General features: G+C 47.5%; 9 protein-coding genes and 2 long non-coding RNA genes across 29 annotated transcripts; 6 read left to right on the top strand and 5 right to left on the bottom strand.

Moving 5' to 3' along the window:
- Nucleotides 1-13,609: 13,609 nt before the first annotated feature.
- On the bottom strand, nucleotides 13,610-41,090 carry TIPARP (TCDD inducible poly(ADP-ribose) polymerase). Of its 3 annotated transcripts, XM_027464498.3 has the most exons (7): nucleotides 40,955-41,090; nucleotides 40,684-40,851; nucleotides 32,243-33,243; nucleotides 19,616-19,784; nucleotides 18,915-19,096; nucleotides 14,947-15,222; nucleotides 13,610-14,353 (listed from the first exon to the last, which is right to left on the bottom strand). In XM_027464498.3, the coding sequence occupies exons 3-7, from the start codon at nucleotides 33,178-33,180 to the stop codon at nucleotides 13,906-13,908; spliced, it is 2,013 nt and encodes a 670-aa protein (XP_027320299.3). In that variant the 5' UTR covers nucleotides 33,181-33,243; nucleotides 40,684-40,851; nucleotides 40,955-41,090; the 3' UTR covers nucleotides 13,610-13,905. The 3 variants fall into 3 exon arrangements, with proteins under 3 accessions (XP_027320299.3, XP_071898381.1, XP_027320303.3); XM_072042280.1 differs by lacking the exons at nucleotides 40,684-40,851; nucleotides 40,955-41,090 and adding an exon at nucleotides 35,890-36,209; XM_027464502.3 differs by lacking the exons at nucleotides 40,684-40,851; nucleotides 40,955-41,090 and adding an exon at nucleotides 35,099-35,594.
- SSR3 (signal sequence receptor subunit 3) lies at nucleotides 41,038-44,663 on the top strand. Its single transcript, XM_027464506.3, has 5 exons — nucleotides 41,038-41,261; nucleotides 41,444-41,570; nucleotides 42,287-42,385; nucleotides 43,350-43,481; nucleotides 44,129-44,663. The coding sequence occupies exons 1-5, from the start codon at nucleotides 41,123-41,125 to the stop codon at nucleotides 44,193-44,195; spliced, it is 564 nt and encodes a 187-aa protein (XP_027320307.1). The 5' UTR covers nucleotides 41,038-41,122; the 3' UTR covers nucleotides 44,196-44,663.
- A 1,084-nt stretch (nucleotides 44,664-45,747) lies between these two features.
- KCNAB1 (potassium voltage-gated channel subfamily A regulatory beta subunit 1) lies at nucleotides 45,748-84,568 on the bottom strand. Of its 3 annotated transcripts, none has more exons than XM_038183722.2 (14): nucleotides 84,043-84,568; nucleotides 61,097-61,140; nucleotides 58,461-58,498; nucleotides 57,253-57,332; nucleotides 56,713-56,757; nucleotides 55,765-55,809; nucleotides 55,332-55,375; nucleotides 53,915-54,001; nucleotides 50,292-50,377; nucleotides 50,043-50,163; nucleotides 49,520-49,614; nucleotides 48,471-48,591; nucleotides 47,899-47,987; nucleotides 45,748-47,237 (listed from the first exon to the last, which is right to left on the bottom strand). In XM_038183722.2, exons 1-14 carry the CDS (start codon nucleotides 84,282-84,284, stop codon nucleotides 47,148-47,150), a joined length of 1,227 nt encoding a protein of 408 aa, XP_038039650.1. In that variant the 5' UTR covers nucleotides 84,285-84,568; the 3' UTR covers nucleotides 45,748-47,147. The 3 variants fall into 3 exon arrangements, with proteins under 3 accessions (XP_038039650.1, XP_038039651.1, XP_071898385.1); XM_038183723.2 differs by lacking the exon at nucleotides 84,043-84,568 and adding an exon at nucleotides 74,638-75,240; XM_072042284.1 differs by lacking the exon at nucleotides 84,043-84,568 and adding an exon at nucleotides 67,271-67,656.
- Nucleotides 64,458-65,467, bottom strand: LOC113844482 (uncharacterized). The gene is made up of 2 exons (XR_003499175.3): nucleotides 65,325-65,467; nucleotides 64,458-65,212 (listed from the first exon to the last, which is right to left on the bottom strand). It is a non-coding gene; the product is annotated as an uncharacterized lncRNA (long non-coding RNA).
- Nucleotides 84,569-93,788: 9,220 nt separating the features above from the next.
- On the bottom strand, nucleotides 93,789-116,347 carry GMPS (guanine monophosphate synthase). The gene is made up of 16 exons (XM_027464497.3): nucleotides 116,192-116,347; nucleotides 113,505-113,686; nucleotides 110,641-110,755; nucleotides 108,943-109,040; nucleotides 107,955-108,058; nucleotides 106,827-107,020; nucleotides 106,355-106,520; nucleotides 104,693-104,844; nucleotides 103,893-104,066; nucleotides 102,153-102,258; nucleotides 100,978-101,093; nucleotides 99,881-100,006; nucleotides 98,728-98,843; nucleotides 96,947-97,077; nucleotides 95,135-95,307; nucleotides 93,789-94,334 (listed from the first exon to the last, which is right to left on the bottom strand). Exons 1-16 carry the CDS (start codon nucleotides 116,216-116,218, stop codon nucleotides 94,233-94,235), a joined length of 2,082 nt encoding a protein of 693 aa, XP_027320298.1. The 5' UTR covers nucleotides 116,219-116,347; the 3' UTR covers nucleotides 93,789-94,232.
- An 83-nt stretch (nucleotides 116,348-116,430) lies between these two features.
- On the top strand, nucleotides 116,431-126,036 carry SLC33A1 (solute carrier family 33 member 1). Its single transcript, XM_027464504.3, has 6 exons — nucleotides 116,431-117,322; nucleotides 120,588-120,778; nucleotides 121,423-121,607; nucleotides 122,558-122,675; nucleotides 122,814-123,029; nucleotides 124,637-126,036. The coding sequence occupies exons 1-6, from the start codon at nucleotides 116,446-116,448 to the stop codon at nucleotides 124,802-124,804; spliced, it is 1,755 nt and encodes a 584-aa protein (XP_027320305.3). The 5' UTR covers nucleotides 116,431-116,445; the 3' UTR covers nucleotides 124,805-126,036.
- Nucleotides 126,037-128,519: 2,483 nt separating this feature from the next.
- Nucleotides 128,520-132,979, top strand: C9H3orf33 (chromosome 9 C3orf33 homolog). Of its 2 annotated transcripts, XM_027464551.3 has the most exons (5): nucleotides 128,520-128,676; nucleotides 128,773-128,832; nucleotides 129,928-130,081; nucleotides 130,989-131,149; nucleotides 131,543-132,979. In XM_027464551.3, exons 1-5 carry the CDS (start codon nucleotides 128,596-128,598, stop codon nucleotides 131,807-131,809), a joined length of 723 nt encoding a protein of 240 aa, XP_027320352.1. In that variant the 5' UTR covers nucleotides 128,520-128,595; the 3' UTR covers nucleotides 131,810-132,979. The 2 variants fall into 2 exon arrangements, with proteins under 2 accessions (XP_027320352.1, XP_071898386.1); XM_072042285.1 differs by lacking the exon at nucleotides 128,773-128,832 and having other exon boundaries at nucleotides 128,537-128,676.
- Nucleotides 132,980-134,512: 1,533 nt separating this feature from the next.
- On the top strand, nucleotides 134,513-198,002 carry PLCH1 (phospholipase C eta 1). 7 transcript variants are annotated; one of them, XM_072042271.1, is made up of 26 exons: nucleotides 134,513-134,641; nucleotides 134,902-134,989; nucleotides 137,914-137,990; nucleotides 142,760-142,877; nucleotides 161,244-161,390; nucleotides 162,195-162,438; nucleotides 164,888-165,017; nucleotides 166,686-166,856; nucleotides 171,788-171,881; nucleotides 173,767-173,970; nucleotides 175,116-175,236; nucleotides 176,409-176,580; nucleotides 178,809-178,916; nucleotides 180,964-181,125; nucleotides 183,157-183,228; nucleotides 185,267-185,358; nucleotides 186,090-186,190; nucleotides 186,938-187,117; nucleotides 187,214-187,321; nucleotides 188,338-188,462; nucleotides 188,892-188,976; nucleotides 189,565-189,711; nucleotides 190,086-190,165; nucleotides 191,010-191,069; nucleotides 191,546-191,906; nucleotides 194,850-198,002. In XM_072042271.1, the coding sequence occupies exons 4-26, from the start codon at nucleotides 142,799-142,801 to the stop codon at nucleotides 196,955-196,957; spliced, it is 5,151 nt and encodes a 1,716-aa protein (XP_071898372.1). In that variant the 5' UTR covers nucleotides 134,513-134,641; nucleotides 134,902-134,989; nucleotides 137,914-137,990; nucleotides 142,760-142,798; the 3' UTR covers nucleotides 196,958-198,002. The 7 variants fall into 7 exon arrangements, with proteins under 7 accessions (XP_071898372.1, XP_027320345.3, XP_071898371.1 ...); XM_027464544.3 differs by lacking the exon at nucleotides 137,914-137,990 and having other exon boundaries at nucleotides 186,093-186,190; XM_072042270.1 differs by lacking the exon at nucleotides 137,914-137,990.
- A 17,069-nt stretch (nucleotides 198,003-215,071) lies between these two features.
- STRIT1 (small transmembrane regulator of ion transport 1) lies at nucleotides 215,072-220,543 on the top strand. Of its 3 annotated transcripts, XM_027464552.3 has the most exons (4): nucleotides 215,663-216,185; nucleotides 216,302-216,386; nucleotides 220,057-220,156; nucleotides 220,239-220,443. In XM_027464552.3, the coding sequence occupies exons 2-3, from the start codon at nucleotides 216,374-216,376 to the stop codon at nucleotides 220,149-220,151; spliced, it is 108 nt and encodes a 35-aa protein (XP_027320353.1). In that variant the 5' UTR covers nucleotides 215,663-216,185; nucleotides 216,302-216,373; the 3' UTR covers nucleotides 220,152-220,156; nucleotides 220,239-220,443. The 3 variants fall into 3 exon arrangements, with proteins under 3 accessions (XP_027320354.1, XP_027320353.1, XP_038039827.1); XM_027464553.3 differs by having other exon boundaries at nucleotides 215,072-216,386; nucleotides 220,222-220,543; XM_038183899.2 differs by having other exon boundaries at nucleotides 215,664-216,386.
- A 575-nt stretch (nucleotides 220,544-221,118) lies between these two features.
- Nucleotides 221,119-248,746, top strand: LOC113844491 (uncharacterized). 2 transcript variants are annotated; one of them, XR_003499196.3, is made up of 3 exons: nucleotides 221,119-221,284; nucleotides 228,228-228,350; nucleotides 248,425-248,746. It is a non-coding gene; the product is annotated as an uncharacterized lncRNA (long non-coding RNA). The 2 variants fall into 2 exon arrangements; XR_005268032.2 differs by lacking the exon at nucleotides 248,425-248,746 and adding an exon at nucleotides 235,903-236,063.
- Nucleotides 225,986-265,438, bottom strand: MME (membrane metalloendopeptidase). Of its 5 annotated transcripts, none has more exons than XM_021275193.4 (23): nucleotides 265,288-265,438; nucleotides 261,005-261,174; nucleotides 259,539-259,574; nucleotides 256,118-256,279; nucleotides 254,763-254,843; nucleotides 253,914-254,009; nucleotides 253,690-253,808; nucleotides 252,585-252,650; nucleotides 249,874-250,008; nucleotides 247,668-247,769; nucleotides 245,508-245,644; nucleotides 245,315-245,408; nucleotides 243,381-243,509; nucleotides 242,752-242,850; nucleotides 241,940-242,020; nucleotides 240,776-240,879; nucleotides 237,517-237,575; nucleotides 235,132-235,251; nucleotides 234,668-234,801; nucleotides 232,373-232,438; nucleotides 229,747-229,842; nucleotides 229,468-229,544; nucleotides 225,986-227,420 (listed from the first exon to the last, which is right to left on the bottom strand). In XM_021275193.4, the coding sequence occupies exons 2-23, from the start codon at nucleotides 261,162-261,164 to the stop codon at nucleotides 227,321-227,323; spliced, it is 2,253 nt and encodes a 750-aa protein (XP_021130868.3). In that variant the 5' UTR covers nucleotides 261,165-261,174; nucleotides 265,288-265,438; the 3' UTR covers nucleotides 225,986-227,320. The 5 variants fall into 5 exon arrangements, with proteins under 5 accessions (XP_021130868.3, XP_005023732.3, XP_027320351.2 ...); XM_005023675.6 differs by lacking the exon at nucleotides 265,288-265,438 and adding an exon at nucleotides 264,570-264,726; XM_027464550.3 differs by lacking the exon at nucleotides 265,288-265,438 and adding an exon at nucleotides 263,910-264,370.
- Between the last annotated feature and the right edge of the window lie 2,149 nt (nucleotides 265,439-267,587).

Below are 267,587 nucleotides of genomic sequence, written 5' to 3'. Positions count from 1 at the left end.
CAGAGGTGATGGTAGGGGACGCAGAAGGTGGCGCGACGCCAGCCCCGGTAGAAGTGAAATCGGAGCGTGCTAACAACAGGGGGACGTGCAGGGCAGGAGTCATAAGGGAGGAGATCCCAGTGCTCCTGCCGTGACATTGCCAAATCAAAGCCAAGCTTTTGGCTGCAGGAGCACATGAGGTGAATCAGAGGAGGAATCTGGATGATTAAGCAGCAGCTGAGTGCCAGGAGTGAGGAGCTGTCAAGGATAATATCAATAGTGTGTGCGTAGAGGACAGCGGGTTTATTTGCCACGATAGAAAGGGATTTGAGAGGGAATACAAGAAGCTCATACTGACTCCGAGTTGGCAGCAAGAGAGCTTGGGAAGGTTGCCAGGAAAAGCGTCCCAGATACAAGGCTGAAGTGAGAAAGAAATAGGGAGCAGAGGCTGTTTCGGCAGTCAGCAGATTCGGAAGAGGCACGAAAGGCAGGAGGGCAGGGCCAGCCAGCACGACGTGCTCGGGGGAAGCAGCCAAGGAGAAGCCCAAACGCCTGGGAGATGGTGCCGAGGGGTTCAAGGTCCTGCGCTGTAAGGCAGCCAAGGGCCTGGGCTCAGCATATCTGAAAGATCACCTAAAGCTCTGGGATGGATGTGTCTGATGGCTCCTAAGGCAAAGCAGAGCCTTATCCATACGGGTGAGGTTCGTCTCTGCGGGGCTCAGCAGTTTCCCAGGGGCCTGCTAGGAAACTCCCACGGGAACTCAGAAACCCCATAAATCTTTCCCCTCCCCCTGTCCACAAGCAGATCTGCTCTCTCCTAATTTAAACACACAATCTGTAGGGAGGGGAACGTTTATACTGCTGGCTTACAATAAAAAAAAAAAAATAGAAAAAAGACTCCAGTGCACACATAGCCCTCCCCGCTGAAACAAAGAGTGTGAGAATGGCTGAAACAAGACAGATGTTCCTCGCAGCCTTGGCGAGCTACTGGAAGAAGCGTGTATCCTCCTGTGATGAAGGAGCTACAGTCACCGTGAAACAGGGAAAGATAAAGAGGAAAAACAAATGAAGGAAGCCTGGATGTTTACAGGAACGGGGATATCAAGGAGGATGGCGAGACTGACTTGAATTTGGGAGCAAGATTAGGGCCTGCATACATCATTCTGAGATCCAGCTGGCCAGGATGATGTTGCAGTCTCCCAGCCTGCAATTAAGTGGATGGGATTGTTCATACGAAGGAGGATTACTGAGGACAGTCAGGGTTTGCAAGCCCTGAAATCATGCCATGATACCTATTGCTGAAACAGTCTGGGAGCTTTCCTCAGGCTCCACCCCATCTCCTGGTGCTACGGGTGCCCTTTTAAAACGCTAAATAACAGCAAATCCTCTGCAGTGGGTTAGGCTGCTCCTTCCTCCACTTCACAGGATTACCTCTTGATTTGCGATTGCAGTGTAATGTCCTGGCACCTCCTGATAGCAAAATGCAAATGTTGCATTTCCATGGCATGGCCCGACAATTCCAATTTATGCACCACAAGGAGATAATGTGTGTGTGCTGATTGCACGCTGTAGCTACAACCTTGTTAACATACAGCCCTAGCATTACAGCTTGGGTGAAAATACGAAACAATAAGAATTTTCTTGCTCTGCTTTAGAGCCTGACCCGTTTCCTCTTACAGTCCTTGACTTCAAATGGGGTATGGGCAAGACCCCGTCCAAAAGAGGGGCCTGTAATTTTTTTACTTGATATAGGTAACATTAGTGAAGTGCAAAAATGTGGCTGCTGTGCACCAGCAGTGGTGCACAAAGAAAAGTGAGCTCAGCATCGTGGCCTGTGGCCATCTCAGGTGGCCTGCATCGCGCTGCGGCTCCGATGCTGGCTCAGCTGACAGCTCCTGAGAGCTCGCGTAGCTAAATGAATTGTGGCAGGCATCACCGCCACCACGCGAGCTGGCTTGTGGGGGACCTGGGACAGAAATCAACAGAGCCACGTTCCAGGGTGGGCTCCTACAGGTTCCTTCAGGTCTCCTACAGCACTTAAGAGCGTGGGGAGCTGCTCACACCACAACTCGTCCCATCGGGTTGGCTCTCATTTCGGTGAATTACCTGTCAGCAAGTCGTGATTTACATAATCTGTGTGGTATTTGCAATTAGCCCGAGTGGTTAAGGAAGGAAATTTTTAGGCAAAACATTTGCCTAAAGTTCTAGCTTGCTTTGTTCCTTTGAAAAAAGCTCTTGAGGGATTTGGCACGGTGGTCAGCAAAAGGCCCAGAACTGTTGAGATGTTTTGGGAGCAGGAGTGGAGACTGAAGTATCTTATCAGGGGTATGCACAAAGGAGTGTTTGTAGCTCTGCTGAGAGCGTGTCTGGTGCCAGCCAGGCTTGGGGTGCAGCTTTCACCAGCACCGTGTCCCCTCTGCCAGGCTCCAAGGGACGATCAGCACGTGGAACGGCTTCAGGTCGGATTTCTGCCCCGCTTCGCTCCCCGATAAGGCTCGGGATAAGTTAAGGTCCGGCTGTTTACCGGAGCCTGGGGCTCACGGTGTATGTTTTAGCTGCCTAGCAGCTTGTCTCCAGGGAGAGGTGGGAGGTCAGAAGTCCAGGGGCAGCCCAGCGTGGAGGGCTGGCCGTGTCGTGCAGCACTCTGCGAGTACAAAGTGCTGCGAAGGGCTGAAACCAGCTTGTCTCCCTCACCTGACAGCAGTGCGCCCGGGCAGGAGAGCCAACAAATAAAACTTGACCCATAAGAGGAAAGAGACGATTGTGAAATTGGACAGCATTTGCCTGTCACTATGGAGTCACTAAGGGAACAGGCATATTTTCTTCCTGTTTACATAATATTTCACCAGTAGCTTTGCACCAGTGAACTGCGGCAGCAATTTCTGAGTGACATCGACACGCCGGGGTGCCACAACTTGCCAGAGCTTTTTCTGTGGTACGCTCTGAAATAGAGGGTCTGCGGCAGGCAGGGGCTGGCCGTGCTGAGCCTGGGCTCACCACAGCATCCTGTGGAGCAGGAGGCTGAGAGGAGACGTGGGGGTTGCCTCCTACTTCTTGAAAGCCCACGGAGGCTGCAGCCGCTGGGGTACAAGTTAGGGCAGACTGGAGAGTTGCCCAAATACACCACAGGGGTGACATTGCTCCCTGGGTAACGTGGGACAGCGAGGGACAACATTTGTGACGGGAAGAGGCAGCGTCCCCACCTGCGCCAGTAAGAAAGGCAGGCTCCAGGCATGTGGCTGTCACAGGGCATTAGTCACGTCCTGAGCCACAGGAAAGCTGTGGAGAAGAGCAAACCTCACATCCTCCAGCTTACAGGCTCCTTTCACAGCCAATGTTTTTCTTCCCTGCAGAACAGAAAATTACAGAAAACTGAGCCCCCCCGTGCTGCTGGTTGCTCTTTGTGCAGTAAATGGTTGAGTACACCCCACAATACACCGGCAGCTACTGGCAGCATCGTATCTCAAAGCCCAGGAACAGCACCCGCACACAGCCTGGGGATCAGCACTCCCTCGTGGGATACAAGTCACCTTCTGCACATTAAATATTGATATAGCTGTCACGCCTAGAGGCCCCATCAGGATTAAGGTCCACAGCGCTCGGTGCTCTGAACGCCCGCGATAAGGGCCGGTCCCTGCCCCGAAAGAATGCAGCCCCAGCGCGGCCGTGCCGGTGGCCCTGGGGAGGTTGTTTGCCTGGGCTGTCCCGCCGTGCCCACTTCACAAAGCTCCTGTTTGCTCACACACCAGGCGTGTTATCGGCAGTGCCGGAGGGCGGAGGGCTCTGCCTCGGTGCCAGGCCCTGGCTCCTGCTGGTTTTTGCAGCCCCTCTGCTGGGAGCGACCGCCCGGTGTGAGGCACGCTGCCCTGCCACTGGGCAGACTGGGAAGGAGTCGAGCCACAAAACCAAAACCAACCCAAACAGCCCAGGGGGAGCTTTCTGCATCGAAAAGCAGCTCTTCTCCTGAAACAACCATTACAAGAAGGGGATTTCAGGTAGTCAGAAGCACAGCCCGTGGCCGTGGGAGGTCCGCATTCAATTCCTGTTCCTCAGACATCCTGGGCCACTGACTCAGCCCCTGCCTTGTGCAACCCGCCAGCTATCAAACCCTGCAGCTTCTCACAGGGGTGCTGCAGGCATTAATAAGTCAGGGAGGTGACACCGTGTCGGGCTGGTGGCCTGTAGCAGGTGGTGAGACAGGGCTGCTTGCTCAGTGCTGGCCTTTGTGGCAGCCATGGCCTCCACAGCATGGGGCAGGAAGCAGGGCCCATGCCTGGACGTGACCAAGCCCGGCACCGAGGGCAGCAGCTCCTGGTCAGAGCACACCATCCAGGCAGCCTGCCCGGGTGAGCATGAGTCCATTCACTAGAAATTGACTTCATATCAGGGAGCTGACGTGAGCCTGCAGGGCTCCTGGCCTCCTGGTCCCCAGCACGGAGCCTGTATGGAGGAGCCGCTCACTGCAGGCCAGGCCACGGAGGAATAAATCGAGGCCAGTACCTGCTGCTCCGGCTGCATTTGTGCCTCTCGACTCCCTGTCGCTGCTGCCTGTGACCTGGTTCTTCACACGCACATTCCTCTACATCGCCACGCTGCAGTGAGAACAGCGCGCAGGCATTTGTGCCAGCACATTCGCTGGGATTTCATTAGCCTCCAGGGATCTGCTCATGAGAAATGAATGTAGGTCTCGCATCATCTGCTCACTGGCTGCTGCCTCGCTCTCTGTTCATTTCCAGCAGCCCACGACTCGCCTGGGCTGACCTGCTGGCAGGGCTTTGCCAGGTCACCCCCGCGACAGCAGCACTCGTGGGGTGCCTTGGAGAGCGCTTCTGAGGGTCACAGGGCTGCCCCAAACAGCTGCTGAACCCCGGGAGGTGGCTTCATCCTGTGAGATAAAGCACAGCTTTCTGCCCCCTGGTCCTGGAACTGGCTGCCACAGTGCTGCTGGGCCATGTCTGTGCGAGCTGTGGTTTTGGAGGGGGTGTGAGGAGCCGTGCGGGCTGGCACAGCGCTCCCCAAGCCTTGCCCCACAGGGGCAATGAGCCCGGCCACACCACGGCCCTGCTCCCCGCCTCCCCCTGCACGGCGAGGTGCCTGGAGCTGCCTCCTGGTTTATTTTAAGGATGGCAATGACTAACGTTTAGGTATCGCCTTTCAGAACTCTTAAAAATAGATGTTAAAAAATTGCTTCGCGTAAGCCTGCCCACGTAATGCCTTCCTGGCTGAGAGGAAGGGACCGGCCGCAGCAGCAACAGGACATGAGTGTTGGGGACTTAGCTTTGATCCGGAGAGGCCTAATTGCAAGTTATTTATACAGAGCCCTTTTCCTTCTCAGACTGCACAGGATCAGCAGACCGATTCCCATTTCACAGCAAAGCAGGCAGGTCGCTCACGGCCTGGCAGCGCTGGAAGGGGACCCAGACCTCTGGATGCTTCAGTAGCTTTCAGCCTACCCCATTGCAGCTTCCTTGCCTTGTAATAAACGTGTGATCAGCAAAAGGTAACTATATCAAGGCCCCAAAGGCAGTTAGTCATAGAGGAATCATCGTTTATGTTTTCAATCATTTCAAGCTCCCTGCAGAACTCTGCCTTCTGCCAGTTCTTCTTTACGGGGATGAGAAAGCAGCCCCCTCCCTGCGTGCTCGCACACCAGCGCTTCCCAGCTGCGTGCATCATTGGTGAATCAAACAGAGACAAAATTGCTCGCTCGTTTCCAGTTAAGCCTGGCGTGTTATATGGCATTACATAACATGACAAGAAACCAATGCAGCTAATCTGGCGTGTCACTGCTGCGAAGGGAAATTAAAACAAATACAGATCTGTGAAAGAAAGCCCATTTTTGGCAACAGGCAAGGGTTTCCTGTCTGACTGCTAGCTCCAAAGTGCAAATCATCTATTTTATGGTAGCAAAGGGAAATCTCAGCAATCCATGCCACAGCGTTAAAATACAGGAGTCTAAAAATAGCATTGAAAAAGCTGGGCTGGAAATGACAATAAAAACAAAAAAAGAAAAACTTCCCTTTTTCTTCGCTTGATTTTTTGGAAATAAGGAAGTTAAGTTCAACCCCACGAAGTAGGTGTAAAATGGCAGAGCCTGGAAGCCACGGCTAGGACAGCAGAGGGGCCGGGCAGCCTGTGGGGGTCAGCTGCGGGAGCCCGCTCCCTCCGTGGGATGGTTTGTGCCGGAGTCCTGCCCCTGGAAGAAGGCGATGTAAACTAGGCTGGGCACCACCGGCCTGGGAAGTGCAGGCAGGCAGGGAGAGGACTGATGGACCGGCGACAGCCTGAGATTAAAGAGGACACCGCCAATCCCTTCTTCCCTGGGCATTCTCATGGCTCTCCCTGTCCTCCCACCCAGTCCCTGGGGCCTGGCTGTCCCCTTCCTCTGCTCACCCAGATATATTTGGAGGCTTCGCTGCCTGCCACCGCTCTGGGCAACCCTGAACTCAGCCCTGAGCCCGCCTGCCCCAGCTGGCACGCCAGCTACAGCTTCTCCTGCAAACTAGAGAAAAAAATGCAAGTGAGCCCCAGCCAGGGCACGGCACGATTTAACGTAACAGAATTTCAAAAGCAAAGTGGTGAAATGCGAGCGGTGCTCTCATAGCAGTGCTCGGCCTGCGTGTCGGCTGGGGGAAGAACAATGAATGATGTCTGCCCTGCCGCGAGCCCAGAGCAGCGAGACCTGTCTGGTGCAGAGCAGAGATGCAGACAGAGATAAGTGGATGCTCAGGGTGAGCAGTCAGGAGAAAAAAATGGCAATTCAGAGATATGTAATCACGGCAGCACGGCTTTTAGAGTTCAGCTTTCTGTTCATGTGCCTCATTGGAGCAGCATAAATCCTCATACAGAAACGTTTGAAAGGGCAAATAATCAATTTAAGAATGGAAAATATTCCATGGAGAAGCAGACAAGAACAGAAATGCTTTTGAAGCTGACTGCAGGGAAGGAAAGAGAGCATCCGGGCAGTCCTGAGACTTTCCAGGCCCTCGAAAGCTCCCCATGAATGCAGCTTGCTTTCATTTGATAGAGATAATGAGCTGAGCTTGGGGGGGCTGCTCACTGCCCCTCGTGCTCCGGCAGTCGCCTCTCCGTCGGTCGGGCTGTGAGGGGCGAGGAATTGCCACGGGACAGGGGCTGTGCTGGGGAGGATGCAGGGCATGCTGCAGGAAACCAGCTGGATGAAATTCCTGCTGCTGCTCAGGGACATCTCCCTATTCAAAACCTGCGTTTCTTCACGATTTTCAACTTTTTCTCTTTAAAAATGAGGCTGATTTCCCATCGCTGGCCTTGCAGGGACGCGATTGCAGAGCCAAGCCGAGGAATTTGTGGGCGCTGCTGGTGCTTACATAGGACAGCCTGCTTTAAATAATTACATGGCTTTAAATGTCTGCCTCCATGGTGTGTATGGTAAGAGAGGGATGAGAAAGAGCTTTGTTGCTGAACCTGCCTTCCTCTTGCAATGGCATCGCTCAAACCCATGGGGAGAAGAAGAAACAAGGAAGAATCTTTCCTTGCTGAGGGCTCTTCACATGCCATTGGGAGACCACACATGAAACACATCCAGCGTTATCCCACCATAACGTGGGAAAAATCAAGCATCCTTAGGCCAGAGGAATGATGTCAGAGGCTGCAGGTTTCTCATAGTTGTCTTAAATACACAGTGTCCTTGAAAATACCAGCTCAGTTGGCTCCGGGCTGGGGGCTCGCAGCGTTATCCCTGGAGATGGGCAGTCCTCGCACCGCTGCTGTCCCCAGGAGATCCTGGGGGTGCTCTCCTATGCGTGACTCCCTTTGCAACCCCCTCTTCTTTGGCAGGTCGAGAAAGCAAAGTTTATGTGAATTTCGAGTGTTTTTCCCTTGGAAACTGTTTCTCAGGGAATTACACTGTGTGAGTGGAAGAGGTCAGGAGCAGGCGGTGGGATATTTGTACAGCTGGCTGATCACATTGCCTTTGTATAGTTTTTCCAGAGGTCTAGTTATAAATGGTCCCACCAATTCATTCTCAAACCTGACTCGTTAAAAATCATTAAGTAAGCACTTTGGTATGGCAACAGCCAGGATTGCTTTTCCATATTTGTTAGCATTCTTGCTAATCCATAAAATTTAGCAACTCGGAATGAAAACCACAGTCAGAAAGAGCTAACGAGGTCCTCCTGTAAGGGTCTGTTCTGCTCTGGGCTGGTGTATACAACTCCCATTAACGTTAATTGGCCTTGCAGAGGCACAGCAAAAGGAAAATGCACCCTAGAAGACCAAATTATTATTTTTTTCTTTCTTTCTTTCTCGAGGGGTAATGCTCCCCTGCTTGGCAGCTGGGATTTGCTGAGAGCTTTGTTTAATACAACGGCAACATCTCTTTTTGCTTTCCCTCCCTTCTGAAAGCCACGAGACACTTTCAGACACAAGGATCACCAAAGCAGTTCAGGCACGTTACTTATGCCATAACAGCACGCGATTTAATGCAAAAAGAGAAGCAAAACCCCAGGCCACTACTGGCACCCCGTATCAGGAGAGCACCTAGCATCTGCTTAACTCTAAGCGTGCATTTGAGCTGTGTGGAAAGCGATAGGATTTAAACACATTTCTGGCTTGGACCTCCATGAGGGCTGGTGAAATCACCAAAAAGTCCCAGCTGGTGATGTGAGATGCTGGCACTAGGAGTTGTGCTGCCTGCACTGGCTGGTTTGCATAGGGCCAGACCGGCTGCGGGGCAGGGCTGCGGGGAGAGGAGAGGAGAGAGCCGGCAGAAGCCATCGGGGGCTCCTCGGGGACACGGCAGCCCTGTGCCACCGGTGGCTAATCTGTGCAATCTGCCTCTGTCACCAGGCTAATCCCCCCGGCTCACACTCCCACCGAGTCTGTTCCTCCTGCCGCTCGCCCCCGGCTGGGCTCTAAGCCTCTTAGGTCAGAGATCATCTCGCAGCTCGCACGCTGCCATCCGCTGCGGGATCCCCGTCCTCTGCTGATCCACCACACCACTCGTTTCCATCGCTGCTCCTTCCCAAGGCAACCTCCGCACTCTTTGGCATCTTATTCTTCAAGAACGACCGCTGCCGTGCTGTTATCGCAGCCCCTCATCCCCAGCACCACAGCAAGCGTGCCCTCGTGCTACGCAAGGCTTGTGGCTCCCCTGGCGTGGAGCTCTCAGTAATTGTTGGTGTGTGTGCATTATAGGGGCTAACGGCCTCCAGAACGTGGTAAAAAAAACGTAGGCTCCTATAAACACTTCTGCGGTTTTATTGAACATTTCTGAAATCTGCTTCACATGCTTAATGCCCTGCGTATGGGGACGGCAGCAGGGAGGGAGCGAGCACCCGCAGCATCTCCGGCAGCTGCAGCCTTCTGACTTCAGCAGATCGCAGCTGAAGATTATCTGGAAAAGACATCAGGCAGCGCATCGGCCTCACCGCTATCAGGGCGAGAACTACAGCCATTTAGTCTGACGAAGCAAACCCTGAGTTCATGGGAAATAAACAGGAATCGGTCTCCATAGCGGTATTTACTGCAAAATTTCCGTACCAAGGCCTTTGCACAGCCTGGCACAACAGGCGTGCTGTAAGGGCATTTTCAATAAAATCCTGTCCCGGTGGGCAGCCCTGTGAACCCCTGCACAAACCTGAGCTGCGGGAGATTTCTCTCATGGAGGTCCCGGTTCTTGTACATCTGTGCGTGATTTGTCTTGGCGTGCAAAACAAAAGAAATCCTGTGCATTATTGAAATATCAGTGCACTCAAACACCCAGCCTGACTTTTTCCATGAAGAAAAGAGCATAAAATGCCTTACAACCTGATCCGCAACATTATCACAGCCCTTTAAATTCTTACCCTGCATCCCAGCTCGGAGAGAAACTCATGGAAAAACTGCATCTTTTGGAAAAAAAAAAAAAAAAAAGGAAAAAAAAAAAAAAGGAAAAAAAAAAAAGAAAGCCTTCGCCAGGTGCCACGTGCTGAGGCCACCGGGGGTGTTGGAGGAGCAAGGCGAGGAGGAGCCATCCGGCCGTGCTGCGCGGGCGGGTTCTGCTGCTCTCACACCCATGCATGAAGAAACTCACCAGGGCATTTACCAAAAATTGCAGGTGTGTAAGCTGTAATTTGAGGGGCCTGGCAGCAGACCCGGCCGTGTGCGTGCGTTTCAGCTGGGGAGCTGCTTCCATAGCCCTTTGCTAACAGCCGTGGTGGTGCCTCCTGGTGAAGGGTGCCCGTGGCCACCCACAGCAGCGCGGTCACAGCACAGGTGGAGCATCCACGCCGGCTGCGGCTCTTATCGTGCTGCCCGGGGTTACTGATAACCAGGCCCGTCCGTGCCATTTATTGCTGGGCTGACAGACAGGCGAGGCTTGGAGCTGGCTCCCCGGCCGAGGGGACGAGCAGGGCAGCCTCCAGCATCCCCCGGCAGCTGCTGGGCGAGGAGGGGGCAGCCGGAGGCGCTCACCTAAGCAGGCCCACAGCCCCTCTTATGACCAGTGATGTCACCCCAATAGAGCTGTTTTTAATAAGCTGCTGATATTTAATTAATGGGGGTGGTTACTACGCTTAAATTTGCTGGTGTTTGAAATGCACAGACAGAGGCCAGACAGCCTGGGAAATGAGAGGCCGGGAAACGCCGTGGGGCCAGAGGAGCTCGGGGCGAGGGAGCTGGGCCCGGCCTCGCCGCGAGGGAAGGGCCCGGCCCACCCGGGATGAGCAAGAGCAGGTTTATGGCAGGCATCGGCATCGGGCTGCTCCTCAGGGGCTGTGGTAACTGCAGGAGGCCGAGCCAGCTTTTGCTGGCAGTGCTCAGCCCTCGCATTGTGCCCGCTGTTGTTCTTGGTGCGGATGCTGCCCGTCGCGGTGAGGTGTTTGCAGGACAAGAACACCCTGACAGATCTCTGGGTGCTTTTCTGGTGCCACTCCGGGCAGTGGCTTCAGGATTTCCATTTCCTCCCGCAGAAAGCCTTCCAGAAGGAGCAGGAACGGAGATACCTGCGTGTACCCGCAGCTCCCTCCTGCCATTTTGTGCTGCTTCCAAGGCAGCACCGTGCACGGGGCCCTTGGTGCCCCCGCAGCTCGCCCTTCCCCAGGCAGGAGGGCTGCTCCCCGGCCCCGCCGTGTCCCCGCTCGTCCCGCCCGACACACCAGCTGGGCAGGGACCGCGCTGGCCCAGTTCTGCCTGGTTTGCAACACCCTAATTAGCCTAATTGCGAGCTGCGGGCACACGCGAGGAGGAGCACACGGCCTGCTGGGCAGCCCTGCCCTGCTCCTTCTCAAAGGTTTTTGGTAAGGAGAGCGTGGGCTCACCCAGGGCAGAGCAGCCCTGGTTTCATTGAACTGGTCAGCTTTGACATCCAGGCTGAAAGGCAAAATTTTTTAAGATTTTTTTTAAGTACCCCTCCAAAAAAACAAAACAAAACCAAACTGAGCCCTGCTGAGAGATGGCCCTGGCAGGCGGCGGGGGCCCGAGGCGCTGTGAAGCTGCACCTGGTTTCGCAGAGCCCCTCTGCTCCTGAACAGCAGCACCCGGGGGTTGGATTTCCTTGCTTTTCGCCTACTTTTTGTTTCCTGACTGTTGATTTCCAGCCGTTGGCGCCTTCCTTTCCATTTCCTGAAGTTTCCTCTCTCCCGCTCCCTCTTTCTGCGGGTGTTTCTTCCCCGTTGGTTTCCTGGTGGACGTTTCCTTGAGCGCTCCTTACCCTCCCTTCCCCAATTTCTGTTCCTGCTCCTTTCACTCTCCCTTCCTCTCCCTCACGAGAAACCAATTCTCACTTTTCATAAATCACTTCCCTCTTTCCTTTTCACTCTCCCTCTCCCCTGCACCCAGCGCTGCCGGTGCCCCCGGTGCCCCTGGTGCCTGCCATGCCCAGCAGCAGCCCCCAGCTGCGGCAGGTCGCCCCCAGGGGTCTCCTATTTGTGATATTCGAGAATGAAACCACGGGGAACCTCAAAACTGAGAGGAAACGCAGTGCCTGTGTTAGGATCACGATGCAGTGTTACAGCAAGGAACACGTCGGGGCTGTGCTCGTGCCCCCGCAGCTGGGGCAGTCTCTTCCCTGCCGGTCTCCAGCCGTGAAATCGGCAGCGAAACTCCTGGCAGGGGGCTGCTGGCCGAGAAAGGAGAAGTTGGCCTCAGAGCTGCTCCACGCAGACAGCCCAGGTGAGGACCAGCCCCTGTCCTGCTGGAGCTGCTGCGGGGAGAGGCCACGGATTCGTTCCGGGTGAAGTTTGGCAAACAGCGGTGTGCGGGGCAGCTCAGGAGGGGTGCAGATTGCAGCAGGACCTGCAGCAAGACCAAACAAACCCAAACGCGCATCAATGCGTGAGAACGGGGAGGAAAAAAAGAAGCGGGAGGTGATTTATAATGGGCTGAGTACGTTTGAGACAACTTGTACCCATCTGGCTGGGGAAAAGGGAGCCCGACGGAAATTCGGGAAAGAACAACCCTTAGGTCAATCTGACATTGTTGTCCAGTGGAAGGGAAAATGTTCTCATAAAAGCAGACCTCGTAGCCGTAAGAGAAGCATTAATTGGGAGGCTTTTTCCATTTGCTGTGATGTTAGCATGGAGGTGACGCTGCTGAGTGCTGGTGACAGAGGGCACAGTCACAGAATGATGGAATCAGAGTGGCCTGGCTGGAAGGGGCCTCAAAGCCCATTTGGTTCCAACCCCCACCGTGGGCAGGGATGGAGCCCACCCAAACCAGGTTGCTCAGGGCCTCATCCAACCTGGTCCTGAACGCCTCCAGGGACGGGGCATCCTCTCTGGGCAACACGGAGCCCCAGGGGCAGGAGCTGCTCTCCAGTGCTGGAACTGAGCTCCCAGTTCCCCTTATTGTGCAAGAACCTCAAGTTTCCATGTAAAAACAGCTCAGAAGATGTGTTGCCCACACTGCTGAGTTCGTGGAACAACCTCTGTGCCATATTTGCCGCTGAAGCCCCGTGCCAGCCGTGCTGGTTGTGGTGCTGGAGCCAGCAGGACCAAATTCCCTCCAGCAGAAGGGACGCGGGGACAGGCGGTGCCTGGCAGGACACCTCCATGCACCACAGCTCTGTGCTCCTTCAGGCGAGGCCACCAAAAGCAGGACAAGACGACACAATTATTTATTTGTGCTGCAGGAAACCCAGAGCCAGCTCGGCACCACAGCCCAGCAGCATGCAGGGAGCTGGCGGCCACAGAAGGGACAAATCCTGCCCCAGAAACCTCAGTGCCAGCACACAGAAAAGCTCAGGGCAGTAACAACAGCAAGGGGGAGTGGGAGGAGAGGCATTGAGTGTGCTTGGGATGAAAATTATCTGGTTCGGATTATCCAGGACATGAGGAAACAGGCTCGAGTTGCGCCAGGGGAGGTTTAGGTTGGACATCGGGAAGAATTTCTTCACACAGAGGTGGCCAAGCCTTGGAACAGGCTGCCCAGGGAGGTGGTGGAGTCCCCATGGCTGGAGGTGTGGAGAGATGTGTGAGTGCAGCACTGAGCGACACGTTTTACGGGCAGGACACAGTAGGTCAGGTCACTGGTTACACTCAGTGGTCCCAAAGGTCCTTTCCAACCTAAAGGGTTCCACGATTCTGTCTAGAAGTGGCCATCCCTGAGAGTTCAAGATCAGATTTCTGGTAAGTGTGATACGCACAAAAGGCAACCAAAATTATCCACACAAACACAACCTTAAACACGAATATTTACTAACATAAATAAACAGTGTTTTATAACAAAAGGCACAGATTTTCAACTATAAACAATGGAAAAATATTTACAATTTGCACATACATCATCAAACAGCAAGTGCACAATTGGTCACTTCAGATCTTCCTTTCTATAGTTTTAGATTTAACTCCTTGCAAGCAAGTAATTTTACTCAGTTCTGCAATGTTCAATTTATTTATTTTTTTTTACACAAAACCCGCTACAAATGTCAATAAGAGTTCATTAAAATGAATAATTTAGCAGCACAGGTTTTCAAATGGAGACAGTGTTGCTAACTTCTTCGTACTGGATAATAAAATAAGGGTAGCTCTGATCATCGTTAAAAATGACAAAAATCTGAGGCTCAAAGTAATTGTCCACGCAAGAGTCATAGAGGTCACTGGTAATGCTGCCCGGGTTCATGGGGGGAGGTCTCCGCATGGTGTGGTTGCCCACCGTGTATCTTCCCGTCAGTACTTTAGCCAAGAACATGTAATGAACTCCTTTGGGTGACCTTTTGGAAAAGTTATGGGAATAGCTCGCCTTTCTGGCAAAGTAACTGCCCTGTCCGAACATGGTGGCGTGCTTCCCGCAGACACGCGGGTCGAAGTTGTGCTTGCAGATCCCGTCCACCACGTCCTGGGAGGTGCCATGGAACAAATGCCTTTCGTTCATTATCCTGTCGAGGCCAGTCATTTTTTTGGACATATACTCCTTTTTCCTGGAATAGAAAATGGAAAGTGAAGATGAGTGCTCGTTGTGGATCTGCAACCAAAGAGCAGCATTCGCTGCAGCTCTTAAAGCAAAAGGCATCAGTATTATCCTCTGCAGTACTGGAGCTGTCAGAGGAGATTGGAAATCATTTCTGTGTGGATAACAAGACCGGTCGTCTGCTTTCAAAGCTTTTGCATGAATTTTGTATTATTGAAAGCTCCTGAGCTGATCCTGCTGGAGGTCTGTCACCTGTGCAGCAGCAAAGGCAAAGCAGCTTGAAAACTGCTTACTCTTCATTTGGCTTGGAGGTGAACTGAAACAGTTTTCAGCTAGGTATCCTAGATTTATTTTGAGGTTTCTGTGAAACCACATTTTCCAGAACTTATCAATAGATGGCTTACAAAAGCTCTTATAAAGGTGATTTCAGGACAAGATATTTTTCAGTGTTTTTTAGATATTCAACTGAAGATGCTGCCTTTCTTCAGGAAGTCTGGATTTTATGTATTCTAATCAATGATAAATTTATATTTTGCAGCCCGAATCAGACACTCTAAGATATTTTCCTAGTATTGTAAAAGAATGGCATTAGCATTGTCTTACCTTTTATATTTCTCCCAAAGAAACTGATTTTGCACTCTCAGAATTTTCAAAATTTTGTATTTGGTCTCTGGCACAGTCTTGTGAAACAAGTTATAAATGGTTCTATAGCTTTTATCTTCCTTCAGAACAGGCACTTGGATGAAGTCCTGAGATGGATCCATACTAATCCAGGTTTCGGGATAGAAGTTTGGAGAGGTAACAGCAGTTGGAGATAAGACGTGTGAGGAAACTGGTTCAGTTGGTGGAGAGGGTACAGGAGAATTGCCACCTAGAGTCCTGGGATGGGAAGAAGAACAAGTTTGTACTTCAACATTCCCAAGCCAAACAGCTTCTAGTCACGTTTATTTGGTTACCAACATTTTTTAAACAATCGCTGCTCTCCTTGGTTCTGCAACAATTCACATAACCTTGATGCTTGTTTAAAACCGCCAGGCCACCTATTTTGCCTTTTTAACTCCTGCATCCACTTAAACCAGTACCAAACCCTCGACTCCCAGGCATGCTGTCCCACCTAGGAAAATCTTACTGGCTGGTGGGGATCTGAAAGCCTGCTCTCACCTTTATCATTCACATCCTGGGCTGGAAGGGTGGAGTAGTGGTGATAAACTACAGAACAGGCAGAATGCTACCAAACACAGTGACTTTACGACTGTAAGCTCATTTTAACATACAGGGTAAGGAGAGAATGTTATATAAAACATTTTACGGGCAAAACTTGCATATATTTCACTACATGACGTGGAAGAACAGATTGTGTGTTTTTAGTGCTACCCAGTATCCTTCTGAGGAAGGCTCTCCCTGTTTTCATGTGCGCAGCCCAGATGTAGATTTGCATTTCCAGTTACTTATTTTCATGCGATGCAGCAGCCCCTCCTTTTGGGAGAGCTGCCAGGTAAGAAGAAGGCAGCAAAGGAAGGAGGAGGGGAACTGCTGCCTCGAATGCTCAGGGCAGAGGAGCACAGTGTACACCAGAAAGGGAACGTACCCTGGCAAAATCAAGTCGATGTGGACACTGCCTGTGGTACAGGCAGGATTTCACTCTTAATAAATACCTGCACCACTGCGGATTTTGTCATGCTTTTGAAACTGCTAAATTTAGATAAAGAGTATGGTGCTTGTGGCTTATGTTCACCTGATTATAATCTGAACAAGCGAGCTTTACTCAGCTGAATAATCCTTACTTACTGGAGTTCTCCCACTTACGTCAATGGAAATACTTTGAACATGCAGAGCTTGCAGGTTCAGGCTCTGGTGCTCCAACTGTAAGCACACAGATCTGCAGCTCACCGAAGCTGGTGAGGCTCCCCTTAAGCTGCATGAACACAAGGAATTATCTCAGCCTTCACCAAAGTGTTCTCTTATAGGAAAAGGTGCTACTGATTCCAGGACCACCCAACAGCGACGACAAACGGGTGATGTGCAACCAGAAGCAAGCAGCTCTCGGTAGGAAAGGTTATAAAGTGCCAGCTCTCCACTGCCTCACTCGGAAGGCAAATCTTGTCTCCAAAGAGCACAGCTGATCTTAACCACGCTCATGAATTTCTCAGGTCACTTGTGTTCTGACAAAACATCATGGCTGAAACATAAGGAGAAAATTTGTTCTGCCTAGGCAGAAATGGGGAAAGAGAATTTTGTGCATTCACCTTGGGCAAGGCGAGGTTTGCCACCATCCAAGGCCAAGCCCTGAGTATGTGCAATTGGATTTAGCACATCAGAACAACGGGCAAACCAGATCCTCCACCTTATTTTTGTAGAAAGCAAGTTCACTGGGGAACACGTGCTCAGCTCTGCTAAAGGCAACACTAGTTTCCGCAGTCAATCTCCAAGAATCACTCGTCCTCTGTTCACACCCGATTCTGCCCGAAAGCCAACCTGTTCCCAAGGAATACTGAAAACACCTGCAGACGATTTCCATGCCCATTAGGCTGCTTTCTCTGCAGAGCCAACATAATTATCTAGATAAGTAACAACTCTACGGGTATTCACATCTTTGCTACAGAGATGTCAATGTTGCCTTCCAGAATTTTTAAAGCTGCTGATACATGAGCCTGAAAGAACCTTGTGTTAGTTTCTGTGTGACCTAGAAATAATTTCATGTGATTTTCTGATTGCTTCTGAGCTTTTCAAGCCCAGAAAAAAAGGGGGGGAGTCTATTTTTAACTTGATACGTCTGATTTGGATAACAGAGACAGTAAGCTCTAACAGCACTCACGCTATTCAGAGCAGAAACACTCTTTAAAATACTTTTCACGTGGCTTTCACCTGCTGCTCAAAGCTGAAAAGAGACCTCCATTCATTTGCATGGATTTGACTGAACTCAAACTTCTCACTTTGTTTAAAAGAAACCCGGGAGATGGATTTTTTTCAGAGTGAGTATTAAAACAGCAGTCTACAACATCCCATCGTGGTTTTATTTTTTTTCCCCTCCCAAAGTCACCTGGTAGAAATGTTACTGCAGCACCTCACGCACTGACACTCAGACTGGAAGACCAAGCACGAGTGAACTGTAAGTTACGGATTAACGAACAAGTCAGTAAACACAATAAAGCTCTGCATCCTTCAGCGTACTTTGCTCACTTTCTGACGAGTGTGACTGAAGTTTAAGTATTTATTATACAAGGGAAAGCACTAAACAGTTGGCATTTGTCAACTACTATCGCACATTTACCATTGTTTCTGTTCTTTTCCAATTTTATAACTTATTTAAGCAGTTGGGGGAAAAATAAAAAACAACACTCAGGTAGCATTGTGTGATAGGTAGAGGCAAATACTGGCTTTTTAAAGATAGTTCCCGTTAATATTCAAAATACTCTTTGGTTCCCTACTGAGAATTGCTGGATGTTTAAGTCAGAACTACAAGGCCTTTGGGTAAAGAAATTCAGAACAGGTTTACTGCAGAACAACAGAAATTTCAGAGCTTAATTTACAGGTTTGGTAGATGGAATGAGCAGTTACAGGCAAGCACTCATGGGTGTAAAACCCCCACTAAAATTGCCTAATTTTAGCATCTCTCAAAATCATAGACTTAAACTGTAGTAAAATAGTCATTGTTGGCAAAACATCAGAAAAATCCCTTAAAACCGTACTTTTTAAGATCAGAATTGTAATCACCATAACAAGAAACTTCACGTTTGGTCTTTTCATTTGCATCCTCCACCTCTCTCTCTCTAATAATTCTGGGCTTTCCTCCTGCACAGCCGCATCCAAAGATGTTTCCAACCACCACTTGTTTTGAGGCTCTGACCAAACTCGCTTTTGCCTCACAATTAGATGCTGTAACAACAAAGCACTAACGAGCATTCTAGCCCTAACGCAGCTGCTAAATCTCCTTTGATTGGCCCAGCATGCCAAGTTGCCAGTCAGACTAATGACTTCCACCCTTTGCTAACAGGACAATGTGTTTCTAACTACTGAACTCTGACAATAATGTTTCCAGCTGTGCTGGTGAGATCACAAAAATGGCATTTTTATGAGTTGTAATCAAAAATGACTACAATGCAACACTTTCCTCACTCTGCCTTTGATGGTAAGCATGTTCACCCCCATTGAGATGACAATAAAAACAAGGAATGCTTTAATTGTGCTTGAAAATTATGAAATGTTTTTGAACACTCCTTTTTATGGGACCTAGACGTGATGGCCTGGCAGTCATGATAGCGGGTGAAATGCCGAAAGCTGGACAATAGTTTGGCAGACTTCGAGTACATCTGTGCTTCTGATGTTCTGAGATCCACAAGGTACAGCATAATCTCCAAATAACAAACAGAGCCCAACAGAGGAGTTCCTCAGATATTTGTCTTGAGAAGCGACAAGAGAATAGCTGCCAGTATGACCGACAGTTTTTATTATTTCTCCTGATTTTTCTACCCAGTGATACCCGTTTCCTTCTCACATCTTAATGAATACAATTCCCGTGCACACACCGACACACAGAGCAAATGCAGTTTCAGTTTTGCTGGGGTACGTACTGTAGGAACGGCATCAGCACCACGCAGGAGCGCAGCAGGGGTCTTCTCTTGATTTCCCTTCTGAAACAGGCGTTTTGCTGGAAGCCATCCTTGATGTTTAAGATATACTGATTATGCCAGGTAACAAACCGGACCTCCTTCAGACCCCGGCAGCTGGCTTCTTCTATCAATCTTACAACAGGCTGTTTGAAGAGAATTAAACACAGACATGATAAATTACGTGTACAAAAATTAATATTTTTGCCAGGACCTCAAAGAGTCCCTCTACCACTCTCTTCCCCTCCCTCGCCTCTCTTTCCCTTGCTCTGAAACACACTGACCACCAAAACCTGTTCAGTTTCGTTGTGATCTCTCCCACAAAGATTTCACAACTTTCCTGTGATTTGTTCTGATGCTATCACGTTTTCACATGTTGAATGTTAGGCCCGATATCTGACCTAAAACTCCCTTGCCACAAATTACTCTATTCACTTTTCATCTTTCTTTGCTGAACGTGAAGAACATAAGTTTGCTGCAGAACAATCTTTTATATAGTAATACATTCTCATCATTTTTGTTTGCTCAAAACAATAACCCCAAGTAACTTTCCAAACTGTTCAAAGAGGAAACGGACTGAAGATATCTATATAGCTTATGTTGCACACTGTATATATAGTTTTGGGTTACAACCCAGAAGCAGGATTCCAGAAAGCATTAAATACCTCGGAGTATTCTCTCCAGACGAAGTGGTCCCTGCAGAAGTATTTCCAGACCGTGTAGTAGTTGGAGCTGGAGCTGGGGCAGGATGGTGTGGACAGCCTCCGCATTTGGTCAAACTCAGCAGTTTCATATAATTTCATAACATTCAAATCCACCCAAAACTCGTGTCCCCTGGAAAGAACAAGAGAAGCAAAAAACTCTCACTGCCTGCAATCCATTAAAAAAAAAACAACAGTGGACAATGGTGAAAAAACAAACAAACGTGGCCTTCAGCACGGAAAAGCAGAAGAGCAGACCAACCACTGTCCTGACCCGCTGATATTTATTCCGTGTGTGTGTGTGCTGTGCACACATTGCTAGGCGGATCCTTGGCATTTGCAGCACGCTACCTGAGCACACACACCGCCCGAGCACACTGACGACGCAGCCACACAGCATTCAAAAGGTTACTCCCGTGAAAGTTGGTGCTTCGGGGAGGAAAAGCAAACATAAACATCTCCAGATGAGGAGCATCTGCTGCCAATCCACCCAAGAGTTCAAGTGTCTTTCCTCACGTGCGACAGCAGAGAAGCAGGGCAGTATGAAAGGACGAGGGGATTGTGCTGTTACGGAGCCAAGGCTGGGGAATATTGGCTTTGTGCAAGGAGCTACATCGCTGCTGCAGCAATCAGCACTGACACACGGCTTCACGTGAAGTGCCTGGCGCTTTCTAAAGGACACAGAACGAACTGGAGCTGCAGCTGAGGAACCTCGGAGTTTACCCTTTAACTAGAGGAATCCCTGATCTAGCAGTAAGAAGTTAGAACAAGAAATCTATAGAAACTGGGAGAAACGATAGTCGTAGCATTCATTCCCTACAATATATTTTTTTTATTTTTTAGAACTGGGATTAATATATCTCCAAAATATCGCTCTTTGCATAATTAGCTTTCTATTTTACAACCTACAAGTTGTCAGCTCACTGCAGTTCACCAGCAGCTACAGATCGCTGGCTTCTGGAAAGGCACCTTTGGAGACCATATAGCACATGTTTTCTTGGAGTTCTTCACAGCAACATGAATAAAGCTGATATCTGAAATCTAAAGCTTATTTAAAACATTTTAGCTGCCTCATACCATAAACATCCAAGTATTGTGCATGAAACCGGCCACATCAAGTGACGGCTCCTCTAAACATCCACAGGAGTTTACCAATGCTGATTTGCTTGAGAACGGTTGTGATTTTGGCAGCTTTTACACAGTTGCTGAGGAGTTTTGTTATACCACTCTCCCAGATAACTCCTGAAGAGTACAATGTTTAAAACACTACCATCAGCTGCAGCTGGAAGTGTCCTGCATGTCTGTTTTCTTCATTTCGTTGTGTCTGTGAACTAAGCACAGTTGGAAGTACCAAGTGCCCTCCTGACATCCATGAGAAGGCAACGTGTGCTGGGCCGGTGAGCCCACGACCAGGGGACTGCATCCAGTGCTGTCTGAGCAACTCCAGATTACTCCCTGTCTCCAATATTTTTTTATGTAGACTTACAGATACTGAATAGTCTCAGAAGCTGAACCAAATGTCCTAAAAACATAGCTCCGTGAGCTACCTACAGCTCTTCAGACACAAAACCCACACTTCTCTAAAAACTGTCAGAGAGCAGCATTAGCTACACTGAAAGATTTGTCAAGACATCGCCACCGCATGAAACCCGTGGAAGGTTTCAGTGTGTTCCCTGCTTGCGCCAGAGCTGTACACAGCCAGAACACGAGCACAGGGGGAAACAACCCCGTGGACACAGCCCTAAGGGCCTGCACCTTCCCCTGAGGGGGTCCCAGCAGGGCTGCCGTGCCACCCAGCACTGTGACGATGGCAGCGCAGCCACCCACACTGCTCAGGGCAGTGCATCGCGGCAGCCGGCCTCGTTCAGCTGCAGGCATCTTCAAACACAGCAGCAGGACCAAGACAAACGCCTGAGACGGGTAAAAGAGAGCTAGTCAGAAGGGAAATGAGCACTGATCAAATAAATGCCCAGGATGAAGGGACTGAAATGATAGGTAGGTCTTACCAAAACAAAAACAAAACCCCAAACCAACCAAAACACGTGTTCTGCAGCGAAAAAATAACAGAGGCACCCCACCTTCCTGTAGGGAGTCATCTGGTTCCCTAACAACAGGCTGCAGCAATCTGCTTTATTTGAAAACAATGTGTGAAACCATGAGGAAATCAGCTCTCTGCAGCACCAAGCCGGGTTACTAGCTAGCAGGCAGCACAAGAATGAGTTTTTGAGTGAATTTCTTCTCAAATCGATGTTAACGCTGCTTTAGGGGCATTTGCACTTTCTTATCAAGACATCTATACTGATACCATTCTCAACTTCAGGGTCCACTAGAAAGCAAGTTCAGTTTGATGCTGTATTACTCTGGAGTGAAGAGATGGACCCCGTTTCGGGGCTGTGCTGCCCCTACAAATCCAAGCCCCAAATCACCTCCCCCAGATAAGGTGCCACAAACTTCATTAGCCAAGTGCACATGAAGGCGTGTCGCAGTGCAAGCTCACGATTCACGCGTTTGTTCTCACTTGGATCTATTTTCAAGTCAAATACCACAACAAGATTTCAAAGATCTGTGACCTTCAAGAAAGTGCAAAGAAAGGGAAAAGCTCCTCTTTATAGACGAGTTATTTTCTTTTAAAGCAGTACCCCGGAGGTTTATGTGGCGTTACTCTAACTTCGTATATTGTACGTGGTACAGTCAGAACAGGTCATGAAGAGATGTTTGCTGCAGTTTTGTGTTAATGCAGTGCAAAGAAAAGGGAATCTGGAAGTTGAGACACGCTCCAAACACAATCAAAGCTTTCCACGAGCATGCTGAATGCTTCATGAACCAGTCACGTACTGGTTAACACCCTAAAAGCTAGGAGCCTTCCCGGTTCTGAAGACTGGAAAGCAAATTCTGCAGGCATTGAGGCGAGGCTGGCTGCTGATACCTGGCTTGGGCATTTCTGACCCGTGCTGTGTCAGAGCACAGCCTCCGGCACGCACACATCGCCGAGTGGCTGAGCAGCGAGAGTCAGGGGGAGCCCTGGGGAGGGAAACACTTTTTTTTGAGATGAAGGCAGTCTTCTCCTCGTGCTTTTCCTGCAGAGCAGGTTGATCTCGGCAGGATTTGGGACAAACTCCCAGCACCCTGGCTTGGAGCATACTGGCAGGATTCTGTGCTCACATTTTCTAACTGCACAGCACGCGAGGAACTGCCGGGGGTCCGGGCAGCTTTCCTCCAGCAGTGCTGTAACAACGGGGACACTTCACGTACAGTTCCAGTACAACAAACTGCTCTAAGCCTCCTTCCTACAGCAATAAAACCCCGCTGCAGCCGAGCTGTGCCTGTCTATCTCATCGGACTCTGTTGGAGACTTACGGTTCACCTGACAGCTGAGCATTTTTCTGCGAAACCTGTGTGCCAGGTTGCTTCTCGCACTGCTGAGAAATGCAGCGATTCCGTCTGCTGGGTGGGATTTCTTACCTTTGTGCAGCCCCGTTGATGCCTCCCCTCCATCAAATCCATCTCCCTGGAAGCAAACAGGCGGGCAGGACGCCCCCTGCTCCCCGCCACGGGCTGACAGCTTGCTGCAGAGCAAACCTGGGCATCACCCGCACGCCTGTGAGCTCCGGCTTTGAACAGGACACGTGAAGCGCTCGTGTCTTCTCATTCCGAAACAGAAACGATGGCTCTGTCTGCCTGGAAAGGTCACAGCATTTCTGAGCAGCACAGCGGTGCGTGCCCCGGGCCCTGCTCGCAGCCGGCAGCTCCACAGCCTCCTGCAGAGACAGGGGAACCTGGGAGGCTCCCCTTAGTCCTCGAGAAAAAAAAGGGGCTGGAGGTATTTCTGACATAGAGATAATTTAAAAATTGGTAGGGCATCCTCTGCCCAGCGCCCTCAGCTATGCAGAGAGAAGGCTTCAGTGGGTTCCTTCAGGAGGTAACAGAAGGGTTTTCCTGAAACCCAAACTTCTGTTAACACAGGGATGCTTTAAAGGGGCACTTGCATTTTTTTAAAAGTCAGTGAAGGGTTTAGAATTCTGCTTTCCGTTAATTTTAACAGAAAACTGAGTGACTGAATTATCTAAACGCTCTGAAATCTACACAAACTAATTTTCCCATGAATATTTTAACCATATTCTTTTAAACTCCCCTCATTTTGTACCAAACATTAGATAGAATAACACTACGTTGTTTTATACAGCTGAGAATCTTGGACAAATGCATTTACTTAAGTGACAGCATCTGAAAAATACATTGTGTGCCAAAAAACTGCCTGTTTTGGGGGGGATAATTTACAATATTGGGAATAAAGAAACATTCTTTTGCTAAAAATCTTAAATCACATCAAATACAGAGTCCTTCAGTATTTCTTTGCGTTAACAGTTCCTATCTCTATTCAGAATTCACTTTTTTGAATCAGAGCGTTTGCTGGCATTCAGGCTCTGAGCTCCTGCAATATATTTAGCAGTTGTTTAATAATAGCTCTCCAGTTTAAGCACTTCCTCTGTATATTAAAAAGCCTATTACCAGCTTATATAATGCGAAGCCACGGAAAAAAATGAGTTGTGATTACGGCGGGTGATTGCGTGATTACATCCCTGCTCGCAGCTTTGAGACCCCGGTGATGAAAGCAAACGTGACAACTGCACCTCTCCACTGCCCAAGGCCTAAATACAGGACAAAGACCCCAAGTTTCGGGCTGCAGAAGAGAGCTGGATGCTCAAGGTTACGTCTGAAATGTTCTTTAGCATAACCTCACCTTGCCTTCCCCGCAGCACAGCGCCCAGCTCCTCCCGAGGCACGACGCACGCTGCAACACGAGGCTGTGAGCCGGAGGATGGAGCAGAAGCTGTGGGTTAAATCCTGACGGGGAGGGGGACACCAAGAGCACACGGACACGCAGGGAAAAGCAGAAAGGAGACGGTGACCCCGGCTTGGCAGGGCTTTGGGAAAGCAGGCAGGATGCAGACACCTCGGTGGCACACAGTGTCACTGCGTGTGCACTGCGGGACGGCTTGAAATGAGTAATAAAAACAACGCTTTTTTTTTCTACGGTGTTTCCAAATGAAAAGTTGAACTTCTCTGCAAACGCCACGAAGCTTCCTGCTTCTGAAGCACAGATTGCTGTCCCCATTTTACCCCTGGAGAGACTTAAACAGCTTCTCCAAAACCATACAGAGAATCTGCAAGAGGTGGGAACAGAGATTTCTTGAGAACTCCTCCTCAATGACTAACCAAATAAAGGTCTGTTTATAAAATAGAGCAGCTCAATGGAATCGTTTTCACCAAAAGAATAAGCATATTGAACCCTATTAAGAGTACAGCACACAAAGAAAACCAAATTTGGTGCTGTGGAACAGCAGCAGTTCAAAACAAAATTCCACGAGCGCCCTCAAAAGCAGAACCTGGCTCCCGGGTCAGCTCAGCTTCCTCTGCCCCTGCTGTAAGACCTGACACAATCTCTTCAGGACACCAAACTGGGCGGGCACTTCTAACAGCAAGTTAAGATATTCATAACATTAATATAATATTCATGACTTTGGGGTGATGAAGGTGGCCTGCTAAAATAAGGACGGCTCGGGTTCACTCTGCCCCGCGTTCTTCTGAAGAACTTGGGTCTCGTGTGAGTCCTCCGCGCCCTTTCCACTTCGTAAGAATTGCAGAAGCTTCACCGCACGGACTCAGAGATGACTAGAAGAAATAGGTTTTGTAAATGCGCTGAAAACACATGTGGTTTCAAACTCTTCTCCTAAGTTCAGTTACATGTCATGAGTCTTACCGCAAGCTGAGTGCAGGAAAAAAAAAGAAACGGAGTGATCAACAAAGGTTAGTGCAGGAAATGAAACTCGGTTCCCATCAGACCAGCTGTGATACAAAGCACGACTGAGAGCTAAACACTACTGAGATGATGAAACCGGTGATTTTCTCTCTCTGACTAAGCCAGTTCCTCTCTGCAATAGCAACAACCTGCGAGGCGCTCAGGGGAACAAACCAGCTTAGAGACCCGACCAGGTACGAAAACTGCAGTATTTTTGTCTGCAGAGTCAGTCAGACCCAACCCAGCCCCCAGGGGAGCGAGCCGGGTCTGCTGGCTGCCTGCTGACCCCACACAGCAGCGTTTCCCCTGCCCCAGCCAGCAGTGCTCGAGGCCGCCGGCTGTAGCACGGCTCCAGGTGGGAGACAAGAGGCAGCCGAGCACTGCGTGAAACCCAACGGCACCTGAAGTGTGACAGCGAGACCTGCCTCGTCACGCAAACGTGCCGGCAGCTGCAAACACCACCAGCAGGTCTCAGAGCACCGCAGCCAAAAGGGGCTGCCACCAGAAGCCACCCTGAGCCCCTGGGGAGGGAAGCAGGGACGCAGTCTGTCCAAGCAGCTCTCCACGGCTGCTGCCAGCCCCTGCCCGGCTGCTGAGAGCCACACGGCTGCGAGAGGACGGCAGCAGCCCCGTTGCAGGGAGCTGTGCTGTGCCGGGGCGAGGGGAGCAGCACGGGCTGCTAAGCACGAGCCCGCAGCCTCGATCTTATCGGCCCCTGGTGTTCTGCCACCGAAGGGAGAGGGGCAGCAGGTGACGGGGCAGGAAACGAGCTCGCTATTTCATTTCAGCTGGTCCCTCCTGTGTGACGCTGCTGCTCCCCGCGAGGCACGCAGACGGATGGTCAGAAAGGAGCAGCAGAGATAAGGGCGCTATGGAAAGGTTCAGCACGCAGCTGCAGGCTCCAGCACGGCAAAAACAAACAAAAACCAACCCAACCAACTCCCCAGCCCGTGTTTTGCCAGCACTACAGCACCAGAGCTGCAGTGCCACAAGGCAGCTTTAAACCCACCAGCTCAGTTTGCTGCTGTACAGGGCACCAGGAGGGACTGAGCTGTTCAACCCCACGCTCTTACTCACAACATTTTAGGAGCAAACACTTTTTTAGAGCTTGGAAAACAGGAGGCACCAGCTAGGGGTGTAGCAACACAAAGAGGGATTCTGGCTACAAATTCAGTGACTTTTACACCGCCTTAGAAGTATAAATATGAAAACGTGCTGAACAGATTCTTTTTTCTTCCTTTAGGTGCTCTCTGGGGCCAGGAGTCCCTGGTATTTTCCAGGCCGCAGCGGGAGCACAGCTCTGCCTGGCAGTGCTCAGACAGGAGCAGGCTCTCAAGCTGCCTGCGAGGGGTTTGCTTTCACACAGCTGCAACACCAGCACGCCCTGGAGCGGGCAGATGCAGCCCACAGCCCACTTCTCAAAACTTCCCTGCACACCCCCCCAGAAAAGAGGGATCGCTGACCCCTGACAGCGCCGTGGGGTTTGTGCAGCCAGAAGCCACTCAGCTGTAGTTCATGTGGAAATGCTGCTATGGTGGGGGCAAAAACACCTTCATTGGAGCACAGCGGCAGAAAGCACACGGCAAACACTTCTAAAAGCACTTCACATGCTCCTTATTTAGGGTCCTGTTTTGCATTCCTTCTAGCGGGGAATTGAAGAAGTTCAGAGCCGCTCAGCTGTGCGCGCTCACCAAACGCCGCACGAAATCACCCGGCGGTGAATTTCAGCTGCTTGCTCATCTCCGCTGTTATCAATAACACCGCTGCTCCCCGCGCTGTGACAGCTGTGCAGCTCGCAACGAGAGCTTCCCAAATTTAACCATTTAACACGTCAGACCACGTGCAGAAGGCCCTGAACAACCGACGTGCTTCCACTGTGCCCTCCCAGACTCCAGAATCCCAGAGGCACATCCTGACGGTACCAGGAGGAGTTACAGCACGGACCCAAGAGTGAAGACACCCTGACAGCAGCAGGAATGAGTTATAGCATGAACCCAAGAGCGAAGGAAGCCTCGTTTCCTGCCCACATACCTTTGTCCTTCCCTCTCCTTGGCAGAACGCGGGCTGTGTGTCCCACCTGCCCCATCTGAGGAGGGGGAGCGAGAGCGGCGGTGGTGCTGAGCTGCCCAGCACGGGAAAAGCACCACGGCCCTTTTGGTGCCCAACGTGGGGCTCGAAGGCTTGAGCCACCAAGAGAATTGATTGAAACGTGTACAGCCACCACACTGACTCGCTCGTCACCATGCTGAGTGTCCTGTGAATAGCGGCTTGTTCGCTCATGTGGCACGCACTCCGTGTCATGCTCTCCTTTCTCCTCCGTACCCGACCCGAGGATGTACCCGACCCCACACTCTGGGCTCGTTTCTTTGAGTTCGCTGTGCTGCCAAGCGCTGGCCTTGAGTTTGATCTGGCATTCGGGCTCTGCGCTGTTATCAGGTGGGTCTCATGGAAACTATCTTGTAGAGAATATTCAGAACCACAGCGCCTTCCCTTCCCCACCTGGATGTCAGGTGATGAATGCTATCAGGAATGGGGCCCCCTCCTTCTTTCACGGTGGGCCAATTACAGCAGTTTGGGAGTATTTTGAACATCCACGTGTAACCCCTGTATTGCTATTTCTAATTCTGAATAACGGGTTTCCTCTCCTCTCTAAGCTTTCCAGCACTGTGGGAATTCGCTGGGCGGGAGATGGTTTGTAGTGATTTGGACAATGCCCAGACACCTCGAGATCCTCATGAAGTCCAGTGCACAGCATCCATGGGGTGTAAATTGGTGTAGAGTGCGCCATCAGCACATGCCAGCACACTGGCAGTAATTAACAGGGCTGAGGGGATGGGACCAGCAGCGAATAATCTGTCCTGCCAGCTTCAAAAATATGAAGACAATCTCTCTGCTCTGCTACAGGCCTGTGTCTCAGCTGGGGAGAAACTCTCCGAAAGACCTGCCCACCTCACAGAACGAGCATCTCCCTCCTCATCCAGACACAGTGATGTTCCAGCCACTAACTCAGGACGTGAACTGCAAGGAAGCACAGCCGCAAGAAGAGGGGCTCCTAAGAAAATGTGGCTCCAGTTCCTGCTGGCAGTTCCCCAGAGGCAGCAGAAGGGTTGATGTTATTCCTGACCCTGATGAGGGGACCTCTGCTTCTCACGTGCAAGAATTAAGTGGCAGACACTCCAGCTAGGACTGGAGGGTACTTCAAGGATCCAAAAGTGTGCTGCTGAGCTTTTGGCAGAGCTGCTCTGAGCGCAGAGATTAGGCAGCTGTCTGCCCTGCCTGGCCTTTCAGGAGACCCTTCTGTTGTAGGATGGCTGAAAGCTGAGGACCAGCAGGTACCAATCACTGCACCGATGGCAATATCGCCCCAACCGAGCCTCCCTGATCCCATCCGTGAGTTGGATGGAAATGAAATAAAAGTGTAACAAAAATGGGGGCTTTTAGTTCTCTGGCAGACCTGCCTGCAGTCGGCCAGTGAGGCTCGTGCTCTATTTAGAGCAAAGACAGATGTAGGTGGGCGGAACAGGAACTGGGCAACCGCACGGCCTCCAATTGCAGAGATGGGCTACAAAAGGTGATGTTTGTAACTACTACATTTTAACCAGTTTCAGGGTATTTCTGTTTTTAGAGAGTACTGCCACATTAAAAAACAACAAAGCCACAACCTCTGAGGAGCCATCGTTCCCTGTGAGCTGGGATACGCCGGGTGCACGCAGCTGAGCAGGGGCTGCAGCTCCCCGGGCCGAGGGGGGGATTTCAGCCAAAGAGGGAGATCTGAAGGTCAGGAACTGCACGTTTTTTTTTAAACAAATCCTCCTGTCGGCAGCAGCAAGGCTGCTTGTTTTGAAAAGCAGCACATGCACGATTAGACAGGTGTGTGTGCAGAGGGAAAACCTGCTGAGCTCTGCAGCCAAGCGCTTCCCCTTACTGAAGAGCATCAGAAAACATCTCAGCGGGGTGCTCTCACGCTGGGAAGCAGCACTGGGCATTGTTCTCTCCGACACTCAGCTGCAAGCTGCAACTTCTCCAGGGCCTCTCCTCGCGTGCACGAAGAAAACGGAGTGCTTGTAGGTGCTGTAACCTGCTCACATCCCCCTTTGTTTAGGCAGACTGGTGTTTGGCTGTGACTACTTGGTAGGATTTAAGAAAGCAAAAACACAGTTTATGATGAAGTTTTGGGCCAAACTATAATGAGTGAGCAGCTGAGGCACCTTGTTCCAAGGAAGTGACTGCAGAGGGCTCACCACTATTGCTACTTGGAGCCCAGGAACGCTTCCCTGACATCCTTCATCTCAGTACCACCGACACGCAGGAAGATTTATCCCAATAGCTACTTGAGGAACATCCCATTTGGGTCTGGAGCTCATTCTCCAGCTGAGCTGCCCTCCCCCTGCTCTGGTGAGCAGCCCCGCTGCGTTGGGGCAGCACCACGGTGGTGCCGGGCACGCAGCCTGCAGTAACCAGGCCACGTAAGCTGTGTTTCAAACACAGGCGACCAAACAACCACCACCCGCTGCCTATCAGTCAGCCTGGCTTCTGCACAGCCTTTCTTGGGCATGCAAAGTGCTGAGCAGCCGTTTCCTGGTCGCATGCAATCTGGAGAGATAGGCCTGCACGCCGGGGCTGACCACAAGAGATTAATAGCTGCAGCCAAAGCACACGGTCACCATGCGACCCGCGAGCTGTCCTGGCACGGCTGCCAGCCCTGCGGCACCGCGGGCACGCCGAGAGCTGCAGCTGGTTGCCAGGAGACTCAGCAGCCCGGGGACAGGGGCCGGCCTGCGGGGACTGGGAGTCACGCGCGGCCCGAGCCCGGCTGTGTCTGCTGGGAGGGGACGGCATGGAGAGGGGACTCACCACAAGGCCCAGGCCAAGCTTGTCCCCCAGCACCAGATCTCCTTTAAAACCAGGATCAGGTTGAAGGCTCGCAGTCAGCAGCTCTGCTCTTAAAAAGTTTCCCTTCTGGGTTCTCACCAATACCCATCTGGGGCCACGCAGCTCTCTGCGGGGTGAACCCATCCAGGAGCTGCAGCCCTTGCAGCTCATTGCTCCAGGAGGAGATACGATGAAGATCCAGCCTCCAGCCCTGCAGGAGCGTGTCACTGGGTACTCCAAGAACCTGCCCCGGCAGCGCTCGGCACCTGCTGGGTCCCTGCTGTGTCCCTGCCTGTGTAGGTGTCTGCCACCTTGCTTCCTGACCAGCTCAGGCAGGAGCTCGGGGTGCCAAGAGGCCATCAAAGTGCTCACTCACCAGGCTGGAAAGCTGCAGAATGAGCACAAGGGCGGCCGGCGGGTTCAGCCAACATTGCAGGCTGGGGATGTGATGAGTAAGCAATTAGGGAGCTGTGCTTCCTTGAAGGTTAATCACCCTGGGCTCCGTGCTGGGAGCAGGTAGGGGAGGTGTGTAGCAAGAGGCTGTGATGCACGCTCCAAGAAAAACAGCACAAAAACCATTTTGTGTATTTGCACAGAGCTCTAACTTGAATGACTCGCAGAGGCTTCTCTCACACCAACACTTGCTGTTCTCTGCTTTCAGAAATCTCTGTAAATATTTGGAAAAAATGGAAGCGTCTCTGTTGTAAACAAGAGTGAAATTTATCTGCTGGACAGTTACACGATTTTAAATCAGATTGCAATATTTTTCCAAGACAAAGGGATGAACCTGTGGGCTGATGGAGCTGAGGTTTGGTGCCCAACCCAGCGCCCAGTTAGGTGCACGCAAAGACACCTGGAGCATTAGGCTGGGTCTCTGACACCTAACAGGAAATGAAAACAAACTAATTCTGCCCTAAAACACTAAGGACAAAGGGATATAATCCTTCAGGAGGCAGAAGAAAGCACAAATCCACAAGGACTTGGATGGCAAAGACAAACTTGCAGTTCCCCCTGCAACCCAAGAAGTGTCTCTGAACCTCCAGCGCTGCCGGGGCGAGCAGCAGCGGGCTGACAGGATACGGCAGGGCAGGCGGGCTGTGAGAAATGTGCTCTTATTTCCTCCAGAAGAGATGATTCAGAGCTCAGAGCTGGAGCCTACACCCTGCACTCAGAGCACAGACCGTGTAGACCCGGTGAACCCATAAACAAGGCGCTTGCTGCTCCCCTTCGCAGGGGAGGCGGCGGTACAGCCCCGAAGCAGTTTTGTTTCTGATCTCAGGGCGCCAGAACGAGCCTAAATTGATAACAAACTGCTCGTTGGTTTCCCACGTAATTCAGTCATCTTCTGAGATTAGAGAACGCTGCTGTGCACAGAGCCACACGGAAGCTGCAGGGGAGAAACCCAGCACAGCACCAAGCCAAGCCCAGCGTTCAGCACGCAGTTAGGAGGCTGTGAGGCTGTGCCCGCAGCGCACGGTCAGCCTGGGTCCAGGCTCAATCTGCACTCCCCGTGACAGCACTGCCGCCTCCTCCCTGCTGGGTCACTGCAGAGGCTCATTATCCCTGCTGCCACCGCCCAGCAGGCTAATGAGGAGTGTCAGAGTGAGCACAACGCTGCCCTGCAGTCTCTCTCAACTCTCTCCATTTCTACAGAACTGAACTTTTCTCATTCCACACATATCAACTCCTTTAGCTCCAAAGAGCACCTCCCAGTTCCACACAGCAGTTTTAGGAGGCACCCAAGAATTTTCTGTGGCAAACTTCTCGGCTATATTTAAAGCAACATTGCGACAAGCTTTGGAAAACACTTGTATACCAGATATCAGACGAAGAGAGGGCAGAACCCATTGTACTTCTGTACCACGGCACGGTTAAGCACCCTTTTGTTCATTCGTAAGCAAGCAGAGCCAGGCACCTACCGGTACTTCACTTTGATCCTGTCGTTGTCGGGGTTGCAGTAGAGCCTCTCCAGGTGCTCCTGGGAATCGTTGGTCACACTCTGCCAGCTCTGGGTTGCTGTCCTCCTCACCTGCCAGTGGTAGGGCAGCACCGTGTGATGCTTGGGGCAGTCGCTGCCATAAACACAAGCGCCCTGCAGGAAATCCACACAGATCTCTATCCCATCCTCCTGGTGGGTGTGATATTGCAGCTGGTTCAGGAGCTCAAACACCAAATCGAGAGAAGCTTCCTCGCTTTTATCCTGGAATATCCCAGCACTGAATTTATTGCTGGGGTTCAAAGCGTACTGCACGGGGCAGCTGCTCTCCGGGAACAAGGCAGAGGTGCAGCTTTCCAGAACCTTGTCTGGGAACAAAGGACACGCCGCAGCATCGCCAGGAGCCGGGTGCAAAGGGTGATCCTGGAATGCTTCAGCGCTCGTCTCAGCAGCGCTTCCAGGGGGAGTTTCTGAGGAGAAGCCTCGCTCCCCTGCCCGCACCTCCTGCTCGGGGTGCCCAGGAGCAGGGTGAGCCCCCGGCAGCGGGGGCTGCACATCGGGGGCTGCGGGCACCAGCACGGCCACGTTACTTTCTGCCTGGGGGCACGAGGTACTGAGTTCCAGAGGCTTTTTCACAGCAGGTTCACATAAACCACTGTGGCCGCCACCCTGGCCTCGGGGCACAAAGACCCTGTCCAGGGAGCCGGCTCCCAGCAAACTGGTAAAGATGGGCCCCAGGGCGCGCAGGGTTTGGGTGTCCAGCCTCTTCTGCACTTGCTGCTTCTTCTTGAAGCAAGGCTTCACCGGCGGAATCTTCCCCGACAGCCTCAGCTGAGGAGGGAAGTCCTCCGGAGGAGGGCACCTCATGCCTGGGCAGTGAGCCTGCTGCACAACACACGCTGGCTTGGCTTCGGTGTCCATCAGACACAGACTTTGCTCTCTCCAAATCACTTTCAAATGTCCCAGAGCCTCACCAGAATCAATCTAGGGCAGAAAGGAAAACAAGACAGTTAATCTCTCTAATTGCTCATGGTTGACACGAACAAGATCACCCCTGGAGAGGATTTCGAGCCAGCAACAGCAAAACTCCTCCCCTCTCTGTGACTGCGGGTAGCCCCTAGGCACGTAAAGCATGAAACCAGCTAAACTCCGGCTAATTAATCCCAAACACACACTCAGCAGCTCCTCACACATGAGATCTCAGAGACACTCAGGCACGCACGCACAGTCCCTCAGGGGGGCAGGAGGGGGGCTGGGGCGATGCCCTGCTCCCCGCGATGCTGCTCACTGGCGAGCTTGGCTCCGGCTCCTTCCATGCCACAAAAGCAGGCGCTGTGCTGCTCACCTCTACGGCCCCGAAACCACGGCCCCAGCGCTCCCACCGCACCGCCTCTCCTTGCAGCAGACAGACGGACAGACAGACGCTCTCCCTCCACCCCAACACACCTTGGTACATGACCCTAGGGAACCGCTGCCCTTGCTCAGCCCCGTGCCCAGCGTCCCAGTGCCCTGCGCGGGGCCAGGACACAACCCCTGCCCGCTGAGCCACACCACTTGCAGCGCTCACTCCCATGACTCGCAGCCGGCAGCCACAGCTCCCCCCTGCATCCTGCCGTGCCCGCAGCACGCTGCCTGACTCACGCACCCACCCCGTGGCACGCCGACACGCCGGCTCGCCCGCCTCCTGCCAGCCTCCGCAGCGGGGCAGGAGACAAAGGGGGCTGGCAACTCGGGCACGGAGACAAACCTAATTAGCCCCAAGATGAAAAGTCGTTTGTTGTTTTTTTTTCTGGAGTACAAATACACGGCACATCTCACAGGTCACCGGAGAGCAAGCCGTCTGCCTTCTAATCAGGAGTCACGCAACAGTTGATTACCTTTAATTAGACCCTCTCTGCTCGCCCTGCCCGGAGCCTCCAAGGCTGGCGCGGAGCCCGCTGAGGATCACTTCCTGGTCAGCGCATTCCAAGCCAGGCGCCCGCCCGCTTCAACCCCCAGCCTCAGAGCACTGGGGGAACTGGGCGTTTGTTTCTCACTGCCTAGGATCTGCTCTGGAAAATCTCCCACTGAGTCTCCCCTGTTTTGGAACATGCACTGCGAGGCTTTCGCATCGCCCTGGGAAACGGCACTGTCAGGACAGCCAGGAAAAAAAAAAAAAGGAGTTGGACCTCTTGGCTTTCCTGCTCCTACGTTTAAAGCCACCAGGACATCTGCCAGTAAAAGCAAGCTCCAACAGCACTGTATCTCTCTTACTCTTGCACAGATAGCAGGGAACGCTCTTTCTAAGGGTACCACAAACCCTCAGGTAACTCCAGAGGCAGCAGCCCCCCCAGCTGCTTCACCTCCCCGTGGCCAGGCTCAGCCGAGCGGCAGCACGAGTGCCTTGGGGTCTCATCCAGCTGTGCCTCCAACGCATGTCAACGCCGGGCTGCTCCCGCGATTACTTGATGTGAGGGAACTGCCTTAGCCCACGGAGCTGAGCCTCCCAGCGCCTCTCCACACAGCAGGCAGCGGGCATGGCGACAGCAGGGCTGCCTGCTTCCATTTCAGCCCTTTCACATCCATCCCCCGGCACTATTTAGAAGCGACCTCAGCAGCCGCCCAGCGTCGTACCCTGCTCGCACAGCGCACCCGGCACAAGGAGACCTCCCGCAGGGGGGGTCCCAGCCCCTTCACACTGGACCCCACGGCTCCTGCCCCTCACCGAAGGGGGCGAGCCCAGTGCCCGCGGGATGGGCAGGGGGTAGGGGAAGGCAGGGAGAAGGGGAGAGCAGCAGAAAGGGGAAGGCAGGGGTTAAGATAGGGGTAGGGTAGGGAGAGCCGCCCCGCAGACACCTACCGGCTGGCTCAGCAGGGGCGGCACGGCCCCGCCGCCCGCGAGGGGGCTCGGCCCGGTCCGGCTCGGTAAAGCCCAGCCCAGCCCAGCCCGGCTCGGCTCAGCCCGGCTGTGCCCGGCTCGGCCCCGCTCCGCTGCCGGCAGGGCGCTGCCGCCGGGCCAACGCCGCCACCCCCGGGAGCGGGCGGAGAGCAGCAAAAAGGAGAGAAAAAATGAAATAAAAAATAACTAAAAAAAAAAGAAAAAAAAAAGAAAAAAATTTAAAAGAAAAAAAAAAGAAAAAAAAAGAAAAAAAAAAGAAAAAAAGAGCTAATAACGATGAATATAAAGAATTAAAAGCGCCTGCCCCAGCCGGCCTCTTGCTGCAGCCTTCCCAGCCGCTGAGCCTTGCCGTGCCGAGCCGAGCTGTGCTGAGCCGATCTGATCCGTGCCGTGCCGCTGGTGCCGGTGCCGAGCCGCCCGCAGCGCCGCCCGCGGCCCCAGCGCCGGCCGCGCCCCCCCTGCCCCCGCCGGGCTTTAAGCGGCGCTTCCGGAGCCGCCGGGCCCGGGGCGGAGCCGGCACCGCCCGCACGGGGACGGGACGGGACAGCTCGGCACGGCACAGCACAGCTCGGCACGGCACAGCCCGTCCAGCAGCGCCCCGGTGCTCACTGCCCCCACCCCGGGCAGCCAAAGCCCCCCCCGAGCAGGGCGGCAGCACCAGCGCATTTTTGGACACTGCCGTAACCCTGCAGCAAGAGGCGAGCGGCTCTGCTGAGCTCCTGCAGGCGGTAACCGCATCCTGTGAGCCTGACCTGCAGACAGCACAGCCGGCAGCAGGCAGCCGGGGCTGCTGGGGGAAGGAGGGAACGGCTCCGAGCCCAGTGCTCGCTGTTAAAATAAGGTTTCCAGGCTCAGACTGCTTGTTCCAGGGGCAGAAAGCAGCCCTCCTTCCTCCCAGCATATTGCAGAAGGGCCATCCCCAGCTGCCTGCAGCACGCCACGCCACAGCCGTGTCGATTTTCCATCTCTGTGTTTGAGATGAGAGCCACAGAAGCTGGGCACCGAGGGGATGCTGCGCACCGAGGGGATGCTGCGCACCCAGGCACACCGCAGCTCTCGGCTCCCCCAGGGCCCTTCCAGCCCCAGCACGGCTCCCTTAGCTGCTGCTGCCCCCTGCGCTTCCCAGGGGGAAAAGCTCTCATTTCAGCTCAATGCACTCCCGGCAGGTCAGCCAGGGGAGGACAAAGCTGTGAGACACCACACACCGCTCCGTAACACCGCCGAGTCTGCGAGGTAAATGCCCTTCAGCTCAGCTCCCCCATCAGCAGCTAACCAAACCTCCTCCACGTGTTCTCAGGATGCCTTCACCTGCAAACAGACTGCTGGGGAGGCTTAACAATACTGGCTTTAATTAGTTTTAGGTAGCCCTCACGGATTTCAAGGCATTACCAAACACAACGTGTGAGCGAGATGCTCAGCAACACCTCCCCCGGGGTGTTCGGGGCATGCAGAGCACCAGCAGCACACCTCACGGCACGCCACAGATCAAGATGAGAACCGAGTTGTCCTCAGGGGTACCTGGGCTTCCCTTCAGGAACTTCATTTCTCCCATTTCTCCCACTCGATGACGAGCCCTAATCACCTTCAAACAGAATTCCAGCCCTACCCCTGCTCCCACAGCCACGTACCAGCAGACAGGTTATGGAAGTACCACAGAAAAACAAGTGGCAATGATGCAATTTTTTTTTTCTAACATTAACAGATGGAAAAAGAGGATCTCTGAGCAGCTCACTGCTATTAAGGTGTGCTGACTCTTCCACCCCTAGTAGATTTTTGCAGGAACTGTGCCCATTTTTCATCATGTTGTATGTCAGCAGGCTCAGGCTACGGGAGAGATTTCTTTTCTCCCCCTTACAAATTGTAAAGTGAGACATTTTGAGTCTATTTCTATCGACTCTCTTAATTCCAGGACCAGGAATTTTAATCGTGGTTTTTTTTTTTTGTCTGTTTGTTGTTTTGTTGTTTGTTTGTTTTTAAGAATTAAAAAAAGAGCTTGATGTGTTCACGTGAAGGTGAAATGATGCAGGCCAGTTTTCACTAAAGGAAATGCGCAGGGAGGAGGGCAGCAAGGGTTTAACAGCCGTGCTCTGGTGCCCTTTGTTGGAGTGACACCTAGTGGGCTGATTTGCTTCGGTCTGAGCTGAAGATGAGGAGAGTAGGGGTTCCAAGGTCCAAACCCACAGAGATTGAATAAATACTCCGGTATTTATTTACTGACAAGGCGGGTGTCCGTTCTGTTTTGTGTCTGGGATAAATGCTGGGTGAGTCAGCCCCCGAGAATCTCCTTACAAACATTATCAAACATTATTTCATTCATTTGGTCTACACGCAGAAGGCACAATCAAAAACGTTTAAAATGTCAAAGGAGGAAATGGGAACAGATGAGATCATTTCAAGGCACCAAAAATGGGCCACATACACCACACCGAGCTCCCTCCAGATGCAGCAAGTGTCACAGAAATCCAGCAGGTTTCAGCTTTCAGAAACTAAAGGTGAACACAGCGATCAGTCATTTCAGTGCAGTGTTCCAGAAAGCTAAAAAAGGCCAGCTCACGGAACACCAGCGCTGGGTGACACTCTCCTTTATTCACCCCAGTGCCCACTGCAGCTATTTTCCCTCGTCCTAATGCCGAGAAGTGTACCTCAGACATTCTGCCCTGCATACAGCGTCTCAGAATTCCTCCCAAATTCATTCCCAGATAAGAAACCCATCCCCTCACGCTGTTTGGAAAGGACGCTGGTTGAAGACCAGCCCACAGACTGTCCCTGCAGCTGTGACAGCTGCGCTGTTCGGTGGGCCCTGCCCGAGAACAGATTTGTCTGACAAACAATCCAGCCAGATTATGTCTCCAACTTGAAACCTCAGACTTCAAAGAAGAAAAAACACACGAAACAAACAAAAAAAACATAGCACAGAGAGAACTGAAAGGCTTCTCATCCGCCTATTCCACAGAGACAGCAAAATCAAAAGTTTTTGAGCGCCGTGCCTGTTCATTCAAAGGAGGTCTTTCCTTTGGATTTCAGCAACCCCCCGTCAACTGATCCAACCTCAGAGCTCTAATCCCTCACTGCGTGACAAACTTCAGCACTTCCAGGTAAACGTGGGGATTGCAGAATATCAGAAGAGTTCTCTTTTCAACAAAGAGTTATTTTTTTCCCAATCACAGTGAAGTTTTTTTCTACAGTGAAGCTTTTTGCTCTGCTCCAATTTCATCGTTGGACATCACAGAATCGCAGACTGGTTTGGGTCAGAAGGGACCTCCCAGCCCACCCAGATGGTGTCCCAGAAGGGACCCCAAATCCCTGACAAAGCCAAAACAAGCAGAACACAATTCCCCCGAGAATAAAGCAATAACCAGCTGCAAAGTGTCACAACCCTTTCAGACCAGATCTATACCGGTCTCAGCTTTGGTGAGTTCCTTCAGTTAAAGCAGCAGAGGAGACAGACTCTGCCTTCCACCCCACAGTGCCCAGACACCAATTACACCCCGGATATTCAAGCACCGACCTGCCGGAGCCCCGTGAGACACCAGGAACTGCCATGTAGCCAGAACAACTCCGCATTACAGCACTGCAATTCCCTACCGGAGCCACAAAGGCACTGCAGCTGCTCAGCCCCATGGCACCTACACCCAGCGCTGCTATGGTGATGGAAGAGCCACCACAAAACTCTCCTGGTTCCGTTCCCGACCCGCCTTGAGGCTGTTCCCTGCCTGTGCTGCCTCACTTCTGCATGTCAGGGATTCTCTCAGGATTTTGAAACCTGGAGGAAGAGATAGCACAGATCAACCAGCTGGAAAACCAAACAAACCTGGGAATACATCGTGGAGCCGTCGTGCTGCAGCCTCGTGATTATTCTCCCACGCACCCTAAGCACGCAGGCTGTCAGAATCTGATCACCAACACAGCACAGTCAGACTGGTGGCAAGCATTTTTAAACCCTGGGCCATTAAGATTCATGGCAGTACGGAGGGTAACAAACACACCTTTGCTGAGGAGCGCTTGTTCACTGCTTATCAGCTGCGTGGCAAAGCCCACCTTCCCACCTGACAGCAGCGTGGCTTTCAGTCTGTACTTCACACAGTGACCGGAGACAGCAAAACAGGCAGAGCAAACCTGCTGGGAAATGCCTCTGCCCAACTTTAAAGCTTTTAGCTTAGTCCAGCTGAGTTGTAGAAGTGTGAGAAGCAAAGATAAACCTCATGTTTCCAGAATAAAGACCACTCCTTCTGTGTTTTAACATGAAAATTGGTAAGAAACATTTTTCATAACTTACAAGGCTGACAGTGCCAATGTTTGTGTTAGCAGAACAAGTTTTGCTTTGGGAACAAGAGCCATTGTTCCTCTGGTTTTGAAGCCTCGTGTCCCCAGCAGCTTCTGAAAAAAGCTTCAGATAAGATGCATTCAGCACAACACGGATTGAGGTGCTTAAACAGAAACTCGAGTTGTTTTGGCAGAAATCCTCCCCATTTATTTTGGGGGAAGCGAGCACGGCATACTTAGACTGAACACGAGGTGACAGTTTGGTTGTATGCAATGTTCTGCTTAAATTCCTGCTGCCTGGTACCAAGACTTTTTTTTAAAAATCACAGCACTCATTTGTTTTTTCCAAATAGAACTTTTCATCATTCTTCTGCCCAAAACAAAGTCACATTTCATCCTAACGGAGAGCCAGATGGGCACCAGGCAGGCTGTGCTCCGACACGCTACCGTGCTGCTCGTGTAAACCCAACCCCAGAACAAAAACTGAATTACATTCCACCACAACACACGTTTACCCAGATGAGCGGAGAAAGAAATCTGCAAAAATACAACAACCTGGAATCTTAAAACAATCTTACATGTAATCTGTCCCTTGACAACTCTAACAACACACTTTAATAAGGAAATTCCTATAATATTGATCAAATGGTGATGTTATTATACATTTAGTTTTAAATTGTTTTACAAACAAGACTGATCTCCAGCTCCAGAGACACAGGGCACACAGAGCAGAGGCATTAGGAGGAAGCTTTTCAACAGCCTCCACCTGTTTCGCATAACGGGCTCTCATCACAGAGAACCTGCAGCAGAAGTCAGGCATGCTGGAAGTCCCCTGCAATACAGACGCGCATGCTTAGAAGGTTAAAGATGTTGAAACAACTGTCTGCTAAAATACCTCTGATGATCTCAATTTCCACAGAGAAAAGTATTTAACTAAACCAGTCTGAATTAGTTTTCTGTTACTTTTAAACAACTTTATATTTGAAAACGGAGAAAACAGCCATGGAAATGTTTAGAAATTAAGAAAGCACAGCTCAAACAATTTGATCCAGCTAGGTGTGAGAACCACCACCAATTGCTCAAGAGCTGCAGTGAAGAACAACACCAAAGGACAGCAGCCAAGGCTCCATGGACCACCACCCGCTGAGGCCCCCTGGCCACACGTTCCCAGCAGCCGGTGACCCGAGGGTGCCCGTGCGTGGCTGCTGCCACCTGAGTGATGGAGACAAGGGGTGGCTGAGGGCAGTGCCAGCCCCTTTGTGGGGACACAGCTCGGTACTCACCGCGTTGTGCTGGCTCTCGGTGCTGTGCTCCTCCTCTCCGTGCTCCCTGCGTTCCTCCCCGCCTCACCTCACGCCGTCAGCCCGCAGCGCCGCGCGGGGGCCCCGCTGCCGGCCCCGTGCCAGGCCGTGGGGGCCGCTCCCAGCGCCGGGCATCCCGGAGGCCGCTCCCTGCGGGTACCACAAGGAACACAGCGTCACTGCCGCTCCCGGTAACGCCCCACACGTACACATTTTATGTCTCTTTTTAACGCCACCGGGCCTGGTTACGCACCCCCATGGCGCCGCCCTCCTCCTGCTGCTGCCACAGCCTCCGGTGAGCGGCCCCGGTTCCGCTTCCGGTCCCGCTCCCGGTTCCGGTTCCGGTTCCGGTCCCTGTCAGCTGCCGCCGGAAGTGCGGTGAGGAGGCGGCGGAAGCGGCTGGGAGCGGCGGGCAGCGGCCATGGCGCCCAGGGGCGGCCCCGGCGGGCGGCAGCAGTCGGAGGAGGACCTCCTGCTGCAGGACTTCAGCCGCAACCTCTCCGCCAAGTCCTCCGCGCTCTTCTTCGGCAACGCCTTCATCGTCTCCGCCATCCCCATCTGTGAGCGCCGCCACCGGCACCGGGCCTGGGCCGAGCTGGGCCCTGAGGGGGGCTGAGGGGGCTGGGGGGGGGCTGAGGGGGGCTGTGAGGGGCTGGGGGGGGGCTGAGGGGGGTGCCCGGGGCTCCACCCGGGTCGCGGGGCGCTGACGGTGGGGGTTTATTCGTGCTGCTCGCTCCCGCAGGGCTGTACTGGAGGATATGGCACATGGACCTGGTGCAGTCGGCCGTGCTGTACGGCGTCATGACCCTCATCAGCACCTACCTCGTGGCCTTCGCGTACAAGAACGTCAAGTTCGTGCTCAAGCACAAGTGAGTGCTCTTATCCAGTAATTCCTCACAGAATGCATTAATGTTATTTTATATGAGTAAGGACAGGTGAAACATTGCTCCGATGAGCTACTTTACATGGAGTTGTAAAGGTATCTGACACGTTGTCTTGCTTTTTGCTGCCTTCAGAGTTCATTGCGCTCCTTGCTGAATTACATTAGCTCATGGCACGATAAATCTTAAGCTCTGTCAGTGCAATATGGAAAAGTTACCACTGCAATGTTTAACTGCGACCTTCGCTTCTTGGCTGCTTTGCCATTGAAAGTCCTCAATAGGAGTTTAATGTGTGGCACCAAAATGTCACTCGCACGCTCTGCCTAAAGCTGGTGCCTGTTACCACGATGCTGTGAGCTTCGGCACGGGGGAGCAAGACACGTTGATCGTGTACTTGTCAGGCTTCCTTGGTACCAGTAAATCCCAGTTGGTTTCTCTTAGCTCTCTTGTAATTAGGGAATAGCCTGGGCTTGTCAGCCAGCAGCACAATGAAATAGAACTGCCTTCGATCCCAGTGGGTATTGCCACAAACTCCATTTGACAAGTACTGCTCCTAATTTAATTAGTGCTAATTGTTCCTTAAGCCTGGCAGAGCTGTTCAGTATCGTGGCTGGCTTTTATTCTTCCCTGTAAAACACCACTTCCTCTAGGCACATTTTTTTTTTTTCATTTTGCAACTTTAACAAGAATGATGTTTCTTACAGGGTAGCACAGAAAAGAGAAGACGCTGTTTCCAAAGAAGTTACTCGTAAGCTTTCTGAGGCAGACAACAGGAAGATGTCCCGTAAGGAGAAGGATGAAAGGTAACCTCTTCTGCCTCTGTCTTGTTTTAATAGTGCCTGGCGTCTGTAAAGCAATGGGTAGGGTCTTAGACACTGTTGCTTGGTTGTTGTTTTTCTCTGTAACTAGAAACTTTTTCTTCTGGTAATTTGAATTTGTTTTGTTTTTATGATAAGTAGAAAAAGGTTTTATTTTTTTCCCCCGATATGTAAAATCTATACTGTCAGCTTTTTGTTCAGCTATAAATCCTTTTGAATGATCAATGAATGGTTTTAACAATCAAAGCCGTTATCAGTAAGGTCCCATAAGGCAGCCTCCCGGTCCCTGAGGTGCAAAGCAGAACGCCTTTTAGTCCAGGCCCGCCGGTAACCGCCTGAAGGGAAGCTGCCGGGCAGGGCGCATGCGACATTCGTGGTTACGTGGCGCAGCGGGCTGCGAGTTCCTGCAGGACAGCGCTTCCTGCTGCTGCTGCTGCTGCGCTGTGCTGCTGGTTGCGCTTGGCACCCCCGGTGGTTGTAACTGGGAAAGCAGGCGCGCAGATTTCCCCTGCGATAGCTCTCAGCAATATCCAGGCAGTGCCTGCTAAGGATCAGAACGTGCTTTGTGCCCGTCAGGGCTGTACAAGGCATGAGGAAGAGAAGTGTCTTCTCCTTGGAGCACAAAAACCACGCCTTCCCTTACAGCCAGGCAGGCTGTTACTATCTAACAGGTAGAACCCTGCAGGCACTGCTGTTTATAAAGGTCTGGGTTTGATGCGCATGGACAGAAGACAAATCATAAATAAATATGCAAATGCAGAGAATGTGCAGGGTTTTGTGTTTCACTGATGAGCTGACTGGCAGTTTCTGCTGCGCTGTCTTTTAGAAGCTGGCTGTGACAAGAGCCATGTGGTTTGTTATGCCTCTGGGGGTCACTGTCTCCAAATGGTGGGTGTGCTGGGCTATGCCTTAATGTCAGCGTGTGAGTAATGGCTTTACCTGTTCGTAGAATTCTGTGGAAGAAGAATGAAGTTGCGGATTACGAAGCAACAACCTTTTCCATCTTCTACAACAACACACTCTTCCTGGTCCTGGTCATCATTGCTTCGTTTTTTGTGCTGAAGAACTTCAACCCCACCGTGTATCCTTTCTTACCGCGCCTGGAACAGCCGAGGCCCTGTTCCTGTTTACTGTCATTGGTACCTGGATTTGTCAGCTGGGCTGCAAGTGGACCCTGCTGATGAGTGTGGTTCATTTTAGTACCTCAACTTAGAAACACTTGGAGTGTAAAAACAGAGAATAGAAAAAGAAAAAAAAAACACGTCCAAATCATATAAATATCATCTGTCACTAGGTGTTTTAAGGATATCACTGGGGCAATCTATAAAAATTTTTATGGCTTTGCCATTTCAATATTGTAATTATGCAGTAAGGAGGCAGCTCATGTTCTTGTAGAAACACTATATCGGTGTTAATTGCCATGTGCTGCTACATTACACAACTGTTTAGTTTCAGTAAATTTACCAGATTTTTGTTACTTAAATACTGCTAAAAACAGTTTAAAGAGGACAGGCCAAGCTTTAGGAGTGTCCTCATTCTGGGTATTCGGTGACTTGCTGATAGCCTTGATGTTAAGCTGTGTTTCAAGTTCTGGTGTTGCAGCCCTATTTTAAGTCTACAGAGAAGACTGTTTTAATTTGTTCTTTTTCATAAAACTTCAACTAAATGTTCTGAAAAAAAAAAAAGTGGTATCTTTAAACATACCCATCCTTAACCTTCTTCCTACAGAAACTACATCCTTTCTATAAGTGCTTCGTCTGGACTGATCGCCCTGCTATCTACAGGATCCAAGTAGACACAAAAAAAACCAACAGTTCATTTTTGTGGCAGCGTTCAACTTCCATACAAAAGCTTAAGGGAGGAGTAGGAATACATGTTTTTATAATGTGACTGCCTGAGGGTCTGGGGGGAGGGTTTCAATAGAAAACTAGTGAATTATACATTTGGTATCTTTACGTGGTATTATTCAAAAAATGAATCAAATTTTTTACATAGCATTGAAAGGAGATGGCATGTGAGCAGTTACCAGACAGCCTTTCTGAAGCTCTTCACGGCTGTGATGATTCTGCAGACCAGTGAACACCACGAGCAGCCCATAAGGGGTGCTGCACAGCAGCACAGAGCAGCTGGAGTCAAACCCTGTAACAGAGCTTGCCTGTAAATTTGGTTGTAAGAGCCAAACTCCACGGTCGTGAAAAGTGACAATCCATTTATTATTGTAACTTGCAAAGTTTTAATAAAAAGGAAGCTTTTTGTCATTTAATTTCCTGTATTCCCTTTGTCATTTTCTGAAAGTGGGTATTTCTGGGGGTGAGCAACATGCATAGGCTTGTCAACTGCTTCCATTAGAGAAGAGGCTTCTGCAAGTCAATGTGTTTATTGTTTTCATTGGAAATACTCTTCATTTTTAAATGACTTTGAGTCAGGACAGAATCCGAAGAGCATCTCTTAGGAAAACATTCTTGAATTTGTTTGATTTTTTTTCCCATTCATTTCTGAAGTCATAAATCAAAAAAAAAACTGCAGCTTTTCCTGGCATGACTTAACTAAAATGCTTCAGCTGGCTTTTTGTAATGGGTTTATCAGGCAATCCTTTTTTTTTTCTATGCTATCAGTGAGGCAGCTGTTACTTAAAATGCTAAACACTGCTACTATTAATGGAGCCGTATTGTAGAAGTCACAGATACTGCTGTTACAAACTTCAATCTGTAGGAAGGAAGAGAAAGCTTATAATCAGATTTAACCTAAAAATTACTTTGCTGATCTTTGTGCTTCAATAAGATTCATGCTTATGTAAAATTTACTGAAGAAGATGCTGAAGTGCAGGAGAGGCTGCAAGGCAAGCCCAATAGCGTATGCTGCTTGTGTGTTCTGCATAGGAAGTGGAAACAGTTCTTTTTCCTACATAGACAACTTTTCAGCTTTGGTAGTTTCCTGGTCTGACTTGCACCACTGATCCCAGGGCTAGTGCCCATGAGGCAGATTTCAGGCTACTTACCTATTTCATTTTCAGAAGGAAGGTGAGAGTTGCTCCTGGCAGGCCTGGGGAGAGGGCCCTGAGCAGTGACAGCGCTCGGTGTGGGAGGTGCTCAGCGGCCCCTCTGCTTGCTGTGGCCGACCAGCCCGTGTCTGACGGGAGAGGGTGGGTGCTGAAATGCAGTGGGGCTTCATGGAGCTGCCACGCGGATGTTCTTGTGGTGTTGGTCTCAGGCCAAAGCGTTACGTACGACCGCTGCCTGCTGTAGTGGGCTAACTTCTCTGCAGAATGATTCACGGCTGTTTTCAGCGCCAGCCCCTGCTTTATCATAACCGGTGTCACCATTGGTAACAGAGCTCCAAGGATAGAATCAGTTGCACAAAATGCTTTTATTGGGTCCAAGCAGAAGTCAAAGTCAGACTGCATTTCTTGATATACAGCAGCTAAGTTCATTTACACATAGCACAGCTTATTGGATTAAATACAGGAGAGAACAAGTCAAGTATTCCTATCTGCCCACGTGGCCCCCGGGAGCGCCGCACGCGTCGCAGATATCCTGAAGTTAAGAGGAGTAGCATAGAAGGGTCCCATGAATACTGTACATAGCTGTACCTCTAGGAACCGTGTCCCTAAAGTCTCAGTACCAGTGTGAAGGACTAACCGAAATCATCGGCGCGCTTTACAAAGCAAACTCATGGTAAAACATGGCATGGCTCTGAAGGTGGGCAAATTAATAGCGAAATGTTTACTATCAACTGCTGCAGAAGGATGGAATGCTCACAAAAGAACTACCCGTGTCTGAAAAATACAATGCATTTACTTATGCCCGATTCCAGAACAAGTTAAAGCAAACGTAGCCTGCCAAAACGCACACCTGATTGTTTCTGGTAGTTTTCAGCAGCTATGCACTACGTAGATCTATAAGGATCTGTGTCCTCAGAAGCTCAGGAATATTGAGATTTGCAATAGCTATGTCTACAAGCAGGCAAAAGTAGAGGCAGGTTCCTAGAAAATGCAAAAAACTATTTTACCATGGATTTCTTGGGTTAAAGTTTATCTAGAATTAAAATTGTGCAAACAGGAGCTGTTTGCATTCACCTGACATGCATCTGGGGGGTTTCAAACTGTGCTCGTCTGGCTTCTACTCGACGTATGTCTTAAGAGCACCACATAGCTGAAATAATTGTCTAGTTAGCAGTTGAGCAATACAATGCATAACTAATTCTCTGACTTAAGTTCATTTTTCCATTACAAACAAAATCTAAAGCATGTACTCAGCATTAAAAAAAAAGCAAACGGAAAATTGGAACTCACCCACTCTGTCTGTTAACCTAACTGAAGAAACTTTATAGCTGAGAATTCCCGAATGTGGTTTTATTAAAACCTAAGTTGTATCTGGCTTTTCTTCATTGAAAAAATATATCTGTACATCCTTCTTTAATTACCAAGTACCTGAAGGTTATAAGTTATTTTTTGCTTTACATGTGTTTTTCACAGCACAAGCATGAGGTGCTAAGAGGAAAGTAAAAATTAATGAATTCTGTCGAAGGTAAGAAAATACAAGAAAGTTCTTGCTTGTAAAGGAGATCAGCTGTGCTTTTAAATTCACTGCAGATTGGTAGCAACAGCACACGTCTCGGAGGATCCAGTAACAGTAGACACGGAGCAGCAAGCTGCTGACTGATTCTAATGACCGGATATTAACTCGGGACTGTACTTCTGTACAGAGCACTTATTAAACCATGCAGTCCAGGTAAGTCATGCATTGCATTATGATCTGTAGTCCTTCTTGCTGTAGGGCTTATTTCCCAGAATATTATCTATTTCATTTACAATATGCGATGTCATCTTTGGAAGAACCTGGGGGCAGAAGAAAGCCAAGGTTTAATCAAGCCTCCATTAAAGACAGTCACAGGTTTTTCCAAAATTAAATCTAGATTCCATCAAAGAACGTCTCCTCTGGGGCTGCGTGTGTGTGAGGGACGTATTGCAACATTTATCTAATAACAGTTTTCCTCTAAGGGAAAAAGATAAAGCAAGTTTATGCTGTGAGACAACCACAGAAGTGCTTGTCCTAAGCTCTGCGTGCACGAGGCCGCTCGACGGCAGCGGAGGCGGCAGGGACATCAGAGAAAGCTCTTATCCGCGAACAGCAACAGAGGCTACCGAAGGCCCGTGTGGGCCCCGTGCTTTCAGGATGAGTGCTGCAGATTTAGTGGAATAAATCATGTCTTGATGTCAGCCCACGTGCTTCTTTCAGTTAAGCCTTGAGGTGAGATGCGTCACAACCCACGGACCCCACGGACACCCCCTCCTGCTGCTGAACACGGACACGGCCGCTGCACTGGGGTGTCAGTCGTGGTGAAGTGAGGCAGTTTTGCCTAATTAACGTGTATAATTAGCACTCTAAGAGGCCTGAAACAAGACACAAAGTACTAAAACCCTTAAGAAAACGAGGGCCTAGTCTCATGGTGCCTTGAAGCAAGGCAGGAGTCAGGCAGGAGCTGCCGCGAGCACTTGCCTGTATGGCTCCCAGGTTCTCTATCAGCTGCTCCGGGTTGGAAGATCCTAGAAGAACAGAGCTCACCCCCTCGTTTCTCAGACACCACGCTGGGAACAAAGTCACAGGATGGTTAGGAACAAAGGGTTCAGTGCACTGCACTACTGCCGATCCCGGTAACTGCCAGAACTCCTGCCTCTATTTGACAAATAACAACAGTATTTTTGGAAGCTGTCACTTCCCAGGTCCCCTCTGAGTCATTCCTAATCCAATCCGGCAGGATAGTCACGCATCGTCTCGATGCTTCCTTTTTCCATTTTTACCAGTGCTGGCTTTCGTTCTGTCGGGCTGCAATTCCCCATCCCACGGAAGGAGAGCTGGGGATGCCTGACCCACCGCGCCTGCACCGGTCACCACCTCACAGACTGCTCTTTTCCCATTCCTCGGTCAGCCACACAATTCTGTGAGCCGAGTAATCCGGGACTACTCGATCCAAGGAAGGTCTGCCCCTCGCACCTTCTCCCCTGGGCCTTTTTTCCTGACAAGAGCAGGGAGAGGCACGGCGCCACCACAGCCCCCGCGCCCCCGCTTACCGACTGCCAGCTGAGGTAGTGTGCAGCCCAGACGCTCCGCGATGGGCGAGAGGTCCTTCAGCTTCGTTTGCTGCTTTCTTCCCTCTTCGCTTATGATTTTTTCTTTCAGCCACTGGTAGCACTGGAAGGAAACCACATCGCAGCCAGGTGTCAGTTTTAATCGACCGAAGTGGAAAAGGAAGGGCAATTATCAGCACCTCTAAAAATCATGTCCAACTGGGGGCTGAGCAACGTGGTGCTGTGCTGCTACCTGAAGCAGCCATGGCAGGGTGCAGGACGTCTCCCTTGGCAGCCCACGTCCGAACTGCTCGGGCTGCATGCCACTGATGGGCTCAGCCTGGAATTGGGAACCCCCCAGTTTTATTTTTGGGCCGCTGGAGCCAATTGCAATTGGAAAAAGGTGAGATATTGCTCAACCGCAGAAGGTTTTTGACACCCCACTTCCTCCCAGCAAACAAGTGAGAGAACATCTGATCTTGTTCAAGGCTTACTGCTAACGTTGGAGATTAGAAAATTAATTAGAAGAGGCTGAGATTTCGGTTCTCCCAGCTCCAGACTTGAAATTCAATTCCGATTCACTGATTCAATTCAGCTCCCTCTGGGAAATGATGCCTTCTCAGCTAGTTTGTAGCAAATATTGTGTATTTTGTTTTGAAAGGTGTACTTTGTTTGGAAAAAAAAAAAAAAAAAAAACACAAATGCAATGAAATGTCACGTTTCAAAATCGTGATGCTTGTTAGCAAGTCAGCGCAGACTGCGCCTTTCCTTTCAGCTGATGTGCTGAGACTTCCAAGTAGGTGTTCTCCAGCCCTGAGAATGAAGTCAGCCACCTAAGGGAGATGTGCTACAGGAGCAGCACAGCTTCAGGAGCTGGCCAAGAGCACCCCGATGCCCACAAGTAGGAGCTGAACCCGTGGCCAGCCCCGACCTGCTGCCAGCCCAGGGGCCAGAGGAACCGAGCCCGTCCGTGCCGGGCAGCCACAGGGCTGCCTTTCCTTGGCATTTGCCAGCCCTGACAACAGCAGCACTGGAGCCAGGTGAAAAAATACCTTCAGAGCCGCCCTGGAGCTTTCGGGGACCCCGTTGCCGTATTTCCCTGAGATGATCCCGCAGGCCAGGGGAGACCACGTCATCGCGCCCACCCCTGCGGAGAGGGCAGAGCTGTTAGGGCACCGGAGAGCGCAGAGCTGGGGCACAAAGGGGACTCTGAGCAAAGAGCAAACAACACCTGCTTATTTGTGTGGCAGCTGCCCGTGCTCTTCAGTCCCTTTAAGGGTGTCGAGAGCATTTTCCTGGCAGACAGGGGTTTGCTTTTTGGTATTTTCACGGGGTGCCCTCGGTGCTCATCCAAAGCCTTACCGTGACACCTGCACGGACCGCTCCGTGTCTGCAGGGTCTCAGCGGGCAGAAGCAGAGGCACTCAGCCAGGTTTCCTTTAGGCTGTCAGCGAGGCACCTGGCTCTCGCTTTCCACCCGCAGCAGGGCTGTGCTCCCCTCGGGAGCCTCTGCTCCGACCCTTCTTTATTTCTCTCTCAAAACGGAATAGATGCAATGCACGGCCCCAGACTTTACCGATTTTGTGGTACAATTCCGGCAGCTGAACCTCCACCTTCTCTCGCTGGAAGAGGTGGTACTCGGCTTGCTCGCACACGGGCGGTATCATGTTGAACTGCCTGGCCACGGAGTAGGCTTCCTGGAGGAGAGAAACCAGCAGAAAGCACGGCACTCGCTGAGAGGCTCTCTCAGGATGTATCCGAACACGCCACCCCCAGAGCGGCCCCCTCGAGCACGGGGGTGCCAGCACTGGGGACGTTCCCTTACCATGATCTCCATGGCGCTCCAGCGCGACGTCCCCCAGTACATGGCCATGCCCTGGTTTATTACGTGCGTCATGGCTCGGACGATTTCTGCAGGAAAAAAAACAAATAAATATGAGAACTCTGCAGAGCACCAAACTCACCCCAAGACACCAGTTATGGGGCTTCCCACACCACACTGCCTGTCCATGCTCTCCTGCTCGAGCAAGGAGGAAAAAAAAACCATGAACAGCGTAAAAATAAAACGTTCTGTCCCCAGGTTGTTTGCAAACTTTTACCAGCTGGCTATTGTCTGATTATTATTATTCCATAATAATATCCCCTCCAAAATGTAACACGAGAGGGCAGCACAGTCGGGAAATAAACTCAAAGAGCTGCTCCAGCCCCACACCAGGCACCCAGAGGTGCCCGCAGCACAGGGCCGGGGCCTCCTTTTGTTCCCTGCTCATTTCCCACCCTTGTCACAAGAGAAAATCTCGCAGCTCCTCCGCTTGCCTTCTGTCTGCCAAGGCAGCCCGCACACCCAGGAGGCTGGGATCTGTCTGGGATCCTCCCAGCGACAAAGCAGCGTTTGAAAAACAGCACGGAAAAATATTTAACCTTGCAGGGGATGCGAGCAGGCATCGTTCAGATTGACAGAAATAAGCCAAGTGGGAGCCGGGAAGCAGAAGGAAACGATCCCCATCGCCCTCCCCGTTACGCACGAGGCTCCTCACGCTCGGCGGGCGCTGCCAGACTGCAGCACGCTGCTCCAGGGAAAGCTGCAAGGAGGGAAAGCTGCAAGAAAGGGGGAGCTAATCCCTGAGATCCTGACCCAGGGGAGGTTGCTCGGCCCCGCTCAGCACCCAGCTGCACACAGGAGCCTGCCCTGGGTCCGGGTGTTAAAGCCAGAGGTAGCAGCTGGGGCTCCTCGGGCACGGTGCTGGGCATCGCTACCAAGGAGGAGATAAGCTGCCTTGTGTACATGAGGATGCTCGGCCTATTTATGGGGGAAAAAAAGAGAAGGAAAAAAAAAAAAAGCTTGGCAGAGGGTAGTTCACACTGCCAATCCGGAGGTTATTGTGAGATTTCTCCCGGAGGCAGCGCCAAGCAGCTCTAACAGGCAGCGTGCCTCCTGCACGGGCAGCTGGCCTCGGAAACATCACCTGAGGGCTCCTTCCCCCAGGGAGGAGGAGAGTTCAGATGCCAGATATTGTTCTTTTTTTTATTATTATTATTTTTTTTAAAGAAAAAAAGGGCTGTGGGGTGAGGCTGTAGGGCGATGCCGCAGGGTTTCAGCAGGGTGATCCTGTAGGGGAATGCCTCCCTCCCCCTGCAGCACCCGCTTCTCACTGCTTTGGGTTTCCTATTTTTGCCATATGATCATTTAGGAATTTTATAAACATTTTCTCATGCTCCTTTTATGCATTTTGGTCCAGGGTTGTTTTCATTTCCCCCACCTCTGCTCCCTGCCAGAAGAACCGGAGTCAGCTCAGAAACATATATATTTATACTCTTGTTTACCAGATCCTGCACCCTTGGGTACGCCTCTGGGACGGTTTGTGAGCAGCAGCCGCTCGGTCTGCTCGCAGGATGGCAGAACTGACAGCACGTTAGGGGAGAGGCTGCTTCTAAATTCCTGCTCTGAGCCCCAGCAGGCGGCCTCCAGCAGCGCGGTGTCAGCCTGGGAGCTGCTCCGGGCCCCTCCTGGCACATCTGCGGGGCCGTGGGCTGGGCCCCCCCTGCCCCAGCCCCAGCCCCAGCTCGGCTCTGCTCGGCTGGAAGCATCGCTTGGGGCAAAGAGGAGCATCTGCTGGCACGGCCATGGGATCGCATCTGCAGCCGGAGCAACGAAGCGTGAAGGGTCAGGAGCAGAAGCGCCCGTCTGAGCAGACTGTGGATATCTCCTTTTAGCACTAAGGGGACGTTTTTCCATTTTTTTTCCATTTTTTTTTTACTGCCCAGAGCCGACAAGACTCATCACGAGAGGGAAAAGAAAAGCAGCAGCTCTTTCGCCAGGAGTTTGAGCGTGTCTGGACTTCAGTCAAGCCTCCCCAAGCCAAAGGACGCCTGCCTGGCGCTCAGCAGCCCAGCGAGCTGCAGTGCCCGGGGCTGGGACCCATCTGGGCAGCTTCCATCCATCCCCTCCGGTGGGCAGCGGGTTCCCTGGGTGTGCTCTGGGGGTGATACTGCCCTGTCCCTGTCCCTGTCCCTGTCCCTGTCCCTGTCCCTGTCCCTGTCCCTGTCCCTGCCCTTACCCTTACCCCTGCCCCTGGCGCTGCGCTCACTGCCCGGCTGGGGCCCTGCGCCCTGCAGGTGCTCGTCCAGCAGCGCTGCACACACGGGACACGGGGGGCTGCAGGGGTCGGGAAGCAGCTATTTACTCCTGGGAAATGCATGGCCACTTAAGGACACCGAGCACGGCGGGGATTCTGCCTTGTGAAGGTAGCTTAACACTTGCTGTGCGTGCCAGATATTGCCGAACCGACAGATGGCTCAACAGATGCTCCGGGATGGAAGTGGCTTAGTAGGTGAACCATAAAAAAAGCACCAAGTACATAGAAAGAATCAACGCCGCGCCATTCATAATAAAAACGTCCCTTCCCTCACCCTGCTCCAAGTCTCACCGAGCTTTACTCACTGCTGCCAGGCTGCAGCACCGCCAGCAGTGCCCGGAGCTGCCGAAGAGCTGTGGGGGCCCGAGCTCGGCTGTGCTGCGCGTGCATGGGCGGCACGTCCACAGCTGGAGGAGCTCAGAGGTGCTCCTGCCCCCGAGACACAGCAGCCACTGCAGATCTGTGCTGCCTTTGGGGTCCCGGGCACTTTCCTGCTGGCACGGGGTCAGGGCCAGGGGAACGCAGCGCTCCCGGGGTCACCGAGGTGCTCGTGCCTCCTGGAGCTGGGTGCCCCCAGGTCCCCGCTGTGTTTGCCATGGGCTCAGCCGTGACAGCCCTGCTGCCTGCACCTCTTCCTTCTGCCTGCTCCTGGCTAACCAGGGCACGTGCCACGTACCCAATGAGCAATTATCAGTTGAGAAACTTAATTAGAGGGAGCAGACACCGTGGCTCTCATGCGTTCCTAAACGCATGCCCCCCTCACCAAACTGAACAAGGACTGCACCCCCCAGCTGCCCAGAAACCTGGGCAGTGGCCCCCCAACAAGTTCTCATCTCACACCACCCATCGGAGGAGCCGCCTGGGATCACCCCCTGCGTTTTCACATCGTGGGGAGCGGGCAGATAGATCCAGGCTGCCCGGGGATGGGGACAGGGCTGGGGACAGGGATGGGGACAGAGCTGGCTGCAGGGGTGCACAGGTGCCGTTTGGCACAGAGGTCTGCTGAATGCAAACACAAATTCATTTCTGCTTTGTCTGAAGCAACTGGGAGAAGGAAATTACGGAACGAACAATGTTAGAGGCACCGCTGGGATTTAAAGAAAATTTCAATTCCCATCTACGAGATACAAATTCCTTTCATTTAAGGGTAAATATATAGGACTCCAGGATATCGTGAAGCAGGTATTCGGTATTTAAGCTGCCTCGCCTGAATTTTTAATAAAGATTTGCTTTTCATTTCCTCCCATCAGAGGCATAAGCCTGTAAGCCAGGATCAGCCGCACGACAACCTCCAGCTAAAGCTCCCACTAACCTTCCATGGGGGTGTTGTTGTCCGGCCGGTTGGCGAAGACCACGTCCACGTACTCCAGCTGCAGCCTCTGGAGGGAAGCCTTTAATCCTACAAACGGCAGAGCAGAGAGAAAAACCAGCCATATTAGGACTCAACGTGATTATTTGTGCTTTTATTTAATTACGCTGAGATTCGGATGGGAAGAAACCTGCACCAGGAGTGCCCGCAGCTCTCAGGGGCCAAGTCCAGGTTTTGTTTCAGAGCTAATCTAACAGCCCAAGGGAGGGGGTTCACCTCCCATTTCAAACAATAAATAAACCCTAATTGCTTGCTAACAGCCTTGCTGGGGGCGCGCTCTGCCCCCTTCACCTCCCTGCCCGCCAGGCTCTCCTGCAAGCAGCTGATGGGATTCGGCATCCAGAGCCTGCGTAGGGATGTGTGTGCATGAGAGAAGGAGAAAAAAGAATTCCTAACGCTTATTTTCTACGAATCTTCCCAGGAACAAAATGTTTTTTAATGAATGTTCACGAAGAACAAGCCAAAATAGAGCAGTCTGAAGACGTTCTCTGAATTCTGAGATTAACAAACGGCTGTTTTTGCCAAGGGTATTTATAGAAAACAGCTACCACTGACCTTAACGGTATTTGCTACTTTTGCTGTGAAACCATTCCGACTGCTGCCAGGGTTTTGCTGTCATTTCCCGAGGCAGTTCCTCCAGGAACGGGGGGTGGCTGGGCTCGGCCGCGGGCCCCCAGGCAGCCCGGGTGCAGGCACTGTGCCAGGGGCTCGTTCACGGGGGCACTGAACGAAACGGGGCCAGAAACCTTTCCCCAGCACCTCCTTACCACGGAGAGCTGCCTAGAGCTGCCTTGAGCAACAGCCCCGGGGAAATGATGTGGGTTTATCCCACAAGTCAGGGGGCCAGGGGCAGCAGGGAGGGCTCGGCCTGACCCCAGCACACCACAGCGGGGTTTGGGGAGCTTTGGCAGCTCGTGCACGGCTCCAGGGGAGCCTCGAGTGCCTCCCACGCTGCTCCGTGCCAGCAGGCAGAAGTGGGTCAGGCAGCAGCGAGGCGGCTGCTGCGAGCCGTGCCGCGGTGCCGTGAAGCACAGGTGCCCAGCCTGATGCTCCCTCGTGCCCCGTGCAGCCACCACCAGCCCTCCCCACGGCTCTGTGCGCCTCTTCCCCCCCTGCACACCCCCAGCATGGGGCAGCCAGCCCGTGCTGCTGGGACGGGGCAGGAGCAGCCCCCCGGGAGGCTGCTGGCACCGTAACAAGGTCACAGCTGACGCTGCGCAGCCTTCCCACGACAGAAGTGTCTCTTTTTGCAGGCATTGCTCGGTTTGTGCCCTGCCTGTACAACGCCGTGCCATGCACACACCCCGTGGGGAGCTGTGGGGAGCCCAAACCCGTCCCGACAGTGAAACCCAGCACCCACCTTCGATGATGTGCTTCCGCGAGAGCCCCCTCTCCGTTTCAGCCCTGCAAAGGCAAAGCGGGGACACGCGGTTAGGGGGCTGAGGCAGCAGCCACCAGCAGGAAGCAACACTTGAAATGCCCCCAAATGAGGTGACAGCATCGGCCTGCAGAGCAGCGATGCAGCCAGGTGGGACGGGTGCCGAAAATCCCCGTTTCCCAGCCCTGCGGTGGGAAGCAGGGAGCGGCGCTGCGCCTCGGCTGCCAGGCAGCGAAATGAACCTCAGCGTAAGGGGGAAGATGAATTTAATCACTTGTGCGTTATCTCTGATGACAACCACCCAGACACTCGGTCACAAACTAACAGCAGGGATAACCTTCCCAAATCCCCCTGCCCAGCGCCAGCTCCCAAAAACCCGGCCACGAGCACAGCAAGCGGGCAGCTCCGAACTTACTTTCCACCCCAGTACAGCTTGGTTGTGATGACCAGACTGGACCGCCTAGGAGCAGAAAAGAAAAACTGTTCTTGTTAACTAAAATCATCACAGCAAACCCCCGCAGCTGCCCGCAAAGCTTCCTGCCCATCCGCCCAGGGCACGCGGCACGGATCCTGAGCGCGGGGGTGCCCTCAGGTACGAAGCCCCAGGAATGATGCATTTGCCAAATTAATCTCTACACCCCAATGTGATATTAAACCAAATATCTATCATTCACAAACTGCTTTGCTGCATAATTGTAGGTGTGTAACAGAATTTATCTGCTGCTTTGCTAGACGTGACTTCTCTCTTCCGCAGGACGCTTCACACCGAGCGATCGCCCCTGGAACGGGGGCACGGATTTTGGGAGAACACCGCTGGGGCTGCTCCGCGGTTGCAGGCTGGCTCTGGCACACAAATCCTTAAAGATTATGTAAATGCCCTTAAAAAGACACAACGTATGCTAATGCGCTTCATTTACATGAGGTATCATCTCCTGCCAGGCTGCCCAGGATGAAGGCCCATCACAGCTTTGCATTCCTAATTCCCAGCTTGCTGTACGCACACAGCCCCGACACACACATCATCTGTCTCCAGGTACCGTGCATGGGAATGAGGAAAATGAGCTGGGGAGGGAACTGCTGTGCACAGACGGGTGGCCCTGTGCGACGGTCGGGGCAGCACTGCGGGTTCTGGGCATCCTGCAGGTGTCCTGACCCACCCAAAGCAGCATTTTGGGTCAACCACAGCAGCTCTGTGGAGCTGACACGCATGCCCAAAAAGCACAGAGCGTTTTTGTTGAGTGGTTACAAGATCTGGCTCCGGAGCTGCCCCCCTGAGCTCGCTCCCAAGCCCCGCACAGCCCCGGCTGTGCAAGGACCGGGCGCATCCCCCCTGTGCCCGAGGGTCCCTGCGGCAGTACGGTACCTCCAGCCCTTCTTCTTGAGGATGTTCCCCAGGATGACCTCGGCCCTGTGCAGGAGAGAGAGAGCCTGTGAGAGAGGAGAGGAGCGAGGCAGAGCTCCATCACCGCCCCGGCCAGCATGGTGGTGCTGTGCCAACGCCAGTGCCCTGTCCCTGCACCCCGCTCCACCTCCCACACCCAGCACCAGGTATGCTACGGGGGGATTCTTTTTTCCTTTTTGTCTGGCCCAGCAGTGACACCAGGAGCACTGTTAATTAGCTGGGCTGCAGCCAGAGCTGCTCCTCCCTCGGGGAGCTGCGTTGCACAGGGTCACCGCCACGGGCCGCTAATCCTCATTACAGCACGCACCAATTTGTCATTTATTCGGGACACTTCCCTCCCTGCGCCGAGAGCGAGCGCTCACGGCAGCCCCAGTCACACATCTCAGCTGGGCACGGGGTCATTTGTTAAGAGTGCTCCAAAAATAGCATTTTTTCAAGGGGATTTCCCAAGCAGAGCCACGGCCGGAGGCACAGGGCACCCCGGCAGAGCCGGGCACTCACTTGCCCGCCGCGTACACCTCGGCCGTGTCGAAGAGGTTGACGCCGCTCTCGTAGGCGATGGTCATCAGCTGCTCGGCCACCTGCAGGCAGGGACATGGGGCTGGGCACGGGCACTGCTCGCAGCCCCGCCAGCCCCTGTGCTGGGTGTTTCGCCCCTCGCTGGCGCAGGAAGCGGCACCAGTGCCACCGCGCCGTCCTGCACAGGATTCATCCCTCGGATCCTTCCCTCGGATCCGTCTTGGGAGGAATTAATCTCTTCCCAGAGGGAAGTCCTGCGCTTGCTGACAGGAAAGCAGCCAACGATTTAATGGGGCTGCAGAAACCGCTCTGCGGATGTATGGGGTTTAGTGCAGAAATGCGTTTAAAGCCGTCTTTTTGCCACGCATTGGCTAATTCTAAGCAAGGAGAGCAAGCGAGCCAAATTTGTCATTGAAACAACTCTTTTTGCTTCAGCCTGCAGTACTGAGGAACAGGAATAAACTCAGCCCAGCGATCTGCGGCAAGCAGAAATACCCGCAGAGGTCAGGTCGCTTAGAAAGAAAAAAGGTTTGAAATCAGAATCCTGGGCCTCTTCCCTGCTGCAAAAGTTATTTTGGGATTTTCTGCTGCAGTACTACGAGGCAGGCTGCTGGAAGGTTTGCCTTTTTTTTTGATGAACAGCGTTGCCAGTGTACCTGGCAGGCAGCGAGGGCCACGTGCTCTGCAGCACGCGGGCAGGAGCACGAGCAGAGGCTGAGAGCCATCTGCCGTGGGGAGGACACCCGAGCACGTTTCCGTTTGTTTCCTCTTATTTTGGAGAGAAAGAGAAATAAAACGAGCTAAAATCGCCGGGCAGCTCTCCGGGAGATGCTGCGCTCCTGGTGTTTATGGCTGCTGCGGATTACACACGCTCTGCAAAAATAGAAGTTTCCCAGTCCTGCTCCAGGAGCGGTGCCGCTGCCAACGGCACGCACGGAAATGTCACTCCCAGCAGCAGGGAAAAGCTAGTTACAAGGGGTAGATGTTTTTATTACAGCTCATCTCTGGAAATGTCACATTCATTAGGGTTTTTGTAGCAGAAGCCAGGATTTGTATTCCTTTGCGTACCGACTCTGCCATTTGCTGTTACCAAATCAGGCTCCTGTTATTTTGCTGGCCACAAATTCATTAAAAAAACTATTCTCGTTAGCTCGGCTTCATGAATTATACTTAAACCAAGGATTCCTTACCTCATCAGAGATTTGGCCTCCAAAAGTGACCCATGTCCCTAGAAGACAGAAAATGACCGGTTACTACCAGGGAGGTCACTTTTTGTTCAGACCCACCAGTGGTGCAGCTGGAAAACGTTGTGCCGGTGCTGAAACATGTCATTGAGGGAACAAAGCTCTTCCCCAACCACAGCTAATGCTGCTGGATTAAAAAAATGGTATTTTTAGCTAATTTTGTGCTTCCTTCTTCCCGCTGCGAGGGAAGCGAGGTGCTCCCAGCCCAGGACGTGCAGCAGGAGCCGCGGGGCCAGCCCCACACTGCCGGGGCTCTGGTGCCATGCAGCACCGGTACGAGCAGAAACAGGCTTCATTTTGTCATTAAGCATCTCTAAGGAAGTGAAAAAAAAATCCAAATGAAGACCAATTTCCATGTTAAAGCCTCAGAAGTGTTATTTTTACCGGAATACATTAAAATGCATTTCTACTGAAAAAAAAACAACAAACGTGTTGAGACTGCTTATCCCACTGCGATTTTTTTGCCTAAATGTGCACGCAGGTCCCGAGCACAGGTAAGAAGAAGAGGGGTTATTTATGCACCCCGTGGATCACAAACCCCACACTCCAGGTATACAAACCTGGGCCACCAGCTGTACCCAGAGCACCACAGCAGGCTTACGGGGGCAGCAGCAGGGGTGCCCCGAGCCCCCCAGCCCCGTGCAGGGCACAAAGCGCCCGCGCTGCTGGGACACCAGGAGGCTGGGGGCTGCTGCCGGGGTGCTTTAAGAAACCCTCCCGGAAAACACAAGGCTCCCTTGGCATTTCCAGCAGCGGCTGTCAGATCGAGGATGATTCACAGCCCAGCCAAGAGGAGCAGTTTGGAAGAAAAATACACTAGAGAAAAAAAAGAAAATCCTCATCCTTACTTGTCCCCCTACCCACAGCCATTTCCCGTCGGGCCATCCATTAGCGGTGTGCTCGCACCTGGGGGCAATGTGGGAATGCAGAAAACAAAAAGACTTGGAAAAACAACATTATTTCCAGTGTGGGCTTTGTGGTGGAGCACAGGCACGGCTCCGAGGCACAGCCGCTCGCCTTGCCCACGTTGGGAAACCTTTTCCAGCTGGGCGCCCTCGGCTCCAGCAGAGGCATTTCTGCACCGAAGCCAGCTCCGGCTCCCTTTCCATCACAGCTCGGAGCCTCGCGTGGTGTGACTATTTCTGGGTGATTTGCTGATGCAAAATTCACCACTTGATAGCTCCGCTGCCGGCAGATGTGTCACCTCGCAGAAAAATAAAGGCACCGTGGCTGGGAGCCAGGGCTCAGCCTCCCACCGGGGTGATTTTCCCCCAGCCTGCTCCCTGCGAGGCCGATGCCGTGTGGATGCTGGAACTGCTCACAGAGCAAGGTTTCTCCTGTGCTTTTTCACACTGAAGGGGATGTTTGGGTTTGGGATAGCTGGACGGATCACCTTGCTGTCTTGATGTTTGCTGAAAATCAGCCGGCCACCTGCAGCGCTCATTCACTGAGCTAAGGGCTGGGGAACACGGCCCAAGTTTTTCCTGCAGCCCCACTGCCTTTCTGAGCAAACATCACTGCAGGAGCCTTTTGACAGCCCAGCCACTTGCCCAGGGTTGGACTTTTTTACATTTCCCCCTTGAAAACCCCACTTTGGGCTAACTTCCAGAAAGCTGGAGACGGCACGGCCCCGAGCCCCATGGCACGAGCTGGGGGCGCAGCGCCCGGCACTGCTGCCCTTGTGCCTGTGTCCTGTGCCTATAGGAGGGTGCACGCACCCCGTCAGGGACAGCTGGGAATTTTAGGCAAGATTGGCTTAAATTGGATGCCTGGGGACAGCCTGGGGACACTGCCTGGCTCTGGCCCCATGCCCTCCACAGTGCCCGGCCCCGCAGCTGCGCTGACAGAGGCCCGATGCGTTCAGATAGACTTGGACAGACTCAGATAGACTCGGATATATTTAGCTGCTGCTGCGGCCCCACCTGCTCGCAATCACAGAAATGCTCGGCGAGGCGATTTTCTCCTGCCGCTGTTTCCTCCCGCAGCCCCCCCTCTGCCCCAACATTTGCTCCTGGTGAAAGCGCCCGGACGAAAAAAGCCTGCTGTGCCCAGCGAGGAAGTCCTTCACAAGTCGGGAGCTATTTTAGCCAGAAGAGCTCTTCTCTTGCCGGAACAGGCCTTATTTGTACGACTTTACAACTCAGGGTGACTTTCACAGCCCCTCTGGCTTAAAATCAGCTCCCAAGGCGCTGAGGAAGAAATGCACTTCCAAGCACTTCGTGGCACCGCAGGGAGCACCTGTGTGAGTGTGGCCCCACACCGCTCCTGCTCGGCCACGGGAGGCGGCAGCAGAGGATTTACACACGCAGCTGGCACTGCACACACGTCCTGCAGTGCCCAGGGATGCCCTTTTTGATAAAATGTTGGTAGGATAAAGTATTGGTAGGATAAAATATTGGTAAGCTATTCGTCAGTTCTTGGGTCGGTACGGAATGGAAGCAGCGAGGTGCATGAAGGTAAAGGAAAAAGGGAAAAAGGGAAAAAGGGAAAAAGGGAAAAAGGGAAAAAGGGAAAAAGGGAAAAAGGGAAAAAGGGAAAAAGGGAAAGGGAGGACAGCTGCAGGGCTCGGGGCACAAACTCACCCAGGCCAAGGCACGAAACTCGCAGTCCGGATTTCCCAAGGTTTCTAGAAAAAAAAAGAAGAAAACAACGTTAGACCTAGCTGTGCACCAAAAGCACCCGTTTTCCTGCAGGGGAGCAGATTCCCACTGGCTCAGGCACCGCCAGGCTGCTTGGGGCCGAAGCAGGGGCTGTAACACACACACAGACCCCGCTCCTCTGCCTTCACGCAGCGCTCCTGGCAGTGACCCTGGTTGTGGCACTCCCCTTACTCAGCCGTGTGCTCTTCATTCCCCTTCCCACTTCCCAAAACAGCCCCAGAAAATCAGCACCCCCCACCTCGCCGTCCCCCTGCCGCCCTGGGCTGTTCTGGCCCCCCCCGCAGATCGGGGCTGCAGACAAGATAATTAGCCGGGAGGCCGGGAGACGTGCCGCAGGCGAACCCCTACCCTAACGTGAAGCTGGCGCGGCAGCACGAAATGCCCTGCTAATTATACCCTCCTGCTTTAACCTTCACATCACAGCCGGATCTGTGCAATTTTTTTGCCAGATCAAGGTATAATTTGGGGACCAGCTCTTTACCTTCCGCTGCGGAGCGCAGCGAACAATTACTGCGCTTTTTTTTTTTTTTTTTTTTTGCTGCTGGTAATGAATTATTTAAATCCAAAAGAAAGAACAGGACAGAACCCCCAAACCCTGACTTATCGGGGCCCCAGCTGTGCTCAGACAGCCCCAGGCTCACAATATGTTTGGGGCAGGCGCCGACCCGATACTTTTTATAAGGAGAACACTGACAGACCCCCAGGTAACAAAACCCGCTGTGTGCACGGTGCTGGCACAGGCGATGCCGTCTCCCCCTGCACACAGCGTAACCCTAAAAAAGTTAGGGTTATGCAGCTGCAGCTGCCTGCTCCAGCCAGGGATGTGCTGTTCCTGGCAGGGGACATGATCTGGGGCTCAGGGTCAGGGTTGTGGTGTAACTCCACCTCACAGCCCTCCCAGCACAGAGCTGGCTGCGCATTTCCAGCCCCATTCCCATTTGGAAAGCACCAAAGCTTGCTCCGAGCTCCACCCAGCTCCTCACAGACTGCTCCTCTAACAAATCTGGGCAGAAGCATCGTGTTTGACTTTCCAAAAGCTGTCCTCGCCGTTGACTTAGCGTGCACATGACCGGGGTGCTTGGAGAAATTTATGTCTAGGCTGAGGAGCCAACACCAGAAAACGCCAAGTCCTGTAAGCGCGAGATCCTCCCCGCACACTGAGTTCAGTAGCTGCTGGGCTGGAGGAAGGGTGCCAGTACATCGTGCACGCATCAGAAATTCAACTCTAACCAAAGTCATCTGATGTAGAAACGGGGTGGCTTACCCTGTGCGTTTTCCATGAGGTTTGGCACTGGGCTGAGATGAGCCAGGCTGAACCGCGCTCAGGTGCGCTTTGCCTCACCCTGCAGCAGCTCGGCAGCACTCCCTTTTGTTCATGCACCACTTCTCACTGCTCTGCCTGGCTTCTCCCACCTCTGACACTTTATTGCAGGACCGGAGGGCTGGCATCTCTCCAGACAAGCCCCCTCCAGCCCCTGCTGAGCACAGGAAGGTGCCACTGGCTGCTGGCTCCGGCTGCAGCACGGGGCAGCCTTCAAACTGCTTCCAACCACCTGTCTGAGACTGCCTGGGTTTGCTTTATCCCAAACTTGCACCATGAGCGAGGCCTGAGAAGCACTCCACATCGCCTCCTGGATTATTTAATGACAAAGCCTAAAGCAAAGCAGCTACATTTTCAGAGAGAGAAGAGAATGAAAAAGAAAACAAACCAAGAACCTCCCCGAGAGCCACCTCACCCAGACATCGCTGCTCTAACCCAGTCCTGCTCCTGAGCACAGATCAAAGGGACAGGGGGACGGCACCAGGACAGAGGGACAAGTCACCCAGCATGGACGCACCTCAGAGCAATGTCCCTAGGAAGAGAAGGACGGATCAAAGCAATAGGGAAAGTTTCTCCTGCGTCTTTGGCCCCGCACTCATTGCAGGAGAGGACGCTCCAGGCTGCAGCAGTAGCTGAGCATTCTTCCTCTCTAAACTTCCCAAGATTTACATCTAGGCAGAGGTGGAAAGATGCAAATTCTGCAAGGTGCAGCAAATTTTACAGTGTTTGGATGAAAAAAACGCAGCGTTTTGTCAGGATGCGACACGGTCAGCGAGATGCCGCAGCAGCGCGCCCGCGGTGTCCTGGCTCCCTGCCGGTGCCGCCCAGCCCGCCTCTGTCCCTCTCCTCTCCCTGGGGATCAAGAAACGCATCGGGTCCCCATGCAGCCTGCACTCGGAGGACTGATTTTGTCCACCAGAAGCCAGTCGGGAGGATTAATTTAAGCGGACCAAAGCACAGCTCCAGACTGGCTGTGGAGCAGGGAGAAGCGGCAGCTGCTGCGCTCTGCAAGGGGGCTGAGAGGGGAGAGCCCTGCCCGTGGCTGCACCGAGAGGGAAAAGCCCCATCCGAGGGGCAGAGCCCCTCACTGCACCAAGCAGGGCTGACCATTTGCTGTCTGTTTCCCACATGTTCCTTCTGCAGGACCTAAATCTTGCGTCCTTCCCATCCGAGGTGAGCTGCAGCCCCTGCAAACAGTGGGCTTCACACAAGAGGGAGAAAACGCCCCAAAAGCCAAGGTGTGCGTGCTGGTCTTCTCTCCTGGTGCACATCAGAGCAGCTCCTCCAGGTTGTGCTGGGGCAGCGGGTGCAGGAGGGGAAGGCCTGGCTCCCCGACAGCACAGCTTGCAGCCCTGTGATGCCGTCAGGAATACACAGGAGCAGCACACGAGCAGGGCAGAAGTTTCCCTGGACCAGGCTTCTTGAAGGTGAGGGCACACTCGGCTCCCAGGGATGTACCCGTGCCATCAGGCTCACCCTGGTGACCCACCGGAGGCTCAGGAGAGGCACGGCACGGCACAGCTTGGCACAGCCCCTCCGGCCATGCAGCACCCAGGGTGCGAGGTGGAAGGAGGAATTTCCACATGGAAAAACCTTCTCGAAGTCCGCAGGGCCGACGGGAAAGCGCTGTTCATTTGTAACTGCAGGGGGACAACCAACAAAGCCAAGAACCTGCCACGCAGTTCAGCTTTTTAACGCACGCAAAATTATCCTCATGAAAGATGATTTGGGTCTGGACCTGCCTGGGATGCTGAATAAGCCTGAATAAGCAAAAACCTTTCCTTTCTGCAAAAGTGGGGGGAAAAAAAAAAAAAAAAAAGTATTTTGCTTGTTAGCCATTTTGCTGCGAGCGAAATAATGAGCGAAAGCAGGAGAAACAGGAGGCGGAGAGGTGCAGGATTTGAGGGATGTGTGAGAATCGCTCACTGCGCGGCTGAGGCCACGATTGTGATTCATGAGAAAGGCAAAGACGGCAGCTCCTGACCTCAGGAGCTTTCTGGTTCAGCATCAGGAAGTTAAAAAGCAACAGAAATGGGCAGAGGGGGAATAATACATCCAGCAGGAAACACAGAGCAGAGACAGGGTAACGAGAGGCACCCGGGATAACGGCTGCCGGTGAGGATTCGGGGGGAAAAATCACGTTTTTTTGAGAACCTCGGGAACAAAGGAGGCTGAAATCCCTTCCCGGGGGAGCGCTCTTTGTAACGCGGCACTGCAGGCAGGTTAGATTATGTCTGAAATAAATGTTAATTTTAGGAAAAAAGACAAGAGGGCTGAAAACGGAGATGAATATTTGGCGCTGAAAAGCGAGGATAATTTGAGCACGCGGCAACGCCGAGCCCGCTGCACTCCTGTAGGGCACGCGATGGGACCGAGCCCTCTGGCTGCAGCTGGACACACGGGGACACGAGGAGGTTGGGAAGCTCTCCCCTGGCTGCTGCCCCTGCTTTCGGAAGCCTCGTGCCCCCCGAGGACAGCCCCTCCTGCACACAGGCTGCCCCCTGCCTCCAGCCAGCCCTTTCTTCACGTGCTTTATGGCAACTTTTCGCTTAATTATTTCCTCCGAAGGGGAAGCGCTGACGGTGCAGGCAGAGCTGAGCAGGACCCAAAGGGATCTGTGATTCATTGCTCCCTTCACGGGCTGCTGAGCGGGGCCCAGCCTGGGCAGCGGTGAGGTGCTCGGTCACGTCCTGGGGACATCCAGAGCTGATGGCATCCTTAATTAAAGGAGAGGGGGAGAGAATGTGCCTGAGGAGCAGCCCGTGCCATATGGCAGGAGTGGCACTTGTCTCCTGTGGCACGGGGCAGAAAGCAATTGTAATTACTCACTTTTAATTAACTCTAGCGCAGGGAAATGGGTAGGAGCACCCAGCGGTGCCAGAGGCAGCCACCCCATGGGGAACAGCCCCATATCCCCCACTGACACTGCCCCCAGCTCCCCTGGGTGCCCCCAGCCCAGCTCACCCCATGGGCAGGGGCACCCAGCCCAGGCAGCCCCCCAGGAGCCCCACATCCCCCTCCTCATGCCCCCATAAGCAGCTCTCCTACACTACACAGCCCACACCTGCAGCCCCTTCTGGCAGTGATTTATGGTCTGAGCCTCCTGCGCTGCTTAATCAACTAATTAACCCGCAGCTGCTTCCTGCGATGGTGAAGGGACAAAGCAATCGGAAGAAAGCACACGCTGCTTATCCAAAAAACACCCCAAAGCCACCCCACCGACCACCCCTCGCCCTTGCAGGTGGGCCGCAGGGAGTGGGGGCAGGCTCAGCAGGCGGTCCCCAAAGCAGCACCACGTTTCCCTGTCCCTTAATGCTCACTTTTTGCCCACCTCCCTCTGCCAGCTCCCCCCAAGGAGCAGCACGGCCCGGGGGGGCTCCCTGCCCCATCCCCAGCTCCCTGGGGGCCAGCACTGGGAGTTATGGGGGGTTCTGCGTACACCCTGCTGCAAATGGCTCAAAGCAGCCTCGTGTTTGGGAGAGGTGAAGAACAAAGCATGAACCTACAGAGCAGGGACAGCCAGGGGGCTCGGGAGCAGGGGGTGCTGAGCAGCTTTGCTTCTGAAATGTTAAAGAACATCAGCTTCCAATGGCCCCAAGTGAACAATGTGGTGAGGGAACCAACCTGTCTGTGTTCCTATCCATCCATCTTTCCATCCATCCATCCATCCATCCATCCATCCATCCATCCATCCATCCATCCATCCATCCATCCACCCATCCACCCATCCACCTATCTATCTTTACATCCAGCAATCCTCCCATCCATCCACTCACCCATCTATCTATCTATCAGGAATGAGACAGAAAAAGCTTATTTTTAAGGAAGAACACAAGTTTTCTAACAATTCTATGCACCGCCACACCCAGAGCGACTGAAGCATTTCCACACCCACGAAGAACAACTGATGAGCTCCACAGAAACCCAACTGTGCTGCTCTTCCCTTCTGCACCCCCCCAGCTCCATTGCCCTGTCCTGGAGCTTGTGCCCGCAGCAGCCAACCCCCACCAGAAATGCTGGGTGGAGGGGACGCGTCCTGCCTGGGCCAGGACCCCTCGGGGTGACCTCCTGGGTCCTCCTGGAGGCCCCCACCCAGCCCTGCTGCCCTGCAGCAGCCCGGCACCCCGTGCCCGTGAACATCTGTATAGGGTGAGCCCGGGGCTGGGGCTAAAGGCCCCCGAGCCACCTGGGTGGGCAAAGTTGGGAGAACCAAGGCAAAGCTCTCCTGTGTGCAAACAGCAGGCGGTTCGGCTCATTGTTACCAAAATGTACAAAAATGTCACCGTTCCTGAAGCTTGCAGTGGGAAAACAACGTTGCTTAGAAACATCCCCATTATTGCTTCAGAACAGCTCCTTTTTGCACAGAAAATGAATAAAATATGTAATTTGCTCCCTGAAAAAGCAGTGCTGCATGTCCCAGCCAGACCTGGCAAAAGCAAAGCCCACCCCACGTTGCTTTCCCCTCCAGCACGGGCTCTGAGCCTCTCACCGGGCACTGGGCTCTGGCCACTTCCCCACTCCGTGCCAAGCCCTGCTTCTCGCCCCCCTGTAACGCCAAATCTCTGCGGGGCGAGTTCCCCTCCAACCTCTCCACTTCCCAGTCCCCAGCACTTTTCCATGCCTGCTTCTTCCTTCCTGCTGCAGAACTCCTGCACGCCCTGGTGGCACCTCGTGCGCTCCCAGAGCTGAGGATGCACAACCCCATGCCCGCCTGGCAGGCTGCAGCCCTGGGGTTTTGCTCCCCCAGCTCCAGCTCCAGCTCAGCCCAGACTTACTTCTCCACCTCCTCTTTTAATGAAGTGGGCAGCAGGAGAAATCTGGAGTGCGCAGGAGGGAGCAGGGGGGGCTCAGCCCTCCCAGCCCTCCCCAAACACCAGCCCGGCGCTTCGCCGGCTGGTTTGAGGCTCCTGCTTCCCTCCACCGGCCTCCTCGCAGCCCGGGAGGCTGGCAGCACGCTGACAACTTTGCAGGCAGAGTCTGCAGGAAAAAAAAAAAAAAAAAAAAAAACACAACTTGGCTGGGAGCACGGCACCGGCTGCTTGCTGGCAGTGCAAAACGCTCCGCTGGGGACCCCGGTGCCGCCCCGGCACAGCTGGGCGCAGGCCTCCTGCCCTGTCACAGCACCAAGGGCGCTTTGTGCTCCCATGGGTGCTGTGGGGAAGCGACACTGGCTTGGCCTCACCCCGTCCCAAGGGGAACTGGCACCCGCCAGCCTGCTGGGATTCCTGCTCTCAGCATTTCTGAGCGTCCCCGTTCCCCGCGAGCACCGCTTGTCGCGGCTCAGCGCGCTGCAACAGCCCTGGATGCAAGTGAGCTCTGCTGCTGGCACAGGGCAAGGCAGCGCAGACGTGTTAATTCTCTTCTTTAATTAACTCCAGCGCTTTCCTGCCTCTCCCCTTAGATTTAATCTTGCCTCATCAGCTCAAAAAGAGCTGCAGAGTTTCGGAAATTGCTGGGTGCCCCTCCAGCGAGCTCTGCTGGTGCGAGGGGCGTCTCTAAGTGGTGTGGGTGGGAAGGGAGAAAAATAATGGTTTCTGACTCCCATTTTGTGAACAAAACACTTCACAACATGCACAGCAGTTTCCCTTAAATTACAGCCCGTATTAGCAGTAATTGCAGCGATGCAGAACCTCGGCTTTCCACTCCCTCATGGATTTTAAAACCGCTCACTGCCGCAGAGACAGCGAAGCGAGGGGCTCTGTGCAGGTCTGGGCACCGGCACGGCCTCGGCAGGCGACAGCCACGGGTGGATGCAGAGCCCAGAGCCCACGGCACCCTGCTTCACCCCCTGTAATCCTGCAAAAAACACCACAATGCCCCATCGGCCCCGGCCCTGTTCCTCCATCTCCAGGCAGCACCACGTTCCGCCCGTAAAATGGGTTACTGCGGGAAAAGAGGTGAAAACCTTTGCCTCTGGAAAGCAAGGACCGTGGTTTTTAAACCAAGCCTTAAAAGAATGTTCTCTCACTCTAATGTGAGCCACGCTCCTGCCGGTGCCCCAGAAACGTTCCCCGTGTCTGAGGGTGCCTGGAACTGGGGCTGCTCGGGTCGGGCAAAGGAGCCGAGGGCACCCTTCGAGCCGGAGAGCTGCAGCAGGCACACGGGTACCCCTCTCCCTCATGCACTGCGGACACTCATGCCAGGTGCCCCCCCTCGGGAACAGTTTCTCTGCTGGTGAGGGGCACAGAGGAGCACACGGAGCTGCAGAAGCCGCCGGAGCGCTGCGGATCATCCAGCAGAGTGCTGGGAACGAGCTCTGGGCGCCTTGGCTGAGCACCAGCACTCCCCCAGCTGCGTTACGGCCCAGCCCCGGTGCCTGACGTGCTGGGGCTGCTGCCTGGCAGCCGCTGCCTGTGCTGTGCCATCCCTCCTGCCTGCGGTGCTGCAAACCCAGCTGGAGCCGATTCCAGCCCCGCTGGTCCCCGCAGCCCGCTGCAGGTGCTCCAGGAGGAATCACAGCTCGCTGGGGGTGTGAATCCAGCTCCGTGCCCAGCCAGGCAGGGGTGGAAAAGGATTTCTGGGTGGCAAAAGCCTGAGATCTGTGGCTGGGCTTGGCTGGCACAGCACGCTGGGCGGGCAGCAGGGTCCCAGGCACCAGGGCAGCGGGGTTCCCGCTGGGTCCCCGCTCACCAGGAGGATCCCAAGCTCTCTCTGTGCCCTTTTTGCCTTCCCACGGGGGCTGGGGAGGCGGTGGTGGCTCGTGAGCCGCTGCACGGGCACTAAGCATTGAGCCAGAGATACAAAACAGGGGGCACGGCTGAACAGAATAGCTGCAGGGGCAGGAGAGGAGAGGAGAGGAGAGGAGAGGAGAGGAGAGGAGAGGAGAGGAGAGGAGAGGAGAGGAGAGGAGAGGAGAGGAGAGGAGAGGAGAGGAGAGGAGAGGAGAGGAGAGGAGAGGAGAGGAGAGGAGAGGAGAGGAGAGGAGAGGAGAGGAGAGGAGAGGAGAGGAGAGGAGAGGAGAGGAGAGGAGAGGAGAGGAGAGGAGAGGAGAGGAGAGGAGAGGAGAGGAGAGGAGAGGATCCATCAGCTGCAAACCAGCCGCCAAGCGAGGAGGCGGGTGCCGGGAGGTGGGAGCACCGGCTTGGCATCAGGCGAGGCAGAGCCGAGGCGCAGGCAGCGCGGGGACCGGCAGATGTCTAAATGGCATCTGTGCCCCCTCCCTTGGCTCCCGTCACACTTTCCAAATCATCTCCGTTACTCGCAGGGCCACCGGGTGCGTAGGTGGCCATCTTCGCTGAAATTCCCCAGAATTTTTTTTGGCTGCCTCCTTAGGAAAGTTGCGGATGACGCACCGACATGCAGATAAGGGGAGCTGAATGGGCCGCAGCCAAGCGCGGGGCGCTGCTGGCAGGCACACGGCGCTGCCGGCCCCCAGGAGCCCCCCAGGAGCCCCCATGGGTGCCCCCATCCCCAGCACCCTGCGCACAGCAGCCACACAGCACCGCCTCCGGGTGCCAAGGGGGCTCTGACCACGCTGTGCCCGCAGCTTGCAGCGAGCAGGGGCAATGTAGCCCAGCAATAAGCCTGCCTGGAATTCAATTTGGATCCTGCCAGAGCAGCCACGCTAAAATAATAGTTTTAAAATGTGTAAAACTGTGCACTTCACTAGCCATTAAGCCAGCAGTGTTTCTACATCACCTCTTCTCTTCCGTCCATTTAGGCATTCAATTAATGTCGTAATGCAGCCTCTAAATGGAAAAAAAATCCAAAAAAGGAGCAGCCCGGGACCAGTTTTAGCAAGCATTCACCCTGGTAATTCCGAGAAGTGACCTGGAGAGCCAGCGCGTGCTGCCTGGTGCCAGAGGTGTCCCGCAGCCACCCAGCCTGCTCCAGCCCCGCCGCAGGGGACACCTCTGGTGGCACGAGGTGCAGGCAGGTGACAGGCACCCAGTGCCGATGGGGATGTCCTGCTGGGGTGGGGGGTGTCACCCACTATTTGTGTGTGGCTCCAGGAGGGGATGTCCCAGTTCTCTGGCAGACAGCATCAGGGCCTTCACGGCAGCACAAATCAGCTCCGGTTTTATTTACTCAGCCAGTTGCCTTTTCCCCATCTCTGAGCTGTTCCTCCCTCCTTTGTGCCCATTAAAAGCTGCAGTCCTGAGGGCAAATGCGTGGTGAACTGCAGGGTAAACCCTCTCTGCTCACTGGAGTACTCTTGGCTTGGAGCAATAAAGCGAAGAGCAGTCCGTGAACCATAAAAACAAACCTGATTTGAAGAGACCTACCGAAATAATACGTAATTTTCTATCAGAATAATTGGGCTATTTCACGCCGGCGCTTAAAGCCACTCGTAACTGCAGCAAAAACTGAGCTCCGAAATACACGAGGTAGTCATTGGGGCAAATATTTGCAGCAAGAAGCAGGCAATGCCTCTGCAGCAGCTGGAATAAAAGCAGCAGGCTTCGTGCTCGTAGCCCCCAGGTCCCCCGGTGCGTGTCTGAAGGAGGGGAAGGAGCTGCTGGGGAATGGGTGCCGGGGGGGGGGGGGGACGATGCCCCAGGGCGGCGCTGCCTGCTCGGGTGGGGATAACTGTGGGAGAGAGTTTTTAATCGTGTTCGCTAGTGGATATGGGTTTGGATTACAGGGTAGGGTACCTCGGTCCTGTTTTGTGCCCCTCGCTGCAGGTGGGTTTTGGGCAGGGCGCAGGGCAGCCCGTGGGGAGGGCAGCGCGGCGCCCACCGCATCCCCCGTGGCCCACGGCCGCCCACCACCACACCGAGCGCATCAGCAGCTCCTTAACACAGCTCCCACAAGAACCCACGGTCTCGGGCACGCAGCGAAGAAAAACACCTCCAAATTGTGCAGGAATTCTCAGCTGGAGGAACGCAATTATCTCCGCGGGAATTTGGCCAGGGCACTGCCTCGGTGCCCCGCAGGAGGGTCCCACAGCACCCCCTCAGCCCCAGCAGCAGGAGCCCCGTCTCACAGCTCCCTGTGCGTGGGGTCGTGCCTGGGGAAGGGCCCGTGGTGTCCCCGGGTCCCGCTCCTCTCCCCCTCGCCTCCTGCCTCCTTCTGTGCCGGTTCGGGAACTCGCAGGACGGAGCTCGCTGGACGGAGCTCTGCAGCCTGGAAAGCAGCAGCACCCAGGCAAGGAGCCAGAAAAAGAAAGCACAGAAGGGAAAAATGCTCGGGCCACCCTGCAGGGCTGCCTGTAAGCACATGGGGCTTCAGGACCGGCCCGTGAGCCAGCAGGGAGCTGAGCACGCAGCACATCTTCCAGCCGGGCACACGGGTGCTCTGCCCTTCCCCAGCCCGTGCCCGTGGCTCAGAGCCAGCCATGGGGCAAATGCGCACGGTGAACTCCACCTGCCCGTGTTTGCAGTTAAAAAGTGTTTTGTTTCAGCCCCAACTCGAGTGCTGCCCTGCACAGGGCCGATGGCACCCTGCTGGGCACGGTGTCTGCGGTGCTCGTGGTGTGTGCCGGGATCAGGGCTGGGGCACAGCCTCGCGGACAGCTTGGCCTGGGCTGGGCGGTGGAATTAGGAAAAAAAGAGGCAAACGAGGAGGGTGAAGAACCCAGTGTGCCACCTCCAAAAGCTGCCAAACCCCCAGCCTGCCCCCCCTCCTCCCGTGCCGAGAGCATCCTTTGGGATGCAGTCTGCCCTTTGTTCGCAGGGACAATGCAGCAGGCTGCACCACCGCAGCCACACCGAGCTCCAGGCCAGGCTCCAGGCAATTCCCTGCGCCCTCCCCAAGCCCCCAGGCAGGATGCAGCCCCCGGGCACCTCCACACCTCCGCACGCAGCAGCGTGTCACCGGCGGTGACGCAGAGGTGGCACCCGGGGAAGCCCGCTCTGAGCCATGGGCAGCACACGCAGCCCCGCAGCGCGGCCGCACGTGGGCTCCTTTGCACGTGGGCTCCTGCGCACGCAGGGGCTGGGTTCCCACCGCCTCGATGCCCAGTTGATGCCACGATCTGCTCCGAAGGCAAGGAAAGGAGACGGAGCAAAGCAAACACAGAGGCCGGCTCGCCCTCGCGGGAACACACCTGAATCCCAATATTTGCAGATATTCCCCAAAGGACGCATTCAACCCGGCGAGCTTTGTGTTCTGCATGCCAATTTGCTCTCTCATCTGGAGCAAAGCCAGAAACGAGCCGCTTGACGAAAAGCCGGCTCTGCCACCCCCACCGCCCCGTCACTCACGCTGTCACCACCTCCCTGCACATCCCCCCGGCACGGCAGGACTGCTCTCCCCACCGCCCGCCGTCCCCGTCCCCATCCCTGAACCCATCCCCATCCGGGCTGGCCCCATGCCCCGCGGCGATGCCCCGCGCCCCATCCGGCCGCAGCACCCCCACCTTCTGCGCAGGGTCTCACGGGGGGTGGGGGGGGGAAGGGGGCAGGTTTCTCTATTTTTAGCACCGAGCGAGAGGCATTTTAACTAGCGTGTAATTTTAGGTGGCACACATTGTAAAGCTTGTCAGCGGTGACATAATGCAAGCAGAAAATGCGCTGGGAAAGACTTCAGCTTGACAAAAGGGAGCTGAGGACTTCGCAGCGTTGCTGTTGCAGCCACTGGGAAAAGCTTTTTGGCTTCTCCAGGCACCGAATTTCCCTCGGATTGAGGAACCGGAGGGGAACACAAAATATCAGCCCCGGCACTGTCGCAAGGCGCCTTCCCCAACCAAAGGTTATCTCGATCCAGCAGCACCACAGCTGAGCCGGGAGGTTTAGTCAGCTCTTTCTCCAATTTCCCCTGCCCTGCTTCTCTTGGGGGAGAAATCTTCTCTAGATATGGAGAGATTTAGGAGCAGAACCAGGGATTAGTCATAAAGATAAAACATCAGCCTTGTCACAAACGCGATGCTATTCCTGATGCAATCCCCCAGGTCTCACGCAGCCGGAGCCGGGGGAGCTGTCAGAGCCGTGCCGAATGCCAGCTGGAGAATTCAGTCTCTGCGATTGAAATCTTATCTAGGAATAAGCCAGGGATGATTTACAGAGGCCCAACTTCGCCAGGCTGCAGGGGTGGCCGTGTCCTGCGGGCAGCAGGGAGCTGCAGCCACCCCGCGTGGCGGTAATTGGGGGAGCCCTGGGGACACGGGCAGAGAGAACTGCTGACAATTAGTACGCAGTGCCCGTAAGCCTAACGAGCAGGAGCTGTGACTCGGTGACAGATCACAGCCCTGACCGTGCTCTGGGGTCCAAGACACGGCAGGTTTCGCTGCTGCTGTGCTGAAGGAGCAGGGGGGGCACGGCCCCCGTGGAAAGTTGCCGAAGGACGGCACCAGCGCTCCGGCATCCCACCCGCTCCATCTTCCCCCACCCTGCCTGTGCCTCTCCCGCAGGGTTAATATGGCAATTTGTGTAAGAGCCACGCTGCCCACACCGAGCCCCGTGTGAGCTGCACGTGCAGCCGGACTTCGTGCACCCATGCGAGGAGCCAGCCCGGAGCAGTGCCCAGCACCACCCCGCCTGCCCAGCGCGGCCACCGCAGCACCGGCCGCAGCCCCACAGCCCCTGCGTGTGGGTGGGGGTCCTGGGGCAGGCATGGGTCGGACACTGCTCCGGCCACACCGCCAGGCACTGCTGACCAAAGGGACGTCCAGAACAGGAGAAAGCCACCGGCAGAGGCAGCGTGAGCCTCCCGATTCCAGCCCAAGGTGTGGCTGCGCCCGCCAGCTCCCCGCACGGAGCGTTTTGGAGAGAAGCAGCAGCCCTTTGTTGTCTGCCCTTCCCGGGCTGGGAGCGACACAAATGCGCGATGCACGCGGTGTTCTGACGGTTTTCTCCTGCATTTCACTTAAATTGGCTCTCGCCCCCTCCCTGCTCCGCACCCCGGCCGGGAAGTCTGCGTGATGCTCAGGACGGAGCGGCACCGGGGCCAGGCGCTTCCCTCGCCCCACGCCTGCAGCACCGGAGAACTTTTCCCGGCCGGCCTCAAACCACTCTCCGCTAATTGCTCTTCCTGCTCATTAAGCGGAGTGCTCTGCGGAAACCATCTTAACGCCAGCGCTGCGAATTCACGGGGATTGCTCGCAGCCGGCACGGGCTGGGGGCTTCGCAGCACGCCACGGGGACGCGCCCCAGCCCCAAAACGCATCCTGCGGGGTTCCGCCGGGGGGCACGGGTCCATCGCCGCCCGCTGGGGACCCGGGGGGGGGGGGGGGACACCCGGAGGGGAAGCGGCGGCCCCTTACCTGTATTTCATGCCAGTCTGCTTGGCGGTGGACTCCTTGAGCGAGATGTGGTGCTGGGGGGTGAAGGTGCCCAGGCTGCGGGCGATGATCGCCACCGTCCGAAATTTGGCCCGGGCCGCGCTCACCACGTTGGGGGCGGCGGCGCTCTGCTTGCCGCTGAGCCTCTCCTCCCCATTGCGGCTCTTCAGGCTGTGCTCCGTGCAGGCGATGGACACTTGCATCGCGCCCCGACGGAGCTGCCCCCCGGGACCCCCCCCCCGGGACCCCCGGGGCCGAGCCGGGCCGAGGCGAGCGGGGCGCGCCGGGGGCTCGGGGCCGCTCCTCGGGCACCGCCGCCTCCTAGTCCGGGGCTCGGGGCGACATCGGGGCGCGACCCCGCGGCCGGCAGCCGCCTCCCCCTGCCCCTGCCCCTTCCCCTTCCCCTGTCCCTGCGCTGCCCGGCTCGGCTCTGCCCTGCCCGGCTCTGCCCCCCCCGGCTGTGCCGCAGGCTCCGCAGCGCTGCGGGGCTCCCCCCCCCGGTCCTCCCCCGGTGCCCCCCGCCCGGGCTGAGCCCCTCGGTTGTCCCCGCCGGGCGCTGCTCCCGGCTGCAGGCGGCTCCCGGCAGCGGCGAGGGGCGGCGTGACGCGGAGGGAGGGGAGGGGAAGGAGAACAACGAGGGGGAGGGCGGCAGGAGGCGTGCCGAGCCGGGCAGAGCCCCCCAGCACCGCGTTGCTCCCCCTGCAAACCCCTAGGGGCGCTCCCGGGGGTCCCAGTCTCAGCCCGGGGCCGGGACCCCCCCGCACCGCGCGTCCCGGGGCAGGGGGTGTTGGGGAGCTGTGGAGGAATCGCTTCCCGGTGATTTCCGATAGGTGATCGATAGCGGATCGTCCGGCACAGCCACAGCCCCCCAGCCGTGAGCAGAGCCCCCCTGCCTGCCGGCGGGTGCACGTCTGGGGGGTGGACCCCCCCCCGCCAGGCCTGAATTTGGGGGTGAACTCAACGCTAAGGAATGGGACTGAGCTGCCAGACCTCTGCACACACAAGACCCAGCTTCAGACCAGTTCCTACACACATCATCAATAGCTTAGTGCCATAGACCACAAATAAACGCCCCAAAATACCCCAAAGTGTGACACCGGGAGCCACAAGCCCCGGGGCCATCGCCACCTCTCCCCATGCCCCATCACACCGAGGGGCTCCAAGGAGAGAAGGATCCGCTCCCGATGGGACTGCTCTCGGACCAAAGGGTGTTCAGCTTGGAAGGGCCTCGCTCAGCACAAGGTCGTCAGCCCGCGTTTAGAAAAACCCTAAAGCCAATGCCCTCCCTTCCCCCTGGCAGCCCTGCACATCAGCCCCCAGCAGCGCCAGCTCCATGCGGCTGCCCCCAGCCACAGCCCCCCAGGTTTTACAGGCTAAATCCTTATGCAGACATGCCAAAAATCTGCAACCAAGGGTTGCCTAAAGCCACATCTCTGCGTGCTGAACCGATCCGGGTCACAAATAACGATGCCATCTCAGCCGTTTTAAGCTCTTTAACTGAAATCCTTCGCTACCAAGAGAAGGCAGCGACTTAGCAGAGCAGTGAGCGCAGCCCCAGCCAGCACCAATGTCACACAAGCCCCTCGGCAAAGTTCCCTCGCTTGTAGTCTTCCTCTTCAGCAATACGCGGAGTTATGTTCAGCTGAGCTGCATTTTATTTAAATTGTGACTGTATAGATACAGATATCATATACCAGGGGGAGTAGCAACTCCTTACTCACATGATTACTCCGTGCTGCAGGAATTAAATTTATATTTCAAAATACCCCCCAAATAATTATATAAGCTTAACAACACAGCAGCAAGAGGACTATGGCCATAACGCCGCCCCCACACGTCCCAGGCCACTGCTGCTGGGGGCAGCTCCAGTTCTTTGCTCCCGATGCCACGGCGATGCCGGGCACAATTATAAGCTGACGGCCATCAGTGCTCCCCGTGGCAGTGTGAATATTGGCGTGGTGACACTGCCCAGCTACCCACAGCTTTAATTGCACAGCCTGGGCCTTGCCCTGCTCCCTCCAAAGCTGCCTGGCACCTCCCTGCGCCGCGCCGTGGGACATGGGCGCATGTCCCAGGGGAGCTGTGGGGAATTGCTCAGCTACAAGAGAGGGTTTTCTGCACGAGAACAAAACCTGCACGCAGCCTGGCTGCTAGAATCAAGTGCACCGCAGCCCTCAGGTCCCAGGCACTGCACTGCGCTGTGGCCGTCGCTGCTGTGTCTGCAGCTTTTGTCTGCTCTGCACAGGGAAAAGGGAGCTGGAGAGCGCGGCTGCCCCGCTGCACCTCTCACCGCCTGTAACTGCGTGCTGGATACAGGACCTGGGGAAGAGAAAGCAGAAAGCAGCAGAAAAAAAGCAGAGAATGGTGGAGAACGAAGCCCTGGACACATTGCAGGCAGCACCGTGCCTGCCCCTGTGCCCAGGGCAGGGTCACGGCTGGCAAAACGCAGCCAGACGGAAAGCAGCCGGCGGCAGGCACGCTACTGATATGATTTTGGCACTCATAATATAGCCTTAACCACGTCGGACAGTTTGACAGGTGCTCGGCGGGACTTTGCGTGCCATACAGTTGGATCGCATTAACCTCAGAAAGCTGCACGGAAGGTCAAAAAACTCCCCCAGCACCGCAGCCGTGGCATGATCCTGCCACAGAGTGCAGCCCTGGCACTCGCAGAGCTCTGCCCACGGAGCCTGGGGAGCTCTGCCCACCAAGTCCCCAGCCTGCGTGGGAACTGTCTTTGTGCATCACCCCAAATCCTCGACTGCCAGGGCAACGTGCCTTGGCACAGCAGGACACACTCAGTGAAATTTCGTGTTACCTCCCAGCACAAGTTTCACCAGGCCGTGGGGAGCTCTGGCTGCAAACAGTCCGTGCTCATCTCTCAGCCATTCCTCTCCATCTCGGAGCTGCTTGAGACCAGGTTTCCCGCTGGGCTAATTACTTCTGATGGCAGCGGTTCCGTTACATCTCCCTAAATTGGTCTGATACGTACACGGGCGAGATAACAAGCGTGCACGGTGAGCGGAGCCACCCAGGAAAGCGGGGGAAAGCCCCGGAGCTGGAGCTGGGGGCTCGATAAGGAAACGAGCTGCAGGACAAAAACACGGGGCTGATCTCAGTTTCCCGTGGAAAACTTAAATTTACATTTGTAATTGCACTTGAGGAAGACTCAACCAAATTCCCATTAAATATTTTCAGTTAAAAACCATCTTTGCAGCAGATTTTCGGCACTCAGCCCTGGCAGCATGGCAGTGCGGGTGCCCCGTGCTCCACTGGTCCCACGGGCAGCAGGAGGGGATGGCACCAGGCATTTCTGCTGGCCTCTGTGAGCTGTGTTACAGGTTCTTCAGGGAGGGAAGAAAAGATAAACAAATCAAAACCGGCATGAAAATACCGTAGTTTGGGTTAATTCTAATCAGAGCTGAGCAGGAGGCCAGCAGGATGCCACAGCTGCACGCGGCTGTCCTACAGAAACAGGTTTTTAAAAATAAGTAGCACTGAAGGGGAAAATGTGCCCAATTCCCTACGATTTCCCAAAGCTGGGGAAAGCAGCAGCGGGCCCCCGAGGGATGCTGCAGCGCCCACTGCTGCCTGCAGCCCCGGCACAGAAGGGCTCTGCAAGGATCCTCCAGCTCAGTGGGGTGCCCAGGTCAAATACCCGGCCACTTTCCCGCAGATGGAAAGCATCCCCGGCCGTGTCCACGGCCCCAGGCACTGCGCTGCTCCCCATTTCAATACAGGAAAGTCAATTTTCCCATTTGATCTGCTCGATTCTCCAGGTGACCGAAAGCCATGGCCATCCAAGACGGGCTCTGGCAACGAGCGTCATTTTAATGCACCCGATTAAAGCACCCAGAGCTGTACGGAGCAGCTCGGCCTCGTTCAGATGCTGAGACATGCCAGAACGCTTTTTCTGTCTGATTATCTGAAACGTTGGACGGACTTCAGGCCGTATTTCAAGCCCGATCTGGCTCTCCTGGAGCACACCGGTAAAAAGTGCTGACTCCAGCCTCTGCTCCACACAAAAGGGATTTTTTGCTTTTGTCCCTGGGCTGTGTAGCCCCGGTTCCAGCAGATCTGGTGGGCAGGGCAGGGCAGTCGGTGTGCTGCTGGCAGTGAAACAGCCCCGCAGGAGGCAGCGAGGTGCACGGGGCTGGCAGCGTGTGGCCAACCCTTTGCCGTGCACTAGACCACGCACACAGAAAACGCAGCTTTTTTCCCCAGGATCCTCGCCCCGCGTGATTAATCGATGTATTCCAAATAAAGCTCAGCCCAGTGTGTTGTTCAGCTTGTCTCTGCTTATTGAATAGTAAATTCCAGGCAATTACGTACATTATTCTGCCATCCATATGCGTCAAATACCACCCCGGCATAATTTGTAACAGCTTTAAAACTCCAAATTAACTTATATAAAGAAATATGTTGCTAAGGTCTGAGTCTCCGGAGCTGAATAATAAACAGCTCCGCTCCGTCCTTCCCGGGACGCACTACAGCAGATGGATGACTAATTATTGCCAATAACTTCTGATCTGAGACGCGCTGGCAGGGGCTCAGAGCAGGGGCGAGCCGTGCGAGACGCTGCAGCTCCCAGAACTTTGTTCCGACCACGAGCCCCATGGCAAACGTCCTGTCTGACACGGGAAACCCACAGGAAACGCCACGGAGACCTTGCCTTTCACTCCAGCTGCCCAAGCCATGCCAGGGCTCATGCTCTGCCTTTTCCCTGCTGCAATCCACCCTGCTCCACCATTTCTCTCTTTTGTCCCTTTCCTTTTCTATTTTTTTTTTTTCCCCTCTCAGCAGTTATCACCTCGACTGCAGCTACCCTGAGATTTATTCAGGTCCCTTTTCCCAGCGTGCCTGGACAGCTGCTGGTTTCAGAGCTGTCTCCGGAGCGTTTGGACACGCTCCCCGAGGACTTCGCAACCTCCCCGCGCCAGGCAGCGTCTGCGCTGCTGGAGTGACACAGACGCCGCAGCGTCGCCTTCTCAAGTCTTGCTGGAGCGGGGATGAAGCCAAGCTGTGATGAAACCGAGCACTGAAAATTAAAAAAAAAAAAAAAAAAAAGCTTATCAGCCGGCAGCAGGCCTGCAGCAGGCACTGGAGCTGCAGGAGAGAACAAAGTTGCCTTTCAAGTCGGCCTCCCCCAGCTCCTGCAGGCGGCCGCAGCGCACAGCCCGCTGCCTGCGGTGCCACCCGCACGGCTGCACCGCCCCATGGGCGAGAAACAGGGGGCAAGCGGGTGCATTTCGGTCAGTTGTTCTTCAAATTGTAAAATAAAAACAACTTCTGACCCAAGGACCAGTGCAAAGCATCCCCTGCTCGGCTCCCGTTCAGTGCTGGGTGAAGAAGAACCAGCCGGAGGGGAGAGGGGCTTTGAAAGAGCAGCTGCTGCTGTGTCGGGCTGTTTCCTTAAATGAAGCCAAGCAGAACGGCTGCTATTGCATCAGCCCGGGATTTGCACGAGGACCGTAATCAATTTTTATTCCATCTGAACCGCAGCCATCTGGGAGGACAAACCGGGAGCCCTCGTGACGGGGTGCGCTCCGTGGCTGGCGGCGCAGAGCCCCGCTCCCAGCCTGCTGGCAACCGCTGCACAGGGGCACTCGTCCAAGCCTTGGCACAGCCCTGGGGACGATCGTTTCCCACAGGATAACGCCTGGAGCACAGCAGCGATGCCGGCAGCTGGCAGAGGAGGGGTGGCTGCACAGCACCCAGAGCTGTGCGGGCATGGATGGGTGCTCCAGGACACGGAGGTGCGCAGGGCACGGCAGCAAGGGCACAAACTGCCAGCAGGAGCAGGGGCTCTGCAGGCAGGGGAGGGCTGGCAGCGATTTTCCTGTTACAGCTACAGACGGGGAAGACAAAATTTGCATCGCCGTCCATGCCAGCCAAGCAGCTGTGGCACCAGGAGCCTTCCCCAGAGGCGTGGGTGGCCGTGGCAGGAGGGCAGGGCGGCGCGGAGCTTCCTCGCAGCCTGGTTACGGATGTGGGAACAGATGCGGGAGCTGGGCTGAGCTCAGAGGGCTTTGGAGCAGAGCGCTGCTGGGGGAAACGTGTGTGCAGATGTGGGTGTGCATGCACGTGGGCATGGGCACGTGGGCATGGGCACGTGCACACACGTCGCTGCTGGCACCGATGCGCTCCGACAGCCGGCACCGTGTGCGGCTGGAGGGCTCCTCCTGCTGCAAAACCCCCTCAGCCCCCTCCGTGCCGGGGTGAGCCCCCGTTTCTTGCTTTTTGGAGGAAGGATGCAGCTGCCGAACACAGCCGTGGGTGCCCTGCCCGCAGCCTCACCCACACGCAGCTGCTGCTTTCACCACCGCCTCCCCCGGTAGTTCACGGGCAGGAGCTGCGGGAAGGTAACGGGAGCAGCAAGGGGAAGCTAAGCATCGGGAAAAAGGCTCGGCACGGGAATATCTGCAACCACCGATGGACAGAGAGCGGGCAGGGAAGTTTGAATGGATTTTAAAATTAAAAAACCACTCCTGAAATATTACAGCTGGTGAACAAAGGGCCCAGCTGGGTGCGGCTCTCGCGGTCAGGCGGCACAGGAATTGGGAAGCTCTGAACGGGATAAGCCAGATCCCCATAAATGTGATGCAGCTGTGCTGGGAGTGAGCAGATCAGGTGCGGATTACAGCGCAGGATTACGGGACCACGCTCAGTGCTCTCGTGCATTTTGCCATCTAGTGATTAAACGTTTTAAAGCCCATTGCCTGAAACGAGCCTGCCCAATGCAGCCCGGGTGAGCGGCTAATGAAAATTGCTTCCTCCAAATCCCCCTCCTCCACAGCAGCTCCACGGGGGCAGGAACACAAACCCAGGAGGACAAACAGGGACTGGTGAGCGTGCTTCCAGCCGCCTCCTCTTGCACGAGCAGCTGCCAGCCCGGGCAAGGCGTCACACGAAGCACCGGGCAGTGCTGGGGCAGGCGCTGGGAACGGGCTGTGAGGAGCTGGAGGAAGGCGCAGCGACGCCTCTCCCTTTGCATCCCCTCTGCTTTCTGCCAGCGGCGACTCAAAAATTTGCTGTGCTAGAGGATAAATCCAGCCCTTTGTGCTCGGCAGCCCTCGGTGGCCTAGACTCACATCTAATAACGCTCTGAGCACGGTCGTGCTTTTGGCACCCAGAGCACGACAGCGAGGTCCCCGGTTTAATTACAAGATGCGAGGGAAGCTCTCCCCGTGCTTTACGCCTGCTGTCCAGAAATGTCATTTGCATCCCCCTGGATCCCGCATTACAGCAGACAGCACATTGCTTACTGCAGCCTGCTTTTAAGCACATCTGCTGTAATCCCTGCCTGTCATCCTTTCCCTGACCGAGAGCCTGCCCGATCGCCCCGCGGGATGGCTCCTCCACGCAGAGCCCTCTGCTCACCGCTAACCGGGTCCCCTGGAAATGGGGAGGCCGGCACAGGAGGCAGGACACGAAACGCCAGCTCCCATCAAATTATCACCACCAGCGCTGCTGTTCTGCACGTCACGTATTTAAAACGGTGTTTGCCTTTGTGTCTGCCGCTGGGCTGACATTTCCACAGACCTTTCATGAATAAACCCACGCTCTCCTTCCCGAGGAGCCGGAGCGGTTCGGCGGCGCTGTAGGTGAGCACAGCCCTTGTGATTTTTTCCCCATTAAACGTTCCCAGCTGCGGGCTCACAGCTGAGCTGTGGCCACGTCCTCCCACCGCCCAGCACCCGGCAGCCACAGGCAGCCAGGCTCAGCCTCAATTTCCCAATCCCTTTCCCTGGGGGGCTGCGGACACCCCCACAGCCACGGTAACTCTCCCGCAGTCCTGCTTCCATCACAAAAACTGACTTGTTATTCCCGCTTTTGATTTCTTCTCTCAAACAGATCAAACCCATCCTTCAGGCTGCTCAGTGAAGCAAAACGCTGCCCTGCCTCTCCCAGGGGAGCTCTGTTGGAAGGGACTGTCACACACCATCGTGCCCACCTGCCGGACCTCCTGAGGGCTAACCAAAATTAAAGCACATTATTGAGGGCATGATCCGAACACCTGAACGCTGACAGGCCTGGGGCACCAACGGCCTCCCTAGGAGACCTGCCCCAGTGTCTGAGCATCCTTACAAGAGATAATTTTTTCCTGATGCCCAGCCCCAATGCACAGGACGCCCGCAGGCTCCCAGTGCAGGATGCGGGGTGTGCTGGGACCTGGGGGTTTGGAGGATCCCACGGAGCAGCTGCCCAGGTGCTGCTTTCTTCCCCACATCACCGCAGGAGGTTCAGGGGTGGTGTGGCCACAGATCACCAGCCGGGGGGACAGCCCCAGCCCACGCGGCTCAGCCTTTAAAGGCTGACAGCCCAGCACAGCGTGCGCGAAGGAAAGCAGCGCTGCGAGCACCCCGATGGATAATAAAGCACCAAATTGGCTTTGCAAATTGTGTTTCATCTGAGAGAAATACCATTATCATCAGAAACAACATAAGCCAACGCACTGCTGCACTTTCCGTTATTCAATAACAGGCTGAACTAAGCTGTGTTTGCTAAAGCAAGGAAAGAGAAAGGAAATAATCACCCTATAAATAAACCAGCTTACGAGTATTTAGTGCTCCTTGTTAACACTTCCTTACTTTTCACACATAATTAAATAGCTCTTCATAAATATATATATATATATAATTATTTTGTATTGTGCTGTCTTTAGACCTGTGGATATTGGAAGAAAGGTCTGGGGGTGAACCAAGCCGCACCGGGGAAGAAAAGCACTCACACCCACAGTAAGCCTGGGAGAGCCTCGTCCATCTAAAGCTGGAAGAACAAAAAACTACAGAAAATAGGAGTCAGGAGTGCGCAGTAACAGGACTACTGGGAAATCCTCACAGTGTATCAGAGCTGCTGTGCACAGCCCACTGCCCTGCACGAGCCTTCCTCCTCCGGGCCGTGATGTGTGGGAGCTGCAGTGCTTCATAGCTGCCTCTCAACGCTGAAGGATGCGCACACTTAAAAGCAGGGATCTGCCCAAATCCATCAGCTTCAACAGGAATTAATCGCACGCTTGCCTTCATGACGCTGAAGGCTCTGATGGATGGAGACCACGGCGCTCTGCAAGCCAGGCAGGCGCTCAGGGACCATCTGCAGGTGGTGACAGCCAGAGCTGGGTGGTTTGCAGGGCCACACTCCGGGGGGAGATGGATGGCTAACCAAATCCAAAGCTTTAGGAGAAGAGCTCCTGTGCATTTACCACTGCTCGATGTCTTGTGGTGCTCAGCTAGCTGAGAGAAGCCCCTCAAGCAGCCGGCACCGCTGGGTTTCAGCAGCCTGCCCGGCAGTGCACACAGGCTCCGGGACGCAGCCAGACACCCACCAGGGAGAGCGTCCTGCAGGTTTGGCCGACCCCCCCACGCAGCCCCCCGGCACCCCCGGTACCTGTACTTCATCCCCGTCTCTGCGCGGACGGTGTCCTGCAGGGACAGCCCATGCACGTGCAGGAACTTCTCCAGCTGCTTCAGCTCCGCGGCCCCGCTCGCCTTCCCTGCCCAGCCGCACAGCGGGGGGCAGATTTTGGGCACCACACTGGGCTTTTTGCCTTTCAGAAGCGCTTCGCTCGGCTTCTGCAAACTCGGCTTGTGCGGGGGGATGTCGGCGCAGGCGGGCTTGTACAAATGCATGGTCCTCGGGGGAGCCTGGCCCCGCAGCCGCTGGCTGGGGGCTTCTCGGAGCCCCCTCTTTAAAACCCGCTGCACGGAGAGCCCGGTGCCATGGTGCCACGGCCGGGGGACGATGGCATCGGCCCGGCACTACGCAGCCGTGGTTCTGTCCCTGACGTTGTTCATGGCATTGCAACGTCGGGGCTGGTTTTAGCTGGGGCCCAGATGGGCTCCGGCCAGGGTCGGCACTCGGTCCCACCGCCTGCAGCCTCTAAAGGCCGAGCACTCGAGGGGCACGGACTGCCTGTGGGAATGGAGCACTGACCTTGTTTCCCAGGTCTTATATTTAGAGAATGAGAAATATTTGTTCGGGATTCCATCCAAGGCTGACGAACATAACAAATAATATTCTCACAGGGTTTATTTCAGGCCTCGGGCTGCACAGATGAACGCTGCAAGCACCTCTCATGCAAGTCGTTAAAACTTGTTGTTTTCTTGTGATCTTTCAAACTCACAGCTCAGGTTAACCGGCCTGCAAGCTTCACTGTCATCCATCACAGCCCCAGGAGCACGCAAGTAAGAAGCAAACAAAGGCTAAGGAGCAGCCAGCCGAGCTCCTGGGGCCGCTGCTCTCTGCTGACACGGGACAGGCACAGGACGGAGGGCTCAGGCTGCAGGATGCTCCTCCAGGGACCGTGGGAGGCAGCTGAGAAACCCAAATTTGCACATCCCGTGCAGCAGCCTGCCTGTGATCCTGCGGGCACATGGTTTAGGGAGGGTGCTCGCCCCTCCAGCAGCCAGGGGAGGCCCCAGGAGCTGCAGCACCGGTGGCTGGGAAGCTGCTCTTGTTATTAACAAGAGCTGAACGGTAACGGAGATGCCTGTTTGCAGCTGTTCGGGGTCTTTGGCATGGAAAAAAGGGGTGAGAAAGGAGCAGGAAACACTCATGCCCTCCATCATCCCCTCACCCAGCAGCAGACGTGGTCCTGCGGCCCTGGAAACACCCCAGCCTGCTGAGTTCCCCCTTCCCCTCACTGATCCATCCTGCTACCAGAGCAAAGAGTTTGGTTCCAGGCTCTGCATCCCCGAGGGCTGATGGAGAAATGGTGCAAACCTCGGGGGCACCCAGAGCCCCCCCCAGTCAAGGTGAATGCAGCAAGGCCAAAGCGACCGGCTGTGGCCAGGGCCAGCTCCCAGGGAGCAGATCAGCGCAGGAGCTGCACCATGAAGCAGATTTTCTGGGCTCTTATGTTTTAAAAACTCAACCCATTTTCCGACTCTGCTTTCAATCCCAAATACATCCGAAAAATAAGTTAAATAATCGAGTGATGGATATATCATGAACGCAGCTAATCCGTAAAGCTTTCCAAGCAGATAAACAAGGACTGATCTCTAGAAAAGAGCATATTTTAAAAGATTATAATTCAATGTCACAGAGAGGAGTTCTGCATGGAAATGTGGCTTACCCAGCTAGCCTTTCCCTACAAGCGTGGCGTTGGGGTGCTGGGACACCAGTGGAGGGCTGGCCCCATCCCCAGCTCCTGCAACAATCCCCTTCTCCTTTACCTCCTGTAAGATACATCTCTCTGCTTCTCTCTAAAACAAGATGAGCCAACGGCAAAGAAATACTTTTGCAACTCCTCTGCAGTTTTTAGACATAAGTTCACTGATTTGGGGTTTCAGGGACTTGCATAGCTCAGCACCACGAGAACCTTGCTGTTCCCAGAAGCCATCCCACTTTCACAGCCAAGGTGGTTTTGCACTTCCTAGCCACTTTCTCCACCTCTCACTGCTTTCTATCATTTTTTGTTCAAGTTATCCCATTTCTAATTTTTATTCTGATGGCATTTTAATTAATTTCAGCCCTAGCACAGCTGCAAGGCTCGGTTTGTGCCAGGCATGTCAAACACCCCCATTCCCTGAGATTTGGGAGGATTTTGCTGTATTTCCATGCTGAAATCCCTGCTGCTGTGGTGCCTTTGTGCAGAGCCAGGCTGAAGACCAGCCTCTGGAAGCAGGCTCCTCTCTCAGGGTGAGTTGAACAAACACCCCCCTCTCTCCAGTCACTGAAATCACCCCCAGCAGGCACAACAGAGCCCATCCCTACGCTCCTGCTGCTTGAGACAGACGGACTGAGACAACAGCATGCACCCGCCTGTATTTAGGTCCTATTTCATTAAGGGTCTTAGTCTGGGAAAGAGATTAGAGCCGCACGTCTAATTTCCACTAATGCTGAGATCCCCTAATGCTTTAAAGGAGCAAGATCAGACTCCGGAGGACATCAAGATCGTGCCTGGGTCTGGGGTGAAAGGAAGGAAGCAGCCAGCACCTCCACGCTATCTGCTCATGTCACCCACACAGCCCTCACACACCTGAACCCAGGTCCGATCAGATTGCGGTCACTTGAAGAAAATGACTGTGAGAAACGGGGCTGAATGCTCACAGGTGGGTTCGGCTGAGAAGTTTGGGAAGCCAAGGAACGAGTCTGCAAAATGCCCAGTCCTCTACGTCATGTTCACCATGATGCAGGGGAAACAAGCCCCCAAAATGGAAATGTCAGGATGGCAACGACAAAAAGCTTCCTATCATTGTTGTTGTTGTATTGTTACTACTATCACTACCACTACTACTATTTGGAGGAGTGCAAGCCCGTCCTGTGCCAAGTGCAGGCGGCCACCTACCTGTGCGGCATGCCGGTGGTGTAGGCGACGGTGTGCTCGTGTGAGAGCTCGCAGATGCGCAGGTACCAGCTCATCTCCAGCTCCCGCAGCAGCGCCAGCCTCCGTGCCCTCTGCTGCGCCGCGGCCGGCTTCAGCCGCGGGTCCTTGGCGCTGTCGGTGCCGCTCCGTGGGGCTCGGTCCCGGCTCCCCAGGGACAGCACCGACTGCTTCCTCAGCTTCAGCGCTTCCTCGGCGTTCTTGTTCCCCACCGTGCCCGTGCGTGCCGCCAGCATCCTCGCGGCTTGCCCCGGGGCGAGGGGAGCGCCGAGCCGCTGCTGCCCTCAAATCGTTTAAACTGATTTCCAGCACGCGCCTTCCTCCCGCTATAACCCCACGCCGGCCACAAAGCCGTAATTAGATATGTGGCCGCAGAGCTTAACCCGAAAGAAGAGCCGCGACCTCTTCACGGAAACATCTGTACGGCGTCCTGCGTGGCAGCAGGCTGAAACGCACACCGAGGCAGCCTCGGTCTGCCAAAAGCAAGGGGGGCAGCTCTGAAAAACTACCGATGGGCTTGGGCAGGGCTGGGCGTGCGATCGGGACCTGCTTGAAGCATGGCATCTGGGTGGACAGCAGGGAAAAGTGGGCCGGCTCGCTCCAGCTTTATACCCCAACGAGCTCCAGCCTGCGTGAGCCCACGTGTGCTCGCTCTGTGGACACGCAGGCAGGCACATGGGCAGGCCCAGCGCCGTGATGGATGCGGCCTCGGTGCCCCCGCATCCACACCAGCTCATCTGGGCCAGGGCCGTGCCGGGCATGGAGCCCCCGTGGCCTGCAGGACCCCCAGTGTGACGGGCTGGGGCAGGGACCCCACTGCCCGCCAGGCCAGAACAAAGCTGGGGCTCTTACCGACGTTACACCAAGATGGTTTTAGGTGTGTTTTAAGAAAGCAGCTCCGTTCCCCTGTGGAAGGAATCCTATAAAATCACCCTTCCCCAGAAGCCTGTGTGTTGCCCGGCCTGCTCAGCAGAGGTGCCACTGAAACAATCACACTGAGGTGTGCAGAGTTCCAGAGAAACTCCAACTGCGGGCTGTTAAAATATCCTAGGTTTGTGCCTGTGCTAAAACATCATCTCATTAGTCACTAAACATAGCACGTCCCAAGGAGAGGGCTTCCACCAACTCCAGCAGCCCTTACACCAACCCAGGCAGTGCACATGGCTTCGAGCCTTCCAGGGCTGTTCGAGTTCCCTCACCTGGGAGCTGGCTAACAAAAGCAAACTAAAGTCCTTCAACCTTTGTGTGACAGACATCGTGCTCACCCAGCCCCGTGTTTATTGTTCACTCAGCCATAGAAACACAACCACAAGGCCCTGAGCAGGTTTCAGTCACTATAGAAGCGAACTGCTCCAAAAGCAGCTGCTGGCAATTTGTTCCCTGGGCGCAGCATTGTTCCCCTCAGGGCACGCTGCCGCCAGCGCGGCCGTTCCCGTAACGTGCCACCCGGGTGGGTAACGCTATCGGGCACCGCTCCGGGGGGGCCGCACGTCCTGCCAGGTAAGGACACCCGCTCACCCCATAAAACATGCATGAGGATCGCTTGCCTGCAAGCGAAGCCGCCAGGAGCTGTTAAACATTGATGCACGGTGCTGGGCCGCTCGCTGCTGTGGGGAGTGGGCAGGCACCGCTCGGGCCTGCTGCTGTGTGCTTCTAACATGGCCTCCAAAAAGGTGTGTGTGTGAGCTGTGTGCCTGGAACTCACCGCAGGTTATAGCCAAAATCCTTACTGCAGGCGTTGAAGGTGCCTGTAGCTCCTTTCAGACCACTTGGTAACATCCGCTTTGCTTCTATCCCAGCGGCTGTCCCCGAGCTGGGTGCGTGGCCCCAAAATGCCCGCGGGGCCGCTTCCCAGAGCAGTGGTAAAAAGCCCGGCTGGCTGCAAAGCACAGCTGCCCCCGCACGAGAGACTTAATCCCCCGCTGCCGGCACTCAGCTGTATGAGATGTGCAACCCAGAATGGTCTGGAGCGAAGCGAGGTCAGAGCACCCATCAACAGCAACAATGCCGAGATGTAGACCAGCCCACACCACATCCACGACCAACAAACAGCAACGCTGAGATGTAGAACAGCCCCTAAAAACCAAGCACTAAACCTCAGGGTCGCCAGTTTAAAGCAGAACAGCCCCCTGCCTGCCACCCCCCCCGCAGCACAGCACCAACCCACTGCGTGGTCCCCCGGCTCAGACACCCCTTTGGTCCAACCTAGCATTTTTCAGATTTAATAAGAGAAACATTTCTAACAGCCTCCAGTCCACGCTTTCTACTCGGAGAAGCTTCAGGTTTCCATGGTGAATTAATACACTTCAGCCAGTTTGCATTTTAGACGTGTTTTTCTTTTCCTTTTTTGAAATCTCTCGAGCGGTTCCTTGTCAGGGCTGGCTCAGCTCGCCGTGTGCTGGCTGCCAAGCTCCTCGCCGCGCCGTGCGGGGCCGTCTGTGCTCTCACCTTCCAGGGGATGCCTTGTGCCTCGTTCCCACCCAGGCTGCAAAGTCTGATCCATCAGCCCTCCAGCTGTGCTGACAAAATTGCTTTAAAAGCCGTCCTCTTGAAATTCTCTTAAAATTCCCCCCACCATTTCAGATTCCTCACTCTCTTCTCAATAAGCGTTCCCCTAAATTCTTCATCTCTGTGTACGCACACCCCAAATCTATTTGCACACATACAGAGCGACCGAAGCAGGACAAAGTGGCAGCACTCAGCCTGGCGGCTCCTGCTTAGAGGATTTTAGCAGGAAAAGGCGAGCTTTACACAGGTTCAGATTGAGCTGGAAAATATCTGTAAGCGATAGCTGCGTGAACGTATGGATTTCATCCCATAGGAGCTAAGTAATTTCCAAATGCAGGATCCAATTAGCAGCAGCCTCAGTGATAGCCTTTAGGCTAGCAGCAATCTCGCTCCACGCTATCCTCTACTTAAGGTAATTGGAACCTCATCAGGGAGAGATTCATTAGGGTGCATAATAGCCTCTAAGTGCTTCCCCCGCTCAGAGGGCATTTGAGCAGCGACCCACACGCAGCAGGTTCGGGGCTCCTCGGCCTCGCAGTGTCCCTGTCCCCAGCTGCCACCAGCAGCTCGAGGAGCAGCACCCCGGGGAGCAGAGCCCGTGGGTGAATGTGCAAGGTGGCCGTGCACCAGCTGGGGTTTCCCTGCATCGTGCAGCCCCCTCTGAGCACAGGGCTGGGCTCTTCCCATCACAGCTGAGCACGAAGCGATGAAGTGTGCTGCTTTACATGGGGCTGGCACTCGTTGCCACACCACCGCCCCATCCCACCCAGCCACAAGGTGACCGAGTTCCCCGTCTCCCCCCGCCGTGTGCTCAGCCCTCTGGCCCTGAGGGACCCGCGATGAGCACAGGGTCTGGGGGAAACCAGTGGGAGTCACAGAATCACAGAATTTCTAGGTTGGAAGAGACCTCAAGATCATCGAGTCCAACCTCTGACCTAAGAGTCTCTGCACCTCTTCACAACCAAGGGTTAGGTATATCGAGGTGCTTGGGGTTTTAAAGAGAAATTTCAACACCCAGCCCACCCGAAGCTGGTCCTGATGTATTCACACATCCCTGGCCCTCTTCTGGCAGGCCCAGCGAGATGCATTGCTGCAGCAAGGCGAAGGTTGTGCTGTGAGCCCCAGCCCTGCGGGGCCAGGAGCCCCGTCCCGACTCTGGGCCTGGTGGGTTGGCGCCACCGGGGCAGCACAAGCAGCAGGCCCGCTGGAGAACCACAACCTGCCCGCTCCATGCCGCGTTACCATGGCGATGGGCGCTACAGAAATGACTAAAAACACCCACCGGCTCCACACAGCACCTGGGAGCATCCTCAGCCCGAGCCCTGGCTCAGCACCTCCGGGCCTACAAGTGTTCAGCCCAGGGTCGGTGCTGGGCCCTCGTCCCCACAGCACCATACACCTGCCACGTTGATCCCAGATCAGCCCCACACGCTTTTTAGGGACAAAGTACTTCTACCCCAGCACGAAAGCACGCAGAGGGTGGCACCAGGCAGGGGACAGCCGTGTCCCTTGCCCTGCCAAGGCTGGCAGCCAGGGAGTGCGGCCCAGAAGAGAGCGGCCATTTACAGCGTAAATAAAAGCCCTAAAAAATAAAATCAGTCACACCAAGGTTCAAACATAATATTTTTATTTGTGGATAAAAATTAAGGCTCACAGTACTTTTATCATTTCACAAGCAGAAAAATGTTAAAAATTGAGAATGACGGGGAATGCCCCCAATACAAATTCCTCTAACTGCTGACATGTTTTACTGAAGACTTGAGGTGAACAACTGTACAGGGCAGCTACGGTTATTAGTCTGTAAACTAAGTGCTAAATATAGGTGGGTTTTCTTTTTTTTTTAATTTTTCTTAAAAGAAAGTGAACCGAGCATCTATGTCTCTCTCCACGTCTGGCTGTCCTATACACACGGATTCCATAAAAGACCCGAGAACCGCTGGGATAACACCACCGACCTTCCTGCGAACAACCCACCTCTTCCAAAACGCATGGCACAGGTGTCACCGGGGGGAAGATCACAAATTCCACTTCAGTAAGACGTTCTGTTTATAGTGCAATAGTTTATGCCTAAACATTTCAGTATTCATCCTTCTGGCTTAAAAAATAAAACAACAAAACCCCATAAAGTAGGTTCCTAAGGAGTACAGGAATTGCTGCCAAGCTCCATTTCGTTACAGACATGAAAGCAACCAACGTGGTTAGATGTGAGGTGTCTGCCCCCCCGGGTGCAGGTACTCGTTACACCCCTAGTTAAGGTGTAACCCAAAGGACCAAGCACACCACGAGCAGCCGACAGCGCCCAGCCCCGGCGTGCTGGAGGCGTGGGTCGGGGGGCCTGGGGGCTGCAGCCCCAGCACACGGACACAGCCACTGCTAGCCACGGGTGCTGCCAGCTGCACCAGAACTACGTGGCTCTACACTGCATAATTATTTACACAGGGATAAGCTAGAAGTGTCTCACTCAGAACTGAGGCGGTTTGGGGTTTAAGAAGTGCTCTATATTCTCCTGCATTGTTTTTTTTAGCAATTCCTTCTGTTTTCCCTATTTGCTGTCAAGGTAACCGACAACGTGGCAGCGGCAGCGAGAGCGAGCCTACGTACAGAAAGCAACAACTGCTACAGCACTGAAAGGCTGAAGTGTTTCTGCATCACACCGAGATTTATTTCTCATCATTGCACCATTTACGTATGAGATACCAACACAATAATGAAAACAACTATCCTCAGCTTTTTCTGATGAAAAAATTAAATGTACTATAAGGCCATGATTTCATTAGGGATTTTGGAAATGAGATATATATTAAAAATTTGCTTTCAGTGGAACCCATGCTGTAAAAATGGATTCTGCCAAAGCAAACACTGATTTAGAGGGGCTTTGACTGGCAGCTTTTACAGATCACAGTCCAGTAAGAAAAGTTGTGTTAACAACGCTTCATTTACATAGCAAAAAGCTCCTCAGAGAGGTCATGGTGGACGTGGGTGACAACTGCTGCCCCATTTTAGAAATGAGGCAGCTGAGATCTGTATCGATTAGGACCAACTTGCCCGAGCTACAGAAGCTGCCGGGGCAGAGCCATGGACAGGGGGCAGCTCTCTGGAGCCCAGAATACGTGCACCCACTGCCGGGCTGCTGCAGCTTCAAGGAGCAGAGGGCTGGGACTCGCCATCTCCTTCCCCCAGTGAAAAGCTATCTCTCAGTAATACAGGCAAAAATAATGTTTGCACAAATTAGCCATATCTGATAAGCAGAAATTAAACTTCCATTACGTGTAGGCGGTAAATGTAAAAACCATAGGAAAACGTGCGAGCAACAGAACACAGAACAAACACTCCAACTGCTAGTCCAGTTCACAAATCTACGTACGTGGAAATATAGGCAGCTACAGCCACGAAATACCCCATGTTATTGAACAGTTTAAACCAAGCATTTCACCCTCATAAAGCCATGGTCATCCTGCAGCTGAATGAAAAGCAACTGTTCAAGAAGTGGGGGGTAAAAGGGACGACCCTGGGTACACAGGAGCAGTTCCACTGGTGGAGGTCCCCAGAAAGCTGCTCAGGGCAGAGCTGCGACACGCTGCACCTCCACAGACAGCAGCTGCAGGACATGCTGAACGTTGTTAGGTGGATGAAACAGCTTTGCCTTGATATACCAGAAAAGCACAGGCGTTCAAAGTAACCATCTCTCAAATTATTGCTTAACTACATAAACAGCAGAATACACGTGATGGAAGGAACCGGTATCGGTTGGGTATGTCACCTCCAGTACTGTGACTGCACACTAATGACTACCAGGATTTTAAAAATCAAGCTAAGTACAATACATACCAAAAAAAAAAAATCCCGTAACAGCAAAGGTGTAAAAAATAAAATGTCATCAAGTATAACGCAAGCACATGGGCAGCAGGCTGTGAAGGGACTGATGCACAAGCGCTGGAGAACAGAAACAGGACTTGCACGTCCAGGAGCTCTGGTGCCACAGCTTTTACAGCTGCACTCTCACTTTTACTCTTCTCTCAGAGTCCCCAGAAGCACACAGGACACCTCACGGTCTGTGCAGGACCTGTACGCTGGAGATCAGTCAGCCTACACACGCCTGTTACCAGCCAGCACACCTAGCAAGTGATGCGAGAGGGAGCGAGGACAGACAGACAGACAGAAAGTAATTTCGTAACATTTCAGCATTGCTCTTTTGGAACTCAACATTATTGCCATGGGCTAATACGTCAAACAATATAGAACAGGCTTAACAGTACACAACAGATACACATTAATTCCACAACTCAACAGTACCCACTACTCCATTTGGCAAAATATTTATTTATAATAAATCTGTTCAAAAGCAGTTGGTCACAAAGTATTCTTTTTACATTTTTAGGCTGTAACAATGCTTTTGGTAGAAGTAAATAAACTGTCTCTTTATACACAGTGTACAAAAACAAAGAGACGTTGAAATGACAGTTACAATAAACCACATGGAAACGCGAAGGAACAGTAAGACAAAGGCCAAAGCAAAAGGAATCTGTCTGCGCACAGGCAACGCTGCCAGGATCATTTACCCGTACAAATCCTCAGCCCCGCTCAGTTATTCCCACACAGCTCTAAACTGCAGATTTACGCTCCAGGAGGAGTCGGATGGGATGTAGCAGCTCCAGTCACTCTTTCACAGTACTGCATGTCAACACTGGGAATGGTTTCTGATATGGTTTAGACTGCACACAGTACTTCAATAAAAAAAAGTTAATTACTCCCACTCTGTAGTTCCTGGTGGTTTTGATGTCAAGTCATACATCACCCGAGAAATGCCAGGAATCTTCTTTATCTCCACAACCATTTTTAACACAACCTATTGTGGTGGAAAAAAGAAAAAAAAAAATCAGAAAAAAAAAAAAACACGTAATGCAGGCCTGATGAAAACTATCCTACAAAAGATTAAAAAAGGAAAACTTTGTTCATCCTAATTTTGCCATGAACGGGAGAGAAAAAGCCTATAGCTATTAGAATATTACCACCAGTTAAGAAATGAAAACAACTTGAAGGAAACCTCTAGCTTATGATATCTGCAGCTATGTTCAGAACTTGCTGATTTCTGGCACTGGTAATAAACCAGCGTCAAACACAATACGCTTCCCTTAAGGTAGCAGCTCTTCAGCTTCCAAATGATTTCTTGGAAATTACCTTTTATTGTATACTGCTAGATTTTGCTATCAGTCATTTTCAGGCATTTTTCAGACCCTTGTCTCCAGCTGACCCACACTCAAACACAAAATAGCAGCCAGAGTGCAAGGATGAACTTTTAAAGCAAAAAAGGGAGCTCTAAAGTTTAAAAAATAACAGAAAGAAGCATCTATGGGAAAGAGTTTCCACTGGCAGTTGTTCTCCAGAGTATGGTATTTCGGCTGAGCTGTGCTGGAAAGCCTGTAAGATTGTCACTTCCAGCAGAAACCACTGTCAGCTTCTCATTTTGTTAGCTCTTCCCAGAGCACCACCACACCTTTCCCAACCACCACGAGCAAAAATGAGATCCTCTCCCAGAAGAATCAGAATCAAGACAAGCAATCAAGAAACGGAGAAGAAAGGCAGAACAAGTCACCTACAGCACCAGATCATTCTGAAAAGAAACTTGAACACCTGTATTCGTATTACCTCTTCTGGGATCTCATTACCAGGAGTTGCTGCAATACCAGTCATGAAGTCGCTCGTGATGAAAGTTCGGATAACCACGGATCGTTGACAAGAAGGTTGTTTCTGTAGGGGGTCTCGATCAAAATGCAATGGTGTCAAGATTATTGGCATCTGGCTAATTTTTCCGGCGTAACCTTCAAAAAAAATCGTTTTGTTTTGGTTTAAAACCCACAAACATGATAGAAGTTCTACCACACTTCCCTACACGTACTCCAAACGCTACACTAAGAGCTCCAATAACACAGAAGGATCCACGGTAGTTCTACAATCTTTTCACTGCCACGCCTCAGAAGATCCCACTGATTATCCAATTATGTAATTAGCGGTGTATACACTGAATTGCCACTTGAAATAATCTTCAGCGTTTGCAGGCATGCAGAACAAAATTAGGAAATCTCTGTTAACCCTGTAATTGTCCATGGTTGCAATTCAGGATCTAATTCCTTCCAACCCAGCATAAGCATGCAATTCCAGCTATTCCCACATCAAGCCCAACAAACAGTCACTCCCATAAAAAATGCATCTTTTGAGAAACTTTTAGTCTTCATCAGTGAAACCAAGACAAGAGCAACTGCCATGGTAGAGTGCTTTAACACTTAGCAATTCCCTCTTTAACTTCCAGAGAAAGTAGTTGATGTCTTCGACATATTTAAAATAAAGTTTTTAATTTTCTCGGTTGCTGGTAACTCCAGATGCTTTCTTGTTGTTTGCTTTAATATGCCCTTCTGAAAGCCAATACCCAGAACCCTAGATGTCACTTGAAATTACCTAGAGGTTTGAGATTCAGGTGCGTGGCAGAGTGCCGAGGCACTCTGACACTGACACGGGGTCTCACAACTCGGCTTGCACCAGCCTGACCTGCCAGCACTAACCCAAGCCTTATTGTGTGGACTGACTCACTCAAAGCCAAGCATCACCAAGAGCGAGACAAATCTCTGATTTTACAGCTGTAACTGACAGCATTATCATAAGATTTTGAGGCTGTTTTTGTACAAATTATGGTAAGAGAGCCTTGCAAGCAGAATATGCATTTTCAAAAAGATATCCTTTGGAACTTGATTTTACAAAATATACACTTTGGATGAACTGCTCCCTAGGCGTACATCACACATATATCACATCTTCAGCTGTTATTAAGGAAAAACAAACAAAAACAAAAACCAAACCCAAACCTCAGAACTCCTACGTTCCTAGAATCAGCCTGTCACATTCCAAAAAGAACTGAATTGTCCCTTAGCATCGTGGGATGTTAAATGTTTAAAAAATATTATGCCATCTACTAGCCTCAAGTGGCTGGATTTACAAATACAGTACCTGCTTTAAATTAAAAAAAAAACACGAAACCACTTTGGCACAGGTGGTTTGCACCATCACCATTAAGAACTTAGTATTTGGTCTCTTCTTTCCACATAAAAGCACGGTTTTGAAACCATGCCAGGTGTTTTCACATGGTTCATTTACTTCATACAAATACTGATGACTGAATCATCAGCAAGGAGAAATATCTGCTTGACTATTTGGTTGACTTTCTTTGCTTTGGTATTTGACTTTCTGGTGGCTAACGGTGGCTTTTGCAGCAGTTTCACACCTCTGAGCTGTGTAAGGTTTCAGAGGCAAACCTCCACCCTTACGAGGAGAAGAGAGTCCTGTGTGGGAGAACTGGGAGCAGATCAGGGGGAGGCAATACCCGGCTGTGAGAAAGTTCTCCTCTAGCTGCGGTGTGAAGGATCTTGAAACAATAGTCTAATTCATGGGACTAGGCTAAATACCTACCAGACTCCCTGAGAATATTGTGAGCCTCAAAATCAGCTTGACGTAAAGTGCTGAGGACTCCTGTTGTCAGAAACGTGGGCGTGACATCGGTGGGAGGCTCTTTGACTGGTGGACCGAACACATACACAACCCTGAAAAACAAGCCAGATGGCAGGAACACGTTTTGTTTAAGTGGAATGAAACAGCTTGCCTGAAGACTACAGTGTTAGTATCGCAGAAAAGATAATGAAACCTGAAAAAAAAGCTGAATATCTGATTTTGCTCCTTAGCCACTAGCTAGAACTTAATATAACTTAATGGATATGCTCTATAAACATGAGTACAAGCTTTGCAAGTCAAATGTACTCATTTATTTTGGTTTGCTAGAGCCTGGCAATAGCCCCGCTGTTACTTATTCAGTTTTTCAGAGGATTATTCTCTTGCAATATTAACTCAGTGGTATCACAGATGTTTTTTCAGTTTTACTTTGATGTCAGTAAAAGTTAAGATTATGCTAAGAAAGCTACTTAAGTACTTACAATTTCTATCTTCTGCCCTATGAGGAAGCCACCAAAGCCACATCATTGAACAGTAAACCTTGTTTGTTAAGGAATAGCTGTGTTTTCATCACAGGGCACTAACACTGTTGTTTACAAATCTACATCACTACATCTGTTAAATTATCTTCTGAATTCAAGCCAGTCACAACAACTTGATCATTTTAATCTGTTTCATACATTCTTGAACAAAAAGCAAAGTACAACACTGACCGACTGGCCTCACAGAAAGATTTACCACGATGCATTCACACAAGTTGTTTGAGTTTGTAGATACAAATCAAGAACGCTCATCTAAAATCCAAAGCAGGAAAATATTCAAACCTCACATTCCCTATTTTTGTTTGTAGTATGAAGCCTGCAAGCATAACTGGGCAGGAGCCCAACTATTTCAGCACACTCCTCAAACTGCCAGCTTTCCCAGCTCCCTTCAATGTCTCTATCAACACCAACAAAAAAATCTGAGAAACACACCCTGATCCAGCAGAGGTGCCAGGGAAGTGGTACATTCAGGAGGGAAGCATTAAACCCAAAAGGAGCTTAAAGACAACAGCAATGTTGTAAATGCAGCACAAACTTTTACATTGCACACACAATCCTGATTTCATGCCTTCTTTCGTTCCCTCTGCACATGAGTTTCTTCCAACTGAAGGTCTCACCCCAAGATCAGCAGCTCTTTCAGCAGGTGTCACTTAAGTGACAAAATTAAGCTTTGCTGTAAGCAATTATAAACATCTCTGTCAGAAAGTCTACAGCTGGGCAAGGAGGATTTACGTTCTCTCTGGAACTGACTTAATGTCTACGCAACTTCAGAAGAAAATGTATATTCACAAGAAGCATCAATTAAGATTAAAGTGCCCAGCTTTGGAGCTTTTCCTTATACCACTGGAGTTGACAGTCCTATGTAGATTCCCTTTCTGACACAAAGCAAGATGCCGCATGGTATCACAGCTCATCAACAGGCTCGGCATCTTTCAAAAAAGATTCTGCCTAAGTTAATTGCAAGTTGTCTAATCAAGTGCTTAAAATGAGGAGCTAAACTTTGAGTTTCTTCAAGTTAGTGATTCCAGAAATAAACCTAAGCTTGGATCAGTTGTGCATTTGTAACCTCCGTATAGGACACATATTATGTGTAGAAGTTATACCAGAGATTAAACAGGAGAGTGCTCGTGAGTGCAAAGCTTCCATCTATTAAGTAGACCATCAGAAATAAAGACAGTTCAATTCTGAACAGCGAATACTTACCTGTTTATGTTGTGGCACATGCGTGGTATGAGTCTGGCAAGAAACATAAGAGACTCCCAGTGTGGAACATCTTTACTAGAGATCCCACAGACATAGCTATAGGAGCGACAGTCACCCTATAAATTAAAAAAAAAAAAAAGTAATTGAACATGAACTTCACTGCCAAAATAATTCACGCTACCTTTCCCATTCATCCTGCGAGTTACAGGACCATACTGTGTGTCAACACTTAGCAGACATTAAGCTGCTGAAATCAGTTTGCTCAGAGACACCAAATAAGTGAGAAAAATCAGAGTAAGACTGACCTCTCATCAGCTAACACAAGCACACAAAAGGGAAGCTTTCAGAATGGAAAGATTCAGACAAGGTGGTCAGACCACAGGGATTGACTGAATATTGGGATTTTGAGGGCACCAGCTGAGAAAGGCCTGCAGCAAAGTGCAGAAATCTGCTGGTGATATTGCTGCTTAAAACAGTGACAAGAGCTGACTGCAAGGAGTTACAGAAGAGATGCAAGATTAAGCAGCTGATAATAAAGGTTGTAATTCAATACTGATAATGCAAAAAAAGACACCTGACAGCTATGATCACTGAGTAAAGAAATCCTCCAAGTTATTATATGCAATTCCATGAGAATGCCAGCTCAGCATTTAGTGACAGAAATACAAAGGACCACCCACAAAAACTCCCATGGCATTGGCAAAGGAGTGAGAGGGAATAAAACACTATGCTACAGATTCAAGTGAACAAACATGTTCCAATGCAGAAAGATGCTTTTTTTTTTTTTTTTGACCAACTTAATCTAGGACTCCTCGGCCTTGAAGGAGGCAACAGGATTATGGCAGAGGTCTACAAGATTACGAACAGCCTGAAGAAACTGCCTGTGGTAAGTGATCGACGTTATTCAGCAGTAATGACATCCTCAAATACCGTACTTGGCATTTACCCATGTGTCTGCTCAGATCTCTTGACATCTGTGCGCTACCAGTGCTGACAAGCAATAATGACACAGGTACCATCTCCTTTTGATGTTTATTTTCCAGAGTCAAGCCCTTTCTTTTTAACCTTACAGCAGCAATTCTTAAGCTTCACAGCAGTCTACCATGCTGCTAGGAAGCAGCTTTAAGAATATCCCTAGAATGAATTCATTTACCTGCACTCCCACGGTTTTGATGGGTAACAAGAAGGCATTCAGTGAATGTAGGCTTGTGATCTGCATCAGCTTCTCCTGATCTTCTTCAGTTGTACATGCTTTGACCCTTTGCAACAAAGTATGTGGCTGTGCAATGATGCAGAAAAATAGCTTTTAAGTAAAGCCCTCAAACACTCAAACAGAACTTACACAATGCAAGTGAAATTAAGTAGCTGCCTAAAGTTAGTCCTCAGTTAGCCCTTGGAACTGTTTACAAGATACCTTTCATTTACCAACAACTTTTTAGTGAAAGCAATTGCACATATTTTAAGCTGAAGCTCTCCAAAGCCATAGGTGAAGGTCTTTTTCTCTGTTTATTCTCTCTTTCTCAAAGCTGTATTTCTCACGCTTGTGGTTTACTTCAGGTACAGAACAAAGCAGTATCACGTTACAGAACACTGCAATCTGATACATTTTAAATAAAAAGCTGCTGTAACCATTCCCCCCTTCAGTGTTTCTTCAATAAAGTTCTGGAAGTTGTTCTGACCTTGTAACTTAGAGCTACCTTCTGCTAGTGGCTTTTCAGACCCCTGCAGTTCAGCTTGAGTGAGGAGCTTACAGTAATCAGGAAGGTCACAATAGTCAACAGATTGAGACCTTAAATACCATCAACTAATAATTTTGTTTGGCTGGGACATCTAGCAAGCGCTAGTTTCTCCCTCTTGTGCTTTCATTCAGGCACTCAGTGACTGTCAGGGCATGCAATCCTAAGAAGTTACAAGTATTTCAGGGAGGGAAAATCTTTTTCTGATATTGTGTGATTTGAAACATCTCCAGAAATCCTAACCTCCATGAATTTTAACTAAAACAGAATTTATTTACTATTTGAAAGGTACACAAACTTCCATTTTCCAGAAGTTGCTCAACACTTGCCATAGCCATGGCTCTAAGAATTCTACTGCACAACACCACATGGCTTCAAGGGAGTTGGACTGGAATACATTATTCCCGAAGTGCACAAATAAGTAGTTTTGAACTTTCAGAACCTTCAATCTTACAGCAGTGTGCTACAGAATTACAGTACTTTTGTGTATATTAGAATTGAGCAGTTTTGTTACCTTCTTAACACTTGCAGAAAAGTCTGCAACTATTTTCAAAATGTTGTTTGTTTCAGGGAAGTCTTTGCACACGTAAGGTTCCTCAGCACATATCACTCTGATTGCCAGACCAGGACCTGCAGCATAAAGTTGAAAAAACATTATGCTAAATAACACTGAAGCTGACTTTAACCTAAAACAGTAACACCATCTGGACTCTCAGGTCAGTCATTAAGTACAGTATCGCTTGCCATCATACCTATACTTACACTGCCTTAGCACCCTACAAACCAAACCAAAACCATAAGCAAGCAGTTTATTCTGGAACGGGATTTCTGATCAATATAGGTACGCATTATTTACCTACACTTTCAATTGGCTGTTGGTGTAAAGCAGCAGTTAGTGGTGACGAAGCGTGGTGCAAGCTAAAGCAAATGGGAACCTCCGCCTTCCTTCCCTTTGCTAGGCAGCTTGGATGAAAGAGCTGGTTATATTATAGTTGAGTCTCCACTGTTTTAAAGACCCCTGAAGGCTATTCAACCTTTTAACTACTTGATCCAAAAGGAAATGTAATTTGCTGGAAATGCCTGAATACAGTTTCTTTAATTTCATGCGATGCTGGTGCATTAGCAGGATAGCCTATGCACTCTGCCAGTGGCTACTACACACCCTGCAGGACAATTTGAAAAACACGAAAAGAAAAGCATACCCCTCTTAAAAGGATGTGGACTTTGTTATATTATATACTTTGATGCTTTCTGGTCGAGAACTGTTGCTGTTATTCTCCATGCAATCGTTTTCAAAACAGCAACTGCCCCTGAGAAGGGCAGGCAGCCATTGGCCATTATTTCAAGTAAGACACACTTGACAGCTTAGACAGCATTCAGCTGCACTTCACTGATAATTCTTGCTTTGGCTTATACAACTAAAAAGAAACAAATACAGCTATAAGAGAACTCAATTATAGATCTTTTCTTTTAATCACTATACATAATAAAGCTGCTCTCAAACACTTCTCCTGAAAAAAAGATCCTGCTTAAGTAAGCTGTGATCCTGCTCAGTAAATCCATCAGTTTCGTTCTATGTTTAGAGTTCAGTTTTATGCTCCCACATAAATCTATTCTGCAGGTTAAGCATCTTCTAAACAGCACTGAGGCCACCCGTAGCCTTTCACTAAGTAGCACAGACTCTCATACCTGGGAAGGGATGCCTTGAAACCAGCTCCTCGGGAAGACCAAGCTCCCTTCCCAGCACTCGTACTTCATCTTTGTGAAAGTCTTTCAGAGGTTCTATTACTTTACCCTAAAACAAAACAAAAAGAAACAGTGATTTACACTCTAGCTCACAGATTTAAACAAAAAGCCTCAAATGTTTAGGTCACGGCAGTCAAATTGGCCTGCTTTTCACAGCATCAGCTGCCAACACTTACATAAACACTGGAAAGGAACGTTCATATGAATGTAGGCTTTGTAGAACAGTTACAGGAGAGGGGATTAGACAGGAAAGTTTGTGTGTGTGCCAAAGCTATCAATGGCTCAGTCAGTGCAAATACACCTGTAGGCCAAGCTGGTTCTGACTGTCTTCAGAAATTCACTGTTCTTCTCTTCACCAGATGTTCAAACCACTCTTAAAAGCCTCGAAAACACTTCGTAGAGTGATGAATATTACAAGTGCAGATCATGCAAGGTAACTGTCTCCTGCGACTGGTCACTTACATGGCACTTACTAGGAACAGAAACTTCCAGCAGGGTTGCTATGTGATTGATGTCTCATGTGCTGGTTCTTTCTTAGAGTATTTTTAATAGCCAGAGTGTTCACCATTCTAATGCCAGAAAAGGCAAAATGGTGCAGTCTCCTACGCTTGCTTTATATGCTCATATTTAAGACTGCTGCATGAGAAATGTATTCAAAAAGCTTTTCTGGACTTTAGACTATGCTAATCCACTGTGAATACCATCAAAAAGACAGGGCATGGGCTGCACATCTTCAGACTGTCTTCTGTCACCAGTTCAATCCCCCGTGTTTGCACTGTCTGCAAATTCCCCATCTTTACCCCCAGGTGTACATGCGAGCCCATTTCAGAAGGATCTGTGGGATCTTAAATTGACAGCTGGCAAACAGATGGTGCACCTCCACATACTGCTGGCAGAGAGCTGACCAGGCTACCAGTGACCTGATGCAGAAGCTGCTTAAGAACAGAGAGAGCTGATCCCCGTAGGCAGCTGAAAGAGCTTTCCCTAGCTTTCACCTCACTTAAAAGCGTTGTTCTCATTCTCTCTCAAGGGAGGAGAATTCCAGGCCTGTCGTGCTGAACGCTACCAAGAAGTTCAAGAGCAGAATTTCAACTGGAGCTGACAATCATTTCACTAAAGCACCCTCACTGCTGTTGCTTGAATCCCTAATGTGCTTGAGCTGGGCAATCAATGCCGTTACAAAAGGCTGCCTAATGATTGATGTTCTGACCAGGATACAAAGGGAAGAGTAAGTGATCCATTACATCATGAACTCCAGCTGAATCAGCCTAAAATCGTCTGAAAAGCCTTTACGTACTGTTCTGCATTTGGTATTGGTTTTTATTGAGACATAGGCTTGTTTTGAGTGTTAAAAACACAAAAGAGCAAGGAAAAAGTTTTCAGCTTGCCATTATGAGCAGCATTGCTCACATGGAAGGAATCCGCACTCAATCTGTTGATATTTTCCCCAGTATCCAATGCTGGACAACAGCGAAAGAATTCTGACTACTGTGAGAATGCAGCAACTAGAAAGAAGCGTAATAAATTACAACATACTAGAATAGAACCTAAACAACCTCACAGTTATAGGGCCACATCAACACAGGCCAGCTATACCAGCAAAACTTTCCAGCACATTTTTGGTAATCAGCTTCCTATCTGTGAGAACCAGAAGGAAACAGCAGTATCCTTGTTTTCATTTACCTCCTCTCTTAACTTCCGAATCAGCTCTGTGTCATTATGATGAGTTTTGATGACTTCAGCTTTGCCACTTGCAACAAGGGAAGCGCTTTCAATGAGATCAGGTCTGAGGGTACCCTGAGCAAGAAACACCTCTTCAGGTTTCAGGTTCATCTCTCCGATAACTTCATTGGCAATCTGTAAGATGTACAGAAGAAAAAGAGAATGGTTTTGATCCACTTTTCAGTTACCAAAGGTCTAAATAGATTGTTCCTGACAATGCTACTGAGCTGCTGAAACATGAACAATAAACACAAAGACTAATCATGACAGTAGCCTACGGCTCAAATTCACCCCTAAAGCCATGCTTTTATTTTTTAAAAAAAGCAAATGGAAAGAGTATCTTGAGAGCCCAGGAACACCAGTGTTTGTTAAGCATTATGTTCTCCCTGCATCACCAGTACTGACAGCTGACATGAGAAATGGCAAAACAACAGAAGTGTGCCCAAATTTGAGTTACTTACCCTTTTGGTGAGGAATCAGTACATAAAAGTCAATGCCACAGGAACAAATGGCCAACCAATATAATATACCTAAAGATGCTGGTGGGTCTAGTGCACTGTTTGTTACTCATGCTATGACCACTCATTGTCTGACAAAAATTTCAGGCTCAGAGTAATGCACTAACATCTTTATAGGTCACCTACTACTTGTACGACCATTGATGCCACTGAGTGCACAGAGCTTTAAAATGAAACAGTCTGAGGTAAAAAAACATATCTAGAAATCATTAAAAAATAAATAATAATAATTATACACATTACCTTAACAAAGGTGTCACCGATAATTTTTCTTTTTTCTTCAGGACTTGTAGTCATATTTAAGGTCTTGCTGATTCTTTTACGTGGAGTTCTGTCTTCATCAGAGATTGGCAGAGTTGTTGTACCGTTATAGAACGAATGAGCTGCATTCACCACTGCATGAAATTACGGGAATTTGTTGCCAAAATCAATAAAGATTTGTATGTAAGATTGCAAAAAATAAGAATTACTACTGTTTAAAAAAAACAAACACGTTTCAGTCATTTAACTATTGTTTGCATTAAATAGGCCTGTTTGATACCTCAACAATTAACTGCTACAAAAGTATCTTATTTCTTTTATTAACATACTCTGGAGGGCAATTTTTTCTTATTGTGAGGCTAGGCAACAGGATGAAAGTTTAGTTCTTGTCTCCCCTCTTAGATAGGTGCTTTATTTAAATGGTTACAGGATAGTTATTTCCCCAAGGCCCTTCTGCAGCTGCAATTAAATGATACACTATTTACTCATGGTACATTATCCCTCTTCATTTAGAGAGGCTCTCAACGCAGAGATCAGCTGGGAGGTTCTCCGGCATCTTTTACCAGCACTGAACTCCACAACCTCCAGAAGGAGCATTTCCAGTAAAGGGATTCCCTTCCTTAGTCTCTCTGGCAGCCTGCCAGCACCCAGATTAATCTGTTTGGAGAATGCAAGAATAAGGCCTAGCTTTTCACTAAAACAAAACAACAACAAAAAGAATCCTGCATCGATGTGTGCAGAACAAACTCTGCCCTTCACCGCATTAGGATTTTACAGGTCAAGCTGCCAGATGCTGCTGTGGAAGCTCCCTGCACCGTTTCACACTGGCAGCCCAGCGGAACGCGTTGCTCACCTAGAACCATGCTTCCTGACCAAAACACAAGACAACAACAACACTACTCACAGACAGCCCCAGGAAGAGGCAGCTATAGCTTATAAAACAAACGAGCCAGACTGTATAAAGCAGCTCTCATCAGCCACACAATCCATACATAAAATGTCTTCTCTGACTTCCTTCTTTGGGCACCAAAAGCTCTAAACCTTATCAGCCAAGACAAGGCACCTTCCCACCCTCTCCAATGTAGTGCTTGAAGTCATGAGACTGCTTCTCAACAAGCGACTCCACAAGCAACTAAAGAGCACCCATTTAGAAACTGGGAGAGTGAAAAAGAGCCCTGGGAGGGGATTTCTGGCTATAATGGCATTGAATCACCCACATGAACTCACAGTGCTAAAAGACAATGATATGGGACAAGAAGAGGCCTCAGTGGAGGACTGTTAACCAAGCTACTGAAAAAAACTGCAATCGAATGACTTTTGCAGCAGCTGAAGAGGATTGCTTGTCCACCTGCAGAACAATGACCGAGCATCAGCAGCAGAGGCATGCCCCAGCTGCTATTCACCAGGGACAGAAGAGATGGGTCAGCTCAGGGTACAATCCCAGCACACGAGTTAGGCTTTAATGCTTCAGGTTTGAAATTTTGTGATAGCCTAGGTTGTTCCAGATGAACACCCGTGCTTTGGTACGCAGTCTGTGAACCATGAAAGGTGATTCAAATTGATGAAACAAAATCCTAAATGTACATTTTAGGAGATGAGACACATCATTAGTGGTATCAAGGATATTTAAGGAAATTATGGTACCTTTAACTTGAATACCGAGTTTTTTGAGTGCCTCCTCCACTGACTGACTCTCTCTTTTGCGCATAAATCCGTTATCTATATGTACAGCTATCACCTGATCGCGGTTTAAAGCTCGGTTTAGGAGAGCAGTGCACACTGTTGAGTCCACACCTCCACTGAGTAAAACCTAAGGATGAGGAAAAAAAGGAAAAAAAAAATTGTTCAGCTGTTTAGGGGGAAAGTGTTAACTAATAATTCAGATACAGTTACAAGGATGAAAAACTACTGATTTCCCAGCAATGACTTGGAGGAAAATGAGAAGCCAAACAACATATTGACCCAGTTGTGCAATGGTACAAGCTTTCTCAAACCTGTTTAATGTATTACCCAAACCACGACAATTCTGCATTTTTCAAGTTACCCACATTAACCACGTCAGCATTTCTGTCAGATTGTTACAAATCATCTTTCAACTTCAACTGGATCTACTTACCAGGACTTTAGATGAACCCACTTTCTCTTTGATATCTTGAATGCACTGAAGTTCTCTGTTTTCCACCGTAAAGGTACCACTGCATCCCGCAATATCATAAAGAAAATTCTTCAGGATCATTTTTCCGTTCACTGTAAGGCTAACTTCGGGGTGGAACTGTGCTCCATACAGTTTTTTAGATTCATTCGCTATACCTTAAATGGTGCAAAGAAACGAGGATAGCAAAAGAGTTGGAAGTGAAATGCATATCCACACAGCAAAAACACACTTTTGCTTCAAATCCATTAAGCTCTACTTTTGAAACTGCATGTCCTTTAAAAATGTTAAAATAAAAAAGGCGAGTTGAAACATTTCGGAGTTGTCACTGGGAAGTCATTCACCAAAATGTGCAATTCATTTGTTTTCTATAAATGATTAATGACATGACAGCGTTCGTAGCAGGAATCTGCTTGCTTCAGTATTAGCAGATCTATTGAGAAATTCAGGAAATCTGATATCTGCCATCCATGCTTCACACTAACACTCCTGATACAAGAAGTTATTTCTTTTTGAAGTTGAAAAGTTGCCCTTCTAACGTAACTAATCTGAAAAAGGAATTTACATAATACTCAGAATTTGCCTACTCTCGCTAATTAGTTATCTGATTTAAGAGCAGTACGTAAAATATTGTTCTCTAACTTCGATAACAAGTTAATCAAGCTGTAATAACTAAACCATGTTTGATTTGTACCATTACAGTGCAAAAACCCCTCCACTTACACTGCACACACTATGGGAGATGTTTTCCTCTCCCCTATCTGAAGGGAATGCAACATTTTATTCTGAAGAGAAACAATACTTGCATGCTTTAAAATAACATAAACGAACTGTAAAAATCTAGTTACATTTTCCTTAAACCACTAATTCAAAACAAGACCACTCATTTTCACGTCTATTTCTTTCTTTATTAGCATGACAACGCAGCATGGAAACAAACACATCCAAGAACTTGCTTAAAACAATTCAACTATTTGGCAATTAAAAAATGGAAATATTCCTTTCCCATTTGGTTCCAATTAGGCACTGTCTGACGTAATTCCTTCCTTTAACAAAGACTACCAAAAGACAATTTCAGGATAAAATAAATACCTGCTATGATGTTCCCAGACTGCGCAACCACTTTGAATCCATCAGCTACTTTATCCACGCTGTCCCCGTGAGTGAGGAGCACAAGCTCTTCCTTCTGAAGGCCCCTAAAGAACAGTGAAAGCATTCCAATCAGCCAGATGCTTTCTGAACATGTGCAGGATTTCCTTAGCAGAAACAGTCATCTCCAACCGAGATCCCTTCACTGAAGCCTCCCTAAGTTCCTGTACAACACAGCCTTCATGCAAGAGGTAGTTTGTCTGAATTCAGAAGGTTTTTTGTGGTTGTTTTAAAACATTCCAACACTGAAACGTCCCCTCTCTGACACACACAGCCATTTAGAGCCAGTCAGGATATGTATTCTCCTGTTTTTTTATTTCACTGAAGCCAATTTGTGATCAAATCAAAATGCCTTCAGGACAGCTCTGGACACCCTAGACTTTAGGCAGTTCTACAGTACCTGCAGAGGGAAAAAGTTAATAAACTTGGACCTTTAGGAATGAATAAAACATCATGATTATTGCAAGGAACTTGAGGGGCGTTGATGAACTACCAAGATATCTGATTTCTTCCTAAGGTGGGAAGGTAGAAAACTAATGGCTTCAGATTTTCTATCACCTTTCAAAAACTAGGTAGGTGCCAGCCAACATAAAGCGATGCACAACCAAGGAGGATGCAAGAGCTTACCACATTCCTGTGCTGCAGTACACCTTCTGGTGCCTCAATGAAGACATTTGACTTTGAATTTCAGGGGTTTATACAACACTTCAAGCAAACATACCCAAGTTTCTAGAGTTAGCTGAGAAGTTATGCCTAAGTATTTGTTTAAACACATAACTTGCTTAGTCACAGTTGTAAAGGTCTTATTGAAATTACATGATGAGCATGGGTGCAATTTCATTTTCCTAAACACACGCTTCCTCTCGCCCAGCCAGCAATCTCCAGGCCAGTATTACCCACATGGCTTTGATCCCTGAAAATGTGCACGTACCTGAACAGCGAACACGTGTTATCCAGAGTGATGTTGAACACTCCGTCTTCTCTAACACTCTTCTTGTGCACTGTACCTCCAAATACTTTATTCATCATCTGCCGAAACAAGAAGCTTATGTGAAAAAGCATGGCACAATTTAATACGGCTTTCATCTTTATAGCTCTGCCTGCAGCTGACAACAGCTCTTGCCCACCAATGCATCCTAAGCTAGTTTTTCATTATTATACTCATCTAAAATCACACTTTGTGAAATGATTATACTCATCTAATATCACACTCTGATGAAATGCCCCTGCATTGGGCTCATTCTCTTTTGCTGACCTTCTGTCAGCATAGCCAGGGACTGCTGCGGCCCACAGAGAGTTACAGACATCCATAGCAGTGGACAACGAGTAAAGATTTGCAAAATAATGCACATTCTGTATTGTACATCTACGTGCACTTACAAATAATTGCTCTGCAAATCAGCTGAGTATCTGATGCCAGTTGTCAGAAAAATTGTGAAGCTGCTGAACAAAAAGCTGTCTCATCTGCCCTTCAGTTAAGGGCTCAGACAGGCTTCAACTTCTCAAGATCTGGCTGCTCAGCTCTGGAGAATAAGGCAACATCTGTCTGATTTTTGTGACCAAGGAGACTTACTGATCTTTGTTACAGCAGAGTAGTACAATTCGCAACAAGTTCGTTCTTTCTAAAATCCAACTTCAAACAACACGATGAGGTATCCGCACTTCAGATTCCAGAATTCTCAAATTAAAGATTTTTTTTCCTTTCAGATATAACTGCTAACTTAAAAAAAAGTTAGTTTCACCTCCTGACTACACTGTTTCATTGCTGTGAGAAGTTATTTAGATTTAGTTTGGTATTGTACTTGCTGTGCTTGACTGATTCCATCCTTTTATTATAAAAGTAGTGGTGTGCTAACACGCACACATTTGATTTCCTTCCATAAAGTCAGCCCTGAGAAACTCCCCTGCTTTAGGCTACCTAACGTGGTTTTTAATTTGCTTGACATTTTAAGGCACTTCCATTTTAATACAGCACACATTTCCCTTTAGAAGAGGGAGTGCCAACATTGTTTCCATAATTGCCAGCCTTTCTCAAGGAGTTTTTCCAGCCATTATTCAGCACCTCTGAAGGCCTAGTAAATTGCTAACCTTGAAAAAACCAACATGCACACGCAGAAGTCATGCACCCAACCTGTCCTATGCCCCCTTGAGAGTTTGTTTCTTCACTCAGCTTGGATCTACTAGATCACTGCAGGGTCACCAGAAGTCATAAGAGGAATAAGTGTTTTGTATAAGTGTTTTGTGCTTTTTTTTTTTTAACCACTCTTAAGAACTATGCTAGAAACACTCTACGCTTGAAAACCAACAGGAAAAACTACTTCTGTTTATGAGGGACACGTTTTTCAGTATCAATTAGATGGCACTAGTTAATGACTGCAAGGTGTATTTATTGTGACAAAAAATGCAGTCTGGAACTCAATTTACAGCAGTAAAACGGGGAGAAAAGCTGCTCATACGGCCGAAGCAAGAGAAGAACACCCAGCATGCTCAGTGACCAATTAGCACCTTAAAAATATCTTTTGCATACACGGCCCAGTGCTTAGGTTGGCAAAGCAGGTCCTGCAGCCGTTCAGCTCTAGCTAGCACCAGAACTGAGGCAGCAGCAGGCAAACAGCTCTCCCCACAGCACCTGCATTCCGTAGCAGATCCCAAGGACTGGTTTTCCTATTGTGAATATCGCGGGGTCGAACCATGGTGCATCTTCTGCATACACAGAGTTTGGTCCTCCGGATATGATGATAGCTCTGCAGACAAGAGATGATTTAATTAACTCAAACACATTGCTTACTTTAAAACCTCTTTATTTGCACAGTGACATTGACTTATACCACTCTTAGTAACTCTGTATATTCTAGGATAGATTCTAATACAGATAGTTCAGCTTTGCTATGCTATAGCTGGCAGAAACAGCAGTTTGCCAAAGCAGTATTTCCTCAGTTTAAACAAAGTCAAATCTAAGCAGTCTTAAAATGTGTCTGTGATTCCAATTCCTAGCCGAGCACTGACTGTGAGGGAAGCAGGACGGCTAGGACCAAGCGCAGGGCATTAACATGAAGACAGAAATACACTGCACACTGCTTGTGCCATCTGGAGGAGAGCTGTGTTCAGAAGAGATCTCTGAATTAGGGGCGAACACGGCCCCTAACTCCCAGCGACTGCACTGCGAGATGCTGCGAGCCAGGCCTTGGGGCTTGCAAATGTGCAAGCGGTTCATGTGGAAAGCGACCACTGCAAGCTGTAAGAGAAAATTAAAGCTTTTACAAGGGGATGAGAGAGCAGGGGCTGGCCGCGAGGCTTTGCAGGTGCTGCACTGCAGCAGGCCCAGCGAGGCCTCAGCCCCGGGCAGCAGCAGGGAACGTCACATCCCTCAGCGAGAAACGCAGCGTGGGCTGGGAGGGAAGCTGTGTGGGGGATTTAGTACACCTCACAAAACGTTTTTTCTACTGTTATTTGGAGGGTTTGCCGCACAGGCCCTGACACAAGCATTTTTTCCATTTTTAGCCAGCAGAAGTGGGCTGTGCTGAGGCGGGCAGGGGGTGTCGCTGCGTCGAAACGTCGTGACACGGCGTCGGCAGCACCTCTGCGGGACACGGGTGTGGTGGGCAGCAGCAGGTGAGCCCCTCCGGCCCCCAGGAAGCAATCCTGTGCCAGGTGGGTGCCACAGGGTGCTGGGGTCTCCTTGGGGACCTCCAGAAGCTGCCAGGACGTGGCCCTGGGCCCCGCTCTGGGTGGCCCTGCTGGGGCAGAGGGACCCGGAGGTGCCTCCAGCCGCAGCCCCGTTGGTTCTGTGAGGCATCTGCTCCAGAGCTGTACATGCAGGTCACTACTTAATATGAATTTAATCTATAGGTGGGGCTAAACTTTTTTAAAATGAAGAATGCCAATGAAAATCCCACAGAACAAAAAGGTTTTCCAAAAATGAACTGGGAGGTGTGAGAGGAAAACGGAGAAAGCCAGCCCAAGCCGTGACCTGCGCCTTCTCAGCCGTGCTCAGAAGTCACTGCAGTGTGGGGTGCAGTTCTGAAAGCCTTACAGCAGCCCCATGTCCTGTTGCACACCTTCTTGCTTTGCTATGCACGCAGCTCGTTCTGCTTCAGCTTAAACCACCTCCAGAGCAGCCTGGACTAGCCTTGGCAAGCCTGCTCCTAGTGGCCCAAAGGCCGTCAGGAGCCACATCCAAATGCCAACAGCAAAACGCACTCATTGCTGTCCAGACCTCAGGATCCACACCACGGGTCTGAAACGTGTCTGAGCACACAGACTGACGCCCCCTCACCCCGCACCTCCAGCTGCTGCCTGGCCAGGAGCACTGGGGAGCGCTCTGCAGCTGCGAGAGCTGCGGGGAAGGCTCTGCAATACGGAAATACAATTTGGCAAAGGCTTCCATCTTGCTTCCCACCTCAAACCTTAGCACAGAGCACAGGGCAGCTCCCAGGCCTGTTTGGTTTTTATCTTTGATGCCAGACGCTGTGACTCGGACACCAGGCTACCCCCACAGCACGTGCAGCCCACATCGAAATGCTGCAGGAAAACCGTGAGCGTGTTTTCACAGTGGTCACTGCATAAAGGCACCCGGCTAGCTCTGGTGTTTGCCACGCTCTCCTGCATGCAGATGATTGACCAGGGCTGGGGACACAAAGTTTAGTGCCCAGTCTGTGTGACTGATAAGCTGAAATCACGACCTCAACCCCGAGAGGTGACCTGGTGAATGGAAAGCATTTTAAACAGCAACTATTTGGCATGACAAAACGCCCGAGAGGTGCAGCAGCTCCCAGGTTTTCCCCTCTGTTTGCAGGAGATCAGTCGAGTTCCTATCTGACTTGCCCTATTTGCTGCCTCACTAATTAGCCTTGATTAGGAAAATGTGATTCCGCAACACAGCGCTGCCGCATCTGTTGTGTGGCACAAGTGAGGAAAGCACGTACAGCCTGCTGCTGGATTGTTAAGGGCTGTGATGGTTTGCAGCCTTCAGGGCATTTACTGTCCCCTCACAAACAGAGGTATACCCCGGCAAGCATAAATAAAAAACCAAAGAAGTGTACGAAGTACTGCATAGCTGCGAGCCCTTTCCTTGCTGCAAACAATGCGTGGCACTTCCAGCTACGTTTTTTCAGTTGCTTCCCAGAAATGGCTTGGCATCGTTTCTCACAACTTCTGCAACGCCCGAGTTACAGTTATTTCAATAGTCAGCTTCTCATCGTCAGAAACCACTTTTAGAAACTCATAAAACTTGTTTGTGTGCCCTGGCTTAACAGGTAAAACAGCAAGGTCATCACAATTTCTGTGGATATTCATTTAAAATGCAGCCTCTTCCATCGTATTTGTAAATGAAAATGATTAAAATGACATTTTAATGCACTGCAACAAGAAGCAAGCGTACAGAAGTAATATTTCTGCCCAGGTTTCACCCAGCAAAACTCGGGTGCTTCCGCAGACAAGCTGAGGGTACAGTCAGGAGCACCTTTAGCCCCCCAGCCCCGCTCTGTGACCTACCGAAAGCCCTGCTCCCGGATGGCGAAGGCTGGCGTCTCCAGGGGGAAGATCTCGGACTGCACGAAGAGCTCGCGCACCCGCCGGTCGATCACCTTCCCGTACTGCGCGCCCGCGTCCAGGATGACGACGGCTCCCTCGTAGTGGTGCTGCCCGTCCTTCAGCTCTCCTCCCGCGTTGTCCGGCTGCAACAGGGCTGGGTCAGCACGGCCCTCCCAGGGGGCACTCACACACCGTCCCCATCCCCAAAACCAAACGTGCTGCAGATTAACTCGGCAGCTTGTCCCCCGAATTAAGGCAGAGCCTTCCACAACGCAGCACCAGGCCCCGCTCACCACCATGGTCACTCCAGCTTCCCCATCCCTCAGCTCTGCGCAGAGCCCAGCGCTCCACGCGGTAATTAGCAGCACAGGGCTTCCCCTCCAAGCAGGGCAGAGGAAAAATGAATTTCCCCCATTACATTGCCTCAGCCGCCAAGCTTTCACTCGACACCACCCCCCGGAGAGTGCAGAGAGGACAAACTGAGAACAGATGCCTCTGCTTAAATATTTAATACATTTTTTTAAAAGCAAGTTTTGAATGCAGCCTTCAAGCGCTGCAGTTTACACATGGGACAAAGCGACAGCTCTCCTCGACCCCGTGGAGGCACTGTTCTACGGAAATGCCCTCACTGCAGGGTCTTCGGGGAAGATGCGAACTCAACCACGCTGCCAGACACCAGGGAATTCACGCGGAAAAACCTCTGCTGCCCACGAAACCTCTCACTTCGGGGTGGTTTTTCCTTAACTTCAAACTTACGCTGTTCCCTTGCCAATGTAACTCGATGAAGGAAAAACTGGGAAGGGTTTTACTTTGGCAAACGCCACCTCAGAACACATTTTGAAGCTCGCAACCATTGCAAGTTTTTATTTTGGCACGCTAAAGATGTTCCGTGTGTTTGCAGCAGGCAACGCAGCCCTCGACCCACGGCTCAGGAGGCTCCTGCTGTTCTAGCCGCCGAGGAAGCCGCCCCAACCTGCAGCACAGCACGGCGTTCCGCATGGCTCTGGTAGCACACAGCCATCAAACTTGGTGCTGTTACCCTTTCTAGTGCCTTTTTTTTTTTTTTTTAAATTAAAAGCCTTGAATCGTACAGCTGCAGAGAGAGCACTGCAGCTCGTGCCATGCAGGGACAGAGCCCTGCCAGCCAGCTGAGGGGGCCAAGGAGAGGGGGCCGCCTCCGCAGGGCAGCTTGTTTTCTATGGTAATAAATACAAAATTAGGAATAAAAGGCTCAAAGGGCAAACTGATGGCTCCTTGAGGCTCCAAGTACTAGCTCGTTGCCAGAGTTTTGCTGGGAGCCCCTTAACACCCTCCCAAGGATCTTGGAAGCCAGCGTCTTACAGCCAGGTTTTTCCTCATGTGATACTGAAGGCATTTGGGCTAAGCTCCAGCACAAGCACTGCCTCACAGGGATGGGGTGAGACGAGCAGCACAACGAACATCTCACCAGGAAAAAAACAACAAAACCGTGCAGTCTTGGCCCAGAAACTGCTCCTCCACCAGTCCCGTAGGTGTGAGCCTGGAGCCACAGCCACCTCCCGGCCCTCCCAGCACGCTGCCTGCTCCCAGCACACATCCCAGCACACATCCCGCCACTTAACCCAGGCACAGAAAGGATTCACCCCCAGCACCACCTGCATGCGGGCAGCAAACCCCAGCACAACGTGGCCGTGCCCCCACGTGAGGCTGCAGGAGCCCCGCAGGGAGCAGGGCCCCACAGGAACACCACCATAAATCCTGGGCAGGGAGGAAGCAGCGAGGCAGGCAGGATCTGGCTTTGGTTATTTAAAGGCACAGCTCCAAGGTTTTGGATCCAAATTTAATAAGGGAAACTCCATTTGATGACATCCAGAAAGAAGCAGATGCTGTCAGTGTGCAGCCAACATGGCAGCACAGCCTCTGCGTCCGTGTGCCGGGTGCGTGCCAGAAGGACGAGGAGGACCTGAGGCAGCCCAATGCCCACAGCACCGGCACGTGGGGAGCCCGGGCTGCAGCCCCTCTGCCTGGTGGGGGGGCTCCAGGCTCTGACAAAAGCTCTTCTGCCCCTCAGAAGGGTTTTAGGCAGAGGGCCTTGTCATCCCCTGCTCTATTCCCAAAAACTCCTGTAGAAATGGCAGGTTTTGGGGAACTGCCACACGTGGTTTGACAGCCCTCGAGGTGGCACCCACCTGGAGGCTTGGGAGAGCAGGGCCAGGGGACAGGCCTTAAACACCCCAAGAGAAAAAGGGGGTGGAAAATCTACATTCAGCTGATTTAAATGACAAGCTTAACCTGGAAACCATCCCATATACGAAGGATTCCTAATGCTAACCCCGCCTGACCACCAACCACCGGCCACACCGACCAACCGACCCGCTCCTGGCTGCCCAGCCCCGCGACCCGCCCCGCACCGTGCCGAGCCCAGCCCCGAGCCGCTCCGGAACGCCGCAGGGTAACGGCCGGGCCCGGACCCCCCCCAGGCTTCCCCTGAGGCGCAGCGGGGCCGGGCTCGGCCCTCCCCGGGCTGGTTTCGCTGCCGCGGCCGGGCCCTGCGGGAGGCCGGGGCCCCTCGGCGGCACAAAGCGGCGGGAGCGAGCAGGCCGCGCCATGTGCCCGCGGCGGGAGGGCGGGCGGGCAGGCGGCGGGCCCGCGGCCGGCCCCGAACTGACCTTGGCGTCTCCATTGCACAGCGCCATGGGGCCGGGGGGGGGCCGGGCCGGAGCCGGGCCGGGGGGGGCCGCGCGGAGCAGCCGCTGCCGAGCAGCGCCGAGCAGCGCCCGCCGCCACCGCCGCCCCGCCGGAAGGGGAGGGGCTACTGAGGGGCGGAACCGGAAGGGGCGGGGCCAAAGGGAGAAGGCGGGGCTTAGCCCAGGGGGCGGAGCGTGGTTGGAGGGGGCGTGGCCTCCGCTGCCGCAGCGGACCAATGAGGCGCTGCCACGCGACCGGAAGGGGTGGGGCGAGGCCGGCGCGCGACTTCCTGTCAGTGGGGGTGAGGCGGCGGCGGCGGCAGCATCTCGGGGCTCCGCGCTCCGCTCCCGCCGGGCTGGGCCGGGCCATGTCGGCCAAGCAGGGCGGCCGGCAGCGCCGCCCCGGCAGCCACCCGCACTGCCTGGAGGCGCCGGCGCCGCTCGGGGCCGGCCTGGCGGGCGGGGAGGCCGAGGCGCTGCTGCTGCCGCCACCACCACCGCTGCCACCGCCCGAGCTGGGCCCGGCGGCGCCGCGGGGGTGCCGCGCGGAGCTGGGCAGCGTGCTGCTGCTGCTGGCGCTGTACGTGCTGCAGGGCGTGCCGCTGGGGCTGGCGGGCAGCGTGCCGCTCATCCTGCAGAGCCGCAGCGCCAGCTACACGGAGCAGGCCTTCTTCAGCCTGGTGTTCTGGCCCTTCAGCCTCAAGCTGCTGTGGGCGCCGCTGGTGGACGCCGTGTACGTGAGGCGCTTCGGGCGCCGCAAGTCGTGGCTGGTGCCCACGCAGTACGTGCTGGGGCTCTTCATGATCGGGCTGTCCCGCCGCGTGGACGCGCTGCTGGGCGACGGGCAGGGCCGCGGCCCCGACGTGGTGGCTCTCACCGCCACCTTCTTCCTCTTCGAGTTCCTGGCGGCCACGCAGGACATCGCGGTGGACGGCTGGGCGCTCACCATGCTGTCCCGGGAGAACGTGGGCTACGCCTCCACCTGCAACTCGGTGGGCCAGACGGCCGGCTACTTCCTGGGCAACGTGCTCTTCCTCGCCCTCGAGTCGCCCTCCTTCTGCAACAAGTACCTGCGCTTCCAGCCCCAGCCCCGGGGCATCGTCACCCTCTCAGGTAGCGCCTGGGTGCCCCTGTGTGGCGGTGGGTAGGGGGTGCTCCCCGCCTCGGCCTGCAGCTCTGCCCTCCCCAGCTGTGGGGAGGCCGCTGGGGTCTGCTGCAAGTGCACTGGGCACCCCCGGCCTGAAGCGTGAGGGAAATGTGCCTGGTCATTGGCTTGGCTGACCTAAGCACTTTGGAGAGAATTGATTTGTTTCTAAACGTTTCCTGGTTTAATGACCACGGAATAGGTTGCTGTTCTGAAAAACGTGGATGCTGTGCCTGCCTTTAAGGAGGCCCCTTGAGAATGTCTTCTCCTGGGAGAAAGAGAAGGGGAAATAAACTGTTTAAAAGCCCTTCCCAAATGGTATTGCTCACAGAAGCAGAAATGACAAGCGTTCAGGCTTGGCCACATTGCCAGCCTCCAAAGGAAGGTCTTAATTAAGTAAACTAAGGGTTATATTTTTCTTCAGTGAATTAAATGGAATCTGGTAATCCATCCTTTTCTAGCTGCCAGTCTAGGAGTGTTTTCTCATTTTTTCCTCGTAAAGTCTGGGTGGGGTTGGTGTTAGGTGTGTTGCCAGAAAGTCTGTGCGAAGGCTGTGTGTCTGTTGGGAGGCTGAGGTTAGGCAGCTCCGCTCGGGGAGGCTGTGACAAGCCAGCACCGTTTCTGGGGACATTGTCAGAGTGACCAGGCCTGTACTGAGAGTAAGTTCTCACGGGTTTAGCTTCTCCCTCTCTTCCCATTGCCTTCCTGCTGGTGACTTTGTCTTGTCCATGTGTCAGCAGGCACGGGGCACTCCTCAAAGTAACCCCGCTGGCGTACTGCTTGCTTTTGCTTTCCCTGTTGTGCAGCTCAGCGGTGCTGGCGTGTCTCTTCCCTCTTGCTGCAGCAGCAAGCTGACGTCTTTTGCTGCTGATGCAACTTGGAAATCACTCGTGTGCTTAAAGAGGCTTCGCTTGTCTGCTTGGCTCCACTCGCTGGGTTTTTGGTGGCTGTGTTTTTTTCAGTACTGCTTTTATAAATGGATTTCTTGCTATTCCAGGAATACTGCCTTATAAAAAAAAAAAAGTGAAAACCAAAAAATACCTACACAACCTGCTGAACTTGCGTGTTGTGTTGGGTGGAGTAAGGAGGGCAAATTACTCTGACACTACGGTTGCAGGATATGTTTTTTGGGGTAGCAAAACTGCCTTCAAGAAATTTCTTGTCCCTCGTCCACTTGACGGTGTGCCACAGTTCCTGTGTCCTCACCTGTCCTGATGCAGCTGCAGCAGCGGTGCTGTGATGGTGACAGTGGCTCTCTGTCACACCAGGGAGAGCTGGTTTGGGCAGCCAGTGATCTTTGCTGTTCAAAAAATAATGGAAATAATGTGCACAGATGTGAGGCTGCTCATCAGAACAAATGCTGTCTTAAGATGTTCTCCAGGCTGAAGTTCTAGAGGAGGGGAAAAAAATCAGTGGGCTTATTGTTTGTGCTAGCACGTATGTGAGCTTTGCTCTTTGCTGTTCAAAGGACGTTATTTTTTTTCTTTAAAAGCTGGCTGGCTGCGTCTTTTGGTCCCTGTCCAGTTTTTTGTGGAGTCACGTGAATGCCTGTGGTATGTGAAGGAAGAGGTGAGGTGTGACTGCAGGGGGAAGGTGCAACAAATGTGACCAGGCTGCTGAGGGGAGCGCTCTTTTTCCTGGGAGGAGATGTGGGGCTGCTTTATTACCTAAGGCTGTTGTGATGAAGCAGCTGTCCTGTCCCACGCCTCCTTGACATTTTTGCAGCCTGCTCTATTTGTGATGGAGCTCTGAAGTTTGCTTTGCCCCAGTTTGGCCATTTATTTTCCTGGTGGCAGAGACAAAACAGGGATGGGGCAGCGGGCAGCACCGGTGGCACCAGAAGTGCTACAGAATGCCTGCTATTAAAAGAAACCCTCTTTAGTCTGGGCTCTTGTACGTGGCCTTTTTTAGCTATCTCAGCCCCTGCTGTATTGAATCCGACGGGGCTGACCCGATGAGGAATGTCTGTGTGATGCTCAGAGCCGTTTCCATTCCACCTCGCACTGCGGGTGGCTCACTGCCGTGGTGGCACTCGGTGCTGTGGTCACGGTACCGCTCCTGCAGCAGGTCAGGCTCTGAGCCCTGCTGGTTGGCTCAGAAGATGTGCTCAGCGTTTCTTTTTTTAAACAGGGGAGGGAGCAATCTGACAGTGCTGGGTATGAGGCCTTCTCTCCTTCAAAGTACTTCTGAAAAGGGAAAAATAAGCGACATGGAAGCGGCAGAAAATAATGTAAAATGCCACTTATTGTAAGTGACCTGGAAATGGTAGGGAATAGCTAAAGGAGCCTTCTAGATGTTCATCTGTGCTTGTGGTGCTTGCTTCCTGCAAACCCAAAGCAGCTAATCATTGACTAAACCTTTGCCCTGTCTTTGCCCTTTCACCAGTGCTCGCTGCTTGCTTTGTTGTCTTGAGGCTCCTGGGGCTGCTTCTGATCAGAAAGATAAAAGGGTACTTCTGTCATACCCCCTGCACGTTGCTGAATTCCTGCTTGCCTCTTTTGTAGGGCTGTCTCAGGCTAGCGTGCTCCCTAAGTCCCTGCCATAAAACGTGAGTGCTTTGCTGCCGCTGCCTCCCAGTGCGCTGTTCAGCAAACATTCTGCCTGCTCGATGTCCAGCAGTGAGGATAGCAAATACAACGTCCTCCTTAAACAGATCTGAGGGATGCTTTACTTAGTGACTGTGTAGGAGCTTTCATTGAGACTTCTTTGCACTTGTGTGGGTATCAGGCTTGGTTTCCTTTGGGTGGTGGGTATGTGGAGCAGGGGGTCTGCAGAAGGGCTACAGGCAGCGATGGATCGCCTGGAGAGGGGTGAATGACTGCTTCCTCCAGAGTTTTTTCCCCATCCTGTCTTGTAACTATTCAGCGTGCCTTTTTCCTCCTTTATTCACTGTTAGTGGGTTTATCTGTGGCTCCTCAGAAAGCCCATTTTGATTTCTGTTCTCCAACACGCTCACTGGTGTTGCACAGACCTGGAGGGAAGTGACCCAGGTTGCTGCTGTGTCTAAACCTCGAGCAAACGTGGCTATAGACTGAGGGGCAAGGAGGAGCCTTGTACGTAGCTGTCTGCTCCTGCTTTGGTTTTGGTGCTTGTTTTCAGGTGGGTCAGTGAGTACAGGCTTTATTCAACCTCTTTTTCTATTAGGTTGCCCTTTGTGTTGTAGCAGAACAAGGACGTTTCAGTGAGCTGTTAATGAAATGTTTGTGGTGGCTGATAGAATATTTTTTATTCCAGATTTCCTGTTTTTCTGGGGAGCTGTCTTCTTGGTTACTACTACGCTTGTTGCCCTTTTGAAAAAGGAAAACAAAGAATTAACACCAACAAAGGAAGAAACAAAAGGCATCACGGATACATACAAGCTGCTCTTCTCAATAATCAAGATGCCAGCAGTTCTCACGTTCTGCCTCCTGATTCTCACAGCAAAAGTAAGCAAACACGTTTGGGAATTGTCAGGTATGAGAACCTGAAAGGTTGCTGAGTCCCCATGATACAGCTTGCTGCTTGCTTCTGCCAGTGGTTGCCATCAGTTCCAAATTTTGACATGAGATTTGGAAACACAATGGCTTGTATTGTTGAGTTAAGTAGCTTGGTACAACAGAAAGCATTAGCTGGAGCGCTTACATGTTTACAGAAGCATTAAAGAAAAGTCTGATTGCAATCTAACATTCATTTATTTTTAAACTTGCATCTTTACAGTTAGGCAGTTTGTGTAGGCTGCAGTTAAAAGCACAGAAAATGCTGCTTTTCACCTAAATCACGTTCCCAGAATCTGCAGCTCTGTACAAACCAGGTTTTCACGACATTCTGTTGGCAGTCATGGATGCCAACGTGCCTTTAAGGTATGAGCATGAATACTGTTGCTGGGTGTGTTGTTCTTGGTGTAGTTCTGGCGTTGATGACAAGAATAGTGTGCAAGTGTAGAACACGTTTCAGAACTGGTATGGAAATTAGAAACAAAAGTGAATTGTGCTCTCTCCCTTTTCTTGGTGTACTTGATGCCAAGTAAACTGACCTTCTAGCCACACTGTCACTGCTTTCCCCAATTTATTTTGTTTAACTTCCATTGCAGGTTGGATTTTCAGCAGCAGATGCTGTAACGGGACTCAAACTGGTGGAAGAAGGAGTACCTAAGGAGCACCTAGCTCTGCTGGCGGTTCCAATGGTTCCTGTGCAGATAATATTGCCTCTGATTATCAGCAAGTACACAGCAGGCCCCCAGCCGCTGAACACCTTCTACAAAGCGATGCCTTTTAGGTAAAAACAAAAAATGGCTTTGTTGAAATGTAGTAATTTATGTACTCAGGTCAATTATAAGAATTCTTGTGTAACTTCCAGACAGAAGAGCATGTCAATTTCTGTAGTAAGTTGAACTCTCTGGATCTTGTGCCTTGGAGATGATTCACGTGGTGACACAAGTCAAAGAGCACAGTGTGCAGTGGGTTTGAGATGCGTGTGCTGCAGCACAGAGCTGTACTTTCCTGCTCTTATTCAGTGTCAATAGTTCCTTATTCCTGAATTGTTCTGAGTAGATTTGGGACTGTCTCTCTAAAAATACGTGTACTGCCTAACGTGAGAGCGGCACACTGCATGCACAAGTCTTTTGGAACATCCACTAGATGCATACTTTACTGAGATAAGCAAAAAAAAAAAAAAAAAAGGTGAATTAGGCAGATACAGATGAGACATCTTGTTTGTAAGTGGTTTATGTAGCACTTTGCCTGTGGAGTTCTGTGGGAACGTAAAGCCAATGAATCCAGCCAATTACTTTCTGCCGTTATTCGGTAGATGGGTGCTCTGTCTGTAACATTACTTAAATGTGCTCTTGCACAATGATGTATGCATTCATTTTTTTTAAAAAAAAAAGGCCAGGTAAATTTTTGTCTATCTGAATTTGGTTGAATGTCTTGTGTGTTGCTCTCCACAACAAAAACTTTTGTGTGAGGGACGAGGAAGAAGCTGGAATAGGAGATCTGGCAGTGTTATGTTGATATGGAAGGAGGAGTTGCTTAGGTATATAATGTTTGCAATTTCAGTGCTTGTCAAATATTTAATACACAATTCTATAGAAGATAGAAATTGTTTTTGTCTAGTTAAAGCTATTTTAATATATCACGTGTACAAATGTCTGATAGTTGCTTTGTATTAAGGTACAGAAACACATGGACAAAATTACTTGAGTTACAAATTTTCTCTTATTCCTGCAGGTTACTGTTTGGGCTGGAATTTGCTTTTTTGGTATGGTGGACTCCTAAAGTGAAACACGAAGGAGGATTTCCTGTCTACTACTACGTCGTAGTATTGTTGAGTTATGCTTTACATCAGGTAACGTACACTGTGTGGGAAGCAAAGGGCAACAGGAGGGCACTTCACATCAGCTAGAGGACTGTAAATGCCAGTAACTGCTTTTGTTCCTAGCTACCCTAAATTCCGTTAACCTGTGGGCTTTCTCCTCCCCTCTAGGTCACGCTGTATAGCATGTACGTTGCAATAATGGCTTTCAATGCCAAGGTTAGCGATCCGCTGATCGGAGGAACCTACATGACACTCCTCAACACGGTGTCCAACCTGGGAGGGAACTGGCCGTCCACGGTTGCGCTCTGGCTCGTTGATCCGCTCACGGTGAAGGAGTGCGCAGGGGCCCAAGGGCAGGCCTGCGGAACTCCAGCTGCTGCAGAAGTAAGTCTGGAGGCTGGGAAGGTCTCTGTGCAGTTATGTCCAGGTGAAAAGGCTTCTCTTGGTATTTCTTTCCACCTTTGAAAACCTTCACGGAGCATAGTTTACACTTAAAAGAAAAATCCCAGTAATTAAGCTTTCTTTCCTCACTGATAAAATTCAGCCTTTATCTGTGCACTCTTCATAGCTAACATCTTTACCAAAAATTTGCAGTTGCAGAGTAATTATCCCTTTCTGTTCAGACTGGGATGGAAAGCTGGTGGCAGCAGCACTGGGTTGGTGCTGCACTCACTGCAGTACAGGGAGCTGCTGGTTGCATTCCTGATAAACTGTGCTCAGCCTGGAGCTGTGTGGTGAGGCGCTCTGTTCTTGGCAGGCTTTGTCCCCAGGTCCCTTCAGTTTTGTGGTAGTTCTTTTGTTCTGTCTGTCTTTCTGGTGGCTTCTGTCTTGATACCTTGATTCCTTCCACTGTGACGTTCCTTTGCTGTCTTTGATCTTTGCTTTCCATTTGAAACGGAGCGGTGTGACTGGCAGCCTTCCCGGTTCCGGGGAGCCCTGCAAAAGAGAACAGAGAACATATTGTGCTACTGCGCTCGGATCAAACAGCAGCACACAGATCTGCCTGGAAAGCAGTGTTTCAAATTCACCTCCGCATGAGCAAATGCCAAATCTTAATGCAAAGATTTGGCAGGGTGGGAATGTTTGGGGGCTTTTTGCTGTGTGGTATTATTTCCCTTACTTGTGATTGAGATTTCACTCCTGAATGTGTTTCTGTGTTTACGGAACTCTTCAGGATGCAGAGGTCCTCTGAACACAGTTCTAGAAGTCAAACTTGACTTGTTTGAACTGGAGTTGCAGTCTGGAGAAAATGCTTCCTCTTAACGTGTGCTGCTTCAGCAGGGGTCTCAGCTTACCTCTGTGGGGCTGAAGTCCTTCCTCCTTCACCTCACTCCTCCGATCTCCTTTCCACATCTTCCCTGTTGGAAATGTTCCACAGCCGCTCCCTTCTGACTGCTAATCTGATTTTGACGTCTCAGAATAATGCAAATGCTGGCAGAACCTCAATTCAGAGGATTGCTTTGTTTTGGGATTATGGTGGTATTGAAAGTTAAACAATAGCAAGAGCAATCACATGCCATACACCTACCCCTCAATTGCTTGAGTTTGCCTTTCAGTTCTGGGATTAAAGCACATCCCAGGCCTGTTCTTCCTCAGACATGCACTGCAGGCAGCTGGCTTTGTGCTGGCTGTTTGCAGGTTCAGTGTGGTGAGATGCAGAGCTCTAACTTCTGAAGAAGCAATTCGGATGGACAGAAAACATCCTTTTTTATGGCATTAAGAGCAGGGATCGTACATCTGTTCTGTAGAGTTGGTTCCTTGGGCCAATATTTTCCATCTCCCAGATGTTTATAACAGTTTTGTTACATTTCATACTAACAGTAAGCTCAAAAATCTCTTTTAATAACTATCATAAAGAAATAAAGTATGTTTAGACATGACCTTTAAAAGGCTGTTAAACTGTGAGTATCTAATGCCTACTTCTGGAAAGCCCGTGGTTCTGTTTTTCCCAGAAAATACTTAATGCCTCAACCTCTGCTTCTGCGTTGCAGCTCTGCACGAAAGCCGGCGGTTCCTGCGTTACTACCTTGGATGGTTACTACGTGGAATCTGTCATCTGTGTCATTCTGGGATTTGCCTGGTGGTTCCTATTCGGGCCCAAATTGAAAAAGCTGCAGGATGAAGGACAATCTTCGTGGAAGTGCAAGAGGACCAATTGATGCGATTGCAATATTGGACGGACTAGCCAGGTTATTTTAGTTTTATTACAGAGACACATCCCATAACCAATGAACAGAATATAGGTATTTTAAATGCCAAGTTGCTTGAAAAAACGGGTGGCTGAGACAGTGGTATGTGCGTGTGATACCACTCGCCTTCCCAACATGAGAACACAAGTTGAGACACTAATGAGAAACGGCACCTGTGTGCTACGTGTCCCCATGCTCTAGCTTCAGAGCCATGGCTTCTGGTACAACCAACATCCCAACTTTCCATATAGTAACTGTGGAAAAGCTGCTTGTGCCACGTTTACCTAAACAGCAGCATTGTTAGCTGAGTTCCAACTGTTGATTCCTGAACAGGCAGCTCTGGCACGGGCAGCTGACCTGGGGAAGGATGTGAAAGGCATTTTGACTTGTAGGTGAAGCACATTGTACTGCGGAATTCATCGTGGGAAGAGAAATGTAAAATGTCCGTGGGCTTTGTTTCTTCTCGCTTCCTGGACTGTAACCACATTTCAAAGGATGAAATAATGTTTCAGAGATTCTTTTAAATGTATTTTCAGGCTTTTATAAGCTTTAAAGATTTATAAGAGAATATTTTTATAAACAAAGCTACATTTAATTTATTTCCTCTGTTTCAAAGCATTTTGATTTACATTCAGGATTCTTTCTTGAGGAAAAATTGATGTGAAGGAGGACTTAAGAGTAACGCACAATACTCTGAGCATTGAGTCCTGGAGGTGTAAACTGCGTAGTGTAGCAGCTAGCGCACAAAACACAGGCGTTGGAAGGAGAAGGCATGCGGTCCTTCTGGAGGCAGATGTTATTTGATGGAATGAAGTGGTAGTGCTGGTTCCTCTGTCGCTAAAATTTGAACAGATTAAAGATCAGTGTGGGGAAAAAATGCCTCTCTTCCCAGCCAGGGGTAAGAAAAGAAGATCAGTGCCTTTGAAAGTGCTCTGGTGATGACAGACTTGCCAAATTCCCAGTGAGTTGATGTACAACTTGCTGTTGTGTAATGCAAACGAGTTACATCCTGTGGTAGAGCTGCTATAGAAATTTATTTCTGATCCTTGATAGTGGAAATTTCCTGTTGCATTTATCAAGAATGACTTCATTCCTGAGTGCCTTAGTGATGTACAGCAAGTACACTGTACGCCTAGAGAAGGGGCACTTGTATATTGGTGGATGTATATTGTACATCATTATTAAAAATATATATGAAAATACCTTTGAAAGGTACGTGATTTTCTTTTCAGTTCTCTATTTCTTGCCTTGTCAATACTGGAAGTATTGCACCATGACCTTCATGTTCCTAGCTCCTGGCGAGACAGGTTGTGGGGCTTTTGTTACTGTATGCTTCAGCAAAAGGTAAATTATACCAGGGGCAGGCTGCAGGGGAGATCCCATGTGCACAAAGCATCTGTGTGACCTTGCGAGTAAGAAGGTGCTGGAAGAGGACAGTGACCAAATGCTGCTTGGCTACTGGAGCCTGTTTGGCTCTTCTGTCCCTCCTCAAAGCTTCAGCCTTCAGCAGCTGGTAGGAAGCCAAGCCCAGGGCTGCAGCACCCAGCTGCCTTCCCCTGGCTGTGATCTGTGGTCCAGCAGCAGCACACTCAGTTTGTTTCAAGGACAGCAGGATTAGCAAATCAAGCTGAATAAAAGCACAGTTTTTACTCCCCAGGCTAAGTCTTCCAACTACGTCTCTGCATAAGCACAAGAGGAATCTGAGACTTGTAGTCAGAAGTGGGTGTATCTTTGCTACCAGATTCAGTGTGCATGAGGCATTTTGGATCTGTTGGTGCTATAACAAGGAGCTGCGTATTTCCATAGCAGCTTGTCCAGACCTGGAGTGTTTTTTCAACCTCTGGCTTTGAGGGAGATCTTCTAGGAAATTAAATTCATAAATGTTTTACAGTTGGCTTTTACTTTGCAATTTTGTTTCAATATTTCTGAAGGTGCCAGTGTAACCTGTTCTAATAAAAATGCCTTGGGAATTGCTGAAGTGATACATGAAATGATTTCAACAGCAACATTAAACTCCAATTGTTACATGAAATACAGCATAAGTAATTCTCTTCCTCTTTCAAACTGGAGAAGGAACCAAGGGACAGAATATTTCTTTTATTTTTGTCACAACCATGCCAGTTCATCAGCAGATTGCTGAAAGGCTCCAGTAATCTTTCAGGTTCACTACTGCTTTTTCTTAAATGGTTTCTTTTGGCAATTAGAATTATTATAGTCTTTAACATTAAAAAAAAATAAAATAAAATCTCCTGCTTGCGAGTCTGTTTTTGAAATGGGAAATGGAGGAAAATGACCAAGCACTGCTCTAGTCTTGATTTGCTGCAGGGATAGAGTGGGCCTGGTGGGGAGTCAGGGGTGGCTTCTTCCTAGCAAAAGACAAATGGCAGAAATGTTTTTTTTGTAGGTAAATGGTTTGTCCTGGTTTAGATTTGTGAGCAGGATCACTGCAGTGAGCCAGGTCCTGGGGGAGAGGCAGAGAACAGCTTGCCCCTGCGGTGCTGTTGGACACAGCTGTGATGTTGGGCTGGGTTTGCCATGCAGGCAGCCATCCTCCCCTGCTCCTGTGAGTGTGATTTGGTGGTGTTCCCTGAGACTTGCCAAAGGAACAACCGCCTGCTCCAAAATTCGGTTCTGTACTTGTCGTGCCCACACTGAGCAGGTCCAGGGCACAGCGTAAGGTTCTCCACAGCGGCAGGGACTGGAGCAAGTTTCTGCAGGCAGCAGCACTGTGTGACTCCTCCGGCACCTCTCCAAACGAGACGATGCGTGTAAAATATACACTCCTTAGCAAAAAATAACACTCCTTAGCAAAATATGCTGTGGAAAATATACTCTCCTTAGTAAAGTCAGCAGCATGCTTCCAAATTATTAAGAACTGTGTGCGTATGTTTTTGCTGAAAACCAGATTTTGCACTATTTCTGCATTTATTACTTAATCTTAAAGTGTTCATGCTTAGGAAATAAACCAAACCTAACAGCTTCACCACTTATCTTGAAGAAAATTATAGTGGTAATATTTATTTATTCAAGACACCTCGCAGCCAGTGGCTTAAGAATTGTTTTAATTGCAGCATCAGATAAAATTTTTTGATTCAAGCAGGTTTCTTTTGGTGCCGTGGGTTATGAATTCCTAACGGGGTCTGTGGTTCTCTTGAAATCCTGAGCCGTGGCTGACGCTGATGTTATTTGATGTGCCTCCTGCTCTCACAGAAACCTTGAACTGGGCTTTAATGGAAGTGAAAGGTTTGTGTAGACACAGCCTGGGTATAACTTTATATTATGTGCGATTATTTCCTTGCACTGTGTGTTTTGAAGGCCATGTAGGTGCGTTGCACAGCCGGGCGATGGTTCAGCTGAGGGAAACGGCTCAGGGTGGTCTGGTAAGGAACTGTGTTTGTTAGGCTGGGACAAAGGTGGGGAAACAAATAAACAGCAGCGATAAACACGGGGACGTTCTCAGGCTGTTTTCTGACAGCACCACGAGCAAGGATGCGGCCGACGAGCATGAATTCACCAGAATTCACCTCAGAATTCACCTCAATTCCCTGTCCTGCCCAGCCGCCGCCAGGGGCTGCTCTCAGGCTCACCCCAAGGGCCCTACATTGGGGTTCCTGTTCGGGAAGCTGCCGGCTCCTCAGCTTCCCCCCGGTCCCCACAGCACCCCCCCGGTCCCCTCAGTCCTCCCGGTCCCCCCCACGGTCCCCTCAGCCCCGCGGTGCCGGCGGGCCCCGTGCGGGGGCGCTGCGGTCGCTGTGGCGGCCATGGCGGAGCGGCGCAGCGCGGCGGGAGAGGCCCTGGGCCGGGTGTCCGAGTGGGCGGACGGGCACCTGGGGCTGCTGCGGGTAACGGCGCCGGGGCAGGGACCGGGGCAGGGACAGGGGCAGGGGCCGGGGCAGGGGTCGGCTCCCCGCTGATCCTCGCTGTCCTCTTCCCCGCAGAGCCTCAGCGCCGGGCTGGCGGCGGCCGGGCTGCTGCTGCTGGCCAGGAGCGTGCGGCTGGTGAGTGCGGCCAAAGGGCTCCCCAAAGGGCTCCCCTCAAAGGACTCCCCCCAAAAGACTCCCCCCAAAGGGCTCCCCCCTGGTTTTTAGCTCCTCAAGTCGCTTTCCTCAGTGCTGCATCCCCCGAGGCCCCCCCTGTGGCGCAGTTAACCCATAGTTCAACCGCAGCTGAAGCGGAGGTGGTTTCCCCGCGTCCTTGCTCCCTAGTCCCACGAGCAGAGCTGCTTTTCACATATTTTTAAGTATAAACCCTTCACTCCTCGAAGCAGTCGGCTCCTGGCACCCAGTAATGCCCCGCTGCGAGCTCCAGGCATGGCCACGGCTCCGTAAGGGGTCACTGCCGCCTGCCCCCCTCACAGCCTGCTGTGAGAGGACGTCTGTCTGGCGTTTTTATTTTAAAATATCCCCCAAAAGCCCAAATCACACATGTTGCTGGATTGCCTACACGGCAGTTGTGTCCCTGCTGCGTTGTTCCTGTACAGCTGCTGCTGGCCAAGCCTGTGGTGCCGCTGCCCTTTGTTTTCCCGTGTGCTCGTATAACTCCCTCCTCTGAGTCCTCCCGTTATCAAGGGATGTGGTATCGAATTTAGTCATCGTGTGATCTTTCCAAAGGTGCACACCTGCTTTTGTCCCTCTCCTCTTTGCCTCCCTTATCAAAGTCTGTGTTGTTGCGTCTGTCTGTGCTGCTCTGCCTTTGTTTTCGGTGTGTCTGTTCTTTGCCAGTGTCTTCAAACACACCCTTCTTGGCTGGCTTTCACCCCTCTTCTAGCACTGTTCAGGCCACTTTTAAAACACTCTTTTCATGGTGAATCAAGTTAACTTCAATGCGTGTCAATATAAAACATCAGTTTCCGTTCTTTCTCTCAGCCTGCTCTCATGCTCATCCCTAATGTTGCACATGCTGTAAAACAGGGAGCATTCCCGAGGGGCTGGAAAAGCAGGCTGGAAGGGGTTCTACAGCTGATTGCTGTCTAAGAAATTAGTTGTCCATGCTGTGTAATAGTAGAGCTGTATATGGTTTGATGTAATGTGATTGAAACTGCTCTTTCTCTATATATATTTTAAACCATGTCTCATTCTTCTTTCCATCAATAGACAACAAAGTTCACAAACGCTGTGGATATACCCGTGGAGTTTATTGAAAAGAATGTCAAATTGCGGGGAAAAATCCATCACGTAACGGAGAAAGGTCTGGAAGTTGAACACATTCCCATTACCATTCCTATTGTTACATCAATACAGAGAAAATGTAAGTAAAAGTAGGTGAAAAACAAGGACAGGAATGAAATGACGTTAACAGTGTTGTCCACTAGACAAGCACAAATACTGCGACACCAGAAGTATTTGCTTTTTTAAATTTTATTTTAAACAATACTCTTGGAAGTAGATGGGCAGAAATCAGCGGGACATCAGGTGCGCTGTCTTTGTACAGAGCAGGCAGGCAGGGGCAAGCTGTGAGGAAGGCTAAGGTTACACTTCTGGCGCTGCCTTCTGATCCTTCCATGCTTCACAGATGTGAAAAAGGAATAAGAAAGGCTGAGAAGAGAGCTGCAGGAGGAGCCTGCCAATACAGTGTTTTATTACGGTGATCTGTTTCTGGCAGCAAAAACCCAAGCACAGAGGCAGTTAATTTGTTTGTGTAGCTGCTCTCATTACTGGCAAAAAAAAAAAAAAAAAAAAATCAACAATTCTATTGCAATTATGCTTTTGTTCAGAGATGAAAATCAGACAGCTCCGTATAGCAGGGGGGTTTTGCCCTGGCTTCTCAGAAGCTGTGGGTCAGGTCTGTGAGCACAGTCACGTGCCCGCTTTGCAAATACGTGGAGGCGCTAATTCTTCTCCTCATGTTTCTGCCCTTTCAGATAAAATACTGGTGACTGATAACGAAAGTACTTCTTTCTACTTGTATGCAGAATAAAACAAAATAGCTTATATCATTTCTGAAATCTTGAATTTATTTATTTTTTTTTACTGAAGGAGGAATTAGATCAAATTCTTAGTTGCAAGTCAGTAGTGCTTCAGGGAACTAAAAGGGATTTATTTATTTTTTTTAAGTCCATAAACTTGTTAATGATAACTGGGGGTCTGTGCAAAGTATGAAATTTCACTTGACTGTGGCATTCAATAAAAAAAAAGTTCTCTTTATCTATATCCAGGGCAATCCAAAGGTCTTTTGCTGGTAAGACTTGCTGGAGTGGAGCTGGCTCCAAGTGGCATGGTCTGGTTACAGAAAGAGTTGAAACCCTCACAAATGGTATGGTTCCAGCTTCTTGGAAGGGAGGACTTGGCACTTGAGTGCCGTGTTTTAGTAAATAAGGTAAATATAGTAACAAAAAATGACTTTAATCTGCAGTTTTAAGTTTGGCTGTGATTAATCAGTCAGTACACGAGAATGTTATTAGTTATTGTAAATTATCTTTACAGGAATTTTAAATAAAGTTTTATTAAGTCAGACTCCAAACCAAGTACCTTTGTAGACTGCTCAGTCTGGTAGTGCTAGGCTATATGGTGTCGTTCTGATTAGCTTAATGTTTAATCCATCAAATGTTTTCTTATAGATTACTTGTGCTAGTAGTACGTTTCCAAAGTCGGCTGTGTTTCTTTTAACTCTTTCTGCATGAGGGTAGATTCAGCCAGAAGTGAAGCTTGGACCTCAGCGGGAACGCATTAAAGGGTAAGTGAATATTGTATTTACTGTGCCTTTTTGTAGGGTCGCTTTCTCAGCGTGTGCTTAAACGAGGAGATCTTGAGACAAGGGCTCGGCAGAACAGCACGTATCGAAGGACTACATCACGACTCTCGCCTCTACTGGAAACTTCACAAAAGACTGCTTCGAGCAGAGTTAAAGGCCTTGAAGAAAAATAAAGGAATATGGCAAGAAGAAAGCTTCTCTGAAAGAGTTAGAGACCGTATAAGCAACAATAAATGTGTACAGACATTGAAACAGTTTGTGAACTGGTTAAGAAGCTATATTTAAAGGCTGAATGGGAGACTTGTCTAGAGGGATGCCACGTATCTGTGTTACATACTTTATGTAAAATATAAATTTGTGATAAAAAGTGCTGTAACTTGTAAGTTCCTTGTCTTGAACAAAACAGCTGTAAAGTTACCCAATGCCATATTATATAAGCCACGTGGAGCTGAAGTTTAGTTGTGTTATGCAGGGTGAAAATGGAAGCATGCTTAAGCTAAAATTTTCTGCAGCAGTGTCCCAAATCAGGTGTGCCGTTTTCCACCTGCTAAATACCTACAGATGCGTTAACTGAAGTGAGAACAGCCGGCAGCTGTTTTTAAGAGGTGCAAAGTATCCATCCAAAGTGCACCACCTTAAGTGCTTAGCTGTTACAGGTCATTACTATGTAACTGGTGGTGGCTGGAAAACTCCATTTCAGAGCTTGAGAAAGCTTGTGGCACGTGTTTACCTGCTTGTTTGAATTCCTATACTACCTTTGTGCATACTTTGAGTGTTAAAAAATTGCTCATCTTGAATAACAGGTTGCATTATGACCAGAATAAAAGGTAATTCGTTGTGGTTGATCTTAAAAAGCTGATAGGATCATAACCACTAACATATAAAAATAAAAAAAAAATACTTGGTATATTAGAGAATGGAAGCTACTGTGCCAGTGATGCCAATTTATAAAACACGAAATTAACATGAAAGAGTTTTGCAAGTTATGTCAGAAGAAAAAACGAATCTGTTTTCTTCTGATGATTCTACAAGTATCTAAAACCAGATGAAGATAAAACTTAAATAGGAAATATAAAAAAAGGACCACAGAGTGCTTTATTTTTTCAAAGAGGTGTTATGTATATGTAAAGTATATTTTTTGTAAACGTTCTCAGAATAAAGATTGATTTTCTCATGTTCATTATCACGTTTTATTTACCAAACACTTGACTTTTAATCTGCCATGCTCCTGATTATCTCAAGTAAAGTACTTTGCTTATATTTTTTCCTTTCCATGTATTTATTTGGCAATGAAATGCCAGGGAGAGGAGCGCGGTATGAAAATCTCAATATTTGAGCATTGCCTGAAATTAGTTATGTCTTTTTATTTATTTATTTATTGCTGGCTTCATTGCAAAATTGTGAATCCTGAGATCCTAAAAATAAATAAATAAATAAGTTCCTTGGGTAACAATGTATGTCAGTTTTGTTTTATTACTTTTGTTTCTGTGTTCTCTTAAGGACCAGAAGGCTGCTTTCTTACACAGTCTGCTGTGCAGCTAGCCATGAGGTACCTGCAGGACGGGTATCAATGGGAACCAGTGTGGGATAGAGGAGCAGAGGGAGACCTTGACTGGAGCTGGAAACGAATCCAGAAAATTTATAAAAAGAAGCATCTGGTTTTATGCATTACAGGTCTGGGTCAATTGCTGCTGTGACACCTGGACAGAGAAGTCACACAGTCATAGTCATAAACTGCTTCTCGTGGTTAATTGCAGGTGTTTCAGTTTATTAAGTGATTTATTATTAAGTGGAGTTTTTTTCCAAACTAAGCATAACTCTACAGTTATATTTGGCCTTTTGCTGTGATAATTAAATAGAATTAAATATTTCCCCCTCTCCAAAACAAAACAAAACGCCGATCAGGAAAAAACCAGCAGTGCCTTCCATCTGTGCATTCCCTGCATGGCTGCAGATCTGGTCTGTGGGAGGCCCGTCTTGAAAAGCCCCAAACAGGAGCAGAAACAAATGGCTAAGCAGAAGCTCTTGTGGAACTGACTGGGAGGTCAGGGGAGGAAAAAGCACTTCTCTCCATTACATGGGGACACCCTGCACTGCCTCCAGGAGCGTTATCCATTTCCTTGAACCACAGCAGCACACGGAAGAGCATTTCCAGGCAGAGGTTGCAGTTCTTGTGTGCCTGGGGGTAAGGATGGGAATTCAAGTACTCAGCTCACTGCCCTCCCTGCAACTCCAACTGCTCCAGAAAGAAGCCAACTTCTTACCCAGGCCGCAGGGAGTGAAAAAGGAGATGCCTGCAGATGGCCTGCTAAGGAAAATATCTTCAGGGGTTTTATTGCCGGGGCGGTGTTTGAGGCAAACGGCGGTGACAAACAAACCCCCCCGGCCCTGCCCCGAGCCTGCCCGCCCCGCTCCGGGCAGAACAAAGGCACGGGCAGGGCCCTGCTGCAGCGTGGCCCTGAGGCTTCCCCTGCAGCGCTCCCGGGCAGGAGAAAGAGCAAAAAGTCCCCAAAAAGTCCCCGTCCTTGGGGAAACCTCGTGCTCGCTGCGACCTCTCCTCCTTCCCAGCCTGAACCACGAAACCTCCCGAGCTGGAAGGGGCCCACGGGGGTCGCTGAGCCCAGCTCCTGGCCCCACACCCTAACAAACCCGTGTGCCCCAAAGCTCCCCGGGCACCCCAACCCCAAACCTTGTGTCCCAAACGGAGCCCCCCGAGCCCCAGCTCGGTGCCTGCCCACCACCAGCACGCCTCGGGCACAGCCCCAGCCCGTCGGGGGGACCCGGGGCCTCACGGGCTCACCCAGGTGAACGGCGGGGGAGGTTCCTGAAGGCTTTTAAGGGTTTTTAAGGGCTTTTAAGGGTTTTTAAGGGCTGCCAAGCACCGAGCCCACCGAGCCCGCGGCAGGTGCGGCGAGCCCGGGGGCCCCTCGGGGGGGGGGCAGCGCCGCTCGAACGGGCGCGGGGCCGCCGCAACACCGGGGCTGGATCGGGGGCGGGGGCGGCTGCACACCGAAATTGGGCTCCGCTCCGAGCTCTTCGACGGCTCCGGGTTTCCCCTCAGCTCCCCGGCGGCGGCGGGCGGGGCCGGGCGTTTGAACGGGAGCGGAGCGCGGCGGGGTGAGCGCGGGGCGAGGGGGGCTGGGTGCAGGGAGACCCCCGGGGGTCGCCGCCGTCCTGTGGTAGCCGGGAGGCAGCGAGGCGGTGGCCGCAGCCCGGGGCCAGCCGCGGTTCTTTGTCTGCCCCCCCCAACCCCACAGGCGGGGGCCAGGCCGCTCGCCCCCCTCCCGGTTTGCCCCGTCTGGGGGCTCCCTTCTCGAGGACCCCGCTTTTGTTCCCTAAACACCGCGTTTTGATTTTTTTTTATTATTTTTTTTAAGGCTTCCTCAGGGCGTGAAGCAGGTCCGGGAGTGACGGGGACACAAAGCGGGGCTCTGCTGCCCCCAGGGCTTTCTCCCTTCCGCGGAGGTAAGGCTGCCGTGCGCTATCATCTTGTGGGGTTTTACAAAAACTTCTGATTAGGCACAAAGCCGGGTTAAAGCACAGCGATTTTACAACCTCTCGGATGGTGGGGGGGCTTTAGGAGCAGTCGTTGCGGTGTTTTCCCCACCCGTGGTAGGGCGCAGAGCGAGCTGTGAGCAGGGGGATGCCCAGGAGTGGGGCCAAGCAGCAGAGGTGGCTGTGCCTCCTGCCCCTGGGGCTGTGCTGAGGATAAACCCCCCTGGGCTCCCAGCTCCCCGAGCAGGAGGTGTTTCTGCCGGAGCAGGGCTGATTTTGGCCAGCGGTGCTGCTGGCTGTCCAAACTGCCAGGGGCTGTTTGTTTGCGCTTGTTCTCTCGTGTTTGTTTGCTTTAGCAAGCTGGGGTTTGCTTTCTTAACCACGGCGGGTTTCTTGTCCCAGTCTCCATGGACGCTGGGGGCATCACCACTGCTCCCGAGGGCTGAGCTTGCCTCTGCTTTCCTCTGCAGGAGCTGTGCCCAGGTGTGCCAGGGTGGCTGAGGGCGATGTGTGTGTGCCTGGAGGTGGAAAGGCTCACCGGGGGTGCAGAAAGCAGGGGGAAGTGTTTATGCTGTGGATAGGCACTTACTAAGGCTCCGATGGGAGCAGGGGAAGTGTGGAGGAGTGGAAGAGAGGTGGGCAGAGCTGCTGGAGCATTTTGGAAGCAGGCACCTGTTGCAGTGCTAGAAAAAGCCGAGTACTCAGTGCTGGGAGTGCAACGTGTGCTCTTCTGGGGGCTCAAGCCCATGGGTGAACATCACAGAACCGCTTTAATTGCATCTGGCCACGTGCATTAAAGAGGTGTAACATTCCTGGCAAGAGCTGTCCATGTGAGCCTCTTCAGCCTGAAATAACTCAGGGTCGCTTGCAAGAAGTTTCAAGTGGAGGCAAGCTGTGGTGGGAAGCAGCCCGTGCAGCGCTACAGACCCGATTTATCGGAGCTGACACAAAGTTCACGTCCCCACGCACACCGAGGGTGGCCAAGCGTGGCCCTGGGGGGGGAGCGGAGGAAGCGCTGGCTCCAGCTGCTCAGGCTTGAAATGGGCACTGCTGAGCCTCGGCTGGACACATTTCCTGGGCTTACTTTGAGTTGTGGGTGATTGACCAACTGGTTGGCAGCAAACCTGGTAGGGACCCTGCAGGACACAATGAAAGATCACTGGCAACCATCACCTGCAGCGATCGATGACATGTGCAGAGGCTCTTGTGGGGGCAGCGATCCCCACCCCTGCTCCGTGGGGGGACTGCGCCTCAGTCAGCAGGTACCCCGATAGCATATGCGATGCTCATCATCTGTGTGCACGGCTGGCTGTGCTGGTGTAAGCCCTTTCCAGGCATCTTATTTGATCTTCATATTTTATCGAAGAGTTTGAATTATTCTGTGCCGTAGCACAGCAGTAGCCGGGATTTTGTTAACTGTACTATATTACTATAGCTGTATGCTCAGTGATAGCAGAAGCAGCTACTGAAGTGGCAGCGTTGCACGTCTCAGATAATGGGATCTCATACTATATTAGCAAGGAGTCTGAAAACGACTTGTGTAAATGATCACATTTACTCCTGGTGAGAGATGCCTGCCCTCAGGCATGACCTGGTGTGCCGTGTACCTCCTGCGTTTTACGGAGAATGTCTCTGGTCTGTTGAGGAAGAGTTCTCCAAGGTGGAAAGGACCTGCAGGAAAGAAATGTTCATCTCAATTTCTAGAAACAGAAATCTTATTTTCTGAAATAACGGTAGGTAAGAACAAAGCAAGCTTGCACTTCACGTTTGTTATAGTGACTTCAGGTCTTTAAAGCACCGCTTTGCTGCTGGGAAGGGAGCTGAAGCTCTGTGTCAGGTATTTCCAGGAGCTCTTAGAGCTGTGCTATTAACAGCTGCTCAGTGAAGGAAGTCCTTGCTGTGTTGAATCTCTGCGCGAACATTTGCTCCTTTCACTTTGCTCTTCTGTTTCACACCCCGGGCAGAGATGTGCGTGGCGAGGTGATGCTGAGCAGAGCTCCAGCTGAAAGCAGAGCCAGACGTGTTTTTGAGACCGGCTGTCTCCTCTGCTGGCACTGTCAGCAGCTCGCCCCAGGCAGTGCCGTGAGTGGGAGTTCCTATTCTTGGCCTCGCACAATCTGTAATTCACTGAAACCCTTGGAAACTTATCTCCAGCGTGGGAAGTAGAGTTGGATTTTTCCCTTGTGCCTACTTGTACCTGGAGGGTCGAGGCATGAGCGAGGTGTCCCCAGGAGCTCGTGAGCTGCTTCTGGGATGAATCAGTTCCCCACGCTTTGGGGCTGCTCGTGGCGGTACTGATGGCTCCTACAGCTGAGGGTCCTGGGCTTGCTGTGCGCTCCTCTGCCTGCTCTGAAGGCCGTGGTTGTGTTCATCCCACAGAAGAAACGGGAGAGCATACAGAAGGGTCTCAAGGAGTATGGCTGAGCCTGAGGATGTGCTGTAGGTGATGCGTTAAAAATAGCATCGCCAATGGGGCGAAGGGATTGTGTCTGTGTCGGTGAAAACCTCCTGTGCAGAAAGGCACTTGCATGCAACATGCAGTGTTGGGAAAACTTTGGGCAGCAAAAACATCAAATGATTTGTGTTAGTGTCCGAGGGTGCAGGCAAAGACAGCTGAAAGGTGTGCGGAGCGCTGGAAGCATGGAAGGAAACCATCCGGACACACTCACTCGTATTTATGGGTTCTGTGCCCGGCAGAGGCAGCAGCACGCTGCCCTCCTGGAAAGCATTCCTTAACCGGGACAAAAACAAAGTGCACTCGGGCTCCTGGAGGAGCCGGGAGCAAATGCTAATTCCTTTTCAGGGTCTGTTGCCATGGGGAGTCAGTTCAAATCCTTTCTAATGCCTTCCTCAGCGGCGCGTTGTGCTGACACATGCTTTTCATGACTTCCCAGAAAGAGCGGAGAAGTGAAACAAAAGCCCCGGCAGCAGTAGCAGCCGCAGGAAGGTGGAGGTTGGCGGGGCAGGACAGGTAAGGCACTTGTCCGGGACAGGACCCAGCACTGCCTGGCCTTCTGCCACCTCTGGGTGGGTGATGTGGGGTGGGAACTCGTCTGGGGCACGCGGTGAGGTCTGTGAGCTCCCATGGAGTGGGCATCAGCCCTGCTCCTGCTCTGAGCTGGGTGCCCCGAGGGGCTGGACAGGACCTCCCGGAGCAGTGGCAGCAGCAGGAGGGAGGCAGGAGGCTGCTGCTGCCTCCTGGTCTTCTGAACACCTCTGGCACTGGCTGAGTGAGGTTGGGGACGGTTTCCTGAGTGCCCCGAGGGGCTTGCTTAAATAAGCAAACTGACACCAGTCTGTCTTCGTCTGGTGAAGGATGTGTGGCTAAGATGAATGTGTAGTGCCCTGTTAGGGATCTTACCCAGCTATCAGTTTAATACCAACAAAAAGCAACAAACAAGACCCCCGTGCCATCACCACCACACACAACCCCCAAACAAAAAAACAAAGCCACGCCTCAACTTCATATCTCTAAAAAGCACGGATGTGCCATATCTGTGTCCTAAATCCAAGCTCTTGCGACCTTTTCCCTTTGTATAGGCAACTCTGGCTCCTAAGAGTTTCCGATTGCTTCCAGCTAAACCCACAGGAAATTTTCTTCGTGGCTCTCACACCGCCACCACCTCCAGAGCCATCGCTGCTGTGCCACTGCAGCCATGCTCAGGGCAAATTAGATCAGGGACTGCTCTGGAAGGAAAATAAATTGAATAAAAACTTGTTAATCCTCTAGGAACTCTTCTGGAGGAATAAAAATAAGAGCAGGACCAGGTACAAGATGGTTTGCCCTTCCATTACCAGCGGCTATCAATAATCTGTTTTTGTGCTGGTGATATTTACGAATTAATACCTGCTCTTGAAAAGGGGGTGTAATTTGGGGGATTTTTTTAAAGCTTTTTATTTATAATACAAGATTCTTTAAATTCTAAAAAGAATCCGTATATACTATGGATACTTACAAAAAAAAAAAAAACAAAAAAAACCTTAGTAAGGCAGCTGAGGCTTCTCTGGAGGTTTCAGACTGGTTTTGGCCGTGGGAGGTGCTGGTGTCCTGTTGGCAGGACCCACTCGTGCTATCAGATTGACTTAATGTTATCTGTTGAAGCGTTTCAGCAGTGAGAAGGGGAGAGGGAGCTGAGGAAAGAGGAGATCAGCAATCTGCAGCCTGTGGACTGCTCGCTTAGCTTTAACTACTAATTCAGCTTTCGGAGAGCTCAAACCAAATTCTAAGTGCTCAATGGGCGCGTGTTTAATTCCCTCTTCACAACAGGGACCTGCGCAGTGTCCAGGTGAGATATTGCAGCTAAATATTTAGCTTATGGTGTGGCATTATGAAATAGCTGAGTGCTGCTCATAACAGTGCTGCGAACACGTTTTGCTCCCCCTCCATCTGCTGGCGCGCTGTGCTGGGGTCGATTCCCTCGGATGAGCTTTGAAAGGGCAGGTGCAGAGCGCGGAGCCCTGGGGCCGTCGGGTTCCTGGTGTTAAGCCCCTGGTAACAAGAAGCACCTAGCACAACCTAGACAGGGCATATACATCCTCTGCTGAGTTCAGAAGTACTGTATACATTTACCTCTGCAAATTTTGGGATCAATTTCATAAAACAACACAACAAAATTTTTTGTGTGATGAGTTCCCCCACTATCATAGGAAGAAAACCACATTTGTTCATCTCCCCAACGTATACCTGCACAGACCCATGTATGCAGCTGGAAGTTATTTTTTGTATCAAACTTCTCTGAGCAAACTCAGTTTACATCCAGTAGTAACTCTTGTGGAGTACCATTCAGCAGAGCTAACCACAGCCGTGGCTCTCCTCTTGTGGAAGGCATCTTCTGCGGGGCTCAGGGCACTAACATCTCGTGCTGGGGCCAGAGCTGGCCCTGCGGAAATTATTTCAGTAACTTTTTACCAAAATACTGTCCTTTTTTGCTTAAACAATTATATCCTTACTGGCGTTTTATGCTCATGTAGCTTGTTCTACATACATTAAAATAACTTACCTGTGTCACCTCTCATTCTGGCCTAATGTGGCCAAGATGTACTTTCTGCAATCTGTCCTCTCGTTGAAATTCCTAAGCGTTTGTTCTTGTGAAATGATGATCTTTAGGCCCAAAGCGTGGGGGCTTCCCGTGTGTTTTTTGTTTGTTTGTTTTTCATTTGTCTGCTGGTTTTGTACAGCAGAGGAGGGCACGGTCCTGGCCGGGTGCTCCCCCAGCTCCGTACCAGAGAAAGCCAGACACTGAGGGGCAGGGGTGTGTTATGGGGTGTTTTATGGGATGTTTCTGTCAGCTGGTGTCGCCGCTTTGGGATTCCGCCCTCCTCCCTGAGTGCCAGGAGAACCTTTGTTCGGCGGCGTGCCATCGCCTGGTGCTGAGGACAAGGGGACATTGTGTCAGCAGGAGAGGGAGGGAGGGGGCTGGAGGCTTTGGTTTCAAGGCGCTGCATTTATATCACCAGCAGCTTCTGCCCATCCATCCCCCCTGACCTGAGCTCTCTGTGGGAGTGGAACAAGAGACGAAACCTCTTAATTCTGTGCAAATTCTTACTGATAAGTTCTTGACACAACTTTACTAATTAAAACATGGTAATAACTTGTGTGTTTGTTTTTTAACACCTAAAGCAAACAGACTGGCAGCAGGCTGGGCAGTGTTAAAGTTATTCCTAGCCTTCTACACTGACAGCTCGCACCTTATTCATGCCAGAAGGGTGGCCTTAGTCACAACGGGCTCTAACGAAAGCTCGCTCCTAACAAGGACAAAAGTCCAAGAAATGCAGAAGCCTGGCGGAGGTGTCACTTTGCTGTTGCTGGGTGTTACGATTTGGTGGTCCAAATTTTAGTAAAATGTGCCTTTAGTGTAAACACTACATGATCCATACCCAAACCATCCTGTCACGGAGGCAGCTGGTTTTAACACAGAGCAAAACAGGAGCAGGGCTCGCTGCTGGCCTCAGCCCCGTGCTCTGGCAGCAGCGGTCACCTGCAGGCGGCTGTGGCTGCTCGGGGTGCTCACTCTGGGAGGGGAGAAGTTCTCCAAATTCTTCTTTTCCCTCATAGTGGAGTCTGGGGATGGGGTCCCAGGAGACAGCTGTGGCTGAACTGGTCGTTATGGATAGCGTGAGTCCTGTTGGCGTGGTTGGAGAGGACTTGATTTCCCTTTTGTTTTGGAATCACTCAAGCAGAATATCTGTGTCCCTCAGCAGAGCCGCGGCCCTGCCACTTGCAGCGTGCCGTGGTGCTTCAGCCGGGGGGAGCTGCCCCAGCAGGGCCTTGATGGAAGAGCGGGGCAGTGCCCTCACACCCTGCCTGGGGTCTCTCGGATGCAGGCAGCGGGGCAGAGAGGGAGTTTGTGCAAAGCGTGGGTGAGAGAGGTGGGAGGGAGGTGAAATGGGAGCCCAAAGCAGGCCCGTAGCAGGAAGGGGCGGCTGGCACGGGTCCTGAGCTGGCTGAAACAGCAAAGGGAGGAGGCGAATCCAGGGATTTGGTGTCCAAACCAAGGAGTCCATGCGTCTTGTATGCTTGTTTTCCTTCAGCAGCAGAGATGAGAGCAGCGTGGAGCGCTGTGCTGTTGGGCAGAGCCCTGCCGCTTGGGGGGCTGCCGCGAGGTCCAACCTGCACAAGAGGCTGAGCTTCCCTCAAGGGACGTTCAGTGAAACCTCTCAGACAAACCCAGCCTTGTCTGGGTTACAGCCACCAGCTTACCAATGGGTTAACTTGTGCCGTTCGGGTCTCTGCAAAGCCTTGTCCCCATTGTTGCCGTTGTCCCCGGCTGTGGCAGTGGAGCCACAGTGATGGAAACGCTCTGAGGCCTGAAGGGGGGTTGTTCCTCACCCCATTGTAAAGGGGGATTGTTCCTCACCTCATTGTTAGCCACTGGCCTCAGCCCCTCGCTCTTTGTTCCCCTGGGCCTTCCCACTTGGGCTCTGTAAGCGCTGGTGGCAGCATCCAAGCAGTATTGGCACCCCGGGGGCTTGGCCCAGCAGAGCCCCAGCGCGCGTGGCCAGAAGGACACCGTCTGCTCCGGGCTCTGCTGGGTGGTAGCATCTGCAGCAAATTACCCGTGAATATTTCAGAGCCCGTGTGCCTGCTGCTGGCCGTCTTGCAGGCAAAGCTCACCCCGTGACAGTGCCGGGAGCCTCAGCCCCAGCATAGGGGTAGGGCTGAGGGGGCTCTGTATCCACATAGTGCTGCAATGTGGTCCTGAAATCAGGATGCCATTAATTACCTTTGGTTCCATTGATTCATCTTTTTTTTTTTTTTTTTTTTTTGTATGTTTAACTGGGGAGGGTGTATTTTGTTTTGTGCCCTTGTCCGATGTGTTTGCAGTTGTTAAATGTGGGCCAGCATCATTCAATAGATTAAATCGATCCTCTCGGGGCCACATGCTCTGCTGCGGGGTTGACTGACAGCAGGCGCTCGGCTCGGGCTCAGCAGCTCTCGGCTCGCTGGATTCGAGGGCTGCTGGTGGTCGGGGTCCAGCTGGTCCGGGTGCTCTGCGCTTGGCATCGCTGCGAGTCCTCAGAGGTGTGTGTGTCTGGGGGGAGAAGTAACACGCGGTATGAAGCTAAAGGGCTGTTTTGCATAAAGAGCTCCAATAAATACACTTCTTCTGTTTTTTTTTTTTTTTTTTTTTTTAATTATTATTATTATTTTTATTATTTTATTTTTTTTTAGTGCTTCCAGTAGTTAAGCATTTCTTGTAAATTAACCCGTTTAATTACCCGTTCTGTTTCCCTTTGTAGGGTAGCTGTCTTTGATGGTGAGCAGAAAGGCCTCTGACGATGAGTTACTGGAGTCTGGATAAGAAAAGCTGTCTGCAGTACTGCCGGCACTTCTTGGTGGACAACGGGGTGTTTCACGGTGAGTGGCAAGTCGTCGTGCTGCCTTCCCATGTCCTGCTGCCAGCCCCACTGCCAGCTTCCCTGTCCCACTGCCAGCCACTTGCATTTTAGTCTCGTGCCACTGCAAATTGTGGGCTAAGATCTCTCAGGTGTTGAGGTCTCTGCCTGAATGCAAAGCCAGGGAGCTACCCTGACGATAGTTTGGTATAAAATACTTTCTTTTCATGGCCTCTTTTTCTTTGCTTATACTTGATCTATCAGCTTCACCGGTGAGCACGTGTTTCTTAGAGGCCCAAATTTTGTATTCCTTGTTCTCTTTGAAGTCAGGGATTAACAAACTGTTAGTCAGGGCAGATTTATGGCACTATGAATAGTGGCAGAACGGAATGCCTGTAAATTAACTATTGAAAGCCAGCCCCGTTCCCCCAGATCTTTAAAGGATTAAGCATCTATTTTTTGCTTACCTTAAATTTTCCTCTGGAGCCCGCTCAGCTGTGTGTTCAGCTGCATCGCGTCATAGAATTTGCATCGCATCAAACTGTCCATCAGTGGGTTTCAGTGGGGGTGTATGTGTGTGGTTATTTTTGAAGAGAACACTCTGGGAAGTAGTAGCAGATACACTGTTTTGGGTCGTGAGGACATTTACATGACTGTGAAACTCTGGTGGAGAAGGACACAGTCCTTGCTGCAGGGAAGCCTGCTGCTTAAGCTGCAAACACAGCTGGGTGGGGAGAGCTGAAATCCAGTCGTGACTGCACAACACAGGAATTACAGGGTTTCACTGAAAAAAGTGACAAACTGGGGGTGCTGCACACACCTGATGTGTAGGCACCACAGCTCTACTTCTCAGATCAAACAGAGGTGCAGTCCTGGGATTTATCAGGGTGCTCCTGGTCCCGCTGTTTTTGGTGGGACCACTTTCCTTCTGAGATGTCTCTGGCACTATGGAAAGAGGGGGTCGTCTCCCAGACAGCCTCACCCAGGTCCCCCGTGCCCGTGTGAGCACTCTTGGTATGCTTTGATAAATGCTCATTGCTCATGCTTCTCCCCAGGCAATACTCTGCTCTCTTGCATGGGTGTATAAGTGGAGCAGGTACGTTTTGGGATATGTATTTGCAATTTTCCCATTGCAGGTGAAATGAGAGAAAAGTCTGGTCCAGGCTTTGTGACTCGAGGTGGTGTTTTGTAGCGGAGCAGCGTAATGTCTTCATCTCCCTAATAGTGCAGAGATGGGATAATGATCCATTAGCACCGAGCCCAGTAATCCACACAGAGTTATTGAAGTGATGAGTCTGCAAAGTGATAATCATCTAAAGTAGGAGATACAATCAGCAGGAACCCTAGACCAGAAAGATTCTGCGGCTTAATTTATGTGTCTTTCATTCAGGACCAGACGGGATTCATTATTTTCCCCTGACAGAGCCCTTCAGGGCTTCCAGTCTCTTCATCCTGAGCACGATGCTGCAGAGGGAGCTGGAGTCCTGCTGAACAGGGCTGGAAGTGCCACTGCCCACCCGCACCGGGCAGGAGGCTTCAGCGTGTCCCCAGGAGGCAGCACGTTGCTCCTGACACTGGGAGCGGTTGGTTTGCTGCAGATCCCTGCTGACGGAGCTCAAAGGGATGGCAGAGCTTTGGGAGGGCCAGCTTTGTGTTGCTGTGCCTTCTGCAGCCTCCTGCTCCTGTAGCTCCTGACAGAGGGAGTGGGGAAGAGCAGGCGGGGTGGGGGCAGCGAGCAGGCTGGGCGCTTGCCCCCAGTCTCTACTGGCTGCTTGCCATGGCTTGCATGGGGTGATCCTGGCTATTCCACCGGGAAATTAGGAGAGAAAATCTCAGGTGAACTCTGTAGGAAAGGTGCTACCTGTTGGCAGGACAGGTGCTGTGACTCGGCTCCTTGCGACTTGCTGACAGTTGTTTGGTTTGTTTCCAGCTCTAATATCTATTACTTCGAACTTAAACAGGTCCGAATTTTTTTTAATTACTGTTTTCATATTCTGACATTGAGATCATGGCTCTCCAGAGAGCAAGCATGTGGAGCTGCTGATTAGCTTATTTTTCTACCTTTATGCATGCTAATATTCTGTAATCATTGAACAGAAGACATGACGTGTTTGGCAAATAGATGATTTAGTCTCAGCAATTCTGGAAGCAGCTTTACACAGTTATCGTATTAGAGTCAGTTACTTATGCCAATTATCTCTTCCTCTTCTCTCAGAAATACAAACCCTTTGTTTCAATTGCATTTCTGTAATTGTAATTATCTGCTCTCTCTTCCTAGTTTTATCATCCAGCTTCTCCACCTCTTTCTTTTCAGTCTTTGGTGTCAGTGGGGACTTGACCACTGCTGGTAGGCTGTGGTGTTAATGCAGCCTTGCTCATTATCTCAGTTGTGCTCTTCCATTCAGGGCACTGGACTAGCTCAGTTGTATGGGGCTTGTCTGGAAGGTTCACGTTTCGGTGGCGTGATTATGGTCTGTAGCTGAACCTGTAATCTGGGAGAACTGTTGCACCTCAGGTGCAAAGCAGACAACTTTATCCCAACGTGAAAGCTGGTGTTCTAAAAAGGTCAGGGTCATCTTTCTCCATAGAGACTTTTACTGGGAGTCATTCAAACATCTTGTTTTGGGGAGAAAAGCAAAAAAATACTTAGCAGAAACACCACAGCACTGCATGTACGGGCTGTTGGAGAGCATCGTGTCTCTAAAGCAATGTCCGAGGACCTCGTGTGGAAGTTGGGCAGGGAATGAATGCATCTGCTGCTGCGTGGGAGAGCACGGGCTGCAGGCGAGGAGGTGGTGGAGGATGAAACATGTGAGATACAGCAAACAGCAGAACAGCGCCTTGCTCATGGGATGAGTTACCTGGAGCCAAAGGTAGCTTTGAGTGCTGGTAGCACACTGAAGGTGTTGGTGCTCCTAGATGAAGGCACTGGTGCTGCACGGCCCAGCCTTCTGCAGCGCTGCTCAGCAGAGTTTGGGCAAGGGGAGCTCGGGAACATGCAGAGAGAGGTGGCTGGGAGAGTACAGGAGGGCGTGAGGAGAGATGAGATGAATCTGGTTTATTCGGCTTAGAAAATCAAAGATTTCGAGGGGCTGAGACTGGCTATAAATGTACTTGCACAGAGTAAGCTTGGGGAAGAAAAAGCTTATTGAGCTGCTGGGGAATGTTGGCACAAGTCCAGACTGAAATCCGTGAGTAAATAACTAGTTGTAGGGGAGAACTGAATTCCTTTGAGGCAGAGGCCAGTGAAGAAGTGTTAAAAGCATCCTATCTGTGCCCCTGCTCTGAAGTTGCAAATGTAATTAGTAGCAGCCAGAAATACGCTGGCAAATGTAAATCGAAGGCTGGAGGGCTGTCTGAGTGCTCCCCGTCCATCTCCCAGGTACTGAGCAGCAAAAGCACCAGGACTGTCTCCATTCCCTGCTGGAAATGCTGCTGTGTGCAGATCAGCCTGCTCACTCCTGTATTTTGATGATGCTTTGAGACATTTGCATGTTGGTAGGCGAGAAAAAGCCTTGATACACAACGCCGTGCTTTCCTGCAGGGCTTTAGCAGGTGGTGTGTGAGCAAGGACTGAACATCCACGTGTGCAATGCTCAAATCCTGTGTGCGTCTGGGCTGCCTGGGGAGTTCTCATCGTTTTCTGATTTTATTAGGAAAAGCTGCTAATAACTGCACTTGCAGGCTATTAAAATCCCTATCTGGTTGTCTGAAATTTTTGGTTGCAGAAGTGGAAGTTGCTGCTGTGCCTTGCACTCTAGGGAGGTTTCTCTGCCTGGAAGCAAAAATGTCAGGTTTCTTCAGGAGCAGCGAGGCACGTACAGCCTGTGCACACCAAGGATCCCAAGCTGCACGCAGATCCGTGCTGAAGCTGCTTTAGCAGTTTGCAGGACGGAGCAGATAGGCAGGCTAATGTTGAGAACAGCCTCGTGGACATGGGGAGCCTGCTTTCTTTTCTCTCCTATTGCAAGGAGTGCCAAAATACAAAGTACATCATGCCTCTAGGCTTGGAAGATGTTTGTTTTTTTTTCAGGCTTTTCATGCTGTAAAAGTGGATCATGTCTTGTTTGCTGGCGATAACAATGCAGGAATGGCTGTGTTGTCAGGCCAAGCATCCATCTACGCTGCTAGCAGATTTTGGGGGCTAAAAGCACAAAGAAAAAATGGTCTATATCTAAATCCTTTCTCTGGAACATGCTCCCAGCATCTGCCCATCAGCAACGTGAGTGCTTCCCCAAGCCGCATCTAGACCTTTGCTTTTATTAACTTCCATCTCATAACTTCTCCTCGCTTTTTAAAATTCATTTTTCCTTTTGACCACCTGTGGGAACTAACTCTGGATGTTAGGTGGGTTGGTGCAAACCTCCTGCTCCTTTCACCCAGCCTTGCCACATTCAGGCTGGTCGGTGAGGAAGGTTTGGTCGCTCACGTCCTGCACCTGGGAAGGAGCTGGCTGCATGTCCTGAGCTGGGGGCCACACCTGGCAGGCGGGCAGGTGCCCAGGGCCAGCAGGAATGGGAACTTGGCTCCAAACCTTGATGCTGAGGTCCTGATCCACTGAGGTTCAGCTCTTGTGTGGTGCTGCCATGAATTGCCACGCTGCCGTTTCCTTCAAATGGCCCTTCGAGGTTGGCTGCTCCAGCACCTGGGTGGTGCTGACACTGAACAAAGAATATCTGTTAGCAATTACTTCTCCATCCGAGGGTGTGCAGCGAGCTGTCCGTCCCACCAGCATCGCAGAGGAACTTGCTGAATGCTGACCTGAGTTTGGTGGGGCTCTCAGCCCGTTGTGCCAGGGATACCCGGCTCATCCTTCGGGAGGCTTTTCCCAATCACCTTTCATAAACATCCAGAGCTGAGGGGGGAGAGGGTCTTAGCCCAAAGAAATTGCTCATTTTGAGAGAGCATCCCTGATTTCCCAGGTGTGATGGATGCGGTTGTGCACCACCTTTATTAGATGAACACCTCCTGCTGTTACACAACCGCTTTTGGACAGCTCGATGGGAGATTGCTCGTGGCAGGTGTTATTGCAGCGCTTTCCGTTCGGTTCAGCCCCAGAAGCCGAGCTCTTATGCAAGTTCTTGTAGGCTTTTTTTTGCTTCAGTGCTCTTGAACTTGTGTGTTCAATGAATGGGAACATAAAATGCATTACGTTTTACTTTTTATACGGTAAAACGGTCAATTTTGTTTATTAGAGCACAAGAGTTTTGGGGGAACAATATGAGATGTTTGCTGAAATGCACGTCTGGCTTGCTGCTTGCTGATGGGCAAAGCTTTATAATTAGCTCTGCTGAAGCCTCGTGCAAGCCCCGTGCTTGGGGCTATGGTGCTAAAAATGCCAGATGTTGACTGCAGGATTTGCTCGTACATCTTTATGGTCAACTTCAGCTGAAGTCTTATAACGATGTGTGGGAGAGCAGGATAAGTTGATAGCACAGTAATTCACACTTTTTGTATTTTATTCTTTTTATTTTATTCTTTCTAATTTTATTATTTTGTATTCTGAATTCGTTCTGTAAAACGATGTAACTGGAAATGTACGTAGAAGAAGGACATTAAGGAATTTATTTTAAGTTCTCATAGACTAAAAAGCAGTTCCTGAAATACTTTAGGAAACCTCCTCTCCGTGCTTCCTTTAGTGCCTGAGGGCCTCTAAGAGCTCCGGGAGCTCTCACCTGGTGCTCTGGTGCCGGGAGGAGCTCCACGTGTGGGTCCCCCACGTCGCTGCTTCGGGCTGAGTAGTTCTGATGCTGTGTTTCTCCCCTTCCATCTCTGTGTATTTGTCAACCTTACACAGAACAGTGTCTTCGTTAATGACAGATGAGTGGAGTTGATAAAAGCTTTAATCTGATAAAAGCGACCAGTTTTTTGTGCAGATAACACGAAGTTTCATTCACAGCTAGCTGAGCTCTCAGGAGGAGTTGTATTACAGTTTAGGTCTAATATTAAATTTGGATGATGAATATGAAGATGTTATCTTCTTATTTCATTATCTATTTACTGTGAAGGTAAAGGCTCTCTAATCAGCTTTTCTTTCTATGTGGCAGAAGTCTTTGTACCAGTTTCCATCTATTTTGTCAGTGAAAAAGGAAAAACTGATGAGCCAGAAAATTAATAATCTTCTGGTGCTGTAATTTCAGAGCCTAATTGTTAAAAATGTTCTCATTTATTGGAAAATTAATATTTTGCAGTAGAACTTGCACTGCTGTGTCTGTTTGCCCACTGATGTAGGCACGGCAAGCTGTAGTTTTTAATATCTACAAACGGAGCTTCTGTGCTCTGTAGCAGCTTGGCAAAGGAAACGCTTTTGGCAGTAATTGCTGCCCTTCTCCTCCTTCAGCCACTGGGAACGTGGCAGCTGCCCTGTGCCAGGGGCAGGCTGAGATGCTGTGGGTGCTGCATGGTGTGGGGTTGCTGACTCTTGTAGTGGGGTCAGGCTGTGGGTCCAGCCCCATGGGGCTGCTCCACATCCCACTCTGCGGCCAGCAGCAAGCATGAGGTGATGCTTTTACCCTGGGATTGCTGCCTTGGATCTGTAAAGGCAGACTTTGCTGCCATTCCTGATGGCCTACAGGCATCTGCTTGGCTTTTCTAGGGGCTTTTCAGCTGTTTCTGTAGTCTGAGACCGGAGCTGCTTGGGGAGGAGAGGCTCAGCGCAGCGATTCCCATAGCCATCAACTCCATCATCTGTCAGCCCTGGTGCTGTGGGATGCCTGCTGGCTGCCCCGGGGCTCCTCCAGCTCTGCTCCCTCAACGAGTGGCCGGCTTCATGCATCTTTAGCCAGGGTTATTGCAGAGTGCTGCTTCTGGGGAGCTGAAAACGTTGGCACTGGTTTGGCAACGACCTCGGGACAGGCTGGTGCTGTTTGGACCCCTGGCACGGCAGCTCCAGTGTTTCCCACATCCCAGAGGTGCTGAGCCGAGCTGCAGCGTGCTCCAAAGCAAAGCCTATCTGGAGCTGGGAGTGCAGAAGAGAAGAGCCAGCAGGTACCAGAAGAGCTTTAAATCCCCCTTCTTAACGAGAGGACAGGGGCAGTGCTTTGGCAGTCGAGGTGCTTGCTGTCTCATCTCTCAGAATAATTCCCGTGGTTTAATGACAGAGCCTTGTTTGAACAGCAAATGAAGAGAACTGGAAAATAATGTTAGTCCAGGGGAAATGGATTTTGAGTGAATGAACATCTTTTTAATAAGTTCTATTGCTTTTGTAGCTGCGATTGTCAAAAACTATCAGTGAAATGAGGCTTGGAGTACTGGTAATGTGTTTTATGAAACCAGCTTAAATAGTTGAAAAGACAGACTTCTGAGCATGCCAGCCGCTGCGAAGGTCACCCGGGGAAGGGCTTGTGGGGCAGAAAACCTAGCTAGGAAAAAGGCAGACCCGTGAACCTGTGTCACCATTCCTGCCTAATCTGGTCTTGCTTGATCGCGGGATGCGTATGAAACAGTACAGCCTGCTGAAAATGTGGGCTGTTGTCCTATGGGGACCGTTGGTTTTGATCAATTACGTGTAACGGGGTAATAATTCTGTGTTTGGGGAGCTCGCTTGGCACCCTCGCTTGAGACCCCGTGAGAACGGTGCAGGCTGCGTGGAGCAGAGCTGGGATGTGCGGGCTGCCCAGCCAGCGCTGCAGCATCGGGTGAGCTGAGGTGAGCCAGCTGCCTTCTGACCCTTCCCTTTGCAGACAGACAAAAACTGCTGCAGCCTCTTGGAGGATGCGCCAGCTTCACGCCTGGCTCCGGCTGGCAGGGCTGGGCACCGGGGGTAGGACCTGCCTTCGCCATGGAGAGTTGTCATGGTGATTTTGTTCAGGAGGTGAATGTACCTACAGGTGTTTTCATACCTCTTGGCATATGCCCCCCCCAAATTTTGTAAAGTCTTCATTTGTTTGCCACAGTGTTCTTGCTGACACGTACGGTGTGCTCTAATTTCTAAGGCCATGTAGCATCAAAGCACTTCAATTTGTAAAATGAATGTTATTTTGAAGACAGAATAATAAGGAGTGTATTAATGGTGAGAGAAGCTTTCTTACAGAGCAGATTCGGTGGCAGAGATGCTCGTGTACAGCTCCTATCACATATAATGGGATGCTAGGTTGGGGATGCAGCGCAGTTACACTTGTATCACATTACCGAGTGCAATTTGGTGCACCAAGAATTAACCTGAAGGCTGGTGACAGCTCATTTCTCTTTTGTTGTTGAATCGGGACTGTAACACATCGATTCATTTGGATGCAAATGTATTGACAACTGTCTAGAGGCTTGGGAGTGATGACTTGATGAGAAGTGAGGTGTGAACTGCTGGTGGGGTAAGGGAGCTGCTCTCCCATTTCCCTCGTCACAGCCACACTGGGAGGCTGTGCTCTGTGCAGAACGGGGCTGCTCAGTGCAGCCGTCCTCAGCCGACGGTGTGGGTAGCAGCGTGAGCTTTTTGGGCAGCCAGCGGGGATCCTGCAGTGGCTGTGGGGCTTGTTCCGTGTTATGGTGTGGGTTGTGTCTGCTGGGTGTAGGCAAGGCGTCTTGTGCTGTGCTGCAGTCCGTCATGCCATAGAAGCAGAGAATGGCTCGGGCTGGAAGGGACCTTAAAGACCACCCAGTTCCAACCCCCTGCCACGGGCAGGGATGCCACCCACCCGATCAGGTTGGCCAAGGCCCCGTCCCGCCTGGCCATGAGCACCCCCAGGGATGGGGCAGCCACAGCTCCTCTGGGCAGCCTGGCCCAGTGCCTCCCCACCCTTACAGCCAAGAATTTCCTCCTAATGGATCCTAAAAGATCTCCATCCTTTTTATAAGCCACCTTTAAGTATTAAAGCCCTGTTGGAAGTCTCAGTATCCATGTTAGCAGCAGCTGAGCACTGATGATTTCTCTGTAAGTAAAATGTCCATCAGTCAGCTCCACTTATCCCAGGTAGAACTGCTCTCACCCTCCCCTGCCCCAATCTCTCTATCACCCAACTTTTCCCTGGCCCAACTGGACAAATCCCTCCCTCTTGTACCTCTGTCAGTCTCTGAGGATGCTGCTGGGCATTCCCTTGGTGCTGATGTAGAGGGGCAGTGCAAGACCCAGGAGCAGCAAGGCAGCAGCAGGGCAGAGGTGTGCAGGGGGGCGCCCGCCTCCTCCCTGCACTGCCTGCCTGCGCTGTCCCCTGGGGCTCTGTCCCCTAAGCCAGAGTGGCTCTGCACATCGCTCCACGCTGGCTACAAACCTGAGTTCAGCAGCACTGACTTGAATTAAAGAAGCACGGTAGTTAGCCAGCAGCATGGTAATTTCTTATAGCTACCAGGAGAGTTGGTGCTCGGCGTCTCACCGGAGACGACTTGTTCTTACGAAACCGAATGCTCAGTGATGCACAGGCTGAACCATTTGCATGCTCCGCGCTCTGGCTGGCCTCGTTCTGAAGCACACAAAAGCTGGCTGTTCCCCTCCGGGCTGGGAAGAGAGGGGAGGAGAGGGCGCAAAACGTGGCAGAGGGGAGCGAGGTCGCGGGGTTCTCGCCTTTGCCTCGCAGGATCCTGGCTGCAGCCCCGGGGAGCTCCTCGCAGCCGGGGTGTTTTTCCTCGCCTGCATTCAGCCTGCATCACTCGCCTGCTCTCCACGGGAATCGGTTCCCTGGGTGCCTGAGGGATTTCCTTGGGCTTGCCTGAGCTGCTCGGCTCTCCTTCGGGCGTTACAGGCACTTAATGCCTGCAGCGCCCTGATCGCGGCACCATGCGTGCGCCTCTCGCACCAAAAGTGGTCGCTGCTCCTGCCTGCCCGCAGCAGCAGCACGGAGCAGATGCTGCCAGCTTCCCCACCAGGCTGTGCTTTTCGGCTTTGAAGGAAGTTGCCTCGTATTGCCTCTGGATTTGTTTTTCTCTCTCTTATGGCTCGCAAAGATCTCGCTGCTCCTCATAAAGAGCCGCGCTGGCGAGGTTCTCCTGGACTTGTACGGATTGCTTCCCAAATGGTTTCCCTCCGGAGACGTGAAGATTAAATCGAGGCTTTCCTGCAGGGAGAATTTCCATTCTACTTGCCAATAATGCATAAGAGTTGCAAATTTAATGGCAGACCTTGAAGTATATAAAAATTTAAGTCCAGAAAAAGGTAAGGATGTTTGAGTTTGTAATTACTGGGGGAAGAGCTAAAAGCATGTCTGGAAGTGCTTATAGAAAACTGAGTGCACTGTATGTCTGTGACTGGTAACTCCTCAGTGCTGTAATTGTTTGGACATCTTTAAAAACGGCAAACATAAATATTCCTGAGCATTTAAGAGGAAAACATGTGTTGTTCCTTTTTTTTTTTGAGGTGTGTGTGTTTCAAATTGAAAATACATTTCTCCATGCAAACATGTGGATTGTACGGGAGATACTGCTCCTGCAGCATGGACAGAGATTGCTTTTTATCTTAAATTATTACAGATGTATTTGCCTTTAAAAACATTCCTGACCTTTTAATCTATTGGCCATTTTGCCACAGCATAGCCTTCCATGGGGAAGAGTGGCTGTGTTTTCCAGCAACACTTATAAATAGAATGCTAACCCGTATGCAAGCGATGTGTAAAATTCGGATCAAAGAGCCGTGGATGAGGAAGATGCATCTCATCAGGAATGGTAGGGGACTGGTACGAAGGAGAAAGACATCTTGAGTAACTTTCTTCGGGAACTTTTGATTTGTGGAGTCTGATTTTGTTCAGTTTAACTCAGTGCTGGGTGCAAAGTAGGGATTAAGCCGCTAAACGGCTGTAGGGTAAATGCTGTACAGAGGGGGAGAACTCTTTGAATCTAGCATGGGTAACTCTATATGGCAAATAATTTTTAACTAGTGGAAGTGGTGGGAAATTGGCACAGCTACCCTGTAAGAACCGAGAGCACTTAAAGGAGCTGTCAGTTATTTGTATATCCCATTAGGGACGGCCTCGTTGGCCGGGCTGGGCACGCTGTGGCTGCAGACACGGCGCTTTTATCTTGGAGGGTTCTGTTTCACAAAGCCCAACATTAAGTTTTGATGCACACGGGTAGGTAAAGGAGGGCAGGTGTTACTCCATCTGCCTGCTGAGACACGGTGGGTAATGGATACATCCCCATTTAATAATTTACGAGTGTATTGGAAGTACGAGAGCATTAGAAGGACTTTTTGGAACAGCCCTAGAAAAAAGGCATTGGGTTTAACCTCTGAAGCTGTTGTAGATGTGTGTGTGTGTACAGATAAATGTGTATTGTGCCAAAGCATCCAGCTGAGGGTGAAATCCTCTTTGAAGTTATTTTGTCGTCCCTTTTCCATCAGCAAATGTAGCAGCAACCGCTAGATGAGTGCTCCTCTTGCTCCTTAGTTCGTCACCTGGCTGGGTGGCAGGAGCATGGAGCACAAGGCAGTGTCCCGTCCCGTCCCATCCCATCCCATCCCATCCCACCCTGTCCCACCCTGTCCCGTCCCATGCCATGGGTGAGGTGTGCGGGGCCGCTGCAGCCTGTGGGCACGAACACGTCCAGACGTGTGATGTGCCCGATGTCCCCGTCTGTGGCCGGGTGTCTCTGTGAGCCTGCCCACACGGATCTGTGCCCTTATGGCAGTGCCCGGTTGAAGCGGTGCCGTGCCGCTGCCCAGAGCAGCCTGGCACTCAACCATGAGCAATAAAGCAGGGCATGCACGTGGCAGCTCCGAAAGTTTTCAAGCCTCGGGGTGTTTGGTTGGTGAGGAGCGAAGGATCTCATGGGCAGCAGGTCACAGAGTTGGTAGGCCAGCCAGCAGCTAAATTCTGTGCTTCCTAAATTCCTGATAGTTGTGTATTGCTGCTCCTGAACCAAGTGTAGCCGTGTGTCAGGGAGGCAGCAGAGCACTGCTACCACGTGAAGCAATTGAGGCATCTTGGGGAAGCTGTGGCACGAAGGTCAAACTGCCCAGGTACCGAGGCGTTGTGGCCACTGGTAAGGGTGTGGGTGTCCTGCCGTGGTGGGCAGCACCTGGGTAAAACCTGGAGCCTGCCGAGAGCCTCTGAGCTCCTCCCAGTGCAGATCTTACCTGCGAGAGGAAACATATTTATTTCTGTGCTTGGGCACGCATTTTGAAGGAGTCGTTTCGGAAGGCTGTGGCGCAGGAGGCAGCTTGTTGGTATGCCGGCAGCACGCAGCTGGGCGAGTGCTCCTCGCTGACGGACCTGCGGGGAGCCAGGGGTGACAGGGGGCTCGCCGGGCTCCCTGCCTGCGGGTCGGGCACCGCGGTGCCCAGCGGTGCTGCAGGTGTCTGGCTGGGAGACGTGTCCGCAGGTTGCCAGCAGGAACACTGCTTTGCATGGAGCTGGAAGGCACAACGCGTTTTGTCAGTAATAAAATCACCTCGGTGTTGGAGACTGTCGGCTCTTTGTTTGCCCACAGCTGACTCACTGCGGGTGACTTGCGCCCAGGGAATTTGAGAACAGAAGAGATAACCACGTTGGGTAGGAAAATGACTGTTTCCGAGAAGTGGGAATAAATGAATTCATACCATCAGCCGGACTGTGGGCTTCATTCATTGATTTAAAGGTTAATTAACTCCACCTTCAGCTCTGCTGCGCTTTTCCCCCTCCTGCTCTCTAGAGGAGCCCCAGATGGGGATTGGTGTGGATGTGTGGGGCAGCCCAAGGGGGCAGTGGTGCTGTGGGCAGCCCGGTGCCATCCTGGGCAGGCTGCGGTGCCGTGAGGTGCCGGGCTTGCCATGATGTGCTGCTGGTGCTGCCAAATTCAGGCAGCAGAAGGCTCTGCTCCTACTGGAGCCAGGGCAGCTCCTCCTCCGCTCATCCCTGAGGGGATAGGAGCAGGCTTGTAGGGGCACTCTGCTGGGGTTTTTCTGGTTTTGTTTCCTTGGACAGGTTTTGGGTGGTAAATATAAAGGAGTGGCATATTGGGAGGGACAAAAGTATAAATAAATCAGACCCAGCACAATAGGATGCTGTGGGACCTGTGTTTCACCAAAGTATGGGGTAGGGCATCAAGGACTGAAGGACAGCGGTGATGGTCAATCCCTTACAACAGAGTCAGGCTAAAAATGAGGCATGCTTGGCTCAGCCAGCTCAGCGACCTGCCCCACCATCATCCAGTTGGGGGCTGTGGTGGGAGCTGTTCGCTGCCTCTCCCCGTCTGCTGCTGCTTCTTGTCCCTGGGTTAGGGTGTGCAAACCTGGTAATGGTGTTTGCCAAATAAACCTACATTTCCTGGTCACTCTAATCAAGTGATGGTGTATTTTGGTGCTTGGCCATGTGTGTGGCTATATTTGGCCGTGTGTGGCTAAATGATTTGCACTGTTTGTAAATGAGCAGTTCTGTGCTATTCTAGGAAATTCAGCAGTCCTCAGCCCTCCTGGTTGTGGAGGCACCAGAGCTCTCACCCTGAGGATTTTTCACTGCCAGGCTTGTCAGTGTTTGGATTCTGGCGTATTTCTGGGTGCTCCCCCAGCAAGAAAGGCTGCTGAGTGCTGTCAGGTATCAGCCAGACAGAAGGCACAGAGCTAAAGCTTCCCGCTCTGAATATGGAAAAAAAAAATCATTGAAATTGATTGTCCTGGAAACATCACGCCAGCAAGATCACTGTGGCAGGCTAGCCCAGCAGGTACTAGGAAATATGGATTACTCAAAACCAGAACTTCTGGGAGATGCCAATCCCAAGTCTCTTTAAACAAACAAACAAATAATAATAATAAAAAAACATACCGTGCAGGTCTCAGGTCTAAGAAAAATTAAAACTACGCTGATAATTTCTTTTCTCCCCTTCTGCTCCCCTTTGTTCTCAAGCTTCACCCCTTTTTTGTTTGCGTATTTATTTGGTGAATTTACAGGCGTGGGTTGTCTGTCAGATTTAATAATTTCCTTGACTTCAGGCCATCCACAGTCATTCTGAGCAGTCAGCTGGCGTTCTGCTGCTTGCTCCCCTTGCTTTAGGATTCTCTGCTCCCCTGAGGGCTGGAAATGCCCGCAGTTTCCAGCAGTGCCTGCCCACTCCTGAGGCTGTGCTGAGGTCTGCAGAGGTGTGGGAGATTGTCCACCTTGTGCCAGTGCTCATCTGTGGGCTTATAATTAAATCCACCCTAAGAAGCTTAAAGAGTGAGAGAGCGTGAGGGGTTGGAAGAGTTCTTGGAGGTCTCTTCCAACATAGATGATTCTGTTATACTTAAAATCAAATTTTGATGAAATATACACATGCTTACAGCAGGGCAGATAAAGTTCTGGGTAAATATGAAATGCAGAAATTAAAACAGTCCTGACCCGGGACAGGGTTCCCCCAGGCTTCCCTCCAAGCATTGTCCTGGGCTCGCTGCTTGTCCCGCACCAAGGTGGCAGCGGCACTTTGGTGACATTAGCAGGGAGCTGTGTGATGCTCCAGATGTTGGCGCTGCCCTGTGGGATTTAGATGGGACGTGTTCCCTGGCAGACGGGCAGTAACAGGCTGTAGTGGCATTAGGGTAAAGGCTCCGAGCATCCTCATGACGAGGAGATGGCTGCAGAGCAGGGTGGCATGCTCTCAGTCTCATCCACATCCAGAATATCTTCCACCATGGATTGTGCCCCAGGTGCCGTGTAGGATCTCAGGGAGCTGCACCAAAAGGGTCAGAGGCGATGCCCGCAGCAGCCCTGGCAGTGCATCGGGGGACAGCTCCTGCTGCCGGGGGCTCTTTTGGTGCTGTTCCCTCCAAAGGCAGACTGACAACCCCCCCGCAGAGCGCCTCGCCGAGCCAGAGCTACCGAGCACACAGGCACAGCTGGGGAATGTCAGAATGCAGGGAGCAGAGCTGATGTTACAACTGGAATTGACTCCTATTTTGTGGGTTTATTTCATCTCCTCAAGCTTAACGTTGGCTTAATGCAGATTGCGTATTATTTAGGAACGCAATTTATATCCCCCTTAGCAATTAGACTTCTCATTGTTTGGTAATGCTCTTTCGCCTTATTTAATCTTCTCATTTGGTCGGATGGCTGTAACATCAGTCCATAAAACAAGACAGGAGACCGAACATCATCTCCGTGCAGGCAGTGGAAAACAACGTGAAGTGAAATCCCCATCAAACTGGCTAAAATCCCATTTGTTCAGAGCCTGTGCTCCACAGACTTTGCTGTAGGCTCCTGGCAGTGGAGTTTTGCCACTAGGAGTTAGCTGACAGCGTTACCTTGGATAACCACAAACCAAAATACAGCGGGAAGAAGTCCCAGGCCTGCTGCTGCCATTGCTAATTTTTTTTAACTAACTATGAATTTTTAACCCAGGGAAGCTGCCCAGGGCTGGGCCTGAGGCACAGCCTCGCGTGCGGCTCTTGTGGGCTGATCTGTGCCTCTGTGTCCTGGGGAGCCGTGCTCAGGGCCATGGCTGCTTCCCTCACTGCTCTCATGTGCCTGGATTTACTTAAAGTATGGCCACGGAGAGCACTTTATTTCCCTAAATATTTTCCTTCTAGTGCCCACTAAGGGGTCCGGCATGCCTTAAGGCTTCCCAGTACTTGCAGCAGCGGGCAGGTGTGCGCGTTGTGACTGCGCCGTTGGGATTTAGCCCAAGTGAGTCGCAAACAAGCAGGAATTGGGGTCGGGGCAGGGGATGGCTGCTGAGTCTGGCACCAGAGCAGTGGTTCTGCAAGAGCTGCTCCCCAGGGCAGCACTCAGCCAGCCCCTGGTTGCTAAAGACCCGCTTGCACACGGGGACAGATTAGAGGAGCTGGGCGCAAGGTGGCGGCGGCTGATTTGGGGCGGATTAGAGTGCTTTCGGACGTCAGGCCGCGTCTGGTCAGTGCTGGGCGCTCCAGCTTAGTGCTTGTGGGCTGCAGTGAGATTTATTCTGCGGCGAGAGGCAGCCTCAGCAGGTGCTGTCTGCCCAGCCTGAGAGCTTTCGGGGGGCATCCGGACCGCCCTGGGCTCCGATGGCTTTCCTCCGGGCTTCGGGGCTCTGCCAGCTGGTGGGCAGCGTGGCCGCCTCCGAGAAGGTCCAGCTGGCACAGATGGGTTTGTATCTGGTTTGGTGTTCGATACAGAAGCAGCTCCTTCTGAAAAGATGCCTGTATTGCTGAGCAAGATGGTCATCACTTAATCTGAAGGTTAAAAAATGCTCTCTGCATTCAGGTCTGGTTTGCTCTAAATGATTGTTGTGGGAGGGTAAAGGGAGCCTGATCTCTTGGTATCGTTGAAGCCCGTTAACCTACAGGGTGTCTGTGGGGTGATTTTAGGCTGTCAGGAAGGTTTGCATAACTCGGGAAGCAGAAGTAACTTGGCAGCTTTCAGATTTCTTTTTTTCATTTGAAAGTAAAGCTTCAAATATACAATGCATAAATGTGATTTTGTTTGAATTTCTGGATTAATGAACTCTATTTATTCTTGTAGTATAAACTATGCTGTATTCTTGTCTATAACTTTAATTCATTTTCAGGCTTTGGAGAAAAATGCCCAGGTAGTGCTTGTGTCAAACACCGTAACGTGGCAAGCATGTCACGCTTCCCTGAGTCCTGCTGTATGGCTGCCCTGAGGGGCTGCTTCACTTTTATTCATTTATTTATTTATTTCAGTATTCCTGGTTTATCTAGAGTATGAAATGTTTTTCTGGAACCCGTTTTCCTGTTCCTGCAGTGAAAGTGTTCCTGAGCCTCTCTCCTGGAGCTTCCTCCTGCCCTGGCTCTGTTCAGGCACTTGGCTGCGTTCAGGCGCTGACCCGCGGGGCCCTCTTGCAAATGCCCCGCCAGAGGTTGAAATCAGCACACTAAAATAGGTTTTAAAAGACCTTGTTTCTTGTGTCTGCCTGTTTCATAGGTAGCTGAAAGGAGAGGAGGGTGTATTTTGTAAATTGGAAAGGGGAAAAAAAAAGGAAAAAGCCTTCTAAAATTGAAACCCAGCGGGGCTTTGAATGGCACGGAGCTTTCTGCTATGGACACGTGTGCAATAGGAACAATGCTGTGAACCTCCTCACCCCTCTGCTGTTCTGACTGAGATGTTTGCATCTGGGTGGTGTTTTCTGAGAACTGCAAGGGTGCAAGCACAAAGCTGGCGCTTTTTCGGGCAGTGGGCTTAGTGCAGGTGGCACCTGAGAAACAGAGAATATTGTGATATTGGCAGGAACTGCATTTCTTCCACTCTTCTCTGTTGGTGTTTTAAAATCTATTCCATGTAACTTTGATTCTCAAGTCTGTCTGAAAATGTGTATGGGAAATACGTCTGTGTTAATTACAAATGGGATGCAGAAACATGAGGGCCATTGAAACCGCAGGAGAAATTGTAAAGTCTTTTAGGATTTTCTCCATGTTTTCTGGTAGTTGTAATTATCTGCTTGTGGCCCATTTTCTGCTTTTCTTTTATGAAAGAAATGTAGTCCCCTTTCTGCTGCCTTTTGCTAGTGGTGCTCAGCCACACCCCGGGGAGCCCCTCTGATTTCTGTCACGGCTGAGCTGACGGTAACAGAAAGACTTGTGTGAAACTTACTTGGGTTTAAGACTTTTATTAATAACTGATTACGGATTAGGTGCAAAGAAGCAGATTATCTGTATTGAGTAGCTCATAGCTCAACCTCTTCCTAAGCCAGGCTTGCTGCAATGGATCGCTGGCAGTGAGATAAAAACCTGTGTGCGCTCCACGTGGTCCCACACGGCCTGTTCTTGGGGACAGCCCCAAAGGGCTCTTTTTGGGAGCCAGCCAGAGTGTAAGCAAACCATCCAGGAGGTGAATTTGGAGTGATATGAAGTGAGGAGAGGCTATGGGGTTAAAAGGGAATTTAGGAAGGTGGATATACGTGTACTGAGATCAAGGGGAAAGGTTATCTCGATCCTAGTGTTTGGAAAACTGTGGGAGGGATGAAGTGGAGGAGATGGGGCTATCTTCGTCAAAACAAAGAGAAACAAACCCTCATTGTCCCAGATGGGATGGACTGATAAAGAGAAGTTATCCCTGTGTCTGCTTGAAATTTGGTAGCAGGCTGGAGAGGCTGTAAATGCTGTGTAGCAGCGGGGAGGGATTGTGTATTTCTAATTCCATTAGCGGTTCTAACAGTGTCAAAACAGCAAGATCTAAGCTAAGGGATTACTGAGCCCAAGGGAACACAGAGTTTGGACAATGGTCTGACCACTCAGAGCTGGCAGAGTGCTGGGTTTTAGTTACAGCGCTGTGGCTAATAGCATCAAACCAAAAGAGTTACAGGAAATATGCACAGAGCAACTACAAAATATTTTCCTTCAGTATCTGCTTGAGTTTTCTTTGCCTCCTTTGTTGTGAAGGTGTTTTGACAGATGCACTTTATTTTCTGATGTGGAGCCTAGTTGTGAAGAAGAAATGGTGTGGCTGTGGCACAGTGCCAGTTCCTGGCCATCAAGGTGAAAGGCAAATGTTTTACGGCTGGGAGATGTTTGAAAGCCATTAACTCATTTTATTAGCGGAGTTGGATGGCCATTTGGTTGAATTTATTCTGTTCTGCTTAACAGTTGAAAGATGCATGAGTGTTATGCAGTCTGGGACTCAGATGGTTAAGCTGAAGAGTGGAACCAAAGGGCTCGTTCGTCTCTTCTACCTGGATGAGCACAGAACCTGCATCCGATGGAGACCGTCCAGAAAAAGTGAAAAGGCAAAAAGTAAATTTTTAATGTCTTAATTTCTGGGGCAGTTCAGCATTCGAGTGTGAATTACAGACAGAAAAGTGAGCAATATCTTTTGAACTTATTATATGAATGCTCTTCACTTATTTTAAATTTGGGATGATACTTAAAATGAAGGTTGTCAAAAGTGTGAGTAGAGTTTAAGCACCTACTAAAAGCTTGGGAGAATAAAAGGAAGGGAATGTAGTTCAGCGGCACGTGGACATTTTCCATGTGCTCATGTGAATTGTGAACAAACTCAGTGGGGACTCAATAACTACGCTGATCTATTTGAAATGCATGCACCACAACTTAAATACAGAACCTAGAAAAGCTTAGATGGACTTTCTTCATTGTAACAACTATGATAACTTTCTTTAGGTATTATTACATCTTGGAGTTACTGTGTAGCAGTGTTTCTCATTGAAACTGTTCCTGTTTTAAAGTAGCAATTCAAATCAGCAGTGTATTAAGTAAAATAAGGACTGGAACTACAGAGAATTGTCCTGGAGGCTTGAGATTTTAAAGCAAGCAATTGGCAAGGCTGCAGCCAGTGATAGTTGGTGCTTTTGGGACCGGACATGGCAGCTGAGGGCTGCAGTGCAGCAGGGCCACTGCTCTGTGCGTGCAGTGTAGGCGAGGACGAGCCTTGGTGTCAAAAAGCCCTTAGTGATGTGAAGATCTAATATTAAAAATCATTGAATGGTTTTTAGCCTGAATAATTCAAAATCACTGAAAAGCAGAAAATAACTGGGTGATTATTACGAGTATGTCAATTTTTGGTTTCCCTTTTCCCCTCAGTTGTCATCGATTCCATTTACAAAGTCACCGAAGGCCGGCAGTCCGAAATCTTCCACCGCCATGCGGAGGGGAACTTTGACCCGAGCTGCTGCTTCACCATTTACCACGGCAACCACCTGGAGTCCCTGGATCTGATTACCTCCAACCCAGAGGAAGCTCGCACCTGGATCACGGGGCTGAAATACTTGATGGCTGGGATAAGTGATGAGGACTCGCTTGCTAAGCGACAGAGAACGCACGATCAGTATCCTTTTACAAGCCTGAGCAATGGCTTTCAATTCAGTATTTCTTGTTTATTTTTTTAGTGAATTTGGTACTGGGTGTTATTTCACCTCAAGCTAAGTGCCAAAAATTTTGCCATTGATTGCAGTAGAAATATTAGTTAGATTTGATGTGGACGCTTACCTGTGCAATAAGACATCAATTGTGCCTTAGGAACTGGATTAAACCCCACTGAGTCAGTGGGCAGGCCTGTGTTTTCTGTTAGTGAAATCCCTACTGGAGGGTACAGAAATAATTCCTTTGTGGCTGTTCCTTTTCCATACTTCCCTTAAAATGAACGTTTTGTGTGTGAGCATGTGCAGCTTGGCAGGTCTGGGGTTCGTTGTGCTACTGGCCACCTGTGAAAATCCTGAGGTGTCCACCAGGGAAGGATTTCTGTCCTCTTCTGTTTGCCAGCTGTGCCTTTGTTCATCCCCTGAAAATTACAGGGCCCACTAGAAGGCACCATTCCCAAAATATGGGAACTGATGGGAGACTTGAATTTGTTGGCCTCTGCACAGCTGAAACATGAACTTTTTTTTGGAGTCTTCTGGTAAATTGCCTGGTGACTTCAGGCCCTCTCCATTTCTCTTGTTTGGGGTGTGTCAGATATCTGTGCCTACTGCTCAGCCTCCACTGATCGTCAGAATGACAAATCTGTAAAGCTCCTTAAATGTCTTTTTAGCCTTGTAACCCAAATGCACTTCTGTCAAAGACTGTGCTCACTGAATATTTTCTGGATGTGCTTTCTTTCACAGAGTGTTTACTAGTGTGTCAAATATAAAGAATACTCTTCCCCCTAAACAAACAACAAAGTCTTGATTATAATTGTAACCTCTTTCTTGCCACGTGGAAGAATACAAAACAATCACTTGTAAATACTCCTGCTGGAGAATATACACGCACGGTATTTAATTTATATTTTCAGTGTTTAATTCTGATACGAGATAGGCACAGATCCGTTTGGGGGATATATTGCATGCTCTGCTGCACACACACTCAGCTTGCTATATTTATCCATGACTTTTTCCGAGCTGCACATATCTGCTCTATGGTGAACCATCACTTCAAGTCTTGTTTGTGTTATCAAATGCGGCAGCTGGGAGACTGCAGACAAAATGACCCGGTAATGGTTCCAGCTAGAGCAAGGATTTAGGAAAAGCTGCAAAGGAATATATGTGCAAAAAGGGGGTAAAATTCACTGGTTAGAAAGCGGAGGAGTTCACGCAGAATTAAGGGAGGTGCAGGAAAATATCAGAGCAAGCCCAGCAATATTTGAAAACTACTTTAGCTTCTCCTCTGAGAATATACTCAATATCAGAAATAAGGGAGCAAAGGAGCTGGTGTCGTGAACCAAACTACAAGTAATCATCATAAACCAGCGCCACTTTTAAGCATTTAAATGAAACTTCTGTCCATAGCAAGGGTAAGGGGAAAAACTGTTTGAGTGCCACCTCGAACAGACATCAAGCTGCAGAATGTCCCAGGAAAAGTTTTAGTAGAGCTGAGCTGTACAGAGTGCAGAATCACAGCCTGTTTTCTGGCCTTGACAGCTGCTGGTTTTGATACCACCTTGTCCTTGTGCAGGGAGAAACAGCAAATGTGTAATTGCTGTCCGTTCTCGCTGTACAATTTATCATTGTATGCACTTGTTGCTGCCCTGTGGGACACCTGACATAAAAGGTGAGGGCAGAGATATTAGAGGGAAGGCGGTGGTTAAAGAAGTTGTCCAAAGATGGATAAATAACAAGGGTATGGATGAAAGAACTGTGTAACAATCTTGGGGGAAAGAATGTGGAAAACAGGAGTGTTTAATTGTTAATGAGGTTCTTAAGGAAACCTCAGGCTCGTAATAATGTACTTGGCCTGGATTCACCAAGTCTCCATTAAGCCATCCACTTGCATTAGGTTGCATTTTCTGATACGGATGGCAGCTGGGCTGGCGTCCTGTGAGTCACAAAGCAGGAAGCCCCTGGATATTAACTCTAGGAAGGTCAACACTCTTAGTTATACCTGATAAAAAGTACAATAGCAAGTGGTACGTACCACAAGGGTACGGTAGTAAAAAATATAGCTTTGGTTTGGCATCAGCACACGGGGAAGCATGCAGATCGCACAAGCTCTTTTCCAACAGTGAGTCTTTCAGCCCTGACATCTCTAATGCAGGCTGTGGGAAATCTTAATTCACAGGTTTTGCCCAGAGGCTCTGACTCAAAAAAGAAGTGTTTGTGAAGGCTGGATTGAATAATGCCTAGTTATTCCCTAGCAGATGTTAAGGTGCTCTGCTAAGGAGTTTCAGCCTCCTGCCCAGAAGAGCTGGGGACGAGTTTCATTCCCTGAGCTGAAGTCTTGTCCTCGTCCTGCCCAGCTGCTCTGCCTCCCTCCTCCAGGAGGAGACCACACTCTGGTACGTTTCCTTGACGTGTTTGCAGCTGGGTGAAACAAACCTTTGAGGAGGCTGACAAGAACGGAGACGGCCTGCTGAACATTGAAGAGATCCACCAGCTGATGCATAAACTCAACGTTAACCTGCCCCGCAGGAAGGTCCGGCAGATGTTTCAGGTCGGTGCCTCTAGCACGGGGTTTCACTGTGCTAAGACAGTGCCAGTTGCGGTCTGCTTCTGTACAGAACCACAACAGGGTCTGAAAGCTGGGACTTAAAGCCCTGTCCTTTCCAGCATCTCAGATTGTTTCCCAAGTCTTGTCTTATTCAATTCATTAATTTTACTCTTTAGATGTGTTATTGTTTTCATTGCTATGACCTGAATTATTCTACTCTGGCAGTGATGGTTGCTCTGCTTCTATTGAAATCTTTTTTTTTTTTTTTTTTTTCTTTTAATTTCCTTTGTGGAAAATTATTTAATAGAAACTAGCTTTATGAAAGTGATTATGGTTCTTTTTAAAACTTCCTCTCATAGCCACAATAATTTTTATTTTATATTTTACTTCTGTTGTCTGAAAACAGTTACAGTTGGGCTGGTAGAAAACGGTTTACAACGTAGGAAGGAAAGATAAGCCAAGGACATGATGGAGAGCAAAATGCCTGAATGTTAGTGGAGTGGTTTCTGTGAAGGGGAAGTAAAATTTGGTCCTTGGAATGCAAATAGACCAGGTCTGCTCATTGCACCTGCTATTACATGAGCTCCTCTGGTCCAGAAGGAGACTGAGCATGAACTGGAAGAGCTTTCTTGAGAAGGAAGAAATGATAGCAAGGTTGGGGAGACTTTCTTTCCTTGGAGAGAGGAATTTTGGTTTGGTAAACCTGTGTGGAGACAGGCCCTCGGGCTCAAAGGCAAGTCAGCGTTGAAAGGGCTCTGACAGCAGGCGCTGTGACCTGCACTTTAACGCTGCTTGGAAAAGGCCACGGGTTTCATAACGAGAGGCAAAACATTGTACTGCAGCAATATATGAAAGATGTGACTTGTGGGAACAACAGCAAGTCTCTACACATTTATTTCACTTTGCCTACATCATCTGCTCGCGTTCTCAAGAGTTGTAGCTCCCCTGAAGTTTGGTCATTGTGGGGACCTGGATAACGTTTGACAGCAGTTCCCCAAAATACATTCTTTGTTCTGGAAATCCAAAGCAATCCTCTTAGGCAGATGTTCACAGCAAAAACCTTGTATTAACATACGTTAAGTACCGTTTTCTTCTCTTGCTACCTCTGAGGATAAACAAAAACCACAACCAAGGCTGGGGCTACCGGGGTTCTGTTTTGGTGCCGAGGCTCGGTGCTGCTGGCTCTTGGACGCCCTGCAGGGAGCTGACGGGGGGCTCGGAGTGCTGCAGCTGGAATTACCATTAATTTAAGACCGTGGCTTGCTCTGAATGTTTTTAAATGTCAGACTCTGTTAGAGGAAGCCAAAGGGTGAAATTATGATGTTCCTTGCTATGTTGTAATCCAGGATAACTGCAAGACGTACAGGAGAGTATCAGATCACAGAAAGCCCAGCGCGTGCTTCTTCACAAATTCAAAATTGAAGGTGGAATTGAGATCTCCATAGGGAACCTGGGGCTTCAGTGCAGGAACTGTTTTCTCCAAAAAAATCCAATAGAGAGTATTATCATTTTGTGGTTATTTTAGCCTGTGTGTAGAAGGCTTTGAGTCTGAGCAGAATTTTGCAGATTAGAATTTATTAAATTTCTGTTCTGTGCATAAATCCTCTTCTGCTTTATTCCTTGAATTCACCTACTTTCTGGCATGCTTACCTAAGTGTCCTTACCTCTTAGGAAGCTGACACAGATGAGAACCAAGGAACCTTAAATTTTGAAGAATTTTCGGTGTTTTACAAGATGATGTCCTTACGTCGAGATCTCTACTTGTTACTCTTAAGCTACAGTGACAAGAAGGATCACCTCACTGTTGAAGAACTTGCTCAGTTTCTAAAGGTGGAACAAAAGGTATGGAAATGTACGTGCATATAAATCCAAGTATAGGGAAAGGATTATGTGGAAAACGTTTAGCTTGGGGCAGGGGGATGGGGAACAGTTTTTTTTTTTTTTCACAAGAGATCTTTATTTCCAAGGGAAGACTGTATTTTTGTGATGCAACATAAAGGTGGATATCACAGCAACCTGCCAAAGTTCAGAAGGGTCAGGGGTCCAGGATACTACCTGGATGCTCCAGGGAGGACATGCACGAAGATGCTGAAGTGCCCAGGAACAGCTGAAGGGCAGTGGGAGGAGAGGGGCATGGAGGGACCCAGAACAGGAGGAAAAACATGTGAAAGAGGCAGAGAACGCTCTCTGTGGGTGCGGAAGGACATCAGGAAAGTACTGATGCAACAGGAAAACGAAGCTGACTGTAAAGCCTGGCATACTGAACCCACCCTCTGTGTACACACTGCCCAAAATCCCGAATGCAGGCAGGGCTGTCAGCTGTAAACACTCTGCTGACATTATTCTGAGAGAGGGAAAAAAAAGAAGCATGACTTCCTTAGGTGAACCTCGAGGCAGCGTACTTTAGAAGCATCTTGCACTTTTTGCCTCTTCCCTCTTGTCTTCTCACTCGCCATTATTAGCAGTATTAAAGCACATTTACCTTTGTGTGTTTTCAGAAGACAAATGTGATAGCAATGACCTCAGGCAAGGCAAGATTGCCTTCAAAAGCTGGTGATGGTTCAGATCATAATGCAGCTCTAAAATGCCTTCAACCAAAGAGCATCGAGTTTTTGCTCTTGTCTGGCTGCTTGGAAACCTGTGGGTGGTCTGTCCAACTCCATCTGCTACTATTTTGGGGCAAGACTTTTGAATATTCTGCTGACTGAGGATAGAATAAGTGTTTTTTGGTTTGGTTTGGTTTTGGTCAATTTGCTAAGCTGGCCTTCCTGGGAGAACACCCTGTTGCCCTCACCTAAGAGCCTGTGAAACAGGATTATTTCCATGTAGGTGCAGCTAAACTCGGTTCATTGCAATTGAAATTGCAGTTTTATGGCTTCAAATGTCAGAGGAGCAGAAAACAGGCATAAAATAGGCTGGTTTCCTAGAAGTGGATGTCCAGTCACATCTGCATGCCTGCGGGTTGTCCCTTTGGGAGTGCCCTTTCCTAATGGATCGATCGGGGTCTGAACTGGCCCCACCCAGAAGCTGCTCTCCTGCTAAATGACAGGTTGCTTCCACAGCAGGATCTCCAGGGGCTTTTGACTGACAGTTTGGCTCATACTTGTCTTTGTGTAATGTGTGAAATGGGCTCTGAAAACATCTTCCCTGCTGAAGAGCAGCTTTGCAGTAGGTTCTGGACCTGCCCAGTGGGGGGAATGGCCTCGTGCTCTTTGGAGCCCCATCGTGGTGCAACTCTTTGTTGCTCTCGCTCATGGTTTCATGCAGTTACAAGGCTGCTTTGGTGTTACACACTTGAGATGTTTGGTTTTGGTTCTCTGAGAGCAGGAGAATCCATATGAAAAGGGTCTCCTGCTGCTGGCTGGGGGTCCGGTACTTTGCAATATCATTTCGTTTGTGCTGAGAAAAGGACAACCTGCTGAGATCTTTCCCCCAACAGCACCCTCTGTGTGCTCCAGGAAAACTTATTGCTCCTTGAATGCTGTGCCCTCGTGCTCCCGCATGCAGACCCCCACGGACTATTCTCAGCACACCTCCAGCTTGGCACCAAGCCGGTGACTTTGGTGGTTAAAAGGTTAAAGGGACCTTCATGCAGCCTGGATGAAACTGGCCGCAAAACTATTGCCCCACTCATTTTAGTTGAACAGAACAGGGAGTAATTTCCTAACAATTAAGCCCTGGGAACACACACCTGTAATTATGTAAAGCTTTCCTTAATTATTCAGTTTGGGCTGGTGTGTTTGGAGTCTGCCTGAGAGTCTCAGCCAACTCTTACTGCATGCCCACACTAATTAGGTGGTGCACAGGAACAATTAGTGATCTGGTAAATGCTGAAAACCTGATGAGAAGTGGTAAGAAATGGGGGTTAAATGCATTTTAAGAAAATGACTGTTTTGCACCAACTCTCTGTGCTCTCTTGGAGTTGGTTTTGCAGGAGTGTGCTGAGGCTGCATGTGTCAGGGAATGTGCGCCGGGCTGCGAGCTGAGGCAGCGTGTGCTGAAGGGTGTCAGGAACCTGCATCCTGGGAGGAGGAGGAAACGATGAGAATATCAATGTTGGTACAGGAACTTTGAAAAGAGAGGCTGTGGAGGTTGTTGATGTGACACGAGGGTCATATCTGGTCAGCACTTCTGCTTTCTGCAGCAGCCTCAGTGCAGCAGCACAGGCTCTCAACCAGAAAGCAAGCTGATGCCTTCCCTCTTCTCATGCTTATACAAAAGAATTACGAGTATAACTGATTTGTGTGATGGCTCCATATGTTACGACTTTTTATATCAACATACTGCATCAAGATTGGAAGCACGGATTTGCTTTGTTTATTTATATTTTGTTTTTCTTATAGAGTAATTAGCTGCGAACAGCTGAAGGCTGACCTATCAGTGCGTGGTTGGCATCCTGTCTGGGAACACCTGTCACCAGCACTGCACTTCTTTTCTAATTTCTTCTATTTTTGTTTTCCAGCTACTCTTCTGGTTTACATTGTTTTCTCTTATTTCGTTTCCCACGAGAATGGGAAACCAGGGTGGTTCACGCTCCTCTGCAGGAGAGCTCTCCCATCACCTGGCACCGCCGTGCTCTGCACCTTCTGATGACATTATAGTTTTGGCAATTGATTTGCCTGACCTGCTTCCAAAGAAATTGATGAAATCAAAAGTGATTTTGCTCTTTTTTCCTGCTTCTATGCAGAAGGTTAGGGGTAATGTTGCATTTTGTGTAGGATTTTTTTTGGGTAAAATGATTGCTAGTTTATTTACTTAAAAAACAAGATCTCATTGGTCATTCAAAGGCTGATACTCTTTTAGGGAGTGTAGCCATATCAAAATGAAAGCTTTTAACTAGGAATATAAAAAATGATCCCATATAAAGAGGTTTTAGAAGTCCCATGGTTGGCCATCTTCAGCAGTCCCTGTATCCACATATTTAATCACTGATGGTAGTCACTGCTATTCGGAATTCCTTCTAATGAAGGACTTTAAAACTTAATTAAAGCAAATTTATATTAGTATCCTAAGTCATAATCTCTCTTAAGCTACAGTTAAAAAGCACAAATCAGTGGCATTTTCCCTAACAGATGCAGCTTTGGGCTAGATTAGACATTTTCATTCGCAGAGCACACAAGCACCCTGCCACTCAGACATCAAGGAGCGGTGCGGGATAATGAAAAAGTTAATTCTGGCCAGCCTGTGCTGAAGGAGGGCTGCTATGAATAGTGCTTGCAATCAACCAGCAACATCTATTTGAGCTGGGATAATCAGTTATTTTCTCTACCAAATTGTTCTCGTTCCTCTTACCCAGTGTAATTCCAGCGGGCGTCTCATGTTGCCGGCTTAGCTGGAGATATAAATAAAACGTTCGGAGAGGCAGACGGGCTGGGTCTTGCCTTCCCTGGGCAAGAGGAAAAGCAGAGGGAAGGAATAAGGCTGGAAAACCTCTCTTGCCATGTGAATACTTCTTTTTTCAGCTTGAGGTGCCAGCTGAGTTGAACTGCTTGCTCTCCTCCCGCAGCTGTCCCCATAACGTCGATACAGCTGGGTGCTGGGTGCGCCGTCCCCTGCTCATTCTTTGCGTTTAGGCTGTTAGGAGAAAAGGTTGGTCATGGCACCCATGTTTCTCAGGGGGAGCTCAGCTCTTGGCAAGATCAGCCCCTTACAGAAGCCCAGATCGAGAGTCAGCTGCTTGGAGAAGGTGTCAAATGCTTGGGCATTTGTTGGATGCTGGGAACAGGGAGCTATGGGCAGAGCACAGCAAATGGGGTTGGTTTTGCCAGCTGAAAGAGAAGTCTGTAAAAATAACACTTCCCAAAGGGACCGTTTGGGGATTTAAACAATAAACGTTGCCTGATCTGCAGGGTGGCTTGTCTCCCTCCTGCTGCAGCTGTGAGAGCAGAGATGGCAACCGCTGGGAGAGAGGAGCTGCCCGGCCCCTGCTTCCAGCCTGCCCCGCGCCTTCATTCGGAGGCAGGGGCTGGAGCTGCCTTTGGCAATGGGGGCAGAGTGCAGGCACTAAGCAAAACGTTGGTACAGAGAAGCTGCCAAAGGTTTTAGAGTCATTATTGCCATCCTGTGATAGAATTAGTAGAGGGGGGACAGGGGTGAAAAAACGATGAGGGGAGTGATGAGAGCTGCTTCCCTCTGACTTTAGAAGGAACACAAGCACCCCTGGTGCTCTGGCCCCATTAGGCAGGACTTCAGCTGGGGGCTAGCTGAAGCTGGTGACAAAAGTCTTATTTGTTTCTGAAGGACTGCTGCTTTTCATTTCACAATCTAATTATTTATCTCATAGTGCGTATATTACTCTCCTAGAGAATGAAGTCTCTTGAAAGTAATGAAATTGCAGGAGTGGAAAATGTGTGTAAATGAAATCAAACCCTGCCAAATCTTTTTTTTTTTTTTTTTTTACACGTTTAAGTAGATTGTACTAAGGAATATCACATCATAGCTCTAATTTCAGCATGATTGCCCAATGCAACTATTATTAATTCTGCTGAACAGCTATTTTTTTTTTCTTTTAAGCTGAAATGACAACTTTTAACAGCAATCACTACCTCTCATTCCTATTTTTCTCCAAAAAGGTGAGATCCATGTGGCTTGTGGAGAACTGACAAAAAATCAGTTCAAGTCCTTTTACAATAGGGTCTATCCTCTTCCTATTTGACTGAACTCAGTGTTTGATTAGAAGGTTTTCCATGGGACCCAGAGGTCTGAAGTTGGTTTTGACATGCTGGTCACATAGTAGTAAAAATAAATGCACCAACACTGTCCTTTCTGTGCAGATGAATAACGTGACGCCAGAATATTGTCTTGACATCATACAGAAGTTTGAGGTCTCAGAAGAAAACAAGGAGCAAAATGTTCTTGGGATTGAAGGTAACGCTTTTATTTCTAAATTATTTTTATGTCCTGATCAATTATAGCCGAATATAAAAGCCTTAACAGTATTTTCAGGTATCTTATAATATTTGATGACCGTGACAGCAGATGACAGAAGAAACCAGCAGTCAGCAGTGCAGGTGCATTGTTGTGGGTTGTGGGAGATGGCAGTGGGTGGGCTCAGCTGCCCATCAGGCAGCGATACATCACCCAGCCATACATCACAGCCACAGCACGGTAATTCCAGGGCTTCAGGCTTGCATGTTTTTATGGCTAACTGTATATTTGTATAGCACAGTATAAATGTAGTTATGCTACACTACATTCTAACCGAAGTAATACATCAAAGCTTGCATTCTGCTCTGTCTCTGTAGGGTTGGAATCACTGCTGTACACTCCATTGATTTATGCTTATGTGAAATAAAATAGGAACAGTTGCTTTTTCCTTGGGTTTTTGTAACTTATTCACCTTGTTTGCTAAAGCAATTGCAGACGGTATATTTACTCAAAATCCAATTTAGTATCATGTTCAAATCTGAATTGGAATAAAACAGATTAAATACTATGGTCTGTTAATTTGCCCAGAAGATAGATTTCATGAAGCAGAATAATTTACACGGTGATTTCTCTAGGGAGTGGGGGGGAAATGTTCCTCCACACAGCACTTAAATCCTGGGTGCAGCCTCCCAGTTCTGAAATAAGTTTCTGGCGTGACTCTGGGCAATTCATTGAAATTTACAGTGACAGAAGGAAAGCAAAATGAACAAGCAATGACATTTAAAAAATATTTATGAAAGCTTTTATGTTCCTTTTAATCTTACTGCTGCTCCTTTTATGTTCGAGTTGCTTTCAGGGTTGATATTGTGTACACCGTCATTTTTGAAATATTTTATGCTTCACATTCTCAAAGGAGATATTTTTTAAAACTTTCTCTGTTTTGATTCTAATCTGATTTGTAGTGCTATAAACCAGTACCATCTTCTCAGATAAGCTTGCAGCATAGAGAAAACTGTAAGCTAGAGTAAAAATGGCTAAATCAGTGAATTGGCTAGCCCAGGTCCCCATGCTGTCTGTTCCTTAAGTGGCTGCTACCTTGGCTATCCATGGTACCTTCTGTGGACCTGCAGAACACCAAACCTGTGCTCTTCCAGGCGTCGTATCCTACATCTCTTCTGCTGCCCAGAATTTGTCTTTGCTGTTGGATTTGACATAGGGAGGCTCTCCACACTTACAGAGGAATATTAGGTGTGCATTTTTGTCGTCTGCTCCTTGCGGGTTTGAAGGAAACACCTGATCCAAAAACAGTTGGGTAGTGGGCATGTAGATGTGTGGTTTTATCTGGCCTTCCATATACCTACTATTCTTTACTTTCGTGCTTATATTTAAATCCTAAATTCTGGTTTTACTGTTGGTTGTTGGTTTATTTCTGAACAAGCTTAGCTCACTGCCACGTTTTGCAAACACTTCTTGATTGTGTAGTGCGTTGTTTTTTGGGGGGGCAGTCATGAATGTGTTTTTCTAGATTATAGTTTATTTTCTAATTCAAAGAAAATTGCGTAGGGACAAGATTTGGATCTTGGGAGCATGTTCTGCTTGAAGGTAATAAACTTCCACGGGATTCCAAAAAGAATGACCTGGGTTTATGCCAGCGGTGGACTGAGGCTATGCAGCATCTTCAGTGGGCAAAGAAATAGGCAAGCCCCAGACTGCAGCTGATGTGCTGAACATATGGGGTGTGAAGGCGAATCTCAGCTGTGTGATTCATTGGTTTGGGGCCAGGGGTTAACACTAACAAGCACAATGGGAAAACACAACTATCAGAGTGCAAATCCTTTGCTTGGGAAGATGCACGGCATCCACGCAAACCTTCCTCTGTTCAAAGGTTTCACCAACTTCATGCGCAGTCCTGCTTGTGACGTGTTCAACCCATTGCACTGCGAAGTGCACCAGGATATGGACCAGCCCCTCTGTAACTATTTCATTGCTTCATCTCACAACACGTACCTGACGGGAGACCAGCTGCTGTCCCAGTCCAGAGTGGAGATGTACGCGCGGGTGCTGCAGGATGGCTGTCGGTGTATTGAAGGTACGTTGTGGTGGGACTTGTAGCTGTGAGAGGTAGGATAGACATTCCCTTTCAGCACAGTCAGTGACAAACCTAAGGTGTTAATGCTTCGCTATCTTACTAATTTCAGTGGAAAAATGACTGGAGGAAAAGGACGGGTGAGCAAATAGTGCCTTCTGCCAGCACAGCTGTGTGTGTGTTTCTGTCAACATCTGAGCTGAAAAATGCAGTTTAGGTCAGGCACAACAGACATAAGATGCTGCTTTGTTGGCTGAATGCTGGTGTAAGAAAACAAGATGCTGCTTGTTTATTTGTCTGGTAGCCTGGAGGTGGTGTTGGATTGTTTAAATTCTGTTTGATTTAAATAGTAACAAAACATTATTTTCCTCTGGATGTTTTGACAAATCTAAACTCAGTCAGTATTAATTTTGTATCATTAATGTAATGTATATTGCAAAACCCATCACTGGAATTAGATTGGAAAAATTAACCTGAAAAAACTGGGTGGTCCGTCACTCTTATTTTCTTCTGTAGGAAAGTTCCCTCTAGTGCAATCGTATGTTATTTTGCCTCACTTCAGAGCTCATGTAGATACTGTACAGTGTAGGTAAGAGCCCCATAGCTTGTCTTTTGTGAAGTTAACTTTCTTTGGAGACGGCAGTAGTAACAAGTTTGATGTAAATCCAGACCACGCTAACGCATTAGAAGTATTATTGTCTCAATCCATTCATATTTCATATTGACATGTGATGATCTCAGTGCTACTCCCACTACACACTTAGTCATCAATCACAAGTTTAACCGCAAGGGGAAAAAAGGCTAGATATTAAAAAAAAAAAAAAAAAAAAAGTCTGCAGAAGCTGCTTTCCCAATAGAAAGCTGTGAACATTACTTGATCTATTCCACCTTTGTAATTTTGTGTATCAGGAAAAAATGAGTTTAATGTAAGAAGGGAGAGAAAGGCTAAGGTTGCAGGTATTTTGTTTAGTATATGAAAAGATGGTCTTGTCAGTGTTAGCTTAACTGGAGAGTTGTAATGGACTGAATGAACCTTCCTGACGCCTGTACAGTTGAGTGGTGTACATGAGTTCTGTTGGCAAACAAGATCAGCAGAAAAATGTAAGATCATGGGCATCTCTTAATGTATAGCTTTTTTGTCTTCGTAGTGGATTGCTGGGATGGTCCGGATGGAGAGCCGGTAGTGCACCATGGGTATACGCTTACCTCTAAAATACTCTTCCGCGATGTGGCAGAAACTATCAATAAGTATGCTTTCGTCAAAAATGAGTAAGTGTAGAGTTAGCTTTGAAGCTAAACTTGTCTGTTTTGTGTAACTAATCTCATGCCAAAGTTCAATACCAGGAAGTAGGTGTATTCCCTTAAACACACAGAGATTATAGAAAGTGGATTCGGTTCCCCTGCTTACTGCCTGTATCAAATTTATTGATCAGCTTCACAAGCAATACTGTCAATCTAATTAGAAAGTTCAGCTGAAGTTAGAAAGACCTTTCATGCATTGTAAACTCAAAAATACTTTGAACAGACTGAGACTGTTCGATATCAAGTGATTATTTTGGTTCTTTGATCAAAACTTTCCACTCATTTCCCCTGGGAAATTCTCCTTAAAAATCAACACCGTAATATTCTCTACCTTATTCGATACTTTATTTCAGTAGGAAAATTGAAAAGCTGTCTCATACTTAGTATAAGAAAATGCAGAGTTGAGAGGTAATGTTTAAATTTGAGTTTTCTTTCCATGGTGCTGTATAACAAAGTTCATTATGAAAATTGCAGAGACTTGAGCCATATAGATATGTCTATATGGACACGCACACACATAACAGGCTCAAAAAATCATGAGTGGGTGTATAAAATTTTGAGTAGTCTGGGGAGAAGAAAAGTAAAATATATATTTGGAAAGTATAGCCAAATATTTCTGCTTCTCCTCAGTCTGGTCATCTTCAGAGGTTTGGTCTGACTCACCATAGCTGCACTTATTAAGACAAAGGCAAATTGTTCATGCTGCTATTACAAAATATTTGGAAGATGAACAGAGAGGTGTTAGCACTTCTGTTGAACCTCATGATTCCAAAATGCTTGCTGATCACAGCATATACAGATTTGGTACGTGGCTTGCAAAGGAATATTGTAACTTCTGTCCAACTCTATACAACAGGAGGGCATTGCATTGCTGATGAGTTTTATTGTGCGTTTCATGGTCTATGTCTCACACTTGGTGATTATCTGTTTCAAATTTTGGCACTAGTGGGACGGGGTTGGAGAACCCTCCTGCAGGGATTAGCAAAGGAATTCTGAGCCCCCAGGGATCTGGGAATTCATATCTGAAGTCATTCCTCTCAAAGCGAGTCTGTTTCCAGACTCTTGACAATGCAAAAGCAAATGACTTGAAACAGTTTGTGGTAAGCTGCTATGACTCCATCTGGGGTTTTTGTTTGTAGGTTTCCAGTGATACTGTCTATTGAGAATCATTGCAGCATCCAACAGCAGAAGAAGATCGCTCAGTACTTGAAGGAGATATTTGGTGACAAATTGGACTTGTCATCTATAGTCACCGGAGACTCCAGGCAGCTTCCTAGTCCTCAAAATCTGAAAGGGAAGATCCTAGTGAAGGTAATTTGCTACTCATGGCGTGTTCAAAATACAGCAAAAGTCAGCATGTGGTATTTATGTAGGTCTTTTGCTTTGGAGAGCCGGTTTGTCTGTACCATGAGGATCAGCACAGATGCAGTAAGTTACAATTCTGAGCTTTTCACAGACACATCAAAACAGGGGTAAGCCTTAGTTTTGACAAGTGTCCCAGAACACTTCTCTAAGTGTTTTAACAAGGAGCTGTTATCAACAGCAGTGTAAAGAAAAGTCTTTCTACTTCTTCAGCATCTTGTCTAAGAGCCTTACAGGCAGAGATGCTGGTTTTTAAACCTTAGCACTGAGTCAGGGGAGTAGAGAAATGATATAAAATGCATCTTTGTGAATAGGAAGGAATGTGACAAAATTATCTGATGCTTTTCTTTTTCTAAAATCTAATTTATGTTATTACAGAATCACAGAATTGTAGGGGTTGGAAGGGACCTCGAAAGATCATTGGGTCCAACCCTCCTGGCAAAGCAGGTTCCTTAGAGCAGGCTGGATATTTTTCCCTATCATTCATATCAATCTAAGCGTTGTCCTACAGTCTTCCGTTACAAATACAAAGGATTTTGGAGTAATATAAAATCATCTGAAATTTTCTTGCAATTTCTTGCATTTCTCTGCATCTCCCCCTCACCCTGCTATGAGCAGTAGTTCATGAAATGAAACTATTTTCATGGTTCATCAGCAGTGGTTATGAAAGAAGAGCACTTCAGAAGGTAGCTAAAGAGCAGCAAGGGAGGAGTAAGTGTTGTATGCAAGATAAATTCTTTGAGCCTCTCAGTGTAAACAGATTTGCTCTGAAAGGAATTTCAAAGACCAAAATGGATCTAATAAGAAAGAAATGCTATGCAGGCCTTTGAGAGGATGATTAATAGAGTTGTAGCTTATTAGATTGTCTAATTTACTTTGACACACAAGGTCAATTACTTTGCTGCGAGCCCTTGAGATAACATTTTTGCCTCTATCCTCCATGTCAAACTGTCTACAGTGATTCACAGTTTAGGTTTGATGCTAGGTTGAACATATTTCAATACATAGTAGAGATGTGACTCTGAATTAGAAAACCTTCAAGTGCTCAGCTGTGATTTTGAATTTCATTGAAGTGGTTTTCTTGTGTAACTGCTGGTTAATGAACTACGTGAGCAGGTAGCGTCAGCGTCGCAGGGAGCTGAACTAAACAGTAGCTAATGTCAGTCGTGTGACAAAACGGAGCGGACCTAGCTTGAAATATTATCAGAGAATAAGAGGCAAGAGATTTAGTACTGTGCTGTTCTGCTATGAACTTTCGTGCTGGTCTTCCCAGCACATAGCAGCTAACAACAGCTGAAACTGTGTGAGTAGTTACAGAACGGTGCGGAGCTGGGCTGATTTTTTTAGGACAAGGAATTCTGTTTTCAGCATCACGGCGTCTTGTCACAGAGCCTTATCTCCCATCTCCTGTTTAAGTTAAACAGCCATGTTAGAACAGATAAAATGTTTAGGAATGAACATCTTGTTGAAGTAAGCCAGTTTTCCATCTTTTTTTTTTTTTTTTTCTATTATTTTTACAGTTTTATACATTTTTCTTTGAAACACTGGATTGATTAATTAGCCAAACAATTTCAAGTGGTGGCCACAGTTCTCATTTTGTTACTGCATATAAAAAGTAATTCTGGTAATGGGGGTTTAAACCCATATAAATGTTCAAGTATGAACTGCATTTAAAGGTCCTTCCGCATTCTGAGCATGCAGTAATAAAATAAGCTTTGCTGCTTCCTTCGTGATGATGGCTACTCTCACTGAGTTCTTCTGTGCCTGCATTTTCCCTTCTGATGCAGAGCCTATAATAAAGTATCAACTACTGATTCTTGAGTTTTATTTGAAGTACACAATGGTCTGATTGCTGGGGGTAAGCCTGGAGCATCTGGGAGGCAGCTTGAAAATGAATCATTCAGACGCTCACTGGGTTGCTCCAGGGATGGGAGATAGTGGGCTTTTTTGAACGAGTTTGCAAATATCTTTCAATATGAAACTCTTCCAGAAATACTGAACTCCCCTTGTGAAGACATGACTCCTTGAGCCAGTTTGCATGAAATTCTTTGAAACTGAATTCTAAACTATGGCCACCTTTAAATTAGAAATAGTTGAGTAACGGGATATTTTGGTCTTTGCACAACGTAACACTGACCATGTGTGCATTTATTGTGAATATTTTTCCTTGTTTTTAGGGAAAGAAGTTGCCCTACAGTCTTGGAGCAGATGCTGAGGAAGGAGAAGTTTCTGATGAGGATAGTGCTGATGAAATTGAAGACGACTGCAAATTAAAGTCCTGCTATGTATGTGCATGTACACATTGCCCAGAACTGCTCTGTCTTCACATTTCTTGTGTGCATATTCCATAATCCTGCTTACAGTTATTAGCAGATTAAGGTTTTTAACTTAGATTTCTAAGTCAGGTCCTTAGGATGCAGGAATTGTATCACTCCACATTTAGATATGGAATGAATTTGTTCAGAAATGCAGGCTGTTCCTCATTTATGCCACATAACTAACAGGTATAAGTATCTTACACTAGGCTGGAACCACTGATGCCATAATAAGCATGCTAAGATGTGTCAGGTGCAAATGCATAGTACTCAAAGCAATCATATGAGGGAAGTGCTACACAGTTTCTAAATGAAAATTATCAAGAGATGTGCAAATGAAAAGTTCAGTTTCTTCTTTTCTGACACTGAAAACTGTTTTCTCTTTATTTCCTAACTCCTGCTGTTTATTTTTCTGCTGTTGGTTTTCCTAATGCTTTTTTTTGGCTACAAACTGAAGCTGGTGTGCAATGCTAATACACGTTCTCCAGCAGGTGCTTTTTTTCAAGTCAGAAGGCAGCCTTGCTTCACCAGTCAAAATTTTTGAACAAAGAAGATATTATCAAGGGAGATGCAGAAAGAATAGATCAAATTCAAATTAATATTTAGCAAGTATAATATTGTTTATCTTTGCTTCTGAATGTAGCCCAGTGAGTTTGCCTTTTTGCCACACAGAAGCCCCTTAGTGTAGCTCTCATTAGCTGTTTATGGTTTGAATATCAAGCTTTTAACTTCTCTGTATCATTTCTGCCAGCTATTGGCAATGGGAGGATTGTCAAAGTAGCTTGGGGTTTGCTTTACAGGTGACAGAAGTCCCCATCTGAACTGAATCGGTGGAAGGAGATGTTTATGCTGGTTCTCCCCCCTACCATGAGGTTGCTAAAATGCTACAGTCAGTAAACACCTTTTGGAGGATTTGTGTACATTACACAAAAGGGCAGATTTTGCTTTCTTTGATAAACCAAATCCCTTTGTACTACTAGACAAAATCCTGATTAATTCATTAATAATTTAGAGGTCAGATTGCACTTGGATGTAACTCAAGCCATATGCTCCACATGACAGTCTCATACAGAAGTACAGTTTTGCTTGCAGTAAGTGCATGGAGTGTAGGATAAATCAGCCTGCTTAATGCCTCCAACTGTTGTATTTCTGTTGGCATTCACTACAGAATTTGAAATGTAGTGTATTAATTATGGGTAATCCCATAAATCTTTAGGATTGTGATTGGTTTAAAGTACAGCTTCTTCTTTATACACACTATCTTTAAACACTTCTGCAGGTTTAAGTTTAGGGAATTCACTGCCCAATTCATTGTCCCGTGCTGTGGAAGAGGAGCACTGTGTCATCCACATTTGCTTTACCAACATGAACCCAGCACTTCTGGTGAGCAGAAAGACCTAAGACAAAATCTTCAGTCCTTAAAGCCAATGCAGTAGGTCTTTTGTGGCCAGGAAGGGAGCACCTTAGTACAAACAGTTGGTCTCCTCCTGTCTCAGGAGAGTTCTCCTGCCCCGTGGAGAGAGGAATGCTCGGTGCATGCTGCTGTGCCCTAAGATCCATTTTTGTTTTAAGCACCTTACGTAAGAAACAGTTTGGTGTCATGCTACTACTGATTATTTCCCTGTCTCACTTCTTGGAGCAGGAATCTGATAGTATTTGGGCTGATAGTTTTGAGGAAGTGTGTGGGTGCACTGGCTGTGAACTCCGGCTGTACCTTGAAGAAGGGTCAGGCTTGTGACTGCTTGAAGCAGAGCCACCACCAGAGCCTGGGGTGATCCTTGTGGTGGAGAGTACTTTGGTGAGGCAGTGCAGACATGTGTCAAGGGGATTAAAGAAAGGAAAAGATGATGGCAGTGACAATAAAAGCCACAATCGGAGCAGGATTGCACAAGAAGCTTTTCTTTGCAGTGAAAAGAAATGTTGGGAGTGCCTGAGGCACGTGTACTGCTCCCTCAGGCTGTCCCAGAAGTGCTGGAGCTAGTAAGCTATTTTAACCGGATTTCTTGATGCTTTTCAGAGTAATGGTGCAACAGAGCACCAAGTGGAATCTTTTATAAGAACAAAGCTTGAATCTCTGATAAAAGAATCCCAAATCAGGGACAAAGAAGATCCTGACAGCTTCACTGTGAGAGCACTGTTAAAGGCAACTCACGAAGGTCTAAGTGTTAACCTGAAACAGGTAGGTGGTTTTTCCCCCCCTGTACATACTGAATATTAGCCAAGGCATATTGCATATTTCTTAATTGAGAAAGGCAATTTCTTACTAACAGCATCTGAGAGTTGTATTCCCTCTGAAATGAAAACTTGGAATTATTTCAGAAAAAAAATCTCTAAGGAGAGGATTTGAATGATAAATGTGAGGAGTATCTTGTTCAAACCTGTTTTATTTGCTTCTAAAAGTTGGAAGCAATTAATTGAGCAAGCACTGATATTGCAAACAACTGTCAAACAATTTGGTCTGTGTCTGGGTTTTGGGGAAAATCCTCTCTCTACAGCCTTAATCCCATCAAGGCTGGCAGCGATAACTGACGGTGTTGTCTGCTGCCTGCAATGCTGGTGGCTGCTTTGTGTAGCAGTAAAACACGGGATCGTGCTTTACTGCCCTAAGCAAGGTTCTGTTTTTTCATACCCAGAAATATGACTTATATAAAGAATTGGTAAGTTTCTTTTCCCTTTTGAGACAAAACTACTATTGCAAAACAGTAAAATGTATCGGAATTTTGTACATCAGTAGAGTCTGTACCGTGAATCCACCACCACCATATTTCACCTCAAGCAGATGCAAAGCCGGGTTATGTTAAATAGGGAATGAACTGTTCAGAGGGATGTGCCTGCTCTAACTGGTGTAAGTCTCCAAAGTCAGGCATGTGCAGTTCTGCTTTCTGCACATCTTCTCGCTCTTTAGCTTTTTGTAGTTGTTGCCAACCTTTCTCCAAGGATGGACCTGCGAGACTTTTGCCTGAAGCCAGGCTTGACTACAGAAAATATGCTCAGCTCGTGCTGATGCTTGAGGTGTCTGGTCAAAGCTGCATTGTGGTGAGACGAGGCTGTGAGAGCCTAAAGGGCAGAGCCATCTGACCTGGGCAAAAAGGGTTATTTCCAGATTGTGGCTTCGCAGTGTGAGAACAGTCGGCTTGCCTCCTCCCTTTGGCCTTCGTGAGGTCAGAGAAGTGGGAGATCAGAGGGCAACCTGTGTGTTTGCAAACATGATCAGATACGAGCCAGTTCAATATTATTTTGAGCTAAAAAAGAGCTGTTCACAATGCAAAATTATGTACTAATCTCCAATAATTATCAAGTTGTTTTTTTTTTTTTTTTTAGGGCAGTGTATAGTGTAAGTTTTAATTTGATTTGCTATTGAAACTGTCAAGGATTCGCTCTTGTCTGAAAGAGACTGTTCCTTTATCTGCTAGGGTTTGCTTCTACGCTTTATGGAGGAAAGGAGCTAGGAATAAATTTTTGGATATAGATACAGGGATTATTGACTTTCCTGGATGTAAAGAAGCCATCTGGTTCCTTTATCGTTAGAACAGCCAGAAGTAAAGTCCAACACAGTACAGTGAATAACGAGTTTGTTGGCGTTGCTGTGAAATGCTGGGGGAATATTCTTCAGCACCTTCAGGTCTTTACTTTGCTCTCTGAAAGATAAAGGGATGTGCTGTTCTGACAGAAGAAAGCTAGAAGCTGCCAGGAATTATCAAGCCAACGTCTAGGGACATGCCTATAGATGTGAAACTTGGACTTCAGGCTGCCTATGAAAAGCCCACATCTGCTAGATAGATAGATATTTTTTTCCTCTCCTTTTCTTTTGCGGCTATTTTATGTACACTTCCATTTCTGTTTGTTTGTTTTCGCTGAATTGGTTTTTCTACATGGTTGGTTGCTGTCTTGAATGTTAATGTTAATTCTTTTCCTCACTGTTAGAGGATTGCTAAGCTAAAATTATGTAAAGAAATGAGAAAAGTCCTGTAATGAGGTTTTATATTTAAATTTGTGTTCAGAGATTAGTATGTTTTGTTTAGGTTTTGATTCCCTTTCTTCTCTTGTGCATTACAATAGTGAATCAGAGTGACATACAAAAACTTGGGGTTAAAATCACGAATCATAAAACTATGGGGTTAAAATCATGTCTTTCAGAGACTGTAGCAGACTTTTAAAGATACTTCTGAAGGTATCTAGGTGTACTCATTATTGCACTCTCTCTGCACAGAACCTGGACACAAAAGAAGGTGGAAAAAAGTCTCACAGCCGATCATTAATGGGCAACTTTGGCAAACACAAAGTAAGTAAAACAAGAGACTCATTTTGCTGGTTTATGTCTGACTTTCTAACAACACGGTATGCCTTACTGCTTCAGACAGGCATGGTGTACGTGAAGACAAAGAGGAATAACTGCTCGGTTACACTTGATGTAATTTTTACAGTTCAGAAGAAGAATATAGCTGCCAAGAGCACAGAGAGTCGTTCAAAGACACACACTCTCAAAACCAAAAACATGCTGAGCAGGACGCACGCTGCGTAACTGGAAATCTCCGCAGCAATTCAGGAAAAACAGCAATCATGAAATATTTCATAGAATTTAACCGGCCACGACCTTATCTGCTGTGAATCCAGCTAGAAGCCATCCACAGTTCTTTAAGTAGCCAATACCAGGAATGTCTTTACAGTTCGATTATAAGCTTATATCTCTAATGTGGCCACATTTCTTTCAGTGCCTTTAGCTAAGTGCACTTTGCTCAGTCCGTATGTGGTGAGGTCTGCAAGCACCCGCTGTGCATGCTAATGGGGGCTTCACCTCTCACCCTGTGCTCGCTGCTGGGGAAAAAGGCTGTGGGTGAGATGTCACAGACACAACACAGAGCTGCTAAAAACAGCTGGTACACTGAGGGCTGGAAAGCGTGTCAGCAATTTAATTACATTGACTAGTTATTCTAAGGGATATGGCAGCTAGGAAAGCCCATTCATTTAATCTCTCCTGGGGAAAAAAAAAAAAAAAAGACTGTATATATTATAATTAATGATTATATTGTAGGCTGAGCCAGTAGCTTTCCCCTTCTGCTTTTACAGCTAAAGGGGGCCGGGAAGGATAGCTGCTATTGATATCTTTGCAGGTGTAGAATTATCCAACTAGGGATATTGCCTTGTGATGTCTTCAGCCTGGCTCTTGTGCCAACTGTACCCATGTGTAAACTCTAAAAACTGCCAGACCGAGAGGCTGAGGCTGGTAACTCCTGCAGGTTAACTGCAGGAATCATCCCCAGTCCACACCGCTGGGTTCCAAAACTGGACTGTGCAAGTGGTTTCCACTATGGTCAACTTTATTTCAGCACTAAGCACAGCAAACTAAAGCATGTACTAAATTATGAGCATTATTGGTTTATCATAGCGGGAGAAATTAATTCTGTGTTCAATTATCATCTAGCTGTATGAGCAGAAGGATAAGGAGCTTTCAGTTAGATTGTGAATTACCTCATGATGAGAAGGGAATTAAAGAAACTCTCGTTTGAACTATAGTTAGCGTTACAAAAGATGCGATGTTGAAATTGGAAACTGAAAGAGCAGATGCTTAAAAAGGTGCTTTTGAGATTTTAATCTTTTTATCACAGCTAGTTGCTCTACTGTATGCTGTAATAAATTAGAATAATTTGAATGCTCATTTGTGTAGCTCAAAAGGCAGTAGAAAAAATATGTTTGAGAGTTTTGCCCGGAGGCTGTTTGTGTTCTCAGCTTTGTGAATGCATTTGTTACATTTCCTAAATTGCAGGGGAGGGAGAGCATAGGTTAAAGCAATGCTCTGTTCATTTAGATCCTGCTGTGTGGTGCTGTTTGTTAAATATGGTGCGGGCCCTTAGCAATGCGGCAGGACCAGTGCCAGCGTACTGGAGGCAGTGGAGCAGTGCGGAGCTCTTCAAAGCTCTCCTCTCCCTGCTGCTCAGCTCCACACACAGCCTGTTTGTGGACGTGGTGGGCTGCAACAGCCTGGCAGGGCTGCAGAAACGATTCTCATCCAGTTTGGCCTTCTGTGCTGGCCAGCAGGTAGACCTGCTCCCCGCCTGGTGGCTGGGCTCTCAAAGAGAGACCAGAGTACAGATGCTTTCTGTTGGCTTTCCTTCCCTGTATGCCTGGGAGCATTCGCAGTTCTGCTGAGGGCTGTCTGCTGTTGAACACCCAGGGGTCATCCTGTGTCCATGCAGGACAGCGGTGTCCCTGCTGTGAATGTGTGGCAGCTCCCCCACCCACCTGTCACCGGTCATGGTAATGTGAACCTGCAGAATCACCCCCATGCATTGACACAGCTGTGCTTGGTTCTTTCCCACCAGAAAGCAGGGAAGGCAGCATCCAAGTACAGCGCATCAGATGATGAAGAAAATCAGCAAAACTCTTCTGGAAAGGAAGCAGGGCAGCTCCACAGGTGAGCTCAGAAGCACCACAACTGTATGTTCCCTTAGAGCTAGAGCACTGTTATTACTATTAATATGTATACGTCACTGCCTCAGATAAGTCTGTTTTTAAGAGCAAGGCATTTCTGGCACTGCTGTCGGTGTATATTTCGCTGTGACTGCTGTAGCCTTATATTCTGAATGTGTAGATTTTCATAGGTTGCAAATAGCAATTACCCTTAAACTGAAAAGAAATGTGGTAGTAATACTCTTCTAATGGAAAAATGCCAATCTACATTTTTCATGCTGTAAATAGCATTCAAAGAAAACTGCTTAGGCTAAATAAGGGTACATCACAGCCCGGCCAACTTTATTACATCTGAGAATGTAAAGAAAAAGCAATCAAAAAAGCACCATCGAGAATGCATTTGCCGTCACTGAAACATTCCTCTCCAGATGCAGCTCAAAGCTGTCTGCCTTGTTTTTGTCTAGAAGAGCCGTGGTGAGGCCATTTCATTATGCTGTAAATGAAAAATTCTGTGCACTGTGACCGAAGGTACAAGGGGAGCAGTCATCTCGAAGATTGCTCAGAACCCTCCCAAAGGAGGCTTGCCCTTTGGGGTTCCCTGTTTACTGCCTCTTTCTTTTTAGCTTGAGTTGCACAGCTGTTTCTCATTACTGATGGAAAAACATAAAGGGGATTCAAATATGCTTTAAATATTGAAAAATTCCTGCTTTGTTTTATGTATTACATATAATTCAGCAGACTGGCTCGTCGAAGAAAAACTGTGAAGCTGTGCCGAGCTCTGTCTGACCTGGTGGTGTACACAAACTCCGTGGCAGCCCAGGATATAGTAGATGACGGTAAGGATGCTGGTGCAAGACTTACACGTGCATTTCTCTTCTCTGTTTTGATAGGAAGTGTATCTGATCACAGGGTTTCCCTTGTATTTCAAAGATATTTTAAAAGCAGAGTAAAGCACCACCCCTCCCTTCCACAGGAAATATCCCCTTTTCCCTTAGATTCCTATAGAATTCATGTTATAGTAGCAATATTAAAAATTAGTGTTTTTTTTTTTTTTTTAATTATTATTTCAGGAGAACGCTTTCCTGGTTTACAGTTTTCTGGGAAGTGTTGTCATCATTTAATATTATCAATTTTAAATAATATCTAGTAACACAATAAGTTTGAATTGTGATAAATAAACACAATCCCTGCTGGTGGGCTCTTCTTCTCCCTGCTTGTAAGCTCCTCAGAAGGATGGTTTTGATTATGCTTCCATTTGTAGATTTCTCTGTAGGTTGTTCATAGCAGTTGTATCCAGGGTTGAGCAGGAGAAATGACCCCAGCAATTAGCATGAGCACTTGTTTGGCTTTCATTGAAAGTCTTGAAACTTGTGGGTAGAACAGAAGATGCTTCTGTAAGGGAAAGCTGCTACGCTTCGGTTACACAACATACGGTTTGAGTGTGACAAGATAATCCATTGGTGTAAATTTGGGCTAAAACTAATGCTCCCCTCGGTTAATACCAACATAGCTGAGGTCTGAGTCCAGGCCTTCCTCCCCCAGGATTGCTTTGTTACTTGTTTGTTGATTAACAATGCACACAGGATCAACAGGGAACGTGCTGTCGTTCAGTGAAACAAGAGCCCACCAAGCGGTGCAGCAGAAGGCCGAACAGTTCATGCTTTACAACCAGAAGCAGCTTACAAGGGTCTACCCATCGGCATATCGGATCGACTCCAGCAACTTTAACCCCTTACCTTATTGGAATGTTGGCTGCCAGTTAGGTAGGTGCAGCACAATAATTTTGTTTCTCACTTCTTGTATTTGTCCTAAGTAAATATTATCTTTATAAGTGACACCTGAGTCTTCTCATTCAACAGTGGCACTGAACTACCAGTCTGAAGGACGTGTGATGCAACTAAATGAAGCAAAATTTAGGGTAAACGGCAACTGTGGTTATGTCCTCAAACCTCAGCAGATGTGCAAAGGTAATATCCCACTATGCATTTATTACTGTGTCAAGCCTTTCAAAAAAAAACATTTTCCAAAAATGTTATTTTGGAGAAGTTGCTAAGATGCAAGAAAGACAAATAAGAATGTATGTAGAATCTCTTTCACATTTCCATATATTTTTTAGATTGTTTTGCTTCAGAATTCAGATATTGTCTTTAAAAAATGGTGTTTACCTCTCAGACTGCATAAGTACCAGTATGCAATTCCTTGCAGTTATTATAGGCATATTTCCAGGGCTCCATCTTAGTAAGTGTTTAAAAAGCAAAAAAAAGAAAAGGAGGTCCTAGGACAGCCAAACAAGAAGAGCAAAGTATGCAGTGGCCCAGAACCACGTACCCAGGACTTGCTCCAGCTGTCAAGCAATTCAGTGCAATTAGCTTGTTCTCTTTAAAAGGAATTGGCTCAGTCCTGACAATGCTGTTATAACAGAAGCAAATGGCTTTCAGCATTATGCAGTGCCAATCCTTCCTCATTTGGAGGATTTTGGATCTGATTGTGTCCCTATAAGTATAGGCAATTTTCTTAATACGGCCATAAGAAGCAGTGGAAGGTTTTCCAGAAGTGGCAGAGGCAGTTTGGGAATTTGAAGCAGGCACAGTTGCTGAGGAACTCAGTCCTAGCTGCTTGTTTTTCTTAACATCCATGCAGGTGTGCAAGAAACACAATCAGAGCAGAGATCTAGGATATAACTATTTGTTTTTTTTGAAGTTGTTACGCTATAGAAGACAGGTTTTTTTTCCAAATGAGTGTAAATCTTGCAAAACCCTTCTCTCGGTGGGGGTAGTCTTTCTGTCTTGTAATTGTGTAAAGAAAGGCTGCTAAGCTCAGAAAGGGTTAGGAAAAAAAGTTTTAAAATTCATTAACAGCTGCTCCATACTCTGCAAGTTAGTATAAAGCATGAATTTTGGCTATGTGCGTGCATCTTGGGGGGATGGTATTTATTCAGTGCATCTTTTCCTTACCCTTGCTCTCCCTCCTTGCCAACTTTTAGGCACATTCAACCCCTACTCTGCCGATCCACTTCCTGCCAGTCCCAAAAAGCAGCTCATTCTGAAAATAATCAGCGGACAGCAGCTGCCTAAGCCTCCTGACTCAATGTTGGGTGACAGAGGAGAGGTAAATTACACTGGTACCAACAAATGCTTTTATCCTAGAATGCTAGAGTGACATGGCAGCATTTGACTCAACGAAATTTTCACCTAATTTAAATACACCAATAATTTCAGATGCTGTCAAGCTTTTGGCCACCAATACTCCCTTTTCCCTGATCTTTATGAACTAATTTGTTTCGTATTTTCAGCATGACCGCAGTTTTTTTGAAAATAACTCATAACTGGCCATAGTTCTTGAGACTACGAATCACACATGATTGTGGTTTATGAAGCTATTTTGCATGATCGTACCACTTGAAAATTCACACGATGAAAAGTTTTTGAATTCTTATATGAACTGAAATCAGTTCTCTGCATGAGATTCCTTGAGAATTGACATTGACTGGTATCATTGGCTTGCTTTTAAAATACTGTTGTTTCCAAAAAAACACAGATAATAGATCCCTTTGTCGAGGTGGAAATAATTGGATTACCTGTTGACTGCTGTAAAGATCAGACCAGGGTGGTTGATGACAATGGTAAGATAATCTAGCTGATTTCCTTTTCTTGGAGTTAAATATTAACTAATTATAAATGATTCAGTACCTGTTATTACTATCTAAATTACAAAGCTTTTACCTGATGAAATCAAATGATTGTCTTTTAAATTAATTCTGCTAAGTAGAATTTCTGGTGTAGGGAGACAGGCAAGAGACAGGTAAAGGAAGAGAACTGTTCACCACAATATCTATCTACTGGATTGTTCTTAAATCTCCTTTAGGCAAAAATTTCAGGTATATTTTAAAATGAATAAAATACATGTTTAATTTCAAATGAAATGAATGCTTACCACAGTTCTGCAAAACAGCAGCCTGCCTTGCTATCCCTGCCAGCTACCCAACCAGAACCACTTTGTAAAAGCTGTTTAGGAGACAGATCTGTTTTCAATTATTTCTGTAGTAGAGATTATGAGAGATCCTAGATCTAGACAAGCAGTAAATAATGAATATTCTTTTTTTATATTTGGTCTACTTGTTTCTAATGCTTCTTGCTATGCAACTTGAAAATTAAGGCTAGCACTTGCTATGGCTTTGTTTCACCTCATTTCTGCTCTGTTTGTTTTACAGGGTTTAATCCTGTCTGGGAGGAAACACTCACTTTTACCATTCACATGCCTGAAATAGCTTTGGTTCGATTTCTCGTTTGGGACCATGACCCTATTGGGCGAGACTTTGTGGGACAAAGAACCGTGGCCTTTAGCAGCCTCGTGCCTGGTGAGTCTCACGTATTTTTCTCAAGTTAGAGATCTAACTGAAGATCAAAGGCCTTTGAATTTAAAGCTTAAGGCAAGGTCTCAGCATAGGATATAAGCCTGTTGCTCTGAGACTTCATGTGTGATCTTGGACAGTTCTGTTATGTGAGGGTAGTGTACTCACTTTAAGGAGTTTGGATGGCTGCACTTTTGGAAATTTCTGCTGTTGTCTCTAACTTTGGGGCAATTTGTACCGGATGGCTTGGAAATCTCCTTACGACATAAGAGGGTTTATTTAAGACAGCAGGTATACGTATCTTTCATTTTTATAAACACCCTGCCAGGTATATAATGCATACTGCTGAGTGTAATAATGCACTGTTATTACTTTACTAGGTTATCGCCACGTGTATTTAGAAGGACTGACAGAAGCATCCATATTTGTTCATATAACCATTAATGAAATCTATGGGAAGGTAGGTGTGTTTGGAAATGTCCATATTCTTATGGTTGTTTTGTTTTAATCCTTCTGATAAAAATGGATTTAAATACACCAGAGAACCTCACAGGATTTGTGCTTTTTTAAAATATTTCTTATGGTTTGGGCATTGTGGCATTCTGTACAGTGGATTAGTAAAGCCTAGCCCACTCTGCTGCTGTCCAGTAATAAAGTTTAAAGAAGTTATTTGGGTCATACAGCCATGGAAAAGCATTATGTCAGCTTTTCCATTGTCCTTGAATTGATGTCTTCATTCATAGTTACCTATAGAGATATCTACCTACACTGCTAAGCATCACCATGTTCAAGGAAGCAAACTACAACTCCTTATTCCTAGTGTTTTCTCTGAGGAGCACTGAGCCAGGACACCCACTCACAGCACACCTGTGTCCAGGAAAACCCTCGGCTCTCTCCAGCTGAGATATGGCAGTAACAGTGCAGAGATGCTGCTGTCAGAGCACTCTGGGAGCAGGAGGATGTAGCTCATAGTCTGGGTGTTTTTTTTTAATTGCAGGCTGTAAGCAAGGAAAGTGTAACATGCTGTTACTCTAGTCTTAGTATGCACGTATTACAAATGTTCTTACTGTTACCACCTAATCATTATTTCACATCTAGATCCAGTGAGTACATTTTTAAAAATCAATTTTACTTCAGAAGTAAATGTTGAGGGCACTGCACTAGAACATGGTGTTCGGTAAGCTGGTTGCTGAGTGCTTATATTATGGGGGTGATATTTACAGCTGATGTACTATTGACCTTGTTTGTTTGCGTCATGGTCTTGAAAACGTTAGCCAAACATATCTGCATTTTTTGCCTTTCAGTGGAGCCCTTTAATCCTCAATCCCAGTTACACAATATTGCACTTTCTAGGAGCCACAAAGGTAGACTTCATTAGCATGCACTTTGCACTTGCTGGGCACAGATTTTCAAATGGTTCCTAATCGCATGATCTGTAACTACCGAGCTACATCATTCTTCATTCAGACTCTGAAACATTTGAGTTTTGCTTTGATGAAGCCCGTGCATAGAACTCCAAATTAATGTCTCGCCTGTCACTGCAGTAAATTTCTTACAGTCTTGTCACCTCTGATTAGGAGATTTGGAGCAAACCCCTCTTGTAATTGTGGCAGGCTGCCATCCTAATGAGGAGAAATACAGACATGCATGAATTCATGGAGACCTTTGCTGATAATTCCTCGGTCAGAGTAGCTGTGTATTGCTTGGTGTGAATTTTTGCTTTGCTGCATTTTAACTTTGTATTCATCATTCATAAATGCTTAGAAAGCAACTGTTTTCGCTGCACGCTTCTGTAGCAGTCTGAACTCACTTGGAAACCTGGTCATTCTTGTCTTTTCAGAACAAGCAGCTGATAGGACTCAGAGGGTTGTTTAACAAGAACCCTAAGCACAACGCTGCTGAAACCAGCGGTCACTATGTACGGAAGCGATCTATTGGTGACCGGATTCTCCGGCGCACAGCTAGCGCACCTGCAAAAGGCAGAAAGAAGAGTAAAATGGGCTTTCTGGAAGCTACAGAAATTAAAGACAGTACCTCTGAACCAGCAGACCTGAAAGACAAAGAAGGAGTCGTAAGGCGTACGAGCCGGAGTTTGCAAGCACGTCCTGCTTCTATGCCAGTGGACAAATACCTTCTGGTAGGACTGCCCTGCCCGGACAGTGAAACTGCTCAAGATGCCAAAGGAAAAGAAAACACATCTGGTAAGAAACTTCCAAAATTACTTTTGGTGTACTAAGTTTAAATAGTCTGTCAAAAGGCTCGGTTCTGCCATTCCTATGCAAGAAGTTCTGTTCAACTCAAATGAGTTACTGGGTGAAATGACACGTGCTCAAGACCCTAATATTTTTAACAGCTCCCATACATTTTTAATCTCCTCAGACTCTCTGATAAGCCAAACCCCTTCATTTGGGGTGACAGTGGAAAACGGTCTCCAAACTAGGCAAATAAATTACAGTGGGTTCTGGAAGTGGTCTTAAAAGGATGTTTTCCAAATTTCTTTGTAAGAAATAAAAATTGGTTCTTTCTTTAAGAACACATTCAATTAATCTCCATCGATTTCTGGTTTGCTACGACCCATTTCCTTATGAAAACAGAGCTGCTGGCATGGTGCTTCTCCCCCTTTTCAAGGAGGAAGAAGTTCATGCAACATATGTTTTTGGATACAGTGTACATAAAGACCAATGCAGACTTTCAAATAGATGCAAAAGGGGTGACAGGAGTGCAGACTGTATCCAACAGTCTCCATACTGTCCTTCTGAAGTAATCAAATTAAGTAACCAAAGTTATGTGGAAAGCATACAAGGATAAAATCTCAGTCTTACATTGTTGATACGTAACAGAAATCCTAAAATAGTTTTTTTCTAAGCGTTTTCAGCAACATTAGTCTGGGCTTTGAAATCCAGTACTTTGAAGTCATTCCCCTGACTACAGCAAAGTTAGCATGTTCAGCGACCTGCCTGATAGTTGATTTACTGGAATATTTAAATAAGTCCAGAAAGCTTTGAATGCAGTGGCTATAATTCATTAGACCTGCTGTCTCTACCATTAGCTTGTACCTAGTCCAGAACATCTATGCTACTTTTTGGGGGTTGTTTTTTTTGTTTGGAGTGCGTGCACTCATGCATGCCATCCCTGTGGTGAGAGAAGGAGAACACACGGGGAACCTCTCCTGGGTGGTGAGTGGCAGAAGTGCTGCTCCTCTCCCTGTGTTTTCAGTTGTGGAGCAGCAGATTCTGCCAGCCTGGGAGTTGCTCTAGGACAAGATAATTACTGGGCACAGATGGAAGGTGTTGTGAAGCCACATTTGTTCTGCTTGCCTGTGTTTGTGGCTTTGAATGAATGTATAATCTGGACATCACCTTAGAAAAGAGGCTACTTAAGAGAAAGAGCCAGCAAAATTAAACCTTTTTTTTTTTTTCAACCAACCTGAGAAGAGACTGTAGACAGGAAAAAGGACGGTCCTAGTAAAGGAGGTCAACTCTGGAAGTGCTGCATTTAAAATGGAATGATTTTCTCTGGATAACAATGCAAAGCTAATACAGCTCAGCCATTCTTATCAATGGATGCAATAATTTCTTACAGAGATTTCTTCCTAAAGGTGCTTTAGATGAAGACAGAAAATCAATTTAGAAGAAACTTACACACTTACTTTTTTATAAGCTGTGGGTGTTCACTTACAGTAAAATAACCTCTGGAGAAAGCACAGGCCCTGGTGAGATGACCTAGGAAGCTGCCTCAGGGAGTAAATCCTGCTCTTTCTAGCTCTGAGGGGACTAGATCCTATCTATTTGAGTGCCTGTAGGGATTGTTCTGTAACCCCTACAGAGGACTGGCCACTTTAGACATAAAGAAATGAGACCTGAAGAAGAAGAAGTTCTGGCTGGAGCCCTCTGCTGTACCCGAAGGACCTTCCTGCTTCCCTGTACTGAAGGGCATGGCCCTCTCTGGTGGCAGCACTTACCTTCAGTCGTGGTTTAGAAAAAATGTGCCAGCCTCACACACATGCAGGACTTTGGCCCAAATATTTCAGGCTGGGGTTGGCTTCACCCTCACAGGGGTACTCGTCAAATGCAGTGTTCGTTGCTGCAGGAATCAGTACAGAAAGGAGAGGGTTGGCTGTCCAGCAGCGATCTTTCTTGCCAAAATACCATAGCTAAACATATCCATCCTGCTTGGATGTAAGCCAGGTAGGCTGGGTGCTGTCCATTTCCTCCTCTGTCCTTTGTAGGAAAAACCACCACCACCAACAGCCTACAAATCAAAGAATTTTACGTCTCTTCCATCCTTACGTAGGCACGCTGTGGAAAGCTTGAGGGACTTTTCAAATTCTGGAGATTGTTCTTTAACGCCAGGCTCATTAAAAATCCCTCTTACTGTAGCAAGGGGTTTTCAGGCACTGTTAACAAATGCTCCTAGGGTACCTCATTTCTAGTGAATGTAAGAAAGAGTAGATATTATACCAGGTTTTCTTCTGTATTCCCTGCTTAATTAAAAGCTCCATAACTAGGAGTAAGCCTGGAGATGGGATTTGGCTTGTAAACACAAGTACGATTTGGTGGAAAAAATATCGAATGTGTATTTTTCATGAAATTCAAATCTTGCTCTCTTATGAATGCCGCATGCTGGTAGAAGATCAAAAATTAAATTCTTGGATTGAAATCTCTTAAAATAACTAAATGTAAAGAACATTGTGTGGAGTCCCTCTACTTGATGCTTTTACTCAGAGCTCTTTTAAGCATGCATCTTGTTTCAAAGTGTAATGTTTTTTAACAGAGCTGTTTTGTTCTGTCTTTATTGCCATGCTTCTTTATAGTACAAATCTGAATAGGAACACAGCTGAAGGTAATACCACGTGCAAGCTATGATATGGTACCTCATTGACATTATTTGCAACAAATATTACATCACGTGCTTGATGTAATAGACATCCCAAGGAAGCTTCAGTGAAGTGCCTGCAGTTGTATTTTTCCATTTCTTCATATCACACAGATAATTTGGGCCAAGCCCACACAAATCCATAACTGAATTCTGTCACAACTGTACCTAAGTTTGCATTTTCCATTTGTCTGTCTAAGGACAAACTAGTTGTCAGTAACCAGAATGCAAATTTTGTATGCAACTAACATCTTTCTTATTTAATTTAGCCAACAGTGATGGCAATAAAAATGAGAAGGAAATGAACTCGAAAGAATCTGTTTTCATCTGTTCTGAGAAAACAGCAAATATTTCAAATTCGGCTTTTCCCTCTGACAAGGAGAAGGCCCAGAAGGAAACGACAGCCGATTCTTCCTTAGTAGCACCCCTCCAGGAACAACATGAAAATTTAGTTTTTGCAAGTGGTGTAGCTGAAACAAATCACCTCAAAGGCTACCAAGAAAATCATCTTTCTGGTGAAACTGTCCCTCCAGTGCAGGCCTCTCATTCTGAGCCTGTCACAGAAAAAATAGAAGACAAAAGCTGCGCAGACAACAAAAAGGAAGATGACACGAAAGAGACTAAGGAGGAGGAAACTCATGTGGGGACTTCGCTTTCTGCAGAAGCAGAGGAGATGGAAAATCTCAAACATGACATCAAGAAAAGCACCACAGCAGGTCTGTCTGTGACGGACACTTCCTCTGCCACCCGCCCTGATGCTCCTGACTTCCATTCCACTTCAGCCATGCAGGACAGTGACATTTCTCGCCTCATAGAGGAGGTGTCTTTGGTGAGTGAGGGCGAGCTGGACAGTGCTGTCTCCGCTCTGATCAGGCAGCTGGATGTCACAGATGGCCACACCAACCTCACGGTGCTCTCAGACCTCCCTGGCGCTGGCAGCCAGACCTTCAGTGCCGTGCCTGCGCGCCCCTGCATGCTTACTGCAGAACTTAGCACTCCCTGTAAGAATGACTTTATTACCGCAAAATCCATCAAATCCCCATTGTTCTCAACTCCAGATCCGGCCATGTTCTCCAGCCCTGAGACCGCAGAGTATTCTGTGTACGCAATTATCCACGAAACGTCTCTTACACCACCTTCTGAATATGAGACACACGGTGGATTAGTTTGCAAGAAAAAGTCAAGCAGTGTAGAAAATAACTTGCCTAGCACACTTTGTTCTTCACCGCCCTCTTTGCCAAGTGCAAATCCCAAAAGGAAATGTGGAATGAGCTGGGAAGCCACCAAGTCTGCCAGCTCTCTTGCTTCCAGTAGCCTCATCTTCGAGGAGACGCTTGTTGACCCTCCCACGGGGGAGAATTCAGAAAGCAGCAGTCTTGTAGAAATCGATGGGGATTCGCAGGATCTCTTGGTAACTGCACGTGAGTACAAGCGGGAAGACATGAGCCAGCTGGCATCCCCTTTAAAACTGAGGCAGGAGCAGGACAGCAGGCGCTGCGGTGAGAGGACCTTTGGGAACTGCACAGCTGTCGAGCTCTGTGCTGCTGCCCTGGACTGCTCAGACAGCTTCAGGACTGCAGGGCGTAAACTCCCTTTCCCAGTCTGTGAAAACGTTGATTTTCTACATCACCATCATCATGCAGATAAACAGAAAGATGCGATGTGTACCTCCAAGGGATCCCAACTCAACGTGCACTCATCGGTGCTCAAAAGTTCTTTGGCTTTCCCTCCCTCTTCAGCCATCAAACAGACCAGCCCTTGCAAGTCCAAGAGCCTCGGTGACCTGACGTCGGAGGACATTTCCTGCAACTTTGAAAGTAAGTATCAGTACATCAGCAGGAGCTTCATCACCTCCGGCATGAGAGACAAGAAGCTCGCTGCTATGAAGACCATGAGACCCCATTCCACGGATGCTCTGACGGAGCAGCTGAGAAAGCTGGTGTCCCTGGACCAGGAGGACAGCCACCAGATGCTGTATTCCAGGCAGATCGAGGACGACTGCCCAAAGGCCCTGGTCAGAAAGCTGTCGTCCAGGAGCCAGAGCAGAGTGCGGAACATCGCCAGCCGCGCCAAGGAGAGGCAGGAAGCCGCCACCAAGCAAAGGTCCTCGCACACCAGCAGCATAGCAGGGGTCGTGCTTCGGAACAAGCCTTCGGTGTCTCCTCATGTGATCAACAGGCATTCGACGGGCTCGTACATAGCCAGGTACCTGAGCAGCTTCCCCGGGGAGGACGTGGAGGGCCGAGGAATACCGGAGGGTGCCTGCGCTGCGCTGCACTACGGCTGCAGCGACCAGTTGTGTGCACGCAATTCTGTCCTGCAGCTGGAACCCAACAGTGATGATAAGCCAGAAATTTATTTCCTGCTGAGGCTGTAGATTGTATAAATGTACATCTTCAATGTTTACAAACTATTTCAATGAAATGAAGGATTTTTAGCAAGAAATACTGTTTTGGGGGTTGTTTAAATTATTTAGAAATGCAATTTCATGCTAGTGATTCAGCTGTGATTTAATGTTCCCTTTCCTGTCAACACTTATGTAAATAGAAACTGTGCTCTGTCCTTATGTATGTATTACTTTAATTTAGAAATGATAAAAGAAAGTAGTCTGAGGACTATTTGCATGCAATAAACATCTGTATTTGTAATGCACGGCATTAACAGATGAGCACATCTGTGCTCAACAGCATAACATTGCAGTGATTTCAAGAGTATTCTTCTGTTTTCCTGAAGTCCTACTGTTTGGGGAAAAAAACCTGTGATTCCTTTTGGCCTTTCATGCAATTTCTACAAGTGTAGTGCTTTCTGTTCTTGGTAATTTCCTTGGGGTTCAGTTTCTGAACTAGGACTGTTTTCACTCCACCTGTACTCAGTTAACGTTAATTTTCCATGTTTCCATGTGAGTGATGCCTAGGTTTGTCTCCTGCCCACTCTGAAGTATAGCAGCAGTTGTAATCTATTTTTGTCCATGTGTGGAATGCTTATTTCAGGCCGGAGTGGAATGTGGGAGTAATCCAGCCTTTATCAACTGAAAACATTTAATTTCTGCATATTTTGTTATGTACTTTTGCTATTGGTTGTTTGTAGCTTCAGTATGGTAGCAGATCTGTTTTCTGTATATTTGTAATTTTATTGTTAAATTGGTGACAGTCAGTGGAATATTTAAAGCTGACGTGGTGTAGAGTAATTATTTTGACTGTCCTTCACCTTTTTCTATGAACACAGAAAGTGAATTAAGTGAGTGATCTCAAACACCTGAAGCTTCCCTGCAGGGAGCAACATAGCTTTATTTTGGTTTAAAGATATTCTTTGTCTTCACTGTAAGTTTTTTTCTTATATGTAAAAGATGTACCTTTTACCTCTTTCTTTTTGTAATGCAGAGTATTATTCTTGAGAACATCATTAAAATAGATTTTTAAACACCTGGTTACATGTTTACTGAAACCTTAGCAAATGCAATTATGGTTAAAATAACAGTAGTCATTGCACACGTCTGTCTTGCCGTGAGCTTGCAATAAATTTTCAGAAAGGGAGAAATTCCATGATTACAAGTGAAGGTGATGTTTCTGGGCTAGAAACTTGCAGCTGAGCTCCTCTCTTCTCCGGATAGGAAGCCAAGTTTACTGAGAATGTCTAATTCCCAATAGGAATAGGCAGGTCGTTAGTTTTTGTTTGTTTGTTTAATTCTTTCTTTAGAGGATGGATTTAGTTTTGTAATTATAATTTACACTTTTTTTTCCTTCTGGGCTTCATTGAGATGCGTATTTTTCCTTGCCCTCATCTTACCTTGCTGTCCAGGTCAGAAATGTGCTCTGTTTATTATTTAGCATTCCTTAAATTCCTGCGTAGTCTTCAAATCCTGGTCATTACCAATTTAACATTTTTTTCACATACAGCACAGGGCCAGGGTTAAGTCTTACAGGACTCCCATGCCCCTGCCTATGCTCACCACCGGCTCGCTGTCTGCAGCTCCGTTTGGAGACTCTGCTCTTAACCAGCTTTGTGCCCTTCCAGCAAGTGTCACAATGATCCTGTATCATTCAAGTCTTAATGAAGCTATCATAAAGCATCTGACTAAATGCTTTATCACACACAAATCATTCTTACTCTTACTGTGGGCACTGAACTTTCATAATCGTGTGTTAAAAAAATGAAAGCAACAACCAGAGGTTCTCCAGATGTATGCCAGGATGGGGGTTGGTTCCCTGAGTACTTATCAAATCCATAAAAAAAAAAAAAAAAGGCTGTTCAGAAGGCTACCTCTGGAGATGGAAGTTTGATTCAAAGCATACTTGAGGTTTCCTGTACTTTGCCATATCTGATCTTCAAATAGCGGCAATGCTGAGTAAAGGAGGTGGTGATTAATACCCTCGTACTTACTTTGTCTTGCGAATCTAGTATTAAATATTTAAAATATACGCCTAGTCTTGGAGGTGAAGGGTGCATGTGCTGCTTGGAATGCATTTAAATAAGCAGTAGCTGTACTCACCTGCACACCTCTTTGTTTTCCTGCAGCTTGAGTGCGAACAGCACCTGCATAAAATGAGGCTTCCGCATTAATCAGCTGCATTCCTAATCCTGGAAGGATTTCTGCTTCCAGCTGTTGGTCCGTGGGCAAAGGCTGGGCCCACCTGGATGCGAGCAGCCCTCTGGAGGCAGCACTCCCATCGTGGGGTCCGTGGGGTTCCTGTTCCCACCGCCCTGCCGCCAGCTCTCCCCAGCCCAGGGGAGCACAGAGGTGGCCACGGTGCCGGCTCCGTCCTGCACACGTTCAGGCAGCGTGAGCAGGGGGAAGCTGAAGGGATGGCACACTGATGGAGAAATGTGGTGCCTCCACAAAGTCTCTGCTCCTCTCCAGAGAGCTTGTGCTCAGCTAGGAAGTGTGAGCCGAACACAGGGAGTCTGCTGAAAGAATAAAGAACAAAATAGTTTGGGATAAGGCTACCAGCATCCTCTGAGGGCTAATGGGGACAAAGACGGTAATATCCCAGGGTCCTGTAAGTAAAGCCAGGAGAAGAAAAGTTAAAATTGCATCGATTCACCAGGTGCTCCTGTTGTGGAACCACATCAGACCTTTCTGTTGCATCGGGATCCTTTACAACCACAGCAGCGTGAGGAAAGGTCGCAGAGGAATTTTCTGCATTTCCATGAAGCCAGTATGTGCTTTCATAAGATGAAACAAGATTTACTCATTAATATTGTTTTTAATGTGAAAGAGGAATCCTCAGCAGTCTCCTTTGCCTTTGGTCTCCATGTGCAGCCTCTGTGCCAAGCGCAATATTGAGCCAGCTTTCCAGCAGGGGGACTGCTAGACTTGACAGCAGGAGCGAAGGGAAAAGGCCTGATGCACACGTCTGGTAAATCGTCCCTTTTATTTCTGTGCTGAAAAGTGTTTTTTAAACTTGGAAGATGTGAGTGTTTCTTTTGCCAGCAATTCAAGTTCATGCATTATCGGGCCAGTGGGATGCGAGCGCTTCTGTGCCGTGGATCTTTGGTAGGCATCATGCAGAAGGAAACAGCCCCGAGGCTGCTCCTTCTGCAGAACCCAGGACGGGTCCTGCTCCAGGTGTTGCTAATGGTGGAGAGGGAGGATGATGCAAGCTTGGTGCTGAAGTCCAGTGAGCGCTGGGCTGGTTCTTATCAAAGCAGGCTACGCAGGAAGCTAATGCTCGAAGGAGGGGTTTGCAAGAGGAAAGTTCATCCCCATAAAGTAAGCAGGAAGGATGCAACGGTGGGATTGCAAAACCAGTTGGGATGCTACAGACTCATTACCTCGCCAGTGACTTGTAACTAGGTGGCATTTTTGGATGAATCTCTGCTTGTTGGGTGATCTTCAGCCGCCTCAGATCTAGAAACCCCAAAGGCAGGAGCAGGATGTCCCCTGCAGGAGCAGGACACCAGCCTTAAGGGGGCCGATCCAGCTCTGCCCTGCAGTGCCAGCTTGGGCTGAACTTGCCTGCTTTCGCTGTGAGGTCTCAGACACGGGTCCCGTGCCCTAGGGTTTTGTCATTTCCAGAGGCAGAGCAGTGTGGCGAGGCTTGGGAGAGCTCATCTGTATTTCCTATACTCGCTGGGTGCTAACAGATGGAAATTTGCTTCATGCCTGTTGTTTTCAAGATCCACATTGGTTTGGAGCAACAGGTCTCTGTCACGCCAGGAGTACAGCAGGCTGGTACTTAGGCATAGAAAAATCATCCTGACAGGAAGCACACTTGACATTTTTATCACTTTACATTGACCTAAGCAAGATTACTCGATGTGTAAGTCTATTAAAGCCTTTATGGCTTTTTCTCAACCTGAATTATCCTGTTAGAGCTGGACATTGTAGCGTGCCAGAGAGCAGCTCACCTCCTCGTCTCCACCCCTTTGGGACACAAATTCCTTCAGAATTCTTCTAATATTGCCCAGTCTCTCATTAAATTACTGAAAAAGTCGTGTTTTGCAGCCACAGCCCTACTGCTTTCAGGTAAGTGGATATCCTTACACCTGTCCTTAAATACCCGGTAGTTTTTTCTTGGGAAAAACAGTTGAGCTCTTTCATTTCTAAGCAATTGTTTGCTCCTCTCGTTGTATTCTGAATTGCTTCTCTTTATCTATTTGAGTTCAAATGTATATAATATATAAGGTGGGGGGGCAGACTACCTCCAGAAAGCCCTGTTGCTTCTCTTTTTTTCTTCCTTTTTTCTTTAAGCCTTGGAAAAAGCATCTGCCAGCGCATTCAGCTGCGGGCAAATAGAGCACTGTCAGCAAGTCTGCCTTGCTGTGAAATATTAGTAAACAAGTAGTTACGTTAGTGGTAGCCAAGTTTAACAAGATCTCCACTTATTATCCTGTCATTTTTCGTGAAAGAATATGCCATTGCTGTCAGACCCATCTGTTCAACTGCACAGCCCGTGCATACAAATCGCCTGGTCTCACACATGGGGAGCGGCTTCGGAGAAACCTGAAACTGGGAGTGAAGGAGGAACAGGAGGAGAGCAGGTCGGAAACGGAGCTCGGTGTCGATAATTGACCGCCTGGGTGAGAACAGATGGGTGCTGCTGCGTTGTGTAGCTGTGAGAAGCCAGCTACCTGGCCCAATGCAAGTGTGATTTGTTGTAGCCTGCGGAGATCAGACGTTACCTGCAGCTCGGCTCTTCGCTGATGGCACAGACGAGGCAGAGGAGAGAAGATTGCTGGGAAAAGCCATAGAAGAAAAGCATGCAGACAGGTATCTATTTAAGCATTTCCTTTTAAAATAGACAGATTAATCTGATCATTTGCCAGAAAAATCACTGCTGGTGTGATTGGAATGCCTTTCATTGAAGGATGGGTATGGATAAAGTGAAAAAAATAGGAAAACTTCAAGGGATAGACATATACCCCTGATAATATTCTGTTACTGTTCCTCCTATTTCATCTAAGAGGTTGAAGAACAATCTCTTGGCAAGAGAAGAGCCGATGAATGGTCTGTTCAGCCAAACCAACAGGCTGCCATCCCATGCTGCCGTACATCGTGGTGGGCAGGGGTGGTAAGAACAGTGCCTTCTCCTTCCTCTCACAAAGGAAAGAACTCCTGGAAGAGCAGCTGGGAAATCCAAAGTGGCTGTCACGATATCTCAGCCATCTTTTATAAGTAAGAAGTGCTTTGACTAATTCTGACACCGTTTTCTCCGTAGTGGTGAAGCCATCTCCCATCGCAGTCATGCTGGACATGGACGAGCTTGGCGGCTGCTCCAGGGCTGTGCTGAAACGAGTGGAGGTGGCACAGGGCGAAGCTGACAGCAAAAGTGTGGTAGGATGCTGACAGGAACCTGGCTCCCTGAGCAATGCTCGCGCCTTTATGGGGCTGGACGGAATAACTGGATAGCTGCCCGCACACTTCCATCAACGTTTAATAAGATGTTCGCTCAGACTTTAAGGATGGACCCAGCTTTGTGACTTCTGTGTGCAAATTTAAGCAGTGCCAACTGTCAGATGGCTTTGCTGCAGGGACAATCTCATACCTGCAGAACAGACTTCTGTCAGCAAGTGTTTTGTAATCCTGGTGCCTTTTGCAGTTTGGGGTTTTTACCTGCCTATCAGTGCAAGCCTTAGTAATGCTCTTAGCTCTAAACTGGAATAGATTCCTTCATTTCCATGGGACTGGTTCAAACCTCGGTGTATTTAATAGAACTACTGGGAGATGCTCAGGGTGCCAGGTTTGGAAGATTTAGAGAAGTCACATATTCTTTGGTGGTGTTCTTTTGCCTAGAATTTTATTTCTGTTACCTATGTCCTGGTTCCTCTCCTTTTTGCTATTCCAAACTGTGGAGGAAGAGCTGCTGAATTACTGAGTACTTTGCAATTCGTGTGAAACAAGCTTCTGAGCTTAAAAAAAAAGAAAAAAGAAAAAAAAGTTATCAAACAATTTCTATTTGATTTTAGAAAAATAATCCAGCAAGCTGTCCTTCAGTCAAATTTCCCCTTCAGCCAAGAAGCATCCTGCTGGAACAGAACACGTGGGGACTTTCATTTATGGTTCTGGCCTGTCCATATGGCCCCTCCATGTGGCAACCTGGCACACATCGCTTTGCACTGTGAATTTATTATGTTGTCAAGAGTCAATACACCTGCTTGTCTGTAGGAATAGTGTCACAGGGAAACAAAACCCATCTGCATCCAGATATCATCATCCTTAGGAGCTGGCCAGTCAGTCCCCAGCAGCAGAGAACGGAGTCACGCTCCAGCGGGCCCTCAGGCAGCTTCCCAGCAGCTTTTTTCTTCTGGATATGAGCGTTTGAGGTAACACTCAATCTTTATTTCCCAACTTTTTTTGTAACTATGGAGACCAGGAGCTTCACACAGAGCAAAGCAGAAGCTCTCGAGGTACAGTTGGAACTAGCTCAGATGCTTTTCCCTCTCTTGGCCCTATTTAAACTCTTCCAGCTTTCTGGAAAATTGGGGAAAGGAAACGGAGTAGCATATGCAGAATATTTTATTTCAGGAAATTAACATTCAGTGGCAAAACATGAATGAATCTGCATTTGAAAACAAAGGGTAACTTTCAAAATAACCGTCATAGACATCTGAATCAGTGAGCTGTTGGATAGCAGCATCTACATCATCCAGCCTCCTGGGGCTGAATGCTGCCGTGACGGCATTCCAGCCGCCAAGCCCTGTTCACAGGCAAGAGCTTCACAGGGCTAAACGCAGTGAAGCCTGTAGGAGACACTGCTGTTGTTAAGGATTTGTTCGTCTGAAGTTCAGCACTTTGCCAAAGGTATTACAGACGGTCCTTTGATGGTGCATAACAAACAGAGGGTGCAAGTCTGTTTTAGCTGTGGAGGTTTTGTTTACAGCAACTTGTCTGTGGGAACAATCCTTAACTAGCCGGGGGGTTGGCGTGGGTAAGGTTTTATTGATTCATTGCTGTAGAGATATATGCAAAGATGCTCCAGGGCTGCACTGGGGAAAATCAGTTCGCCTCACTGAAACTTCATTAATTTGTGAGGCAATGGGTTTTCACGTAGCTGGAGACACAAATAATGAGTGTGATGAATATGGATGACTTTGTTTAGGATTGGTTGTCTAAAAAGAAAAAAAATAAGTTATTTGGAAATGATCATCAGTACCCCTGTAGTGCTACAGCTCTGTAGGATTTCAGCCCACCCGATACTCATCTGGTTTTGAGAACTGTTGCATGTGAAGCTTTAGTAGCTATGGGACAATTGTTTTCTTTTCTCTCTGTTATACAGAATACTGAATTTCCTGATGGCATAATAAATACGCCTGGAATAAATAAATGACTAATTCAGTGTAGCAGTAGTGCTAGTGACATAGAACATAAGCTAATAAACGACATCTACTTAGACAGACTGAAGCCGTGCTTACTCTACAAGCACTCTAAGAGCAGAGGGAGAGTTTTAGGCACCCTCTCCTACAAAGCCACAGACCCCTGGCAGTGCTCTCGCTGGCAGGGCAGGGCAGTGCTGGCTGTGCAGTGTGGGTACCAGCGGGCACTGCTCACCTCCCTCCATCCTGCCCTTCTCCTGCTGCGCGGCTGCTGCAAGCTCTGCATCTGTCCCTGCCGAGATCCCTGCCCCTTCCTTCCCACAGCACCCCTTCACAAATCAGTGTGCGCCCCAAACCCCTTGGCTTCTGAGCAGCCTTGTGTCTCCTTTTGCTTTGCACAGGACTGTACTTTACTATAACAGAGACCAGCTCAGTCTGTGTGCTCCCACAACGTGGTGCAGCCTTAACTGAGGAGCTGAGGACAAACCAGATCTCTCCAAACACGCAGCCCACTAACAGGGTTCACAGGCAACGTTGGCATCATGCGCTGAGAAGGATGAGGCTGGAAATTAGTGGATTTAATGGGTTTCTTTAAGCCTGTGCAGTCCCAGCCCTGGTTTGTCCCTTGGTTTGTCACAACAAGCTGTGCGTGCAGCTTGGATGTTGAAAAGCAGCAAACAAACTGATAAAATATGCACCCAATATAAATTCATGAGCGAGGTAATGCAGCAGGATCATTCCAACACAAGGGTTATTTTCTACTTGCCTTTTTAATTTGAAATATTCAGCACAGTTTGAGAGTTTTGATGTGTAATAGATCCTGACCTGCTTTCCACCAAATTGCAATTGTACAGCCTTGGCTTAGGAATATATTGCCATCTGGAATTGGGTCAAAGCAAATCCACATGCATTATATAACCTGAATTGGTTTATACAAAGAGAAGGGGATATAATATCTTAAGCCCTTTAAATAAGGGATAAGTGCAGTACCAGGAATTTGTTAATATTATTTGAAGCTATATTTCAAAATGCATTTCCAGGTGCAGTGGTTAAAGATGAGGCTGTTTATTTGGTGGGATCCCTTGCTTCCACGTGGCTGGGAGCTGTAACTGATGGGGCTGCCAGCAGGCTGTTACCCCGTGCTTGGATGCTGCAGCGGTCAGATGCTCTCACCATGAGCTCGGTGGACATACCAGGGAGAGCTTTACCTCACAGCCAGAAAAGGATGCAAATAATTGATTTGGCAGACTGAACAGAAATAGCTGCGGTTTAAAGGCTAGGCTATCCGACACTGTTTATGAAATAGAGCCAGGAATGCCCGAAATAACTCCTTTTATCAGTATTACTTACTAGCACGGGGAGTAGTCTATGGTTTATTTATTTATTTATCTATTTATTTATTTATTTATTTATTTATTTATTTATTTATTTATTTTATTTTTTATTTTACTAGCAGGAAGTTCCCTCTACCCCCCACAAATCGGTCGATAGGCTGTAAAATGGCAATAAACGAACTGCACAAGTTGCTGGTCCCATGCCAGGGCTCACATTTGTTTGTCTCTCTCCAGGAAGGTGCCGTTCAGCTGGGGGGATTTGGTGACCTGGTGCAGCACCAGCCCCGTGCCACTGCCCCCGAGGGTTCGTGCACCCGCTGCGGGACGGGGCTGCAGCCGGCCGTGCCGCCCCTGTGCTCCAGCATTTCCTGGGAGAGTATTTTTAGGTGTCTCCGTTGTGAGCGTTTCCTTACTTCATTGTGCTGGTTTTAGAGCCCAGGGAGCAGCATAGAGGTGTAAATGCTGACCTTAGTGACTGGCAGCTATACCTCGTGCTTTTGGGGCAGTTTCATTGAAATCAGAGAGGCGCAGGGTGGCAGGACACCCACTTGAGGTGAGGGCTTGTGTTAGCTCCAGGCTGAAGGAGCTGGAGAAAGGGATCAAGGACATGATCATTAACATAATGGGCTTGGTTAAGACATGTTAGTATTTCAATACAGAAAGCTGCAGTATGACACATGACACAGAATATTAATCGTGTCAGTTGGAATATCACATAGTATGCATGTAAAGTCAATGTACATGCAATTACCTATGCTGATAATTTAATTAGTATGCATTTAGAGGAAAACATCCTTTGGTGTTTGACAGCACCTAAACTTTGTGTTGCTTGCTCACAAATAGGTACCAGAAATCAAGTCCACTTAGCGAATTTCTGAAAATTTCAAAAAATATTTTGAAATTAAATTCTTTCCTTCCTTTGCATAGGCCCAAATAAATGTAAACACTGGAACCTTACAATTCTCAATTTGCATGAATAATTTATTTGCAGGATAGATGATGATATCAGTACTCACAGGACATACCTGAATTGATCAGCAACTGCATCAGCTTCTGTGGAGAGGAAAAGTAAGTGAATTTGTGCTTCATTTGGGGTTTCAGGGTGTTCTAAACTACTGCTGGCAGTTGTTGACACTTGTAAGTATTCATGTAACACATGGGATATTTTGACTTTAGCATGTCTGGTGATTTTGTAAACTTTTCATTAGAAAAAATGGTGAATGGTTCAGAGTCTGGTGAACTAGTAAAGGTATTTGTGCTATGACAAAAAAAAAATAAAAATCCATAATTCTGAGGTACACTTACAAAACATGAACTTCTTGTTATCGGCCAATAATTTAATCTCATATACATTATATACCCCTAAAAGGGTTTTCTTACACTGTATATAGCCCATATTCACTCTCTTCATGGATTTTGCATTAAATTTTAACTTTTTATTAAAAGGCTATTTTATGAGATTATCTCCCTTAAAAAATCTCCAAAAGTATTTTCTGTTCATTTTTGTCTTAGCCTTTGAGCCTATCTGTGAGCCCTTTTACTTGCAACATGATTGTAAAGCACTTAAGCCATTATGAAAGATAACATGCTCTTTATGAGGGTTAAAGATAGCTTATTTCAGATTACTCTAAATGAAATGAGAGTAAACTGAATCCGAGGAAAACCTGTTCCTGAACTAAGGGTTTCTGCATACATTTTGCAGCAATTAACTTAAACCAGAGTGATTAAAGCAGTGAGTTTCTATGTGCAAGTAAGGCCTTACAAAAATGACCACCGACCCTTTTATTTTGGATGAGGATTTATAAACCCATCAGCCCTGAATGGCAAGGTAAAGCCCAATTACTCTGTATCATGTAATCTCATGTAATCTGAACAACAGCCAAAATGCCTGTGCTCAGTCACTTTTGAGCCGCTCTTGGCTTGTGTAGGTGGGTACCATGGGTTGAGGTCTGTGAGGTCCTGGTGCCCCACTTCATCTCCTGTCATTGCAGCAGGAGTCTTTTAAACAGGGGCAGACACCGCAGGGGGGGGAAACACTCCTCGTCCTTCTCAAAGCCTGAAACTGTAAGTACATCTTTCCTGAGAGAAGCTTAAGTGCAGAGTATTTCATTTAAGAAAAAGAAAAAAAAAAAAGAAAAAAGAGAAAAAAAAAAAGGAAAAGGAAAAGGAAAAGGAAAAGGAAAAGGAAAAGAAAAAGAAAAAGAAAAAGAAAAAGAAAAAGAAAAAGAAAAAGAAAAAGAAAAAGAAAAAGAAAAAGAAAAAGAAAAAGAAAAAGAAAAAGAAAAAGAAAAAAGAAGCCCACCACCTTTTCTGTGTGCACTTAACCCCAGGGTCTCAGCCCAGTGATCCAACAGAGCAGAGCCCGAGCTCCCTGAAAACCTGAAGTTGCACCGTCTGCCACAGGAGGGTACTGCAGCACCAGCATGGGACCTGCTGCTCTGCAACTTATGGTTCCTCTAAGGACTTGGTGTTTGCCTGTCTAGCAAATTTAGTTCTGTTCTTGCAAATAAGATTATTATCATTATTATTTTTAGTCTGTCCATGAAAGTAGCAATTGCTGAATATTTTTTTGACAAATTTATTTCTGGTTGGATGAAACTTGGGAATTTTCTACTGGCTTTTCGAGGCTTGCAAAGCTGTTTTGAATTATTAAGTGATTTGTTCTGGTAATTTTAAAGCCATAAATTTTCCCCTGCAGAGAGAATTCACTTAGACAGGAAAATATAATTTACAGAGAAGGGAGGGAACAAAGATCTGTCTCCTGTTCTCCTACAGGTAGATGGACCATGAAAAGAGGTGCTTGTTTCCACAAGGGTATAAAATCCAGACAAATGTGCACACAAGTCAAGCAAGAGAGAAAATGTGTTTTGGCTAGCTGTCCACAACGTGCTACAGAACGCTAAACCCGTGCCTACGGGAGGACAGCGCCAAGTCTCACCCCAACATCAGGCAGATTCAGCTCACACTTGGAAATGGCAACTTCCATGTAAGCTACTCATGTAAGTGCTGCTTCCTTGCAGCTGGTACAGTTCACTGTCTCCCTGCTGACCTTAGGGTATTTTGGTTTTATCAGAAGTTGTTTTTTCTTGCCTCAAATTTTGTCCCCATTCACTAACTGCTACCCTTGTTCAGGCTTGCTTTTTTTTCCGTTTTTAGGAAAAGAGAATCCTCATCTGTAGGGATAAGAGCAGGATATGGATTTCTGCTGGGAAAGGAGCACTGTAGGGTGCCTGTGACCTTAGGGCACAAATGCCATGTCTGGCTTATATTTGATTACACTGAAGCTTTTTAATACATGGGAAAATATTGAATAAAAGCTTCTGAAGAAATCCTTCATTTTATTCAAAAGAGGACATTGAAATAATCTTGCTCTGTCTTTAACCAGGTTTTATGGTTAATTGAAATGTCCAAATCAAGAAATTAATTATTTAAATATTAGTTAAATGCAGCTTTTTAGCAAGCTTTTCACAATCTGTCAATGAATATATTCTTTTCCTTTTGGCTTTTTTTTTTTTTTTTTTTTTTTTTTCCCCCATTATATTCCTTGCTGGCGTGATCCAGTGTTCTTTCAAAGGGCACAATAAGATCAAATCAAAATGTTTTCAGCCTTTGTGCAACTTTGCTTAGCACATGAGCTGGACTCATACAAGCCCGCATTTGTTTCTGAATGCTCTATCTTCAGTCCGGTAGGAAATTCAGAGCTGAACCAAGAACTGGAATATGCATCACGGCTGGGCAATTCAGTTATTGTTTAAGGAGTTAGAACAAGGGAACAGCCAAGAATGTTACTGAATATTCAGCAGATTCCTCCTCTTTGGCCTCTGCCAAGGCATCACGGTGAAACCCAAGCCTTGAGACAAACGAGCACCAGATCTGGGGCTGCAGCTATGGGGCTGCTGCAGCGCCTCGTGTCGGAGCCTCCCCCGTGGCTCCTGGCCTCCTCCCCACCCCATCCATCACCTGAGGGAAGCTTCTGCTCGCCACTTGAGTTTCACAGCTGGAAAGGTTAAAAACCTACCCTGAGCACAAAACGTTAGTTTACCCAAAGGAGCAGTCCCTTCACGAACCGGGGAAGGAGGGCAGCATGCCCAGTGGGCCCGGAGAGCAGGAACCAGCCGGGTCTGCCTGACAGGCCATGGCCACAGTCCTGCAGATCAGCGTGGGGTTTGGGATTTGGGGTTTGGGGTTTGGGGTTTGCTGTTGTGGCCCTGTGGCTCCTCTCTGCTTTCTTCCAGCAGGACGGGGCAGCAGGGCCTGGCAGCTACAGGCCTGGCACCCGGTGAGGGCCGAGCACGGCACCCGCCGCTCCTCCGGCTGGCTGCTGCCCACGGGGTGCACTGCTCCTCCTGGCCAGAGCAGCAGGACGGACATGGGACTGGCTTCCTGGCTTCTCTGATAGCAGAAAAATTGCATGGAAAATGCAGCGTGGCAAAGCTGGAATTTTTAACTCGGGCTTAGCAGCTTGGTCAAGAAGTTTTGATTCAATGCAAATTCGAGTGACACATTAAGTGCCTTTAGGTTATGAGGAAAATGCCAATTCTTCCTTCGGTTGTCACTGTAAAAGCCACACCAGCAGGCGACACTTGTATAAATCTTAACATGCGTGCTCTAGAAAGCTGACGTTTCCCAGAGGGATTTGTGGTGCATGACTGGATTGGTTTTCCTTCCTAAGTGGTAATCATCAGAGGGGAGGAAATCCAGGGAAGTTTTACACGGACTACCTGAAACGTGTCCTGTCAGGGACCCTGCGCGGGGCTGCCCTGGGCGCCGAACAGTCCCCATGAGGCGTTTGGGGTCTTGCTCTGAGGCCTCGGCTGCTCCCTGCCAACACTGAAACCTGGCAGGGGCAGCCACGCATTGGTTTGGGGGTCAGCTTGCCTCTTGTCTGAGGCTCGGCTTTAAGACATCCAGCTGAGGCCATTGTTCATAACTAATGTGTCGGGCAGATTTATTCACAGCAACTACCCCAGTGCTGGTGAGAAAGGTATTTACCAATTGTTCTGCAGCCACTGAAGCGAAGCAATGCAAAGGCAAACCAAAATCGTTATCAGCCATTGTTTTTAGAGACCAGTGGGGAGCTAATCCAGAAATGATACTGCACGTGTAAATGTCTCCACTGATACTGCAGCTTCTCTAAGCCAGAATACTTCCAATGATGCTTGTAGCTTGTCTTCATCAGGTATCTCAGCATCCAGCTGAAGTGTCCTGCCTCGGGTGTGTACCCTGAGCCATAGGAAGTGGTGTGTGGAATTAAATACTTAAAGCATTAAGCTTCCATTTATTAAAAATTGATTTTTTTCAGGTCTCAGTCACTCAGTTATCAAATAAGTCAATGCTCTGTTGTTATTCTGTTGCTGTAGATATGAGTGGAAGTAATCTAGCAATTTTAAGGGAGTTTTCAAATGTTGAGATGGGTGTGACTAAGAAGAAAATGTCTCTCACCGGACAGATCTCCCATATGCACATCTATTTTGTGAATGCAGTGATCTGATATTCTCACATGCTAGTCTGCAGGTCACAGGAGAGTATGGCAAAGTAATAATACACATCAAGGTATATAAATGTAGCCTTTGATACATGTAGTAAACCATTTTTTAAGGAAAAATTAAAAGAAAAAAGACTTTTAAAAAACTAGTGCCAATATTACAAAGTTTTAAAGATTTATTCCTTGGGTCATTCTGTTTGTGAAGATGAGTTGATGTGTCCCTCTACTCTAACACAAAGCAGTGGACCTAGAGGTATTTATACAAATTGTATAGGATTTGCAAAACTATGTTTCTTTGCCAGCCTACTGAATGCTGCATGTAGACTTTTAGGTGTTAGAAGGCTACAAAAGCTTAAATTTGGCATTCTCATACTTGATATCCAGCTGCCTGATAAAATTACAAAGATCAGAGTGTGCTCTAAGCGTATTAGTTGTTTAAAGGAAAAATATTGCCAATTCTTTTTTGCAAAGCAGCCAGTATTTTAATGAGGTGTTCTGGCTGTTGCTTCTCAAACGTCAGACACTAAATCACCCGAATCCACCAGAAGTAACACAAGCTAATGCATCTGTGCTGCTGTTCCCAAGCAGCCTCTGTTTGCTTTCTCTATTGTATTCCTGGCATTCCTCGGGGGGGGGCTGTGCTGTGGAGCAATACTCCGTGGTACAAAAGGGGAAGGGTTTGCCTCCTACTGAGGTGATGCGTGATTGTTCGTAGCTCAATCTTTCCCTAACACGTTGTGGGGAGCAGCACCAGGGCAGGGAGAGGGGGCCCGAAGGGGAGATGTTTGCCCTGGGCTCTGTGAAAACAAGGCGGCTGGCTTGGGAGATGCTGTCTCTGGCGTTTGGACTGTGCCCGCTGTTAAAGCAAAGCTAACTGCCCGCTGCATGGTGTGGCACTCTGTCTGTAGGCCTTGTGGCCCCTGTCTACTGGTTAAAGAGCCATACAGATACATCTGCTAACGTTGGCTTGATTCTTCTCACTGTTCCTTCTGGGTCAGCTGCAGGCCCTTGTTGCCCCGTGCCCGCTCACTTTCTCTGACCACCATTCAGGTCCTCTGCATGCTGCGGGTGGTGCATGGCCTGGCACCAGCAGCACCAGTGGCTCCCGAGACCTTCCCCAACAGTTTTGGGGCAGAAGCAGTTAAATCACTCAGATGCTGCTGCCGTCAGCCCTTCAAAGGGTGTCGGCTCACTGCAGGAATAGCCAGAAGATAGGGATCAGCAGAGTAAGGCACTTGGTAGCGCCAGGCTGGCACGCAGCTGGGGACGTTGTGCCTTCACAGCCCTCACCAACGCTTTGGCACAAGGACAGCAGCTGAGCAGCCGGCCCAGGGCTCTGGCTGCTCCCCACAGCCAGTGGCATGGGCAGCTCTGCTGGGAAGCAGATGAGTTTGTGAACAACTGCATTCATTACAGCCTGGCAGCCAGTGACTCCAACTGCAGCCTCTCCCCTTTTTGATTATTTTTTTAAAAATTATTTTTTCCTTTTGGCAAAACCCACATGTATCCAAAGACAAGAACTTAATATTTTCTAAAACATCAGGTACTGCTTTTCCCCTTAAACTGGCTTTCTCTTCAGGAACAACTTATAGCTCCGCTGGCTGACTGGGTTCCTCCTCTGAATTTTGGCCCTAGTTCACTTGAAGCACTAAAGGCATTTAAAGTATTTAAAGTGCATTCCTAGCTTTGAGCAGTTAATGGCACCGAAGTCAAAAAGATCACTCAAAATACTGCTTTAAGTGAGACTAATCTACTGAGTACCTCAGCAAAAAAAATGGGATCTCACAGCTGACCAGAGTTAACCATCTGAGTCTAACAATGAGTAGTGAGTATTTTAGCATTCCAGCACAAACACAGAAGGGAAAAAAACACGTGCGAATTATAATGTAATTTGAAACACAAATCAAAACGAGGAAATTGATTTTCTTGTGTATTGTTCTTCAGCTGGTAAAAAAAGTAGCTGCTTATTTGCCACAGATCATCCTCTTGCATTTTTTCTCAAACACTGTGTACTCTCCTGGATTCTTAGATTTTGGAACTGGCACCCTGCTTTTTTGGCTGTTGGACTGAATCTATGTTATGTCTGCAGTTCATTCCTCTATTCCAAACCGAAGATGTGATGTTTAAAATAATGTCTATATTGTTGTACTACATTTTTTTAAGTTTCAACTTTTATATTCCTAGCCTCATGCTTTAGATTTGCAGAGTACACTTACTGTGCTTGCAGCTAAATGAGGGTAGTAGTTATCAAACCAGTTTTGAACAGCAATGACGCTCTGTCCTTGCTTAGGGCAACTAAGCCTGGAAAGATCCCAATCTGTGAAGGTCAGATTGTCTTGTTAGGAGTACGTGGTTCATGGTAGAAATTATTTCCATTAGATCAGATGTATATGTATATAAATAGCAGAACCCAAACCAGATAGGATTCTTACAGGAAAAGCTATACAGCAAATGAAGTTATTGCATCAGAGTTTTGTGTTTTATGTTTTTCTTAAACGTATGACACGGGGAGCAGATTCATATTTCTTTTTACAACAAATCGGATTCTATCTCAAAAGTCTATTGTTCTTCAGCAAAGCTAAACAAAGAGTGCAAAGCTTGCTATTTATTCTGTGTCTCAAGATGACATGATACTATCTATGTATTGTGCATTGCACAATAAAATGTTATATAACCCCAGGTTTTATTTTAAGAGAATGCCCATTTTGGACAACAGTGACAAAATCAGTTCCTTATGCTGTGCTTGAGCAAAGCATCTTTTCAGGGGAACCATCTTGCTGAAGAATGCAGGGCAAAAGCCAGCAGCGGAGTCATACTCGGCATATTCCGTACCAGAAAACTTCAGTACTCAGAGAACTTGCCATTTTAGTTGTTATGTCCATACAATATTTGCTCAAACCGATCTCTAGAAACCAGTGGAAGCCTTTTGGTAAGTTTCAGCAGGCAGTGTGTCATCATGCAAACAGAAACACAAGAACCTAAGAGCCAGTGAGCACAAACTGACTGAGGAGCGGGTTGGTCAAGGTATTGATTGCAGAAATCCATGCAAAATTCTCAGGTGACTTGGCTTCACTTATTTTTCTGTAATCTTCTTAGAACTCCTGCCAAACTCAGAAGACCAAAACATGGGAACTGTTTATAGTAAGCAACAAAACCAATCCATACAAAGCTAAGTTCATCATTGATATAAAACAACTGTCTTCAGTAAAGTTGTGCCAGAGTTGAATGTTGCTCAGCCACTTTGTGTATGTCAGCATGGTCTCTAAGGCACTGATCGCAGCACTACAAATAATTGTTGTATTTAAAATAATCCATTGCCATCCATTTTGCTGTTGTTGTTGTTCATTCCAAATGAAAATATTTTGCAGATGGATACAAGTCATGTGTAGCCTGGGGCCCACAGTTTCCATTCTTGCATCTAGGACAAAAAAACATCTTCCATGAAAAAATAACCAGATATTTAATTACCTTTCCTAAGGGTATTTTGGAAGTTGTCTCCCCCAGCTGTTTTGTAGATGTAGCACTGGGTGTGCATCTGCACCATTCTGCTCGGCCTCTGTGGCCAAGGGGCTGTGGGTGCGGGCACAGAAGCGAGAAGCAATCTCTGGAAAGCAGCTCCTGTCGTCAGGATCAGCCACCCCGTTGGGAGGGACTGGGACTGCATTTCTAATATAACTGTTATATATTTCTAATATAGCTCTAGTCCCTTAAAAAATAATTACTTGGATTCTGATCTGCTTTAGAACACGTTAGATCGTGACGGCTTAAAGAGCTGTATTTTGTCCACCTTGGTCTCTAGACTCTAACTTTGGTTTAATTCCCTTTTTGCAGGCAGCCCGATACAGTAGCTCTAAGGAAGATGTGATCTCCACAGCCACTGAAAGAGGAGTCAATTCTGAAGCAATGTGATAGCTGAAATTTATTATTTTTTTCTGTAAAGTACTTAATCTTTAATCAACAAACACATGAGACGGGAATGTCTTTTAGAAGATCCATATTATGTGTTTCTGAGCCCTGTCTCATCACCTGGGAGAACATGATGAGTCCCACTGAACTCTGCAAACATCCAGATGAGATCACTTCAAAACACCTGTAATATGTAGTGGCTTTTGAACAATGATTTCTTTTCTTTTCCACTTCTAAAGCACACAGGAAGCATCCCAGTTTCATTTAGTATCTAGGCATACCTCTGAAGTGGCATTATGCATAAACTCACTAAAAGTTAGATAAAATGGCCTCCCATGCCTCAACAAAAGTGTTTGCTTGGGGGCTCCTCACTGATGTGTGATGCAACCTGCATGTTCCTCTGAATGTTCTGTACAGGATTTTGTTTTCCTGGTAAGCTTTAAGTGAATTACTTATGCTTATTGGTCAAAGACCATGGCCAGGATCACTCCAAGGGATCTTTATATGGAGCATTCCTTGTATGGATACAAGCTAATGTGCAGTTTGTCCTTTTGGCAGAGATCTGGCACTCATTTTTTTTTTTTCCTTTTTCTTTTTTTCTTTTTTTTTCTTTCTGAATTAGAGACTGCAGTTTATAATTATTTTTGATTAACCTCCTTGTACTCTGCTTAAGACAAAATCATTCTCAGATCGTTTTAGGAATGTGCCTTCCTTGAATTTTGTTGGCTACTACTCATAGCAATAATGAAAAGCTGTGGCTGTACAATGTAACCTTTCATAGGCAAGACACTAAAAGTGCATGTGTGCTTTGTGAAGTACGAGATACTGGTGAAGCTTAGTAAATAACTAATGACATTAAGAGAACTCCATATACAAGTATTACCAACTAGGATTTGGCTTTGGTTTTTGATAGGAGGGGGAAGAGAGGAGACATGGGAGATTAAAAATGAACTGGATCCCTGTCATGTTCAAAGTATGTGGATGCACATAAATATTACACAAACTTACCATGTCGTTAAGAGACCATAAAGCTGTCCTCACCCTCATTTTTCTTCTGCACCAAATAACGACCCCTTTTTGCTCACCTTTCTTTAAAAACAGATGTGCAATTGCAGGAATAGGAAGAGGTAAGCTTGAATACCTTGAACTCCTGTCCTTTTAAACAATTGAATGCATATAGCCAAAAACTGGCATCAGCAAGCAAGGCAGCTGCAGCACGTTCCAAATATTGCTCTATTTAAAGCATCCCAAGGCTCACAAGAACAACTGCAGAAGCAAACCTTAAATCTTGTCAATAAAACCAGCAGAGGGAGGAATGGCAGAACCAGGTAAGATGCACAATTAAAGGTTAATGTGATTAATGTAACAGTATATTCTTAAAAATCATAACTCTGAGCAATGTAAAGTGGAAATGCTCAGTTATTTGTAAGGTTGTAAGTCTTGTTTGATATACCATATGCTACTTTCTAGTAAGAAAGTGGAAGAGTTTAAAAGCTAATTGCATTAGCAGCGGTGAATTTAAAGTAGCCTGGGTTCCTCCTGTATCTTTGAATTCTACCAGTTTTGTCATCTTTAGTCCTCTGTAGTAGCGATTTTAAGTTGTTGAACATAATTAAACTGAACCATGCAAAAGGAGTTATGTTTGCCAGTAATTTAAATGTACTGTGTAGCTGAAATCTGAGCGTAATGCTAGGTGAACTCACATTAGTTTAAATTTTAACCCCACAAAGCCCAAGCGACCGAGCAGAGTGAAGTTTTAATAATGTATTATTTGCTATAAGCACAAATCCACCGAAGATGAGAAAAGGCATTTTATAAAAATGCATTTTGTAGTCACTGTTGCTTTCTATTTGTTTCACCATGAGAGGTTTGGATCGTAAAAGAACTATAAGCTTAAATGTGGCGTCAGCTGTGCACACAACTATCCAGGCAGTACTCTTCCTTGTAAAAGGAATTTTTAGTTGAGGGGTTGCTCACACCTTCCTTCCCAAGTTTCTGCTGCCTAGCGTGGAGCTCAAGCTGCCATCACAGTGAGGGGGCAGTAGTCTGGCCATGTATCGCTTCCTGAGATGAAACACAAAGAAAACTTCAGCAAAATCCTGAGGCATTTTGGAGCAGGGAGCATAAGTCTGTGGGTTCGAGCTTGACAAGCTTGCACAGGGGAAAACTTCACCTCTTCACCTGCCAGGCCTGTACGTGTTTAAATCAAGTGGGAATTTTTTGCAAGTGTGTTGGGGTAATTCTTTTACCCGTCCTTGTCAGTACTGTTGGGCTCAGGCATTTCAGGGGTGAAGGCAGCCCAGTGAGACCACAGGCATTGATGTGCTCATGGCAGTTGGTTGACCAAGTACAGGCAGTAAAACCAAGCAAATTTATAGTTCTGGATAAAAGGTCTTAAAAAAAAAAAAAAGAATGAAAGGAAAAAAAAATATAGAGACTAGATAAAATTTCTCAGTATATTTAGGGAGTACCTAGCTTGGAAATCTCTGCTGCTGTGTCGTGTGGTTGAGGACTCCTCGGTGTCACTGCTCCTTGGGTATCCTGTGGTGGACAGCTCCAGGCTCAGTCTGTTTGACTGAGGAGCTCTCCTGTAGCAGAGCAAAAGTGCTGTGTTTGCCACTCTGATCAGCTCCTCTCTGTTTATTCTGAGATAAATTCATGTCTGAAGTTATTGTAATTACTGCAATGGGGAAAAAGAAAATAATTCTTAGAATGCCAACTTAGGTACAGGGGTCACAGTGAGATTCCTTTATTCATCCTTGCTGCCACCCAGAATTGTTCTTTTTGATTTCAGCGGGCTCTGGCTCAAACCTGGGAAGCTGGGCTTGGTTTCCTTCATCTGTTTGGAGGCAATGCTCGTGGCTGCTGCTCAGCAGCTCATATTTCCCTCGCTGTTCTGCTCCCATTTGCAGCCATAAGAACAGTGATTGTAATGACACCTCCCATTTTAGGATCTTGGCTGGTTCCCTGCAGGTTTCGGTAAAAGGGTAATTTCTTTCTTTCCAAAGCACAGCTCCTTAGGAGCGTCCTGCTCTGCTGCTGTCCCTCCACACCTCATCACCACCTCAGCCTGAGAACCGGGCTGTGCTGAGGCTCCTTCTGAATGCTGGTGTGCGCAGCCCTGCTCCGTGGCGAGGGTGGTACCTGATTGTCAGATTTATGCTTGGGATAATTTTCCCGTGAACCAAATATTGGAACCTTGCAGTTTGTCACCTTCTTCTGAGGCCTAGCAAATGGGTTACCTGCTGGGACATCCCCATGCCGTGTCCGTATGTCATGCTGCAGCCTCTCCTGCTCGTGGCATAACATGCAGTCTTCCTCGCAGTCACCTTACTCTAGCTCAGGGTATCTGTCCCGTGACATGCAGGAGACCACAGCAAATGATCTCACGCTCATTTCTGTTCTTAAACCATGAAACACAAGTACTCCCAATGGCTCCCGTGAAACCCTATCCCTCAGAGCCAGCTGCTCGCTGCCTCCTGACCAATGCTGGGCGCAGCATTCCTGCTGGCCCGTCAGCGACTGCTTGCTCCTCTCACCTTCCTGCATTCAAACCGCGTCTCATATAACACAACACCATGTTCAGCAGACACCTTGGCTAGCGAGCAGAGCTCTGTCAAAATACTTCCATGTACTCCAGTAGGATCCAGCCCTTTAGTGGTAATAGGACCTTTAGAAAAAGTTGCAAGGAAAGAGAAGTGATTCCCAGCAGAACTAGCTTTCCCTTACAAAGGGTCAAACAGTCTTTAAAGAAAACAGGTAAGGGATTCCCCCGTGGCAGGACACCTGATTTCAGAGCAGAGTTTTATTCTTGTGCTGCATGGTTGCTTGTGGGCTTTATATTTCAATGGCAGCACATGCAGATTATCTGTCTATGTGCTCTCTTTCCTTTCCGCAGATACACCACAGAATCTCATGGCATGTCGAAACTAAACTATCACGGCATGTCTAAACTATGCAAAGTGTTGTGAATAGTTTTAGATAATTTGTCAACCCCTTAAAACACCTGGAACTGCAGAAAGGTGTACGTTAACGTGCTGCAGTATGCTGGTAGCTAACACAACCCCAAAGGCTGATGTGCTGCTTTCTGACAACCTTCTGCTGGTTGCAGCAAACTGATGGAAGGGCCTGTGAACTTCTGGTGCTGTACAGACACCTGTTTGTTTAAAGGTCTCTTCCTGCTTTCTGCATGCTTCTCGCAGAACCACCACCAGCACTTGCCTCTGTGTCTCTGTTATTTATTAGCTTGTCCTGGTACTGCCGGACAGGACAGGCAGGACATCACGCCTTTGTGTCCGGCCCAACTCAGGCACACAGGTGGGACATCCACATTGGAAACTTGTGTTATTTTCTTCCTTTAATGTGGGTAAAACCCTTTCAGTGGATAATTGCATGAACCGTAACTACCACGTATCACTATAGTAAGAGGAGAGGAGAGGGCTAAGTCAGACACTGTGCACAAAAGGCACCGAGATGAGCTGTGAGCTCCTGAGGCACAGCGCCTGGCAAACATCCCTTGGATGCATCCCCTCTCTGTGGCCCCAGGCACACCAATCTTAAATCAAACGGGTGCAGTATTAACTAATCACTGCGTGTTTAATTTACTGTTGCCAACCTCATGAGACTTGCTTCTGGAAGGTGCTGTCAGGGTATTGAGCCTGAATCTGCCGGGGGAGCTGCCATCAGGGCAGTCCAGCCCAGATGTTCTCCTGGTGACCTGTGGAGCCCAAGGACAGAAGCATGTTTCTGTCTCCTCTCTGCACCCTGGTACTTTTGGAAGTGCTAAGCCTCTGGCCTATCTGATTGCAGAGCCCGGAGAGTGGAAATTTCTTGGGGCTTTGCTATGTATATGTAGCACGTGTGCCAAGGCAGGGTGACTCCGTGCCAAAAATAGCAGTCATAGATGTGGCCCAAGCTCACAGGTATCTTTTTTTGCTCTGTGATAATTACGGTTTTGTAATGTGACCTCTCTGAAAAAGATCCTCTATTGTCTTTCAGCCCCAGTCCCACTTTCCCGTCTCGTTGTCCCTATTCTCCTTGCAGTTGGCTGGATCGTGGGTTGTGCCCTGATGGTTTACATCGTCTTCTCCTGACAGAAGTAAGTGACCTGTATCATATCCACCCCTGCTTGCTTTGGTGTGCATTGCCATCTTTAAAATGTAGTTTTCTTTGTCTTACAGGACAGAAGAATTTCCAATGAAGTTGACTGGAAGAACCTGAAAGTACATTGGAATGCCGAATGACAAAAATATCTATAAAATGAATTATTTTTAATATCAACTCTAGATATGGTGTATACTTTTTATCTGCAACAAAGGTGTGAAATGCTATGTAGGAAGAATCATTAAACCAATTTCCTGATTTTCAAATGGTTTGTAATGGAGTGAGTGGTTTTTGGAGTCCAGTGGTAGGTCAGATACCTGCCTGGAAGTTAATCCAAATTAACTGCTGGTCTTTTCTGTATAAATGATATTCAGGGCCCTATCTTGTATTTTGTGGTGTGCCGGCAGCTCCCCTCTGCTGGCAGCAAACGGGATATAGGGGAACAGTGTTAGAAATCAGAATGAAACTAAGGAACTGCTCTGGAAAAAATGCAATGCAATAGGTGAAAATTAAATTTTGACACCTTTCGGGAACTGTTTTAAAGGACAAATACAGGGATTCAGAGGAGGGCAGCAACAGGGAACTGGGATTTATAACGTGTAACCAGGGACAAAATGAACACACTGAAGTGGTTCAGCCTAAACCAGAGAAAACTTAATAAAACATTATCTTCAAAACCTTAATAAAAAATGAAGGGAATAACCTTTTCTTGGTGACACACAGCAGGAATTAGTGGAGGACCAGCAGGTGAGATACAGTCTGTCTATATGGTAAAGACACAGACATGCTGGAAGTTTTTAAGCATAATAATCAATGTTGCTGATTACTGGAGGCCTTCAAAAACAGGTGGACAAACATCCTTCGGGCCTGCAGCAGGAGGACAGGCGGTGCTGCCCTGGTGCCTGAGGGTGACTATCTGCCATCAGGTGCACAACTCGCCACAGCTGTAAGTACTCCCAGGCAACCCGCAGGCTGTTTGCAGAGAAGAAGCAGAACTGCCTGGTGGTAGCAGCAGGCGAGTGCTGCTTTCAACATGAGGAAAAACATCATTTTAATGTTGGTTGCAGTGTTGGGAGAAGTCTGTAGCACAGCAGAGAGGTGAGCTGCAGACCATGCACACAAGGTATGTGATGAAAGCCAGCTGTGCTGTTGGGCTCCATGGTCAGTCTTGTTGCTCTAAAGTTCACGTGAACGTGTCGCACTTTAATGATCTCCACCTCACTGTGGACTAGCAGAAAGGACAGAAGCCTTCAGTCATACATTTCATGCTTTATTTTTTTATGTTTTTAAAGCCTCATAGATGTTTCCTGCATCACTAAGAGGAGGAAGAGACACGAGAGGACCTTTTCTTTAGTTTGATCCCAAGGTGGGCTGATTTTCTGAATTTCCCAGGTTTTGCGTTTTGGTGTCAGCACACTTCTGTGCAGTACCAAGGCAGTTCAGACTCTCACCTATCAAACTAGGGCAGCTGCTGGGAGGGTCGCAGGTCTTTAGGTGAGGGAGGCTGTACCATGCAAATGCTAGGAGGCGTTGCATGACATACCAACATGTAGTGCAGTCATCTGAAGGTATGATAGCATTGTCCTAATCAGCCTTGGTGCAATACGCAATGCCTTTCCTTAGAAAGTTGGCTTTACATAAAACATCAATGAATATCAAACTTAGAATAGCTGCTACTAGCTAAGGAACCTCAAACTGTTCAGAATCATGCAGGAGTTATCTTCTTGTGAGGCCTGAGGATGTGTTTTTAGTCTTATGGGGAAAATTTCATGGGATCTATTGTAATAAAACAAACATGTATGTCCTTCAAAAAGAAAACATCAGGCATGTTTTAAGGTTGGGAAGTCTGTTCTACAGCATAGTGTGCCTAGAATTGTAGGTCAGATTCAGAGTGGCATCCTGTTTATCTTGTGCAAGGGGGTTGTCTTTTTTTTTTATTATTATAATTGGAGTTAATTATATTTACCTGCTATGTAATGTGCCTCGAGACTGTCCAGTGACCTGTTTGTTTAAAATCAGAAGTGATCAGATAATCTCAACTACTGCATTTTCACAGCTCAGTTTTGAGCCCAAAGATTTTTATACTAAAATATTTCTGTTCTTTCTGTTCTGTCATGATTCTAACAAGATGTACATTTAAGGAAATGTGGAAAAAACCTTAATGACCCCTTGATGAGGTTGGGTAAGAAACTCCTGTGACTCTTGCTCAGGCGCTCTGAATTAATTCTGAGAAGAGGAGGAAGGCACATTAATCAGACATCCTGTCTCCATCTGTGGTCACTGTCTGTTATCCTTTAGGGAAGTGGGGGAAAAATAAATGTATTCGGCGTTGGTGCAACCATGAAAATTCCTTTGCAACTCCAGCAGCTATTAGCTGAAGCACTGATGTGTGACATTTAGTTTTGGGAATTGTAACGCCAAGCTACCTTGCCCCTTTGACATCAGCTCATTTCACAAGAAGTCTTCCTCAGCTGCCCTGAGGGGATGAACCGTGCGGTCTCCTGGGGAGCTACAGAGTCCATACCTCTGTGGCAGCTGCTTCTGTGTGACACCACCCGCTCTAAGCTCTCTAAGAGGCTAGTTTGAGCATACATTATCTCATTTTAGGGACTAATGCCTCATTTTCTAAGACTGAGACTGTCCAGTCTTGCTACTAGCTCTGACTGTCCAAACAACGGGGAGGCCCCTTGAAGACACAGAGAAGTTGGTGCACACGTAGGTTAATTTTATGGTGGTTTTGCCCAGAAAACCTTGTGCTGAGAAGTTAGGTGATGGCCATTACACCAAGTTCCAATCTCTTTTCTTGTGAGCTTGTTCTTCCCTTTGTGAGTGGACAAAGCAAGGAGCAAGGCTCTTAGAGCAGCTTGTCAGCTTGTGTATGGTCTGCACCATGCCAGCGGTGTGACAGAGCCGACAGCAGCTCTCCTGCAGCTGCCTCGTGGCTTTGATCCCAGCTCCAGCCTGCACAGCTGCACTGTGCCACTCGCCTGGCCCCAGCTGCCCGGCCACAGCCACTGCCAGGACAGGGACGTGCAAACCGCACCTCTTCCCGAGTCTGGAGCAGAATGAACACGTTTATGTACCAGGCACTGATGAACATACACAGTTCTGAAAGATCCAGATGTCCCAAGCAGCTTTTTCAGGTGTCTAACAACATCTGACATTAAATGTTTCAAATTAAAAAGTACAGATCTAAAACATAAATTTTTGCTTTACGTGATGTGTGAGAGCAGAAGGATCTCATTTGGAAAAGACAAATAAATACGTACTCTCTTCAGATCATTAGCTAGTTCCCAGTATCTGTGTTTGCTTTTATTATTATTTATTTTTATTATTCTATTTATTTTTTTTTTTGCCCTACAGACTAAGGCATAAGATGGTGAATTGAAATCACTGCTCAAAGGGCAAGGGTAGGGCAAAACAAAGATGTTTCTAGGGTGGCTCATGAGCTGTCTGCTGTTCAGTGGAAAGGAAGCTCCTGCCACTAGTGTAGACTAATAAAAAGAGGATTATTCTGAGCAAATATGCACCCTACACACTGCTTAAAGCGCGCTGACCACTATGCAAAGTGGCCTTTTGCATCTGTCTGCAGTACAACCCACTCATGCGCCTTTTCATTACGAAACAGGACAATGCACTGCTGAAACTTCCCACACTAGCAGGGGTGGATTGGGAAATAAGTTCTGCAGGTTTTTTTTTTTTCTTCCCATAAATCACAAGCATCCCCTTCCACTGAAGAGAAAAAAACAACAAAACAACACTATTATTATTTCTCAAGAAAACATACACTTTGGATTTCTACCAAAATTAAGGTAGTGCTGTTGTTGTGTGGCAATAGCTCCAGTGTCTCCACCACCGCACCAGTACATGGGATGTGTTGTTACGACACTGGGCAGGGCTTTGGTTATTGGTATAATGCCACTGAGGTCTGAAGAGCTGTTTGGCATCACCTGAGCTCCAGTTCCCTGTAAGCAGAGCTGATGGCTTTTTCCAACCCTCCCCCCTTTTCATGACTTCAGTGGCTCTTGGCAGCAGGTTGCCCTTGGCTTCAGCACGCAGCTTCAGCGAGCTTCCCTGGGCAGAGGAAGCGAAGCTGCTTGTTGGGGAATCACTGCGTCTGTGCTTCTTGGCTGAATTATTTAGTGATGGTTATGGGTTGTGTGTACCTGGTTCGTTAATGCGTTGGTAACGAGCTGACCGATGTCAGCGTTTGCATTGCATGGATTAGCTGAAGTTTCATCAGGCTGCTGCAGTGGGAGGTTACATTAACCAAAACAGTCCAAAGACATATTTATAACCAGAGAGACTAACTGTAAGCTTCTGCAGAAGCTGGCAACAATCCTACAAGTTCCTTGTTGTTTTTGAAGCCTTTGGGTGATGGTTTCCATGCCATATCTATAAATACTTCCCTGACATTAACATTCTATGAAGGAAGAGGCTCCCTGGCACTAATTAGTTTGCAAGCTGTGATGAAAGTTATGTTCTGGTTGTCACTGCTTGCTTAATGTCAGACAGCTTGCATCTAAATGATTAGTGCTACGTTTCTCTTATGAAGACCTGCATTTCACTTCTGCATGTGTGAGGAAATAACTGTCCCTAGGTAGAGTTTGGCTTCTAATACACGCCCGGTACATTTTATTTTCCTGTTAAATGCTGCTGTGTGGTTTTGCTGCACTTGGCTGCTGTGCCAGGTGACTTTAGGGTAAGAACTGGAGAAGTCTGGACTGAAGGGAGGTGGTGGGTGATGTGCCGAGCCCCAGGACTGGTGCCAGCAGGCGCTGAGGGCTGTACTGCAGAGGCACAATCGCTTTTGTTTTCCCCTGGTCCTGCAGTGTAGTTGTTTCCTGCCAGGGCTTGTTTCAGTACTCATAGCTCTCCGCACAGTTCTCGTTCAGCTGCTTTAGCCAGGAGTAGAGCCGAGCCTTCATTTATTTCCCCACCTATTCCAATGGGGGAACAAGGCGCCAGCAGCCGCACTCATTGCTGAAGGCCTGTGGCTACCACAGCTGTATAGAGGAAGGAAGGGGGGGTCTCAGGTGGTGTTTCTGGAAGTGATTTAGATCCATGGGCATGCACACATAGTGATGAAATGGGGGCTTTAGGGAAAATATCCTGTCACTCATGAGTGTAAAAGCTGGGTTGTTCAGAAGTAAAAAAAACTTCCCTGGGTACTATGCCTGCTGCTGAAAATTAAAAGAAGGAATCCCTATCTCCAGCAACAATAAATATGCTTTCCAGCTTTTTGTTTGTCCAGCAAGCAAATGAAAAATTAGCTAGTAAGTGTATCAGAAAAAACTTGCTGATCTACTACTGAACAGACATTAGAATTGATCTATTGGTAGTGATTTATTCATATTACTATAAAGAGATTTTTTTATTTGCTATTCTGCTCACTAATTAGTGTCTGTATTTATTTAGTTACATTTATTATTACTTATTCTGTATGTAATGATCCACTTATTTATTTAGTTACTTTCAGAATTTCTGTAGTACTGTACTTAGCTGTACAACGGGGCTAACAGTGCTCCCTGTTTCATAGCTTTGTGGGCCTGGGTTTGTAAAAGATTGAATTTCATTTGAACGCCATCAGGTTAATGTCTCTTGTAAGAGAAAGTTTATTGTGGTCGATTTTGGTGTGATTTCGTTGGCTACTACACAACCTATTAACATCTGGTTTTGAAACTAGAACAAAGTGACTTGAATTCTCCTTGTCAGTTTTTATAGATGTTGAGGGTGCAGTGCTCAGGGGCAGGTACAGAAGTTCATTTATAGGGACAATACGGCTTTTGTGTTTCTATACTTCCTATAAAGAACACGCATTGCATTTGGCTCATAATTTCAGTTTATTATCAAAATGTGTTTATCAGATGACAAACCCAAAAAGCTAAAAGGAACATAGGTTTTCAAATGTACCTATTGTAGCAGTCATCTGAGGTATCTGCTACTTATTTTTGGAAATCTGTTTGCTTTGGTATACAAAGCAGTAAGTTCCTTTGCAATCTGCATGAGGATGTCCAACACGTGTCACTGCAGATTTAAAGCCTGTTACCTTCTTATTTAAAGCTCCGTTCTTGAAAGCAGCTCTGCAGCTTTACTATGTGAGGACTGACATTGATCAGAACATATACAGATTATGTGCAGGATCAAAACCCTAAATACTGAGGAAGTCAGCCTGAAAACTGTACTTGATGGTACACTTGCTGGTGTACTCCATCGAAGAGCTCTGTTTTGTAGACTCTGTCCTGTTGCCTAACACCATGCTTTAATCAAATTTCCCAGTTCTATGCAGATGCTGATAAAATATATTACAATACTTCAAGTCAGAAGTGTAGCTCAGATTTAAATATAAAAACTATGGTTTGTACATTGCTAGAAACTTTTAAAAAGACCAACTTTAGAGAAAACAAGAAAAAGCTTAGAAAACCGTGAAAGGGTCTTAGTCGCAATCTTACAGATTACATGTTCAAAAATTAATAAATTACCTACAATTTCAGTTTGGCTGGAAAGTACTAAATAAACTGTTGTAAATAGTGAGTTCAAATAATACACACTGGCATAATTAGTGAGAAATTAATTCCAGCAGGTCTTTGGACTCCTCTTTTATAAATGGTTTCAAGTAGAAATGAAAGCATTTGGTAGAACAGATTTATCCTAACAGCAGAGGGTACAAAGTCTGACACAGGATACCAACTGTTGTCTCATTATCATGTTATGATGTCTAAAACCATGCGTTACTTAATATTTTCTTCCTCTGCTTGATTGCAACTATGCATTCACCAACCAGTGGGAGATGATGCCTCGTACTTTGACATTTCAAAAAAACCAATACAATCCAAAGTGCCAGCGACCCATGGGCAACAGGATTAACTATGAGTGAAATGTTACTGTACGCTGTCAAGTGATTTAGATTCTGCAGGGTTCAGTGATAGGAAAAGCAGCTGGTTAGCTAGAACAGCTAACTGCTGCATTGGTATTAGTCCTTCATTTGAGAAATAGATTGATTTGATATGTGATTGTTTATGTTTGCCTGTTTACTAAGAATTACAGTGACTTTTGTAGAAGGTATCCAACAATTTTCTTCCCTCCTCTCCTTCTAAAAAGTAGTTCAAAATTTCTCTTCTTCTGGAAAGCTTCTTGAGATGCAAGGCTCGCAGCTCCGTTACCAAACTCGGCATTTTTTAGTAGGGTCCATGTAGTTTTTCGTGGTACATGAAAAGGCTTCAGAAAACTCCTGAGAGTTTTGCAATGATCCTATGACCCTTTAAAACAAAACAATATATCTTGGCATTTTTAATTCCCTTCATTTAAAAGCAAAAGCAAAACAAACAAGCAAACCAAATATCCACATTTCATAACGTTTCTCCCCCATCACTTCAAAAAACTGTGGGAAATGCATGTATTTCTCAGCTCTGACTGTTGGTTCCCTTTCACCTAAAGTGGTGGCTGTGTCTTCTCCCTCCAGTCTTACATTCCCTTTTGCAATCCCCAGAAATATAGGACCAGACCTTCCTCATTATGGGCTCTACAAAGACTTCCATTTATTTCTATACCAACAGCTTTACCGCCTGTTGTTTGTTTTCACTGAGATTTTTTTCATAGCTATCTTTTGTTGATAAGTTTCCCGCTAATGGGAAAACAAGACCCCGAGGTGGAGGAATATGGTATAATTTTTTAGTGAATATTCATTTACATTTTTACACCAACCAGATTTTAACTAATATCGTATTGCTTCTCTGGGCGTTTTCACAAATGTTCCAGTGAACAAGTTTCCTGGAAAAAAACCTCATACAAACAGCAGATCTCAAGTGAGTATGAGGACGTAGCAGCTAAAGTGGTTTTGTATTTGTAATTGTGAACATGTGTGAATGTAACTGAGAGGAGCTGCTCGTTCCTTCAGGAATGGAAATATAGCATGCACATGTCTATGCTAGAAAACAACTTCAGCTGCAAATGTCAAACGTAAATACTGATGCACATTGATTGTGGACCAGGAATTATTTGAGGGACTGCTCCTGTGAGTAATTTTTGGTTGTTCTGTGAATAATCATAATGATTACACTCAACAGAAACAGCAAGTGTCCGGAGAAATTGAGGTGAAGTTCAGCAGGTGACATCTGCAACGATTTGACAGGCTCCACAAGATCAAAAGCGAAAATATTTCCCAGCTGGTCTCAGCAGCAGTGCAGGAGGTAACTTTCTATTTTTTCGCCATTTTTCTGGGCTATGTATTTAAGTGATTTAGTAGGGTTTCACTGTTTAGTGGCCAAGAACTGCTAGAGTGCGAGTTCACCAGAAACAGAACAAGAAGTATTTTGGGTCTATTTGCATATGTTACAAACAAAAAGTGTACTGAAATGCTTTCTACTTCAGATCTCTTAGGTAGGCCTCATCCTGAAAATTGCCTCATGTTCTATGTTAGTATAGTTCCTCATTAATATTTGTGTAATTGGATATAAATTTTATAGCCTTTCATCCTGATGTAAAACAGCACAAGCATGATGTAATGTGCCCAAAATATACACAAATACAATTATGTGAAGATGCTGAACTGGTAAACTTCAGGGGACTCGTGCTTCATAGAAATTAGGTATGGAAGGAAGAGGCAAAGTTCTGCAGAACTGTGGTAGAGCCTCATGAGTGCCGTAGCTGAACTCAGCGGCTTGTAGGACTTGTGCACAAACTGCCTCTAGGAGAGGTCTGCGTATGGTATAAAAACCACCCACAGTGAAATGCCAGTCAAGGAGCAACTGTAGGAACAGTCACTGCTTTCACCAAATATTTAAGCATGTGGGATAAGCGAGAGAGTTCTTTGGTGAAAAGCCATTGAAAGAAAGATGCTGGAATTAATGCTTTGAATTATATCATGCAAAATCAGTTATTGCGCATGGGAGTCCTGGAGGTGATTCAAAGCAAACAGCTATACCACTAAAGAACAGGTTGTTCTGACTTAAAATGAAAAGATCCTAGTCTGGTCCTAATAATTCACACCGAACAGCCAAGTTTACGGTATGTCCCTCTTGAATTCAAGCTCACCTATTCTTGGGAAGGATAACTGACAATATGAGGCAGAAAACACACATTTGCTTATTGTACCAACACATACGGGTTTGTAAGTAATCTTCCACCAAAACCTCACTTCTGTTACTCTCGCAAGAGAAAACAAGTGGTGATTTTGTGTAGCTTTCTATATGCCTAAATCAACCCTGGTAAATGAAACCTAGCATTTTGTGCTGGATTTTATAATTCAGTAGCTAAAAGCTGTGTTGCACCTAGGGAATTACACTGAGGATTGTTATACATGCTGACCTGAATTTGCCTGGGCTGTGCACGTCAGTTTTGATGGAGTTGACAGCATATTCTGGTCTGTATGTTCCACACCATACCTACACACGTAACAAAAAAAAAAAAGCATTTGTTAGCAATAAGATTGTCCAGGATGAGTCCTGCTGTCATTTCACTATGAAATACTTAATATCTTGAGATTAAATTTCATTTTAGAACATACCAAAAGTACTTTTTTTTAAAAAAAAGAAAAAAAAAAAAAAAAAGATACAGTAAGCATCAAACAAAGGCAGTATGAAATACCTGTGCAAAATTCAGAAAAAACAACTGCTGATGGTTCATGTCAAGACCAGGAAGAAGCTTCTCTTTCCCATTCTTTTTCACATAATTTTCATAGGCCTGTAAGATGAATCGTGTAGCAATGTTACAACTTCTAGTCCATACAGTCAAAATGGAATGATGACAAGGAGGAACATCATGGAGTCTTTGACATAATTTATCATCAACTACCTTGGCCATCCATCTTATCACATGCAACCTTTATCCCTGTGCTCCCATCACAGGGATCCCCAACCCAGTGTCTGGGCCAGGTGTCCCTGCCTGCCTCTGGCAAAAATTATCTCCAAGACAATGAAGATGTGATCAGAGCATTCATTCCCCCTCCTCTTACTCATCTTTCCCTCCTACCCTCGTTCTTTCTCTTATGAGTTATTCTTGTTCCTTTTCTTCTCCAATAAGTTAAAAAAGTGTGGTAAGATGCTTCAAAAGTGGAAACAAAACCAAAAAACTCTTGATTCTACAGAACATGTGTGCTGGTCACAGTTTACTTTCCTCTCAAATGTTTATCAAAAAAATGAATATCATCTTATTTTGCTAATTATAGGGTTAGAATCTGAAATAATACACCTACAGTAAGATAGGCTTTCCTGTATACAGTGCAGAGCTCCAGGATCCCATTTTGCTAGCATAAAACTGATTGTGCAGGGAGAAGATCAGTTTTATCAACTATTAAATCAATCGTATCAATTAATAATGCTATATTATAAAAAATATTTTTTTCATTTTTAGCTATTTTTGATTTTTTAATGGACTAGGAATAAATGTATTTTTTTTCTAACAAATGCAGAAGACTTTAAAACTTTCCATAGTAATAAAAGCAGCATTCATGTTTCTCATGAAGACCACATGTCAAACAGTAAATTGTTAGCATGTTGCTACTTATAGAAAGATGCTGGCAAACTGGAGAAATGTTCTGACTGAAGACTGTGCCAAACTACAGCAAGAGGAAAGCCAATTGCACAAGTGCAAATTGAAGAACGAGTGGTTAACAGGTCTAGTGACAAGGCTCCTGTAATTTTAGTCAATCATAAGCTGAACAAGAGCCAACGGTGCCATGATACTGCAAAAAAAGGCAAATGTCATACTGGGATGTATAAACAGGAATGTCTTATACAAGTCACATGAAGTAATCCTTCCCCTGTACTTGGCACTGGCCAGGTCTCAGCTGGAGCACTCTGTCCAGTTTTGGGCACTGCACTTAAACTAAGATGTGGACCAACTGGAGAGAGTCCAGAAGAAAGCAGCAAGAATGAGCAGAGGTCTAACAAACATGACCTATGAGGAAAGATTGAAAGAACGGGGTTTGTTTAGTCTAAAGAGGAGAAGTCTGGGCCTTCGAGTATGTAATAGCCTTCAAGTATGTCAAAGGTTGCAGGAAAGGAAGGAATCGATGGCTCTGTGTTCCCACTGTTGGAAATAGAGATGTGACAGCACTCACACTGCAGTATGGAGGTGGAGGAACCTCCCTTACTGCAGGTTTGGCTCTTGGAAATGTTGGTTGTGCCTGCTGGGAGGGGGGACTGGGGGAGCTCTCAAGGTTCCTTCTTGTCTTTTTTTCTACTATTTATATGATGTCATAATAAGTATGGTTAGCCAATTCTATTTTTTAAATACTTCTGACTTTTTACTTTTTCTCTGCCTACGCCCATTCCTTTCAGAAAGAGAATGGCCTTTCATGGGTCCGTACTGCTCTGCTTTTTTGTTTGATTTTTAATGCACAAATGTTCTGATAGTTCAAGATAAGACTGATGTAGTATGCCATACCGATGCCTCTTTTAGTCTTCCAAGTCATTCTTTAAACTCTCCTTTATGATTGTATTTATGTATTTACCCTCAAACGTTTGTATTTCTAGCGGTGTAAGTGTTGCTGATGGCCTTGTTTGCAGAAGCTGTGATGTGTGAGTTGGCTCATGCATCCCAGCAGGCACTGCATGAGGAATGATAGCAGTCTAGCTGTCAAGTGTGGAGTATTTTGCTACAGAACAAGGTGTTCAGGGAAGGAGTGGAAGGACCATGTTATGACGGCCTGCACTGTCAGATTTATAAGTAAAAAGAAAATGGCCAGTAAAGGAAAGGAAAACCAAAATGCTTACAAGTCCCCCATGGAAGGCTTAATGCAAGGAATCCAGATGTCGCTGACATCTTTGGATATCTGTTTAGGGGACACCAGTCGCTTGTATGAGATGACATTTTGAGCAAGGAGTAGTGTTACACATAGGCAGAGACTGTTTATGGACAGAGCTTAGGAGGAAATAATTCTAGCCCTCCTTTCTGGCATGAAAAGGCTGGTGAAGGCAGACAGAGCTGCTCAACATCATCAGTTTAGCTAGGTGATGGTCCAAGAGTGGCACTGATTCATTGAATGGTTTCATTCTACAAAGTCCCTATTCACAGAAGAAAAAAAAGTTGAAAAAGATGCAGAGTGTGCTAGCAGTAAATAATATCTATCCTGAAACAATTAATAGGATGAAATACAACAGCTTGGTCCTATTCCTAACACAAAAAAAATGTTTCTTCTTCAAAGACTCTGAAATTCATTTTCTTAATGAATGATGGTTTTAGCTAAAATAGAAAAATGGATGCTTCTTACCCTATATGCTTGTCTAACTCCTCCGTTATCAGCAATGTTTTCTCCTAGGGTGTTGATTCCACTCAGCTGTAAAACAAAAAAAAAGAAATACAGTTTTCTGAAAGAAGAACTTATTCAGGGCCTCTAATGTCAAACTTTGTGCTTTATTCACTTTTAGAGGGGAGACTTCCCTTAAAATGTGAAGTTTTAGCAGAAGATTATGACAGTGTCTCTGAAAGTTATCTGCCTCCCTTGTCTCAAAATCCTTGCAGATACTCTTGTTTTCCCTAATCCTTTTCTTCCCCATCCAGGTAGCTTTCTAGTATCTCATATCTCTGTTACTCAGATTTTCTGATGCTTAGTCATTTGTTCATTCATTTTTCCTTTTTTCCCCATGTCTTTAACCATCATCTTATCACAGTTCCAGTTAGAAATGGGCAGAATCTGTCCGTAAATTAAATCTGAAGTCCAGATAGTTGAAATTATCAGTTAATATCAGTTAACAGACCTCAGCACATCTGCTAGGGAGTTGTTAAGTATTTTCCAGTATATTAGGCCAGTTAAGTAGCTCTTTGGTAGCAAGATGCATAGAAGATAACTATTTAGCTAATACTGTACTTGTAAAGCAGTGAAGTATCACTAAAGATGATGAATCTTTGGTAATAGAGAAACAGTAATTTTATTTTTAAGCAATTATACTTTTGACCTTTACCCTGGACCTTTGGCTACAATATTCAAAGCCGCAAAACTTAGCATCATCATTAGATTGAATATGATATGTGAAAAATGGCAGACAAATTTGCCAAAAAAATCTCTTTTATTTTTAATGGCTTCTCTGTCAGTCCCAGCAGTTTTAAAAAGAGATTTAGGAGATCCTCAGGGCAAGAACATTTTTCTTTTCCCTATTCTATATGAGGAATATATTGTCAGCCTCTAAGAAGACCACACAGTGGTAGTCAGAGAAGTACCTTCTTGTAAGCATTTTCTCAGTGGCCACCTAACTGTAGGAGGTCCCAGCCAAGAACTTTGTTCCTTACAGAAATAGGTGGTGGCACTGTGCAGTGCCCTGCACGGTTATCCAGTGAAGTCCAGAACAAACAAGGTGGGCGCTGAAGGTAACTGCTCTGCCACCATGCAATGCCAGTGAGCTGGGCTGCTTCCCTTCCTTACTGTGCCATGGTGACCCAGCAGCTGCCCAGGGACTTCCCTCTGGAAGGTGCAGGAGCATGAACTGAAAACTGTCCTGGCACACTGTGTGCCTCTGCCGACAGAATAAAGGCACCTCACCCAAAAATGATGGTTGAAATCTGCTGTCTGTGGCTTTGAAGAACACGCAGTGCCAACCTGCATCACTTACAGCCCTGTGGCACTACTGTGGGGGCACCGTGAGGATAATTAAGCTGTTTCTATATTATTTAAACTGGCTTGCATGTTAGAGGTAATGTGGGTGTGTTAGCAGAGCATTTGGTCATCCTCAAAATGACATGGTAAGGTATGAAGTGCTGTGCTATGGAGACAGAGCTGGCTCTTGCCTGTGGTGGCTTTGCAGCTTGCTTTCAGTAGGAACAGGACCGGTTTCCTGTTCGGCAAGAGGAATTCCCAAACAGCTCTTACCTGTTCCTTTGAGTTAATGTTCATCTTGCTGGGACACAAAACAGACCCGATCCTGCGAACTGTGCTCATGAAATTAGGGCTTCCAGACACAGCCATTACACTCTATGCCGAAAACACCTAATAGTTTTAACCCTGCAGAATGCTATAAATGCAGTTACATTCAGATTGGCTGCCTCTCCTAAGTCTGCATTTCATCTTTTCCTCGTAGTCCTACTGTACTCTGGTTCTCCTCAGGCCTTATTGCTTTGTAGTCTGCATGTTTATTTTCAGGAAAGAGCAAGAAAATTGTGAGAGAAAGAAAGCAGCAGGGAGGATCTGTTTTTATGGGAGTATACATTATTTGCACACCAAGCTTTAAAGAAATGAGGATCAAACTTGTAAGGTATTTTTTGTTTGTTTGTTTGCCCTTGTAAAGAATAGCCTTTGAGGGTCTACAAAGGCTTCTAGGGTAACTATTCCTAGGACTGACAGAACATAAATCCTGCCTCTTTCAGCACAACTGGTGTACGCGTGGAGTTTTACCATTATCTTTAACAGTCTCTTACTGTTTTCCCTCTTTTCTTTTTGAGGTGTAGGGGGTGACACTGTTGGCCATATGCCAAGAGACTATTTATGTGGAAAAGGGTTTGCACATGTAGGACCGAAGATTTTGTGTTCCCTCATTACAAACAACATTGGTAGTTACAAATCAATGCAACGTACCTGCTGTCCCCCTGCTAGGTCCCATGAGAAGTTTCCATACTGGTACACCATACACTGGGACAGCTCCTTAAAATTGCGTGCTGATTCTTCAGTCCACCAGTCTACGAGGTCTCCATTCTCATTAAAATTTCTGCCTGTAACAATGTTTTAGCAGAATTAGCAGGAAAAGAGGTTTTTTGATGCACTAAGATGGGTAGTAAATAATTACAATCACACGTGCAATAAATAAATTTCTGTAATGAAGAAGTCATACAGATGATGCTCTTAATTTTCCTTTTTTTTCTAAACCAACTATATTTCAGCTAAAGAATAAAACAAACTAATCCAGACTGAATTAGAAGGTTGGATTAAGGCTCTCTGAGGAAGTCTGGCATAGTTCTGACCTGTGATTGATGCTGGATTGATCCTGTGTGTAAAGCTTTCCACATACTCTAAGTTTTGTAACTAGAAGCTCAGTAACTTACCATTGTCATCAAAACCATGCGTGATTTCGTGACCGATGACCATGCCTATGCCACCGTAATTCAGAGATTTGGGCTGAGATGCACTGAAGAAAGGGGGCTGTAAAATGCCAGCAGGAAAGACTGCAAAAAAAGCCAACATGATTAAGGTACTGCCTCATTATGCCATGTGTACGGTGTGAACAGGCCATTTTAGCAGGCTGCAAACAAAGTCACGCTGTTCCCTCAGGTTTACCAGCAAAAGTAATTTTATTTACATGTGGTAATGGCTGTAGGGAAGTAGAAACAGATCAGCGGGACCATTCCCCTTCCTCCCCAAGCTTAGGGTAAAGCAAAACTGGTCTTTAAACACTTGCATATTCATGATCAGATTTACTTTAAGCATTTGTCATGGTTTTTCTTTGCAAAGGAGCAGCTGTACTTTTCCAGCTTACAGCATTTAGCACTCTCAGACTCTTGTAGCATTATTAAATAGACCTTGCAACATCATGAAAGATGGGTGGGTGTTCCCCTAGAATGAATAAATTATTCGATCATAGCCCCCACCAGAAATCAATCTCAGAGGAATTTGTTCTTCCTTTGAAAATATCAGTAACTCCCACTAGAATAATAATAATAAAAGGCCATGAGAGCAGTGAAAGAACTGGAACAAGGAGCTTCTTTTCACCCACTTCTAAGTTTATTTTTTTACACTTTTAAGAAATAGCTTAGTAAAAATAAATAATCTTGCAATTGTGGTATTTTTGAAAATGAACACTTGTTCTTGTGTTTCAGTGTAAATCCCAGTACAGTTCTAGGGATTTCTTACAAGAGGAGAAAGAACCATGAGAAAATTGAAAAATAATGGGTTAGAAAAGAAACCATTTCTTCTGCCCTGTGTAAGCTGCTGCCTGCTGTCAAGGTAATTCTGTTGTTGTTACTTTGGCATGTAATTAAAGAGCTGAATGTTTCAATGTTTGTTAGTATCAGAAAATGCTGGTAGTAAAGACAAGAGTGTAAATGCTACACTGTGTGATGGGCCGTTTTATTGGCTGGTAAAACAGCAATATCTGGAGTACAGCATCAGCAGGCTAGTCTTTTTTTTTTTTTTGAAGATTACTGCTAGCAATACATTTCCTCAGAATGATAGGCATCGGTCCTGCTGGCTTGAAACACAGCTGTAACTCCTCTGGAGCTCAGTGTGTCCTTCAGTTGAAAACCCATGGATATCTTCCCTTCCTGGAGGCAGGCAGTTCCCCAGGACTTTGAGTTCAGAATAATTAACACCCTGTCACCTCATCTAGTTTTAGAATAAAATGTCAGAATTTAAAGATTTTTTTTTCATTTCATCCTTCTGAAAACAAGTTATTCCCCAACTTCTGCTACATAACACAGTGGATAGCTCTTCTTCCTCTAGCGGGATACATTTCAAGCTGATGGAACAGCAGGAATCAGCCATAAAATGCATAAAACTCCTTCCTAGAGGTTATTTTTTAAAGAATAGAATTGCTAATCTAATTTGGACATCACTCTAAAGATCAGACTACTTTAATTATCCACACATGCCATAGCTGAAAGATGAAGTAAGAATTTATGGCTCAGATTAACAGCCATCACCTTCAGTCTTCCAAACCAGGATTTGTTTTCTACAAATTATTGAGCAAAACAATTTCTAACAAGGCCTTCTGAGCAGATTTTTCTGCTTAATATCCAGTAATACGTTCAAAATGCTCACTTAGCTTTACCACCTACCAAAATGACTGTACTGTCTTGCCGTCCTTAGTACTGGTAGGGAGCTCTTCTGTGCTGTGATTCGTAACTAGATCTTTAACTGCTATGGATAAGGCAGCTGGTGAGAGATTTTCTGAGGAAAGTTTGTCTTTTGGGAAGTGCTGATTTCATTAAGCCTCAAATGTTTTGTTCCAGCAGCCACAATTAGTTTTACTTGGAGAAAGTGGTGACAGTCCTGTAGGATTGCCGTGTGCCTGGGATGTAAGGCAGCTCTGAACAAGGAGCGTATATTCCAGGAGTAAGCTGCTGGATCTGTGCTCAGGACAGCTCACGTGAGGCTGCATTCCTGGAGTCTCTTCCTAGCAGTGGATCTGACAGCTGTATATGGGAAAGTGCAGGAGATAAGGACACAGAAGCTGAGAATAAGCTGTTTTCTGTACTAACGCTTTCCTGTCTGAATCTCAAGCTTCTGTCCTTGTTCTGCACGTGATTCAAAACATGAGGAGGTGAAAAACTCTATGGCCACTGATCTCAAGCAATGAAACCTCTGAGCTTGCTCTACTGAGATCCTTCTACAGCCCCCATTTCATTTACAACTTTTAAAATACATGCAAATATATGTATATATGTAATTTAGCCATTAAAAATATATCCAGGTAGTAAGCTCGTAAACCTTACCTATCTGATTCCTACTTGCAGAATAAAAGGCATTGACAACAGCAGCTCCACTTATCCACCTAGGAACAAGAGAAGAATAAAGGTTAGAATTTCAGTTCTCAGTGGCAGAGACAGTGATTATAGGTACAAACCTAGAAATGGAAATCACAGGATCTCAGCATACACGAGGTTTGAAGGCAGTTTTGGAGACTGATGAATCCAGTGCCTTGCTTACAGCCTGGTCAACTAGAGAAAGTTGCTCAGGATGAGCATAGAACCATAGAATGGTTTGGGCTGGGAGGGACCTTAAAGCCCATCTAATTCTGTCCCCTGCCGTGGGCAGGGACCTCTCCCACCAGACCAGGTTGCTCAAAGTCCTGTCCAGCCTGGCGTTGAACACCCTCAGGGATGGGGCAGCCCCAGCTTCTCTGGGCAGACTGTGCCAGTGCCTTACCACCCTTATTGTTAGAAAAAAAAAAAAAAAGTTTTTTCTTAGATATAAGTGGAATTTGTTGTGTAGCAGTTTGTATTCATTGTCTTTTGTTCTGTCACCAAACACCAGTGAGGAGCCAGCTCCATCTGCTTTACTCCTGCACATCAGGTATCTCCTGTCACCCTGCTGCCATTTCTCCTTGCAGCTAAACAATCCCAGTGCTCTCAGCCTCTCATCATATTTGAGATGCTCCAATCCCTTAACCATTTTTGTAGTCCTTCCCTTAGTTATCCAAACTGCTTAATGATGATACTTGGTTTGTGTTTTCATTTCTGCTCTTTCTGCAGGACTGTACAGGCAAACTTTTCCATGAAAAAACAAACAAACAAACACAAATGCAAGCAAACAAAAAACTATCAAACAAACAAAAAAAACAACACTAAAACATAGAAAAGAAGGTCATAATAATATCTAAGCACTTGGGGACGATGTAATTTTTTTTTAAAGACAATTTACTTAACAGGATTTTTGCATTGCTTATCATCGTCATATATCCAGATATATCAAGTACCAGATTAGAAACTATTGCAGTTTTCACTTTATCACACTTCCTTGAGGAATGAAGTCACATGCAAAATCATCATGGGATCTGTGGCAAGGCTTAATTCACAGTCTGATAGGTTAACTTCAGTAATAACTCCTTTCCTTGCTCTTAGCCTTTTGGTCCATCTCAAAACACAGGAAACAATGGAAGTACAAGCATGGTTTGATTTACAGAGCCAAGGAGCAAAACCAAGAAATACACAGGCTGATGGTTTTTGAATTCTTCTTAGGAGATGAAAATTCTTCTTAGAGAGAGAAAATTCTTCTTTTCTCTCGTTTCATATGTTCTTACTGCTCGTTGCACATGTATTAGCATGTGCAGCTGTATGTGCTTTACCTGGTTCTATGGGCTTGAGTTGTGTCTCATATTAGCACGGTTATGGGAGGTAGTCTTTGATCTGGGAACTGATAGGACTAGAAAAGTAAAACTGAAGTCTTGCATCTCTGGCTCTGATTGAGAGCTGAGGGCTGTAGTGGCTTATAGGCTATGAGTTCTTAGGATGATTTGTAATAAACGAGTTTTTCCTTTACATTAGCAGTTAAGCCTGACCCTGACAGTTTTATTATACTTAATAAATAGTACCTGACAGTACACTGAAAGTTTTTCATAGGAGACTTTGGACTAAGAGAGTGAAGTTGTAAATGATTTATTTGGTAACTGTATTGCACAACCAGTCAAAAGCTATGAACTGTATCCCAACAGTGGCTATTACTCAATGAACTGAAAATTAACTTGCAGAATAAATGATACCTATCAGGAGATGATCACATGATCACTCGTGGCTGATATTAAAAACCTCAGCTATAAGGTTGATGATCACTTCCAGGCTCACTTTAGGTAATTTTTGAATGCAATTAGGTTTGGTAATTATGGTAGTTACTCTTAACTAATATACTCTTACGGGAACAAAACAGGAGTTGTGCTAAATTAAGGAGAAGTAATTCAACAAGCAAAGTTCAAACAAAGTTTGAAGTTAAAATAAAAAAAAGTGAGATAGCTGTTAGGTAGAACATACGTTTACAGTTAATAACATGTAAATATTGAAGAGAAAAAGCAATATTTGGTACTATTTATTTAAATAATGATTATATTTCTGAAAAACCTCTGACAGAGTATTTGGAAATTTCATAACACCCATTCATAATAGGTGTGAAGTATACGTCATCTTCTGAAAATGTAAAAGTTTGAAGATGTGAGATGATTTGTTTTGTTTTTCTTAAAAAAAAAAATGTGGAACAGCACTGTGAAAATGATAAAATAATTAAAAATAGAAAGACAATCATATAATAATTCAGCTAAGTACCTTTAGAAGTCATATGGTCTCATGTGAAGGTAATTAGATCAGGTTGCTTATAGGCTTGTCCATTCAGGACTGGAGTATATCCAAGGACGGAGACCAAACAGTCTCTCTGGGTCTTAAGGTGAAAAGTTTTTCCTAATATCTAGTCAATATTTTTCATATTCTAATTTGTGTCTGTTCTCACTCATCCTATCACTGTGCATCTCCAAGATGCATCAGGCTTCTCTGTATCACTTCCAGTTAGGCAGTTGAAGACAGCAGTAAAACCCCTCCTTTGTCTTCTCAAGACTGAACAAAAACAGTTCTCTTATCCTCTCCTCTACACAAATCCATCTCTGCAGCCCATATTCAAATGAACAGTCCTGCAAAGTTCGCATAGCCTATGGTGACCACAGTCTTTTTTCTGATTTAGCTTAATTAATTTTTAAATGGGTCAGAGCTGAGGCAGGAGGAGTAGCCAGCACAGCTAGGGAATGTTCTGTGTCAGTCTTTTAGTACATCTACATCAGTATTTTAATTCAGAGCATGAGAACATCTCTGAAGTAAATTCCTGCTCATCTTCGTTTAATCATGCCTTGTTTGGCATTGCACAGCAGTCTCTGAGCAACAGAAATAAAACACATGGGGATGAAATTCATCTTTCAGATGAACTTAATTGAAAAGCTGCTCTCCAGGAGTCCACTTAATCCGCTCCAGGAGCTGAGAGACCAGAGTAGACCTACTCCAGAATACCTAACCTTCCACACCATCCCCCAAGTTTCATCGCCCTTCTCGATAATGTAGGTTCAGCCTTTGAGAAGATAGCAGTGCCCTCCTACTGCCTCTCTCAATGGGGGAAAATTTGCAGGAAGGTCAATAAAGCATTGATGATTACCCTCCAACCAAGTACTTCCTCCTGCGGAGATTGGGTGAAAACCTATATATGGTATTTTGAAGTACTTACTCCTCTTTGTCCACCTTTTCTCTGAGCTTTTTCAGTCTTTTCTTCTGGGTAAATACTAAATTTTGAATAATGTTTTCAAAGTATTCTTCTTCTTTGAAGTTCAACTAAAAAGAAAGAGGAGAAAATACTTAGTGGCCGTGTTACTGATTTGCAGTTAAAGACAGATAGAGCTGGAAAATCTAGTCTTCAGTGTTATAATCTAAGCAATGCATTTCTAAGAGTATTTTTTATCTAGGGTTCAAGTATGGTTCGCAGTTCTCTGCTACATCACTGAGTTGATACTGTAGCCGGATATATGTCAGTGGCTGTATAATCTTTACCAGAGATCTTTATTCCCTCTTTATATGTTTCAAACTAAATTGAGCATTTGTTGGTTTTGACCCTAATTTCTGGGAGTCGCCTGCTTGAAACCAGTATCTGCCAGCCTAGTAAGCTGCAATTCTTCCTTGGAAAGAATGCATAAACAAGGTTTAAACTGTGTTTTAAAACCATACTCTAATTATTTTTCAAAATTAAAATTTCACCTTCTAAGGTAAATTCTGTGTGAACATACAGAATCACAGAATTTCTAGGTTGGAAGAGACCTCAGGATCATCGAGTCCAACCTCTGATCTAACGCTAACAGTCCCCACTAAACCATATCCCTAAGCATACATGGATGTTGATATGCTAATGGAGTTATTCTTAAAATGAACCTGCATCATAAAAGAATACCGAGGACACGTTTGCAGTGAGAAAGCTCAGATGCAGTTTAAATTATACAGGTTGTCCACATGGTACTTCAGGGACTGATTCCCATTCATGGCTAGGCAGGTGCAGTTACTAAGTTAAGTGTACCTGCATCCACGTCAACCAGTGTTAAGTCAATCTGTGGCAGATTTCAATATACTTGAGTGAACACCATTGTCTCTATATTTTATTCTAGCATAATTCCTCTAGAATGTATACGTTCCCTTGAAATACCATCAAGTACACATTGCCATCGGTTCTGGATCAGCTGCACCACACTGAACTTTAATACATTCTTACTTACTCCTGTGCAACTCAAGACAAGATTGAGTTATTCTGTGCAGATGCGTATGATTTGGCTTGGCTAAGAAGACAAAACCACAATTTCTCTCTTAAGACCTTTTTCTAATTATGCTGCCTATTGTGGATACTTACCTCCTGGTACTCACTATTCAGCTTATTGTCATCAGTCATGATCTCATCTGGATAACCGATCCTCTCTCTAATTGCTGTTGCCTAGGGAAAAGATAATTTGATATCCTTAGCCATCAATCATGAATTAGGTAATAAGTGTAGTATGGAAGCAACTGCAGAAAACCCAGAACTTCAATTATATAGTTTTTGTACATTTCTTTAATCACTGAAATCACAGTGAGGTTTATGGTTAATTATAAGCATGGAAAATTCCAGAAAATGTATTGCTCCTTCTTTTATAAGTAAACCTAGAGAAGTGTGCACAAGACAAGCAAACATACTCCAGCTATGTTTTTGAGCTGAAAATCTGGTTTAAAAAATAGTAGATAACCCAAAATATTTGTCATACTTTACAATGTTAAAATTGAAATGAAGTTCATGACTGGAAGTTTTTTAACTTCAGTATGTTATAGGAAATCACATTTACAAATTTTCAGAACCTCAGCTTCAGTCTGTATCCAAATTTCTTAACTAGCTCCCACATCTACATTGGAGTGTAATGTTTTATTAAATGTTCCCAAATTTTGGCAATTATAACTCTTGAACAAAGTCTTTTAACTTGAACTTTACTCGGTTTCACTTGATAGTTAAATATTGATTTACATGTATATTTGATGACAATGCCAGATCAATTAAAAAAAAAAAAAAAAAAAAAGAAAAAAGAAATGATTATAGTAGCTACTACTACCTTTAAAAGAGAACTCACTGAAGGTGTCCAGTCTATGATTTGACTTTTTGTTCTTATACTATTGCACATTTAAGATTTAACTTACTTTTTGCTCTGCTTTCTTCTTGGTTTCTAGATCCATCCATGTGATTTCATCTAAGGTTTTTATAAAAACATCACGTATATCTGCAATCATTTCCTCAACCTTGGAAGAAAACATTAGTCTGTTACATAGCCACATAAAATGATCACGTTATTTTTCCACAGTGGTAGTTTGTTTATTACAGTCTTGTTTTTCCTGCAGTAGCTGCTGAAGTGTGTGGACCACACTCAAAATCTGGAGGTCAAGTTAAGGCGTACTTTTGGCCTGTCCTATGGGAGGAAAGGGAATGGGCATGAGCTCACAAAACAATACAAATTATTTGGGTAACTAAAAATCTGTCAGATATCCATCTGTGGGATGTTATGCATCTGATGAAATTATTTTATACGTGTCTACCACAAGAAATGGTGTATCTTAAGCTTGGATTACAGTAGGAGTGATAGGAAGGAACTAAGGCTTTTCAGGTTAATTTTCAGCAATGTTCTCTGTGACCAAAAGCAAACAGAAATAACCGATACGCGATTATCCCTGTGCCTCGTGTTGGCAGGACGTGAACTAGCATCAGTCCCAAAGACAAGCAGGGACTGTTGGTTCTAGGATGGCACATGGGTTAAGTTTGCGGAAAGCCTTACCACATGTTTACTGTCTCCAGCAAATGCTTCCTCTACGTATAACCGTCCCACTGCATTTTCCATGTTGCCGTTGACATAGTTTGCACAGCGCCGCCAAACAGCAGTTTCTGATGTTGTGCCATAAAGTGCCTGCCAAACACAAACACCAGATAAAACAGTGACATCTGGGCCTGCATAGGACAGAGAACAGTGACTGACTGGTGGATGTGCGTTTCAGAGGAGCCTAAATCAATGTATTTAATTCATGTTTGTATTTACCACAGTTAAGTGGACTCACTCTGTAAAAGGAACATCCTTCACAGTCTGAGGAAATATAAAAGTCATTAGCAATATTCTTTATCCTTTCAATGTATAAAAGGTAGAGAGAAGACACTACTCTAAAAGCCAAGAATAGGAGAGGTCCAACTACAACACTATAGGGAACACAGTCTTTCCTCTTTAAATAAATCTTGGAAGAAAAGAAAGATACTGATGTGATACTTGGGCAGGAGTAATAGTATCCTGAGGATAAGTATTAAACTAGTGCCATGGTACTGCTCTGCATGCTTTCCATGGAGCTTACGGAGGGTAGGTCTGCTAGAAGGGCCCAATTCTGAACAAATGTTAAAGGACAGACTGATAATTTGGCCTTGGGATGGAGAACAAAGCAAGTCATTTAGAGTGACAGCATAGCCCCTCAGTAACACAGGTAGGCCCTTCTAAATGTGCAGTCTAGTAATCTCTTGAGATCTTTTTGCTGATTTTTTAAGGAAGTGGCTGCAGATCCATTGATTGTTCTGCTAGGACACTGGCACTTTCTGTAGGACATTTTAAGTGCTCTGTATTTAAAACAAATGGAATTTTGAATTAGTAAGTGACCAATTAGCCACACAATGCAGAGAAAAATAGTATGGGAGATTTAGGGAATGACAGAACAGTCCTAACATTTATATCTGAAAGCAAACTTAACAAGACAAATGCTAGTTTATTTTCACTATGTTTAGCTGTGAAGTTAAACATAGTGAATACGTTTAACAGCTATATTATATCATGTATTATTAATTCATTAGTAGAAAAGTTTACATTTTTGTATATAGACAACGGCAAAGCCCCTTTCTATTGTTTCAAACTTAGACATTTTTCTAAATAAAGCTTCCTCAGTGAAGTGCTAAGATGTAGTGCTGGATGTTTATAGAGTTCAAAAAGTAGTATTCCTTGATGATGCAGACTAAGCAACTACGAAGCTTCATATTATAATGATTTTAAAGAGCAGTAACAAAAGAAATAAATGATGAATAGACTACTGTGTTCAGATATATAAAACTGAACAAACTAAATGTCCATTGACTGCCTCCAGTAATTATTCCTTTTTTTCCCCCTTTTTTTTGGTAACAAGCAGAATCTCCTTAAAATGCTGCATATGTGTGTGAAAGTGTTTCCTTTCTCACTAACAGATAAAACAAAATGGCCTTAATCTTTCTTAATGGAGCTCAGCAAACTTTCAAAGCAGAAAGTTCAACTGGGGAAACAGAGAAGATTTCTATTTCCAATCTGTGGGATTGCTCAGCGTTTCCTTAAAAGCACTAAAATATCTGCAAGATCAAATGACTGAAAACAAGACTGGGCTCACATTGTTTGGCTGAATCTATTACATTAAATGCTGAAGAGTTTCTAACAAGTCGATGAAAACTGTAGAGCAATTGTTTGCAAATGAATATGACTGTTACCAAAATGACCATATCATAAAGGGATTAATTTAGATTTGGAAATAACAGAGACCAAGTACCAGAACAGTGCTTTTCAGACCCACTTCAGCTATTGAGCATATGTCATATAAATGATGCATACACTCCAGCAGGAGCTTCAGCAAACAAATTTGGCTTTTGTGCACAAAATTCAAAATACATTAATTTTTTATACAGGAAGGACATAAAAAGAGAGATGAATTTCTGCACCTTACGGAAAGCATTCCTTGTGTCTTTGTAGTTACGGCTTAGGCTGTTTACCAGATCCATTACAAATCGCCAGGCCATGTAATTTTGAAGTTCTCTGTGTAATAAAACAATAATAATAAGCTGGTAATGTTTTTAGGCTTCTGAGATTTACTGTAAATAAAATGCAGATTACAAAAATACCTAACATACCTACCTTGGAGTATACTTATTAAGAATAGACTTCAGCTTGGTAAGGTATTCTGGATCATAAACAACCACATCTTCTGTATTCTCAACTTTAATTTGTACAGTTGACATTATATTATTTATGAATTTTGACCAGTTGAATACCTGGAAAAGGAATATGCATTATTATATGGTTAAATCCTGAAAAAAGAATATTTAGCTATTTTAAAAAATATGTTTGTACAACACAAATGCTCTGAGTTTAGTTCTCCTAATAGCTTCACCACTTGTAAATGGTGTATAATAGTAACTGATCTGAGATAATTTATATCCACTGTGCTCTAAAATCCCATTAATATATGGTGGTATTTAGCAGAAAGAGTCCAGATACAGTTTTGTTTTCAGTCTTACACAATTAAAAATGTTATGGCACTTTCCATTTAGCCTGGAAAAGCAGATTTTTTTTAAAGTAAAATTTCAATTGCCTTCTTGCTATATTTGGCTATGAACTCCTAAATCAAACCATGACTAAAATCTTTATTTTTCAATATGGTACGGGCACTAAGAAATTCATGGTATACATGACAATACATTCTCAAGCATATGGTAAGGGCTTTCTCTGAAGTACACTGAAGTCCATAAAATGATTTATTTTAATAGGCTTTAAAACAGACCCATTAAACACCCAGTCTGTAACAAATTTTCCTCTGTATGCTGTAGTACAAGATACTGAAAAATGAAATGGATTTGATAGCAGATCTGTTAGCATCTGATAGCAGCGTGCTGTGGCAGACAAATCTACTTGTCTTCATTTGCATGGTACTGCTTGAGACAGATCCCTCAGGCTGCGGTCCTTTGGGCAGTATGGTGTTATATGGTTCTTTATGGTTTCCCTATTTGATATGGTTATATGGCGTTATGGTTCTTTTGACAGGAAAGCTTTACTGGAAGAGATAACGTCTTTTATCAGACAAACTCTGTAGCTGAGGAAAGTAGATAAGCTTTCAGGAATAGATCTCTTCAGGTTTGAAAGAGAAGCAGCAAACTTCCAGCTAATTTTAGGAATAATTGCTGTACTATCCTTAGACCATTACAACAACACGACCAACTCCCATCATGTGTCTTTTGTGCATTTTTGGATAAATTTAGAGCAGATGATTATTGCTGATCTGCAGTGCTCCCCGGGAACTAAAAATAACCAGGGCAATACCATTCTGTGAGCAAGAGAAGTTAGTTTCTGACATTATGATTGCATTCTGACAGTAATGGTAACTGTTCAAAGGAAGATCTGTGGGAAAAGGTAAATTATGAAACAGATTAAGCTAGGCAGAATGGAACTGCCATATAATTTAAAGTTGAAGAATCTAAAGTCAATAAAAATAGCAGAGACTATGAAACTGTGTTAGTAATAACAGTGTTTCCTAGCACCTCGCTGGCCTCAGAAGACTCAGTAACACGCTGCTGCCAGTCAGACCACAGCGCTTTCCATCAGTGAGCCTCCTTGTCTGCATGCAGGGCTCTGAAGTGGAAGTCGCTTATCACAAACACGTTCGTGTCTGGTAAGACATGATGCTATCGGGAAGGCTCACCCGTGTATCAAATCTTTCGATACTCTTTAGCTGGACTTTGTGGTTACTTGAATTAAAGGCTGTACTGTGGGAACGGCGCATAGCTAAGGACAGGAGAAAATTCAGAGCTGAAACGTCTTGGGGGAGCTACAGTGGGAGGAATGGGGAGAATTTTCCTGGTATGTAGTCATGCCATCCTGGGCTTCTTTCTGCATGGTTTGGGAGCCCATCTGACAGAGGAAATGGTGGAAAACCAGGACTTTTTGTTCTGAATGTGTAGCTCTGGATAAACAGTGAGGGTCTGAACAGTCACACACAATAGTGCAACATATTTGAATGGACTGGTGCCTGCATTTTTTCCCATCTCATAGTGATGTGGAGGGGCAAGGCCTGCCTTCAAATTTGCAGGAACAGCGGGTACAGAAGCAAAAACTTTTACATATATTTTAATGTCAGCAGACTTTTAGGTAATACACTGTGCAATTCAAATATCTTGTTTAATTTCAGATGTGTCTAAGCTCAAGAAAGAAATGCATTTAAAGAAAAATTTGTCAGGCATTATCATTTAATCTCATCAGCCATAAATTAGAGGTTAAAAAAACAGATTATTTATCACTCACCGTATGATTGATTTCCAATGAAAAGTTGTTTTGGAGTTGTGCCAGTGTCATTTTATTATACAGCAGAAGTGGATCGTTTCTGTCTTCAGATTTTGTTGTTGCCTATCAAAGTTAATCATGAGATTAATCGTTACTACATAAATTGAGTCAGTTCACAGGAATTTTGCTAAGTAGAAGTAAAAAGAAAAAAAATCTGGCTTAACACATTACTGTGCGAAGTTTGCATAGCTGTGAAGCATCTCGTGTAGATACGCAGGAGCTAAACCTTGGGAGAAGGGAGTCAAGGAAAGGTATTTGTAGAGTATAAGGTGGCCTGTGGTAGGAACACAGCGTGTGCGTTCTGATCAGCATGTACGTGCTGGCTAACATATTCCTTCTGGAGCCACTGTAGGATGGGAGGCATAACTCACTCAAGCTTCACATTAGTCTAGGCAATCTGGTTTTGTACCGGTGTGGTGTTAAGAATGTGCATACATTAATACCGTAATGGAAAGACTGCATTAGGCCGTTTGTTACAGACAATAAAACTGCCTCGCTGCCAGAGAACTGTGTCTGCAGCGGTGCTTTATGAGGAGACTTTATCCCTGGAGTCTCTAGACAGGAAATGTCAGCATTGAGGTCTCTGGGATTAGGGTACAGACAATGTAAATTAGGGAGAGGAAAAAAAACCCACAGGACTCAGTAGTATTGTCTCCAAACTACTCCCTTGGTCTCTGATTTCTGTCTTGAACATGTTTCTGTTGTTTTCCTCAAACAGCACTGTGTTCCTTGCCTGGATGCTTCTAATGTGCATTCCTGCATCCCTTTTAGTGTGGACGTAACTTGTGACAGCATCAGCACTCAGCCTCCCCGTACTCAAGCCCCTTTTCACTTTGACTTTTTTTTGATGGCAAGGAGAGAACATGCAGGTACACAAGTGACTGTGGGGAAAGAGTGATTTTGTGATCCATGAAAATAATTAATGGGAGAATCCGTATCACTACTGCCTGGAGTACTCCACTTGACTCAGTCAGGGGCAGGAACAGTAGCTTCAACTTATTTCAAGTCTTTTTCAAAAGTAAGTCATGCCAATTCTGATTTTATCTCTATCCTTAAAAAAAAAATAAAAAATTATCTTTGTTTTCCTCTCTACTACTCTACACCATAATGTATTGTGCAGTCAGTATTTTATTCTGTTTTCTTCACCAGTTCCCAAGAGCACAATGCCTTCTCTACTCTAGTAACATTCTGGATGGTGCCACATTTCTAGCTTTGATGAAAAGGTTCAAAAATGAGGCAGTAGCAACTTACCCACAGCCACCTGTACTCTTTACCAGCAGCAACTGCTGTAGAGAAATTTCAGTTGTGGCTTCCTTTCTTACTGCATTTCAAATCTTTCTCCAATTAATTCCTTTTCATTTAATAATTTTCTCTCTCCAATCTAAGCCCAGAAGTGTGTTTCTCAGGAAAATGTGAAATAAATCCAAATCATATAGCTTTAGTTTATATAAATGGGGTGGAAAGGTTTACCTCTGCCAAACACATGCCCTCACTTAAGTGCAACTAAAAAAAATTGCTGAAGCTATTGGCTTGTTTTACAGTAACCTTCAGCTTCAGGATCTTCTGAAATGTTTAATAATCACAGGCCATGTTTTTGCTCATGGATGCTTTAATTTGCTTTTCTCCATGCAAATTCAAATTCTAGCTATTTCTCCAAGGCATATTTTCTGGAGAACAGTGCTTGATTAAAAATGCACTTGAACCAATTGGTTTTGTGGAGAAGCTTGTGTAGGACAAACATTACTTTGTGTTGTGTGGCAGGCTAAAGGTTGGGAATCTACTGCTCTGATAATCAAAGAGCCCATGTGAAGAAAAGGACAAACAAAAACGAGGCCCCAAAAGCATCTCCCAAAACACACTTTCTAAAACTGAACAGAAACCAAGCCTGTCTCTTGCTTTCACCTTCTTCTCTTGAAGGGCTTCCTTGAATAGAGTAGGATAAAATATTTTGCTATTTCGAAAACAGCTAACCCAAATATTTCCCCTTGCTCATTAGAAGGCACATCTTATGTGTTCCTTTTAGGTGTTCCAGGCCCCATATATTTTTGGTCAATATTTGGTCCCACAAAGTAGCAGGAGCAAGTAACTTAATAACTTGATTTACAGTTAGCTTGCTTAGGTATTAAGAAAGCTATTTAAAGAATACTTTAAAAATGTTTTTTCTTACATTAGCAATCTCCTTCTCCAGGTCCATAACTTTTTTCATTTCTTCAGAAATCTGGGTCTCATTGAAAGAAATATTTCTTTCTTGTAGGATTAGTTTAGCTACAGAAATCATGAAATCAACATAGGCAGAACATGCCTGCAGGAAAAAGATACAAATAATTTAAACTCCTCAAAGTATAGCACAAAACTCTTCAAAGTATAGCACATTTTGAGTATCTTAAAGATTTCATCTTCTTTTTTATGAACTATGGTTCTTCATCCCTTTTTTAGGTAACTTTACAGTAACTTACTCCGATATTCTGTTAGATCACAAATAGAAATTTGAAAAGCCCCTCATGGAAAATTGCTGTATGATTCGTAGCACTGCTCAAACCTAAACATTGTCAACTACTGCACTGTGTTTTCATTATTTAAAATGAGACATTTGTAGGTCCATATTTAAACTACCACCTGTGTTTTTTCTAGCTCACTTTAATTACAACTTCCAAAAATACTGCTTCCAAAGAGCAGTGTTCCCAGAAACGTAAAACCAAGGGAAATGTTGATGGACTGTGTAGGATCAGCATTGTGGGAAAATTACTCCCAGAAGCAGTGTACCTCCTCCCTGCTGCAGCCTGGAGCATTCAGCATATAGATTTTTGCTATATCTAAATTTGGTATAGGTAAATACACTATGGATATATACTATTGAATATATTAAATTTAATATGTCTGAATTTACCAAGGATAGGAATGGATATATACAAGTATATTCTATTAAATGTTACATTGTCAAATATCTATAAAGGTCTCACTATATTTTATGGAACTTAATTTTATTGTGATACCTCTTTGATAAGTCACACTCTTTTCTGTAAGCAGAAATGCTGGTTTCAATATACTTTTAAAATGCAAATAAAAATACATATTAAATTAGTTAATAATAAATATATGTTATGCAAAATATCTTAATCTACTAAAACAGTGATAAAAATATGATTAATAAGGCGCATAGCATCAACTTTATTAACAGAAGCATTTTGGTATGTTCAGCTCCTAAGGCAGTAGGATGCACCCTTTTTAATGAACGCTGCATTTATGCAGCCATTCTGATAACTGCCTTCCTTGCCACCCATCTCCTGTCAGCCTCCCCTGCCTGCCAACAGCGCTGTGCTATAACAGGCTGCGTGTGCTGGCAAACTCTGAGCAGCTCATGAAAAGTATTGACAACAGACTTCAAAAGAAAGGTGGCTCACAGCATCCTGGAGGACTGAACTCTCAGTGTTATTTTTAATTAAGACAGATTATTTTGTCAGAGAGAAAGCCCATCAAACCACTGACAGCCACATTAAGTCACAAAAGAGAGTGCATACCAAGCCTTAAAATACCATTTCAAAATACCCAAATCTGTGTAAAATTTATGCAAACATTACCCCAAACCAGCAAGTAAACAGGAATTTTCAGGTACCAATCAATGCACATTATTTTTGGTCTAAGGATCATTGCATGGTCATGTAGCCATCAAAGAACTGTCAGCTAATTTCAGACAGACTGTGTAAATATACTCAGATATTTAGTGGGAACTTAGATGTCAGAGTAATGCCTGTATGAGCACAGGATCCATGCATCTTACAGGAAAAAAAAATAAATCTGTTCCCAAATTCCACTTGCCACTTTGTGGTGTGAAGTCCTGACAAAGGCTGAGGTTAAAGTGCAGGAGGCAGGTACCTTGTTTAATGTGCACAGCTCAAAGAGTACAATGAGACAGCAGGAAACGGAGCCAAGCAGAGGTTATCAGCGTGCAAGGACTGAAGGGAGGAACAGCTCTCAATTGAGGTACTCCAGCTTCAGGTTGGCAGGGACCTCAAAACATTATCAGGTCCAACCTTTCATGGGAAAAGGGAGCCTGGATGAGGTTATCTAGCAGCCTATTTGCATATAAAACCTCCAGTGATGGGGGTCCCTGTTCCAGTCACTGACAGGTCTCCATGTATCTGCTTGTTTCATGATTAGTTCCTTCCAAGAGGTCCTAAAAAGTCAAGGAGCTGCTCCTCTTCTGACCTGCATAATCATATATGAATTGTGTGGAAAACTACTATTTTTCTTCCATGTGAATGTCCAGTGATTAAAAAAGGAGACAAAGAGAGTGTGAGATAAAGGAAACGAGACAGGTTGGGGTTTTGGGGGCATAGTGATGCTAGAGGAACATGCAGTTGTCTCATCCAGTGCAGAGACAATTGGGTAGTACCGGCAGCTGGAGCCGAGATAAAAACTCTTGGCTTCAGTGCAGCCAGAAAGGTCACACGAGGACACCAGCATTAATGGCACAGTATTATAATACCAAAACTTCAGGACAGTTGTGATACTCCCTCCCATTCTTAGCCAACTTATTTCTATTTGTCCTTAATCTCATTCCTCTATACCCTGTTAATTTCCTTTCCTTTTAGCTCCTGGTCTCTTGTCTTCTGACACACTTACCCATGTTAGAGTTTCTCTCTCCAGTCTGTCACACATTCTCTTCCCACCTGTAGATCAGCCTTGTTTAAATTCTCATCGTTATTACCTTTCTATTTCGGTTTCCTAGGTGACTCTCAGGGGTAGCATTACAATCTCTTTGGGGAGAGGCTGTCCTGCTCTTTGAGGGACTCCAACCCAACTCTTGAGGGTACACCTGCCTTGAAAATAGAGGCTAAAGCTTCTAAAGCAGTCAGTGATCTGTCAGCTTCAGCTTACCTCTTTGTATGCACCAGTGCACTCATAGTAGTCACGAGAAGGCAGGCCGAGTCCAGGTTGATCAATCTGTAAAGTCAAATAAAAATTTAAAAGTGCATAAGGACAAAACGTTATAGCGTTGTACTATTCTTTGGCCAGTTATAGGTTGCTGATGCTTCACTCTTGCAAAATGAACTTCTGGCCAAAGGAGAGTTTCTCTCCCATCCTGTTGCCCTTGTTTAATTCTTTTCACTCTCCTTTTTTTTTTTTTTTTTTTTTTGTCTTCACTCTTTTTCTGTTGCTGAACAATGCATGATATGTGTAATCCGTGCTAAACGCTGGACGTACAGAAAACAAAACAGTCCCCCAACAAGCAAGAAAGTTACTCCACTTTGAAACTCTGATGTGCAGAGTAGTCAAGGATCTGTCCACCCATTTGCAAGAAAGATTACCTCGTCACTGCATCTGTAACAGCTGTGTCTCAGGAGTAGCTGGTGAAGACTCACCATACACAATCCTGTCTTCTCTGGACTTTCCATTTCCAGAGTTTCCATTTTTCATCTTACATTTACAGGCAGGACACTCTCGGCATGCTCCTTAAGCACATGTCCTCAGCCATTTTCCTATCTGTGCCAGCTGCCTGCAGGTCCTGTTACTACTTCGGCATCTGAATACCTTGTAAAAACACAACCCCCTTCTTTGTGGGCTCTCTGCCATTGGGACCATAGCCAGGCTCTCAGTGACAGAGCTTTCTGCCAGAATTACATGGAAGGAAAGTCATGCTTACTTATTTCCTTGCATGCATACATAAGTAGATCATATCTGTCTTCTGTCCAGCGTACACATAACCTGTGTGTGTATCTACACATGTCTCAGTTCTCCTCACCTTACTAACAGTGTATGAGTGCACAGAATAAAGATTATTAATCCTGGGAATGGACAATGAACGCACTGTCAGACTGATAATGGAAGTTTAAAAACTGCAGAGATTCACAAACTTACCTACAACTGACCGGTAAACTTCAAATCAATAATGTTGCTCCTGGCTAACATTTATGGCTGTGCTTTCTGGTTCTTTTGCTACACTTATATGATCAGCAAGGCTGTGCCACCCAGGTAGACTTACGTGAATGATATGTGTTGTGGAATTTTTATCGTCCGTGCCAACAAAAAAATTAATAAGGACTTTTTTCCCATATCTGGAGTTCAGCTCTGCAATAGCTGTCTCAGCTGTCCAAGCAGCACCTAGGCAAATGGAAGGTGTACTCAGTCTCTATTTTGGGTAAACAATGAAAAGTACAATCGTTTGGAAATTCTAATGGAGAAGGAAATAAACACTGATTATCTTACCATAGGAAGACTCCCAGTTATTTGTTGCTACAGGCCAGTCAGATATATTTGGCAGCAGTTTGATTAAAGGCATTCCACCCCTGCTATCAATGGTAGCTTTTGGAAAAAATAAAATGAATTAGCATGATATTTTAAAACATACCAATGGTATAGTATTATAATGTGTTCAGAATTCTGAACCCGAGATATCTTTTCTCCATCACCACAATAGGATTATGTTCTGATGTATGACTCTTCTTTAACTTTTAATTTTTAAAATATGTTTCAACCATGACTGCAAAACAACTTATGCAAATCTCTGGGAAGATGACATTTAAAAAATGTTATTTTGACTCTGCAAAGAGCTTGAAATAATAGCTTTAAAAATATTAACAATTTTATGGAAACTATAAAAACAAATTAGTAGCACTGCTGTTTTATTGCTCCTCATTCTAGCGACAGCATTTAGCTCAAATTATTGAAATAAATTATCTCTGTATCTTTAAAGAAACATGATATACTGGCTATTTTCCACCTCATGTCTGGTAATTTCTAATAAATAATTAATATTTAACTGAAAGGATTTGAGTTTAAATAACTGCAGCAAACTGGTAAGTCAAGAGTAATGTAATAGCACCTAAAACACCAAAGTAAGTAAAATAGGAGATACAGTACTAGTTTTACTATTGATGTTCTTATTTAACCCTCTAAAACTGGTATATTTTAGTTCTCACCAAGAATTTCTGAAAAATTCTGCTCAGATACTTTATGTATATAGCTATAACTGACTTTGAAAGATAGGTTTCTTGGATATCATTCTTTAGATTATATTTATTTATCATATGTGCACTAAATTCAGGAGGAACTTACTTTCATTTATGCACGAACTGTACAGAGTTTTTGCCTTCTGCACTGCTGTTATATCGTTACTTTTTGGTGTGTCGAGGACATCTGAAACACACAGCACATACATCTTAATATCTGATCTTTCTGGGAAAGATAAATGAAGGAACCATAGAGGACACCATCCTGATCACCAGAGGATGGAGGATCGGTGCTTTCATTCCATCTCAAATTCCAGGAAAGCTTTGCTATTTGAAAAATAGGGGGAAAAGCTCTAGAGATAACATGCTTTGAAATTATGTCAGCCTGTGATAATGTGTTGAGCATAAAGGTGTCAAGTAGATATTCTGTAGATCATCCCCTGTAAAACAGAAATGCCTTGACCTTTCAGTGATAGTTTTTAGATGACCAATCTGTTTGGTGAAGAGAACTGCTGTTGGGGCCCTAAGTGTATCAACAGGCTCCAACTGCACTGACCAGCAGCCCGAAAGGCTCATAGCATCAATGGTGGGTTGATCTGTTGGCTGAACCTGGTCGTTGTCACTGGACCTGATCTTCTCTTCTGGTTTGGGTCCTGTGGGACTCTGCTTCCTTTCTATGAGGCCTCTGTCCCTGCCTGACTTGCTGTCATGTTTAGCTTCTGACTTGCCTTCCCCTGTGGGGCAGCCCACTCTTGCCACTCCTTTACAACTGCTTTGTTCCACAGGAACCGAAGCCTCAGGAAGACTGTGACATTCACAAACTGCAAGCCTGGCAAAACCAAAGGCTATGCAAGTAGAGAAAGGATTTTGAGTCCATAGATTAGTTTGAAGAATCTTTCATGAGTATCAACTCAGTTATTTCTGTGACTTACTTTTGTCTGAAAAAGGTGACTGTGGATAATTTGACGGTATTGCAGTTTGTGGAAAAGGAAGTATTTGTAAGTTTATGATGTGATTCTTTATAAAAATGCTTGCCTGCTATTTAGGATGTAGCTGATGGAATACAGATATGCAGGACAGGGTTGCCAGAGAGCAATTTCCAGCATTTCAGCTGACTTGGGTACAGGCAGACCTCCTTCTTTGTCACCTAGCTTTGCTGCTATTGTTAGTTCATGGGGATAACGATACAGATTTCAGTTATAATATGCAGATGAGCACACAGAGTTCAGATATCAGAAAGGTCAGGTCTATTCAGCTCTGCTCCAGTGTCAGACACAACAGCATGACTTCCAAAGCATTCTCCAAGCAAACAGTTTGTGGTGGTTTTATCCTGAATTGAACGTAAAGAAACTGAAATATTTGGTAGTATTTTAAGCTTTGCTAGATAACCACATCTTCTTAGGATTACATGTAAGCCAAAGAAGAAACTTTATATAGTCCACAAACATAAACCCTACTGACCTTTTAAAACAACTTCTAGTTCATCTCTTAAAATGTCAAAGTTACTATAACGGGAGCTGGTTTCTGGAATGACGTTCTTCTTAAGCCATCCTCCACAGGCATATTGGTAAAAATCATTACAAGGCTCTGCAGTCGTGTCCATGTTCTCAATGATTCGGGCAGCTGTAATATAAGACAAATCAAGGCGTGAAGACTTTTTAGACAAAAGCAGTGAATATATATATATATATATATATATATTTATCTCTGAAGAGGAAAATAACAAGTAGTTTTCCTTTAGTTTAGAATAGGCTCATGTCTACTGTAATGCTCTAGACCAAGCTAGTCAGTAAACAAAAAATTACTATTCTTTTACTGCCCGTAACACATATACATTTCTATTGCCTGTGTTTACTGATGGGTAAACTGACTCTAATCTTGCTACTTATTGAGAGTGGTTACTTGGTTATAAGATGTTAAATTTACTGTCTTATACCTCTTTGTTTGAAATGTGGTGAAAAGAAAAATTAGAAGCACAAGACATATAGGTTAAGTATCCAGTGTGGTGTAACTTCAGTAATTATGTGTGATGCAGGCTTAGCTGAATCTAATCTATTTCAATAAAATAATGATTTTATTTATTTATTTATTTATTTTTTTACTGTTTAAATTCTTGTCAGGAAAGTTTTCCTATTAACAATTTGCTGAATCAACATCTGATTTTCTAGACCTATTCCACAGTTTTTCTAGAACCGACATTGTTTCTTGATGTCCCTCTTGACCCTATTAAAGTGGCTGGTCAAAGACTAACTGGTCAGTGACTGATTGTGACACAGGATTCCCTTTTTAAACCTGCCTTTCTTGATGACAGTTTCCCAGCTGCTGTTCATAAACTTACTGCGCTTTTTCTTTTTTGTCTACTTATTCCACCTAGCTTGTTTTCACCACTAGTATGCTAGCACTAAGGGAAGGAGAGATGCTAGGAGTCAAGCAACAGCTAGTGAGACATTGGATTTGCCAAAATACTGCATATCCTTCCCGTTTTTCAGACATTATTTTTAGTAAATGGTGAGGCTTGTGATTATAAGTGTTCATTCCTCCCACATGGGTGAGTCAAATATTTATAGTTATTTCTCCAGTATTTTCAATATTTTCCTTGTCTCTTATGCTGGTGGAAATGAGAGGTGTAGGCAGCCTGTAGTATTTATATTGACTGGCTTTTATTTTTCCCACCTGCTTTTCTTGGGATCTTCAGTTGGCTAAAGAAAGTTACATTTGAAGCCAACATCTGATGTAATTTTGTTATCAATGAAGCCTTGAAGCATATGCTTGGTGTCGACATGTGAATTGCCCCTTTGAAGGAGAAGTGGGACCACTTATGTTGGACAGAATCCTAAACATGCTCTAAGTTATTTATGAGTTGATACTTGTACCCAGGGGAGATTTCTGATAAGTTCAAGGCTGTACATTGAGACATTTTTGCCCTGTAAGTGGTTAAGTGTGAGACTGATGAATATTTTGTTTTTTAAAGTTAATACACAGTACACTTTTCCTTCGTCCTCAGTATTGCTCTGATGAATCAGTGTTTGGGTTGATTCCTATTCTCACTTCTTTATTTGACTTCCTAACTCTGACTGAATAATGTAGAGCCTTCTCAATTACTTTTAATGATTAATTTTATTGTAGTACTCATGACTGCCAGTTGTTGCTTTAACAGCTTACAAATAAAGTAATAAAAGCTGGCATAACAACCAGTGACCTGGGGAGGATATGGCAGAAACACTATGTGCTTATCTAGGTGAAATTTATGAGAGATCAGAATTCCCTATTCCCATCAGTCTGTGCTGTTTGAGCTCAGGAAGGTTAGCAGAGTGTCAGCATATTCAAAAAATGTTCAGATATACAAATTACAAGGTAACTTTAAATGCCACACTGCAATAGAACTTACAAACTTTGATAACGTTATCATGCAGTTACTCATATTCCACTCTGTATATAACCAATTGAATTTTCATTGCATTTTTTCTTCTGGTCATTTATTTGAAGCTCCTCTATTAAATGTACTATAAATTCTGTCAGTATCTTCACTTTATCCTTTTTCAGTAGCTTGTTCCTATTGCAAAATTTTGAAATACATTGGGGAAAAAAATCACAGTATTGGCCATTTCTGGTGTAAGGCATTACCATTTCACTTAATGCCTATACCTAATTGTATTTCCTGAAGGTTAATACTTCCTGCTTTCTATGTGTATTTAACTTGGCTGTCTGTTATCCTACATGGTCTGGAAGGAGATCCCAAATTAAACATGGAACAGAATCCTGATTTGAACTAGTATTACAGTTATGGATTCATCCCAGTAAGATTTAGCAGCAAAAAACACAGTTTATTTCTCTTTTTTACGGACTTTTTTTTTTTTTTTAACTAAAGTTGATTAATTTTGTTATTAAATGATACAGTTCTGAAAAACTTTTTGAACTCTGTTTTGAATTCTTTGAGCACTGAAAGCTTGAGCAGCCGCTAGGTAACCATTCTGGACGCCTGGTTCACAGCATTCTGATTCTGGAACCAAGAACTCACTCATTCTAGTGACCACCTAACTGAATTAGTCTTTTCTGTGAGTAATTCCTTATCAACATTCCCTTATAAAGAATTTAATGATCATATAGGTTTAGAGGAGGCCCAGCACTTCTATAGCAACTTCTGCCTTAAATGCATTATACCATGGTGGGACAGGGAAATCCTGGCTCAGTTAAATAATCCAATGCTTTAAAATTCAAGCTGGTCACTCCAAACTTTGCTTAGAGCTATGCATTCTAAATAATTTACACTCAGATGCAGTATTTGGAGTTGAATTACAGTTCTGTAATGGCTAACACATCTGAACATCATGTGGGGGCCTCCTTGTCCTAACTGCTTCCTTTGTTGTAAGCAAAACAAAGACATCATTGCTACAATAGTGTAACAGACCAGACAGATTTTTAGGTGCTTCTGGTAATTGACCCTTGCTAAGCATAAAAACACATCCTAATGCTGCAGATTATGATATGGTCAGAAGCATTCTATTTTGGCGTCATTGCTTTTGCATCTGTTTTTATCTTATTTTAGGTATAGCCCCACAGCTAAAACTTAAGTATATAGATTATAACTCATTGAATACACTGGTTGCCTCCCCAGAATCCTAAAGTAATCCTTAACAGCATTCCTTGGAGAGTCTGTTTCTACCTCTTGAACTGGCCTGACCCCAATGACTTTATAAGATCTGACAAATCACATCACATCTGTAGAAGAAATATGCTAAGAAAAAAATTTGGGTTAGCAGATCTCATGCCTCAATGTGCCATATTTGACTGCAGTTAGCTGGGAAAATTATGTGGTTATATACATGTATATGTATATATAAGTACGTAAATGTATATAAAGGGTATATATTTTCATTCTTACCTGATTTTATACAGTCTGATGTCTTGCAAATCCCATCTAAAAAAGGATACAATCGTACTTTTAATTTCTACTGAATGTCAATGTAATAAAAGCTTCTGTAATTTTTACTTCCATGGACAGTCACCTTAGAAATTGCATTTAACTGCAGTGTACAGTAAGATAAAGGACACCATATATTCAGAAAATGAATATTTATAGGATCAGGTTCTAAAAATACCATTACCTTCATCCCTTTAGGGTCACTCAGTGCTAGTCACCCATCATGCAGAATTTTTGTAGAAAGAAGAAAATGTTCTATCACTCAATTAGAGATGGTAAAAATATTATTTTTACAAAGAAAAAAAAAAAAAAGAATAAGTTTGGAGGAAAGATAGAACACATGCTGAAGAGAGTTGCAAAGTCAGTTTATATTTAGCAACTCCCAACAAAGACAAAAGCATTTTGAAGGAATTATACGAAAACTCTGAGGCATTCACTCTGAAGCCTTTTAAACAAAACAAAAGGTTCTCAGAACATAAAGATACTTCCTTCTGAGACTTCAGAAATACAACATTTTTTATTTTTCATTTCAAAATGGCATTTTGCCATTCCATAATTGGATGATACTATAATAAAGTTCAAATTTAAAATTATTAAGTACTTTAAAATGAAACAAAGCAATTCATTAGTGCTGTAATGAAACATTTTAATTTGACACAAAAAGGAATTCTGAGCTTCCTTGCATTGTCTTTTCCAAAAATTATCAGAATACTTCTGCCTGAACTATTTTCAAATATTTTGGTATGACCAGTGAATCACAAAACCTTTTTATATGACTGTACACATTAAGAATTTTTGCAGCAATAGCTTGCGAAAGGAAACAAATTGGATTTTTGTACATATACAGGAATATGGAGGAACCACTGTAGCTTGGTTTTCTTCAGAAGCATTGTATTTTGTATTTTTCTGCTTACTGAAGCATTAATTACAAACAGAAATATTGCTAAGACAGAACAAGCAGATGGTTTGTGTTTACCACAACTTTGCATGAACAAATTAACTTACAGAGTCCTAGTTGGAAAAACAGCAATTTTGTGTCAGTGCCCAGCAATAATGAGTGGGGATGCAGCTTTACATTTCATGTAATTGTGTCATATGGTTAATCACATATGGATGAGATACAATTATGGTGAAGCTGTTATTAATCATTTAATTTTATACAGTGGGCAAGGTACAGTCTTCTACTACCAGGCAAATACTTCTAAGCTGACCATTTAACATTTTTTCTTAATGGTTTCTGTCTAGCAGTTATATATACCACGCAACGTAGGCTTTCCTAATACAACATTTGAATATATTGAATATTCAGTATTTTTTACAATACGAACAGCTGAATTCTATCTGATAAAGCTCTTTTGCATAATTTCTTAAAGTACTTTTACATTAGTATGTATTTGTACATTGAAAGACACTTTAAGTGTACTCACCATCGTAAGTTGCATACAGAACTATCATTGTGATTGCTACAATAGCCAGCAGGATCACTACAACAGTTAGCCCTATTTCCAGGCCACTCCATCGCAGTTTCTTCTTTGGTTTTGGAGTATTCATTTCAGTTATATCCATCTGGCTTTCTGACTTGCCCATAACCTAGGGTCTGAAAAGGAAAAAGGAAAATTCTCTGGAGGACTTATGCTGAATCATAGGTCTTGAAATTGGCTCCTCAACTGCACAGTAACAAAGATGTTTCCTGGGTGAATTTTCACACTTGCACAGAGCTTATTTGTAACATTTCTAGTAAGTCATGAAACTAAAAATGACATCCTTTTGTCACACACAAACACACACACACGCGGTACGTACCATGCACTACTTGTCATTTATGGAGAACAGAAGAGCGGTGTTCCTTCACATGAAGAGGCCACCAAGCAGAGAGGGAAGGCCAACAAACCAAACCCTATTTTTAAACCTTACCCATGTAGTTTAATCTTGTATGATGGTACAGGAGTTCACAAGCAAGTAAAAGCAAGTCTCCCTGCTTGAATAAAAATTAACTTAATCTGCCAATTACTTATCTGCTGCCAAAGGTCAAAATATGCCATTGTGCTTCGCTGTCATCTTTTAAAACATCGTGTAAGCAATTCTTGACTACAGCTTTACAGCTGTCACTAAAAATAGCGAAAAATGAAAAAATGAAAACTCAGGCTCTGCTGGGAGCTTGTCACACTCACACTGAAGATAATGACTCTTTACAGTGATCTTGAAAGAAGTGCAACCCAGTCCTCTGGTTTGAGGTTAGAACACTGTAAGTTAGAGGTAACTGCGGTACGTACATGCAAAACCGGTGGGAGTGTGACCAGACTCATCCTCACTCGTGTAACGTGTATGCAGCCGTAGGTTTTAAGATTGCATTTCTGTCGCTCTTTAAGATCACCTGGCTACCTTTTGCAGCACTGCTGTTGTATAATTCTTTGCTCCCTCTCTTCGTGTACTCCCATTTGCTTAGGGCCAGGTCATTTTCTTTGCTGGCAGAGATCCGTATTGCTATACATACAGCAATGCTGTTGTTCTCAGTATCTCACGATGAAAACTTGACAGCTTCTATTTGCAGCATTTCCTGGAGATCCTCTTGTATTCCTCACACCCTTTTCCTCCCACTCTTTGTAAGCAGCAGTAACAGCAGTAAGGGAACCCCTCTCAGCTTCTGCATCCATCCAAGCTCAAGGCTTGTACTTCAATTATTTGAAGCTGTTTCAAGTTGTGTATTGCTGGTTTGGATTCATCTTTGTCTCTTCAAGCTGCTACAGTCTTTCAGATATCCAGTCTTTTCTTCTCAGCACCTTCTGTTTCTATCTGATTTCTCTTCCTCGGTTTCAAAGATCTCTTCCTCCCTTCTCATGCCCACCTCACAAGCTAGCTCCTCCTCTGCAATAACGTGTCACTGAAGTGTGTATGCTTATGAATAAATCAAAAATATTAAATAATTCAGTATCATGGACCTAAGTAAACAGAGACTTTGTGTTCCACGTGTTTATGCAATACCTGGTTCAGTGGATCCTTGGACACTATCACTCTAACACTGTTTATCTAAATGAACGAGAAAACATTTTATTGGAGTGTCTCATCTCCACCTCTGTCACTACTGCCTGGTGACATCAAGATGCGGGAAGTGACCAGCAGTGCCAGGATCAGGGGTCTTCTGTAGCTCTGGAGGCTGGCGTCCCGCAAGGTCTGCCCAGCCTCTCTCTGCCTTTCCACATCTACAGGCACCATTTCAGCCACTTGCACTTTCCTCATGGGCTTCTATTTTTCTCTTAAGAGTAGGTTTTTGGCCAAATCAGCAAATGGTTTCTTTAGACACGTGATTGAAATCCCACAGAACCATGCACAAGTGAGAGCTATGCACAGAAACTTGCCCTTCATTAACTGTGAGCTAGAAATTTGTAGGTAATGTAAAAACACGTTAACCATGATACCCATCTCACTTTGATCATATAAAGCAGCAGAAAATGTTATTTCTATTGACTGAGGGCTGACTGGTGCCCAGAACCCTCTGAATACTTGGAGCCTAATGTAAGAAGTGATGTTTGCCTTCTGCCTCTGAAAGTGTCTTTAAAGCGCTGAAAACACGGTTTATTAGGGCAGCAAGAACTCCTGTACCTTTCATGTGCTAATATGTTCCTTGCAGTCAGCTAAGTTTTTCCAAGTGAGCTAATCTTTCTGTTCCTGCAGGAGTGTTCCTCATGGTTAAAGGCATCCCACTGACTCAGTTTTACCTCTGGTTATTTAGAGAACTTATCCCGTCTGCATCAGGGACCACCAGGTAAAAGCTTCTTTCTGCGCTAATTGCAAGCACAGCAAAAGTGTAGGAATAATTTAAGGAGATCGAAGGTTAGGTATTATGGTTTTCTTACATTTCCCTTAGCGCTCCTGTGATTCCCTCTACCAGCTAAGGCTTAGATACAAGAGGCAGCCGAAATTACTCTGTCAGACCCTGGTCCAGGTCACACGGGGGATTAATTAGGCATCTTTTCCTTTGGGGACGCGCGCGTTTGAAGCTGAGCGGTGGCACACAGGGCTCTCAAGGGAGCCAAGCGAGCACATCCCCGACCCACCCGGCCCCTTTGTGCCCCCCAGGCTCCGAGGGGCGGCGGGCAGCCCTCGGGGCGCTGTGCCGCAGGGGATGGGGGCACGGCGGCCGCCGGGGGGCGCCCCGGGCCCGGCGGGAGGGGCCGCGGGCGGGGAGGGGCCGCCAGGTCCGTACCGCGGCCCCGGGGCTGCTGCCGGCCGGGGAGGCGAGCCCCGAGCCCCGCCGGGGGGCTCCGTGCTCCCACCGGGCCGGGCCGAGCCCCCCGCGGGGCGCCCGCTCCGCCCGCCCCGTCCCGCACTCACCGGGCGCCGCTCGGAGGGGTCCGGCCGCGGGGTCGCCACGGGCATCCCCGGGAGGCTGCGGCGGCGAGGGGAGCCCCGGGGCCGCGGTGGGCAGCGGAGGGGCGGCGGAGGTCCGGTTGAAGGCAGGCTCAGGCCGTCGGGGCTCCGGGCGGCCGGCGGCGGGGCTCAGCGCCCGGCTCGCCCGCGGGCAGCGGCGGGGACGCGGGGCTCCGGCATCGCCGGGACATCAAAGCCCGGGGGCGCTGCCCGCTGCCCGCCGCCCCGGAGCGGAGGAGCCGCGGTGTGGGGGCCGAGCGGGCTGTGCGGGTGACCGGGAGGCTCCTTCCTCTTCGCGCTCATAAGCACGCGGTGGGGCAGGAAACAAGCGAGCAGGCTCCCCCCCGCCCCGGCAGCACCGAGCCGAGCTCTTCACCTCGCCGAGCCTCCCCCGGGCGCGGCGGTGGAGCCGAGGGGGGGAAGGATGAAGGATGCGGCCGCGGGCGGGCGGCGCGACCCACGCGGCCCGGGACGGGGCTGCCCCATCGGCGGCCCGGGGGAGCCCCGGGGGAGCCCCCGCGGCGCCCCGCTGCCGGCCCCGGCCGCTGCCAGGGGGGAGGGCAGGGCGAGCGGCTGCACGGCCGCGGGGCTCGGTGCCTCTGCCAAGTTGCCGGCGGCACGTACCCTCCGCAGGATCCGAGGTCCTCGCTCACCCAAGGAATTCTGCTGCCGAGGGAGGCGGCTGCAACTCGGTGCCCGGAGAGGCAGCTCTGAGCTACCGTCAGATTTATCAGGCAGACGATATCAAAAGATAGCCGTTTCCTTCTTACTAAGTTTCGTGTGAATAGTTTCATTTTTACTAATGAGCAGGCAGACGCCAGAAGAAGCGGTGTGAGCTGCTGCCGCTCCTCTCGCTCGAACCAGATACCCTGCTCCCTTCTGCTGCCTTCCTAAAGGCATCTATACTGCCTCTAAGGCAGGAGCGGCAGCTGAAATTTCTGAAATCTTTTATCACCGGTTATACACGCTGCAACATCCACTGCCTGGGAGAAGCAACCTTCCCCTGCTCTTAGGAAAGTGGGAACTGAGAAGTGGCTTCTTGCTGGAACCACACCGTGAGTAATCCACAGAGCACATGCAATGAAGAGGGGAGGGCAACCAGGTACCAACAGAACAGGTAAAAATGGAGCACTTTTGTAAAATGAGCATATGAAGAAGGAACAAGAACGAAAAACAAAAAGGGTTTATTCCCTGAACAGAAAAGGCAATAGTAAGTACCCAGAGTAGGCAAGAGAAAAAGTCTAGAGAACAGAAACATTGCATTTTCTTACAGTTAAGAGTGGGGAAAATGCTGGTTTTATCATTTCCAGAATCAGTGTTTAAATTAATGTAAGCATCTCACCTGCAGCCTTTCCTGCATTAATTCTTGCAGAGTCCCACTCCAGTTACTCGAAGAAGCCATCTGCTCCTGCAGGTCAGTTCTGACATTACCTGCTGCCTTCAAGTCGCCCCGACACAACCAGTGCAAAATCTCACCAATCAATGCAAGGGCAGATGAGTCATTAAGGACTATTGTACGGCCCTAATTACAGCAAAGCTGGACAGGCAGAGGGTAATGTGTGTGGACAGACAACTAAAATGGCAACAAAAGGACTTCTTTCAGAATCTTTAGGTAAACCAAAAACCTGCCTTATTCACCACAAAGGGAGAGAAAAGGGAGACACTCGACTGGAAATCTTTTAATAGTCCAGTAGAGCTAGCATGCCTGACATATAGTGTGAGAGTTTCCGCTCCTGGAGAACCTCGTGCTTGGAAAAGCAGTCAGACATCGGTACATCTGAAGGCTAAAGGAGGTGTGACCTGTGATTCAAGTACTGCAATTGCCGTGTGGGCCTCCTTTGGGGAAAACTCCCACAAAGTAAATAGTGTAGTATCCTGTCTAAAACCCATTATCTATGCTCCCATGGACAACCAGAGTAAGAGGAAGCTTGTACTCGCAGACGATGTTGTAAGCCTACGATAGAGCTGGAAAATCTCTGGGTCAGCACAGCCACACCGCTCCTGCTGCAGGCTGGCCCTTCAGCTGCCCGCTGCTGACAGCTCCCTGCGAACGTGTGTGCTCCTTGGCTCGCGGGACTGTCCTCCTGCCACCCACCGAGGTGCTCCTCAGCTGCCTCGAGCGCTTTTGGTAGGTGGTGTACACACTGAGCTCCTTCTCCCAGTGACCTTCAGGCTCTGCCTGTGAGCAGCTTCTGCAAATTCCTAGCTGAGATCAGGAGTGTATGTGATTATTTTGTATGCCCTCTGAGTTTAGAGATAAGAGAAGATGTACAGCCTCGTTCTATTAATGGAAATACTCTGTGCATTGATAAGGTACACCCTCATGCCAAGATGAACCAAAGAGCACATCACAGCTTGCATTAATTACTGTCAAATTCTAAGTATTTTCTTTCTTCTTATTCAACTTTGTCATCTTTCTAGTATTATAATTTCACAGGGATGAGAAAAAAAATAAAAACACCCCCCAAACCTACAACAGAAAGCTCACCCCAGAATTGAAAACATAATGAAACCCTTACACTTAGAGATGATAATAAATGGTTTGTCCTTATGACCCTTTTGAGTTATCTTATGCTTAAGTAATCTTCCTGCTTTCAGTGAAAAAAAGCAGGCTTAAGAGTGTGCAGGTCTGTCCTTCAGGGATAAGTTTAATGGAGTCTGGTGCTACTGCCGACAGTTCTCTGTACTTCTGATGGACAACCACCAAGTTGAAACAAATATATGGTGAATTTATAGAGACAAATAATACTCAGTGGATGATTTAGAGTTAGAAACAAACAAACAAACAAACAAAAAAAAAACCAAACAATGAATCAGCACAATGTCATTAAATCAGTGTCTTTGAAAAATAAAGGTTTCTGGTCAATACTAGCTTAAGATGGCATAGTGGTACTACTACCTCCTAAAAATCAGTGGCTAGAGAAGATTGCTTCTCCAAAAACTGTGCCCACGGGTAGCTTGGAACAACACACAAAATGCACTGTCCGGCCTGGAGCAAAACAAACTGCGTCACAATAACTGACAGCAGTAAGACCTTATTCTCCATATGACCTCTGGATGACACTTAGGAAGTTAGGACTCATTTACATTGCTGTGAAACAGAGTTGATGATACTCGTCGTATTTCCTTTTGGGAAAGCTCACTTTCCCGAAGTAACAAAGTCAACGTTCAAGAAGCAGACAGCTGCCAACTTTAATGCTGCCTATGTGACTGTGACGGCCCATCCTAATCCTGTTACATTCTTCTCCCTGTCAAGTCCGATGTTGTAGGCAGCAAAAGAAAATGGAAAATCTCCTGCCTTCTGTCCCTGGTCTGGGGCACAGTGAGCACGGTGGGGCTGTGGGAGAATGTAGATGCCAAAGTCTAACACACTGGGAATATACGCAGAGTTCTTTGGGTACATTTATAATGAGTCCAAGTCGGGGTGATTTTTCATTTAGGAAAATAAACAGCCTAGGCCTCACATGTATGCTTCAGTGCCTAAATTATTCAGGTCTAATTGCATTGTATTACAAAGCTTTGTCTTTGTAGATGACAGTCTTTGTACCGTAACTGATTTGCAGGTGTTCACAAGCCTTAAAAAAATGTTTGTCCAAAAAGCAGTGCTTTTTTTTTTTTTTGCTATTTTTGAGCCTGCCTAAA

This window comes from Anas platyrhynchos, chromosome 9, assembly GCF_047663525.1.
Source record: "Anas platyrhynchos isolate ZD024472 breed Pekin duck chromosome 9, IASCAAS_PekinDuck_T2T, whole genome shotgun sequence".
Taxonomy (NCBI): Eukaryota; Metazoa; Chordata; class Aves; order Anseriformes; family Anatidae; genus Anas; species Anas platyrhynchos.
The sequence above is the reverse complement of the archived record's forward strand: the minus strand, read 5'-3'. Positions and strand labels throughout refer to the sequence as shown.

Excerpts from the sequence above, each read along its gene's own strand:
- SLC33A1 (XM_027464504.3), top strand. The coding sequence starts at position 116,446 with ATGAGGCGCTGCCACGCGACCGGAAGGGGTGGGGCGAGGCCGGCGCGC. Across the intron at positions 120,779-121,422 it reads TCCTGATTCTCACAGCAAAA|GTTGGATTTTCAGCAGCAGA; the intron begins GTAAGCAAACAC and ends CTTCCATTGCAG. Across the intron at positions 122,676-122,813 it reads TGAGTTATGCTTTACATCAG|GTCACGCTGTATAGCATGTA; the intron begins GTAACGTACACT and ends CCTCCCCTCTAG.
- SSR3 (XM_027464506.3), top strand. The coding sequence starts at position 41,123 with ATGGCGCCCAGGGGCGGCCCCGGCGGGCGGCAGCAGTCGGAGGAGGAC. Across the intron at positions 42,386-43,349 it reads CGTAAGGAGAAGGATGAAAG|AATTCTGTGGAAGAAGAATG; the intron begins GTAACCTCTTCT and ends ACCTGTTCGTAG. Across the intron at positions 43,482-44,128 it reads AAGAACTTCAACCCCACCGT|AAACTACATCCTTTCTATAA; the intron begins GTATCCTTTCTT and ends TTCTTCCTACAG.
- MME (XM_021275193.4), bottom strand. The coding sequence starts at position 261,164 with ATGGGCAAGTCAGAAAGCCAGATGGATATAACTGAAATGAATACTCCA. Across the intron at positions 243,510-245,314 it reads CAAGGAATGCTTTCCGTAAG|GCACTTTATGGCACAACATC; the intron begins GTGCAGAAATTC and ends TGTGTTTGGCAG. Across the intron at positions 232,439-234,667 it reads ACCTAGCAGGGGGACAGCAG|CTGAGTGGAATCAACACCCT; the intron begins GTACGTTGCATT and ends TTTGTTTTACAG.
- KCNAB1 (XM_072042284.1), bottom strand. The coding sequence starts at position 67,641 with ATGGGAGCACAAAGCGCCCTTGGTGCTGTGACAGGGCAGGAGGCCTGC. Across the intron at positions 55,810-56,712 it reads CTCAAGAAGAAGGGCTGGAG|GCGGTCCAGTCTGGTCATCA; the intron begins GTACCGTACTGC and ends TTCTGCTCCTAG. Across the intron at positions 47,988-48,470 it reads ACTACCTCAGCTGGCAGTCG|CGTGGTGTCTGAGAAACGAG; the intron begins GTAAGCGGGGGC and ends CTTTGTTCCCAG.
- PLCH1 (XM_072042270.1), top strand. The coding sequence starts at position 142,799 with ATGAGTTACTGGAGTCTGGATAAGAAAAGCTGTCTGCAGTACTGCCGG. Across the intron at positions 165,018-166,685 it reads AGGTCCGGCAGATGTTTCAG|GAAGCTGACACAGATGAGAA; the intron begins GTCGGTGCCTCT and ends CTTACCTCTTAG. Across the intron at positions 176,581-178,808 it reads AAGGGAAGATCCTAGTGAAG|GGAAAGAAGTTGCCCTACAG; the intron begins GTAATTTGCTAC and ends CCTTGTTTTTAG.
- TIPARP (XM_027464498.3), bottom strand. The coding sequence starts at position 33,180 with ATGGACACCGAAGCCAAGCCAGCGTGTGTTGTGCAGCAGGCTCACTGC. Across the intron at positions 19,785-32,242 it reads AGGATCAAAGTGAAGTACCG|GGGACACGAGTTTTGGGTGG; the intron begins GTAGGTGCCTGG and ends TGTTCTTTCCAG. Across the intron at positions 14,354-14,946 it reads CTTTGGGAGAAATATAAAAG|GAAAAAGGAGTATATGTCCA; the intron begins GTAAGACAATGC and ends TTTCTATTCCAG.
- C9H3orf33 (XM_027464551.3), top strand. The coding sequence starts at position 128,596 with ATGGCGGAGCGGCGCAGCGCGGCGGGAGAGGCCCTGGGCCGGGTGTCC. Across the intron at positions 130,082-130,988 it reads TACATCAATACAGAGAAAAT|GGCAATCCAAAGGTCTTTTG; the intron begins GTAAGTAAAAGT and ends ATCTATATCCAG. Across the intron at positions 131,150-131,542 it reads GCCGTGTTTTAGTAAATAAG|GGTCGCTTTCTCAGCGTGTG; the intron begins GTAAATATAGTA and ends GCCTTTTTGTAG.
- GMPS (XM_027464497.3), bottom strand. The coding sequence starts at position 116,218 with ATGGCGCTGTGCAATGGAGACGCCAAG. Across the intron at positions 106,521-106,826 it reads TGGGTTCATCTAAAGTCCTG|GTTTTACTCAGTGGAGGTGT; the intron begins GTAAGTAGATCC and ends CCTCATCCTTAG. Across the intron at positions 102,259-103,892 it reads TTCGGAAGTTAAGAGAGGAG|GGTAAAGTAATAGAACCTCT; the intron begins GTAAATGAAAAC and ends GTTTTGTTTTAG.